Consider the following 288,358-nt stretch of genomic DNA (forward strand, 5'->3'; position numbering starts at 1 on the left):
CCGGACTAATATCCGCCCTCTGCTACCACATTCCCCTACACAGTTTACTCTCCTTCCAGCTAGTTGTACATTCCTGGGTTAGTAGCCCTGAGGCTCTGCCCTTGTTCACCCCACATGATCTGCTAGGCCGTCACCCTTGTAGGTCCACCCAAGATACTCCTTGTCCTCTCTGTGAGCTACTTTGACATAATATAGGAATAATACTAGCAAGTTATTCCAATAATTGAAAAGGTTGGGTGCAGGCAGCAGGGCCCAAGCCCAAGAGAGAGGAACGGGCCTATGTTTGGCCATATACCGAAGCAGACTTGGGGCCGAATTCAAGTGGCAGGGCCTTGGGTACAAGAATGAGGAACAAGCCGATGGTTGACCAATTTAAATGCCAGGCCAGATTGAAAAGTCAGCGTGTTGGGGCCTGAGGCAAGGGTCGGGCTGGTGTTCAGCTCGCTGGTCCCCGAAGTTTACTCGTCTCTGCGCTGATCGGAGGCTGTGGCCTGCAACTAGCGGGCTCCTGGACTAGCCGTAGTGATGAACTGGCTTCATGGCTGTGGACTCACTTTCGTGAACTTTAGTTCTGTGTGTTATTTGTTTACTTTTTAAATGTTTGCATGTTGTTTTGGGCATGTTGGGCGTTGATGGTCTTTTTTTTTAATAGGTTCTATAGCGTTTCTTTGTTTTGTGGCTGCTTGTAAGTAGATGAATCTCAAGGCTGTATATCATAGGTGTCAAAATTAAGGCCCGCGGGCCATATCCAGCCCAGTGTACAGTTATATCCAGCCCGCGAGATCATTTTAGATAGATCTATTATTTTAATTATTAATGGCCCGGCGATATGAAGCCTATGATTTTAAGTTAATACCAATCATAAAAATAATGCTTGCTCAGCAGTCTTCTTCATAAGAAACGGAATTTGTGAAGTGAAACACTTTGTAGTTATAGCAGAGACTGAGACACATGAGAACAGGCTGAAAAAACGGAGGCAATGAAAGCTGTGTTCGCCCGCGCCCGACTGATCCGGCCCGCATGAAGCTGCATTTTGCCCAATCCGGCCCGTGACCTAAAATGAGTTTGACACCCCTGCTGTATATAGTACACATACCTTGATAATGAATGTACTTTGAACTGCACACTGGAGTTGCATCTCATGCACACACCTGAACAAAGATTCATCTCCACATTGCCAGTGGCTTCAATTATCGCATTTTCAATTCTCAGACTCACCATGTTCTTTCAGTGAGAAAATTATCAACATCAGTCATACAGCAGTGCACAGATGTGTCAGATAGGCCACCGACATGTAGTTCACAATATCTGAACTGTGCATCCTCCGCTGAAGACATAGGAGCAGTATTAGGCCATTCAACCCATCAAGTCTGCCCTACCATTTGATCATGGCTGATTTATTTTCCTTGTTAACCCGTTCTCCTGCCTTCTCCACAAAACCTGTGATGCCCTTACAAATCAAGAACCTATCGACCTGTGCTTTAAATATAACCAATGACTTGGCCTCCACAGCCATGTGTGGCATCGAATTCCACAGACTGACCATGCTCTAGCTTAAGAAATTCCTCCTCATCTCTACTGTAAAGGCTTATTCTTCTATTCTGAGCTGTGCCCTCTGGTCCTTGAACTCTCCCACTATTGGAAGCATATTCTGCATGTCCATTCTCTCTAGACCTTTTTAATATTTGGCAGGTTTGATTGAGGTCCTGCTTCATTCTACAGTGAATACGTGCTAAGAGCCATCAAACACTCCTTATAAGTTAACCTTTTAATTCCTAGCATCAATCTCATTAACCTCCTGTGGACTCTCTCTAATGCATTGTTTTATAGATATGGAGATCTAAACTGCTCGCAATACTCCAAGTGTGGTCTGACCAATACCTCATAAAGCCTCAGCATGTCATCCTTGCGTTTATATTTCTATTCTAGTCCTGTTTTATATGCTAGTCCTCTGGAAATGAATGCTAATGTTGCATTTGCATTCCTTACAACCAATTCAACCAGCAAATTAAACTTCATGGAATCCCAATTTGTGTGTGATTAACTGAACAAGCATCATCCAAGTTTCTGGATATTTGTTTATTGAGATGCAGCACAGAATGGGCCCTCCTCTGCACCTCCCAGCAACCCACACGGTCACGGGGGGAACATGAAAACTTCTTACAGACTACGGCGGGAATTGAACCCAAATCACCTGTATTGTAAAGCATTGTGCTAACCGCTATGCTTGATGTTGGCAAGGTTGTTTTATGGGCTGTTGTTTTACAATAACATGAGGCGGCATGGTAGAGCAGTGGTTAGTACAGTCAACCTGGGTTCAATTCCCAGCACTGCCTGTAAGGAGTTTGTACGTTGTCCCCATGACTGCGTGGGTTTCCTCCACCTTCCAAAGACGTATGGGTTTGTAGGTTCATTGGTCATTGTAAATTGTTCTGTGATTAAGCTGGGGTTAAGTCAGGGGATTGCTGGGCGCCATGGCTCAAAGGGCTGGAGGGGTCTATTCCATGCTGGATCTCAATAAATGAATACCAATGAGATGCTTGTTCCCATTTAATATGGGATTAATAGTTTGTGTATCCCAGAATATGAAACTTAGAAAGAGCAATTTCTTATACATAGCGTAGGATTGTAAGCTGGCTGTGTTAGAGCACACTTGTCATCATGGCATGATGGTCACCACTCTTGCTGATGACTCAGAAGGCTCACAAGACTTGAGCAGGAACGTCTTCATTGCATCAACAAGGTAACACTCTGCTATTGGATCCGGAAATCCACCCAGGTGGATTTGCAAAATATCTTGTCTCTATACCAAGGGTTCCAAACATGGGTCCACAGAACACCCCCGCCCCGCTTAATGGCATTGATCCATGGCATAAGAAAGGTTGGGAACCCCTGCTCTATATCAATGAAAAATAGAATGTTCTCCCTTCAGTCCCAGATACAGTTAATGCCTTGTCTTGTTCAACAGTACTCAAAAGAAAATTGCCATCTTGCTGCTTGTGGATGTTTGCCCTTAAACATTATTCTATATTCGTACGTGTTTGTCTTCCTTTACGATGTGCTCAACAGTTTCTGACTCTACATTTCTGACATTCAAAGACATGAGAAATCTTTCCAATCTCTGTCCTGAAGATGGTGGGGAACTTGGCAATGGGAGCAGAGTTCAATTTAGGGCTATTAAGATAAAGAAGTTTTCTTTTGGGCAGGCTCCTTGGCTAAACGAGGTGTTCTGCAGGCTGAATTAGCAGTGCATAGCTTGAAAGAGAGTTTCTATGCAATAAGGTTCATCCATCATCATCGATATGCAATATAGCTGTTTTGTATAGCTGATGGCATTCAGCCTTCAGGGTTCCTCCTGCCTTTTCACTCCTAGTGATGTGTGCTGGTATTTGATAACCAGCCTCGATGGACATGACGTTGAGTAGATTATTTGCCCTGAAGAGTGTGCACTGTGCATTTGTTCATAGTCAGTTCTCTTAAAACTAAAGAATGATCCAACAGTCATACTGCTAGGTTATTAGCAAAGATGGAAAGGGCAGACAGGATGACAAGGAAATAAACTAATGAAGTCATTCAGCTCATTTTACTGCAGGCTAATGCATCACTCTCTTCATTGAATAAATATTACTCAGAAAATCAATATAAATCTGGACCACGAGGAATTCTGCAGATGCTGGAAATCCAAAGCAACCCACACAAAGTGCAGGAAGAAATCAGCAGCTCAGGCAGCATCTATAGAAAAGAGTAAACAGTCAATGTTTCAGGCCAAGATCCTTCATCAGGACTGATTAAATCTGAGCCTGTACTCATTAGAGTTTAGAAGAATGGTGAGGGGGGGAATCTTATTGAAACCTAAAGGTTCTATGGTTCATTTTATTATGAAAGTATTATATGGTGTACAACTCTGAGACTCTTCTTCTCCAGATAGCCACAAAACAAACAATGCAAATCAGTGCAAAGAGAAACAGCAAACCCCATTCGTCCTGCACAAAAAAAAACAGCAACACGACCATCAACCACCCCTCAAACCCCCTCCTCCCGCACAAAATGCAACAAGAACATTGGTCCCCAAATCTCCCTCCCCTGCACAAAAAAATAACAAAAACGCAACAAGAACATTGACCCCAAAACCCGCCCTCCCCCAACAACAACTGACCCTCTTGACCATGTCTGCATGCTTTTTATGCATTGAGTTGCTGCCAAATGATTGGCTGATTTGATATTTGCATTAACGAGCATTAGGTACAGATGTACCTAATGAAGTGGCCACTGACGATATGTCATAGAGCCAGTAGTTTCAATTACTTTCATCCCGGCTGACATTAGTTTTGTGTTCAGCTATTTAAAGCTTGCTTTGTTTCACAGTCATTTATTCACTTGGCTTCACTACCTCTGAACTTTTGGAATATAAGCCAGTTCAGCTCTTCTCAAAGACAAGTGAATGCAGCCATCTGCCTGTGTTTGAACAGTCTCTCTCTCTTTCTAGCTCAATTATGCTCAATTAGCTCAATTGGGTCTTGGGCAAGGTTTAATCAATGCTGCTTATAGGTTGGACTCTGAAGTTCATGTTATGATGTGTATCTGGTTACTTCTTTTGAAATTGCTACCTTGTGCAATTTGTATTGGGGCGGACTGGCTGTGCAGCGTGCAGTTAACAAAGGACACAGCACTAAATTAAACTGAACTGAGCTGAACTTAATATTCATAGACTATTTCAATGACTTTGTGGTTTGATGTTTTACCATTTGCATGATTTTTTTTCTGCACATTGGGTGCTGGATGTTTTTCTTTGAATGGGTTCCATGATGTTTCTTTGTTTCATGGCTCTCTGTGGGAAGATGAATCTCAAGGTTGAATACTGCATACATACTTTGATTAATTAATATACTTGGAATCTTTGGGCAGATTGTGTATTATCTACAGGGGGCTCTAGTTAATTAGGCCATATTTTGAGCCAATTAAGCAACTGCCCCAATTAGTTTCATGGAAATAGTTAAAAGGCATAACAAAGGCAAACTAGCCTTTAACTGAGTAACAAATTATGAATTTAAATGAAATACAGAACAAATTAGAACACTATCAATACTTCCACAGTACTATAAAACTATGTATTAGTTCCTAATAGTTATTAACAGAGGAATTCATCTGCTGTGTTCTTTTGATTGACTGTAAATGATCAAAATTAGCACAGACAATGTACTTCCTTCATTTCCTTTCTGCATAAAGTCAAAATTTAAAAAAACAAGATTAATCAAAAATCGCTGCTTTTTGAATCAACCTCCATTGGCCCAAGTGGATAACGTAAAACATGCACACGCTTTTAATGCTATTTAAAAACTGTTCGCTCTGTAATCTCTGACAGCTGTTCCTGACGTCTCCAAGCCTAAATGCTTGAAACCAAGCAAGACATTTCTGAATTGTCATACTGTTCATTTCTCAGCAACTATAAGTGACAAAAATCACTGCATTTTGAACACAAACACAGCCAACTAGCGCAACTTAAAACTAATCGCTCTAAACATGGTGTAGTGTCTAACAGCCACAGGATGTGCACACAGCTGATATCTGTTTGGCAACAGTCCCCTGTCCCAATTAAGAGGCATAATGTCCCAAATAAATGAAGGGAGTCCCAGCTATTTTAGTGATTTTGTTCTTTTGTTCTTTGAGAGTTGTTTCAAATAACCTGCTGCCCCAATGGCGCAATTAACTGGAACCCACAGTAGTTCTTTTTGCATTAGATTTAAGTGGTGCATGTGGCTTTATAACCTTCTGCAGAACTGAATGCAATGGCTTTCCTTGCTTTGGTAATAAACGCACCCATACATGATAGCAATAATAAATATAGTACCCATAATGACATCTCTGTCAGTGTATAAGATGTCCAATTAGCATTACAGATATTCCAATATCCTACAAGTGATTCTGCAACATTCTTTGACAACATTGCTTCCTGTTAACATTAATCCTGAGGCAGCTCATAAGCTAAAGTAGATTTTTATCCTTTCACTGTAATGTCTTTTTGGCTTTCGTCCACATAATTGTACTTCCCACAGAGACCTGACGAGTCCTCAATAATCTCAGTAAACTCCACTTTTTGAGAACTCATGCCATAACATTATAAGGCATAGGAACAGAGTTAGGACATTCAGCCCTTAGAGTCTGTTCTACTGTTCCATCGTGGCTGATTTATTACCCTTCTCAACCCCATTCTCCTGCCTTCTTGTCTTAACCTTTGATATCCTTACTAAATAAGAAGTTTTCAACCTCCGCTTTAAACATACCCAATGATTTCACAGCCATTGTGTATGCCTGTACAGCTGTTTATGGCATTGAGTTGCACAGACTTGCCACACTCTGACTAAAGAAATTTCTCCTCAACTCTGTTCTAAAGGGACCCCCAATTTATTCTGAGGCTGTGCTCTCCTGTCTTAGGAAACATCCTCTCCACACCCACACTAACTAGGCCTTTCAATGTTCAATGCCAGCCCAAAAGGAAGATCAAGCCTTGCAGACTTTGAGGATAGTCTATCACGCAAGAGTGGCTCGAGCTGATTTTGTCCCTCTTTGGTTTGCTGCAGCACTTACAGGGCCAACAGCGCCAGGGGATCGTGAGAGTTATTTATCTTTTATTTATTGAGATGCAACACGAGATAAGCCTAATGGGTCCTTCGAGACATACCGCCCAGCAATTCCCTGATTTAATCCCAGCCTAATCACCAAGACAATTGACAATGACCAACTAACCTATCAATCGGTACGCTTTGGACTGTGGAAAGAAACCAGAGAACCTGAAGGAAGACCCACGTAGTCATGGGGAGAGCATACATACTCCTTACAGGTAGCAGCGAGAATTGAACCCGGGTCGCCAGTAAAGCATCGTGCTAACCACTACACTACTGGATCGCCCGAGCTATGATAAAAGACTCAACCCAGTTAGGCCCAAGCACAATTGTACCTCATGTTGTTCAGAACAGTCTGCAATAAAGCAGATTTCAAGTCAGAACCCGAATGCACGTGCTAGTTGCAAAATAGGTAAGAGTGTTTCTGACTTGGACCACCAGAATCCACCAGACCCAAGGATGTCAGCATCAATGGATTGAGTTCAAGAGTCACACGGTAATGGTGCAGCTCTATAAAGCTCCAGTTAGACCACACTTGAAGTACTGTGTTCAGTTCCAGTCACCACATTATAGGAAGGATGAGGAGGCTTCTTAGTGTAATTCACAATTTTTATTATTATGTATTGCAATGTACTGCTGCCGCATAACAACAAATTTTACAACATATGCCAGTGATATTAAACCTGAATCTGATCGAGTCTGGCCCAACATTTACTAAGAACACGGCTGATCTGATTGTGGCCCCCAACTCTACATTCTACATTGTGATCCCCCAACTCTATCTACCTTTGATAAACTTCCACCCCTGTACATATTGTATCTATCTACCCCTCCCACTCCAGTCATTCTCTCTTCCCCTGTCCCATCAGGCAGAAGGAACAAGAGCTTGAGACACCTACTAACAGGGTCAAGAATAGTTTCTATATCAATGTTATCAGACTCTTGAACGGTCCTCTCTCATGCTAAAGTTCAAAGTACATTTATTATCAAAGTATGTATAAATTATACAACATTGAGATTTATCTCCATATAGGCAGCCACAAAACAAGAAACCCAGAAGAATCCATTAAAAAGAGACCAACAAATACCCAATGCGCAGAGAGGGGAAAAAAAACCCACAAATTGTGCAAACAATAACAGCAAGCAACAGCGTTCAGAACGAAAGTGAGTCCAGAGACATGAAGCACGGAGCAGGACCACAGCCTCTGCCTCAGTTCATCACACTTTGGAGCAAATTGTCACAGAGCTAAAGAAGGTGTCCCGATCCACCTCATCGTGATGGCACTTTATTTGCCCTCCTGCTTTGCACTCTTTCTATGGCCCCAGCATTGTAATCTACATTCTGTTTTTTATACTACCTTGATATATTTATGTACGGCATGTAACGTTCCATCTGGATGACATGCAGATAAAAGCTTTACACTGCATCCCAGTGATGTACAGACAGTGATAAGCCAATTACCAGAACCAAGTCTTCAAAAGGCTTGGCTTCCATTACCTATTGAAGAGCAAGTTCCAATGTGCACCAAGAGTAAAATTCTCACCTTCTCTCCATTTTCAATTCATTTTTAGACTCCTAGTGACTCCTAGATCTAGAACCTCCCTCAAGAGGAAGCGGCTTGGTATGGCAACTGTTCTACATTGACTGCAATAAACTGCAGAGAGTTGTGAACACAGCTCAGCACTTCACCGTCCAGCCCCCCTCCACCCCACCATGGACTCTGTACTTCTCACTGCCTCAGTAACCCAGGCAGCAAATTCAAAGACCCCCACCACCCTGGACATTCTCTCTTCTCCCCTCCTGTCTGAATGGGCAGAAGGTACAAAAGCCTGATAGCACATATGACCAGGCTCAAGGACAACTTCTTACCCCTTTGTTTCAAGAGTATTGAATAGCTCCACGATAAGATAGACTCTTGATCTCACAATCTACCTCATTATGATCTTTCTCCTCATTGTCTACCTGCATTTTAATTTCCCTATGGCTGGTACACATTATTCTGCATTGTGTTAATATTTTAGCTTGTTCTACCTCAGTGCACTATGTAATGAGTTGATCTGTATGAACAGTATGCAAGATGAGATTTTCACTGTAGCTCACTACATGTCAAAGCAATAAACCATTTCCAGTTCCCATTCTAATTCCAAATGTTCTCTCCACATTATATTGTCAAGACCACTCAGGATCTTGTATGTCTCACAGTGACTGACACAGCGAATGGTAGGGCAAGAACAAAGGGAGCTGGGAATAAATGACATCACAGGTACATTCATTTGTTCGTTCGTTATATGCCGTGTCATATGACATGGGCGATCGTGGTCTTTCCATGAGCATGATTGTTCTTGGGAGATCTTTCTACAGAAGTGGTTTGCCATTGCCTTCTCCTGGACAGTGTCTTTACAAAATGGGTGACCCCAGCCATTATCAATATTCTTCAGAGATTGTATGCCTGGTGTCAGTGGTCACATAACCACTGCTCATTCGACAATTCACCACTTGCCTCCATGGCTTTACTCAATCGGGGCTAATTTGGTGCTGCACCTTGCCGGTTAGCAGCGGGAAGGAAAACCTACACTTCCTTTGGTAGAAATGCATCTCCACCCCCACCATCCCCGCAACACATTGGCCTTCATAAATCAAGACATGTAGTACAGAAGTTGATACATTATGATGAAGTTATACAAGATGTTGGTAAAGCTGAAGTTGAAATATTGTGTGCAGTTCTGGTCACCTACCTACAGGGAAGATATCAATAAGTTTGAGAGAAGACAGAAAAAAAATTACAAGGATGTTGCTGGGAGCTGAGGATCTGAGTTATAGGGAAAGGTTGAATAGGTTAGAACATTTTCCCCTAGAGCATAGGAGAAAGAGAGGAGATTTGATAAGGGTATACAAAATTATGAGGGGTATGGACAGAATGAATGCAGGCAGGCTGTTTCCACTGTGGCTAGGTGAGATTAGACCTAGAGATTATGGGTGTAGGGGGAAAGGAGAAAGATTTAAAGGGAATCTAAGGAGGACCACAACCTTGACATAGTTAGGAGGCTTGCATGCCTCAGTGACCTGGAGAGCTATGTTGGCTGGAGTCAGGGCTTTATGCTTTGGCTCTTGGTAGGGTCACCCATGCCAAACAGGTTAAAATGTAGATAACACGCACAAAATACTAGAGGACCTCAGCAGGTCGGGCAGCATCTATGAAAAAGAGTGAACCTACAATGTTTTGGGCCGTGACCCTTCATTAGGACTGGATAAAGGAGATGAGAAGTCAGAGTAAGAAGTTGGGGGAAGAGATGGAAAAGAACAAGGAAGAAGATGAGAGGTGAAACTGCGAAAGGGGGAGGGGTGAAGTAAAGAGCTGGGAAGTCAGTTGGTGAAAGAGATAAAGGGCTGGAGAACGGGAATCTGATAGGAGAAGACAGAAGGCTGTGGAAGAAAAGGAAGAGGGAGAAACACCAGAGGGAGGTGATGAGTAGGTGAAGAGATACAGTGGGAGCAATTACCAGAAGTTTCAAGAAATGGATGTTCATGTTGGAGGCTACCTAGACGGAATGTAAGGTGTTGCTCTTCTAGCCTGGATGTGGTCTCATCGTGGCCATAGACTGACATGTTGGGATGGGGATGGGAAGTAGAATTGAAATTAGTGGCCACTGGGAGATTTTGCTTTTTCTGGTGATTGTTGAAGTGGTCTCCCAGTCTACCTCGGGTCTCATGTAAAGGCCAGGTTAAGACTCGTCCACTGATCCTCCAGGTTTGGGGATTCAGCTCAGATCGAATTACCCCAAGTGGTAAAACAAATTTGTTATGGAAACAGCAATGAGGAATCATCCTTCATCTGAATATGATGGTATTCCTGAGTCTCCACCCAGGACTTGCATGACTGACAGTTGTGAAAACCACGCTACAGGCAGGAAGAAGGAAGGAACGAAGCCCTGAACACCACCAGAGATGGAGGATCTTCTTTGCTGCCCTAAGCACAAGCAGCATAATGGGCAGAAGAGCCTGAGGGAGATCTTGTTCACTGAGAGGATGTTGTGAGTGTGGAACAAGCTGCCAGTGGAACTGCTAGGTGTGAGTTCAGTTGTAAAAATTAAAAGCAGTTTGGATAGTTACATGGATGAGAGTGTAACATGTGATCCAGCTGTAGGTAGATGGGACGAGGCAGAAGACCAGGGCAACATGGGCTGAAGGACAAACACGAGGAAATCTGCAGACGCTGGAAATTCAAACAACACACACAAAATGCTGGTGGAACACAGCAGGCCAGGCAGCATCTATAGGAGAAGCACTGTCGACATTTCAGGCCGAGACCCTCCGTCAGGACTAGCCGAAAGGAAAGATAGTAAGAGATTTGAAAGTAGTTGGTGTCGGCCCGAAACGTCAACAGTGCTTCTCCTATAGATACTGCCTGGCCTGCTGTGTTCCACCCAGCATTTTGTATGGGCTGAAGGGCCTGTTTCTGTGCTGCAGTTGTTATGTACAGTTCAACTAGGTCTTCTGATATACAGTAACAAACTGCAACAAGTTCAGAGTGGATCAAATTATATGTGCATTTATTACTTGCAAGGGAAGGTCTACCTCCATACGTTAAATCGTTGGAAAGTAGCTTAGAACAAACCATTTTTGGACTTTTACAGAGATCAATAATTCATCAACTTCATGACTTTGAGTTTGTTCCATCCCATAATGGCATTCCTTCCTTATCTGGATCTGTGCATCTGTTCTTTCAATTAGCCCATTTCTCTTTTGAGGCTCCTCTGCCCATGACAACTGTGCCCTGTTTTTCTCTGTTGACAAGACACGAACATCCATAACGATACATCCAGATATAAAACACACCCTGCTTGCAAGCTGAACACTTGGAACAAACCAACAGAGCACTCTGGGATCACACAGGTTCCATTTTGTCACATTTCATTTGACAAAGGTTATAAATTCATAAAGTCTTCAGGGTTACAAATATATTTCCACATAGTTCTAAGTGATTCCTCTAGATGAGTAAACATTCAAAACTACTTCCAATGTATTTTATGCCTTGATGTAGTTCCCTTGTGGTTTCTGGCAGCAGCAGCCTGTGAGACACTATCACTGTACAAAAAAATGAAGTCAGTGAAGGGAGATAAGATTCAATGTCATGCTTTACAAGCTAGTGATATATGATCACATGCATGTTATACAAGGTATACTTATGCTCAAACTATCTCTGACAGAAAGTTTGACATCTTGAGTAGCACATTGAATAAAACATTAAAATTACCTGTGGCGAAATGGAGGAAATTGCTCACATTTTTTTTTGAATAAGACTGTGTCGAGAGAGTTCACCATGCTTTTGAAGGCTAAGCTGACTTTATTAGTTATTGTGAAAAAGAGATGAAATAAAAGCAACCGAACTAAGGGATGTTAAATAAATGTTATTGAGTAGGTAAATCTCCTTTGAAAAGTGGAATTTAATGCTTTGTGTCCAGAAGAATGATGTGTAATTGTTGCTCACAGGTTTTATTACAAAACTTATGTTAAAATTATACCATGATAATGGCTGGGCTTCCTCAGCCGCCAGCTGCAGCTTTTTCTAATTTACACCAAGGTCTGTTCTGTCTACTGCTCTGCGGCTGGCAAGATTGAGGTTTCCTGATGAGATGTTTACCCTGGGGCTTCGAAGGACATGTCATGGTGTATCATTGCCTGTAGGGGTGGTGATGAGTCAATCAGAGTCTGCAAAAGGATGGTAGATCAGTGCCCAAGGGAGAATCATTTCAATGATGTGGGGACAGAAGGCAGTAGGATTAATACAGACACATACACTCAGGGGCCACTTTATCAGATACCTCTTGTACAAAATTAATTGGCCACTGAGAGTGTACTTATGGCCCTCTGCTGCCATAGTCCAACCGCTTCAAGGTTCGATATGTTGTGTATTCAGAGATGCTCTTCTGCACAGCACTGTTGTAATGTGTGGTTATTTAAGCTACTGTCACCTTCCTGTCAGCTTGAACCAGTCAGGCTATTCTCTTCCGACCTCTCTCATTAACAAGGTATTTTTCGCACAAAACTGCTGCTCACTGGATGTTTTGCTTGTTCTTCGCACCATTCTCTATAAACTCTAGAGACTGTTGTGCAGTTTCTAAAAACCTCAAACAACCCTGTCTGGCACCAACAATCATTCCACAGTCAAAGTCATATTTCTTCCTCATTCCGATGTTTGGTCTGAACAATAACTGAAACTCTTGACCGTGTCTCCATTCTTTTAGGCATCGAGTTGCTGGCACATGATTGGCTAATTAGATATTTGTTTTAATGAGTAGCCATATGGGTGTACCTAATAAAGTGGCCATTTAGTGCACGGAGATGATGGAGAATCATGATTTGAACTGTTTTCTAGGAACACGTATATCCTATTTTCCCCTGTAATGTGGCAGCTAAATAACTGAAAGAATTTCGGTGGGTAAGAAATTCTTCCAGGCTGAGAAAGCCTTGTTAAGGTGCAAAGGTCTGTAGTAGCTTTGTATGGGAGACCAAAGCAGTAAAGTTGTATTTTTCAGTAACATGCCAATTCTGCGATACTGCTAACGACATAAATCCCACTGAAAATTAACTGTTACATCGGAGGAGTCTCTTTATTTCCGTATGGCAGTTACTTATGGTATTATATTTCAGAAGAAAATATTTTATTAATGTGCCCTTCTGTTATGAAGGCCTGGGACATATCTTTTGCCCCATTATTGGCATATTGTTGAATGATTTGCTAGTATTATTGGATGGATTCTTGATCTCACTGTCTACCTCATTATGATCTGGCATTTTACCATTTACCTGCACTGCACTTCCTCTGAGGTTGCAGTGAAAGTGAGTCCATTTTTTTGGGAATATTTCAATGACGAGGTAAATAAAGTTGAGTGAAGTTATTCCCTTAGTTCGAGAGCCTGAAGTTGAGGGGGAGAAATTGTTCTTAAACCTGGTGGTGTGAGTCCTGAGGCTCCTGTACCTTCTTCCTGATGGCTTTCCTGCAACAGTGTTTCATGTATATATGCTCAGTGGTTGGGAGGGCTTCATCCCTAATGTACTGGGCCACATATACTATTTTTTGTAGGATTTCCCATTCAGTGATATTGGTGTTTCATACTCTCACTACTCATCTACAGAAGTTTGTCAGAGTTTTAGGTATCATGCTGAACATTGGCAAACTCATAACGAAGTAGAGGCACTGCCGTGCTTTCTTGGTAATTGCATTTATGCGCTGGGCCCAGGACAGGTCCTCTGAAATAGTAACACTGAGGAATTTAAATTTGCTCATCCTCGCCACCCCTGATCCTCTGATGAGGAGTGGCTCAGGGACCTCTGGTTTCCTTCTCCTGAAGTCTGTAATCAGCTCCTTGGTCTTGCTGATATTAAGTGAGAGGTCGCCACTCACCCTTTTAAACTCCCAACAGATACAGACTTGGCCTGTCCAGCTTTTCTTTTCAGACAAACCATCCTGTGTTGAACTTTGAAAGGCATAGAGTGGATGTGGAGATGGTGTTTCCAGTAGTCTAAGACCAGAGAGCAATTCCCTCAGATTGGAAGGGCATCCCTTTAGAACAGAGATGAGGAGGAATTTTTCTGGCTAGAGAGTGGTGAATGTGTGGAATTAATTGCCACAGCTGGCTGTGAAAACCAAGTCACTGGGTATATTTAAAGCAAAGGCTGATTAGATCTTGATTAGTAAGGGTGTCAAAGGTTATAAGAAGACGAAAGAAAAAAAGAAGTTGAAATAAATCAGCCATGATGGGATGGTGGAGCAGCCTCAATGGGCCTAATGGCCTAATACTGCTCCTATATCTTATACTCTAGCATCTCCTTGGTATCTTTTTTTAAAACCCTACCTTTCTATCTATCTCAAACAAGAGAAGATCTGCAGATGCTGGAAATCCAAGCAGCGCACACAAAATGCTGGAGGAACTCAGCAGGCCAGGCAGCATCTATGGAAAAGGGTCAATGTTTCGGGCCAAGACCCTTCAGCTTGAACCAGTCTGGCAATTCTCCTCTGACCTCTCTCATCAACAAGGCATTTTCACCCAGAGAACAGCTGCTCACTGGACGTTTTTTGTTTTTTGCATCATGTAAACTGTCGTGCTGAAGAGTCTTGGCCCAAAATGTTGACTGTTCCATAGAAGCTCCCTGGCCTGCTGAATTCCTCCAGCATTTCGTGTGTGTTGCTTTCTATACATCTCATTATTTTGTTTTCTGTACACAATTTGATGTGAATTTAATGTTCCATCTGGTTTAGACCCAGCAAGTGCTCTTCAGTCTGACTGATAGGGGGAAATACATGTCTGCCTTGCCTGTTCACACAGCCACCGTCTCCAGTACATGGTTCTGTACCAGTTGCTCTTTCTTCTAGTCACAGACAGCTCCGGTGCAAATTCCCACAGGAAATCTGTCAGCAATCAGCGTGAATGCCTGGAACTATTAGTTCACTGATGATCCAGGAAAATGTTATAATCAGCATCATTTTTGTGGTTTGAATTCCTGGATGTAGTACGTATGAGAAGTTTCGACAGCAATCATAGTTGGTGTAGACTGCACCCTATGGCCACCTCATTAGGCCCAGGAGTGTACTGGTGTGGTCTTCCGTTGTAGTCCATCCACTTCAAGGTTCAATGTGTTCTGTGTTCAGAGATACTTCCCTGTACACCACTGTAGTAGCACATGGTTGTTTCAATTACTTTGCCTTCCTGTGAGCTTAAACCAGTCTCATTATTCTCCTCTGACCGCTTCCAGTAGCGAGGCATTTGAACCCACAGAACAGCTACTCACTGGCTCTTTTTTTTAGTTTTTCACACTGTTTTCTGTAAACGCTAGAGAATGTTGTGCCTGAAATCTCAGGGGATCAGCAGATTCTGAGATACTCAGACCACCCCATCTGGCACCAACAATCATTCCATGGTCAAAGTCACTTAGGTCACATTTCTTCCCCATTCTGACCAACAACTGAACCTCTTGATTAGGTCTGCAGGCTTTTATGCATTGAGTTGCCTCCACATGATTGCTGATTAGAATTTTGCATTAATGATCAGGTGTACCTAATAAAGTTGCCACTGAGTGCATAATCCATGCCGAGGTTGCAGAACGTTCAGTGATGAAATTGTGCATTCTCAAGATTTAAAGCTTTTCTCTGTGTCCTACTTTCTAATTGAGCCTACTGGCCCCAACCCCTGCAGAAGTGAAGACTGTTAATGCATGCCCACCTTACAACGTGACTATTCCTCATTTTGTGCTATTCCTGATGCCTGGGGTACAGCCCTGCTATCTGGAGCTTAAAACATCTGCATGTATCGCCATCCACTGCTCATTTTTATGTTGAGCTCCCTCAGAAATCCAGTTAAAACTGGTGATAGTCAAACTGTCTAGTGAACTCTATGATGCAGTCAGACAGGCAACCTACAGAATCTGGTTTAATATGTATGTATGTATATTAAATAGTTAATTTAAAGTAAGTAATGCAAAAACAGAAATTTTAAGAAGTTGTAAGGTAGTGGTCATGAGTTCAATATCCATTTAAAAATGGATGGCAGAAGGGAAGTTGTTCCTGAATCGTTGAGTGTGTTCCTTCAGGCTTCTGCACCTCTTCCCTGATGGTAGCAATGAGAAGAAGGCATGTCCTGGGTGATGGAGACCCTTAATGATGGACACCACTTTTGAGAGGCACCACTCCTTGAAGATGTCTTGGATGCTAAGCAGGCTAGTGCCCATTATGGAGCTGATTAAGTTTACAACTCTGCAGCTTACTTCAATCCTGTTTTGTTCCACATCAGCTGTACTGAGTTCGAAGTAATTTTTATATCAAAGTACATAAATGTCACCCTGAGATTCATTTTTCTTGTGGGCATTCACAATAAATACAAAGGAAAACAATAGAATCAATGAAAACCTGCACATGACAAGACAGTCAAACAAGCAATGTCCAAAAGAAACCAATCAGGTGGTGGCGATTGTGGTGTGGGTTGAGATCAGATTATGGACCCATTAGAAACTTTGCCATCATGCAGCAGATATGAAAGAGAAATGAAGGGCTATGTGGGAGGGAAGGGTAAAATAGATCTCGGAGTAGACCAATAAGTCGGCACAACACTGCGCTGAATGGTCTGCATTGTGCTGTGCTGTACCATTCTGTGATCTCCTGTGTTGCAGCAACTGATTAACTGTGCTTTAAAGGGAGCCAGCGAGGTTCGAACCCGGGACCACTCGATCCAAAGTCCGGAGTTGATTCCACTACACCACCAGCCGACATCTTGGTTGGGGGTGGGGGGGGGCTTAATGATGGATGCTGCCTTCCTGAGGACCACTCCTTAAAGATACGAATTGTGGCTGAGCATATTGATCTTCATGGTACATCCCCAATGGATAGTTTACAATTAGTCAACAGCTCACTTGCATTTTGTTCTGAAAGCACGGCTCCTGTCAGTCAATATTAAATTATCATCCCTTTGCTTATTACTTATCCAGCAGAGCAAAGAGAACAAAGAATGAATGCTAATGTGCCACCTTGGCAAATATTTCAATCCCTTGACTTCATCAGCTCATTGCATAGTAAGGAGGAATAAATGGCTTGCAATTATGTGGAGCCTTTTGTGACTTTATCTGAATTCTTTGGTAAACACTGCAGTGTTATCAAAGGCAAGATCCCACAAAGTTGATGGCGTTTTCTTTCCCCTGCCGTTAATTAGGGACTTAACTAACATGTGGGTGGTGGGTGGAGATACATCTCCACCAAAGTAGATGAAAGGTGCTTCTTCCCTCTGCCAGCCTGCAGGTCACCCTTCGGCAAGGTGTAACACCTGCTTAGCCCACCCCGATCAGTGTCACATGAAGCCATTTCTTCAGCAGTTTGATTGGAGCACAACTGCGCAAACGCGTGGGCGTCAGCCAGTGGGAACAGTGAAAAGAGTTTAAAAGGAGACAGCTTTATACAGCGTGTGCTAAAGGAGCGGGCGACACAGTAAAGGGAGACAGAGTAGGAAGGCTTTGGCTCAACGGGGCTTCAGCGATAATGGGCCGAGGTGAGGTAGGTTGTCTGTGTAGAACAGGAAGAATGTGTGTGAGGCCAGTGTTCTGTACTTGGTGTCAGATGTGGAAGTCCGGGAGACTCCGAGCCTCCCGGACGGCCACATCTGCGCCAGGTGCATCCAGCTGCAGCTCCTTAGGGACCGGGTTAGGGAACTGGAGATGCAGCTCGATGACTTCTGTCTGGTCAGGGAGAGTGAGGAGGTGATAGACAAGAGCTATAGACAGGTAGTCACACTGAAGCCTCGGGAGACAGATAAGTAGGTAACAGTTAGGAGAGGGAAGAGCAGGAGTCAGAGGCTAGAGAGAACCCCTGTGTCTGTACCCCTTAACAATAAGTACTCCTGCTTAAGTACTGTTGGGAGGGACAGCCTAAATGGGGGAAGTAATAGTGGCCGTGCCCCTGGCACAGAGTCTGGCCCTGTGGCTCAGAAGGGTAGGGAAAGGAAGAGGATGGCAGCAGTGATAGGGGACCTGTAGTTAGGGGGTCAGACAGGCGATTCTGTGGACGCAGGAAAGAAGTACAGATGGTAGTCTGCCTCCCAGGTGCCAAGTGTTTCTGATCACATCCATGATATCCTGAAGTGGGAAGGAGAACAGCCAAAGGTCGTGGTACATATTGGTACCCACGACGTAGGCAGGAAAAGGGAGGAGGTCCTGAAAGCAGACTGCAGGGAGTTAGGAAGGAAGTTGAGAAGCAGGACCACAAAGGTAGTAATCTCAGGATTACTGCCTGTACTACAAGACACTGAGGATAGGAGTAGAGTGAGGTAGAGGATAAATGTGTGGCTGAGGAATTGGAGCAGGGGGCTGGGATTAAGATCTTTGGATCATTGGGACCTCTTTTGGGGCAAGAAAGGACGGGTTGCACTTGAATCCCAGGGGAACCAATATCCTGGCAGGGAGGTTTGCTAAGGCTATTGGGGAGAGTTTAAACTAGGATTGCTGGGGGGTGGGAACCAAACTGAAGAGACGGAGGAAGAGGTGGTTGGCTCACAAACAGAGAAAGCTTGGAGGCAGTGCGAGAGGGAAGATAGGCAGGTGACAGAGAAGGGACAAACTCAGACCAATGGTTTGAGATGTGTCTACTTCAATGCAAGGAATAGTATGAACAAAGCAGATGAGCTTAGAGCGTGGACCAGTACTTGGAGCTATGATATTGTGGCCATTACAGATACTTGGATGACTCAGGGGCAGGAATGGTAACTTTGAGTACCAGGCTTTAGATATTTCTGAAAGGACAGGGAGGGAGGCAAAAGAGGTGGGGGCATGGCACTGTTGGTCAGAGATAGTGTCACGGCTCCAAAAAAGGAGGAAAACATGGAGGGATTGTCTACTGAGTCTCTGTGGGTGGAAGTTAAGAATAGGAAGGGGTCAATAACTCTACTGGGTGTTTTTTATAGACCACACAATAGTAACAGGAACATCGAGGAGCAGATAGGGAGACAAATTCTGGAAAGGTGTAATAATAACAGGGTTGTTGTGGTGAGAGATTTTAATTTCCCAAATATCAATTTGCATGTCCCTAGAGTAAGGGGTTTAGATGGAATGGAGTTTGTTAGGTGTGTTCAAGGAGATTTCTTGACACAATATGTAGATAAGCCTACAAGAGGAGAGGCTGTACTTGATCTGGTATTGGGAAATGAACCTGGTTAGGTGTCAGATCTCTCAGTGGGAAAGCATTTTGGAAATAGTGATCACAATTCTATCTCCTTTACTATAGCATCGGAGAGAGATAGGAACAGACAAGTTAGGAAAGTGTTTGATTGGAGTAAGGGGAATATGAGGCTAGCAGACTGGAACTTGGAAGCATAAATCAGCAACAGATATTCTCAGGGAAATGTATGGAGAAATATGGCAAATGTCCCGGGGATATTTGTGTGAAGTTCTGCATAGGTACATTCCATTGGCATAAGGAAAGGATGGTAGGGTACAGGAACCACGGTGTACAAAGGCTGTTGTAAATCTAGTCAAGAAGAAAAGAAGAGCTTACAAAAGGTTCAAAAAACAAGGTAATGATAGAGATCTAGAAGATTATAATGCTAATAGGAAGGAGCTTAAGAAAGAAATTAGGAGAGCCAGAAGGGGCCATGAGAAGGCCTTGGCGGACAGGGTTAAGGAAAACCCCAAGGCATTCTACAAGTATGTGAAGAGCAAGAGGATAAGACGTGAGAGAATAGGACCAATCAAGTGCGACAGTGGAAAAGTGCATTGCCCAGTAGGCCACAAGTTTGATGATTTTCCCTTCAGATGCCTGAAGGCGGTGCTGGACATGGTAAACTTATTAAAGCCAACAGTGGGGTTGGACTATAAAGCATACTCTTCAATTTTGCTGATTATAGAACATTACAGCACAGTACAGACCCTCCGGCCCATGATGTTGTGCCAACCTTTTAACTTACTCCAAGATCAATTTAACCCTTCCCTCCCACAAGCCCTCCATTTTTCTTTCATCCATGAAATCCAACTCTTATAAGATTCTAATGGGTCTACAGTGGATACGATCTCAGCCTCAGGACTCACACCACAACCACAACGAACCTGTTTGGTTTCTTTTGCACACTGCTTATTTGACTGTCTTGTCGTGTGCGGGTTTTCATTGATTCTATTGCTTTTCTTTGTATTTATTGTGAATGCCTGCAGGAAAATGAATCTCAGGGTGACATTTACGTACTTTGATATTAAAATTACTTTGAACTCAGTACAGACTGATGTGGAATGATGTTGATGTTGATTGAAGTATGCTCCAGAGAGTTGTAAACTTAGTCTGCTCCATCATGGGCACTAGCCTCCCCAGTATCCAGGATATCATCAAGGAGTGATGCCTCAAAAAGGTGGCATCCATCAGTAAGGACCCCCATCACCCAGGACATACCCTATTCTCATTGCTACCATCAGGTAGGAGGTACAGAAGCCTGAAGGCACATGCTCAACAATTCAGGAACAGTTTCTTCCCCTCTGCCATCAGATTTCTGAATGGACATTGAACCCATGAACACTACCTCACTGCTATATTATTTCTATTTTTCTGCTACTTGTTTAATTTTACTATTTAATATATACATATACTTACTGTATTTCACATTTTTTCTCTCTATTATCATGTATTGCATTGTACTGCTGCCGCAAAGTTAATAAATTTCACAGCATATGCCAATGACCTGATTCTGATCCTGAACAGCAATGCACTGAATTGGTCCAATGTTGTCCTCTCTTCTATCAGGCTTAGTACAGGACAGGACTATCTACAGAACCAATGGAATTCTATTACTCAACTACTATGACTACTACTACTGCTACTACTACTACTAACTACTCAAATCTCTCTACCTAGGGCACAGTATCATAGTTTTACACCACTAGCAATCTCCGATCGGTGCTCAGCTCCCATCGCTGTCTGTAAGGAGTTTCTACGTTCTCCCCATGACCACATGGGTCTCCTCCAGGTGCTCTGGTTTCCTCCCACAGTCCAAAGATGCATGGGTTAGGTTTAGTGAGCTGTGACATGCTATGTTGTTGCCGGAAGCGTGGCAACACTTGCAGGCTGTCTCCAGCACAATCCTACCTCATATTTACACACAGTACCATTGTATCTTTGGGATGTGGGAGAAAACTGGAGCACATGGCAAGACCCACACAGTCACAGGAAGAATGTGCAAACTTCACCCAGACAGCAACCAAGTTCGGGATTGACCCTGGATCACTGGTGCTCTGAGGCTCTGGCATTTCTAGCTGTGCCACTGAGTCTTACTCTTCCCTTGTATCCTATTTCTCTTAAAGCATTTATCCAATTTCCTTTTGCAGCCAAGTCTTGAATTTATCGGTGGATATCTTATTCCAAGTCCTAACCTTACGGAAAAAGCAACACACAGATGTTGGAGGAACTCAGTAGGTCAGGTAGCGTCTATGGAAATTAATAAACAGTTAACATTTCAGGCCAAACCCCTTCCTCAGGACTGGAAAGGAAGGGGGAGATGCCAGAATAAAAAGATTGGGGGTGCGGAGGAATGGAAGGAGGATAGTTATAAGTTGATAGGCGAAGCCAGGTGGGTTGAAAAGGTAAAGCACTGGAGAGGAGAGTGAACTATAGGTGAAAGAGGGGAAGGGGGATGATGCCAGAATAAAAAGGTTGGGGGGGTGGAGAGGATAGCTGGGAGGTGATAGGTGAAGCCAGGTGGGTTGGAAAGGTAAAGTACTGGAGAGAAAGGGATCTGATAGGAGAGGGGAGTGGACCAGAAGAGAAAGGGAAGGAGGAAGGGACCCAGGGGATGTGATTGGCAGGTGAGAAGAGGTAAAATGCCGAAGTGGGGAATAGAAGAAGAGGGAAGTGGGAGGGAAAAAAATTACTGGAAGGAGAAATCAATGTCCATGCCATCAGATTGGAGGCAACCTAGATGGAATATAAGGTGTTCTTCCTCCACCCTGAGGGTGGCCTCATCTTAGCACAAGAAGAGGCCATGGACCGACATGTTGGAACAGAATTGGGAATTAAAACATTTGGCCATTGGGAAGTTCTGCTTTTGGTGGATAGAGTGGAGGAAGTTTGACTGTGACACCTCCCCTGAAACCCTATCCCTGATCAACAGTACGATAGTGTAGTAGTTAGTGTGTCACTTTACAGTACCAACAGTCACCAATTTGGGTCCCAATAAAGAGACAGAGAGGCGTCACTCATTGAGGAGGGAGACATAACAAAACAACTCACTAATTTGCGATGATAAAGTCTGTAACATCACTTTAATCCGAGTTCTCTGACTCAAGGACTGGCAACAAACTCTTCCCCAACCTATGAGAGAGAGCACGATTCACCGAGTACAAAGCCCCTGACAACCGATCCGTTGCTTCCAATGTTCCGTTTTCTCCCGCTACGCTTCAGTCCGCGGCACTGGCGTAGAGTTGGCTCGTCCACAGGGCCACAAAGCCTCGGTTCTCCGTAGGCACGCTTGTCTTCTTGGCCGTGTCCTTTGAGATTTCGAAAAGCAGCCGGTCGTGAGGCGCTGGGAGAGGGTCCCACTGCCGCAAAGAACCAAGGTCTACATGTAACTATAGGTCAGGATCCCCGACAGAACTCCATCCACCCTGAAAAGGAAAAAGTGAGACATCAAAGGTGGAACGTAAGCTGCTTCCGCAGATAAGCTTGAAGGAGTCGCTGTTAATCGCCATCGTAGCTCTGCCCATCAGATTATTTAAAAAACTTAACAAACCCATGCAGACTGTGCACTGATGACTCATCCTTACCTAAATGTCTGCTCGTTTTCAACTGCTTCTTTGTTTCTTAAATCTCTACATTAAAAAGGCCGATTTTGGCTTCCAAGTTTCTCCTTATTTTCTGAACAAAGCTTCAACATTAGAATTGCTGCAATGTAGATGAACACACATGTACCTCAGGAGAATTATAACCTCTGCAATTTCCACCTTCCTACAAAAAGCTAGGGTGCATCCCATTGGAACCAGGTGACATCCATGTGTTCTCCCTTAAGTCCATAAGATTTAGGTGCTGAATTCAGCTACTGAATTTGATTCGCCTTTCAATCATGGCTGAATTTTTTAACCCCCATTCTCCAGCTTTCTCCCTTAACCCATAATTCTCATCAATCAAGGTCCTATCAATCTCTACCTTAAATATACCCAATGACTTTTACCTTGACAGCCAATATTTTCCACTATTTCTCTTTAGCTATTCCACTTATCCCCCTGTGTACTTTTAATTCTTCTGTGAGCTACCAATTCCTGTCCGTATGCTTCATTGTTCTGTCCGGACACCACCAGAAGACCCACATTTAGTTTTCTACCTACCCACCTCTTACCCCAGTTTAGCAGGACCACACCTCTCTTCAGTCCCTTTCCTGCTAGTTTTAGTTCACCTTCTTCTTGTCCACCTTTGCAAATCATGCAAGTCTTGCCTTGTCAATGCCATAATGATCAATAAACTTCTCGGGATTCCAACCGGGCACAGGAATCGATTTTAACCAACATTTCGATGACAAACTCTGCCACCTTCATCAGGTGTGATGCCTGGGCATGTGTAGTCTAGTGGTACATCCATCCCTCCTGATTGGTTAGTTCTCATCCAATCAAGTTTCCACTGGCTTTTAAGAAGAGTTTATTCGTCATATACACCGGGAAAACACTAGAACCTTTTACACTATTATGATCACTTCCAAATTGGCTTCTATCTGATCACCATTCAGAAGCCTCCTGAGGTGAATTCAGTCGTGTTCAGTTGTGCTGGTGCCATACTCATTCTTGTCAGATATTCTGCGCGTAGTGGTTAGTGCAATACTTTAGCGTGCCAACGATCCAAGTTCATTTCTTGCTGCTGTAAATGTAGCTACAGTATTTACTACGTTAGTTATAGATCAGTCTTCGTGATCTGGGGTGCTGGTGGCTCCGTGGCACCAGCCTTTCAGTGATTGGCTGAGGAAGAGGTTTGCCCTGACCTTTGACTACCGATAAGTTGCCGATGCCAACCATGGAGGCTCCCCTCTGGAGAAGGAAGCACCCGAATGTGACGCTCTGGGGACTGAGAACAGACCAGCAACTAATCAGGATTTTGGTTGAGAATTCAGAGAAATCATTGAGCAGATTTTCACCAGGAGCTGTCTGTTGATGATCAGCATTCCCTGAAGTCAGTAATTTATAAGAAACGCAATATTAATTTGACTCTCCAGTCCGTACTCGGCAGTTAAAGAACACAGCAAATATTTAGAACCGACGAAACAAATTTGGTCTGTGGCAAAAATTGAAGCTAATTAATAAAAATGACGGCCCAAGACTAATGATAGTAGCTCTCTCTCAAATAAATTTGTGATGTGTTTTGAGGAGAACGGAATATTAAGATGAGAGAGTCTACTGAGTTATTGAGTCTCAGCGTTATACAGCACAGAAACAGGCCCTTCAGCCCATCTCACCCATGATAAGATGTCTATCTGAGTTAGATGCATTTGGCTCATAGTCCTCACCATCCTTCCTATTCATGCACCTGTCCAAGTGTGTTTTAACTTGGACACATAAGACCATAAGATATAGGAGCAGAATTAGTCTATTTGGCACATCGAGTCTGCTCTGCCATTTCATCATGGCCAATCCATTGTTCTCTCAGCCCCAATCTCCTGCCTTCTTATACCCTGACCAATCAAAAACCCATCAACTTCTGTCATTAGACATAAGAGCAGACTAAGGCCATTTGGCCCATCAAATCCTCTCTGTCATTCCATTATGCTGATTTATTATCGCTCTCAACCCCTGTTTTCCTGACCGTCTATCAGCCTCTAACACTTCCCCTGATGGCTTGTTCCATACACCCTCCATCCGGTCACTTTTAAACCTTTTCCCTTTCATCTGTGCCTTCTAGTTTTGGACTCCCTACTGTTCTGAGGAAGACTGCGGCTGTCCGCCATTTCTGTGCTTCCCGGGATTTCTGAGGAGCGGGAGTGCAACATGAGCAGCTCCGTGCCAGAGTCATTAATCCCAGGGTCTCCTCGGCAGTGCGCTGCAGAGGCAAGAGATTTCCCATGCACTCCTGAGGGCAGCACAGCAGCATAATGGTTGGGATAGTCGCTGTACATCACCCGTGTTCATTGATCAGGGTTCAACTCCCGCCACTGCTTGTAAAGAGTGCTCATTTCTCCCTGTAACCATATGGTTTTCCTCCGGATGCTCCAGTTTCCTCCCACGTAGCAGCAGGAATTACAAGCCAGCATGCAGGTAAATTGAGTCATAGAGCACTACAGCACAGAAACGGGCTAATCATCCCATCTAATCTATGCCAAATTGTGCATTCTGTCTATTCCCAGCGACCTGTACCTAGCTCATTGCCCTCCTCTGCTCCTCCCATCCATATATTTATCCAAACCTTTTAAATCCATCACTTCCTCTAGCAGCTCATTCCAAACATGCCCCACCTTTTGAGTGAAGAATTCCCCCCCCTCAGATTCATTTTAAGTACTTAATTTTTCACCTTTTACCTTTAACCTATGTCCTCTAGTTCTAGTTCCACCCAAAGTCGCTGAAGAAAGCCTGATTGCATTAACCCTATCTATTCCCTTCGTAATGCTGTACACGCTATCAAATCGTCCCTCATTCTTTTATAAAGTCAGAACCTGTTCAGCCTTTCCCTATAACTCAGGTCATCAAGTCCCACCAACATTATTTTAAATCTTCTCTATACTCTTTCAGCCTTCCTTATATCTTTTCTGTAGGTCATCAACGTCATTATTATGTGCCATGTCATATGACATCATCATTACGTGCCATGTTGTATGACGTGTGCAATCATAGTCTCATGACCATATTTGCTCTTGGTAAATTTTTCTACAGAAGTGGTTTGCCATTGCCTTCTTCTGTACAGTTTCTTTACAAGATGGGTGACCCCCACCATTATCAATATTCAGAGATTGTCTGCCTGGTCAAATAATCTGGATTTGTGATATGCACCACACGCTCCCATGGCTTCACCTGACCCTGATAGGGGGCTAAGCAGGTACTACACCTTGCCCAGGGTGACCTGCAGGCTAGTGGAGGGATGGAGTGCCTTACACCTCCTTTGGTGAGATGTATCTCCACTCGGCCAACCTTATAAGGGGTATAGATAGGGTTAATGCAAGCAAGCTTTTTCCACCAAGGTTGGGTGAAACTAGAGCTAAAGGTCATAGGTTAAGTGTGGAAGGTGAAATATTTAAGGGGAAAGTGAGGGTGAAACAAGCTGCCAGTGGAAGTGGTGGATGTGGGTTCAATTTCAACATTTCGGAGAAATTTGGATAAGTACATGGACTGAGCCTATGGTCTAGGTGTGGGTCAACGGGACTAGGGAGCATTTTTGTTCAGAACCAAGCGGATGGGCCAAAGGACTTGTTTCTCTGCTCTGTGTCTCAAGGAGAATTTAACAAATCGGCTTTACCCCATCACTCTACACTGCTTCTGTCCTCTGATTATGAATGTGCCATTGACCCTGGTTATGTTGCAGACATAATTGTTTCTGCTGAGATAGAACAATCTACAGCTGCTGACAGATGTTTCATTTCTCCATTAATATTAAATCACATATAATTACCTTCAGCCGTTCTAACAAGCTGAGTCCCTCTGCTCACCATTTTATCATCCCACTTAACCTGCGGGATTAGCCTCTGGGCCCACATCACCTTCAGAACAAAGATCACCTGCTTTCCCCTCCTGCTGAGGCCCTGCCTCTGCGGAAATCTTGTCACACTCCTGGCCAGACTCTACTCCCTGCGAACCTGAGCTTACTTGAAACTCTGTTGCTGCACTTGAGTTAGTTTCCACTCGCTTTCACTCACCTCCTCTGCACTCATCGTGCACTACTCAATGCCTCTATATTAATTTCCTCAGCCCCTTTAACCTCATCCTGATCACTCAGACCTCCATAAGATCATAATATCATAAGTCATAGGAACAGTATTAGGCTAGTTCAGGGGTCGGCAACCGTTACCACTGAAAGAGCCATTTGGACCTGTTTCCCACAGAAGAGAAAACACTGGGAGCCACAAAACCCGTTTGACATTTAAAATGAAATAACACTGCATACAGTGTTTTTTTTTTGCCTTTATGTATAAACAAACTATAATGTGTTGCGTTTATGAAATCAATGAACTCCTGCAGAGAAAATGAAATTACATTTCCGCATGCAACAAAAACATTTTGAACTCCGAAAAAAAGACGTTGGGTTGAAGGTTGCTTTTAAGTAAAATACTCAATGTCTATTTGAGTCCTTCTTGTATTTATGAAAAACGCCAAACTTAAATTGTCCGTCAGTAGCAAACCAAAAATAACGTCAGCCAGCTGTCAACCTGAAAAATAAAAGGACTATTTCACAGAACAATGAAAAAATATGAATATTTGTAAAATAATAGGCAATTAAAATATTTACCATACTTGGTTAATGGGATTTCTGCTCCTGGACCTCAACACACAGCGTCTGCACATCAGGGCTGTATGACATCACCTTCATCTTTACACAGGACCGCAAGCTGTCATCTGTGAGGCGTGTGCGATGTTTGTTTTTAATAAATTTCATGTTGGAGAACACCTGCTCACATACATATGTGGATCCAAAGATCTAACCCTAACTGCTTCCCGTGCCTGACTATTTGCTGAGCGGCAACAAAACTAGCATATGTAGCTGATTTTCCAGACTTCATCCACTTCTTGAAATGATTTTTGCTCAGATCAACCTTCCGCATCAGTTCCGAAACAGCTTTTTTTCTCTCATCTCCATCCGGATATTTTTGAGCAAAGGCTGTGTGTTTATTCTGGAAATGGCTTGCGACTTTTGACTTTTTGTTGTTTGCTAGTTTCTCATTGCATATTAAGCATACCGGTAAACCAGTCTTGTCAGCAGTGAAAGCAAATGAATCTGCCCATGTATCGTTAAATGTTCTGTTTTCTTCAGACGCTTTTCTTTTTTTAGAATTCTCCATAGTTAGCCTACCTTGGATCAAAAAATTAAAGGAATCGCGCACTGGCGGGTGTCAGGCATTGGCAGTGGTGACATATATTAATAGCGACAAAAAACACGTTTTATTTAGATTGTACAAGATCACCATAATCTTCAAATTTAGAATTACATTTCAAAAACTAACAAGCTAACATAAAATACATTTTAATTAAATGCTCATCATTTATTTTCCAAAGCCACAGGGAGCCGCAGCACAGAGATGAAGGAGCCGCAGGTTGCCGACCCCTGGGCTAGTTGACCCATGACATCTGCTCTGCCATTCAACCATAACTGATTTATTATCCTTCTCAACCTTATTCTCCTGCATTCTCCCCATAACCTTTGACACCCTTACTAATCAGGAACCTATCAGCCTCCTAATAACTTGGCCTCCACAGCTATCTGAGGCAATGAGTTCTATAAATTCACCACCCTGTGGCTAAAGAAATTCCTCCTCAACTCTGCTCTAAAGGGGCATCCTTCAATTCTGAGACTGGTTCTGGACTCCCCACTATCAGAAACATCTTCTCCACGTCCACCTTATCTTGCCCTTTCAGTAGGACCTCCATGTTTCTCTAGATATTGTCTACAATGTATCTCCCATCCTATAGAATCTTTCTGTCATCATGGACTCCTAAATTCCTCCGATCCAGTTTTAACCTTGCTGCCTTATTTAGTTTGAGACAGGATATCACCAAAAATCCCTTTTGTTCTTTTCGTGTTCTCGGATATTATTCTCCGTAGATTAACTCAAGCACAAGTTTGAAGACTAGGAAACAAGAGGCATAATATTAATCCTCTTAATGAATTCAAAACTTCTCCGGCACAGGGAGGGATAATAAAATGCTTAATTGAGATGTTCAGATGATGAGTGGCTTTGATAGGACAGATGTATAATAACCGTTCCCTCTGGTCGATAGATCAATATGCAGAATCACAGGCAGAATGTGTGAAGGGGATGTGAACAGAAATATTGTTGCTCAAAAGAGCAACTGAAATCCCAGAACTCTAAATCAGTTGGAGGTATTGATTCTATAAATCATTTTCAAGGAATTGTATAAGTATTTGGGAGGAAGAGCGAGGGGTTGAGATGAAGGGCTGACTGTATTGTAAACCGTAAAGCGATGTGGGATGTGAGAATGATAGTGCTTTCAAAGAGCCGGCGGGGAAATGAATGCCCAAGTGGTCTCCTTCATCACAGTAAGTTGCCACCATTCTGTAACTTGCCTTTTGTCATCACCTCTGCTGGGCCAGGTCAGGAGCTACTTTGTCAAAGCAGGAAGTTAGATATGGCCCTTGTGGCCAAAGGGATCAGGGGGTATGGAGAGAAAGCGGGTACAGGGTTCTGAGTTGGATGACCAGCCATGATCATACTGAATGGCGGTGCAGGCTCGAAGGGCCGAATGGCCTACTCCTGCACCTATTTTCTATGTTTCTATGAAGCATATAGTAGCCTGTGATAATGTATGAGAGGTGGACTGGTGTATCATTACTGAACGTGGACTCACTTAAAACTGTCAGTGGTGAACACAACAGAGTGACTGTCTGTCAGAGCTTTGGTAACTCTGCCCCATTTCTGGTATTGGTTCATTACTGTCACATTAACAGGTACAGTGAAAAGCTTGCCTTGCATACTGCTTGCACAGATCAAATCATTACACACTGAATTCAGGTAGAACAAGGTAAAACAATAACAATATAGAATAATGTGTAACTGCTACAGAAATTCTCCAACTTGATGGCATGAATAATGATTTCTCCCTCCAGTAAACAAGTCTACCCCCCCCCCCACCCACCCAACACGGCCTCCATTCCCAACTCTGATCTTTCACTTCTTTTCATGATCCTTCACCTCTTCTCACCTGCCTGTTATTTTCGCTTAGGTCCTCTCTTCCTTCCCTTTCTCTTCTGGTCCATTCTCCTCTCCTATCAGATTCTTTCTTCTCCAGCCCTTGACCTTTCCTAGCCACCTGGCTTCACCTTCCAGCTAGCCTTCTTCCACCACCCCCCCACCCCACCCACCTTTCCATGCTGGTATATTTCCCCTCACTTTCCATCTTAAAGAAGGGTTTCAGCCTGGAACTTCGACTGTTTCTTCTTCTCCATAGATGCTGCCTGGCCTGCTGAGTTCCTCCAGCAATTTGTGTGTGTTGCTCTGGATTTCCAGCATCTGCAGATTTTCTCATATTGATTACAGGCTTGCAGTTTATTAATTACCTGAACTGTACTCCATCTGTAACTAGAACACTATAGTCTCAAAGTTCAAAGTGAATTTATTAAATATCACCATATACAACCCTGAGATTAATTTTCTCAATAAATCTATAGAATAACCATAATAGAATCAATGAAGGGCCACACCAACTTGGGCATTCAACCAAAGTGCAAAAGACAGCGAGCTATGCAAATAGAAAAAGAGAAAGATAATAATAAATAAATAAGCAATAAATATCGAGAACATGAGCTGAAGAATCCTTGAAAGTGAGTCCATTGGTTGTGCGTACCAATTCTGTCAACTGTTTTTCCCTTGTACTACCTTGAGGCACTGATATGAGGATGTGATCCATACAGATGACATGCAAAACAGATTTCTCACTGTATCTTGGTACATGTGATGGTAATAATCCTACTTGCCAGTTGCTGAACTCTGCACTGTGTACAATGAGCAGTGAGGGTCAGAGATTACTGGCAAAAGCTCCAATGTTTCACAGTTTCAGGAAAAGTGTGTTGTGTGCCCATTGATATTGTTAGCTAGGTGACAATGGCTGCAGTGGGTGAAGCACACATTATAGTGGCTGGGCAGGTGCTTAGTGATTTACAACTAATCACCAACCAGAAAGACATACAGTACCTTCGCTCCTTTCCCAACAAGCAGGATTTCCCGGTGGCCTGCCATTTTAATTCCATTGTCCATTCCCATTCCAACATTTTGGTCCATGGTCTTCTCTCAGAGTGGAGAGCAACACCTTATATTCTGTCTGGGTACCCTCCAACCTGATGGTATGAACATCAATTTCTCTAACTTCCAGTAATTTTTCCCATTCCCCATTTTGGCTTCCCTCTTACCTCCTCTCTTCTCCTCACCTGCCTATCACCTTCCTCTGGTGCCCCTTCCCTTTCTCTATAGTTCACTCCTCTCTCCTAAGAGATTCCTCCTTCTTCACCTCTTTACCTCCCACCTATCACCTCCCAACTTCCCAAATTATCCCCCTTTCCATGCCCACACACCTTCCCACTCTCCTAGTTTCACCTTCTCGCTTGTATGCCTCCCAACCTTCTTATTCTGACATTCCCCCATCTTCTTTTCCAGTCCTGATGAAGGGTCTTGCCACAAAACTTCACCTCTGTTTCTCTCAATAGAAGCTGCTTGACCTGCTCAGTTCCTCCAGCATTTTATGTGTGTTATAAAGACATGCAGCATGGTAGTGCGGCGGTTAGCACAACAACACTTTACAGTATGGGCGACCCGGGTTCAATTCCCACCACTGCCTGTGAAGAGTCTGTACATTCCCTGTGCGACAGTGTGGGTTGCCTCTGGGTGCTCTGGTTTCCTTCCAAAGTCCTGGTTGGTAGGTTATTTGGTCATTATAAATCATTCCGTGATTAGACTTGGACTAAATCAGGGCCTTGCTGGGCGGTGTGGCTCGAAGGCCCGAATGGGCCTATTCCTCACTGTATAGATTGTGTGTCTTTATAACTTAGCAGGTCACGCAGCTTCTACGGAGAGCTGATGTTTGGACCAAGATCTTTCATCAGGACTGGAAAGGAAGAGGGGAAGAAGTCACAGTAAAATGGTGGTGGGGGGGGGAGTAGATAAATAGATAAAGTGGGGGAATTGGACTGGAAAGGCCTATTCCGCACTGGATCTCAATAAATAAATACACCCTTCAGCCTGTCAGGTCTGCAGGAATCATTAGGCACCAATTTACAGTGATCCAAATTTTATTCACCTCACAGGCCCATCACTTACCACCCGATTCTACCTTACCACTACTAACATTCACTGTGAGCGCTAAGTTATTGTGTGTTATATGTGTGTTAGGTGTACCACTGTGCTTTACACCCTGGTCCAGAAAAACATGGTCTGGTTTGATGGTACACATGTATGACAGCAAACTTGACTTGACATACAAGCTTCTACTAACTATGTGTATGGGACAGAATAACATTCTTTTTGGCAGTCAATACAACCCGAAGATTTCTGTTTTTCCAATGCTTGATTTTGAATTACAGAATCTATTATCAGTTGTTCTTTACATGCTTTCATATCCTTACAGCAATCCTTTCCGCGCCACTGTAATATATTGTGGTTATGTAAGTGAGTGGTGATTGGGACGTGGCAGGAACCTGGAGCATCCAGCACTGCTTTCCATTATCACTCGATTAATCAGGAAACCACGTGCAGGAGGATCAGATCATCGGTAATGATGCACATCTCACTGGCAATGAGGAGCTAACCCAAAAGTAAACGAAAGCTCAGATGTAATTATAGCAAAATAAATAGAGAAATCCACAGCAAGATGCTGATTTCACAAGGGATACTATCAAGGGAATGAAAATGTTTGGAAAACAGATCATGTACTATTCCTTGACTTGTTTTCCTAACGATGCAACTATCATCGGGTAGGAGGTAAACTGACATATACCCAGAGTCTAGACTGACATCTACATCATTTATTATTATATTGAAACTTGTCCTCTACTGTGCCTATTGTCTTTATTAATTATCTATTAATTAATTATTGTACTGCCCCGCATTGTTTTGTGCACTTTATGTAGTCCTGTGTAGGTCTGTAGTCTAACGTAGTTTTTATGATGTTTTACGTAGTCTAGTGTAGCCTTGTGCTGCCTCACATAGTCTAGTGTAATTTTGTGTTGTTTCATGCAGCACCAGGGTCCTGGAGGAACGTTGTTTCATTTTTACCATGTACTGTCCTAGCAATCTATGGTCAAAATGACAATAAAAAGCATCTTGAGTTGAGGCTTAGGTTCGAAACCACCGGGTTCAAGAACAGTTATCACCCTACAACCATCAGGCATGAATAACCTTCTCTGAACTGATTCTACAATGTACAGACTGACTTTCAAGGACTCTTTACAATTCATGTTCTCAGTATTATTTGTCTGTGCACATTGGTTGCTTGTCATCTTCGTCTGTTTAGGTCTACTTTTTCCAGAAGTATTTTTCTGTGAATGCCTGCAAGAAAATGGTAGCACATCCTTCATTGTCACTAAATGGGCGATCATGGTCCCATGATCATGATTGTTCTGGGCAAATTTTCCTACAGAAGTGGTTTACCATCGAGTTCTGGGCAGTGACTTTACAAGACGGGTGACCCCAGCCATTGTCAATACTCTTCAGAGATTGACTGGTGTCAGTGGTCACATAACCAGGACTTGTGATGTGCACCAGCTGCTCATACAACCATTCACCACCTGCTCCCATGGCTTCACATGACCCTGATCGGGAGGACTAAGTAGGTGCCACACCTTGCCCAAGGGTGACCTGTAGGCTAGTGGAGGGAAAGAGTGCCCTACACCTCCTTTGGTAGAGACCCATCTCCACCCTACCATCCAACATATACAAGCATTGATAATAAATTTGAGCTTTGAACCTTGATGTAGTTTGAATAAATCGAGCTTCCCATTTCTTTCTCGATTGAAAGGTTTGCGCAAGTAATATTAAGCTAATGTTAATTTTCTGCGTTTATGCTGCCTGGATGCACGTCAGGTTGGAAGACAGATTGACATTCTACTATGAATGATGGAGTTTCCAGAGCAGGAATTTCATGACACAGTCAATGATGCAGCTTGTTGGGTTAGCAAACAGCTCCAACCACATTTGTTACGAGTCAGGTTCTGCGGGGAGGTTTCTGTCCTTAATTGTTACCCTCAAGCTGTTGATCTGATGTTGAGGCTGGAACAGGGAGGGGAAGTCAAACTGTACACAGGCAACCCCATTGTGGACGTCCCACTGAATGTACGCGAGCAACAGAGACTGTGAGCAGCGAGCAAATGATATAATTTATCGCTTGGCTTGAGGAGAATAAAAAGTCATTCGTGCTGGAGCGGGACTTTGATTACATTCTGCCACGACGTGCCATTCATATTGAGAACAGTCATGAGCTCAGTCAGATTGTGAGAAACAATGAGTGTTAAGGCATTGCAAGCAAATCTCATGTGTTAACTCAGCACTAAAACAAAGCAAATAAAAGTTATTTCTCTCACCAAAATTACCTCAGATTTTATTCCACTGTCAGCAATGGCTCAATGGCTACTATCAATCAAAGGGATAATTTGCATGTGGAGTCAAGATGTTGAAAGAATACTCTACAGCCTGGGGCCATTTAATTGATATTCCTGTACACCAGCTCGTTAATGCATTATCTAATAAGCCAATCATTTAGCAGCAAAACAATGCATAAAAGCATGTGGATATGGTGAAGAGAGTCAGTGGTTGTTCAGGCCAAGCATCAGAAAGGAGGAAGAAATGTGATCTAAGTTACTTTGAACATGTTGGTGCCAGATGGGGTGGTTTGAGTATCTCAGAAACTACTGATTGCCTGGGACTTCCATGCACAAGAGTCACTAGAGTTTACAGAGAACGGTGTGACAAACAGAAAGTATCCAGTGAGGGGCAGTTCTGTGGGTGACAATGCCTTGTTAATGAGAGAGGTCGGGGAGAATGGCCAGACTGGTCCCAGCTGACAGGAAGGCCACTGTAACTCAAGTAACCATGTGTCACAACAGTGGTATGCAGAGGAACATCTCTGAATGTACAACATGTTGAATCTTGAAGTGGATGGGCTACAGCAGCTGAAGACCACGAACATAGACTCAGAGTTCACTTTATTAAGTACATGTGCTACCTAATAGGATGGCCACTGTGTGTATAAATGTAGGTTTTTTTCCAGCCTTTCAAGCCACACTGTCCAGCAACCCCAGATTTAACCTTTGCCTAATCATGGTACAATTTACATTGACCAATTAGCCACCAATCGGTACATCTTGGAAATGTGGGAGGAAACCAGAGTACCCAGAGGAAACCCACGCAGTCATAGGGAGAACGTACAAACTCTTTATATGAAATTTGCATTTGTTATGTTGATAGTCAAGAACATGGTGCAGGTGTTAACGGTTTGGGAACACGTAAGAGTTGAAAAGTTCCAGATAAGATCAATCCAGATTTTGATTCCTCTTATTTATCACGTATACATCAAAGCAATGGTGAAATGTGTCATTTGCGTTAACAAGCAACACCGTTCACTTACCAACAAAGCATAGTATGCCATGAGAGTCAAGAGAGGAGATTGCAGGGTTCTTGATGGGAACTTCTACATTTTTGTTAATGCACAGGTGACGTAGCAGAAGACTTGAGGCGTGCTAAAGTTATTCTTTCATTTAAGAAGGTCTGCAGGCATAGGTGCTCCCTCCCGGCCTTTATCCCTGCAAGCTGCAGAAGTGCTGCACCTACTCATTCACCCCCTCCCTCATCTCCATTCATTGCCCTAAACAGGCTTACAGGGGAGGCAATACTACATCTGTCAAGCTGCTGGGGTTGCCTGTTTCGTCCGGTGCTCCCGATGTGGCTCACTGTATTGTTGAGACCCATCGTAAATTAGCGAGTCGCTTCCCTGAGCACCTCCGCTCCATCCGCGAAAAGCAGAACCTCCCGGTGGCCAAACGTTTTAATTCCAATTCCCAGTCCAGTTCCAACATGTCAGCCCATGGCTTCCTTTTGTGCCATAATGAGGCCATCCTCAGGGTGGTTGAGTAACACCCTATATTCTGTCTGGATTACCTCCAACCTGATGACATGAATATCAATTTCTCCTTCCGGTAAAAAAAAATTCCCCTCCCTTTCCCCACTCTGGTCTTGCCTTGTCTCATCTGCCCATCACCTTCCCCTGGTGGCCTTCCTCCCTCCCTTTCTCCTTTGGTCCACTCTCCTCTCCTATCAGATCCCTTCCTCTCCAACCCTTTACCTTTCCCACCCACCTGGCTTCACCTTTTTCTTTCTAGCTATCTTCCTCCCCACCCCCAACCTTTTAATTCTGGCATCTTCCCCCTTCCTTTCCAGTCCTGAAGAAGGGTCTTGGCCTAAAACGCCGACTGTTTATTCACTTCCATAGATGCTGTCTGGCCTGCTGAGTTCCTCCAGCACTTTGTGTCTGTTGCTTTGAATTTCCAGGTTCTGCAGAATTTCTCATGTTTATGCATAAATGGAGTTTAGGGAGAGAATTAGGAATTTTATAGAGAATCTGAGGGGAAGTTTTGTGTGTATTTCTGTACCATGTGAATAAATAGGTAGATAAAATCACCTGTATCAAGAGAAAACCTACAGGAAAAGATGAAAAATACCCACAGGAAATTGCTCGTTCGATTAATTAAGGATACATTTGCTGCAAGATATTTAGACAGATGCGTAAACAGGCAAGGAATCGAAGGAATGCACTTGCAAATTTCTGCAGGTATACCGTGGAGAGCATTCTAACTGACAGTATCAAGTCCGACATGGGGGTGGCGGGGAGCGCTACGGCACAGGATTGAAATAAGCTGCAGGGAGCTGTAAACTTAATCAGCTCCATTATGGGCACGAGCCTCCATAATATCTACGACACCTTCAAAGAGTGATGCTTCAAAAAGGCAGCATCATCATTAAGGTCCCCATCAGCCAGGACATGCCCTCTTCTCATTGCTACCATCAGGAAGGAGGTACAGAAGCCTGAGGTGACATACACAATGATTCAGGAACAGCTTTTTCCTCTCTGCAGTCAGTTTCTGAATGGACATTGAACCCATGAACACTATGTCACTGCTTTTTAATTCTGTTTTTGCACTACTCCCTTAATTTAACAATTTACACACACATATATTTACTGTAGTTCTCATTTTTTTCTATTATTATGTATTGCATTGTAGTGCTGTCGCAAAGACAACAAATTTCACAACATATGCCAGTGATATTAAACCTGGTTCTGATTCTAAATGAGACTTTGTGAAGCAGTTGAGATTAGCTACATAGTTCAGTGCAGATATGATGGGCTGAAGGGCCTCTCCCTGTGTTGTACTGTTCTAGCTCCTATGTTTTAAGTGTGGGTTGGTGTACCTTTTGGTGAGCATGTGTCCAAATGGGTGATCATCTTCTAAAAAAATGTTGCCTTGCATGCCATTGTAATTTTGAACAGAGATTATCATTGATTAATGAAGTTGTAACAATAATTATGGATATTTTTTATGAAAACAGATGGGTTCTCTTACTTATTTACGTGTATTCATTGTTTTACTATTAATAGAAGTATAATAAGGCAGATTGAAATATATGAAGCATTTTAAAGATCTTGTTCAAAAGTCATTAGTATTAATCTTTTTAAAAGGAAATTGAAAAATAACCTCATTTCTAAACAGTATTGTTATTGTACCTCCTAACGTAAAAAAAAATGTGAATGTGAAATTATAAACTTTAGTGCATATACTTAAAAGATCAAGGAAATGTAAGTAAACACTCAGTACTCTCGGTGAGACCTTCGTTGCTGCACCAGCGATGACAAGTATTTTATACCAGCTTGTATTGGTTACGTTGTGAGCTATGCCCATAGCCCCAGTTTCATCAGTAAGCCTGCTCCTGTATCACGTGTTCCTGCAACCATCTAGCTGGTGCCAAGCTGGCATAAGACGTCTCCTGTGCAAACACCACACCATTCTTGGGTTGGAAAAATTCACCTGCTGTTTCATTTGACTGTAAAGATAATCAATGAGCATCTTTTTTTATTGTGGTGGGGTTTAAAGAATCGAGGGGTGGCGATGCATATTGCATGGCAACAAAATTTTTTACCCGGGCATTCTTGGGGCTCGCAAACAATTTTCGTTGGCACATGACAGGCATAGAACATAGAACAGTTCAGCACAATACAGGCCACTCTGCCCACCAGGGTTGTGCCAACCCTTTAACCTATTCCAAGATCAATCTAATCTTCCCCTCCCACTTAGCCCAACATTTTTCTTTCAACCATGTGCCTACCCTGAATGGAGAATAAAAGGATGTTGTTACAGGCAAGTCCGTTAAAAGCAGACACAATCGACAGGGCCAAAGGCAGAGGACAAATATCACTTTCCTGAAACCTAACATGTGCTGAAAATTCCTTTCACTAGCCTTGGACAGAATTTGATAAGTGAAGTTACTGCAGAGAACATTTACAGCACAGTGCTGGCCTTTCGGCCTACAATGCTGTGCTCACCTTTTAACCTACTCTAAGATCAATCTAACTTTTCCTTCCTATCTAGTCCTCCGTATTTCTATCATCCATGTGCTTATCTAAGAGTTCCTTAAATGTGTCTAATGTATCTGTCTCTACCAGCACCCCTGGCAGCGCTCACCACTGTCTGCGTAAAAAACATGTCCATAACCTAGTTTCTCCACATTTGTTTTAAGTAAGCTGCCCTTTTGTTTCTTGCAGATGCTTGGGATTTTGCTCAGCTGCCTGTACCTGGTAAAACTATCGCAATACCCGGATGAAGTTGATGGGTTCAGAGTGCGCATTCCGTATGAGCTGCTGGATCTCTCCGGGGCTGGCTGGTGCATGTGCCTGCCCAAGGCGGAAGGTTACCAGGCGAAGGATGACCCTGTAGACCCCTACTCCATGCATCCTCTTCAAGACACGCAAGTGATGGACACCAAAGGGGAAGAGCTGAACCGAGGTTGGATTCCAGGACCCAGCAACTGTTGAAATTAGTGACCGGCTTGTGATAATTCTGCCTGTGTGTGAGAGACAGCTCCATGCTCTCATTTGTACTAATACCCATGGTGTTCTCAAAGGAAAAAAGTTAGGAGTATGATCAGGTTTGTTACAAGACAGTGTAGATTCTGACCAAACCCCCATTGGGTTCTGAGCACAGAAAACCCGATTACATGGAAGATTAATATATTGAAAGATACAAAGTACATTTATTATCAAAATATGTATTCAGAACTCTAAGATTTGTCCTCCCACAGGCAGCCACAAAACGAAGAAACACCATGAACAACATTCAAGAAAACATTGAACACCCAACGTGTGATCAAAGAACAGATTGTACAAATGGCAAAATCCGAAAACATAGAATATCAAACATCAAACCAGGAGTGCAGTTGTATACAGTTTAGATCAGTCCAGTGTCACACCACTAGCCCACTACAAGCCGCAGGGCAAAGTATTCTTCGCTGAAGTACCCTGGACTGCATCGAACGCCCTGATCAGACCGCTCAAAAGCAGCGAAAGGAAAAGTGCGACCAGAATCCAGAAACACATGCAACATGGACCCCAAAGTCCCCAGAAACGAGTCCGCCGCCTCTGCAATCAACCTTTGCAATGTGGATCCCGTGACTCCTGTACTGCCCTCCGAGAGCAGCTGGCGCGAGGGAGAGGAAGACTGGTCAAACTCGGGCATACGTCGCCAAACACCCGTCTGTCCTCCGCTGTCATCTTCATCAACCTCATCAACCTCAGTCTTGCTCAGTGCCTCAGATGGAGAGGAGCAATGGAGTCAATCATGGGCTTGCACCCCCGACGCCTCAATTTCATATAAATCCCATATTCAAAAGGGCATCGGTAAGTTTGGCAGCTGAACCTGTTGGTGTAATAGGCTGCAGGCACAAACAGACAATGTTGCAGCTTCTCAATCAGAAAGAAGGATTTGTTTTATTTGTCTCACGTGCGTCAAAATCAAATCAGCGAGGATCGTGCAGGGCAGCGCACCAAAGGTTGCCGTGCTTCCAGTGCCAAAGTAGCATGTCCACAACTCACTAAACCCTAATCGCTACGTCTTTTGGAATGCGGGAGGAAACCAGAACACCTTTAGGAAACCCACGTGTTCCTGGGGAGAACGGACTAACCCCTGACAGGCAGTGGCAGGATTTGAACCCTAATCAGTGGGTGATTTCTGGCTCTGTGAAGGCTGCTCGGCAGGACCACCGGGGGAGCTGTTGAGCAGCAGACACCTCTGCTGTTCTGAGGCGGAGGAAACACTTTCCATTCCATTAACTCGTCCATTCCCCCCCCCCCCCCCAACAAGACCCCTGCATGCACGGAACAACCAAATCCTACGAGTGCCATATGGTTCTGTGTTCGTTACTGATTAACCAGTACATGCTCAATAATAATACAAAGTGATTTTACCTTCTTAAACATCTGAAGTATTTCCGGGATGCAGACAGGGAAATGATCTGGCAAGACAAACACCACCAGTAGTTTTGTTCTGTTCCATCATCCCAACGGAGTACAGAAACTGCAGTCTATGCACAGCACCTCCACACAACCTTGTCAAGTTTAATCTTCCATCTTTTGACAGACACTTCACTGATCTTCAGTGCTGGCAGTGATTCAGTTGGAAATCTAACAATACCAAGATCCGAATTTCCCCCAAGGCAGGAAAAAATGCAGAGTCAAAAATCATAGCGGTATCTAACAATCTAAAAAGATGAACTTTACTTGTCACATGTACATCAAAACATACAGTGAAATGCGTTGCTTTGCATCAACGACCAACTTAGTCCAAGAATTGTGCCTGCAGGTGTCAGTGTGCGTCCGACACCAACAAAGCATGCACACAACTCACTAATCCTAACCATACATCTTTGGAATATGGGAGGAAACTGGAGTACCTGGAAGAAACCCACATAGTGGAACATACAGACCACTTACAGAGTGGTGGGAATCAGATCCCTATCGGTGATTGCTGCTGCTGTAACTGTTTCAAAAGGCACGTCATTGCTGTACCACAAATCCCAGAGACTATCGTACTGTGCTTTCTATGATTCCTCTCAAGTTTACAGATGGTGTGCAAGACTAGTTTTTCCCTGGAATAATTAATTATTGCTTGCTACAAGCTTTCACCATTTATCCTGCTGCACGTCTATTCATGGAGTCATATAACATTACAGCACAGAAACAGGCCCTTTGGCCCATCTTTTGGGACTAACTATTAATTTGCCTAGATCCATCAGTCTGCACCCGAACCATAGCCCTTCATACCCCTCCCATCCATGTACTGATTCAACATTTAACCAAAATTTGGATTCGAACCCACATCCACCACTTCTGCTAGCAGCTCATTCCATACTCTCACCACACTGAGTGAAGAATTTCCCCCTCATGTTCCCCTTAAACATTTCCCCTTTCACTCTCAACTCATGACCTCTAGTTCTAGTCTCACCCAAGCTCAGTGGAAAAAGCCTATTACTATATCTTATCTGTATCTACCCTGTCTATACCCCTCATCATTTAGTATACCTAAATCAAATCTCCCCTCACTCTCCCAAACTCTCGGGAATAAGTTCTAACCTATTCAACCTTTCCAATAACTTGGGTCTTCAAGTCCAGAGTGTGCTGATTCCCACACTGACTTATTCCACTGGATCCACTTTTCACTGGATCCACTTTTCACTGGATCATACACCATCCTGACCTTTTTCTTAAACTAGCATAATTATTACAATACTTACACTGTCTCTGACCGCAGGAGTTGTCAGAGACGTAGCGACCTGTTTGCTGAGGAGCAGTGGGATAGAACAGTCAACTGGGGAGTCGCATTGTCTCAACTGTGAGGATAAACCCCAGTAAGAAGAGAAAGTGTGTGGGAAAAGTATTAAACACTTACTGATTATTTGTAATACCACGTCTCCAAAGAGAACTCAGTCTCCATTGCTGAAAAGCAAAAGCACAACACGGCAGATGCAGAGAAAAGAAAAGAAAAACAAAAAAAATAGTGGGAATACTCAACAATAGTGCACATGGGGTGAGAAACAGAGTTAACATATCAGGTGGATGACCTTCCAACAGAGTGTGAAGTTTCAGCTCTGTTTCTATCTCCACATTCACTGCCTGTCCTATTGTGCATTTGCTACCATTGCTGTTGACTTGAAAAAGGGTACGGATAGGCTTTGATCCCAATACTGTCGCTTCAAAGTTCAAAGTAAATTTATCATGAAGTTACTTATATGCTACCCTGAGATTCATTTTCTCAGGCATTTTCTCATTTGCAGGCATTCACAGTAGAACAAAGAAATACAGTAAAAGTCAAGGAAAAACTACACAGAAAGACTGACAAAGCAACCGGTGCTAAAAGACGACAAAACTATGCAAATACAGAAATAACCAAATAACAATTAAATACTGAGACCATGAGTAGTAGAGCCCTTGCCAGTGAGTCTGTAGGTTGTGGAATCAGTCCAATGTTGAGGTGAGTGAAGTTATCTACACTGGTTCAGGAGCCTGATGGTTGAAGGGTAATTACCGTTTCTGAACCTGGTGGTGTGGGACCTCAGGTTCCTGTACTTTCTTCTTGACAGCAGCAGCGAGAAGAGAGCATGGACTGGATGGTGGGGGTCCTTGATGATGGATAACGCATGCAGATGATTTGGAATCCAGCTCTTACTGAGCAGTTCTCTCAGCTTCTCTTTCCTATCTGCAAGGGTCTTGTGTTGACATTGGGTCACAGTGGACGACTGGCATGGCCATTTAGAATGTCAGACCTGTCAGAGGTGCTAGAGTGGATGCTGGTGCTGCAGAGAATTGCAATATTTGGGAAAGGTAATCAAAGGATTTCCACATAAATTGGTACTAGCTGAAGAGGAACCAAATTCACTCAAAAGATAAAACAAAAAAATTGGATAACTATTCATTACCACAGGTAGAGTCATAGAGCAATACAACACAGAAATATGCCATTTGGCTCATCTAAGCTGTACTGAACAGTTTACTCTGCCTAGTTCCATTGACACCCACCTGGACCATACCCCTCTTATCAAAATTTCTCTTAAGTGTTGAAATTGAACCTGCATCCACCACTTCTGCTGACAAAACATTCTACACTCTCACCACCCACTGAGTGAGGAAGCTTCCCTTCAGCTCCCTCTCAAATATTTTACCTTTTTACCCATAAACTATGACTCTAGCTGTAGACTCACCGACCTCAATGGAAAAAGCCTCCTTGCATTTACCCTATCTATACCTTTCATAATTTTGTATACCTCTCTCAAATCTTGTCATTCTCCTGCACTCCAGGGAAATAAATATTTTAGGAATTAGAAGCAAATAATGCACTAAGATCCCACAAAACTGCATTCACATAAAAATGTATTTTGGAATGCGGTATTCCTGACAATCCAATGATTATTCCCTATCCCTGCTTGCACTGGACATGCATTGTTTGGCCAGTCAGTTTTTTGGGTTTGGAGTAGATATGGGCAGAATGGATTTTGAATAATGTGATCTGATATTGATACGAGCTTTTCACTTCCAGAAATCTGTACTTCCTCATTCCATAGTGGGATTTTACTAATTATCAGCACTGAACCTTCAGTTACTCATTCAGTAACATAAACGATCCCACTGACATAATTTTTAAAAGTTTTTATGTTTATAATGTGTGGGCACTTGATTAATATATGTCTTTACTACTAAAAGCTTTACAGTCACTCTTAGGCAAATAAAGTAAATCCTGAATGATGTAAAGCTTTGGCTGGTTGGCTTTTTCAGCTCTATTCAGAGAAGACAAAGGCACACAGAACATTCTTAGGAGACTGTTTCAGTAGTGTATTTTATTGGCATCTCTTACTGCCTGTTACACCACTGGCGTTTAGGGCAACAGTGAAGATCATTCATCTCTGGCAGTGGTCGGGGCTTCCTGCATCATGTCCATAGCTTCCTCTTGGTTTTTGTTACTGTTGGTCATGCAAGTCCCGGGTGGAGACGCAGGAATACCGTCACACTCAGATTTAGAAGGATTCTTCATCGCGGTTTCTGTAACAATTTAGTTTCACTAGTCAGGGCTGTTAACTCTGAACCTGGAGGACCAGTGGACCACTCTTATTCTGGCCTTTACCCTTTGACCTGTTTGGCATGGAAACCCTACCAAAAGCCAAACTATAGAGCCCTGAATCAGCCTGCATAGCTCTCCGGGTCATTGAGGCATGAGGACTGCCAAACCACAATAAGGTTGTGGTCCTCCTAATTGTTTTGCAACTAAACACTTTATATTCAATAAAAGTTAATTTTGTTTCCCAAAATTCCCATGAGATACAAGTAGTCTGAAATTGTATTTGTGTTCTGCTTCAAGCAATCTATCATTAAAAAATCCTGAGGAAGCAACACTTTCAAAAAAATGTTCTGTCCAGTGTAATTGACAGGGGATTAATTATGAGATTTAGCCGTGAGTTCTTTTTAAAGTTTAATGCTCAAAAAAAGTGCAATGACCTTATCTTTTGAACTTTCCGATGTTCATTTGATAAACAAGAAACAATTATTTGATTTTTTTGTTTATTGTGATATATAATTGCCCATATACTGCTGGTATAAAGTCTATAATTATGTTTGGTTGAAGTATCACAGAGATTCATTATACTTATGAGAAGATATTGAACCAACATGAAATTCTAACCTCTTTTCTATGAGCAACAATTAACCAGATTTCAGGAAGTTATCAAAATCTGATTAGAGAAAAATGCACATTGGACAAATATTGTGAAATAATTTTGTATTGTGGACTTGAAAAATATGTTTTTAAAAACTTTGGAATCAGTTTCTTATTTAAAATAAAATAAAAATTATAATATGCTGTTGCTAATCAAGTTTTTCAATGTGTTCTCTCAGTTTGACACATCAGATTGGGTAAGTCAGTCTGGGCTTTTGAAATTATGGATTTGTTTTATAAATTGAATTTTATTGATTATTCTGGGCAAGAGGAACAATCACATCTTAATAATTTATAGAGGTGTCAATACGATCTGGAAGATTGTTAAACAAATTGAAGAAGGGAATGATGATGTCCTGACTTGAAATAACTCCTGCACATTCTGTAATTGAAACCTATTAGCATATAGATTATAACAGTGGTCTCTGCATTGTGATCATAAATCACAGTTGTAATCCTATTTATTTTCTTTAGAAATACATCATACCCTTCTGGCCCAATGAGTGCCACCGCCAAGCAATTCCCCAGTTTTAACCCTAGCCTAATCACTGGACTATTTACAATGACCACATTACAATCAGCACGGACTAGAAGGGCCGACCGAGATGGCCTGTTTCAGTGCTGTAATTGTTATATGACCAATGAACCTACCTAACTCTAATGTCTTTGGAATGTGGGAGCAAACTGGAGCATATGCGGGAAACCAATGCAGTCACAGGGAGAACTTTCAAATTCTTTACAGACAGCACTGGAATTGTCAAGTCTATTGTCATTTAACTGTACACATGAATACTGTCAAGTCAGACCATGTTTCTTTGGAAGAAGGATGTAAAGCACAGTAATACACATAACACACAATAAATTGGGAAAGTGAGACTTAAATCTACAAAATAATTACACAGATAAACAAAGTAAAAAGCATAAATTAAATATTGCGGGTTACAGTTCAAATCATCCAGTGCCACTTTGAATGCGATACGGGAGGGAATTAAGAAGCCTAAAGGCCTGAGGGAAGAAGTTGATTACCATCCTGACCATTGTTGTCTTTATGCATCGGCGTCTCCTACTTGATGGTAGAAAGTCAAATACGACGCCGGATGGACGCGTGGGATCAAACTCCGGAAAGCTCCGAGCTGTAATGGCGTTTGCGTTAACTGTTATGCTACCAAGGTGTTTCATTAGATTTGCATTTCTTAAAAAAATGTCTTTTATTACAGTATCTCTCACTTCCTCATATGTTGGAATTATTTAATGCTTAATTAATGAGATTTAGGTGCTCATTGTGTAGAGAGGCGTCACACCTGAGCACATCCTGGCGTGGCACTGCAACGTCACGCTGATCTCATTGCCAATATTAATTAAGGGTCTGATTGACCAGATTTGTCCCTGGCTGGATCATCTAATCAGTTCAAAATCTTCTAGCCTTCATAGCTCAGTTGTTAATCAGCAGCCCTTTAACTCGTTAAAGGCATTGACTCATCCCTTAATTACGCTGCCTGGACGTGTGAGCTGGAAGATATTGATTCAGCAGCTTTATCCTGGGTTGAGGTGTGAATGCCTCACACTTCCCTGAGAATGAAATAGAAAGCTACACACAGTGGCCACTTTATTAAGTACAGGGGGTACCTAATAAAGTGGCCGCTGAATGTATTTCTATATGTTCGTGATCTTCTGCCCCTGTAGCACATCCACTTCAAGGTTCAACGCGCTGTGCGTTTAAACATGCACTCCTGCACCCTACTGTTTGTAACGCATGGTTTTTTGAGTTACTGTTCCATTCCTGTTAGCTTGAACCAATCTGGCCATTTTCCTCTGACCTCTCCCATTGACGAGGCGTTTGGCCCACTGTTATGCATGAAAATCCCAGGAAATCAGCAGCTCCTAAGATACTCGTGGGGGGGGGGGGGGGAGGAGAGTTGCTGCTCAGGGTTGAAGTAAGCTGCAGACAGTGGTAGAATAAGTCAACTCCAACAGGGGCACTAGCCTGCTTATGTATCCAAGACATCTTCAAGGAGTGATGCCTCAAAAAGGCAGCCTTCATCATTAAGGACCCCCATCACCCAGGACATGCCCTCTTCTCATTATTACCATCAAGAAGGAGGTACAGAAACCTGAAGGCACACAGCAACTCAGGAACAGCCTCTTTCCCTCTACCATCAGATTTCTGAAGGGACATTGAAACTATGAACACTACCTCACTACTTTTCAGAAATGTTTTACACTATTTATTTAACAATTTAGTTATTTATTATAATTTAGTTTCTCCTCTATATCATCATGCATTGCACTGTACTGCTGCCACAAAGTTAACAAATTTCATGACATATGCCAGTGATATTAAATCCAATTCTGATATTCAAACCACCCCATCTGACACCAACAATCATTCCACAGTCAAAGTCACTTAGCTCACACTTCTTCCCCATTCTGATGTTTTGTCAGAACCTCTTGGCTAGGCTGCATGCTTTTATGCACAGACTTGCTGCCATGTGATTGGCTGATTAGATATTAATGAGCAGGTGTACCTAATAAAGTGGCCACTGAGTGTATTTGAAATCTGTCACGCAGTCCAGTAGGGAGCTAAACATGGGGCATCAGGTGCTTCCAACACTCCATAAGAGTATCTAGGAATTGGCCTTTTTTACCCTCTGTAAAACTTTGGTCGTTGCGAAGTGTATTTAGAATTAAAATTGAGATAGGAATATTTATGTGTCTGCAAGAATCGAATTTGAGCTCATTTGGACTTGGGGCAATACTGTGCCATCTCTTTCTGTGCTGAAAGCAGCAGAGTGTGTAATATCTGGTTGCATTGCTATTAAAGTCTCAGTTGCTGTCCTTTAACCCCAATTCAAACCGTAAATACATGTCGTGAGGTCTGCAATGAGCAAAGGGACATGTGCATCTGGCTATTCACTGCTATAATTTCCATCTCATTTTCAGATTCCAAACCCATTATAAGCTATGCCTGGCTGCTTACTCAGACCCTGTCACTCACACCCTGACTGAAAGTATTTCTCAATCAATAAATGAATTCGTTGCCACTTGTGAGGCAGTGCGGGTCTCACTTGCCCTAGCTTTCAGCCCATCTGAGGCCCCCCATGCCTCAGATGGGCATGTACATGGGCATGTAAATGCCGGTCAGTGTAGGAAGCATCAGCAGTGTGACTGTCAGAAAGTGAAACCTGGTTGACTTCCGACTCTCAACAACTCACACACACACACACACACACACGCAATGCTGGAAGCACTCAGTAGGTCAGGCAGCATCTATGGAAAAGAACAAATACTCGATATTTCGGGCCAAGACCTTTCATCTGGAAGGCGGAAGATGCCAGAATGAAAAGTGAGGAGAGGAGGGGAAAGAGGCTAGCAGGAAGGTGATTGGTGAAGCCAGGTGGGTGGGAAAGGTCAATGATTGGAGAAGAAGGAATCTGATAGGAGAGGATAGGGGACCCGGGGAAAGTAATTATTGAATGTTGAAAGGCCTTGACAGAGTGGATGTGGAGAAGATGTTTTCTATGGCGGGAAAGTAATAGACTGGTGAGAGAAAGTGAAAGGTGGGAGTGGGGAATAGAGGATAGTGGGGGAAGGGGGGGAATTGGTTTACCAGAAGGAGAAATTGATATTCATGCCATCAATTTGGATGTTACCCAAATGGAATATAAGGTGTTGCTACTCCACCCTGAGGGTGGCCTCATTGTGGCACGTGGAGGCCATGGACTGTCATCGGAACGAGAATGGAAAACAGAATTAAAACGTTTGTCCACCTAGAAGTCCTAGTTGTGGACTGCCTGCTCCTCGCCACACTTGACACAAGCCATCTCCTCCAAAACATTACCAGATACCTACTTGCTCCAGCTATAAACCTCTTTACTTAAAAAATGCCATTCTCTAGAATTATGCCTCCAGTTATGAGGATAGGTTGAGCAAGCTAGGGCTTTTGTCCTTGGAGTGAAGGAAGATGAGAGGTGACTTGATAGAGGTGTACATGATGATAAGTGGCATAGATCAAGTGGATAGTCAGAGGCTTTTTCCAAGGACATAATCAACATCTACAAGGGGACAAACTTTTAACATGATTGGAGGGAAGTATCGTGTGGATGTCAGATATGTTTTTTTAATGGAGAGTGGTGGGTGCGTGGAACCCATGCCAGGGGTGGTGGCAGACAAGAAGGAGAAGTGAATTGACAAGATGATAAGAGGCATAGATCAACTGGACAGCCAAGGACTTTTTTCCAAAGCAGAAATAATTTTAAAGTGATTGGAGGAAAGTCAGAGGCAGTTTTTTTACACAGAGTGGTGGGTGCTTTAAACGGACTACCAGGAGTGGTGGTAGAGGCAGATACATTAGGAACGTTGATATTAGAGTAAGTTAAAAGGTCGGCAAAACATTATGGGCCGAACAGCCTGTTCTGTACTATAGTGCTCCATGTTCTATCATCTATGTTTGAGTTGGGCAGTAGAAGATGTGTCACGTCTTAATAAGCTGGTAAGGAAGGCGGGCTCTGTCGTGGGCACAGAACTGGAGAGTATGGCATCAGTGGCAGAGCGGAGGGCGCTGAGCAGGCTACGGTCAATCATGGAAAACCCTGAACATCCTCTGCACAGCACCATCCAGAGACAGAGAAGCAGCTTCAGCGGCAGGTTGCTGTCAATGCAATGCTCCTCAGACAGGATGAAGAGATCATTACTCCCCAACGCCATTCGGCTCTACAATTCAACCACCGGGGGCAAGACATGTTAAAGTGCCGGGGTTAGGACTGAGCTTAAGTTACCACTCAATGCACTTTAGTAAACTATTTAAGAACTTTTTAAAAGCTATTTATTAATGCTTTTTGGGAGGGTGATTTTAGATGCATATCATATTTATACTGAGTTAAATATTGTATGTAATTAGTTTTGCTACAATAAGTGTATGGGACACTGGAAAAATGTTGAATTTCCCCTTGGGGATGAATAAAGTATCTATCTATCTATCTACTTGGAGATTTCACTCATAAATCAGAAGATTTTCAGTTAAGGGCCTATGGAACCATTAGTGGATAACTGAATGGAGGAGCCCATTGTGATACAGGAGGCAGGGATGGTGCCCATTAATGTAAGTGTCATTGTCATACAGCATATAAACAGGCTATCTGGCCTGTTGAATCGAGGACAAACAAAGGCCACCCACTATTGTAATCCTACACCAATCCCCATTTCATTCTCTCCATCTGCCCAACACCTCCAAGAGGACCACAGTCGTGTCATAGCGTTTGGAGACTTGCATGCCTGAATGACCCGGAGAGTTATTGGCTGGAGTCAAGGCTCTATGCTTTGGGTCTTGGTAGGGTCACCCACACCAAACAGGTCAAAGGTAGAGGCCAGACTAAGAGTGGTCCACTGGTCCTCCAGGTTCAGGAGTTCAGCTCAGGGCTAACAAACCCAACTGGTCGAAAAACAATTGTTAAGAATATCAGCAATGAAGAATCCTTCGTTGGGTATGATGGTACGGACAGAGATGAAGGACCTTTATTACTGTCCTAAACAACAGAGGCACAACAGGAAGTAGGCAAGTAAGTATCTGCTCATCAACTCCCACAGATTCCACCACCCACCTGGGGCAACTTACAGTGGGCCATTCACCTACTGTCCCGCACATAAGACCATTAGATATAGGAGCAGAATTAGGCCATTTGACCCATATCATCATGGCTGATCCATTTTCCCTCTCAGTCCCAGTCTCCTGCCTTCTCCCTGTGTCCCTTCATGCCCCAACAAATCAAAAATCTTTCAACCCCTCCCTTAAAAATACCCAATGATTTGTACTCCACAGTCACCTGCGGCAACAAATTCACCACTCACTGGCTAAATAAATTCCTCCTCATCTGTTCTAAAATGACATGCCTCGATTCTGAGGCTGTGTCTTCTGGCCATCGACTCTCCCGCCATAGGAAGCATCCTCTCCACATCCACTCTGTCGAGGCCTTTCAACAGAGCTGTCAAACGCTCCTCATATGATAAGCCTTTCAATCCTGAATCATTTTCATGACATGGGGGAGGAAACCAGAGCAGCCGTGGAAACCCACATGGCCACAGAAAGATCATGAAAACTCCACACAGACAGCATCATCGGACTAGACTGAAACTTATTTGATGAAACAATGGTCCCACTTGACACGCTCATCAGTTTTTCTCATGGCTGTTTTCTGTGGGCACACCCACATCTGTAAGCAAGATTGCTTTTAGTGTCCTTTGTGGATCCTGTGCCCACTCACAGCACGTTGCGTCTGCCAATTCTAATAGAATTCATAGCATCCGGCCCAGTTTGGCCTTTATAAAAGACAGGTTGTGATATCTTTGGAGATGGTCTAGAGAAGTTTCCAGAGAACGATAGGTTTAACGTATGAGGAGCATTTGATCATTCTGACCTGCACTCATTGAAGTTTATAAGAATGGGGGGGGGGGGAGCTGGGAAATCTCATTGAAACCTATCAAACATTGAATGGCCTAGATAGAATGGATATTTCCTATAGCGGGAGAGACTAGGTCTAAAGGGCAGATATCTGCTTAAAACAGAGGTGAGGACCCTCTGGCTGGTGAATCTGTGGAATTCATTGCCACAGATGGCTGTAGAGGCCAATTCATTGGGTATATTTAAAGCGGTGACTGAAAGGTTCTTGATTAGAAAAGGCATAAAAGGATATGGTTAGAAGGCAGGAGAATGAGGTTAAAGGGGTTAAAAAGTCAGCCATGATGGAATGGCCAAGCAAGCTTGATGAGGCGAATGGCCTAATTCTGTTCCTACGTCTTATGGTTTTATACAACAAAGCAGACCTGCTCCAGTGACGTGACCACATACCATCTGTTCATCATCATCATTAGGTGGCCTGTCGTATGACGTAGGTGATCATGATCTTTTGACCATGATTTTTCTTGGCAAATACCAACTGTTGCCAATAAATGTTAGATCTACTATGGGTTCGGGTGGCAAGGTGAAGATACGTCTCTACCAAAGGAGGTGTGAGGTGCTCCTTCCCTCCACTAGCCTGCAGGTCACCCTTGGGAAAGGTGTAGCACCTGCTTAGCCCCCTCCCCACCCCCGATCAAGATGACGTGAAGCCATGGGAGCAAGTGGTGGATGGTCATATGAGCAGCTGGTGCACATCACAAGTCCTGATATTGCAACTAATGATGCCAGACAATCTCTGCAGAGTATTGATAATGGCTGGGGTCACCCATCTTGTAAAAACACTATCCAGAAGAAGGCAACGGCAAGCCACTTCTGTAGAATTTGCCAAGAACAATCATGGTCAAGACCATGATCGCCTACGTCATTTGACAGGGTGCATAATGATGATGACTGTGGGTTCATCACTGAAAATTACTCATGTAAACAGTTAACTCCAGTTAATTTGTTCACCGGCCTCCGCTATTGTGCAACACTCAAGTTAATGAGCTGGTCCCCAGCAAAAAATTAAAGATTAATTCCGGTGGAATGTTTCGATTTGAATGTTGTGCTGCAGGTCAGTCTTAGCTTACGTTGTCTCATAATTATTGATGTTCCTTACGCATTACTTCAGCTATATTCCAGATCTAATTAAGGTAATCAGCAAAGTGCTCTTCTGAAGAAATAGCGCAGTGGCACTCTGTATTTGTGATGACTTATCTACAGAAGTTGAGGAAGGCACAAGCAATGTGCCAGATGCTGAAGGGTGTGAGGGAAGAGAAGTGAGTGCAGTTACTATTACAAGGGAGAAGGTGCTCAAAAAGCTGTAAGACCTAAGGGTACATAAATGAACCAGACCAGATGAACTGCACCCTAGGGTTCTGAAAGAGGTAGCAATAGAGATTGTGGAGGTATTAGTAATGATCTTTCAAACATCATTGGACTCTGGCACGGCGTCAGAGGACTGGAAAACTGCAAATGTCACTCCACTCTATAAGAAAGGAGAAAGGTAGCAGAACGGAAATTATAGACCAGTTAACATGAGCTCAGTGGTTGGGAAGATGTTGAAGTCAAATGTTAAGGATGAGGCGATGGAGTGCTTGGTGACACAGAACAAGATAATACAAAGTCAGCTTGGTTTCCTTAAGGGAAAATCCTGCTTGATGAACCTGTTGGAATTCTTTGAGGAGTTTACACATAGGGTGGATAAAGGGAATGCAGTGGACATTGCATATTTGGACTTTCAGAAGGCCATTGACAAGGTGCCACACATGAGGCTGCTTACCAAATTAAGAGCCCATGGTATTACAGGAAAGTTACTAACATGGTTAGAGCATTGGCTGATTGGCAGGAGGCAGCAAGTGGGAATAAAAAGATCCTTTTCTAGTTGGCTGCCAGTGACTAGTGGTGTTCCACAGAGGTTGGTGTTAGGATCACTTCTTTTTATGCTGTGTATAAATGATTTCAAGTCCTGTCCCGAGCCTTTGTGGCTCATCAGGCCAGTGCTTATGCCGGTTTCCGTGGTGTGAAGCGACTGAGAGGATGAGACTCCCCCCAGATAGGACGCCAGTCTATTGTGAGGTTGACCCCCAGCATTTTTTGCCGGTACCCATTTTTCAGCTGGGTAGACTGGAGCATTGTGTGGTTAAGTGCCTTGCTCAAGGACACACACACTGCCTCAGCTGGGCTCAAACTCATGACCTTCAGGTCGCTATTCAAACACCCTAACCACTTGGCCACGCTCCACACATATAAATGATTTAGATGATGAAATAGATGGCTTTGTTGCCAAGTTGCCAAGATGATAAGAAGATTGGTGGAGGGGCAAGTAGTGTTGAGGAAACAGGTAGGTTGCAGAAGGACTTAGGCAGATTAGGAGAATGGGCAAGAAAGTGGCAAATTAAAAATACAATGTTGGAAAATGCATGGTCGGTCATGCACTTTGGTAGTAGAAATAAATGTGTGGACTATTTTCTAAACGGGGAGAAAATCCAAAAATCTGAGATGCAAAGCAACTTGGGAGTCCTTATGCAGAACTCCACACTATAGTGTCAGAGGTTACAACAGGATATTGATAGGATGCAAAACTGGGCTGAGAAGTGGCAGATGGAGTTCAACCCAGATAAGTGTGAGGTGGTTCATTTTGGTAGGTCACATATGATGGCAGAATATAGTATTAATGGTAAGACTCTTGTCAGTGTGGAGGATCAGAGGGATCTTGGGGTCCAAGTCCATAGGACACTCAAAGCTGCTACACAGGTTGACTCTGTGGTTAAGAAGGCATACGGTGCATTAACCTTCATCAATCGTGGGATTGAGTTTAAGAGCCGAGTGGTAATGTTACAGTTATATAGGACCCTGGTCAGACCCCACTTGAAGTACTGTGCTCAGTTCTGGTCACCTCACTACAGGAAGGACGTAAGGGTGCAGAGGAGATTTACAAGGATGTTGCCTGGATTGGAGAGCATGCCTGATGAGAACAGGTTGAGTGAACTGGGCCTTTTCTCCTTGGAGCGACGGAGGATGAGAGGTGACCTGATAGAGGTGTACAAGATAATGAGAGGTATTGATCATGCGGATAGTCAGAGGCTTTTCCCCAGGGCTGAAATGGCTAGCACGAGAGGACATATTTTAAGGTGTTTGGGAGAAGATACAGAGGAGATGTCAGGGGTAAGTTTTTTTATGCAGAGAGTGGTGAGTGTGTGGAATGGGCTGCTGGTGGCAGTGGTGGAGGCGGAAACAATATGGTCTTTTAAGCGACTCCTGGTTAGGTACATGGAGCTCAGAAAAATAGAGGGCTATGGGTAACCCTAGGTAATTTCTTGGGGAAGGACATGCTTGGCACAGCTTTGTGGACCGAAGGGCCTGTATTGTGCTGTAGGTTTTCTATGTAACACCCTAAAGGTTAACTTGCAGGTTGAGTCGATGTTGAGGAAGGCAAATGCCATGTTAGCATTCACTTCAAGAGGTCTAGAATACAACAGCAAGGATGTGATGCTGAGTCTTTATAAGGCACTGGTGAGGCCTCACCTTGAGTATTGTGAACAGTTTTGGGCCCCTCAGCTAAGAAAAGATGTGCTGGCATCGGAGAGGATTCAGAGGAGGTTCACAAGGATGATTCCAAGAATGAAAGGGTTATCATATGAGGAATATTTGATGGCTCTGGGTCTGTACTCGCTGGAATTCAGAAAGATGAAGGGGGATCTCATCAAAACCTTTCAAACGTGAAAGGCCTAGTGAGAATAGATGTGGAAAGGATTTTTCACATGGTGGGGGAGTCTAGGACAAGAGGGCACAGCCTCAGGATAGAGGGGTGTCCATTTAAAACAGAGATGTGGAGAAATTTCTTTAGCCAGAGGGTGGTGAATTTATGGAATTTATTAGCTGTGGAGGCCTGGTCATTGGGTGTATTTAAGGCACAGCTTGATAGATTCTTCATTGGACATGGCATCAAAGGTTATGGGGAGAAGACTGGGGAGTGGGGCTGAGCAGGAGAAAGATCAGCTATGATTGAATGGCAGAGCAGACTCAATGGGCCAGATGGCCTAATTCTGCTCCTATGTCTTGTGGTCTTATGGTCAAACCTACCAAAATAACCATTTGTCAGACAAGTGGACAGAGGCACGCAGTGGCCACTTTATTAGATGCATCTGTACACCTGATTGTTGACGTAAATATCTAATTAGCCAATCCTGTGGCAGCAATTCAGTCCAATAAAGCACGCAGGCATGGTCAAGAGGATCAGTTGTTGTTCAGAACAAACATCGGAATGGGGAAGAAATGTGATCTAAGTAACTTTGACCATGGGATGACTGTGGATGCCAGACAGGGGTGGTTTGACTATCTCAGAAACTGTTGATCTCCTGGGGAACGTTCATGCACAACAACCTTTAGAGTTTGTATGAATGGTATGACTAACAATAAGACATCCAGTGAGTGGCAGTTCTGTGGGTGAAAACACCTTGTTAATGAGAGAGGTCGGAGGAGAGTGGCCAGACTGGTTCAAGCTGACAGGAAGGTGAGAGTCACTCCACTAACAACAAGTTACAACAGTGCTGTGCATTTGTGCATCTCTGGGTGCACAGGACATTGAACCTTGAAGTGGATGTTGTAGAGCAACAGAAGAGTACAGCAGGTTCCACTCCTGCACCTAAGGAAGTGGCCACTGCTAAGCAAGCCACTTGGCCTGCTTTCTCCAGATAATAGGTTTAATGGAAGCATGTTCCGATTGAGTCTGAATTGGTGCAATCAAGAAGAAGGCACACCAGCAATTATACTTCATTAGGTGTTTGGGGACGTTTGGTATGTCACCAAAGACTTCAGCACATTTCTAAAGGTGAATGTTGGAGAGGGTTCTGGCGGGTTTCATCACTGCCTGGTGTGGAGGCTCAAACGTGCATGATCAAAAGAAGCTCAAGAGGGCTGTAGGCTCAGCCATCTCCATCAACACCACCTCCCCACATCGAGGACACCTTCACAAATGGCACTGCCTCAAGAAGACAGCATCCATTATTAAGGATTCTCACCATCCAGGACACGTCCTCTTCTCAGTGCTAACATCAGGGTGGAGGTCCGGGAGGCTGAAGACCCATATTCAATGTTTTATGAACAGCTTCAACTCTGTATTCAGATCTCTGAATGGTCTGTGAACCCAAGAGCACGACCTCGCTATTCCTCTTTTTCAATGTTAATTTTAATTTTTTTATGCCCTGTTTTGTATCGCTAACAGAAAACAACAAATTTTCATTGCAAACATTAGCAATGAGAAACCTGATTCTGAGTCTGACTGACTCCAGGAATGGGCAACAGAAGAAAGATTTTCTCCCTTCCTTGCCATCCCGATGAAAGGTCTCGGGCCAAAATATTGACTGTTTATTCCTCTCTATAGACACTGCCTGACCTGCTGAGTTCCTCCAACATTATGTGTATGTTGGATTTTCAGCATCTGAAAATTCTCTGTGTTTGTGAACAGCTCCAGCCTGGTAGTGGAATGCAACAAAAACATAGCTTGCTGCAGGTAAAACCTTTGTCTTTAATTAATATTTACCAGTTTACCAGTTTTAGAATGGAGCCCAAAACACACAAGGAGCAGAGATCAGTGTAGATGAAAAATCATAATATTTTACAACGCAGCCACCAGGAAACTGTGTGCCTGACCTGAAAAGGTCAAACAGAATCAGAATTAGATTTCTCATCACTAACATATGTCCTGAATTTTGTTGTTTTGTGGCAGCAGTACAAAGCAAGACATAAAAAATTGCTATACTGTAAATTACAGAAATAAATCAATCATGAAAAAGAGGAATAACAAGCTGGTGTTCCATGCTAACAAGATGATTATTCTGTTGCCTTCAATCTGGTTGGTCCATGGCACTTATCCTTTCCTTAGATTCCCATTGGTCTATGCTCTTATCAATCATGCAAACTTTAAGCTGCATTATCCACCAGAGTCCTATTTTTATGTCATACAGCCCCTGATGGAAAGACTGAGTTAGGACAGGATTTAAATGCAAGACATCAAGAAGTCTTCTGAAGGGTTCTTGTGAGTCAGCGTTGCTGGTGAATGTCACTGGTGCCCAGAGACACATTTGCCCACTCACATGCATAATGGAGACATGCAGAAGCAAACTAATTCGTCAACCCTCCATCCGTGAAGAACCGGAGCTGCAGAGAATGAAGATTAACCTTTTTCAGAAAGTTCTTTCTCCAGGGTCAAAGAGAATTTTTGCCAGAACTTCCAGGGATGTTGATGTGTACACTCAGAGGCCAATTTACTTTGTGTACCCGATATCGTGGCCACTGAGTGTATGTTCATGGTCTTCTGCTTCTGTAGCCCGTCCATATAAAGATTTGATGTGCTGTGCATTCACAGATGCTTGTCTGCACACCACTGTTGTAACACATTGATATTAGAGTTACTGTCACCCTCCTGTCAGCTTGAACCAGTCTGTCACCCTCCTGTCAGCTTGAACCTCTCTCATTAACAATGCTTTCTTGCCCCGAGAACTGCTGCTCACTGGATGTTCTTTTGTTTTTCCTACAGTTCTTGTAAATTCTAATGCTTCTCTGAGGCTGTTGTGCGTGGAAATCCCAGGAGATCAGAGGTTTTTGAGATACTCAAACCACCCCATCTGGCACCTGCAATCTCCACAGTTAAAGTCACTTTATTCATATTTCTTCCCCTTTCTGGTGCTTGACCTGAGTAAGAACCAAACCTCTTCTTCTTCTTTTCACTTTTAATGGCAGTTGGAAGTCCAACTTCAAGATGCATTACCGCCACCAACAGGGCTGGAGTGTGATGTAGAGAACTGGGAAATAAAACATAACAACATAAGTCCCGAGACGTCAACTGTACTTCTTCCTGTAGATGCTGCCTGGCCTGCTGCGTTCCACAGCTTTATCTGTGTGTGTTGCTTGAATTTCCAGCATCTGCAGATTTCCTTAATTTTGCATTAGAACATAAGAAATAGGAGCAGGAGTAGGCCATCTGGCCCATCAAGCCTACTCTGTCATTCAAAGATCATGGCTGATCTGGCCATGGACTCATCTCCACTTACTTACCTTTTCCCCATGACCTCTAATTCCCCTACTGGACAAAAATCATTCCATCCTTGTCTTTGTCCTTACTACTTCTCTTTTCAAATGCAAGCTAAATTACCACCAAAGGGCCTATAGATTGTAAATAGTGAAAGATGATACTGTGAGTTAAAGTCACTCCCATAGCTTTTAAGTGAAAATCATCAACCCACAAAGATTGTGATGAAACCCACATTAGACACTGAACATTTTGACCATGTCTGCATGCCTTTCTGCATTGAGTTGCTGCCACATGATTGGCTGATTAGGCATTTGCATTAATGAGCAGGTGTGACTAATAAAATGAACACTGCTGGGATAGAGAACTAATGCTCTGTGCAAGTCTGCTACCCAAAGCCATATATCCAGAGTATTTTAAAATACTCTGCAAATTATTCATGGTCGACTATTTTGTTTTCAGTCTCTGGTTTTGAGGACTGGCCCAAAGGATTGAATGCACTGCACCTGTGGCTTTGTAACCACTTTACCAAGTACTCGAGAATTATAACTATACATGAGCCTAGCAATATTTAATGTGCAAAGTTTGTTGGGTGTCAACATATTCAAAATAAGTTAAAAAGCTTGCAACACACACAAAATGCTGGAGAAACTCAGCAAGCCAGGCAGCATCTATGGAAAAAAAGTATAGCTGACATTTTGGGCTGAGACTCTTTGGCAGGACTGGAGAAAAAAAAAAGATGAGTAGATTTAAAAGGTGGGTAGATTTAAGTACTCTACTGTCACGATGAGGCTACACTCACGTTGGAGGAACAAAAACTTATATTCCATCTGGGTAGCCTCCAACCTGATGGATGACCATCGATTTCTCTAACTTTGGCAATGGTCACCCCTACCGCCCCCACCTTCACCATTCCCTTTTCCCTCTCTCACCTATCCCCTTGCCTGCCCATTGCCTCCCCCTGGTGTTCCTCCCCCCCCACTTTTCTTACTTGGATTTCCAGCATCTGCAGATTTTCTCCTGTCTGTGATTAAAATACTTACTGTGTGATATTTTTATTTATTAATGGAAAGAGCAAAAATCAATGAATTTAATTTATTTTTAGTGCCTCTGAATTTAATATCAATGTATTTTGCATTATGGAAAGAGTTTATTCCTAACTAAATGGAGCATTTTCACTCCCAGTTATACAATTATAGTTATACAGTTACTTCAAGAGTTTTGCCTGGGGAGTTGGCAATCCCAGCACAGTTGCATTTGGTATCCATTCTTAGTTGCATTGTCGCCACGAAGAGTTGCATTCCATGCACTGCTGTGGAGAATAGAGTCATAGCACTACAACGCAGAAACAAGCCCTTCTGCCCATCTAGTCCATGTGAACTATTATTCTGTCTAGTCCCGTCAAGCCGCACCTAGACTATATCGCTGCAGACCCCTCTCTTCCAAGTATGTTATCCAAACTTCTCTTCAGTGTTGAAATCAAACCTGCATCCACCACTTCCATTGGTAGCTCGTTCCACACTCACACCACCTTCTGAGAGAAGAAGTTGCCCCTCAGGTTCCCCTTAAACATTTCACCTTTCACCCTTAACCTATCACTTCTAATTATAGTCTCTCCCAAACTCAATGGAAAAAGTCTGTTTGCATCTGCCCTATCTATGCTTGTCTTGATTTTCTATACCTCTATCAAACCTCCCTTCATTCCGTTGTGCTCCAGAGAATAAAGCCCAGGCCTGCTCAACCTTTCCTTATGAGATTCGTCTCCTTGCAGGCAGCCACTAAACAAGGAAGCCCAAATGAAAAAAAAAACATCAAGCACCTAGTGTACAGAGAAAAAAAATGATTATGCAAACAATAAAAGCAAGCAAATGGTGTCCAGAACTGAGGTCCACAAAAGTGAGTTCATTCACAGACACAAAACCGCAGTGTCATTTAAGCACAGAGCCGAGTAAGCATCGCGGAACAGCGAGCTGCCCCGACCTTTTCAATCTGGCCTGGCACTTAAATCATCGTCCGTCACTTCAATAGGCTCTGGGGCCTAGGCCCTAACATATCTTGGGCTGTTTTGATCTGACTCGAGAAAGGGATTAGATTTATTTGCCACATGTACATTAACACATTTCAATGTATGTTTCAATGTACATATAGCAAATAAATATAACCATATAACAATTACAGCACGGAAACAGACCATCTCAGCCCTTCTAGTCCATGCCAAACGCTTACTCTCACCTAGTCCCATGGCCTGCACTTAGCCCATAACCCTCCATTCCTTTCCTGTCCATATACCTATCCAATTTTACTTTAAATGACAATACCAAACCTGCCTCTACTTCTACTGGAAGCTCGTTCCACACAGCTACCACTCTCTGAATAAAGAAGTTCCCCCTCATGTTACCCTTAAACTTTTGCCCCTTAAACTCTCAACTCATGTCCTCTTGTTTGAATCTCCCCTACTCTCAATGGAAAAAGCCTATCCACATCAACTCTATCTATCCCCCGCATCATTTTAAGTACCTCTATCAAGTCCCCCCTCAACCTTCTACGCTCCAAAGATGGAACGTAAATCTAATTTCTTTCCCTTCAGTGTTTAGAATTCCTTTGGAGTGTAGGTGTTGAAGTTGGGAACATGATGCAGAGAACTACAGCGAAACAAGCCACCACAAGCAACAGCATGATATTGACCAGATAATCAATCCCAATGATGGTGGTTCGTGATCAAATGATTGGGATAAAAGAGACATCATTCCAGATTCACATTCAGATTCAGTTTATTGTCATTTATAAACCGCAAATACAATGCAGTTAAAAAATGAGACAACGAATGATATCACGAAAAAGCACAAAACAGACCACACAAGAAAAACCACATAACGTTTGGTAATCCCCAGTCCAGAGTCCGGAGAGGCTGTTGCGTATCGATATCGCGCTACCATCTTAGCACGTTCCCCAGAAAGGAACTACAAACCCATCAGATAAACCTAAAGCTACAAGACCTACACAAAACCACATTGTTATATATAGTTATAGTTAACATATAGTTTCAACAGTGCAGACAATACCACAATTGATAAAAGACTAACTGACAAAGACCACATAATTATAACACATAGTTTCAACAGTGCAATGCAATACCGTAATCTGATAAAGAGCAGTCCATAGCACGGATTAAAAGAAAGTCTCAAAAGTCCCGACAGCCCATCATCTCACGCAGACGGTAGAAGGAAGAAAAACTCTTCCTGCCATGAACCTCCCCACTTATCAATCAAGTTGTGCCCCAGGATATTCTGTGTTCATTGAGGGCCATAGTTGTACATTTCATCTGCTCAAAGGCAATTCACCTTTGATATGTGGCTTTCTAAGGTGGATGAGAATGAAATAAATACAATGTGGGTAAGATTAAGGGAAGCTTGCAGGAATAGACTGGAATAAAACAAATCACTTCTTACTAACATCCATCAAGTGGTCATAGGTGCTTTGGAGGGAGCGAGGATTTGATGTATTGCACTTCAATGGGTGACAGCTTGCACTGACATCTGGTGGAGAATGTGCTGAGGCAGCTTTTCCCATAGAAAGTGCAAACTTCTGTCGATAAACTTCCAGATGGATACTCAAACTCCTACTCTGGTTAGTTTTAATGGTTTCATTTAGTTTCTCTCTTTCTATTATCCTCATCACACTCTCTCCATCACTCTCCCCCTCACTCTCATTCTCCCTATCTCTCTCATTTTCTTTTTTGCCTTCTCCGTACTAGCTCTCTTTATTACTCTCACTTGTTTGGGCGGCAGGTGGAAATACATCTCTACCAAAGGAGGTGTAAGGTACTCCTTCCCTCCGCTAGCCTGCAGGTCACCCTTGGGCAAGGTGTAGCACCTGCTTAGCCCCCCCCCCCACCCCCCCAATCTGTGTCACCTGAATCCATGGGAGCGGACGGTGAATGGTCATATGAGCAGCCGGTGTGTATCACGAGTCTTGGTAATGTGACAACTGGTGCCAAGCAGACAATCTCTCCGAAGAGTATTGATAATGGCTGGGGTCACTCGTCTTGTAAAGACACTGCCCAGAAGAAGGCAATGGCAAATCACTTACACAGAAAAATTTGTCAAGAACAATCACGGTCATGGAAAGACTGTGATCACGCTTGTCATAAGACACGGCAGATAACGAATGCACAAGCTACCTATTACACTCTCTCTCTATCAATTTTTCTTATTCATAAAAACATTGAATAAAGAGGCAGTGTCCATGGGTTCGCAGAACATTCAGAAATCTGATGGAAGGGGGAAGAAGCTGTTCCTAAAACATTGAGTGTGGGTCTTTCGGCTCCTCTACCTCCTCCCTGATGGTAGTAATGAGAACAGGATATATCCCATATGTTGAGGTGTAGATGACAACTTCTTGATGGACCAAGGTGTAGAAGGAAATGGACCAAGTGCCAGCAAGTGGGATTAGTATAGGTAGATGTTTGACGATAATGCATAAAAGCACGCAGACATTGTCAAGAGGTTCAATTGTTGTTCAGACCAAACATCAGAATGAGGATGAAATGTGGTCTAAGTGAGTTTGACCATGGAATGATTGTTGGTGCTAGATGGGCTGGTTTGAGTATTTCAAAACTTGCTGATCTCCTGGGAGATCTCTAGAGTTTATAGAGAATGACGTGAGAAACGAAAAGAAAACGAGTAGTAGTTCTGTGGGCAAAATCACCTTGTCGATGAGAGGGGTCAGAGGAGAATGGTCAGACTGGTTCAAGCTGATGGGAAGGCAACAACCAACTAGACTATGCTTTCCTAATATCATATTCCAAACATAAAACTGAATCCAGTGATATTAAATGCCCCGAGAATTTATCACACTTTAAAGTAGTGCTGAACCAAGAGGATGTTCTGTAGTTCCTTGTCAGCCCGAGAACAGCAGCAATGGCTGGAATGCTCTCTCCTCCTCTCCAGCCTATTGAACTCCTGGACCAGACCGTGTTCCAATGCAATTACTTCCGGGATGACAGTTCATACCAGGGTGTGGCTCTCTGAAGCTACCACCTAGACTCCCAATCCTTTTCGTGATTAAGAAAACAGTAGACATTCATATTGGTTGATAAGGGCAAAATGGCTGTCACTGAAATAGGGAGGGCTGAGCTACTGGCTAAGTCATTCACTGCAATTCCTAATGAAGATAATCTAAGTGAAGAGGTTAAACAATGTCAGCCTAAGGCTCCAAGTGAATTCCCTGATACGTTAGAAGGTAGCAGTAGCCAAAAAACCATGTCATACATCCCTTCTCTGCCACTCACTTTAAACAATGCGTCACTCTCTCCTTGGTGCCCTCTTCAAACCAGCCAATGGGGTCCCTTTTACCGCATCTCTCCCTTTCTCCCCGCCTTCAATCTCCTTCTCTAGCCAGCTCTCTGTCTTCCCAAATTCGTTCATTCTTTGTCTCCGTCCAAATTCCAAACAAATGCTCTCACCTCATTGTCTCTTCTCATGAGTGTATTTATTGTTGAAGGGCACTCTACACGAACCACTGCAAACAGGTGAGATAGAATGAGCTTTAAGAAGGGATGAAAATGTGAGTGAATGTTAAAGAATGAAAATACAGGGGGTTAATTGGCAAATGGAATGATAGGTGCAAGATGGCGTTTTTTTTGGTGTAATCCAATTGAAACAATGAGATCTGAAGAAGTTTAGATTGGCTTAGAACCAGTCACCATCTTTAATGCTGTGTCTTTACAGCTGGTTTAAATCTTATCAGCATATTTAACTTAAAATGAAAAACACGGAAGATATGCATATCTGAGATATCATCTAATGTTAAATTGTTTTACTTGCCAAACATTCTTATTCTTTCATGACATTTGAAAGTTTATCGGGAACTCTCAGTTTACAAATCCATGTGGTTTCAAAAGTCCAGGTCCATATATATTGTTCAGAGTGACGTGTGAGCATAGGAGCAGAATTAGGCCAATCGGCCCATCGAGTCAGCTCCACCATTCCATCATGGCTAATCTATTATTTCACCCAACCCCATCCTCCTGCCTTCTTCCTGTAGCCTTAGACACCCTTACTAATCAAGAAACTACTAACTCAATGACCTGGCCTGCACAGATGTTTGTGGCATTGAATTCCACAGATTCACCACCCTCTGGTTAAAGCAATTTCTCCTCATCTCTATGCTAAACGGACGCTCATTTATCCTGAGGCTGTGCCCTCTGATCCTAGACTCTCCCACCACCGGAAACATAAGTTTATGGAGAAGGCAATGGTTGATAAGCAGATCAACCAAGACAAGCACTCAGTATGTCAGACTGCTGTGAGGTGCGTGATAAGGCTGAAGCATCAGTACGGGAAAGAAGCATGCATCGTGGACGCAGGCTTACGGGTTTGATGAGTGAGACAGAAGACACTGAGTATGGTTAAGCACATTAATCATTTATTTACAAACGGTAAAAGATTCAGACAAATATTCTAAATCTCCTCAATATACCCAAACTACAAAACTGAATATTCAACAAACAGACATTTAGCTAGGAATGCGAGTCTGCAGCAAACTTTCCCAGTGGTTCTTCAGCACTGGTCCATGTCAAGAGGATCCACTGGAGCCAAAAGGAAAGAGACTGAGCTTCCCGCATGTGCTATTCTCATACCACTGAAGTGCCTGTAGGTGGGCACTGGTGCTGTGGCACACGAGGCAAACCAATGGCCAAAAGCCTCTGCATCCTTCAAATGGGCCAACCGACAACTGGCATGGTAGAAGCAGCTTCTGGCCGACCAGTAAACTAACCGCCTCATGAGAAAGCATCATATGGACTTTATAGAAATGTATAAAACCATGTGGGGCATAGATAATGTGGGTGATCATAGTTTTTTCTCAGGATAGACGAGTCTAAAACTAGAGGGGATGTTTAAGGTGAGGAGAGAAGGATTAAAAAGGGGACCTGAAGGAAATGGCCTGTCGGGGAGAAGATCTATTTCTACCAAAGGAGGTGTAAGGCACTTCTTCCCTCCGCTCGCCTGCAGTTCACCCTTGGGCAAGATGTAGCACCTGCTTAGCCCCAATCAGGGGTCACGTGAAACCATGGGAAGCAGGGGGTCGTATAAGCAGTCCTGGTTATATGATCACTGACAAAGCCCTGGTTATGTGACCACTGACACCAGGCAGACAATCTTTCTGAAGAGTACTATGTTGGCTGGGCTCACCCGACTTGTGAAGATAATGCCCAAAAGAAGGCGATGGCAAATGCTTCTGTAGAAAATCTTGCCAGGATCAATCATGTTCATAGACCATGATCGCCCATGACAGACAACATGGCACATAATGATGATGATGATAATGAAAGGAACACCTTGTCATATAAAGGATGATGAGAGTATGAGCTATGAGCTGCCAAGTGGGGTGTTAGAGGAGGGGGTGAGGATTTCAAATGGAAACATACATTTGCAGCATTAGTCTTAGAGTCAACATTAAAACCCTTTCTGGATTGCTTCACCAGTCAAATTGAAAATAGAATAGAGCATTCTACCCAGCCTTGCCTACTGTGAAAGGGAGTTTATAAGGCATTGGTCAGACCACCCTTGGAGTGTTGTGAGCAGTTTTGAGCCCTTATCTAAGAAAGGACGTCTTGGAGGGTCCAGAGGAGGTTCATGAGAATAAGCCTGGGGATGAAAAGATTAATAAATGAGGAGCATTTGATGGCACTGGGCCTGTACTCACAGGAGTTTAGAACATTGAAATCTGTTGAATATTGAAAGGCCTAGACAGAGGTACCGTGGAGAGGATGTTTCCTGGAGAGGGGAAGTTTAGGACCAGAGAGCACAGACTTAGAATACAAGGACGTCCCTTTAGGAAAGAGATGAGGAGGAATTTCTTCAGCCAGTAGATGGTGAATCTGTGGAATTCATTGCCACAGACAACTGTGGAGTCCAAGTCATTGGGAGGTTGATAGGGTTCTTGATTAGTAAGGACATCAAATATCACGGGTAGAAGGCAGGAGGATGGGGTTGAGCAGGATAATAAAAGAGCCGTGATGGAATGGCGGAGCAGATTCAATAGGCGAAACGTTAATTCTGCTCCTATGTCATTGGGTCTTATGGTCTTGTGTTTGGGCAACATTCAGTAGACTGTATGTCTCTATCTCTCTGAATACAGAGCACAGTGAGCCATATGCTTGACTATTCTAAAAATTCATTGAATTTACACAGATCTAATCTTCCTCTAGCTAGGAAATGCATCTTGGTCTCTGTAAGTGATGGCTTACCTTGCACAGCAGGATCCTTTTCCAATACTTCCCTTCCCATTGAGAATTGGTTGGCTGCAGCGTAATCACTCTCCTCCTGTCTCCCTTGTGAAACAGTGTTAACCTCCGAGCCTTGAAGCTGCCTGATTGATGTGTGGTTATTTTCCAATTAGACAGATCTTTTGTTGAGATTTATCACAGTTAATTTGCCTCTACAATCTCAGCAAGGCATCTGGACTTGAATTTGTGACTTCCTTAGTAAAGAAAGACATAGCTCATTGTTGGTACAAAGAACTTTGACAAAATTCAATGGATGCACAGTAGAGAGTATCCTGACTGGTATGGCCTGGTATGGAAGCACCAAAGCCCATGAATGGAAAAGCTTACAAAAAGTAGAGGATACAGCCAGGTCCACCACAGGAAAAGCCCTCCCCACCACCGAGCACATTTACAAGGAGCGCCGCCACAAGAAAGCAGCTTCCATCATCTAGAAACCTCACCATCCAGCCCGTGCTCTCTTCTCACTACTGCCATCTGGAAGGAGATACAGGATCCTGCATCACCAAGCTCAGGAACACTTATTACCCTTCAACCGTCAGGCTGCTGGACCAGCATGGATAACTTCACTCTCCTCAGCACTGAACTTATTCCACTATGGACTCACTTTCAGGGATCATACATCTCTTGTTCTCAATATTATTTATTACTTATTTTATTATTATTTTTCTTTGTTTTTCTTTTACATAGAACATAGAACAGTACAGTACCAGAACAGGCCCATCAGCCCTTGGTGCTGTGCTGATCCAGTTAAAAAGTAAATCAAAAACCCCGAAGGTGAATCCCAATGCATTTCTATACATACACCAAGAGCAAGGGGACTCTGCCCAGAAGAAGGCAATAGCAAACTACTTCTGTAGAAAAAATTACCAAGGACAATCATGATCATACATCATACAACATGGAACATAATGAATTAATGATAATCCTGGGACAGAGACTCTGATGACCTACCCTATCAATGTCTCTTGTAATTTTTATAAACATCTATCCAATCACCCCTCGACCTCTCCGGTGCTCCAGAGAAAATAATCCAAGCTTGTCCGGCCTCTCCTTGTAACTAAAGAACATGCTAGGAAGTATGATGAGCAAGCTTGCTGACTGTACTCTGCAGAGCGGCAGATCCCATTGCATCATATCTATACCTTTCATCATTTTAAACTTCTTCATTAATCAATTCAATGTGCTGGTTGCCAAATTGGAAAGAAAATGGTCAGGCTGTTTGGTTCAGCAATAAATGAAGATGTATCAAGCTGAGTACATTGCTTCATTGCTTCATTGTCCTCTGATTGGTCTGATAAGTGAGCTAATGCATTATTAACAACTTCACTTCTAGACAGTGAGTGTATTCTTTTCCCAAAGTTTCATCGAGTCTGAGGGACATTGATTCTCTGCTGCCACCTAGTGATGGCTCTGAATGATTCAAAGATTCAAAGGAAATTTAATCACAAAGTATGCATGTGGTATACAAGCAGCACACACAAAATGCTGGTTTGAAAATTGGCCACTCACCTCCAGGAACACTATCAGAGACAGCAAATCCCCAGGTTGCTCAATCTACCCAAAGACACACCATCAAACTGCAGGTCACAAGTTCCAAAAGTAGCAGGGCCACTTATGAAAGAAAAGGAAGGCGTAAAAGAAGTGAAATTAATTTTGTGGAACATCTGGAGGGCGTTGCCCTGGCAGCATGGTTCGCTGGCACCATCTTCCTGTGACACAAAATAAACATTAGCTTTACTTGGCGCAGACATTGAAACATACATTGGAATGTGTCATTTGCATCAATGACCGACACAGTCTGCGGATGTTCTGGGGGCATACTTCCAACGCCAACGTAGCATGCCCACTTACTAACCCGTTCATCTTTGGAAAGTGGGAGGAAACCAGAACGTCCCGCACGATCACAGATAGAATATACAAACCCCTTATTGATTATCATCATTGTCATCGTTATGTGACATGTCATATGATCATGGTCCCATGACCATGATTGTTCTTGGCAAATGTTCCTGCTGAAGTTGTTTAGCATTGCCTTCTTCTGGGCAGTGTCTTTACAAGACGGGTGACCCCATCCATTATCAATACTCTTCAAAGACTGTCTGCCTGGCGTCAGTGGTCACATAACTAGAACTAGCAATATGCACCAGCTGCTCATACGACCATCCACATCCTGCTCCTGTGGCCTCACATGACCCTGATAGGGAAGCTAGACAGGTGCTACACCTTGCCCAGGGGTGACCTGCAGGCTAGCAGAGGGAAGGAGCACCTCACGCCTCCTTTGATAGGGACGTACCTCCACCCTGCCACTCAGCAGTGGGAATTGAACCCTGATCACTGGCGCTGTGAAGCGCTCGTCTACCCATGAGATTCTGCAGGTGCTGGAGATCTTGAGCAAAATGCTCAAAACATCGGCTGTGTAGTTCCCTTCAGGTTGCTGCCCAAGTTCAGTTCATCCAGCATTTTGTGCGCATTGCTCTGAGTGAAGAGACACTAATTGGGAAATTTGTCTGTGTAATACCAGTTGACATTGGTCTGATACCAATTTCTTGGATATTTTTGGAGGAGTTGATTCCAGTTGCTAATAGTGAGTGGACTTTTATACGCAGGATCTAAATGTAAATTTGAGAACTCCGCCAACCGGCTGTGTAATACCCACAGTTTGTTTTTGGTGACATTTTATATAACCATATAACAATCACAGCACGGAAACAGGCCATCTCGGCCCTCCTAGTCCGTGCCGAACTCTTAATCTCACCTAGTCCCACCTACCCGCACTCAGCCCATAACCCTCCACTCCTTTCCTGTCCATATACCTATCCAATTTTACCTTAAATGACAGAACTGAACTGGCCTCTACTACTTCTACAGGAAGCTCTTTCCACACAGCTATCACTCTCTGAGTAAAGAAATACCCCCTCGTGTTTCCCTTAAACTTCTGCCTCCTAACTCTCAAATCATGTCCTCTCGTTTGAATCTCCCCTACCCTCAATGGAAACAGCCTATTCACGTTAACTCTATCTATCCCTCTCAAAATTTTAAATACCTCGATCAAATCCCCCCTCAACCTTCTACGCTCCAATGAATAGAGACCTAATAGATCCTTTTTGAAGGTGTGCTTGATGGTAGGGAACACGGTGCCCTGATGGAGCTGGTTGAGTTTGCAACCCTCTGCCACTTTTTATGATCCTGTGCCGTGGCCTCTCCATACCAGACGGTGGTGCAACCAGTTAGAAAGCTTGCTATGGTACATTTGTAGATATCTTGATAGAGTCTTTGGTGACGTACCGAATTTCCTCAAGGTGCAAATGAAATGCAGCAGCCGGCGTGCCTTCTTTGTAAAAGTGTCAATATGAAGGGCCCAGGATAGCTTATGTTGATGCTCAGGAACTTGAAACTGCTCACCCTTTCCTCTACTGATGATTTCCTATCTCCCTGAGGCTGCCCATGATTCCACTGGATGCTTGCATCCCGAAGACGTGGGTTGGTGGGTGATAAAAAGCCCTTAGTCCTAGTGTACAGGTGAGTTATAGAACTGTTCGGTATGGTAGCATAGTGTTTAGCGTAACACTATTATAGCACCACCTACCTGTGTTCAATTCTGATCCTGTCTGTAAGGAGCTTGTACATTCTTCCTGTGAATGCATAGGTTTCCCCCGTTGCTCCAGTTTCCTCCCACATTCCAAAGACGTGCAGTATTTACTGCCCATTACGCCATAGGCAGTGTTCACGACTTCCTTCATCATGTCAGTAGTGTCCTCTCAGTTTTCAATTCTGTCATTTGTGTAAGTCCCGGTGGAGACTCAGGAATACTGTCACACTCAGATGTAGAAGGATTCTTTATTGCTGTTTCTGTAACAGTTTTGTTTTTGATTGAACTCCCGAATCTGGAGGACTGGTGGTCTGCTTTTAGTCTGTCTGCTACCCTTTGACCTGTTTGGCATGGATGACCCTACCAAGAGCCAAAGGACAAGGCCCTGAATCCAGCCAACAGAGCTTTCTGGATCATTGAGAGACTCAAATACTCCAAGCCCTATGACGAGGTTGTGATCCTCTTGGAGGAAAGACGTACAGGTTAGTAGGTTAATTGGACACATGGGTGTAATTGGGCAGACAGGACTCGTTGGGCCGAAAGGGCCTGTGATCATGCTATATCACTAAATCAAAATAAAATAAAAATCTGGAGGAGGAGGATCTGATGGGAATGTGGGGAAAATATATCGAGGAATATTATGGTCAGGTTTACTGAGGAAGAGTGAGAGGCTGTTGTTAGTGTGCTATCCAAACTGATTGTTCCATATATTTGGATGTGGAAATTATAGGGAGGGTGCAGAGGAGATTTACCAGGAGGCTGCCTGGACTAGAAGGCATGTCTAATGAAGATAGACTGAGTGAGCTACAGCTTTTCTCTTTGGAGAGCGAAGAATGATGAAATGTGAGTTGATAACAGAGTACAAGATGACAAGAGGCTTAATCGAGTGGATAGCCAGAGATCTTCTCCCATGTGGAAATGGCTATACAAGGGGGCATAATTTTCAGTTTATTGGAGGAAAGTATAGGAACATGTCAGAGGTACAACTTTTACACAGAGTGGTGGTAGAAGCGGATACTTTAGGGCAGGGATTACCAACCTTTTTTATGCCATGGACCCTTTCCATTAACTGAGTTGTCCTGAAACCCAGATTGGGATTGATTAGGAGACTTTAAGAAGCACTTAAACTCATGGATGACAGAAAAATGGAGGGTATTATAGGAGGAAAGGGTGAGATTGATTTCGGAGTAGGTTAAAGGGTCAGCAGGACATTGTGGGCCAAAGGGCCTGCACTGAGCTGTAATGTTCTGCACTCAGTGACCTGCTCATTAATACAAATATTTAATCAGCCAATCATATGGCAGGAGCTAAATGCATAAAAGCATGTAGACATGGTCAAGAGCTTCAATTGTTGTTCAGATCAGACATCAGAACGGGGAAGAAATGTGATCTAAGTGCCTTTGACCGTGGAATGATTGCTGGTGCCAGACAGGGTGGTTTGAGTATCTCAGAAACTGCTGATCACACACAGCAGTCTCTACAGAGACTGATGTGAAGAGCAAAAATCATCCAGCGAATGGCAGTTCTGTGAGTGAAAGCACCTTATTAATGAAAGAAGACAGAGGAAAAAGGGCCAGACTTGTTCAAACTGAGAGGAAGATGGCAGTAACTCAAATAACCATGTGGTACAACAGTGGCATGCAGAAGAGCATCTCCAGACACACAACACATTGAGCCTTGAAGTGGATGGCCTACAGCAGTAGAAGACCATGAACATACACTTGGTGGCCACGTTATTGGGTACAGGAGGTACAGTGCCTATAAAAAGTATTCACCCCGCTTGTAAGTTTTCATGTTTTATTGTTTTACAACAATGGATCACAGTGGATTTAATTTGGCTTCTTTGACACTGATCAACAGAAAATAACTTTTGTGTCAAAGTAAAAGAAGATCTCTACAAAGTGATCTAAATTAATTACAAATATAAAACACAAAATAATTGATTGCATTATGTTTAATGACAATGAAACATGCTTACGTGAGAATGCTGCTCTTGGACTACAGTTCAGCATTCGACACCATAGTTCCCTCCAGGCTCGACAAGAAGCTCAGAGACCTTAACCTTCACCCTGCCTTGTGTAGCTGGATCCTGGACTTGCTGTCAGATTGCCGTAAGGTGGTAAGAGTGGGCTCCTTCACCTCTGCCCCTCTAACCCTCAACACAGGTGCCCCTCAGGGCTGTGTACTAAGCCCCCTCCTTTACTCTCTGTCTACCCATGACTGTGTCGCCACCCTCAGCTCCAATCTGCTAATTAAACTTGCCGATGACACTACACTGATTGGCCTAATCTCAAACAACAACAAGGCGGCCTACAGGGAAGAAGTAACCTCTCTGACACAACAACCTCTCCCTCAACATTGTAAAAACAAAGGAGCTGGATGTGGATTACAGGAGGAATGGAGACAGGCTAATTCCTATTGACATCAATGGATCTGGGGTTGAGAGGGTGAACAGTTCCTCGGCATAAACATCACTGAGGATCTCACATGGTCTGTACATACCACCTGTGTGGTAAAAAAAATACAACAGTGCCTCTTTCACCTCAGATGGTTGAAGAAGTTGGGTATGGTGTCCCAAATTCTAAGAACTTTCTACAGGGGTACAATTGAGAGCATCCTTTCTGGCTGCATCACTGCCTGGTATGGGAACTGTACGTCCCTCAATCACAGGACTCTGCAGAGTGGTGCAGACAGCCCAGTGTATCTGTAGATATGAACTTCCCACTATTCAGAACATTTACAAAGATAAGTGTGTAAAAAGGGCCTGAAGGATCATCGGGGACCCCAGCCACCCCAACTGCAAACTGTTCCAGCTGCTATCATCCGGGAAATGGTACCACAGCATAAAAGCCAGCAGCCTCTGGGACAGCTTCTTCCACCAGGACATCAGACTGCTTAATTCATGCTGACCCGACTGTATTTCTATGTTATATTGACTATCCTGTTGTACATAATATTTATTACAAATTACTATAATTGCACATTGCACATTTAGACAGAGATGTAATGTAAAGATTTTTACATGTATATGAAGAATGTAAGTAATAAAGTTAATTCAATTCAATACATTAAGTATTCACCCCCTTCAAGTCAGTATGTAGTAGATGCATCCTTGGCAGTAATTACAGCCTTGAGTTTGTGTGGATAGGTCTCTATCAGCTTTGCACATCTGGACACTGCAATTTGTCCCCATTTTTCTTTACAAAACTGCACAGGCTCTGTCAGACTGTCTGGGGATCGTGAGTGAACAGCCCTTTTCAAGTCCAGCCACAAATTCTCAATTGGATTGAGGTCTGGACTCTGACTTGGCCACTCCAGGACATTAACTTTGCTGTTTTTAAGCCATTCCTGTGCAGCTTTGGCTTTATGCTTGGGGTCATTATCTTGCTGGAAAACAGATCTTCTCCCAAGTCACTTTTCTCTTGCAGACTGCATCAGGTTTTCCTCCAGGATGTCCCTGTACTTTGCTGCATTCATTTTACCCTCTACCTTCACAAGCCTTCCAGGGCCTGCTACAGTGAAGCATCCCCACAGCAAGATGCAGTCACCACCATGCTTCATGGTAGTGATGGTGTGCTTTTGACGATGTGCTGTGTTTGGCTTCCACCAAATGTGGCGTTTAGTCTGATGGTCATAAAGCTCAATTTTGGTTTCGTCAGACCATCAAACCTTCTTCCAGATGATTCAGTTTCCCACATGCCTTCTGGCAAACTAGTCAAGAGTTCATATGAGTTCTTTTTTCAACGGTGGCTTTCCCTTTGCCACTCCCCCATAAAGCCGTGACTGGTAAAGCACCTGGGCAACAGTTGTTCCCATCTCAGCCACTGACACTTGTAACTCCTCCAGAGTCATCATAGGCACCTCAATAGTCCCCTCCCTTTGTGATCACTCAATCTTTGAGAACAGCCTGCTCCAGGATGATCTACAGCTGTGCATATTCTTTCCATTTCTTGATGACTGACTTAAGTGTACTCCAACAGTGACTTGGAAATTTTCTTCAATCCATCTCCTGACTTGTACTTTTCAATAACCTTTTCAGACAGTTGCTTGGAGTGTTCCTTTGTATCTGGACCTTCCAGATACTGGTATATTTTTACAACAATCAATTGAAACACTTTGACAGCACACAGGTCTCCAAAAACAGATCTCTATTTAACTAATTATGTGACTTCTAAAACCAATCGGCTGCACCAGTGATGTTTGGTGTGTCATATTAAAGGGGAGTGAATGGTTATGCAATCAATTATTTGTGTTTTATATTTGAAATTAATTTAGATCACTTTGTTATCTGTTTTCACTTTGACACAAAGGAGTCTTCTTCTGTTGATCATTGTCAAAAAAACCAAATTAGATCCACTGTGATTCACTGTTGTCAAACAATAAAACGTGAAAACGTCCAAGAGGGGTGAATACTTTTTATAGTTATTGTAACTAATAAAGTGGCCATTGAGTGTAGGCTATATGTTCTGTAAGTACATCGGATTGGTGTGAACGGCTGCTTGGTGGTTCAGTATGGGCTCAATGGGCCAAAGGGTATATTTCTGCTGGCAAGGTTAAAGCATGTGCTTCCTTGATGTGTGTTTTGTCCTTCAGTCCCCCGTAGCTAAAGCTGTGGGCCCATCAGAACACAGTCCTCCTTGACGGCCTGTGACGCCTCAGTGGGTGCTGCCTACACATTGCTATCAATCAATAGTCAGCACAGAACTCACACTGCGCGTCGTCATCACTGAGAGCAATAGACCAGGACCTTCTCTGTACTTGAGCTGACTTCAGAGTGCTGGCATGAAGCAGGAACACTAAATGGTCCTTTCAGATTACCTCTCTCTGTTTCAGTATCTGCAACAATCTCCAGGTAAGAGTCAAGAATAACGGGAGGTAGTTTTTCCTTGAAATGTCACAGTCAGCTATGTGGATTACGTTGCTTATAAAATAGGAGATAATTGTAAAAATTCCCATCTGACTTTTATATTTCAGAGTCCTGCTTTTTACGTAGCATTATTACGAAGTGTTGTGTTTGATAACCGCATATTACAACAAAGCAAAACCTCAGTAAAGCTCTGCGCTTCATTTTGCATGTTTTCTCCACAAATATCTGATAGGATTGTTTCATAAAGTAGCTACGTACACTCGGTAGTCAATTCATTAGGTACACCTGTACATCTGCTCGTTAATGCAAATATCTGGTTAGCTAATCATGTAGCAGCAACTCAATACATAAGAGCATGCAGACAGTCAATAGGCTCATTTGGTGTTTGGACCAAATATCAGAATGGGGAAGAAATGTGATCTAAGTGACTTTGACCGTGGATTGATTGTTGATGCCAGGCTGGGATGGTTTGAGTATCTCAGTAACTGCTGATCTCCTGAGATTTTCACACACATTCTCCAGGGTTTACAGAGAATAGTGCAAAAAAAACCCCAAAAACCATCCAGTGAGTGACAGTCCTGTGGGTGAAAACACCTTGTTAACAAGAGAAGTCTGGAGAATGGCCAGACCGGTTCAAGTTGACAGGAAGGCAACAGTAACTCAAATAACCACACATAACAACAGCGGTGTGCAGAAGAACATCTCTATGGGTGAAAAAGCCATGTTAATGAGAGAGATCGCAGGAGAATGGTTTAAACTGATAGGAAAGCAACACGTGTTACAGCAGTGGTGTGCAGGTGACCACCTCAGAACATGCCACTTGTCAATCTTTGAAGTGGATGGGCTACAGCGGAAAACCACGAGCATACACTAATAACCACTTTATCCGTGATCTTCAAAAAGTTTTCCTTTACTTGCCAAGCAGGAAAGCACAAATAGATGATAAATCTTCAAATTAAGATACAGAATCTGTTTTGAGGAATGAAATGCACCACCCTGCACTCTCGGTGATAATTGATGTAAGAAGTTTTGGGACAGGAGCCATACCCTTAATTCTCTACGTCAAGGCAGGACTGAACCTCAATTCTGTTCACTCTCCTTGGTTCTGGAATAGTTAGGCTATAGGGTGATATTGTTCATTTGGGCAGATACACACGGTGAGTGAGTGTATGTTAGTGATCTTCTGCTGTTGTAGCCCATCCACATAAAGGTTGGACATGTTGTGCATTCGGAGATGCTCTTTTGCACACCAGACATAGTTATTTGAGTTGCTGCCACCTTCCTGTCAGCTTGAACCAGTCTGGCCATTCTCCTCTGACCTCTCTCTTTAACAAGGCATTTTCACCCACAGAGCTGGATGTTTTTTTGTTTTTCACAGTATTCTCCATAAACTCTAGAACAGGGGCTCCCAACCTGGGGTCCACAGACCTGTTGCTTAATGGCAGGGGTCCGTGTACCCCAGATTGGGACCCCCTGCTCTTGACAATGTTGTGTTGATTGTGCATGAAAATCCCATGGCCTCACCTGACCCTGATTGGGGGGCTATGCAGGTGCTACGCCTTGCCCAAGGGTGACCTGCAGGCTAACGGAGGGAAGGAACACCTTACACCTCCTTTGCTGGAGATGTATCCCTACCCATGGAATTAAGCGACATTTTCCATTTTAACTCAGAGAAGGGAAATAAACATGGATTATGAGTGGCTCTGAGCAACTTTGCTTTTTAACAGCTAATCTCTCCTTACACAGAGCAGGCCACACATTATGAAGCGCCCACTGCTCTGGAAATGCCTTGGGCAGCATTGATTTCCTCACTGTCAGTGTTGATAATGCACACGCAAGAGCAGCCAAGCATAAAGGACAGCATCCCGAGCCAACCCATCCTGGAACACCAGAACACGAGAGTAGCGTCTTTTCCCTCGTTTGCCTTTCTCTCTGCAACTGTTGTGTTAGACCTGTCCAAACACAAGGGTTTGCAAGGGTTTTCAAAGCTGTCATAATATTTTGTAATCAAAATATTTGTAAAGCTCAGTCTAGAGCAGGGGTTCACAAACTTTTCTTATGCTATAGACCCCGACCATTAACTGAGGGGTCCATAGACTGCATGTTGGGCACCCCCGCGCTACAGTTACAAGAAGCCATTTGAGCTATCATTCCTTTTACAAATCTAGCCTGTTCCCTGTCCGTTACCTTGCACATAATTCCTTCCACATATTTTTTTGAGAATCATTTGTGAATCTGCCAACAATCTCTCACTGCATGGAGTAAAAATTTCTCATCCCTTTCTTGTGCATGTTAAACCTCCATCCAAACACCCAAGTCCACAACATGGAGTCCTTTTCTAAACCTCAGCACTTCACACAATCTGAACTTTTGTGCACCTAGGACATGGAACTTTAAAGCTCGGTACGGGCCCTTTGGCCCATAATGTTGTGCCGATCCTTTAACCTGCCTCATATTCGATATCATCAGCAAACTTGGACAAATGGCATTTGGTCGCCCTCACCCGAAACAATGATACCTGGGGCCCAGCCTGGAATCCTACAGTACATCATTGGTTACAGCTGGTCATAGAGTCATAGAAGAGCACAGCAACTGAAAAAGACCCTTCAGCCCATCTAGTCCATGCTGCAACTATTTAAACTGTCTACTTCCATTGACATGCACCATCCATATAACTTAGATCCTCCAGACCTGGCAACATCCTTGTAAATATTCTTTGCACTCTTTCAACCTTATTTACATCATTCCTGATAGCAACCTTATTTTCATCTTAAAAAAACTTAGAACACAGAGCAGTACAGAAGAATAGAGACTGTTCGGCTCACGATGTTGTACTGCTTTTTAACCTTCTCCAAGATCATTATAACCCTTCTCCCCAACACAGGTAAACAAGGTTGCGAGAGTACAGAAAAGGTACAAGGGTCTTGCTGGGTCTGAAGGTGCTGAGATATAAGGAAAGATTGAATAGTTTAAGACGGTATTCCTTAGAACGTAGATCGAGAGGAGATTTGATAGAGATATACAAAATTATGAGGGGTATAGACAGGGTAAATGCAAGCAAATTATTTCCACAGAGATTGGGTGGATTACAACCAGAGGTCATGGATTAAGGGTGAAAGGTGACACGTTTAAGGGGAACATGAGGAGAATCTCCTTCACTCAGAGGATCGTGAGAGTGTGGAACGAGCTGCCAGTGCAAGTGGCCTGTGTGAGCTCAATTTCAATGTTTAAGGGAAGTTTTGATAGGTACATGGACTGTAGGGGTATGAAGGACTATGGTCCCCGTGCAGGTCAATGGGAGTAGGCAGTTTAAATGGTTTCAGCATGGTCTAGATGGGCTGAAGGGCTATTTATACTGTACTTCTTAACGACTCTTTGACTTTATGAATCCTCCATTTTGCTTTCATCTATGTGTCTCTTAAATGCCCCTAGTAAATCAGCCTCTATAAACACCTTGGCAGTACGATCCAGACAGTTACCATGCTCCGTTTAGAAAACCTACCTCAGACGTCTGCCCTAAACTGTCCTCCATTGACTTCTAAAGGATGTCCGCTGGTATTAGCAGAGGATATATGGTATCTGGTCTATGGTTTGTCTAATGGTATTTGAATGCTGGGGATACAAATTGTTGAGGGAATTGGCTGAGATCAGCTGGACTCAACTTACACAGAACCCTTTCACTTGTTTGGGAGATTGAGGGGATTTTCATTCTGGCCTTGTCTTATATCATTGAGACTCGGCGTAGATTTGGCAAACGCTTTGTCAAGCACCTTCACTTCATCTGCCACAAAGACGTGATTTCTGGGTGGCCATTGACATCAATTCAACTTCCCAATCCTGTTCCGACTTGTCAGTCCATGACCTCCTCTGCTGCCACACTCAGTCTGGACTGGAAACATCTGGGTAGCCTCCACCCTGAAGGCATGAAGATCTGTTAAGTTCTTACCCCCCTCCCCTTCTTTCATTCTTCATTCTGGTTCCCTTTTCACCCCTTTGCCTCTCCTTACCAGCCCATCTCCTCACTCTGGTGCCCATCCTCCTTCCTTCTCTCCCATAGTCCACTGTCCTTTCCTATCAGATTTCTTCTTCTTCAGCCCCTTTTCATTTCCATCCATCACCCACCACCTTCTCACTTCATCTCCCCCTCCTTGACCCACCCACCTCTCCCCTTACCTGGCTTCACCTATCACCTGCCAGCTTGTACTCTTTCCCCAACCCTTAATCCCCACCTTCTTAATCTGGTTTCTTCCCTCTTCCTTTCCAATCCAGATGAAGGGTTTTAGCACGAAACACTGACTGTGTATTCCTCTCCATAGACGCTGCCTGATCTGCTGAGTTCTTCCAGCATTTTGTGTGTGTTTTTCATTCTGGGTCTGATCTGAACCCCAGTCCAAGAGACGTGCTTCATGTGGCAAATGCAAGCTTCCCTAATGTAATCCTTTATTCATAATCAGTTGTGATGCAGCAGAGTATAAATGTGACATTAATTGATTTAATAACTAAACTAATTATTTTAAACAAGCTCACAATTGTGTCGAAAAAATTAATGCAAGAATTTTCCAGAGCAATCATCATTAGAGTTTCTAAGCCTGATAATGGAGTTATTTCTCACTGTTTGCATAATTGAAAATAGATTATGTTTAATGTTCAATGCCCAGTGAGATTCAGTTTCTTATTCATGAAAACATTCACATTGTATCTGTAACTCTTTCACAAGTGAAGTCACGTGGTCCCAGACTAAATTCCCGATGTTTCCATCTGCGTAAGAAAGTAATTGCTTCAAGCATGGGCTTTGTAAGTGCCCACTTCATCCGAAAATGTGGAAATCAGGTTTCAGCCAGTGTGTCAATTCTGAGCATTTTTTACAAAGAACAGCTTGAGCTTGGAAAGAGTCCAAAAGAGCACCAAAATGATACAATGGCTAGGAGATTGGAGAATGATACATCAAGAAGGATCAATAGAGGAGGAAGCTATGCTGTCCATCACAACTGTGCTGTCTAATTTGAAAGATTGATCCAAATGCTACTACATATTTGTGCCTTATACTGCACACTCCATTCTACTTCCAGTTGAGGAAATTCTTGTTTCTCCCTGAAGAGGGAACGTCTTCTGGAATCTAAGTGCTTCAGTCAAAACCCCCTCTCAGTCTTCTAAACTCCAGTGAATACAAGCTGTCTTCTTCAATCTCTCCTACTTTTTCTGGCCATTATTCTAGTAAATCATCTCTTAACTGCTCCCAAATCATTAGACCATAAACACAAGAGAATCGGCAGATGATGTAAATCTTCAGCAGTGCGCATAAACTGCTGGCAGAACTCAGCAAGTCAGGCCCCGTCTGTGGAGGGGAAGAAACATGCCACGATTTGGGACCTCCATAGGTACCTCCCTTTGATGGAACTCAGTCAGACTGATACAACATTTCAGTTCCTTCTGCCCTTAAGCATTCGCCTTTCACCCTTAACCTGTGACCTCTAGTTGTAGTTGCACTCAACCTCAGTGGAAAAAGCCTGCTATACCCCTCATAATTTTGATCCATGACCTTAGGTTGTGTTGGTTGTTAATGCAAATGATGCGCTTCACTGTTTGTTTTGATGCACATATGATAAATAAATGATTCTGAATCCGTCTGAATCTGACCAGAACAAAGATCACGTCTTCCTTGGATGCCAACCATCCTTCCATTCAGGCCTCAGAAATCTAAAACTCTGACAAACTGACAAAACAGGGTCTTTGTAGCTGTCAGACCTTGCCACACAAAGCAAGTTCTTTTATCTCTTGGACTGGGGATCAGATTTCCTGTACTACTGTATGTTCCTTCTTTCAATACCTCAGCACATAAATTTAATTCACTTTTTAGATCTTGCATGGTATTATCGCGAGCTTTGCAGTGAAGCTGATCTGTGAGAGTGCCGAAACTAGCACCCCAGTGAGCAGAAATGGAACAAAGGAACTGAGGCCCAGTGAATGGGAATGGAACGTGGAATCTGGGGCCCCAAAGGATGAGAAGGGAGTATATGAACTGTGGACCAGAGATGGATAAGGGAGACAGGATCCCAGAGAATGGGAAGTGAGTGAGGGAACCGAGGTCCTGAAGACTGTGAAGGGAGTCGTGGAATGGCTTGTCATATGAAGAGCGTTTGATGGTTCTGGGCCTGTATGCACTGGAATTCAGAAGAATGAGGGGTGACCTCAATGAAACCTATTGAATGGTGAAAGGCTTCAATTGAGTGGATGTGGAGAGGGTGTTTCCTATTTTTGTTAGACAGATGCCATACCCTCATGGGTGTCCTGCAACAATAGAAACCTGTGAATCAGTGGTAAAGTAACAATCTCTTTCTGGAGTGGTTGTATCACTGGCTTACCCTGTCTGTAGTGCTGGGTTGGCCATTTCCTCACCAGTACACTGCACAAGGCTGTAACATCTTGATGCCATCTTTGTGGACAACTGTGGTCCCTCAGCCCTGGCAACTGAAAGTCTGATGCCCTGACTTCTGGATTTTGATGCACTGACCTGGTTCAAACCCAGAATTTGTACATCCTCCCTCCTCCAATGATCTCCTCACTGGATTCCCTCACATGCTCCGGTTTCTTCCCACCTCCTAAACGTGGGCTGGGGGATGAATTAGCTGCCGTATAATGACTCCTTAGCAGAGTCAAATGGAAAACAAATCAAAGGGCAGTTGTTGTGATTGTGGGAGACCTGAAGCAGCAGAGGAAAGAGGGAGTAAAGCACACGGTATTGGGGGTATGGTATTGATGTGGATAGAGAATTGGTTGGCAGACAGGAAGCAAAGAGTGGGAGTAAACGGGACCTTTTCAGAATGGCAGGCAGTGACTAGTGGGGTACCGCAAGGCTCAGTGCTGGGACCCCAGTTGTTTACAATATATATTAATGATTTAGACGAGGGAATTAAATGCAGCATCTCCAAGTTTGCGGATGACACGAAGCTAGGCTGTGGTGTTAGCTGTGAGGAGGATGCTAAAAGGATGCAGGGTGACTTGGATAGGTTAGGTGAGTGGGCAAATTCATGGCAGATGCAATTTAATATGGATAAATGTGAGGTTATCCACTTTGGTTGGAAGAACAGGAAAACAGATTATTATCTGAACAGTGGCCGATTAGGAAAAGGGGAGATGCAACAAGACCTGGGTGTCATTGTACACCAGTCATTGAAGGTGGGCATGCAGGTACAGCAGGCAGTGAAAAAGGCAAATGGTATGTTGGCATTCATAGCAAAAGGATTTGAATACAGGAACAGGGAGGTTCTACTGCAGTTGTACAAAGCCTTGGTGAGACCGCACCTAGAATATTGTGTGCAGTTTTAGTCCCCTAATCTGAGGAAAGACACTCTTGCGGAGTAAGAGGGAGTACAGAGAAGGTTCACCAGATTGATTCCTGGGATGGCAGGACTTTCATATGAAGAAAGACTAGGCTTATACTCACTGGAATTTAGAAGATTGAGGGGGGATCTTATTGAAATGTATAAAATTCTAAAGGGATTGGACAGGCTAGATGCAGGAAGATTGTTTCCAATGTTGGGGAAGTCCAGAACGAGGGGTCACAGTTTCAGGATAAAGGGGAAGCCTTTTAGGACCGAGATGAGGAAAAACTTCTTCACACAGAGAGTGGTGAATCAGTGGAATTCTCTGCCACAGGAAACAGTTGAGGCCGGTTCATTGACTATATTTAAGAGGAAGTTAGATATGGCCCTTGTGGTTAAAGGGATCAGGTGAGTATGGAGAGAAGGCAGGTACAGGGTTCTGAGTTGGATGATCAGCCATGATCATACTGAATGGCGGTGCAGGCTCAAAGGGCCGAATGGCCTACTCCTGCACCTATTTTCTATGTTTCTAACTGATTGCTCTGTTGGGAGCTGGCATTGTACCAATGGGCCAAATAGCCTCCATTGCAGAATAATCAGTAAGACTTATTTCCTTCTGGTCCTGCCAGGCCAGCCCAGTATTTGTTGACCAATACGACACACCACAAAGTGCTGGAGGAACTCAGCAGGTCAGGCAGCACCCATGAAGAAGAATAAACAGTCGCCGTTTCGGGGCGAGACCCTTCACCAGGACTGTTTCATTCATTTGCATAGACGCTGCCTAACCTGCTGAGTTCATCCAGCATTTTCTGTCTGTTTCTCTGGATTTCCAGCTTCTGCAGAACCTCTTGTGCTTATTGTCCAGTCTTTTTCGCCCATTGAGGTACTTCACAGGTGCAGCTAAAAGATTAAAGGTAAAATGTTAGCTTTATTTGAAACATTGAAATATCCAGCGGAATGCGATGTTTCCCCCAGATCAAATTGGGTTAGGCAGCCCGCGAGTGTCACCAGCGTAGCATGTCCACAACTCACTAACCCTAACCATACGTCTTTGGAATGTGGGAGGAGACCGGAGCACCTGGAGGAAATCCACAGGATCAGGAGAAATATATGCAAACTCCCAAGAGGCAGTGGTGGGAAATGAATGCGGGTTGCTGAACACTGGCACTGTAAAGCGATGCACTAACTATTATACTAACATTGCCATGTCAACCACACTTACTAGTGTTTCTTTTTAACACTGAGCTCCATGCAATTAACTTAGAGCAGTTATATTCCAGTGCTTACAATAGTAATCAAGACCACTACTGACAATCACTTCCCCCAACCTGTTGGCCAGAAAGAACTACGGTCTACAAAGCAGTGAATTCAAATGAATCAAGGAGGATGAAATCAGAGAGACCAATAGCATTTGCTCCTGCCATGAGGTTGAAGGAATGGAGGCTGCCATTTTGTGAAGTTGCTCTGCACGCTCCATTTTGTGAACTGGTTTTGCTTGGCTTAATCAATTTTTTTTAAAGTAGAGGCAATGTTGCTCCAGGTAATCTGCTGGACTAGAGATAATCTCCAAATAAGAAATAATTTCTGAGGTTTTCCTTGGTTTGATATAACATGAAAGTTTGTGAATGGTGGGGTCTGTGCCTGTCCTGAGTGATTTGAAAAGGTTACTGGTTTGGTAACTGATTTAGAAAAAGGAGCCATAAAATTACCAGTTGTCACTTACAGAAGAAGGCCAATAAGTGGATGTTGTCTTGGACCAGAGCCAATAATAAGGTGTTATAGGTTAGTCAGATGACCCATAGCCAACGACACTGAAATGTGACATTTGGACTGGTAAGGAATGATTATAAAAGCAGAAGCTTTGAATGCAAAGCAGCAGCAACTCCAGAGAACAGCCATCACAGATACGAGTGTGAGTGGTCCCGTGTGGAACATGTGGAGAGTGGATCGGAACTACAAGGAATGCTTGGCGAGAATAGACTCCTTTGCCCAGGTATTGCCTTTTCTATTCTTTGACAATTCAGGAGAGTCAGGGAAACTTAGTGGATGTGCACACAGGTACTTAGTGTATGAATTCACCTGCATGTTAGTTTAGACAATAAAGGTACTTGTTGGTAATCACAGATCCCCTCTGTGCCCCTTTGATCATTATTACTAAGGAATAATCCTTGTAACAAAGACATCAGGCTGATCAACACCTCCATCCATTAACACACCCCACCACCACTACATCCACATCAGTCACTCCTCTCTGCAGCCCTTCATCCACCTCCCCATGCACTGCCACTTTACGCTTACCCTTCATACCTCATACCTACACTGACACCGTCACTGTCCTACTTTCATCTGCCCTGCTGTTATCTAGAGGAGTTCCTCTGGCCAAGAAACACTTCATCGTTTCCTGTCTGAATTATCCTACGTACAGATACGATTCAAAGCACATTTATTGTCAAAGCACGTATGCTATGCCACTGGCATTTAGGGTAGCAACGAAGGTCCTCCATCTCGGCTGGTGTTCAGGTCTTCCTTCATTGTATCAGTAGCATCTGCTCCATTTTCACTACTGTCAGTCATGCAAGTCCTGGTGGAGATTCAGGAACACCATCACACTCAGATGTAGAATTCTTCATTGCCGTTTCCATAACAGTTTTGTTTTACCAGTCAGGGTTGTTAGCCCTGAGATGAACCCCCAAATCTGGAGGACCAGTAGATAATTCTTAGTCTTTCCTCCGCCCTTTGACCTGTTTGGCATGGGTGACCCTACCAAGAGTCAACGCATAAAGCCTTGACTCCAGCCAACAGAGCTCTTTGGGTCATTGAGACACACAAGCCTCTCGACCCTACAACAAGGTTGTGGTCCTCTTGGAGGATGCATGCAGTACACAAGAACGATGCTCCTGCACCTTGAGTACAATCAATCTATAAGTATAAACTAATCTATGTACATACGGCCACATTCAGCTACTTGTTCGTTGTGTTTTATAAGATTGGTTTTATATTGTGTTTTTTAATGCTGTATCGGTCCGGAGTAACAAACATTTCGTTCTGCTTTTACACTCATGTTCTGAAGAATGACACTAAACAATCTTGAATCTTGAATACCTCTGAACTCTAATTGACATTTGTCACCAAATAATAACAAATAAATAATAATCTTAAAGAATTACCACAGAATGCAAAGTATAACCTACATAAAGTATTATCTTTCTGAAGGACGACTTTTGTTTCAAAGCCATTACTTGTCACCTGTACAAATCAAACACTTTTTGGCAATGAGTCAGGGCAATTTCCATAATTCTGTCAGTTTTATGAATTCATCGTTAATGCATTTGTGCAAATGAAGTGCACTTTAATATTCCATGCAGCGAATGCACAGATTTCAATCAATTATTTCCAGAAGCTCAGTGCAGAGGATATCATTCAGCAGTTAGATGGGTTTGACAGCCCAACCGCAGTGCAAGAGGAAAGCATTGATTTTCAGTGGCCGCTGGGATTGCAGAGTGGGCTGTCACAGTTCTGATCTCAGGCCACTTAAAGGGGCAGCATTAGCTGGGTGAAATATCACAAGCCGACACATTTCACTGCCTCAGGAAAGCAGCCCACCTAACAGGGTATATGGCATGTTGGCCTTCATTAGTTCAAGAGCCACGAGGTAATGTTGCAGCTCTACCAAACACTGGTTACACCACACTGAGGGTATGGTGTTCAGTAAACTGCAATGTATGGCACAGAATCCCCACTCCGGTTGACAGGAAGGCTCTATAACGGGTAGGTAAGACAGCCCAATGCATCACCTGCACCAGCTTACCTACCATTGAGGTCATATATACAGAAAGGTGCCACAAAAAGGCCGGCAATATCATGAAGGAGCCCACCCACCCTGCTCATGGACTGTTTGTCCCACTCCCATCAGGGAAGAGGCTGTGGCGTATCAACACCAGGACCACCAGACTCAAAAACAGTTATTCCCCCAAGCCGTCAGGCTGATCAACACCTCTACCCATTACCCCACCATGTCCATAAGATATAGGAGTAGAATTAGACCTTTCAGCCCATTGAGAATGCTCTGCCATTCCATCATGGAGGATTCATTGTCCCTCTCAACTCCATTCCCTTGCCTTCTCCCCGCAACCTTTGATGCCCTTACAAATCAAAAACCCATCAAGGTTCACTTTAAACGTACCCAATAACTTAGACCCTCACCACCACCACTGCATACACATCACTAGTAACACTTTGTCCATACAATCGAACTCTGTATCTAACTTACTTATACATTATGTTTGATACTATTGCTTTTATATTTATATTCATTGTGCATTTTTATGTTTTTATTTAATTCTGCTCCTTATGCTTATTGTGTTTTTATGCTGCTTTGAATCTGGAGTAACAGTCATTTTGTTCGAATAAATTCTTCTCGAGCTTCCAGCTGGATACAGGTATCAATCATAACCAACGTTTCAATGGCAAACTCTACCACCTTCATCTGGGATGATGCCTGAGTATATCTAGTCCAGGGGTATTTATACCCCTGTAGTCTGTCCCTTCTGATTGGTTAATCCTCATCCAATCAGCTCTCCCACCTTGTATCTTGTTTACAATCGAATTCCAGTTCTTACTTAATAGTGAGACCTTCACCTTTGTTAAAATTCTTTTCCTGTAGATTTATTTCAATGGCTTCCTTCACCAGGCGGTCCCAAAAACCATTGGCACGGCACAGAACTTTTGTGCCGTCAAAGTCAGTCCTATGCCCATTATGAATACAATATCCTGCTGTTGCCAATTTCTCCAGGTAACCCAAACAGATACACCTCCTGTGCTCTTTGATGCAGGTTTCCACCACGTGTCCTGTCTCACTGATATACACTGCTCCGCATTCACAGGGAATCCTGTGAACACCGGCCAACCTGAGTCTCAGGTCACCTTTGACCCGCATAAGCTGAGATTGGAGCTTCCTTACGGGTTTGTGGATGGTATTATTCTGGTACTTCATCAGGATCCTGGCAATCCTTCCAGCAACCGTGAAAATACAGCAAAGACAGGCGGTTGCAACGGGCTCCTCCTCACTGTTAGGTTGCCTGATTTTTCTATCGGCCCTTTTAAGGGCCCAATTGATTTCCTTCACCTTGTAGCCACTCTGAAGGAACATCATGCGTAATCATTTTATTTCCTTGGGGAGACCCGGGGACTCTCCAGGTCCAAAGTAGCTCTTCATTGGGAGGTGCGATGGGGCTGCTATTGTTGAGATATAAGTCCGTGTGAGTGGGTTTATAATAGATGCCATGTCCGAGGCTGCTGTCTGGTTCCCCTGTTCATGAGAGACCCCATTAAGGACAGTGTGGGCCTCCTGTGGTCAGGGTTTGATGAGGGTACCGTTGACCTTTTTGAACATACCCTTACGTCGATGTACTTGCACTATGAACAAATGGACAGAGTGGTCACAGGATCACTCTTGTCACCAGCTAATCTCCACATGGAGGACTTTGAGGAGAGGGCTCTGAGATCATTGCCCTTACGCCCAAAATAACTCTTCAGATGACACCTTCATAGTGTGGCCTCATAGGCTCGAGCAGTTTCACGACCAACTGAACAGTATACATGAAAACATTCAATTTATGATGGAGATGGAGAAAAACGTTTGCCTTCTGTTCATGGACATTCTAACACAACGGAAACCAATGGCAGTCTCAGGTAGCCTTACAAATTCGTGGATGGTATTAATCTGGTATTTCTTCAGGAGGGACGGACGGGGCAGGGGTATAAACATCACCCAGTTAGACATGCCCAGGCATCATCCTTGATGAAGATGGTGGAGTTTGTCATTGAAGCGTCGGTTATAATCGATACCTGTACCCGGCTGGAAGCCCAAAAAGAGTTTATTCATCAGATACAACTGGGAAAGCACAAGATACTTTTTCAAGTCAAGTCAAGTCAAGTCACTTTTTGTTGTCATTTCGACCATAACTGCTGGTACAGTACACAGTAAAAACGAGACAACGCTTTTCAGGACCATGGTGCTACATGACACAGTACAAAAACTAGACTGAACTATGTGAAAAAACAACACAGAAAAAAAAAACTACACTAAACTACAGACCTACCCAGGACTGCATAAAGTGCACAGAACAGTGCAGGCATTACAATAAATAATAAACAAGCCAATAGGGCAGTAAGGTGTCAGTCCAGACTCTGGGTATTGAGGAGTCTGATGGCATGGGGGAAGAAACTGTTACATAGTCTGGTTCTGAGAGCCCGAATGCTTCGGTGCCTTTTCCCAGATGGCAGGAGTGAGAAGAGTTTGTATGAGGGGTGTGTGGGGTCCTTCATAATGCTGTTTGCTTTACAGATGCAGCGTGTAGTGTAAATATCCGTAATGGCGGGAAGAGAGACCCCGATGATCTCCTCAGCTGACCTCACTATCCACTGCAGGGTCTTGCGATCCGAGATGGTGCAATTTCCAAACCAGGCAGTGATGCAGCTGCTCAGGATGCTCTTAATACATCCTCTGTAGAATGTAGTGAGGTGGGGTGGGAGATGGGCTTTTCTCAGCCTTCGCAGAAAGTAGAGATGCTGGGGGCTTTCTCGGCTATGGAGCTGGTGTTGAGGGACCAGTTGAGATTCTCCGCCAAGAAATTTGTACAGACATGTGAATTTAAAAGTCTAATGGCTTGTAGAAAGAAGCTGTCCTGTTGCCTGTTGGTCCTGGATTTAATGCTGTGCTACTGTTTGTCAGATGGAAGCGGCTGAAACAGTTTATGGTTGGGGTGACTGGCGTCCCTGGTGATCTTCCAGGCCTTCTTTCTGCACGTGCCGCTGTAAATGTCCTCAACTGAGGGAACTTCACATGCACAGATGCACTGAGCTGTCCGTACCCCTCTCTTTAGTGCCCAGTGATCAGGGTCGGTGCAGTTCCCATACCCGGCGGTGATACAGCCAGTCAGGGTGCTCTCAATAGTGCCCCTGTAGAAGGTCTTGAGGATTTGGGGGGGCTCATGACAAACTTCTTCAGTCGCCTGAGGTGGAAAAGATACTATTGTGCTTTTTTTTGCCACACAGCCGGTGTGTACAGTCCAGGTGAGATCTTCAGTGACGTGCGCACTGAGAAACTTGAAACTACTCACCCTCTCAACTGCAGACCCATTGATGCTGATTGGGGTGAGCCTCCTGTAATGCGGTCGAATAGACGTCAGAAAAATAGAGGGCTATGCAAGAGGGAATGGTTATATCGATCTTAGACGAAGGGTTCCCGACCTTTTTTATGCCGTGGACCAATACCATTAGGCAAGGGAGTCAGTGGACCCCAGGCTGGGAGCTCCTGTTAGACTAAGTTAAAAGGTTGGCACGATATCGTGGGCCAAAGGGCCTTTGCTGTTCTATGATCGGATTCAGATTTGGATTTATTTATCATGTGTACATTGAAACACACAGTGAAATGTGTTGTCTCTGTTAACAACCAGCACATCTCAGAATGTGCTGGGTGGAGGGGGCTGCAGCCCGCAAGCTGCCGCCACACATTCCGGCGCTAACATAACGTAACCTGCGCACAACGTTCAGCAGAACGACACCAACAACAGATCAACAACAAAACAAGCCCCTTTCCCATCTTTTCCCCACTCACCCACTCTCACTCACAGGTAGGACACCCCCAACCCTCTCACCCCTCTTTCCCGTTGGACAGAAGATACAAAAGCTCAAATAGGTATATCACCAGACTCAATGACATCTTCTATCCCACTGTTATAAGATTATTGAATGGTCATCTAGTACAGTAAGAGTCCATCTCATGGCCTCTTGACCTCTTAATCTATGTCTTGATCTCATAATCTACCTCGTCATGAACTTACACCTTATTGCCTATCCGCACTGCACTTTCTCTGTAGCTGCAACACAACTGTATATTCTGAATTCTGTTTCCTTTTTGCTACCTCGGTGTGCTAATTATTATTATTATTATTATTATTACTACTTTATTGTCACCAAACAATTGATATTAGAGCGTACAATCATGACAGCGATATTTGAATCTGTGCTTCGCACTCCCTGGAGTACAAATCAATTGTAAATATAATAAAAATTTAAATTATAATTTATAAATAAAACAGAGAGACAGGTCCGGATATTTGGAAGGTACAGCCCAGATCTGGGTCAGGATCCATTCAGCAGTCTTATCACAGTTGGAAAGAAGCTGTTCCCAAATCTGGCCGTATGAGTCTTCAAGCTCCTAAACCTTCTCCCGGAGGGAAGAGGGACAAAAAGTGTGTTGGCTGGGTGGGCCGTGTCCTTGATTATCCTGGCAGCACTGCTCGGACAGTGTGCAGTGTAAAGTGAGTCCAAGGATGGAAGATTGGTTTGTGTGATGTGCTGGGCTGTGTTCACGATCTTCTGCAGCTTCTTCCAGTCTTGGACAGGACAACTTCCGTACCAGGTTGTGATGCACCCTAGAATGCTTTCTACGGTGCACCTATAAAAATTAGTGAGGGTTTTAGGGGACAGGCCAAATTTCTTCAGCTTTCTCAGGAAGTAAAGACACTGGTGGGCCTTCTTGGCAGTGGACTCTGCTTGGTTAGACCAAGTCAGTTCATTTGTGATATTGACCCCGAGGAACTTAAAGCTCGTATGTACGTATGACATGATATGCTTGGAAAACATGCAAACAGAATCTTCTCATGATATCTTGGTAGTGTAAAGAGCTCTTCTGGCCTGTGCAGGGCACTAGGCTCCAAGGTTTTTAGAGCACCCAAACTGGTTAATTGTTGTTTAACGAGATTCTGTAATCGTTTAGAGTTCCTTGTGTTTTTATCTTGAGCGATTTGCTCTTTATAATACAGTCGCTTGATGCTTTTTTGTTTAAACTCATTAAGAATATTTTAATAGTCTTGGGGATCCCGTGCTACTTGTGTTATTTAAGCAGATGCCTCATTACCACTAATTGCTGGGTCCTAGTTTTGAGAATGTTATATCTTGTGGTATCGCTCAGCTGAGCCACCAGTGTTCTTTTGGAACAAAAAATCCTACAAGAAGTGTGGATACAGCCCAATCCATCACCAGTAAAGCCTTACCCACTACTGAGCACATCTACGAGAAATACTGTTGTGGGAAAGCAGAAGCCATCATCAAGGACCCTCACCAGCCAGAACACGCTCTCCTCTCAGGGCTGCCATCAGGAAGAAGGGTGCAGGAGCCTCAGGACTCACACCACCAGGTTTGGGAAAAGTTACCCCTCAACCATCAGGCTTTTGAACCAAAATGGACCACGTTGACTGTACTTTTTTTTCCATAGATGCTGCCTGGCCTGCTGAGTTCCTCCAGCATTTTGTGTGTGTTGCTTGGATAACTTCACTCAACTTCACTTTCACCATCATTGAAATGTTCCCACAACCAATGGACTCACTTTCAAGGGCTCTTCATCTCATGTTCTTGATATTCAATGGTTATTTATTTATTATTTTTTATTTCTTTCATTTTATATTTACACAGTTTGTTGTCTTTTGCAGACTGGTTGAACTTCATTGATTCTGTTATGTTTATTATTCTATAGATTATTAAGTATGTCCACAAGACAAATTAATCTCAAGTTTGTATATGATGAAATACAGCATATATGCTTCAATAATAAAATTACTTTGAACTTATAAATAAATTCTGGTCGCTGCCTCTACATTGGAGTTGATCTTTCCTCTGCACTTGGTTTCCAAAATTGCCAGCACACATCGTGATAGGCAGACGTGACGACAATAAGATCAATATAACACACCATGTGTCATACGTGAAGAGAAGAGCTCTTCTGATGTGCAACACGCAGAAAATCGTGGAGGAACTCAGCAGGTCAGGCAGCTTCTGTGGATGGGAATAATCAGTCAATGTTTTGGACCAAGAGTGGGAAGGAAGGGAGAAGAAGCCCGAATTAGAAGGTGGGAGCAGGGAACAGAGTACAAGCCGGCAGGTGATAGGTGAGAGCAGGGTAGGGAGAGGATGGGAGGGGGGAATGAAGTACGATGTGGGCGATGAGGGGTGGAAGAGGTAAAGGGCTGAAGAAGCAGGAATCTAATAGGAGGGGGCATTAGATCATGGAAGAAAGAGGAGAACCAAAGGGCAAGTGAGCAGAAGAGAAGGGGTGAGAGGGTAATCAGAAAGGGAAAAACAAAAGAGAGGAGGAGGAGGAGGAGAAACTTGGAGAGTTTGACTTTCATGTTACCAGATTGGAGACGGACCATGAGGTGTGCTCCTCCAACCTGAGTGCGTCCTCATCATGGCATTAGAGCCGGCCGTGTACCAGCATGTCAAAACGGGAACGGAAGGTCCTGCCTTTCGCGAACAGCAGGTGCGAGAAGGAAGATGCTCGACAAAACAGTGCTCCACTTTGCATCAGGTCTCACCAGTGTGGAGCAGGCCACACCAGGAGCACCAGATACAGTAGGTGGCCCCAACAGACTCACAGGTGAACTTTCACCTCACCTGGAGGGGCAGGTGTAGCATGTGTTACACTTGCAGGAGGGAGATCAGTGGGGAGGGGTGAACTAATGATTGGAAGCTTTTGCTGAATAATTGTAACTGATCTGGGCAATATTGTGATATTCACCTACTTCATTTGCCTATCAGCCCGCACCTTCACCCCAGAGAACGTGTCCAACAATTAGCCGAGCTCAGCAACCACTTGCGCATTCCAAACTGCTCGACATGAGACATTTTGTAAGTTCCATATCTGTCCGCTCCTCTGGGGAACATAGAAAACCATCACTTCTTAAAGAAATTGCTGGCCTTTTCCATTTATCAACAAACAACACGGCCAAGGGTGACTTCCTCCAGAGGATTCGTGAAATTACTTCTTTTTCTTTCAAAAGTGGTTCAGCTACTGTGCCTTTGAGCTACTTTTGGTGTTTTGTTTTGGACCAATTGAGCAATCCGGCATTTGGCTGTCTCCAAGGTCTTTCAGTGAAGCATGCAGCCTTGAGGCCAGGAAGCCGAGAGACGGGACGCAAGCCCATGATTGGCACCATTCCTCACCGATCTCACTGATTAAAGCATCGAGGACGATTGAAATCATGGAGCTGTGAGTAGGAGCAGAAGGTGAATTGGGTGTTCAGCACTGTCTACCAACCTCTCACTCCCTGATCCCAGAGGAAGGGAGGTAGGTCCCTGTGGTCAAATAGTCTCTCTCTCCCTTGCTGGTGCCAGAGTCCTGGGTCTTGGGCAAGGTTTAATTGATGTGGTTTGTGGATTGGTCTCTGTACTTAACACTATATTGTGCTGCTGGTTTCTGGTCATTCCTTTATTTTGTTGCTATTTTGGGCAATTTTTGATTGGGGCAGTCTATAGATAACAAACTGAATATTCAAGCTAAACTGCATATGCCTGGTCTCTTTAAATTTTAAGTTTTTATATTCTGTGTTTATCGCTCATTTTATTGCCAGTTGGATGAATTGGGTTTTTTTTTGCTGATGTGGGGTGGTTGAAGTTTTTCTCTGAAGGGGTTCCATGATGTTTCTTTCTTTTGCGAGGTAACAAATCTCAGGGTTTCATGCTCCATACATGCTTTTGTAATAAATGTACTTTGAACCTTTGAGCACATCTGGGGACTCGACGTGATGTGTCCAGTGTAGAGGAGCCCTCAGTTCAGGCCGTGGATCTTTCATCAGAACTGGGAAAAGAGATAAGATAGTTAGTGAGTAAGGGACACAGAGGACAAGTGGAATATTTAGGGGTAGGATGGAGATAAGGTGGGGCCAGGGTTGCCCTGGAGATAAGTTGTAGATGCCATCCAGTTAACATGGATCATTAGAGAGAGAGAGGAATTGAACGAAAGATTTGAAATGAGGGCAACCATCATCTCATAGCTTCAGCTCATTTTATCACCCTCCAGCTGTCCACATTAATTCATTGATTGGATGATCTTGTTCACAGCCTAGCCCCAAGGGTAATCCTGGCGTATTCTGGCAGGGACATTTCTGGCACTACCCCCTCTCCCAACCACCCCAATGCTCCCATCTTTAGCAAAACAGCTTCACTGCAATTTAAAACTAACCAGTTTTCTCCCTTTCCAAGTTCTTTCGAAGAATCTTCCACCTTTAAGATTTGCACTGTTTTACTTTCCACAGATGCTGTATGTTGCTGAAAGTTGACAGGGCTTTCCATTTTTATTTCAGGTTCCCTACATCTGCAATGTTTAAATCCCCATAGGGTAGTCTTCTCCTCATCTCACCTTCAGATGCGGTGCAGTTTCATGTGTAGGTCTGCTGCTGATGAAAGAGAAATACAAACAGATCTTTCCATTATTCCCTCTCATGTCTGTAACTCACATACCGTATGCACATCAACAGTCTCTTTCTCTCTCACACTCTCTGTCTCACTCTCTGTTTCTCTGTCTCTTCTTCTCTCTCTCTCCCTTTCTCTCAGTCTCTCTCTCTCTCTCTCTCTCTCTCTCTCACACTCTCTGTCTCACTCTCTGTTTCTCTGTCTCTTCTTCTCTCTCTCTCCCTTTCTCTCAGTCTCTCTCTCTCTCTCTCTCTCTCTCTCTCTCCCTTTCTCTCAGTCTCTCTCTCTCTCTCTCTCTCCCTTTCTCTCAGTCTCTCTCTCTCTCTCTCTCTCTGTCAAATACACTCACAAGCATACATCCAAACATACGAGGGGTGATTGATATGTTCGTGGCCTAAGGTAGAAGGACTCAATTTTAGAAAACCTAGCACATCTATTTTTTAACATAGTCCCCTCCTACATTTACACACTTAGTCCAGTGTTCGTGGAGCATACAGATCTTGGACCTCCAGAAAGTGTCAACAGCAGGGGTGATTGATAAGTTTGTGGCCTAAGGTAGAAGAAGATGAGTCATACAGCTGTTGTTACATGCACATGCAGGTCAACTCTTTGGTTATGCAGAAAACTTGAAGTTAATAATTTATCAGTTAATAACTCATCAGGGTGATTGATAAGTTCATGGTGTAAGGTAGAGGGAGATGAGTTATTAACTTCAAACTTTATGCGTAATCACTCAAAGAGTTGACCTGCATGTGCATGTAACGAGAGCTGTAAAACTCATCTCCTTCTACCTTAGGCCACGAACTTATCAATCACCCCTCGTATGTGTATACGTAAATGTATGCACAAGCACGCACAAACACACACATGTATAGGCGCACCCAAAGCCAAGCACACCCATGTGCTCACACACAATGCAAATGCAAATGCAAAAAACAAACGTGCACACACACCCACACCAATGTTCTGTCTAATATTTTTCACAGCTGTGCAGACCACCCATTGCTCAGAGCAGGAGATTTTACACGGTCTGAAAATTAAGCAGCACTTTACATTGACATTATATTTTTAAAAATTCCAGTTGTGTTGCAACAAAGGCTATGTGAGCAGGAGCATTTCAGTTTCTGCACAGCCCAGAACCCGCCCAGCTTAGAGGGAACAGTCACACACACACACACACACACACACACACACACACACACGCACGTACATGTACATATGCACACACATTCTATCGTACCAACACTCAGTTTGACTTGCACTCCCTGCTCTCTGATCGGCAGAACTGTCACTTGAAGACATGCATTCCCCGACAGATGTCCCAGAGAGTGCAATTCATTTTAACTGAGCTCATAATGACATAAAATGAAGCAAAAATGAATCATAACACAAGTGACAAAGGTCCAGGCTGATGAAACTGAATTCAGATGCAACAGCTAATGAATTACTGAACAGCTAATGAGCCCTCGAATCTGTTTGATGTCACTTTTATCTCATAAATATTCTTACTGAAAATTATTATTCCCTCGTTTGATGTGTGCATCATCCAAACAACTAATTATAGTCTGGTCACTCTAATATTAATGATGGGAAACTTTTCTGAGATAACAATCAGGCTTATAATTGGTTTTGAAAATAGGGGTCAGTAAACAAATGCCAGCTCAAACTTATAAACTTTTGCTTTACTAAAGTAAACTGGAGAACACTAGAAATATTCATCAAATCAGTCTGCATCCCTGGAGATGTGTATTGGACAGCATATTGACTGGATGCATCACAACCTGGTATGGAAACACCAATGACCTTGAATGAAAAACCCTACAAAAGTAGTGTATATCGCCCAGTACATCACGGGTAAAGACCTTCCCAGCATTGAGCACAACTAACCGGAACACTGGAGTAGGAGATTATCATCCCTCATCAGAGAACCCACCACCCTGGTCATGCTCTCTTCTCGCTGCTGCCATCAGGAAGAAGGTAGAGGAGCCTCAGGATTCACAACACCAGGCTCAGGAACAGTTATTAACCCTCAACTACCAGGCACTTGAACTAAAGGGAATAACTTCACTAAACTTCACTTGTCCTATCATTGAAATGCATCCACAACCAATGGACATAAGGATTCTTCATCTCATGGTTTGATATTTGGTGCTTATTTAATTATTATTATTACTATTTCCTTCTTTTAGTATCTGCAAAATGTGTGTCTTTTCCACACTGGTTGAGTGCCCAAGTTGGTGCAGTCTTTCATTAATTCTATTATAACTATATTTCTATTATGAGTATGCCCACAAGAAAATGACTTGCATGGTGATATGTATGTATTTTCATAGTAAAATTACTTTGAAATTTGATTTAGAGAAAATCTAAGGAAGATTTTGTATCATCCAGAGGGTGGTTACAATCTGGAATGTAATCCCTGAGGGGGTAGTGGAGGCAGAGACTCTTCCTACAGATAAGAAGCATCTATGCCAGTCTTTGAATTGCTGATGGTAAGGGGGATGAGCATAGACAGAAACTTGATGGTCAACATAGACATGGTGGGACAAAGAGCCTGTTTCTGAGTCTTATAGTTACAATTCCACTTGAGCTAAGTCATTCTTAATTCCTCTCAAATCCTCCCAGAAGAGAGATAATATACCACTTACCATCCCGGTGTAGAGATTTGACCCAAAACATCTTTCTCTAACAGATCCTGTTGATTCCTCCACTACAGCAATTTTATAGCAATTGTTGCAGGAACTTTTATGTCTTTTTAGGAGCTTTGCTGCCGCAAAGCAACTAATTTCATGACATTTTTGATGGCTCTGGGCCTCTACTCACTGGAATTCAGAAGGATAAGGGGTGACCTTATTGAAACCTATCGAATATTAAAAGGCCTCGATAGAGTGGATGTGGAGAGGGTGTTTCCTAAGCTAGGCAAGTTTAAGACCAGAGGACACAGCCTCAGAACAGAAGGATGTCCTTTTAGAACAGAGATGAGGAGGAATTTCTTTAGTCTGAGAGTGGTGAGTGGTGAATCTGTAGAATTTGTACCACAGACTGCTGTGGAGGCCAAGTTTTTAGGTATATTTAAGGCATAGGTTGATAGGTTCTTGGCCGGTTGGGGCATGAAGAGATACAGGGAGAAGGCAGGAGATTGGGACTGAGCGAGAAAATGGATCAGCCATGATGAAATGATGGAGCAGACTTGATGATCCAATTATCCTATTTCTGCTCCTATATCTTATGACATATATATTAGTGATAATAAACCTGACTCCAGTTTCCAACACCTACAATCTTCTGTGTCTCCAAAATACCAACAATTTCTACAGTTACGTGCTACCTTTTAGTGATTGTAAATAACGTGTGACAAAATCAGATCACACCAGAGACTTTTTCCCTGGGTGGAAATGGCTACAAGGGGCCATAGCTTTATGGCAATTGGAGTAAAGTACCATACAGAGGGAATGATAGGGATGAGTATTTTCACGCCATCAAAATCAAAGTAAGTTTATTATCACAGTGAGTACATGATATCTTACCATATACAGTACTATCAAGAGATTAATTTTCCTGCAGGCATTTACAATAGAATATATGACTAACTACGCATAAACAAAGACTGGCATAAATAAACAATATATAAAAGAGGACAAGTTGTGCAAATAGAAGTAAGTAAATAAATAATACTGAGAACGTGAGTTGTAGAGTCCTTGAAAGTGAGTTCATAGGTTGTGGAATCAGTTCATTGTTGAGGTGAGTAAAGTCATCCATGCTGATTTGGGTCAATGATTTCTTGCTGAACTGTGGACAGTTGGAAGTCAATCCTGTTTTAACTTGCCGCAAAGAGGGAAGGTGGAGAGAGCAAAAGGAATGTCCACACTGGTTCACGAGCTTGATGGTTGAAGGGTAATAAATGTTCCCGAATCTTGTATTGTGGGACCTTAGGCTCCTGTACCTCCTGCCCGATGGCAGCAGCAAAAAGAGCAAATGGCCTAGATGTTGGGGTCCTTGATGATGGATGCTGCTTTCCTGTGGCAACATTCCTTGTAGATGTTCTCAATGGTGGGAAGGGCTTTGCCTATGACGTCCACCACCATACGGAGACCTTTCCATTCCTGGGTATCAGTGTTTCCATACCAGGCTGTGCTGCAGCCACTCAGGATACTTTCACTGTGCATCTATAGAAGTTTGTCAAAGTTCTAGATGACACATCAAACTTCCAAGAAAGTAGGCACATCCAGAAAGCTATGCCTTCTTTGTGATGGCACTTCCATTCCAGGGTAGATCCTCTGATAGGGTAGCATCAGGGAATTTAAAGCTACTGAACCTCTCCACCTCTGATCCCCTAATGAAGTCCAGCTCATGGACCTCTGCTTCTGGAGTCGATAATCAGTACGATTATGATCCTGATCATGTCAGAGTGGAGGGTGCGCGTAACACATTGCCAGGGGTGTTGCTAGAGGCAGATACATTAGGGATATAACAAACTCTTAGATAGACACATGGATGATAGGACAAAGGAGGGCTATGTAGGAGGGACAGTTAGATTGATCTTAGAGTAGGTTAAAGGACCATAGGCTCTGTTCTTTGCTGTAATGTACTATGTTGTAATTTCACTTATCAAATTCTGTCCAAGACCAGTGAAAGGAACTTTCAGCATACATCAGGTTTCAGAAAGGTGATACTTGTCCACTTCCTTTAGCCTTGTCGATTGTGTCTGCCTGTAATAGACTTATCCGTAACAACACCTTTTTATTCCCCATTCAGGATGGAACACCAGACAGTTCTGGAGCGGGGAATGGGGAATTCCAGAAGGAGATACGATGATGATGAGGAAGAAGGTGAGCTATTACAGCTGAAGTGAAAGAAGAATCTGTGGAGGAGCTCGGCGGGTTGAGCAGCATCTGTGGGGGAAAGAAATTGTCACTGTTTCGGGTGGAAACAATTCCTTTCTTCACACGGGTGCTGCTTTTCCTCCAGCAAGATGGATGTTGCTCCTGATTCCATCTGCATTCTCTTGTGTCTCCACATTGAAAGTTCAATTAATTAAGTCCTTAATGTCTTGGGTGATGCGAGTTCTTAGCCATCATTAAGGACACCCACCACCCAGAACATGTCCCCTTTTCATTGCCGCCATCAGGAAGGAGGTACAGGAGCCTGAAGGCACGCACTCAATGATTTGGAACAGCTTCTTCCCCTCTGCCATCAAATTTCTGAATGGACACTGAACCCATGAGCACTATCTGAATAGGCTGGGACTATATATATTCCTTCGATCGAAGGAGGTTGAGGGATGACCTCAGAATCAGAATCAGGTTTAATATCAGATTCAGATTCAGTTTATTGTCATTTATAAACCACAAATACAATGCAGTTAAAAAATGAGACAACGTTCTCTTGAATGATATCACGAAAAAGCACAAAGCAGACCACACAAGAAAAACCACATAACGTTTGGTAATCCCCAATCCAGAGTCCGGAGAGGCTGCTGCGTATCGATATCGCGCTACCGTCTTAGCACGTTCCCCGGAAAGGAACTACAAACCCATCAGATAAACCTAAAGCTACAAGACCTACACAAAACCACATAGTTACATATAGTTATAGTTAACATATAGTTTCAACAGTGCAGACAATACCACAATTGATAAAAGACTGACTGACAAAGACCACATAATTATAACACATAGATTCAACAGTGCAAAGCAATACCATAATCTGATAAAGAGCAGTCCATGTCACGGTTTAAAAGAAAGTCTCAAAAGTCCCGACAGCCCATCATCTCAAGCAGACGGTAGAAGGAAGAAAAACTCTTCCTGCCAGGAACCTCCAGCGCCAGAGCTTGCCGATACAGCACTCTGGGAGCTCCAACCACAGCCAACTCCGAGTCCGTCCAAAAACTTTGAGCCTCCGACCAGCCCTCCGACACCGAGCACCGAGCACCATCTCCGCCGAGCGCTTCGACTCCGGCACCAGCCGCCAAGCAACAGGCAAAGCTGAGGATTCGGGGCCTTCCTCCTGGAGATTTTTCCGATCGCACAGTAGCAGCGGCAGCGAAACAGGCATTTCAAAAGTTTCACCAGGTGTTCCTCCGTGCTTCACACGTCCGCCTCCATCAAATCAGGACTGTATACGGCCCCTACTTACAGATAACAGATATCACCACATATGTTGTGAAATTTGCTGTTTTTGTGGCAGAAGTATAATGCAATACATTATCGTAGAAAAGAATGTGAATTACAGAAAGTATATACAGTACATTCTGTACATACTAAATAGTTAAATGAGGTAAGTAGTGCAAAAATAGTAATAAAAAACAGTGAGGTAGTGTTCATGAGTTCTAAGTCCATACAGAAATCAAATGGCAGACAGGAAGAAAAGGCAGGTCCTGGGTGATGGGTTCCTAAATGACAGATGCCACCTTTTTGAGGCATCGCTCCTTGAAGATGTCCCAGATACTATGGAGGCCAGTGTTTATTTTGATCCTGTGCAGTGGCACCACCGTCCCATACCAGCCAGTTTGAATGCTCTTCACAGTAGATCTGTAGAAATTTGCAAGCGTCTTTCACTATACCAAATCTCCTCAAACTCCTAAGTCGCTGTCGTGCCTTCTTTGTAGCTGCATTTATACATTGAGCCCAGGATAGATCCTCAGAGATATTGACAGCCAGGAACTTGAAATTGCTCACCCTTTCCAATTCTGGTGGGTGGTTATAAAGTGGTGAACCAGCATGGATGAGAAGGATGAACACAGTTTTTTTCCCAGTGTAGTAGAGTACAAAACTAGAGAGGGGAAAAGTTTAAAGGGGACTTGATAGGCAAGCTTTTCCACACAGAAAGGGATGGGTAGCAAGTGGTAAAGACAGGCATAAAAATAGCATTTAGAAGACATTTGGACAGGTTGAGGGATAGGAAATGTTTAGAGGAATGTGGATCAAATGAAGGCAAATGGGACTAGCCCGGGAAGACATCATAGTTGCCATGGATGTATTGGTCTGAAGGGTCTGCTTCGTTATGATACAACTATATGACGACAATCATCAACCATCAAGCTCCTAAACCAATGTAGGTAACTTTACTCGCCTCAGCAAAGTACTCTCTCCTCAAGCTACAGACTCACTTTCAAGGACTCTACAACTCATCTTCTCAATATTATTTATTTACTTTTTTACTATTTGCACTGTTTTTCTTCTTTTGCTCATTGCCTGTCAGTTTTTGTTTACGTAAAGTGTTTCAAAAATTCTATTGTATTTCCTTATTTTCTTGTAAGCATCTGCAAAAACATGAAACTCAAAGTGGCATATCCACCCAGTGGCCTGTCTGTTAGTTACCTCCTGTACCTAATAAAGCGGCCACTGAGTCTATGTGTGTGGCCTTCTGCTGTTGTAGCCCATCAACTTCAAGGTTTGACATGTTGTGCATTCAGAGATGCTCTTCTGCACACCACTGTTGTAACATCTGGTTATTTGAGTTACTTTCACCTTCCTGTCAGCTTGAACCAGTCTGGCCATTCTCCTCTGACCTCTCTCATTAACAATAAGTTTTTTGCCCACACACTGGATGTTTTTGTTTCTCTGTAAACTCTAGAGAATGTTGTATGTGAAAATCCCAGGAGGTCAGCGGTTTCTGAGATACTCAAACCACCCCATCTGGCACCAACAATCATTCCACAGCCAAAGTCACTTAGATCACATTCCTTCCCCATTCTGATGTTTGGTCTGAGCAGCAACTGAACCTCCTGACCATGTCTGCATGCTTTGAGTTGCTGCCATATGATTGATTAGATATTTGCATCAACGAGCAGGTGAACAGGTGGACATAATAAGATGGCCACTGAGTGTATATATTAAAAAACAAGTAAGTAGTGTAGAAAGAGAATAAAACATAAAACTGTGAGGAGGTGTTCATTGTCCATTCAGAAATCCGATGGTGCAGGGGAAGAAGCTATTTCTAAGACATGGAGTGTGTGTCTTTAGGGTCCTGTCCCTCCTCTCCGATGGCACCAATGAGAAGAGACGTGTCCTGGGTGGTGAGAGTCCTTAATGATGGATGTTACCTTTTTGAGACATGGCATCTGGAATTGTCCTTGATGATGGGGAGGTTAATGCCCAGGATGGAGTTGTTTTCCAATCCTGTGCAGTGGCCACTCCATCTCAGAAAGTGGTATGACCAGCTCTTAATGTTACATCTCTCCCACAGTAAGCGGCTGATGCCAAGGTTCAATCGGAAACGTTAAAGGTGACATAATGATTGTGTTGGGTGTGCCAGTTAGGAATAAACTAAGCCAAATACATTGAGCGGAGGTACAAGCCAGCCATGATAGAGTGGGTACTGATTACTGAGGTCCACCTGTGAGCTGGACTGATCTGTGGTGAGGTACAGAAGCAGTTAAGGGATGGCTGCATCTTCCTGACTCTGGCCAGAGAGGTCCTGCTTACCCCAAAAGCTCACTAAGTGTAGGTTTCTCACCAAATCACTGTATTTGTGTTGTACAGTTCGAAACGCAATCTACATTGGGATCCCCGCGCCCCATGGCTACAGGAGAAAGCGGCGGCGAAGAAAGTTCTCAACAAGCCACAAGAAACCCAACGAGGAGGAATGGCATCCGAAGAGGCAAGAGAGATCCGACACGGATGAAGGAGGTGCCAGGGCAGCCACTTCTTCAGACAGCATTAACGTTACCAGTAAGCCATTTGTACTGTAAAGAGAACGGTCTTCACCACACCCCATGTTACCAGCGCGGTTTCGACATAGTGCCGAAGGTTTAGTTTGACTGCTTCTCTAACAGCACCCACCAACATTTCCAATCAATTACCTTTAAAAATAAAGAGAAAAGTATATCTTGGACACCATTACAGTATTTTCCTGGCAAGAGAATTATCCTTAGTAGAATATAGAACACAGAACAGTCCTGTCAAGTCACAATGTCTACACCAATTACGGCACTAAATTAAACTAACGCCCATTTCCTGCCTGTTCTCATGTCTACCTGACTCCGTCTTAAACATCATTATTGTATGTGCTTCCCCCACCCAGAAGCCTGTTCCAGGCACCTATCTCTCTAGAGTCTTCAGATGCTGGCAATCCAGAACACCAGACACAAAATACTGGAGGAACTGCACAGGTCAGGACGGATGAAAGGCCTCATCCCAAGTCATCGATGGCTTAATCCCCTCCATTGAAAGAGCCTGACCTGCTCAGTCCGTCCAGCACTTTGTACCTATCAATCTCTGTGTCGATTTTGCCCTACACATTCCCTTCATAATTGCCTCAAATTCACATCCTTCACTCTAGGAAAAAATCTTAATCTTTACCTTATTTATGTCTCTCATAATCTTAACAAATATCAAGTTTCTCTAGATTCTCTAGAGAAAATAATCAAGTTTGTACAACTCTTCTTTTGAGCTCAAACCCTCGAATCCAGAAAGCATCTTGGTAACCCTCTTCTCAAAGCCTGCCCAAGCTCCCTGAAATGTGGCGACCATAATTTCACCCAATGACAAGTAACCTCAAGATAATCTAAGAGGGTTCATAACCCAGAGTTCACCCTGTCTCTCAGAGGAGTCAGCTGGGTGGAAAATCTGTGTGGGGATTGACAACAAACACTCTTGGGATAAATATTTGAGGGGAGTCCCAGGATTGCTGGAGGCCATCGTCCCTTCTCGTCAGTCCAGTATAGTATACTCCCTCACCTCACCAACTCAGCTCCTAACGCTGCCTTCCATCAGTTCCCACCAAAATTAGTTGTTCCTTCTGGAAAACTGTTAACTCATGTGGTAACTTTCATTCAACAAGGGCATAAACCATGTAGCTACCTGTCCTTGTGGACTTCTCCTACCCTTGTCTATTGTGGGGACCTCCTACCCTTGCCCAATGTGTATAACTCCCACCCTTGTCCATTGTGGGTCTCTCTTACTCTTGCCAACTGTAGGCACCTGACAGGGTTGGCCAGGCTAGACCTGAAGCAATGTGCTGCCACCATGTAGTTCCCATTCCATTATGTATCTGACATAACGCACTGTAAACAGCCAATTGTTTTGAAAAAAAAACATTTGGACTGTTGCTAATGTCAGATTTAGATTTATTTATCACATGTACATTGAAACGTACAGTGAAGTATGTCATTTTGCATTAACAACTAACATACCCTAGAATGTGCTGAGGACATTCCAGCACCAACATAGCACGCCCACGACGTTCAGCAGAATAATACAAGCAACAACAATGACAATATAACACAACAAGAGAACAGCACAGAAAACCCTTATTCCACCCTGCCACACACACAGACAGGCCTCCAGCCCTAGAACAGGCCACCTCCTTGGCTCTGGACATTCAGAATCACAGTTATCTTTCCTCTGGCCTCCAGTCAACTTTTTCAGTCCTTTGAAATAGATACCTGAATGCACCAACATCAAATTCTTAAACGTTTGATATCCACTCACCTCTAGCCCTATACCCCCACATTTTTTTCCTTTTCTCTCTCCTCCTGATCCATCTGACCCTCATCGCCCTACCTCTGTCCCCTTCCCCATCCTCTCCAGCTGCCCGTCACCCACACACTCCCACCAGTCGTTCCTCTTCCCACCTCCCTCCCTTTATTCCACATTCCACCAACATCTCCTATCAGATTCCACCTTCTTCAGCCCTTGTTGCCTCCATTTATCACCACCCAGTTTCTGACATAATACCCAATCCCTTCCCACCCTCACCTGCATCCACCAATCACCTGCCAGCTCCTCCTAACACCCCTTCCCTCCACCTCTTTATATTGGCTTTCTTCTCTCGATCTTTTGACCCCGCTGACTGACCATTTTCTTGTGTAGATGCTGCCTGACCTATTGACTTCCTCCAGTGCCTTTCTACATTGCTTTTAAAAATACAATGGACTTTGTATTCCCCTCCTCCTTTAAATTAATATTATCAGACTCCAGGCAAGATCCATGCTTAATTAAGTCTTGCAGGCAGTTTGCAGCACCTAAGGGATGTTTCAGAAACTGCCAGATATCAGCTGCTTCAAAGCATCATTCAGTTGTCACATGTATTAAGCTTATTGGTCTGTTTCATTGATTACAAACCTTGATTTACTGCTCTAATATAGTTACGTGCTGATTAATGCCAGCCCATGACTTACAGGCGAATATCAGTGCTAGACGTTGGGGCCAGTATCTGTAAATCCTAGAGTCCTCTGGAGGCTGGAGGCCAAAGATGGCCTTACCTGGGTTTAGAGGGCTGTGTGCGTGTGTGGATGGTGAGCACGAACGGGCCTTGGGTTTTGTTTTGTTGCTTAAATGTGTTCTGTGTTGTTCAGCCAAGGAGCCATGTTGGCCCTAGCCTGCATGGCAAGACTTGCAGGCAGCCCCCCCCCCCACCCCCAGAACATCCATGGACGTGTTGGCTGCTAACACAAACGCCACATGTCACTGTATGTTTCGATGCGCATGTGATAAATAAACCTGAATCTGAATGAGGAGTCTTTATCCTGATGCTCCAGCACAATGAAACGGTGGCTGAGCGCCTGAGATAATTCTGGGGATGAATTACTGTATATCTGTCACTGTAACAACATTAGAAGCTATTATTGAAGAATCCTGCCCTCTAAACTCGGGTCAGGCCATCTTTGGCCTCCTGCCTCCAGTGGACTTGATAATTCACAGGCACTGAGCCCAATGTCTAATGTTGATGATCACCTGTAAGTCATGGGCTGATACTGCTCAGCATGCAACTGTGTTAAAACAGGTTTGTAATCAATGAAACAGACCAGTACTGTGCAAAAGTCTTAGGCACACATATATATATATATATATATAGCTGTGGTGCCTAAGACTTGTGCATAGTCCTGTAGTAATTTTATGTATTGCACTGTACTGCTGTCGCAAAAAAAAAACACATTTCATATACATGTGAGTGATGATAATGCTGATTCTGATATGGGTCTCTATCGTGGACTGAGAGTGGGAAGGGGGCAGGGAAAGGGGAATCATAGTTGGGAAGAAGGGAAGGGAGAGGGGAGGGAGTGGGAAGCACCAGAGAGACATTCTGTAATGATCAATAAACCAATTGTATAGAGTGAAATGACCTTGCCTGGTGTCTCAGGGCTGGTTGGAACTGCACCTGTGCCATCCCCTGCCCCAGCTCTCCTCTCTGGCACTTGCCCCACAACCCTCCCACGGCATTTCACACTCACCATTCCGGACCTTCTTTGCTCCCACCAGATTTACAAACCCACTTTCTGATCCACTTTGGCAAATACAGTGCTGTGCAAAAGTCTTAGACACCCTAGCTATATACATGTGTCTAGACCTTGCACACCACTCTATTTTTTTCAGAGTATGGTTGATAGCTGGAACACAATGCTAGAGGAGGTGGTGACACTGTGCACCATTATGTGCCTAAATTTCTTGCACAGTTCTGTATACTCTCAGGTGTTGAAGTGGGAGGAAGCTAACTTTATTACTAGGGATAAGTATACTGAGCTTGACCCAATCATTTCCTTAACATAAGTACATAAGAAATAGGAGCAGGAGTAGGCCATCTGACCCAGCAATATGATCAGGGCTGATGTGTCCGTAAACTCAGCTCCATCTACCTGCCTTTCCCTCATAACCCTTAATTCCCTTACTATGTAAAAACGTATCTAACTGTTTCTTAAATATATTTAGTGAGGAAGCCTCAACTGCTTCCCTGGGCAGAGAATTCCATAGATTCACCACTCTCTGGGAAAAACAGTTTCTCCTCATCTCTGTCCTAAATCTTCTTCCGTTATCTTATGAATATGCAAATTTAAACACTAAGGAATCACATATAATACCTGAGTCGGTCACACAGCTTCAGGTAGACCCTGTGTTGAACGCAACGTGTTTCATTATCTCCTGGGTGAGGAGGAGATGGCTTTTGCTATAGGTTAGGTCCACGCCCACTTTAGCAATGATAACATTCTGCATTGGCCACACCACTCTATGCCAGTGCCATGGAATATTGGAATCACAGGAGGATTCTAGCAGTCTATTGTTTATCTATAGACAGGGCTGCCCTCACTGACCAGGAAAGACAGAGAGTATGCAGTATGGAAACAAGCCCTTCATTTCACGTACGGATGATCAACCATCTATCTACATTGGGGCTTCAGAGCTTCAATCATTCATTCTGTGGGGTTCTTGTTTCGTGGACATCTGTGAAAAGTATGAATTTCGGGTGGTACACTGTGTACATTCTCGGATATTAAATGGACCCTAAATAAAATTACTACTCTATTCCACTAGATTTTACAAGTCACCTACTCAATTGTATGAAGGCATTGGGCCAGTCATCCTAAACACTAATCATGTCTCAATTCCATTTTATCCCACCTACATCCCTATCAACTTCCTCCCCAATTCTACCCCTCACCTACACATCAGGGGTAGTTTCAAACCAACTTGCACACCTTTGAATGCGGGAGGAACCAGAACGCCTAGGAGGAATCCCACACAGTCACGGGGAGAACTCCACATAGGCAGCAGCGGAGGTCAGGACCGAACCCGGGTCTCAGGCACTGGAGGCCGAAGCTCCACCCGCTACGCCACTGCGTCGGCTTGGGTTTCTAGCCCTTAAAGGCCATCAATCAGTGGCTGAAGACTGCAGCCTCGCAGAGGACTTGGATGCTGGCTCGTCGCTGCAAACACTGCCTCTCCATGCTCAGCAAGCGTGTTCTCTGTTGCTCCCGGCTTCGAAGTGCCAGGGGTCCCTCTAGTGCGACATTTTTTTTAATCTTGCCGGCACAGCCATGAGATCCACGACTCCAGCTCTCTGCCTGATCTCAGTTACAGCCGCACGCCATTTGTGGCTTGGCTGATTCCACAGGGTCAGCCGAGGGTCAAAACCAGCTTCCAGGTCAGCTTCCGATGAGTATGTACAAAGGACGTTGGGATTGCTACGCACTCGCTGCCAGACTCTGAAAGCAGTGACAGTTGCGAGGAACTAAAGGCACATTGTTTTCAGTCGGGATTCAAGGTACAAATAACTCTCAGCCCTTGCGAATGCTAATCTGTTAACTGTTGCCACACTGTCTCCCTAGTCCTCCAGTATCTCAACACACATCTCTGCTGGAATCCTCAACAGCCAGTTACACTTGTAAAGAGAGTCAGGGTGTCCTGTGCGTGATGCTAATCAGTCTGTTTTGAAATATTTGTCAGCGCAACTTAATTATGGAGCTCAGAAGAATACAAGGAGGCCAATCTGCCCCTCAACCCTATCCCTGGCACGCAGTTCACTTATTCATTCCTTTTCTTGCCCAGGAAGGAAGGGTACGTCATCAGTAAAAGTTTTCTCTGTCTGTATCCAGCGGCAATTTACAAAAATATGAAACTACATGACACCTATCCTTGCTGTGCCCCCGTCCTTTCTCCTCCTTCCCCCCCACCTCCTCCTCCCTCTTCCACTGCTGAGAACTTCAGTGTGGTGCTTAGGGACAGTAGGTCTTCAGGAAGCTGGAAGACAGAGAGGGAGAGAGAGCTGGCAGGCCGTAGGAAGACTTAGATCACATTCTCCTTCAAAACGTTTGCACTCGAGGTGGAAGGGGTTTAGTCAGAGCAGTTCCTCTCAGGGGAGAGGAAAAGCATCTAGGAATTGCTCCTTCCTCAAGCTGCCCGAGAGTGAGGACCCCTCAGTTGGGTGGGCCCCTCTGAATCTTTCATGGGTCTGTCAGGAAAGGTTCAGTCCTGGATAAGGTCACAAGGGCATAAAAAATGGAATCAGGGTCAAATATTATGTTCCTGCAGATTGCTCTGCTGTCCAGTAAAGCCATGGCTGATTGGATCCTTGACCTTAATTCTAGTTTACAACTCGTTCCCTGTAACCCTTGGCTTCTCTGTGCCAAACATCATTCCAACTCAGTTCCAAATGCACGCCACGCAAAGTCAGAGAATTCCAAGGATTCACCTTTCTCCGAGAGGAGACTTTTCTTTTCATCATCATCTTAAACGGGTGATCCCTAATTCTGCAGTCTTGATTCTTACATTGTTCTTGATACCACCTAGAGGGGAAAGGTGCACCCTCTCACGCCCTTTCCCATGGGGAGTAAAATTCATTCCGGAGTCTGGAATGATATTCGCCTTTTCAACTTTTATTCCTGGAACTTTGAAGTCAGGAGGGTGGTCAAGAGGCCACTTCAATTAAACGACTGGTCTGTTTCCTTCCAGAGGGGTCAGTTTCACCAGCACACTGAAGAGCCTTTAGCGAAGGCTCGGGAATAGTTAAAGTGCAAGCCTTCTCAGAATTGAAATGGGTAAGCTCCACTGGGTTTGGCATAATCATCAATAGGACTCAACTCAGCAAAGAGCGTGCTATTCCGTTTAATCTCCAGGGTGAGCGGCTCTGTGTAACAGGGTTTGACACACTCTTTCAGACAGCCACAAGTTACCCTGCGCACATACAGGCCTGCTGTTAATGCGTGCCGCAAAATGAGTGGGAGTGAAGCAGGTAGGATTGAAACCCATGCTGTTTATTGTTGTTTTATCATGTGCTTTTTGCGACCAGTAATGGAGGGCTTGTCTTGTGGCCAGAACAGAACTGATGTAATTCATGTAGTTTCACTCAACTGAGCTGTTAACACTTTGCTCCACAGACTAGAGTTACATTTCTTCAGCAAAGTTACGCCTGCAACTGGGTCACCGCAATAAAAAAGTGTGTTTGGTCGTGCTTCATGCTTACTTGAACCTTACCTCACGGAACTTTAGTCCCACAAATATCAAGGGAATTCTCAGCTCTTGCGGAGAAGAGGTGTCTTTCAACACCAAAGGAATTATCTGGACCCGTCTCTGATTTTAGGGGGACAATCATTTTTAGAGTTTACAGTTCACACGGCTTTAACCAGAAGTCGTCATGTGATGCAGAGGAATGTTTCAGTGGGTCCCACAGAGCTCAATAGATGAAGACAAGGAACCGTTCTACCTGCTGCCTGCTGAAGCCAGCTGGTGGATGGGACGTGAGAGCAGGTGTCTGTGAGTAGATCACCAGTGTCTACTGAGCGGGACGGGGATGGGGACAAGACGCGGGCCTCTGGGCAAGGAGTCAAAAACAACCAAAAGTAATGCAAAGGTTGTTCAACAGTTGCATTAGTCAATAGGTACACTTGTAAACACTAGTCAGGAAATACAGACTCCAAACTCCTACCACCTGTGTGTTGTGCCTATGTACCTGTATATGGGTGTGTGTTTATTGTGTGTGTGTGTGTGTTTCTGTGTATTTGTGTAGTTGTATATATGAGTGTATCCTCATTGTATGTGCATGAGTGTATGCACACCTACCTGCGCATAGGTGTACGTTATTCTGCATATATATGTGGCCGTGTTTCTGTGTGTGTGTCTGTGTGTATGTGCATACATGTAAATCTGTGACTGTGGCTACAAATAGGTGTTTATTTCAATCTGTATATGTCTATCTTTCTGTGCCTGGATGTATATGAAGTATCTCTATTTGTGTGTCTTTCTGTTCATTGTTTTTTCTTTCAAGGTGGTTCATTTTCTTTTTTTGTTTTGTGGCTGTCTGTGGTAAGACGGATCGAAGGGTTGTATACTGCATAGATACATCAATGATGAATGTAATTCGAATCTTCAATTGTTTGAAGTGTGTGTGCATGCATCTGTGTAAATGTGTACTATGTGTGTATCTATGTGTTGGTGTGTGTGCATCTGTATAAATGTACAACTGTGTGTGTATCTGGTGTTGCTGTGTGTGTATGTGTTTAAATGTATACTGTGTGGTTGGTTTGTACATATCTGTTCAAATATACAACTGTGTGTGCATCTGTGTGTATATGTGTAAATATATACTCTGTGCATCTCTGTGTTTGTGTTGTATATCTGTGTAAGTGTATATTGTGTGAATGCATTGGTATGTCTGTATCTGTGTAAAAATATGACTGTGTCTGAGCATCTGTGTGTTGGTGTCTGTGTGTTATATGTCAATATATACTACATGTGCATCTGTGATTTGTTATGTGTTTATCTGTGTAAATGTGTGACTGTGTGCGCAACTGTGTGTTGTTGTGTGTGTGTGTGTCTTTGTGTATGTTTATACCGCTTGTGCATCCATGTGTTAGTGTCTATGGATCGGTGTAAATGTGAACTGTGTGTGTCCATCTGTGCATTGGTGTGTGTCTATCCGTGAAGATGTGTACTATGTATGTGCATCTGTGTGTTGGTGTGTGAATATCTCTGTAACTGTTTGACTGTGTATTGGTGTGTGTGCATCTGCATAAATGTACAACTGTGTGGGCACATTGGTTGTTTGTGTGCGTGTATCTGTGTAAATGTATACTGTATGTGCACCTGTGTTTTAGCATGTGTGAATCTGTGTTAAATGTGTACTGTATGTGCATCCGTACGTTGGTGTCTATGGATCGGTGTAAATGTACGACTACGTGTGCATCTGTGTTTTTGTGTGTGCATCTGTGTAAATGTGTTCTGTGTGCGTGCATCTGTGTGTTGGTGTGTGTGTATCTGTGTAAATGTTTGAAGTGTGTGCGTCAGTATGCTATTGTGTGTATATGTGTAAATGTATATTGTATGTGTGTATCTGTGTTCTGGTGTGCATGTACCTGTGTAAATGTACCACTGTGTGTGCATCAGTGTGTTGCTGTTTGTGTATATGTGTAAATGCATATTGTGTGTATGCATCTTTGCATTGGTGTGTGTGTGAATTTGTGCAAATGTACAAATGTATAAGCATCTGTGTGTTGGTATGTGTGTCTTTCTATGTAAATGTGTACTGTGCGTCCATCTGTGTTTTGGTGTGTGTGTATATCTGTGTAAATGTACAACTGGGTGTGCATCCATGTTGGACTGCGCGTTTCTGAGTAAGTGTATACTGTACGTATGCATTGTCTATTGATGTGTGTATCTGTGTAAATGTATGACTATGTGTGAGGATCTGTGTGCTTGTGTGTGTATCTGTGTAAATGTACACTGTATGTGCAGCTGTGTGTTGGTGTGTTGGTATCTGAGTAATTGAATTGTGTGTGTGAATCTGTGTGTTGGTGTGTCTGTATCTGTGTTCAACTGTGTGTGTGTGCATCTGTGTAAATGTATCCAGTGAGTGCATTGGTGCTTTGGTGTGTGCATATTTGTGTAAATGTATATACTGTGTTCATCTGTGCATCTGTGTTCATGAGTGTGTACCTGTACAAATGTATACTGTACACTGGTGTGTGTGTACCTGTGTTATTATACAACTGTTTGTATGCATAAGTATTCTGTCAGTGCTTTTGTGCTTTGGTGTGTGTGCATCAGTGAAAAGTACAAATGTGATTGTGTGCATCTGTGTGCTGGCGTGTGTGTATCTGTGTAAATGTACAGGTGTGTGTGCATCTGTGTAAATATATACAGTGTGTTTATCTGTGTGTTGGTGAGTGCATATCTGTATAAATGTATCACTGTGTGTGCCCTGTGTCTTCATGTGTGTGTGTGTGTGTGTGTGTATTTGAGTAATTGTACAACTGTGTGTATGCATTGGTGCTTGGGGTGTGTGTCTGTGTTTTGGTGTGTGTGAATCAGTGTAAGAGTGTATGGTCTGTGTGCGTCGGTGTGTAAGTGTGTGTGTATTTGCGTAAATGTATGACTGTATGTATGCATCTGTGTGTTGGTGCATGTATCTGTGCATATGTATACTGCATGGGCATCTGTTTGTTGCTGTATGTGTCTCTGTGCAAATATGCGACCATGTGTGACACTGTGTATCGGTGTAAATGTAAATGTATGCTGTGTGAGCAACTGTGTGGTGTGTTGGTGTGAATGTATCTTGTAAATGTACAACTGTGTGTGTGCTGGTGCATTGGTGTGAGTGTCTGTGTAAATGTATACTGTGTGAAACTGTGTATTAGTGTGTGTGAATCTGTAAATGTATGCTGTGTTTTGGTGTATGTGTGTATCAATGCAACAGTATGAATAGTGCATTAGTGAGTGTGTATCTGTGTAAATATATACCGTCTGTGTGCATCTGTGCATAGGTGTGTGTATCTGTGTGTTGGTGTGTGTGCATCTGTGTAAATGTATACACTGTGTCTGCAGCTGTGCTTTGGTATGTGTGTGAATCCATGTAAATGTATATGTGAGTGCACCTGTGCATTGATGTGTGTGTACAGTGCAAATGTATGACAGTGTGTGCATCTGTGGGTTGGTTTGTGTGTATCTGTGTAAATGTACAATTGTGTGTGCATCTGTGTAAATGTATCATGTGAGTGCATCAGTTCTTTGGTGTGCAAGTAACTGTGTAAGTGTATACTGTGTCTGCATTGCTTGCTGTACAGCGGTGTACAGTACATTGGTGTGTGTGTATCTGTGTAAATGCACGACTCTGTTGTGCACATTTATGTTGGTGTGTGTAGCTGTGCAAATGTACAAATGTGTGTGCCTATCTGTGTGTTGGTGTGTGTGTATCTATGTAAGTGTGTGCTGTCTATGTGCATCTGTGTGTTGGTGTGTAAGCATCCACGTAAATGTGTACTATTGGTTCATCTGTGTTTTGACTGTATGTATCTTTGGAAATGTATACTGTGTGCATCTGTGTTTTGCTATGTATGTATTCGTGTAAATACACAAATTTGTGAGTGTACCTTGTGTTGGTTTGCGTGTGTATCTCATTGTAAATGTATGAATATGTGTGTGCACCTGTGTGTTGGTGTGTGTATTTGTGTAAATTTGCGACTGTGTGTGTATCTGTCTGTTGGTGTATTTGTATCTGTGTAAGACTGTGCATAGCCGTGTGTGTCTCTGTGTAAATGTATACAGTGTGTGCATATGTGTGTTGGTGTGCATATCTGTGTAAATGTAGGGCTGTGCATGTCCATTTATGAGTTGGTGTATGTGTATCTGTCTAAATGTCCAACTGTGTGTGTGCTTCTATGTACATGTACCATTGTGTGTGTGTGTGTGTGTGTGTGTGTGTGTGTGTGTGTGTGTGTGTGTGTGTGTGTGTGTGTGTGTGCATCTGTGTGTTGGTGTGTATGTATTTTGTAAATGTATGACTGTGTGTGCATTCTCTGTGTTGGTGTGTTTCTGTATCTGTGCAAATGCATACTGTGTGTTGTTATGCTTCTCTCTTTATGTGTGTGCACATATTTGTGAGAGGATCACGCGTGTTTACATGTAAAAATTCCCTGTGTAGGAAAACCTGGAGCAACCTGTCAGTGCAGATGTGAATCCAAGGACAAGTCACCAAGAGAAGAGAAATGAGATCAGGAGGGCAGAATTCTGAAGTTCATTGATAGGGTCTCAGTAACAAAGCAAATCTGTGTGTTCCTTTGAAGGGTAAACAGTTCAGCTCCCTGCTCCCTGCAGATGCTTGAGCTGGAGTGTATTGATGGGGTGAGCATGTCTCTGATCCATTAGCCTACTTGTGAAGGCACTGTACATGTGACAGTGCTCGCCACAGTGAGGGCCATTTCCAGTGGTCTGCTGCATTCATTTCCAATCACCTCATTATAGGAAGGATGTGGAAGTTTTAGAGAGAGAGAGAGCAGAAGAGATTGAGCAGGATGCTGCCTGGATTATGAGGAGAGGTTGAGCGAGATAAGGCTTTGCTCTTTGTGGCATAGGAGGATAAGGGGAGATTTGACAGAGATATAACGGATGTTGAAGCATAGGTAGAGTGGACAACATCACCATTTACTCTGCTACCACAAGGGAACATATTTTTTAAATGATTGGAGGAAAGTATAGAGGGGGATGACATAAGCAGGATTTTTATACAGAGTGGTGGGTGCATGGGACGCGCTGTCAAGGGTGGGGGGTGATAGAGGCAGATACATTAGGGACATTAAAGAGACTCTTAGATTGGCACATAGATGAAAGTAAAATGGAGGGTTATGTGGGAGGGGAGGGTTAGATTGACCTTGGAGTAGTTTGAAAGGTCAGCACAACAAGCTACTGTTTGTTTAGGGTGGCGGGGTGGAGAAGTGTCTCTAGCAAAGGAGGTGTACGGAGCTCCTCCCCTCCGCTAGCCTGCAGGTCACCCTTAGGCAAGGTGTAGCACCTGTTTCGCCCCTCGATCAGGGTCACGTGAAGCCATGGGAGCAGGTGAAGCATATCACAAATCTTGATTATGTAACCAATGACACCAGGCAAATAATCTCTGATGAGTATCGATAATGGTTCTGATCACCTGTCTTGTAAAGACACTGCCCAGAAGGTGGCAATGGCTAACCGCTTCGGCAGAAAAATTTGCCAAGAACAATTATAATTATGGAAAGACCATGATCACCCATGTAATACAACACGGCATATTATGAATGAACTGTTTGATTTGTTATTGACTCACATTCACAGAGAGATTCATCGGGGAAACAGGCCCTTCTGGCCATTGAGTCCATAATAACCATCAACTGTCCATTTGCACTAATCCTATATGTTTCCCTTTGTGTTAATTCTCCCCACATTCCCATCAACACCACTAGATCCCACAACTCTCCTACACACTAGGGACAACCTGCAGTGGATAATCAATTAATCAACTGACACGCCTTTGAGATGCGAGACGAAACATGGGAAGTGATACAGATGGTGCAGCCAGTATCAACTGCAAGGTCCAAAACTAACATCAGGTGCTTTCTGTGTGGAGTTCTCAAGTTCAACTTGTGACTGTATGGGTTTCCTCTGGGTACCTCACATTCTTCGGCATTCCAAACACGAGCAGGTTAGGAGGTTAGTTGTGCTTTGAAGGATTTTCCCTTGATGTAAGTGAGTGGTAGAGTCTGTGTGGGGGGGTGGTTATTGAGAATGGAGAATTTTATAAAATTGATTAGTGTAGGGCTAATGTAAAAGGGTAGTTGATAGGACTCGATTCAGTGGACAGGGAGACGGCAGTTCCTATAGTGGGAGAGTCTTAAACCAAAGGACACACCCTCAGAAGAGAAGGATGTCCTTTTAGAATAGAGATGAGGAGAAATTTCTTTAGCCAGACGTTGGTCAATCTGTGGAACTCATTGCCATGGATGGCTGTGGAGGCCAGGTCATTGGATATATTTAAAGCATAAGTTGACAGGTTCTTGAAGGACACCAAAGGTTACAGAGAGAAGACAGGAGGATGGGGTTGAGAAGAATCAGCCATGATGGAATGGTGGAGCAGACACGGTGGCCAAATGGTTTAATTCTGCTCTTATGTCTTATGGAGTTATGGTTGGTGTGGACTCAATGGGCTGAAGGGCATTTTTGCCTGGAGTATGCTCTATGAGTCTTAAGAATCTGGCAGTGGAGAGTGCACATGTGAGAGTGCTCATATCCAGTCTGGAGCCAGTTCCGACAGATGACAGGATGGAGAGAAAGGAGGGGATGGCAGGATGATGGATCAAATTTGAGATGCAAAAGATTGCAGATGCCAGAATCTGGAGCAACACACAATCCGGGTCGAGGAGAAACTGTGGGAGGAAAGGAAATGGTGATATTTTGGGTCGAAGAGAGTGGAGAGGCAAGATGGCTGACACAACCAGAGGAGGGGTGTGGCAAGTAAGGACTCCATTGTGATTGGAGGATTGGGGAGGGGTGTAAAGTGATGGGCATGTAGGGGGGTGGAGTTAGGAGATTATGACAGGTGAATGATAGATGGACACAGACTGGGGGAGGGGTAGAAGAAGGGAAAACAATAAATGGACACAAGATCCTGGAAATCCAGAGAAACACACAAAAATTTGGAGGAATTCAGCAGGTCAGGCAGGATCTACAGAGAGGAATAAATAGTTAATAAATAGTTTTGGGTTGAGGCCTTTCATCAAGACAGTAGACCCACTCAACAACAGATACAACAAGGTGGGGAGAGGAGAGTCCAAAAATGGAAGACAGCTGCTGGAGGGAAATGAGCAGGAACACCAGTCTGATAAGTAAAGCAAGTGAGAATAGTAACCATTTGAGGTGAACAAGGGTGGCAGGTGGAGATACATCTCTACCCAAAAGGGGTGTAAGGCATTTCTTCCCTCTGCTAGCCTGCAGGTCACCCTTGGGCAAGGTGTAGCACCTGCTTAGCCACCCTCCGATCAGGGTCACTTAAAACCATGGGAGCAGGTGGTGGTTGGTCATGTGAGCAGCCGGTGCAAATCACAAGTCCTGGTTATGTGACCACTGATACTAGGCAGACAATTTCTGAAGAGTATTGATAATGGCTGGGGTCACCCATCTTGTAAAGACACTGCTCAGAAGAAAGCAATGGTAAACCACTTCTGTAGAAAAATTTGCCAACAGCAATCACGGCCATGAGACCATGATCACCCATGTCATATGACATGGCATGTAACGAATGGAGAGAAGAAAGGAGAGGTGAATGACAGCTGGAAGCAGATGGAAAATGGTGGGTGGGAGGTAGGAAATGGTGGGCGCTGTGAGGGTGGGTTGGAAGGGGAACAAAAATAGGAGGAAGGGCAATCAATTAGAGGGAGGAGGGAAGGAATGTGTGTCAGGGGAAAAGGGGGTGCTGTTATCTAAAAACTGGAAAATTCCATATTCATTGGGTTGTAGGTGGAATATAAGTTGTTGCTCCTGTAGTTTGTGTTAGGTTTTATCCTGGCAGCAGAGAGGAAGTTCAAAGTAAATTTATCATCAAAGTGCATTGATGTCAACATATCCATCCTTGAGATTCGTTTTCTTGCAGGCATTTGCATGAAAATAAAGAAATACAATCCAATTCATGAAGAACTATAAATAGCAAACAATAAATTGGGAATTGGGAGGGGTGGGGAAATGGTCGCCAACCCACTTGTTGCCTTGAAGTCCTCTCTCTCCACTCCCCATATCCTCTCTCTACTGGCCATCTCTCCTTTCTGATGCAGGGCTTTGGCCCAACATGCCAACCACTTCTCTCCTCCCACTGATACTGCTGGACCCACTGAGTTCCCGATAGACCGTGCATCGCTGAATGATCAAGTTGTTCATTTAGAATGTCAGTCACTCTCAAAGTTCAAAGTAAATTTATTATCAAAGTACATATTTACATTCAGAGGCTAAATGATTAGGTACGCCTTTACACCTGCTCGCATCAACTATCTAATCAGCCAATCATGTGGCAGCAACCCAATGCATTAAGGCATGCAGATGTGGTCAAGAGTTTCCGTTTTTGGTCAAACATCAGGATGAGGAGGTAATAAAATTTAAGGGACTTTGAGTGTGGAATGATTGTTGGTGCCAGACTGGGTGGTTTGAGTATCTCAAAGACGGCAGATCTGGGATTTTCATGCACAACAGTCTCTTGATTTTACACAGAATGATGCAAAATACAAAACATATTAAGTGAGTGGGAGTGAGTGGCAGCTCTGCGGGAAAAAAAAAACACCTTGTTAATGAGAGAGGTCAGAGGAGAACGACCAGACTGGGTCAAGTTGGACAGGAAGGTGACAGCAACTCAAATAAACATGTGTTACAGCAGTAGTGCGTGGAAGAGCATCTCTGAATGCACAACATGTTGAGCCTTTCCTGATGAAGGGTTTCCGCCCGAAGCGTCGTCACTACCTCCTCCCATAGATGCTGTCTGGCCTGCTGAGTTCTGCCAGCATTTTGTGTTTTTATTTATTCCCAGCATCCGCAGATTCACTCGTGTTGCCTTTGAATTCGCTACTGCGAAGCCTCTTCCGGTGATGCCTACACTGAAGGAGTTCAGATCTTCTCTCCGAGCTTCTCTCTCTGCTCACAACCTACTATTTCTTCGGCCCTGAAACTTTTGGACCACATGCTAACCCAGACCCGGTATTATAGTCACATATCCTTCCTTGTTGCGTATCTCCGCAACCAACTAACTCCAGCGGGCTTCAGGATTCGTTTCCAAGCCTCCCGATTTGGACCTTCGGAGGATCACAGGTACTCACATGTAATTGACTCTGCCTCCCGCCGGGCTGTGAGAGCGACCACCTCTGCGATGAGGCGACACCTGGCCTCCCTTTCCTCGCACCTCCCGCACCTCCGGGACACCTTCTTCGCCGTGTGTCGTGGACCCTCCCGCTATTTCATCCTTCGTCGGATTCATGCATGCAATCGTTGTTTTTCTTTTACTTTGTTTCGTCCGTCAAACACCGCAAAATCGCCCATCTGCGGATCCCAGAGTCCGTCGGCTCGGACGCCAACACGCGTGAATCTCGGATCGCGACCCCCGCCGCCACTCACGGCACTGGACAGACTCCGAACCCTGACTCCAGTACCACAAACGCGGGTTCCTACGGCCATGGACACCCCCTCAGAGACTCCGGCCTTGAACTTCCAGTCGGACCTCCTGGTGCCGCCATCTCCCCTACCACCACGCTGGATCCCAGCCTTGACCTCCGAGCTGGACCTCCACGTCTGCCGACTCCCCTTCCCCCACCACCACGCTGCCATCTGATCTTCCCGGGCCCTCGGGGGCTTCAGCTTCCTCTCACCCCCACCCTTTCCCCGCTGACTCCACCAGCCTCCCACCCCCCCTCGGACCAGAGCTCTCAACCCTGCTGGGTCCTCACCATCCTCTCTCTGAGGCTGAGCGCTCTGTCCTTAGTAAGGGCCTCACCTTTGTCCCCCTTCGCCCTCACCTCTGAGTTCCGTGTGCGCCAGGACGTGGAGCTCTTCTTCCGCCGGCTCCGTCTTCGAGCCCACTTCTTCGGTAGGGACTCTCCCACCCCCACCGATGACCCGTTCTCCCGTCTCCAACCCTCCTCCTCCTCATGGACTCCCCGCCCAGGACTTCTACCTGCCCTGGATCTGTTTATCTCTAATTGCTGTCGGGACATTAACCATCTCGACTTCACCACCCCTTGCTCCAATTCCAACCTTACCCCCTCTGAGCGCTCTGCTCTCCATTCCCTCCATAACAATCCCAACCTTACCATCAAACCCGCTGATAAGGGGGGTGCTGTTGTCATCTGGTGCACCGACCTGTACATAGCGGAGGCACAACGACAACTCGCTGACACCTCCTCTTATCTAGCCCTGGACCATGACCCCACTAGGGAGCACCAGTCCATTGTCTCCCAAACCATTTCCGATCTCATCAGCTCGGGAGATCTCCTGTCCACGGCCACCAAACCTTTAGTTCCCACACCCCGCACTTCCCGTTTCTACCTCCTACCTAAGATTCACAAACCTGCCTGGCCAGGCAGACCCATTGTCTCTGCTTGCTCCTGCCCCACTGAACTCATTTCTGCCTATCTCAACTCTGTTTTATCTCCCCTTGTTCAATCCCTTCCCACCTATGTCCGTGATACTTCCCATGCTTTACATCTCTTCAAAGATTTCAAGTTCCCTGGCCCTCACTGCCTTATTTTCACCATTCCTGATGAAGGGTTTCGGCCCGAAACGTTGTCACTACCTCTTCCCATAGATGCTGTCTGGCCTGCTGAGTTCTGCCAGCATTTTGTGTTTTTATTATGTTGAACCTTGAAGTGGATGGGCAGAAGACCATGGTCATACACTCTGTGACCACTTTATTAGGTGCACCATAGACCACCTTATGATTCATTTTCATTCTTCATGCAGCCTGACCCCACCGTGCAGTCCCAGCATATTAAATAGAGTTAAACATCTCATAATTAATTTGCAAAAGAATGAAGCAATTGGACCTTGGGCTTGCCCTCTGTCACCACTTTAAGAGAGCATTCTCCAAGACAGTGGAGTTGTAGGATTGGTTAGTAATCAAAGGAAGTGAAATTCCTGCCCAGAAGAATTAGTTACAATTGCTGCATAGTCAGAATGTTGCACTTGCTGCTTAGAAGATCCGGCAGACTTGGAAGTGATAGGTAAACAGTGGGAAAGAGGACACAGCAAGACTTCATTCCTGGGAGTACTACGGAGCTTTAATTTGATTCAGGTCTGCACTGTGGAGGGATCATTGATAGAATTAAAAGCCTGTTTAATGGGATTAACCTTTCCAGGCTGAAGTAGAGCACATGCCAGTAAGCACAAAGAAAACAGAAGTAAAGCCCCTAGCCTAGAGGTTGGTGTTGTCCATTGAAGCAGCAGGACTACAGCCTGGTTCACCTGCAGATTGCCAGGACCGTCGAGACAAATGCCAAAATCCAGCTGTGGACTCTCGAAGTCAGTGCTAGAGAAGCTAAAAAACACAGTAGACAGCTGTAGCATTGGTGGTAAAGTATTTTTTTTCAGTTTTGTTCTAAAATGCAAATCATTTCAAGGTGGACAAGATTCTCCGAGTGCAACGCACACAAAATGCTAGGGATGGGGCATAAACAGTCAACATTTCAGGCCAAGACCCTTCAACAGGATTGGAGATGATGGGGGAAGAGGCCAGAATAAGAAGGTGGGGTGGAGGGGAAGGAGCTGGAAAATGTTAGGTGAGGGAGAAGGTAAGAGGTTGAGGGAGGGAGGTTGAAGTCAGAAGCTGGAAAGTGCGAGGTGGAAAAGGTAAATCACAGAAGAAGGTGGAACCTGAAAGGAGAGGAGAGTGGACCATGGAAGAAAGAGAAGAGGAGGGGCTTCAGAGGGAAGGGATAGGCTAGTGAGAAGTGAAGGGGTAAGGTGAGAGCCACAATGGGGAACAGAAAAAGAGAAAAATACCAGAAGTTAGAGAAATCGATGTTCCTGCGCATGTGTTAGGAATCCAGTCTATTCTGAGATTGGCCTGCATGGGCAGACATAGTCCCAAAGGGTTTTTTCATAACTGGCGGGACTGTCTTATTATTGATCATTGACTGCACATGCTCCCGATTAACGTCGGTGTATTTAAACCCTGCTTCCTGTAACTTACTTTGCTGTTTTAAGGTGGTGCAAGAGTTAGGTGGCAAGAGTTAGGTGTTTTTTATGTCTGCTTCCTGCCTGCCATTTCTGGATCTTATTTGCGCCTTAAGACCTTGGATTACTGAACTTGTGTTTGGATTGCTGCACTTTTGAGTTGACTGGCTGCAAACCTTACTTTGGAATCTGCACATCAACTCCTCTCTGCGTCGTGGTTCCTGCAACTGGGCTCACTCACACTCCTCAGTGGCGGGGTGCTGCACTTCCAACCCAGCGACCCGAGTTCGATTCCCGGTCGGGCCATTTCCCTTACAGTCTGGTTGGAGGTGACGCAGGTGGGATATAAGCTGTTGCTCCTCCAACCTGAGAGATCTGTGCGACGATGCTTGGTGCAAGCTGTTGTGTGTGGGGAGTAGGCTTACTTGCCAGTTGAAAGCTGTTTCTTCTGTGTCGGTCATTGAAGCTGCTCTTTCCCATTGGTTACTTTGTGTGTCACATTACCAGTGTCCAGTTTCAAGAACCTTGGCTGTAAGAATAGCACATGCAGGAGGCTTGGTCTCTTCCCTTTGGGCCCAAGGTCCACTCATATTGACATTGCAACCAGTGCTGAAGAACTATTGGGAAAGCACGCTCCAGACTTAGGAGGCCCTCTCGCGCTCTTAGCTAAGTATCTTTTTGTTGAAAGTTTTAGTTTTGTCATTTGTGTAACTTGGTGGGCTTAGATGTTTGGTCAAACCTTTTACTGTTTGTAAATAAACGATTAATATGCTTATTTATAATCAGTGTCTCTGTCTCACTCACCGAACCCGTGAACCTGCTTCCACAGTACATAAGCTCAACTATGTGTCTGCTGGCTTTTGCAGAGGGTTTGGTACAGGAGTAAACAGCAATGGGAGCCTGGAGATTAAAGCTTGCCCAAACTGTTCAGCAATAATTTGCTCTGATCCTTGACAGAGATTCAAGGCCTGGTGACTAAAAAATTAGTCAAAGATGTTGGAATCCAAAACAACACAAACAAGATGCTGGAGGAACTCAGCAGGCCAGGCAGCATGTATGGAAAAGAGTAAACAGTCAATGTTTTGGGTCGAGGCCCTTCCTGAGCAGACTCTGACTTCATTAGAATCCTGATGAAGAGTCTTGGCCTGAAACTTTGATTGTTGTACTGTTTTCCATCGAAGCTGCCTGGCCTGCTGAGTGCCTCCAGCATTTTGTGTGTGTTATGATTAAATTTTAGGTGTGAAAATACTCACAAAAACAGTGGAAGACTGTGGGTGACAGAGATTGCAAAGATAAAGAAGGCTGAAATGATGGAGCGGTTTAAAGCAAATTTCAGAATTTTAAAACTGGGAAATATTTTAACAGCAATTTTATGTTACCAAACACAGATCAATGAACAGGACTTGTTTAAGCAGAGCCAACTGTCTGGGTCTCCTGAGGTTTATGGGGAGTGTTAGAGCAAAGGAATCAAAGACAAAGATGGGGACTTTTGTGATGGTATAGAATTGGGCTAAGTAATGACACTAAATGGTCTAAAACCCATTTCAGGATTCAGCAGGTTAAAATCAACAAAGATGGCAAGAAGTTCCATTTCAAGCAAGGGAGGGCAATTGGAGCAGGGGGTTGGAGACGGTTTGAAGATGATGGCTTCTCTTCTCCAAGTCTGGTAGGGGGAGGTTTCTGTTGTTCCAGTCCCAGAAGTCGGACAAACAACCAGGCATTTTGGAGGTGTAGTAGTGTCTGTAAAAGCTGGTCGGGAAGTAGAGGTGAGCATCGTGAGAATACTTGTAGACACTAGCTGAAGCGTTTGGAAAATCCTCCTGAGGATCAGTGGGAGGTGGAAAAATGGGGCGGGGGGAGCAGGGTAAACCAGAGTCACTGGTGAGGCTTTGGAAGTGATGGCTCTGCTGACCATTCTCCCCCTAAGTTAACATGAAACTCAGAAGTAAGTTTTTTATCCAGAACGTGGGGGGGGGGGGGAGGGGGGTTATTGTGGAACTTGCTCCCATTAATAATTTTTATTTAGTTAAAGATACAACTCAGAACAGGCTCTTCCGGCCCACCAAGCCCACACCACCCAGCAATCCACTTGTGTACTTAACACAATTAACCTACTAACCCCTACTGTGTGAGGGAACCACCAGAGCACCCGGAGGAAACCCAAGCGGTTTACAGGCAGATTGGACAAACTCCTAACAGGTGGCTCTGGAATTGAACTCTGAACTCCAGAATGCCCTGAGTTGTAATAATGTGCTCTAACGGCTACCCTACCTCGGCGCCTGGTAGTGGTGGTATTGGGGCTGTATTAAGTTGGCATTGATGGCAACATACAACTGCATTTAAATGTGGGTGGTGCTAGACAAACATGAGTGTTACACTGATTCCTGGATTGGAGGCCTTTAACAGAGGTGTGGGATCGGATAGGCTGTGTTTATTTTCCTTGGAGCGAAGGAGGTCGAGGGAATGGCCTGATGGATGGGTGTAAATTGTAAGAAGCATAACTGCAATGGATAGCCAGAATCTATTTTCCATGAAGGGCAGGACGTCATCAAGAGTACTGAAGAAGTCAGAGGATTAAAGTGACTGGGGGACCAGAAGTTAAAGATTACACTTACTGACAGGATCTTAAGCAGGTCTTAGAAAGTACCAAGGCTACGTATCAAGCCTCTAAATCAAGTGTTCCCAACCACTAAGCAAGGGATCCGTTGGCCCCAGGTTAGGAACCCCTGCTCTGAGTGAATTTCAACTGATAGAAAATATCGGTGTATATAAGATGATGAGAGGTCAGAGGGGAAAGATCTGCAGGGGAGCTGAGAGACAGGATCTCACAAGGAGGGAGTGGTGTGTATGTGGAATGAGCTGCCAGAAGAAGTGGTAGAAGCAGATACAATGGCAATGTTTGTATTTGGACAGGGATATGGATTGAAAAGGCTGAGATGGATATGGGTCAAAGGCAGGAAGGTGGGACTAGTTCAGGTAGGTGACTTATGGCAAGCAGTGTTTTGACTGTTGTCCTTCAGTAGCTGGGGCATTGAGTTCAAGAGCCACAAGGTAATGTTGCAGCTCTATTAACCAAGTTAGACCGCACTTGGAGTATTGTGTTCAGTTCTGGTTGCCTCATTATTGAAAAGATGTGGAAGCTTTAGAGAGGGTGCAGAGAAGTTTTACCAGGAAGACACCTGGTTTGGAGAGCATGTCTTATAGGATAAGTTGAGTGAGATAGGACCTTTCTCCTTGGAGCAAAGGAGGATGAGAAGTAACTTGATAGATGTGTACAAGATAAGAGGGATAGATTGAATGGACAGCTAGTGAATTTTTTGTAAGTTAGAGAAATTAACGTTCATGCCATCAGGTAGGAGGCAAACCAGAAGAAATGAGGTGTTGCTCATCCAACCTAAAAGTGGCCTCTTCATGGTTCAAGATTCCTTCCTCTCCTAGCCCTATATCTTTCCACCCATCTGGTTTCATTTTCACCTCCTTGCGATCCTCCTTCCCCCTACCCTCACTTTTTTATTCTGGCATCTTCCCCACCACCCCCCTTTCTTGTCCTGAGGAAAGATGTTGGTCCAAAATGTCGACTGCTTATTCATTTCCATAGATGCAGTCTGACCTGCTGAGTTCCTCAAGGACTTTGTGTTTGTTCCTCTGGATTTCCACACTTTCTTCTGTTTATGGTGTAAGTGACAATGTGGCCTAACTGAAATAGAACAGGGTGTCTGCGCCCTGCACAAGGAGAAATAAGAAACTGCAGGATCCCAGAGCCAGCCACTCCATTCTCTAAATTTTAGAAAAAAGGAGAAGTGACCCCAATGAAGCAAACAAAATCCTTGGAGTACTTGATAGCTGAGATGTTGGGCAATTATTTGTCTGGCTATTTCTAGTATTGATGATTATAGTCTCAAAGGAAAGAGAAGGACATTTAGGGCCGAGATGAGGTGAAATTTCTTCACTCAGAGGTTGGTGGATTTGTGGATGGCTGTGGAGGATCTGTTATTGATTGATTTCAAGAACAATGATTAGATTTGTGGACGTTAATGTAATCAATGGGTGGTGGGGTGGAGATATGTCTCTACCTAAGGAGGTGTGTGTTGGCACATGGCCTAGTGGATAAGGCATCAGTCTAGTGATCTGAAGGTCACTGGCTTAAGCCTCAGCTGAGGCAGCATGTTGTGTCCTTGAGCAAGGCACTTAACCACACATTGCTCTGGTGCCAAGCTGCTTGGGTCCTAGTGTCCTTCCCTTGGACAAAATTGGTGGCGTGGAGAGGGGAAGGCTTGCAGCTTGGGCAACTGCTGGTCTCCCATACAACCCTGCCCTGGCCTGCGCCCTACTTAGCCTCCACACTATCCCTCATGAGTTAGCCTACTGAATCGCAGTAACCATGGCAACTGAAGTCTCAATAAACCCCATAAGCTGAGCACCCAGAGCCACGGCTACAACAGTAGGCATTCCTTGTCTCGTAAACAGAGGTCATCTTCTCTGCCAGAGGCTTCTCATGTGGCGGTTGTCGGTCAGGTCCAACGATGACAGAAAACCTGTACAGGAGAGTTTTAAAAGTGGAAAAGTTGTTGCAATGGGGTATATCCATTCTCTCAGCCTCCGAAATACAGGACCAGTGGTACGAACAAGCATCAGAAGCTGGAGTGTTCCTTGGCTGTAGTGGATGACCATGATGTCTTCTGTGCCTTGTCATGCCCTTCGCTCTCCACAGAGTGTTGCAGTACCACCTTCCTGTTCGTTAAATCACACTGTAGATCTCATCCGCCCAGTCTGCCGGAGCTGACTTCACATGCTGGGGTAGGCATGTCCCCAGCTCACCGGGGATGAGGCTGCCAGCTACCCTCACCTGGTTAAGCCACCCTGTACCAGGGTGTGACCGCCGTCCCATGCAAACAGCTACCTAGAGCAACAGGTGAGAGCTGAGTGCCCGGTGGGGACCAAAGGTGAGTGAGCTGCCCTGGAATGGACATGACCAGCCTCTTCACCAGAGCTACTACCCCTCCCTGGACACCCCATACATTCACATACAGTACATGATTCCATGTGCTGATGACTTGGAGTCAATCTTCTACAATCCTCATGTAATTCCCATCAGTGTAGAGTTCGTTGAATGGGAACACTGTCAAGAGAACTGAGTTTATGAAGTAGAAAGGTTACCAAGGAATTGAATATTATTCCCAACTTGACCAGAGGTGTGGAAGGGAGTCAGAGTCCAAGGAAGGAAGCTCAGGTTCTATATCACCAGTTCCCAACTTGGCGTCCTCAGACATCTTGTTTAGTGGTATTGGTCCATGACATAAAGGGTTGGGAACCCCTGTCCTAAAGCATCTTGAGCGAGTGATGATCTCTGCACAGGCTCGCTTTGGGGGGCGTGCTACAGATAATGTGACATGGGTTTTCTGTACCCCTGTTGTGCACAGTTTCCCCAGCTGCTGAGCGCCTGCGGTACATCCTTGGAGAAGAAGACGATGGGCCAACTCCGACCTTGTTCACTGAGATGGACACCCTGCAACATGACGGAGATGAGTTGGAATGGAAGGAGTCTGCCAGGTGAGTGAGTGAACCTCTGAGGTTAACTCCTCTGTTTTCCTGTATTAATTCATGTGACATAGGCATTACTGATGAGAACAGCATTATTACCCATCACTAATTGCCCTTGAATGCAGTAGTAATTTTTTTCACTGTCTTGTATAATTATGTATATTTTATAAATACTTAACCTCAACTCTGAACTGATTCCATAACCTGTGGAGTCACTTTAAGGACTACAAGTTAATGGGTGGCAGGATAGCATAGGGGTTAGCACTTCGCTTTACAGTACAGACAACCCAGGTTCAATTCCCGCCTCCTCTCTGTAAAGAGGTTGTATGTTCTCACTGTGACTGTATGGTTTCAAGACCTACGGGTTGGTCATTGTAAACTGTCCCGTGATTAGGCTAGGGTTAAATCGAGGGGGGTTGCCGGGCAGTGTGGCTCAAAGGGCCAGACAGGCCCATTCCAATAAGTTAAGTAAATAAATAGACTTGTGTTCTCAGTATTATTTATTTGTCTGACTGTTTGTTTATTTGTTTATTTAAGTATCTTTTAATTATTGTATTGGCACAGTTTATCGTCTTTTGCACATTGGTTCCTTGTCTCTCTGTAGTTTTTCATTGATTCTATTGTATTCCTTTGTTCGACTGAGAACGCCTACAAAAATTAATCTCAGGTTAGTATATGGTGACATGTATGTACTTCGAAAATAAATTTCTTTTGACTTTTTGTGTTGTCTCCAACTTGCATGCCTTTTATGTGGCTGCTGGTTGTAGCAAAGTGACTGTTCAGGATGAGCTCAGAGGTGGGTTTGCCATTGAATGCGATAGGTAGGTACTTGGACTGTCTTCCTGGCGACAGTCATTGATTTGTGCTGCTTGTTATCAGTCAATGTTTCCTCTTCATTCTGTTTTGTTTCTTTTACTGTTTCATATGTATTTCATGCCTATCTGGAGAAGACAAATATCTGAGTTTTATTGTACATGGATACATTGACAATAAAACTTGAACCTCGAACCTTTTGCTGTACACGGGTCCATGAGCCAGTCCTCACCTGAGGATCATAGGTGGAGAGGGACAGCAACTTTAAATTCCTTTATCTTTTCAGAGGATCCGTCCAAATTGCAAAGAAGGCACAGCAGTGCCTTTATTTCTTTAGGAGTTTGTGAAAATTCAGCATTACATCTAAAACTTTGATAAGCTTCGACAGATGTGTGGTGAAGAATATATTGACTGGCTGCATCATAGACTGCTTCAAAAATACTAATGCCCTTGAGTAGAAAATCCTACACAAAGGAATGTATATGGCCCAGTCCATCACAGGTAAAGCCCACCCCACCATTAAGCATATCTATATGGAGCATTGTTGTAGGAAAGCAGCATCCATTATCAGAGGTCCCCACCACCCAAGTCATGCTCTCTTCTTACTGTCACCATCAAGTAGAAAGTACAAGAGCCTCAGGACTCTCAGGAATAATTACTACCCCTCAGCCATTTATAGGCATCCGTTAGTCTTGAGAGACCATGGATTTGTGCCTTGGAAAGTTTCCAGGGCGCAGGCCTGGGCAGGGTTGTATGGGAGACCGGCAGTTGCCCATGCTGTAAGTCTCCCCTCTCCACGCCACCAATGTTGTCCAAGGGAAGGGCAAGGGCCGATACAGCTTCTGTATCAGACCAGTGTCATCACAGAGCAATGTGTGGTTAAGTGCCTTGCTCAAGGACACAACACGCTGCCTTAGCTGAGGCTTGAACTAGCGGCCTTCAGATCACTAGACCAACGCCTTAACCACTTGGCCGCGCGCCAACTCAGCCATTGGGCTCTTGAATAAAAGGGGATGACTACATGCACTTGCCCCATCATTGAAATGTTCGTACAGCCAGTGATCTCACATTAAGGACTCTTTATCTTATTATTTCATGTTCTCGTTACTTATTGCAATTTATTTTGATTTGCATTTGTGCAGTTTGTTGTCTTCTGCACTCTGGCATACCAGTGTCCAAGAAGAGCAGGGTGAGCTGCCTCAATGACCAGAGGCTCTCACATCCAATGTGATGAAGTGTTTTAAGAGGATGGTCATGGCTAGAATCAATGGCTGCCTAAGGAAGGACCTGGACACATTGCAATTTGCCTATCGCCACAATAGGTCTACAACAGATGGCTGTCCACTCTGCCTTGGGTGATCTTGACAACAGCAATGACTACATCAGGCTGCTGTTCATTAACTACAGCTCAGCATACACCACAATTATACCTTCAGTTCTAATCAACAAGCTCCAAATCCTGGGCCTCTGTACCTTCATCTGCAGTTGGTTCCTTGACTTCATCCCCAAGAACCCATAGTCTATTGTGGATCATAAATAACATCTCCGCCTCTCTGATCAATACTGGCACACCCCAGGGATACATTCTTTATCCACTGCTCTACTCTCTTTTCACCCATGACTGTGTTGCTAGGCACAGCTCAAACACCAATTATAAATTTTCCAACAACGCAACTACTGCTAGCCAAATTTTAGATGGTGATGAATAGGCATACAGGAGCAAGGTAGATCAACTGGTTGAGTGTGGCCACAGTGATAACCTTGCACTCAATGTCAGTAAGACCAAGGAATTGACTTCAGGAAGGGGAAATCAAGTGAATACATGCCAGTCCTCATTGAGGGATCAAAAAACATGAGCAGTTTTAAGTTCCTGGGTGTCAACATCTCTGAAGACCTATCCCAGGCCCAAAATATTAACAAAGGAGGTACAACAATGGCTATATTTCATTAGGAGTCTGCAGAGAATTGGTATGCTACCAAATCTCCTGTAAGTCCCATCAGTGTAGAGTTTATTGAATGGGAATAATACAAAGCTATCAAATGCTGTCAAGAGATCTGAGTTTATGATCAGAAAAGTTACCCAAGAATTTAATATTACTCCCAATTTGACCAGAGGTGTAGAAGAGACTCAATGACTGACCATCCATGAAGGAGCCAACAGCAAGCTCAAGTTCTATATCAGGGGTACCCAATCTAGGGTCCACGGACCCCTTGCTTAATTCTTGTTCAGTGGAGAGCATTCTAACTGGTTGCATCACCAGCTGGTATGGAGGGACCACTGCACAGGATCAAAAAAAGCTGTAGAAAGTTGTAAACTCTGCCCACTCCATCATGGGCACTACCCTCCTCAGCACCCAGTACAATTTCAAAAGGAAATGCTTCAAGAAGGCAGCATCTGTCATCAAAGTCCCCCATCACCCAGGACATGCCTTCTTCTTATTGCTTCCATTAAGGAGGAGGTAAAGGAGCCTGAAGACACACATTCTATATTTCAGGAAGAGCTTCTCCTCCACCATCAGATATCTGAATGGACAATGAACCCATGAACACTACCAGTGTTTTTCCCTCTTTTTGCACTATTTATTTAATTTAATTTAACATAAATGTTAAATTAAATTAAATAAATAGTGCAAAAATTACTTGTTGCAATTTATTGTTTTTATTATTGTGAATTAGAATTGAAAATACACGTGGACTAAGATGTTAACTGCTCTGTGCTATCACCAGTGGGACCATCAGTTGATCTACCACCTGTCTTCAGGAGTTTCGGCCCGTTTATGATCAAGACTCCCTCGAGGTGGTGGGCCAGCAGTACTAAAGCACCACCTCCCACCGCTGAGCTTAACAACTTGGCATCTGCCTCTATCAGAGTTGTTGGTCACTTCCATCCAACAGATAGTCTACTCCTCAGGTGTCTATGCAACTACTGAAGGGTTTGCAAAAGATGGATACACTGTCCGACTATCTGCCCCTCTGGACGTATTGGTCCACGCCCATGATGATCCTCTCTGCTGCCTCAGCTACAGCCCTGCTGGTTGACTTGATCTCTCTTCTAGTGGAGCCAAGGTCACACAGCCACTTCTGGAAAGTGAACGCAATAAAACCATGGCACCCTACTTCGAATGGATAGCATGAGACCTTCCACCCTCTGTCTCTGCACTCTGATGCTGCATAACAGCAAGTTTCACAACTTATTCTGGTAATACTGAACCTGATACTGATTCTGTGCCCCTTCATTTTACAATGAGTTGCCAATAGATGTAAGGAATGTTCAGTCATCAGTGAACACTCCATGTTCTGAGCTGAGGATGGAGGAATGGGCAGTGATGAAGGGAATGAAGATGGAGGAACCCAGGTCACTGTCCTGAATTACTCTTGTATGAAGGAAAATGGAGTCACAACCACATTCCTTTGTGTGTGGGATCACTCAGGCCATCTACTTGGTCTCATCAGAATAGAATCTTTGATGCCACTCTCAGGAAAATAGCACTTTGATGTCAAAGTGTGAGTGCTTAAGAATGAGTGAACAGACGGTAGGTACGTAAAACTGGAAATGGAACTAAAAGTGATTTCTAATTGTCAGAAGTATGGAAGATTTAGACAATAGACAATAGGTGCAGAAGTAGACCATTTGGCCCCTCGAGTCTGCACCGCCATTCTGAGATCATGGCTGATCATTCACAATCAATACCCAGTCCCTGCCTTGAAGAGCATGGAGCATGGAGAGGAGATTTACCATGATGCTTCTTGGACTAAAGAACATGCCTTATGAGGATAGGTTGAGTGAGCTGGGGCATTTCTCTTTGGAGTGAAGGAGAATGAGAGGTGACTTGATAGAAGTGTACAAGGTGATAAGAGCTATAAATCGAGTGGATAGTGAAAGACTTTTTCCGGGAGTGGAAATGACTAATGCAAAACAACTTAACTTTAAGGTATTTGGAGGGAAGTATAGGGGGTACAGAGGTTGTTGTCTTTTTTCCAGAGAGTGGTGGATACATGGAATGCAGTGCCGGGGTGGGGGAAGTGGCAGGTACATTAAGGGCATTTAAGGGACTCTGAGATAGGCACAAGGATGAAAGTAAAATGGAGGGTTATGAAGGAGGGAAGGGTGAAATTGATCTTGGAGCAGGTTAAAATGAAAAATGATGGAGTGAAGGGCCTGTACTGTGCTGGCTGTTCTACGCTCTGTGCACCGAGATACCATGAAAAACTTGGCTTTACGTGTTCTACTTGTATACTGTTACAAGAGAAGAACAGTAACAGAGTGCACTGTAGTGTTACACTTACAGAAAAAATGCAGAGAATGTAGACAATAACTTGCAAGGGCCATATAAGGTCAAGAATTCATCTTTAATACACAAGCGGTCCTTTCAAGAGATTCCTTTATAACAAAGAGATCGAAGCTCACCTAGAGCCCAGTGGCGTGTGTTCTTTTATATTTTCTGCCTTTCTGAAGCAGAGGAGGAGAGGGTGTCAGGGGTCTTTTCCAAAGCAGCAAGAAGTGTAGACAGAGATCGTAGAGTGGAGACTATTTTTTTTTATGTTGGACTGAGCTCTGTCCACAGCTCTCTGCAGTTTATGATCTTGGGCAGAGCAGTTTGCATCCCAAGCTCTGGTGTATCCAGACAGGATTTTTTTTTTATAGTGCGTCTATAATAATCGGTGAGGGTCAATGGGGCCTGATGAATTTCCTTAGCCTTCTGAGGACGTAGAGGTGCCGATGTGCTTTTTTGGCCATTGCGGCTAGGTATTGGATTGCCAGCCTGACAAGTCCGTCCATCACATCGGGCAGGTCAGTAGAGCTGTAGTTGTCCCGCTGTTTGTAGACAGTCAATACCTAGGGGATAGGTCACACCAGACTGTGGCTGTGCTAGAACAGCCCAGTAGGAGAAACACAACATCATCAGCACTGCAGTAGAAATGCCATCAAGGAAGAACTTCATACTGTTTTTAGAATGACTTTCCTCAGCAGACAGACACAACATTGGCCAAAAAAAAGCAGACTGAGAAAGAAAACACAATGTTATTACTCTGTGAATGGTTCCTTATGCTGAGTGTATCCCAGATTCTAGACAGTCTGGCAGTGAGTGAGGTGGTATTCAGTCCATGGGCATTGGATAATATTCCCTGTCTTTGGTTAGTGTTCTGCATGTTTGTTTTCTCTGATTCGTTTTAGATCTCACTGAAAAACAATTCTTGGAGCTAGCTTTGTGTCTTCAGTAAATCTGGAGATGTTCCACTCAGTCTTCCTACCTAAACTGTTGATTTGGACAGGAATCAGCTGAAGTCCGAACATTGACTGAACCTTTGTTCCTTTAGTTACAAGCTGATCTTGTAAAATTATCTCATAGAGTAATGGATATGGCCCAGTCCGTCATAGGTGAAACACTCTCCACCACTGAGCACGTCTACAGGAAACGCTGTCACAGGAAAGCAGCATCCATCATCAGCGGCGCCCTCCGCATAGGACGTGCTCTCTTCTCACTGCTGCCATTAGGAAGAAGGTACAGAAGCCTCCAGACTCACACCACCAGGTTGAGGAACAATTATTACCCCTTGACCATCTGGCTCGTTAACCAAAGGGGATAATTTCAATCAACTTCACTTGCCCCATCATTGAAATATTCTCACAAATAAGTGGACTCACTTTCAAGAACTCTTCATCTCATGTTCTCAAGATTTATTGCTTATTTGCGTATATTATTGTTTCTTTTTGCATTTGCACTGTTTGTTGTCTTCAGCATTCTGCTTGAACATCTTAGTTGGGTGGTCCTTCGCTGATTCTGTTATAGTTATTATTTTATAGATTTGTTATGCCCATGAGAAAATGAATCTCACGGTTGTATATGGTGACATACTGTGTGTGCTTTGATAATAAATTTTACTTTGATCTTTAAAGTCAGAAAGAGAAACAAATCACTAATCACTACTTTACACTAATCATACACCAACCCATTGTACTCTCGCTATCAACTCTTCTACCTCACATCTACACATTAGGAGTAAATTTCTCTGGCAAATTAACCTATCAATGTGCATGTTTTTGCAGTGTGAGAGGAAACTGGAGCATCTATATATTCTTACACATATTTTTATTCATTATATTCCATCTGCCAGATTTTTACTTAATTTTTAGGTACCTATCTTGAAACTTCTTTACATCCCCATCCTGACTCACATCCAACTTACAGTGCCTATAAAAAGTATTCACCCACTCTCCCCGGAAGTTTTCATATTTTATTGTTTTACAATATTGAATCACATTGGATTTAATTTTGCTTTTTTGACACTGATCAACAGAAAGTCTGTTTCGTGTCAAAGTGAAAACAGATCTCTACAAAATGATCTAAATTAGTTACAAATATAAAACAAAAAAATAGTTGATTACATAAGTATTCACCCCCTTCAAGTTAGTACTTTGTGGATGCAGCTTTGGCAGCAATTACAGCAGATCTCTGTGTGGACGGGTCTCCATCAGCTTTGCACATCTGGACACTGCAATTTTTCCTCATTCTTTACAAAACTGCTCAAGCTCTGACAGATTGTATGGGGATTGTGAGTAAACAGCCCTTTTCAAGTCCAGCTACAAATTCTCAATTGGATTGTAGTCTAGACTCTGACTTGATCACTTCAGGACATTAACTTTGTTGTTTTTAAACTATTCCTGTGTAGCTTTGGCTTTATGCTTGGGGTCATTGACTGGCTGGAAACAAATCTTCTCCCAAGTCGTAGTTCTCTTGCAGACTGCATCAGGTTTTCCTCCAGGATTTCACTGTGTTTTGCTGCATTCATTTTACTCTCTACCCTCACAAACCTTCCAGGGCCTGCTGCAGTGAAGCATCCCCACAGCGTGATGTAGCCACCACCATGCTTCATGGTAGGGATGATGTGTTTTTGATGATATATGGTGTTTGACTTAGGCCAAACATAGCATTTAGTCTGATGGCCAAAAAGCTCAATTTTGGTCTACAGCAGTGGCTTTCACTTCACCACACACTCTTAAAGCTGTGATTGGCGAAGCATCTGGACAATAGTTGTATGCCCAGTCTCTCCCATCTCGGCCACTGTATTTTGTAACTCCTCCAGAGTTGTCATAGGTCTCTTGGTGGCTTCCCTCGCTAGATCCCTTCTTGCATGGTCACTCAGTTTTTGAGGATGGCCTGCTCTAGGCAAATTTACGGCTATGCCATATTCTTTCCATTTCTTGATGATTGACTTATCTGTACCCCAAGGGATATTCAATGACTTGAAAATTTTCTTGTATCTATCTCCTGACTTGTGCTTTTCAGTAACGATTTTGCAGAGTTGCTTGGAGTATTCTTTTGTCTTCATGGTGCAGTTTTTGTCAGGATACTGACTCATCAGTAGCTGGACCTTCCAGATACAGTGTATTTTTACAACTATCAATTGAAACACCTTGATTGCACACGTCTCCAAGAATAGATCTCCATTTAACTAATAATTGAGAGTGGTAGCTGTGTGGAACGAGCTTCCAGTAGAAGTGGTAGAGGCAGGTTCGGTATTGTCATTTAAAGTAAAATTGGGTAGGTATATGGACAGGAAAGGAATGGAGGGTTATGGGCTGAGTGCAGGTCGGCGGGACTAGGTGAGAGTAAGTGTTCGGCACGGACTAGAAAGCCCGAGATGGCCTGTTTCTGTGCTGTGATTGTTATATAGTTATATAATGTGACTTCTAAAACCAATTGGCTGAACCAATGATGATTTGGTGTGTCATATTAAAGTGGGGGGGGGGGAAATACTTGTGCAATCAATTATTTTGCGTCTTACTTTTGTAATTAATTTAGATAATTTTGTAGAGATCTGTTTTTCACTTTGATATGGAAGAGTCTTTTTCTATTGATCAGTGTCAAAAAGAGCCAAATTCAATCCACTGTCTTTCAATGTTGTAAAACAATAAAACATGAAAACTTCCAAAGGGGTGGGGGTGAATACTGTTTATAGGCACTGTAGTTCTGTATTGTCAGCAAACTTAGACAAATGACACTTGGTCCCCTCACCAAAAACGACTTGTGAATACCTGGAGACCAACCTTCACAATCTGCAGTAAATGTTAGTCACAGTCAACCTAAAAAAAAAATCAGCTAATTTTTTTAAAAATTGGAACATTTTAGTTCCAATTCCCTTTTCTGTTCTCATGTGCCGATCCATGGCCACTTCTTGTGATGAGGCCACCCTCAGAATGGAGGAACAACACCTTATGTTCCGTCTGGGTAGCCTCCAGCCTGGTGGCAAGAATATCGATTTCTCCTTCTGGTAAACAAATTCACCCTTCTCCCACTGCCCCCCTTCCTCATTTCCCCACTCTGACCCTTTTTGTCTTCTCACCTACTTATTTCTTCCCTCTAGGTCCCCTCCTCCATCCTTTTCTCCAATTAGTATACTTACCCCATAGTAGCATAGCAGTTAGCTCAAAATTATCATAGCTCGGGGCATTGTGGAGTTTGGAGTTCAATCCCAGCACTGTTCTGTAAGGAGTCTCTGTATGTCCTGCCACCCGTCACCCCCCATGGAATGTGTGGGTTTTCTCCAGATCCTCTGGTTTCCTCCCTCAGTCCAAAGAACTACCAGGAAAGTAGTTCTCTGATCATTGTAAATTGTCCCATGATTAGGTTTGGGTTGATCAGTGATGTCAGGGGCTGCTGAAGTGGTGAGGCACAAAAGTATGGAAAGACCTACCCTGCACTGTATTGCTAAACAAGTAAACAATTCCATGTGCCCTCAGCTTTTTCATCAGTTTCTTGTGTGGGACCTTTTCAAACTCCATATAAAAATCTAATTACATACATCCATTGGACAGCCTTATTTATTCTCAAAAAAGTCCAGAAGGTTAACTGAATATAATTTTTCTTTCATAAATGCATAATAACATATAACTTTAATTGGATAACATGGAATGATGTAGCATGGCTAAGTTATAACTTTGTTCTTTTAGAAATGGCTTTTTATACACTGAATTTACTTTATCCAAGAATGAAAACTTTAGAGTTGGCCAAAAGCTAGGAAACTTCAAGCTTAATAGATGTTTAACTTTATCAAGCAATAATCTGCTGGAAGAGCTCAGCTGGTCAGGCAGCATCTGTGGAAGTGAGATCCTGCATCAGAACTGGTGGTAATCACCCTTTGCCTCCACAGATACTGCTTGACCTGTTGAGTTCCTCCGGCAGTTTATTTTTGCTCCTGATTCCGGCATCTACAGTCTTGTGTTTGTAATTTAACTTTATGTATTTGTTCCAAGTAGTCTTGCTTAAAGGATTCCTGAGAGAATAGCAACTTGTGCTTGTAACCTGGGGTAACATTCATGACATTTCACAGAAACATTCACAAATAAAATCTGACCTGGAGACATTAGAAAGAGTGATCAACAAATTGGTTGAAACAGTATGTTTGAAGGAGCATCTTCAAGGTGAAGACAGAGGTAGAAGTGGTAAAGTTTATGGAGGGTCTTCCAGAGTTAAATCCCTGCCAGCTAAAGGCCTGGTCACCAAGAATGTAACGTCTAACACTGAGAATGATCAAAGGGCCAGAACAGGAGATCTCAAAGAGTTATTGAACTGTGAATGGTTGAGGAGACAGGGAAGGGATCTGTAAACAAAATGAGGAAGAGGTTCAATTAGACTGCAAGTAACAACAAAACTATGGACTCTCCAATTTATGAGGTACAGGCACAGATAAATATGCAATTCCTCTGAAAATTCTAAATCTCTCATTGGGCCCCAACCAATACTATAATGGGCAGTTACACTCAGGGGCCACTTTATTACGTAGAAGAGTAGAATCTGGTCTTCTGCTGCTTTAGCCATCCACTTCAAGGTTCAACATGTTGTGTATTGAGCAATGCTCTTCTGCACGCCACTGGTGTGACGTGTGATTATTTGAGTTACTATTGCCTTCCTGACAGCTTGAACCAGTCTGGCCGTTCTCCTCTGACCTTTCTCATTAAAAAGGCATTTTCACCTCAGAACTGCCATTCGCTGGGTTTTTTTTGATGTTTTTCACACCATTTTCTGTAAAGTCTAGAGACTGCTGTGTGTGAAAATCACAGGAGATCAGCAGTTTCTAAGATATTCAAATCACCCCATCTGGCACCAACAATCATTCCACGCCAACACTCACCTGGATCACATTTCTTCTTCATTCTGACCTTTGATCTGAACAACAACTTGTGACCATCTCTGTTATGCATTGATGCCACATGACCAGCTGATTTGATATTTGCATAAGTGAGCAGGAGTACTTAATAAAGTACCTGAATGTAGGGACTTTGATAATAAATTTACTTTGACTCTATGGGGGGGGGGGATCGGTGGCACAGGGGTGATTGGTGAATGCAATTGTTCAGGTGATACTGAGTACGGATGTTCCCTGAAGGAAGCCACAAGACTATATGGGATCCAATCACAAACAAAAGGAAATCTGCAGTTGCTGGAAATCCAAACAACACACACAAAATGCTGGAGGAATTCAGCAGGTCAAGCAGTATCTACAGAAATGATAAACAGTGGTATTTTGGGCTGAGACCCTTCATCAGGACGCAAGGAGGGTCTCGGCCCAAAACTTCGACTGTCTACTCTTTTCAATAGATGCTGCCTGGCCTGCTGAGTTCCTCCAGCATTTTGTGTGTGTTGCCAAGACTATAATGGGGTCTTGAACCCCTTTTAAATCTCCTCCTGAAATTTCTAACTCATAGAATCTTGTTCCTTAAGCCCAGTTTGGACACTAATCTAAGAAGTCATGAGAATGGGGACTAGTTCAAACCCCGTGCTTTAAATATTCAAAATACATTTTCCAAATGCAAGAATTTGAAGTCAATAATAGCTTTAAGTCTGAGTCATGACTTAAAACATATTTTAGACTTTAGGATTAACATTTTTTGTTTTTATTAAAGAACTCTTTGTGCCTGGTTTAATTATATTTTACTCTGTTACTTATGTATGTTAATAGATTACAAAGAAACCATTCTGTACTGAAGAAACAAATGTGTTGTAATTAAAATGTTGTTTATTTAATCTTTTATCTCACTCTTGTAGCCACAAGTCTTGACCTACTATTGGCAAACTTGCACTCAACCTCATTATTGGCCTGACCTAATGTTCTACATACAGTAGAGAGACAGGGGATTAACTACACAATTGCCTGAAGATTCTCCTCTACTTTGGTGTGTGTGAGCTGGAAGGTTAGAGCAGGGGGTCAAAATCAACTTGAGACCACTGCAAACTCCAGTGAAAACCTCAGCTTCCTCTATGGCTTTGATGCACCACGTGGTCTTCTTGACAAGAATGTCCCGAGCTGAACAAGAGTAGGGTTAGGTTGAGATGGGGAGGAGGGTGGTAGAATTAGCACTCACAAGCCAGACAAGACCAGAAAGGGGGAGCTGACATTACTGATGGGAGCTGTGGAACTGGGGAGGAAGAGTGTTTAACACTCAACTTAAAAGCTGCCACTTTGACCAAGACCCCGTCACTTTGTCACTTGCCTAATGACCTACAGAAGGCTATTTTAAGATCAAGAAAACAATTCCAATTGAAGTTAGATAGAATCAGATGCATTTCAGCTTTGGCAAGATTTAAACATTGAATTTTGTCCTATAACTCTCCCATGAAAACCCTCTGGGAAGTTCAATAACTTCAAAGACACCACCCAAAAGCAAGGATGCTTCAGCAGAACTTAAATGGCATACTATTATTGAACGCTTTTTACCTCCTACACTGCTCAAAGCGCAAAGACTTACTCCTCCACCTTTTTTTTCAGATGGGTGAAGTTTGAAGAGAAGGTTGAAGAAGGAGGGGAGCGATGGAGTAAGCCTCATGTCTCCACGTTATCGCTGCACAGTTTGTTTGAGCTGCGGACATGCCTGCAGACCGAAACTGTGCTGCTAGACTTGGATGGATATTCCTTACCACAGATCATAGGTAAGAGACCAACTTCATGTCTGTTGTTGTGACCTGATTCAAAGTCTCTAAAACCAAGTAAGTGAAAGCACATGACTTAGACAGTAATCTGCGTGAGAATGCTCCGAGTGGAATGGAAAAACTGACATTATTCTACATTCTCCGACCAAAACCTCATGAGAATTTATTGGGGATTATATTAATTATGACTCCTCACCAGAGCTAGTTTTGGCATTGGTTTATTATTGTCACATGCACCAAGATGAAGTGAAAATTTTGTCTTGTATACTGTTCATACAGATTAAATCATTACTCATGGTATTGAGGTAGAACAAGGTAAAACAATAACTATGTAGTATAAAGTGTAACAGCTACAGAGGAAGTGCAGTGCAGGTAAACAATAAAGTGTAAGATCATAATGAGGTAGATTGTGAGGTCAAAAATACATCATATTGTACGAGGGAATGATTTAATAGTCTTATTACAGCAGGGTAGAAGCCGCCCTTGAGATTGGTTGTACATGCAATCAGGCCTTTGTTACAAACACACAGTGCTTTGAGGAAGAATAGATTTGGCCAATCCGCTTCTGCCATTGACACTAAACCATTAGGGAATCCTAAGTTTAAAGCTTGCAAATGAAGTCCATTTGGCTCATTGAAGCCTACTGGCTGATAAAAGGCCATTCAGCCTGATGTTGATGGCCCACAGTTTTGCAGGAAGGGAAAGAGTAGGAAATGAAATTTGACCACTTTTGGAGGGGTGCTTTGAGTGCTCATCATTGTACACACACAGACACATGTCCTTATCATTCATGTGTTTCATGATCATTGGGAGGGGCATCAGGTATCCCTGCTGCTCGCCAGCTGATGTTATTCTGTTCTCGTGGTAGATATTTTTGAACATGATGGGGATTCCATCTTCACCACTGCTGACTGCAGTTAAGATCCAGACATCATCCTGCCATCTTCAACCCCACTCTCCACCATTTACAGTCACACTCCACACACGTCTCCCTCTGCATCACTAACTCTCTACTGTCCTCCAATCCTCCAATTCCCTGACCCCTACACTACTCCCCATCCCACCCACCAACCTCATTTATTCCATCACACTTACTGCTCCATGCCCCTCCCAACTCCCTCCCCTTCACTTCGTCTGTCCCCCTACCTGCAGAAGCCTACCCATTCTCCTCTCTTTTCCCTTGCCCCTTACACCGCTGACGATTAGGTCAACAATGAAAGTCTGTGGTAATGCTCTCAGCTTCCTCTCAGTTTTCACTACTATCAGTCGTACAAGTCCTGGGTGGAGACTCAGGAATACCGTCACACTCAGATGTATGATTCCTCTTCGCAGTTTCAATGACAATTTTGTTTGACCGGTCAGAGTTGGTAGCCCTAAACTGAATCCTTGAACCTGAAGGACCGGTGGACCACTCTTGGTCTGGCCCCTATCCCTTGACCTGTTTGGAATGGGTGACCCTATCAAGAGCCAAAGCATAATCCGAATCAGAATCAGGTTTATTATCACCGGAATGCGTCATGAAATTTGTTAACTTACCAGCAGCAGTTCAATGTAATACATAATATAGAAGAAGAAAAAAAAATAGTAAAATATTAAAAATAAATTACAATATACGTATATTGAATAGATTAAAAACTCTGCAAAAAACAAATAACATATATGAAAAAAGTGAGATGGTGTCAATGGGTTCAATGTCCATTTAGGAATCAGATGACAGAGGGGAAGAAGCTGTTCCTGAATTGCTGAGCATTCTTGCTTTTGTACCTCCTACCTGATGGTAACAGTGAGAAAAGGGCGTGCCCTGGGTGCTGAAGGTCCTTAATAATGGACATCCTGATTACAGCCTGTATAACTCTCAGAGTCAATCAAAGCACACAAGCCTCCAAACCCTATGACAAGGTTGAGACCCTCTTGGAGGTACTCATCCTCCGGCCCCATAAAAACCCTCCTCCCCAACACCCTCCCCATTCCCCCTTCTCCCTCTTCACCACCTCCACCCAACCCTTACCTCATCTTCCACAAACACCCACCATCTCCCTGTTCCACCCCATTCCTTCACTTTCCTGCCTTCTGAATCCCATTGTCCACGCCTTTCACCATTCCACCACCCTGCCTCTCCTCACCTCACCATTTCTCCACTGTTCTCTGACTGACTCCATTTTCATTGCCCTTCCCTTCCCCTCATCCACATCTCTTTTCAAAAGGTCTGAAACACGAAAGGGTGGATGTAATGCTGCGATTATATGAGGTGTTGGTCAGGCCACATTTGGAGTCTGGTGTGCTGTTCTGTGCTCCATATCTAGGAAAGGATGTGCAGGGATTGGAGAGGGTTCAGAGGAAGTTCATTAGAATGATTCTGGGGATGAACTGGTTAACAAATGAGTGTTTGATGACTCTGGGCCTCTACTCGCTGGAGTTTAAAAGGATGTAGCGGGGATCTTATTGAAACCTACCAAATATTGAAAGGCCAAGAGAGAGAAGATGTGTAGAGGATGTTCCCATGAGTGGAAAATCTAGAACTAGAGGACACAGCCTCAGAACTGAAGGACATTCCTTTGGAACAGAGATGAGGAGGAGTTCTGAGGGTGGTGAATTTGCAGAATTCACTGCCAGAGATGGCTGTGTAAGCCAAATCACAAGCAGAATATACCAAGCGGAGGCCGATAGGTCCTTGATTAGCAGACACATCAAAGGGTCCGGGGAGTAGGCAGGAGGATGGGGTTGAGAGGGATAATGATTCAGTCATGATTGAATGGTGGAGCAGACTCATTGGGCCAAGATGCTTAATTCTGCTTAATGTCTTATGATCTAAAATCGAATTTCTACTTGAAGTCTATTACACCCACGCAGCTCAGAAAGTGACTGATGTGTCTATCATTACAGATGATATAATTGACAAACAGATTGAAGATGGACTTATTAAACCAGATGTCCGGGAACAGATTTCATTCATCCTCCTGAGAAAGCATCGCCACCAAACCAAGAAACCCATCCATCGTTCCCTGGTTGACATCGGAAAGTCATCCACAGCTTCATCAGGTGGGCACAGCAACCCAACCACAGTTAAAGAAGGTCCTTGGTCCATGCCCAACCAAGGTTCCCATCTAAGCTAGATCCATTTGCCCATGTTTGGCCTGTTTCTTTCTTAAACTTTCCAATCCAGTGCTACCATGCAGTCTCCTCTAGATCAGTGAGAACTGGTGCATGTTGGGGGAAAACTTTGAGCACCAATGCTCCGTCTGTCACAAAAGAAAGGATCTCTGGGTGACCACTTACTTGAATTCCACTTTTCGTTCCCATTCTGGCAGGTCAGTACATGTCCTCCTCTACTGTCATGATGAGGCCAAGCTCAGGCTGGAGGTGTAACACCTTATATTCTGCCTGGGTAGCTTCCAACCTGATGGCATGAACTTCGCTTTCTCCAAATTCCAGTAATCTCTCCACAATATCTCCTTCTCCCTTTTCTTATTCCCAGTTCTGGTTACTCTATTACCCCCTTTCTCCACATCTGCCCATCGCCTCATTCTGGTTTCCCTCCTCCTCCCTTTTTTTGCATGGCCACTCTCCTCTCCTATCAGATTCCTTCTTCTTCATCCCTGTATCTATTCCACTTATCCCCTCCTCCCTCCCTCACCCACCTTTCCTCTTACCTATCCTTTACCTGCTTCAACTCCTTCCACGCCCCACTTTTCTCTTCTGGCTTCTGCCCCTTCCCTTTCCAATCCTGATGAAGAGTCTCAGCTCAAAATATTGACTGTTTACTCCCCTCAACAGATGCTTCCTAACCTAACCTGCTGAGTTCCGATAACACTTTATGTATGTTGAAAAAGCCACCAGTCAGATTCCTATCAAACCTAACCATTCACACCTTAAACCTATGCCCTCTAGTTTGTGATTCCCCAAACCTGGGAAAAAGACTGCTTATAAATGACTTTCATAATTTTATACACCTTTGTATGTTCATCCCCCTCTTCCTACAATCCAAAGAAAAAAGTACTTGTCTGCTTTACCACTCTCCATAACTCAGTCCCTCGAGTCCCGGCAGCCTCCTCATAAATCTCCTCTGGAGTCTTTCTATCTTAATGGCATCCTCCCTATAGCAGTTTGACTGAATGCAGTATTTCAAATACAGCCTCACCAATGTCTTGCAATATAACATCCCAGCTTTTATACTCAATGCCATGACAAATGAAGGCCAGTGATCCTAAAGCTTTATTCACCATCCCATGAAGCCACTAATGGCCAACAATGTAGTTTACAAGATTGAGTTCCCACATATCTCTTCTCTCATCTCTGAGATTAAGACTCCATTCTAAAGAACACCTCAGTTCTGACTGTCACTTAGACCAAGGGTTCCCAACTGGTTAACAGTAAAGGTCCAAAAAAGGGCATGAAAAAGTTTGGGAACTCTTGATTTAGACAATTAATACCACAGAATCATAAACTTTCTGGTGCAGAATGAAGCCATTCAGCCCATCATGATCATTCCAGCCAAAATTAGATGATGCCACAGAAAAGATCTGCACCTTCCGAAAATATCAGCTTTAATTAGGCTTTTCCTTCTGTTAGAAACGTGTTACCTTCAAACTCTTATTTGCCAATTCAAATGTCATCAAATAGTTCTCTTCAAGAATCATTTCAAAGCCACAAGGTCTCCAGAATTCTGCCAGCACACAGTTCTGTGTCAACTTCTCTCTGAAGTTTCAGTCCATTTCTTTCAGTGACAAACTTATGCTTTCTGTAACTTTTCAAATGTGGCAGTGCAAAAGATATTTCAATGTCTGACTAGAGCCAGGTCAAAGCTGAGTTTGTTGTTACGTTAACAAGTACACAAGTGCACTGAGAAACTTGTTTCAGCATAACTGGCACAGAGAGTCATCAACCCATAGGACACTTCGGCCCATCTTGACCATGCTGAACAATTAATCTGCCTCGTCCCATTGACCTACACCCAGACCATGGCCCCCCATACCCCTTCCAAATGTTGCTTTACTGTTGAAATTGAACCTGCATCCACCACTTACACCGGCAGCTTGTTCCACACTCTCACCACTCTGACTGAAGAGGTTCCCTTAAACATTTCCTTTCACCCTTAACCCATGACCTCGAGTTAAAGTCTCACCCAATCTCAGTGAAAAAAGCCTTCTTGCATTTATCCTATCTGTATCCCCAATAATTTTGTATACTTCTACCAAATCTCCCCTCACTCTTCTATGTTCTAGGGAATGAAGTTCTAACCTATTCAATCTTTCCCTATAACTCAGGTCCCTAAGTCCTGGCAACAACTTTGTAAATTTTCCTTGCACTCGTTCAATCTTATTTACATCGTAACCGTAGGTAGGTGACCAAAGCTACACACAGTACTCCAAATTAGCCTTCACCAATGTCTCATAAAACTTCAACATAACATCCCAACTCCTGCACTTGATACATTGATTTATGTAAGCCAATGTGCCAAAAGCTTTTGTTACAACTCTATCTACCTGTGATGATACTTTCAAGGAATTATGGACCTGTATTCCCAGATCCCTTTGGTCTACCACACTCCTCAGTGTCCTACCACTCACTATGTGAGGCCTACTCTAGCTGGTTCTCTCAAACTTCAACACATCACACTTGACTGCATTAAATTCCATCTTCCATTTTTCAGCCCATTTTTCCAGGTGGTTCAGATCTCACTGCAAGCTTTGATAGCCTCCCTCACTCTCCACTATACCGCCAATCTTGGCGTCATCTGCAAATTTGCTGATCCAGTTTACCACGTTATTATCCTGAGCATTGATATAAATCACGAACAACAATGGACCCAGACCTATCCCGGTGGCACACACTAGTCACAGACCTTCAGTCAGAGAAGCAACCATCTGCTATCACTCTCTGGCTTCTCCCACAAAGCCAATGTCTAATCAAATTTACTACCTCATCTTGAATACCAAGCGACTCAACCTTCTTTGTTCAAGTCCATTAAGACAATATCCACGGCTTTGCCTTCATCTACTTTCCTGGTAACTTCCTTGAAAAGCTCTTAAGGTTGGTTAGACATGACAGACCATTCAAAAAGCCATGCTGATTGATCCTAATCAGTCCCTGTTTATCCAGATACTTATATATCCAGATCCTTAGAATAACTTCCAATAACTTTCCTACTACTAATGTCAAGCTCACCGGCCTATAAATTCCTGGCTTACTCTTAGAGCTTTCCTTAGACAATGGGACAACATTAGCCAATCCTCCAATCCTCCGGCACCTCACCCATGGGTAAGGATGTTTCAACTATCCCTGCTATGGCCCCTGCAATTTGTGCACTAGCCTCCCATGGGTTCCAAGGGAACTCCTCGTCAGGCCTTAATTTGCCTCTAGACAGCAAACATCTCCTCCTCTGTAATCTGTATAGGGTCTATAACGTCACTGCTGCATTGCCTCACATCTAAAGACTCTGTGTCCGTCTCCTGAGTAAGTAGAGATGCAAAAAGATCCATTTAAGGTCTCACCATCTCTTTCAACTCCACACATAGATTACCATTCTGATCTTCCAGAGGAACAATTTGGTCCCTTGCTATCCTTTTCCAAATCTGTAGACGCCCTTATGATTCTTATTTACCTTACCTGCTAGAGGAACCTCACGCTTGATTTCCTTCTTCAATGCTCTCTTGTATTTCTTGTTCCTCTCAAGTACCTCACTTGTTGCTTCCTGCCTTGTTGCTGTTCACCTGTACCTTTTTCTTCACCAGGTACTCAATATCTCTTGAAAGTCAAGGTTCCCTAAACATGTTATCCATGTCTTTTATTCTGACAGGAACGTACAAACTCTGCAGTCCCACTTACCAAGTACACCTTTACACCAAACGGCTTGCCCCAATCCAGACTTGCCAGCTACTTTCTCATACCATCCAAATTGGCCTTTCTCCAATTTAGAATCTTAACCTGCGGATCAGACTTATCCTCTTCCATAATTATCTTGAAACTAATGACATTATAATCACAAGATGCAAAGTGTACCTCAAGACAAACTTCTTTCACTTGCCCTGACTCATTCCCTGATAGGAAGTCAAGTATCACACTCTCTCTACTCTCTTTCCTTGGGACTTCTGATTAAGGAGACTTTTCTGGACACATTTGACAAACTCTATCCCATCTAATCCTTTTATAGAATGGGAGTCCCAGTCAATATGTGGGAAGTTAAAATCACCTACTATCACAACCTTATACTTCTTACAACAGTCGGCAATCTCTCTACAATTTTTTTCCTCTAAATGCCACGGATTGTTGGGTGGTCTATAATATAAACCCAACAACATGGTCGTACCTTTCTTATTCTTCAGTTCTACCTGTAAAGTCTCACTAGATGAGCTCTACACTTTATCCTGACTGAGCACTGCCATGACAATTTCCCTGACTAGAACTGTCCCCATTTAATTCCTCCTGATCTATCACATCTAAAGCATCGGATCCCCAGAACATGGAGCTGCCATTCCTATCCCTCCTGCAAGCAAGTCTCACTAATATCTACAATGTCATAATTCCACGTGCTGATCCATGCCCTTAAATCATCTGCCTTTCATACAACACTCCTTGCATCAAAATATATGCAGCTTAGAGCAATAGTTCCACAATGCTCGACCTTTTTTTATTTCTGACTGTGTCTGTAGGCTTAACAATATCTTTCTCCACACCATTCCACTATCTGTTCTGGCTCTTTGGTTCTCATCCCCCTGCAACTCTAATTTAACCCCCCCCCCATGCTGCACTAGCAACCCTTCCCTTTAGGATATTAGTCCCCCTCCACCTCAGATGCAAACTGCCTCTTCTGTACAGGTCTCACCTTTTCTGAAAGAGAGCCCAGTGATCCAAAAATCTGAAGACCTCCCTCATACACCAACTCCTTAACTATGTATTAAGCTGTATGATCTTCTTATTTCTGGCCTCACAAGCACGTGGCGCAGTTAGCAATCCTGAGATCACAACCATGAAGGTCCTTTCCTTTAACTTAGCACCTAACTCTCTGAACTCACTTTCCAGGACCTCGTCACCTCTCCTACCTATGTTATAGGTACCGATGTGAACCACAGCCTCTGGCTGCTCACCCTCCCACAAAAGAATGCTCCACCTCACACCAAATCCATGACATTCATAAGAAAATCTTCAATTAGATACAAGTTAATCAAAATTATGCATGAAGGAACACAGACCAAAATAAATAAATTGCAGTGCTAAGTAGTTAACATGGTGTGTGATGTTCTCACTATAACAAGAGATGTTCCTGTATCCAATTATGCCCATTTCTTCAGTCACTTAACCTTTTGTTACCATTCCTTGCAACTTCAGTGAATGCATCCACATCAAGGGCTGAGACCTTGAGAAGCTCTGAGTCTCTGTGTCAATGTGCAACTCGTGGGGCAGAAAACTGATCCTGACCTCCAAAGTTAGGAAGCAGAAGGGAGCGCGACATTTTGCGTTTGGCTCAGTCAAGCAGAGATGCACAAGGAGCAAAAGCTCGGGTGGTTTGTTGGTCCTGGGCTCAGCCCAGATAAGTGATGGAGCAAAAGATTCATGCATTTGGTCTGAAGATGAAGTATGCCAATATGACATAGGAGCTGTGTGAGTGCATTTGGGCCTTCAAGTCTGACTCCGAGCAAGACTGCAATAATTTGGCACCTTTGGGATTTTAGTGCTGCGGAACCGTTAGATTTTCCAGACACTTTATTTCACTTCTTTTAAATGTTACAGTGGCATAATAAATTCGCCAGTGAACCCAGGACTGGCAGTGGGTTGTGGGATAGGCTGCTTCCAAGGTTTGGAAGCAGTAGGATGACGGACAGATGGAACAGCGAAAGGGAGGAGGTGAAGGGCAACAGAGTTCAATTCAGTCCTCTGTCTGAAAGGAGTTTTTGCACATTCGCCAAGCAAACACAACGACAACACAACAGCCATTCACTCACCGATCTGTCTGCACTTCGCTGCTCCGCTGCTACAGAACCTCAAAGCACCAAATGGAAAGACGATATCACATTTTTCACTTGGGTAGCTCACAGTCCCATGGCAGGAGCATTACATTTTCCAAATTCAAACGACCTTGGTGTTCTCCGAGATACACTCAGCTGTCACTTGTGCTCTCATTCCACAAACTCTCACCTATACTGTTCTGCCCATTCATCGTCCCCCTCCCTGCTCCATCAGTACGTAAAGATTCTGGACCATGTTGTGTAGACTCGCTAGAAGACTAAGGCGTACAAGTGAAAGGTAATTGAATACATGGTTGACAAGCAAGAGTGGCAGCCTTGATAAAAAAGGAAAAGAAAGTGTGAGTTATCTAAAGTTGGAGAATTCACGATTCAAGTTTATTTTTCACTTGTACAAACACTGAAACATAGAGTGAAATCTGTTTGCATTAACAACCAACACACACAAGGGTGTGCTGGGAGCAGCCTGCAAGTAATGCCACAAATTTTGGCAACAACATAGCGCACTCACAGTGCCCAGCAGAACAACACAGAACACAACCAGCAGCAAAGCAACATGAGCAAAACAAGTCCTGTCCCACCCTCACTGCCACATAAATACAGAGTACCATTACCCCAGGCAGGCCTCCATTCCTCTAGCAGACCTGGGCTCGAGCTTACAGACACTGGGCTTCCGCTTCCCCAGTGGGCTCATAGTCATTCGCGGATTTGGCTCTCAGGAACAGGCCTCTCCTTCCAGACTACCAATTTGACCCTGGGGACACGATCCTCAAACCCCACTTTCTTTACTAGCTGGTCGATACTTTTATTGCCCCGTTTCTCAGGTCATAAGACCATAAGATATAGGAGCAGAATTAGGCCATTTGGCCCATCAACTCTGCTCTGCTATTTCATTCTGATCCATTTCCCTCTCAGCCCCAATCTCCTGCCTTCTCCCATATCCTGACCAATCAAGAATCTATCAGCCTCTGCTTTAACTTGCCCAGTGACTCGGCCTCCACTGCTGACTGTGGCAACAAATTACTCAGATGCACCACTCTCTGGCTAAAGAAATTCCTCCTCACCTCCATCCTAACTGGACGTCCCTCAATTCTGAGGCTGTGTCCTCTGGTCTTGTACTCCCCCCCCATAAGAAACATCCTCTCCACATTCACTCTATCGAGGCTGCTGAGCTTTTTTGGCATTTCCTGCAGTTATTTGAGTTAAGAGACAGGTGTACGTAAGTTTTCTGTGCGTACTGTGTGATTTGTCAGCCATCCACTGGTAGCTGGGCAAAGGATGGCTTCATGCAACTAATGGCTGGAGGAACTCAGCAGGTCAAGCAGCTTCAGTGGGAGGCAAGGAATTGATGAGCTTTTGGAATTAAACTCTGCCTCAGAGCCAAGAGTGGAGACACGAGATGGCCAATATAAAGAGGGAAGGGGGAGGGCTGAGATTAGGGTCCAGTATGATTTGTGGGCTGAAGAGGGGTGAAAGGTAACAGGCAAGTTGCCCCAGGCAGGAGAGGGGAGATGGGTGAATCTCAAAAAGTTCAATGTTCAGTTGTTCAATAGTTCAATAGTCCCATTTAATGTCAAAGAATGTATACTATATACAACCTGAAATTTTTATTCTCTGCAGACATCCTTGAAACAGGAAAAAAAGAATAGATGACAGAAAAAAGATGTAAGAACCCCAAAGACCCATGCCCCCTCCCGCGCACAAGCAGCAGTAAGCAGCCTCAGCCCTCTCCCAACGCCTCCCCAAATTATTCTAGCATAAAGCATCCGCATTCCCACCACTCACCATGCAAGCAACAGCAAAGCCCCCAAGGAGAGACCATGGTCTACAGTCCATCAAAAACTAACTGTTCATTCCATTTCAACGTTCCACAGGCTCTCTCTCTCTCACTAACAAGGGAGAGACAGATATCGCTCCTTCCACAGCGACAGGGGAGACAACAGTCACTATTTTGATGTTACAGTGAGTCTGAAACGTTGCTTTTTTATTTTGAGTTCCCTGACTCGAGAATGGTGTGGTGATCTACATATACCTGTCTGGACACGCCCCTCTGCTGACTGCTCCTGTGGCTCCTCCCACAGACCCCTGTATAAAGGCGATTGGAGGCACTGCTTCTCCCTCAGTCTCCAGGATGTTGTGTGGTGGTCTCTTGCAGCTAATAAAAGCCTATCGTTCGCCACCCGTCCCCGAGAGTTATTGATGGTGCATCAAATGGGCAAATCGATGACCGAGAGCAGAATTGTCCGAAAGCCACTCTCGCTGTCTTAGATGTTGCATCTCCCGCTTCGCTTCAGTACGCGACACCGGCGAGAAATTGTGTCCACAGGGCCGCGCAGGTCACCAGACTTCAGGTCAAACAAGGACATACCGAAATGCGGCCGATCGGCAAGCTCCAGGAGCAGGAACACGCCGTCATGCAGAACCACAGTTTTTGTATGCCACTGTAGATCAGAAATCCCGACAGGACCCCAGACTCCCTGAAAGGGAAAATAGAGACATTAGAATAGGAAGTATTTAACAGTTTTGATGACAAGCTGGGAGAAGTCGCCCTCTGCCACCATCTTTAGCGGAGTAAATTTATTACCAAAGTACATATACTATATATACTGACCTGAGATTAGTTTTCTTGTAGGCATTCAAAATAGAACAAAGATGTAAAATAGAATCAATGAAAAGCTACCCACAAAGGCTGTCAAACAACCAAAGTGTAAAAGAAGACAAACTGAGCAAATACAAAAATTAAATAAAAAATAGCGATAACATGAGTTGTAGAGTCCTTGAGAGTGGGTCCATGAGTTGTGGAGTCAATTTTGTGGTGGTTCAGGAGTCCGATGGTTGAAGGGTAAGAAGTGTTCCTGAAACTGGTGGTGTGGGACCTAAGGCTCCTGTACCTCCTTCCTGATGGCAGCTGTGAGAAGAGAGCATGGCCTGGATGGTGGGGGTCCTTGATGATGGATGCTGCTTTCTTGTGGCAGCAATCCTTGTAGATGTGCTCAATGGTGAAAAAGGATCCCTTGCTTTCCTGGTGTACATAAACTGTTTTTGGGCTTCCAAATGCCATGGCAGAGTTTGTCATCGAAAAATTGGTTATTATCGGTATCTGCACCCAGCTAAAAGCCCAAGAAGAGCTTATGCCCATTGGTGTTTCCACACCAGACAGTGATGCAACCAATCACGATACTCTGCACAGTGTTTCTGTAGAAGTTAGTCAAAGTTTTTGATGACATTTTGAGTATGCTCAAACTTCTAAGAAAGCAGAGTCTCTGTCATGCCGTCTTTGTAATGACATTTGTGTGCCACTCCCAGGACAGATCCTCTGATATGATAACACTAAGAAATTTAAAGTGACTGACCCTGTCCACCTCCAATCCCCTAATGAGGCCTGGTTCATGGACCTCCTCAATAATCAGCTCTTTGATTCAGGTTTCAAGAGGATTCAAGATGGTTTCAAGTCTACTGTAATGATATCTACATCTGTAAGATCAGAGGGGACAGAAATCTTATTCTCTTACCGCGATTGTTGCATAAGCACGCAGTGCAGTAAGTCATTTTGCTAATTAAATATATATCTTTATTTCTTTTCTTACTAACTGCTTGAATTAATGAGCGACCTGCAGCTCGCAGCCCCAACCGATCTGCTGGCATTGGGGCGAGCTTTTATCGTTCCACTGAAGACCTGGGAATGAGACAGTTTTCCGGTTATGGACGGCTACGTAAGTCACCTGCCTGCGTTACCCGGTGACTGGGTAACTAAGACGAAAGCGTTGCATGCAGCCTGCATGCGTGCACCCACTCCTTGGTTAACGTCCAAACCAAGCTACTCACCAGTAACTAGAAGCCTCTCTCCCCAATTCTGAACCCCCCCCAGCTTGTTTGTTACGATGGTTCCTTGACTCCACTGTTCTGCGAATATCAAATTAAGTGTGTTATTTCTGTTTTTTTTTTAAATTACAGGACATGCTCAAAGTCGAAGCATGAATGATATTGCAGACACACCCAGCACCGACCAGGTAAACCTCCAGCTTAGAACATGAACTTCCATCAGTACCACACACCAAATACTAACGGAACTCTGCAAACCAGGCAATATCTTGAGAAAAGAGTAAACAGTCAGCATTTCAGGCTGATACCTTCTTCAGGACTGGAAGGAACAAGAAGTCGGAGTAAGAAGGGCAGGGGAGGGGAGGAAGTACAAGGTGGTAGGTGATAGCTGAGAGTTAAATGTGTCACCTACTTCCACCTATCACATTCACATGTAACCTTGCATATCTTCCTCCCCTACCCCCCCCCCCCAACTTCTTACTCTGACTTTCCCTCTTTCTTTCCAGTCCTGATGAGGAGTCCTGGCCCGAAATGTTTATTCACTTCCATAGGTGCTGCCTGGCCTGCTGAGTTCCTCCAGCACTTTTTGCGTGTTGCTTTGGATTTCCAGTGTCCGCAGATTTTCTTGTGTTTGTGAACCTTTCTCATGTAATTTTTGTCTGAATTCTTACTTCCCTTCAGCTTTTGGCAACACGCACTTGGGCTGGAGCTGGATAGGTTTCTTAATAGGTGTCAAAGGTTGAGTGGAAGATGGCATGAGAATGGGTTGAAATGGATAATAAATCAATCGTGGTTGAATGGTAGGGCAGGCTCAATGGGCTGAATGGCATAAATCTGCTCCTATATCTTATGGTCTTGTGGAGTACTGGGTTCAGTTTAAGAACCAGAGCCGCCAGGTAACGTTATAGCTCTACAAAGCTCTAGTTGGACCAGTTCTGGTTGCTTCATTTTCGGAAGGTTGTGGAAACCTCAGTTAGGGTGCAGAGGAGATTTACCAGGAGGCTGCCTGGAATAGACGGCATGTCTTATGCAGAGGTGTTGAGCAAGCTAGGGCTTTTCTTTTTGCGGTGAAGGAGGATCAGAGGTGAATTGATAGAGATGTACAAGATGATAAGTGGCACAGGTAGAGTAGATAGCCAGAGACTTATTTCCAGGGCAGAAATGGCTCATACAAAGGACATAATTTTAAGGTGATTCCAGGAAAGTATAGGAGGGATGTCAGAGGTGAGTTGGAGGTGTTGTGGATAGTGTGGAGGGCTGTCAGAGGTTACAGCGGGACATCAATAGGATGCAAAACTGGGCTGAGAAATGGCAGATGGCGTTCAACCTGGATAAGTGTGAGGTGGTTCATTTTGGTAGGTCAAATATGATGGCAGAATATAGTATTAATACTAAGACTTGGCGGTGTGGAGGATCAGAGGGATTTTGGGGTCCAAGTCCATAGGACGCTCAAAGCAGCTGCACAGGTTGACTCTGTGGTTAAGAAAGCATATGATGTATTGGCCTTCATCAATCGTGGAATTGAATTTAGGAGCAGAGAGGTAACGTTGCAGCTATATAGGACCCTGTTCAGACCCCACTTGGAGTACTGTGCTCAGTTCTGGTCGCCTCACTAAAGGAAGGATGTGGAAGCCATAGAAAGGGTGCAGAGGAGATTTACAAGGATGTTGCCTGGATTGGGGAGCATGCCTTATGAGAATAGGTGGAGTGAACGTGGCCTTTTCTCCTTGGAGCGACAGAGGATGAGAGGTGACCTGACAGAGGTGTACAAGATAATGAGAGGCATTGATCGTGTGGACAGTCTGAGGCTTTTTCCCAGGGCTGAAACGGTAGCCACAGGAGGGCACAGGTTTAAGGTGCTGGGGAGTAGGTACAGAGGAGACGTCAGGAGTAAGTTTTTTTACACAGAGAGTGGTGAGCGTGTGGAATGGGCTGCTGGCAACAGTGGTGGAGGCGGATACAATAGTGTCTTTTAAGAGGCTTTTAGATAGGTACATGGAGCTTAGAGAAATAGAGGACTATAGGTAAGCCTAGTAATTTCTAAGGTAGGGACATGTTCGGCACAACTTTGTGGGCCGAAGGGCCTGGATTGTGCTGTAGGTTTTCTATGTTTCTATTTTGCACAGAGTATAGGAGGGACATCGGGGTGAATATTTTACACAGGGTGGTGGGTACATGGAACGCACTGCCAGGGGTGATGGTAGATGCAAATACATTAGGAACATTTAAGGGACTCTTAGATGGGCACATGGATGATAGAAAAATGGAAGGTTATGTAGGAGGGGGGGTCAATTGATCTTAAAGTAGGTTAAAAAGTCAGCAGAACATTGTAAGCCAAAGTGCTATGTTCTACGTAAATTCAGAGGCCACTTTATTGGGTACCTCGTGTACCTCTTAAAGTAGCCAATGAGTGTATGTTGATGGCTTTCTGCTGCTGTAGTCTATCCACTTCAAGATTCGACATGTTGTCTGTTCAGAGATGCTCTTCTGCACACCACTGTTGTAACACGTGGTTATTTGAGTTACTGTTACCTTCTCGTCACCTTGAACCAGTCTGGCCGTTCTCCTCTGACCTTTCTCATTAACAAGGTGTTCTTGCCCACAGAACTGGCGCTCACAGGATGTTATATAAAGCCACGAGGGGCACAGACAGGGTGAATGCTCACTGTCTTTTTCCCAGATTTGAGGAATCAGGAACTAGAGGGCACAGGTTTCAGGTGAGAGGCTACAGATTTAACAGGACCTTGAGGGGCATGAGTGTGGAATGAGCTGCCAGAGGGAGTGGTTGAGGCAGGTGCAATAGCAACTTTTAAAGGACAGTTGGACAGTACACAAATAAGAGAGGTTCAAAAGGTTACGGGCCAAATACTGACAAATGGGATTAGTTTGGTTGAGGCAAACCAAATGAAGTTTGGTTCGGCGTAGACCAAATGAAGAAAACGGCCTGTTTCTATATTGCATAATTCTATGATTTAAGAATTTTAAAATTGTTTCTATTTTGACTTTAAAATAATCTACTTTAATTTCTATTTGGGTGAATATGTCTAATACATCAAAGCCACAATGAGATGGGTTGAGGGGATGGCACGTTCTGTAGCGGTTAGTGGCAAGAAGTTATTTCTGGCCCAATTCCTTGTTTCTGCTGTTTTCAGAGCTGGAGCACTACAGCACAGATACAGGCCTTCAGCCAATCCAGTCCATGCTGAATTGTTGTCATATCCAGTCCCATTGACCTGTACCCAGACCGGAGCCCTCCATACCCCTCCCACCCATGCACTTATCCAAATTTCTCTTCATTGCTGAAATCAAACCTGCAACCACCACTTCCACTCATTCACCCTCTGAATGGAGAATTTCCTCCTCAGGTTCTCCTTAAATATTTCACCTTTCACCCTTAACTCAGGACCTCATGTTCTAGTCTAGTGGTCGCCAACCCGTTGACCGCGATCGACTGGTCGATCTTTGAGACTTTCCCAGTAGATCCTGATAAAAAGGAAAAATAAATAAACAAATACTGTTGAGAGATTGTTTCCGGGTTGTGGGGTTTCAGTTCCGTTCTCTCTGCCCAGTGCGCATGTGTCATGCGCTACACAGTGTACTTCAGTGGTCCCCAAGTACCGGGCCGCGAGGAAACGATATGATTTGGCGATGTGAAACGATATGAGTCAGCTGCACCTTTCCTTATTCCACCACACCCACTGTTAAACTTGAACGCACATGAGGTCATTACCCACGCGAGGTCATCAGTCGCCTAAACACAGTGATACCCTCGCGCCAGGGATTACTGGTTGATCTTGGGTAACCAGCCGTCTCGCGTGGCCGGCGGGAAGTGCCGTTGCTACTGGCCTGGAGCACGGACAGATGGGCGCCGCCTCTAAACCTGTTGAGCCCACCGAATGTTCGTGGGGAACCCGGTGCTAAAGTATTCGCAGACGACCTAATTCAGGCTCCGGGTTTCATAAGTAGCAGAGTTGCTATCTCGCTGCGATCTACTGAAAGTCATCCCTCCAGCCAAACTTTTGTCGGCCGATAGATCCTACGGGGGGTGGGCGGGAACGCACCCTGTCGCACTTTCCAGCAACATCTTTGTAAGTTTTCTCTGTACTCATTCAATCTTAGTGATATCTCTCCTGTAAGCAGCAGACCAGAACTGCAAACAATACTCCAAATAAGATTTCAGCAACTTCAACATCCTATACAACTTCAGCATAACATCCCAACTCTTTTACTCAATACTTTAACAAAAATGAAGGAAATGCTGTTGATTAAAATGAGTTACAAATGTTGGAAAAAGGAAATGGGCCGGCAATTCTTTCTTGGCACTATCGTCACTAGACTGGTTCCAATGACCATGGAAAGCTGAAAAAAGTGCAAAGAAGATTTACAGAGATTTACCGGGACTTGAGGAACTGAGTTGGGACTTGATTCACTGGCGTGTAAGAGATTGAGGGGTAATCAAGAGGTATATAAAATCATGAGGGGCATAGCTAGGTTGGATACACAGTCTCTTTTTCCAGGCAGAGATTTTATAGGAAAATTTTCAACCCAGAAAGGTGGTCAGTGTATGGAATGAGCTGCCAAAGGAAGTGGTTGAGGCATTAATGGCATTTAAAAGTGACTTGGACAGGTACATGGATTTGAAATATTTAGAGCAGAGGTTTTTAACTTAGGGTTCATGGGCACGTAAGGGGTCCATGGATAGATTCCAGCAGGTCCGTGAACTTGGATGGGAAAAACTTACATCATTGTTTTCACTATCCTCTAGCTGAAATTTAGCATTTCCTTCAATTATGAATGTAGGCAATGAACCACAGTAGTGTTAGCAGTTCCTGTGACTTTATCACCAATAGAAATCACAGATATTTTCATATCACGTTACAATTGTTACAAATATCTCGAAATATCATTTACAGTACGTTCATCATTCCTTGTGTTTTAATGTAAATAAAAGGACACATATATTCCCATATCACAAATTTGCATTTTTAAATATTTTTGCTAACTATATTTCAATATAATTGGTTTATTTTATAATCCTATGTACTGTATTTATTTTATATATTTAAATATATTATTCTGAGAAGTGGTCCATAGGCTTCAACAGACTGCCAAAAGGGTCCATGGCATAAAAAGGGTTAAGCGCCCCTGATTTAGAGGGAGATGGGTCAAATACAGACAAATGGGACTGGTATGGATGGGGAGTCTTGGTCAGCATGGAGGAGTTGGGCTGAAGGGCTGTCTGATTCTCTGACTCTAATAGCAAACAAGCCCTAGTAAGAGACAGGGCAGTAGCATATTTTTTCTCACTGGACCAAAAGTATTGCTATTGAACAGAGGTTACCATCCACAGCAGGTTACACTGGCCCAGTGCCTGAAGTAATGCATTTCTTCTGACTTTGTGAGTGGATGTCGGGCAGGAGTCATGAATGAAGCTTTCATCGTTAGTTGTCTTTTCCTGCTGACTCACTGTGACTGGCGAAGGACACAGTGAGGCTCAGTAGCATGCCTTTGGGGAGCGGTTATAAGAAATGACGAACTGGCAAGTCAATTCCATTCATCTGTGTTACACAAGAGATCCTGCAAATGATGGAAATCCAAAGTAACACATAGAAAATGTTGGAGGAACTCAGCAGGTCAGGTAGCCTCTATGGAAAGGAATAAGCAGTCAATGTTATGGGTCAAGACTGTTCATCAGAATCCCCTTATTCTGGCTTCTCCCCCATCATTTCCAGTCCTGATGAAGGGCATCGGCCTGAAGCATTGGCTGTATGTCCCCAGCCACTACAACTTGCCTATTCTGGCTTCTCACCCCTTCCTTTCCAGTCTTGATGAAGGATCTCAGCCCAAAACATCAACTGTGTATTCCTTTCCATAGACGCTGTCTGACCTGCCAAGTTCCTCCAGTTAACCCACACAAAATGCTGGAGGAACTCAGCAGGCCACGCAGCATCTATGGGAAAAAGTACAGTTGACATTTCAGGCTAAAACCCTTTGGCAGGTCTGGAGAAATAGAGCTGAGGAATAGATTTGAAAGTGGGGGGGAGGGGAGAGAGAAATTCCAGGTGATAGGTGAAACTTGGAGGGGAAGAGATGAAGCAAAGAGCTAGAAAGTTGATTGGTGAAAAAGACAGGAGGCCATGGAAGAAAGAAGAAAGGGGAGGGAGGCAATGGGCAGGCATGGAGATACCATGAGGGAGGGACAAGGCGATGGGAAAAGGTGAAGGTGGGGTGAAGGCATTACTGGAAGTTTGAGAAATCAAGATTGGAGGCTACCCAAAAGAATATAAGGCATTGTTCCTTCAACCTAAGTGTGGTCTTATCACTCCAGTGGAGAAAGCCATGGATGACCTTATCCCCTTCACAATTTCCCAACCCCTTGTCCCTCTCTCATGTTATCACCTATCGCCTGGCATTTTTCTCTCTCCTCACCCCCCCCCCCCACCTTTCAAATCTACTCCTCAGCTCTATTTCTCCAGTCCTGCCGAAGGGTTTCAGCCTGAAATGTCGACTGTACTTTTCCAGAGATGCTGCCTGGCCGGCTGAGTTCCTCCAGTATTTTGTGTGTGTTGTTCAGATTTCCAGCATCTACAGACTTGCTCTTGTTCGTAAAGTTTCTCCAGTTTTGTGTATGTTTTACTCCAAGTTTATCATCCATGTTTTCAGAAGATTACTTCAGTTATCACCTTCTGCTAGGCAGCCACCCACCATTCCCAACTCGGACTCTAAAACCCCTTTCACTCTTCACAGCTCAAGAACAAATTTAAGAAGAAGATACCTCGCGATTCCGAAGCCTCGAACATCCTCGTGGGAGAAGTGGACTTCCTGGAAAAGCCTTTCGTCGCTTTTGTCCGTCTCCTGCAGCCAACAATGCTGGGTGGACTGACCGAGGTGGCTGTGCCAACAAGGTATCGATCGGTACAGCCAGAGAGAGCACTAAAATAAAAGTAAATCTATTATCAAAGTATGTATATGTGATCAGATACTACCCTGAGATTCATTTTCTTGCAGGCATTTGGAGGAAAATAAAGAAATACAATAGAATTTATGCAGAGCTATACATAAGACTTACAATCAATGTGCAAAAGAAGACAAAGTGTGAAAATAAATAATATTGAGAGCATGAGTTGTAGAGTTCTTGAAAGTGAGTCGATAGGTTGTGGAATCGGTTCAGAGTTGTGGTGAGTGATGTTATCCACACTGGTTCAGGAGCCCGATGGTCTTAGGGTAACAGCTACTCCTGAACCTGTTGGTGTGGGACCTAAGGCTCCTGTACCTCTCACTTGATAGTAGTAGCGAGAAGAGAGCATTGGTGAATCCTGTGGTGTAAACACAGATGGCAATCGAGATGAAGTCACTACAGATGCTTTAGAAGGGCTCCCCACAGATATTTTTGAAGATACTTTAACCTACATTCTATTGCATTGATTTGAATCATTGGATAGTTACACTTAATGCCACAAGAAAAGGGGTCTGTAATATAAAGCTGAGATGTGTCGAGAAGTCTTCTCACAGAGTAGTGAATCTCTGGAATTCTCTACCCTGGGGGATAGTGGAGGCTAGAGAGGTGGTGGATACATTTTTGAAAGACAAAGGATTTGTGGGCATGGGGAACTGGCAGAGAGATGAGATAAGCCCTGGTGAACAGCAAGTTTTGGAGGTCAACACAAGGAAATCTGCAGATGCTGGGAACTCAAGCAACACACACAAAATGCTGGTGGAACGCAGCAGGCCAGGCAGCATCTATAGGAAGAAGTACAGTCGACGTTTCGGGCCAAGGCCATCCTGACATTATTCCTGACAAAGGATCTCAGCCAGAAACATCGACTGAGTTTTGGCGGTCAAGTACCTGTGCCTATTAAGCCATTGAAAGCAATACATTAGGATGGGCCTTCAATTGATCTGATCAAGACCCTGCCTCTAAAAATATTGATATCTTGTGTGTTTGAGTAGACAGTGAAGAGTTTTGTCCAAATTTCCAGCATCATTGCAACCAGTGATTCAGACACTAAAAATGCTGTCTTCCAAGTAATCATATATCCAATTGTGGTTAATTGTTTGTTCAGTCTTTGGTATACTGGTCAATTAAAACTTAGTGCTTGGTTTTACACAAGCCTACTTAGTGGTTCCCTGCACGTAAACAGTGTTGTGAATGTAATCAGCTCTTGCTGAGGAGTTGTAAATGGCTTTGGGCCAAGTGTAAACTCAATGCAATAGTTATGCAGCCTTTTCTAAATATGCTCTGATTTAACTTTTCTGTTTAAAGCCTAGGTAGAGTGGGCATGCGTAGGATGTTTCCGATGGTGCGGAAGTCCACCACCAGAGGACACAGGCTCAGATTAATAGGGGGTCCCTTCAAAACAGAGAGGAGGAGGAATTTCTTTAGCCAGGGATGGTGAATCTGTGGAATTCATTGCCACAGCCAGTTGTGGAGGCTGTTATATTTTGTACCAGAATCTAATTGAAAGTAAAACATGGTATATTTGCCTACTTAGTTTTTCTTTAATGAGGTGCTCAGATATGACATGGTGGTACAATGATGTACTTCTTACATATAACCCATAATGAATTATGTAAAGAAACACAGAATGCTTTATTGCAATATATTTACAATATTACTCAAATATTCCTGAAATATTGAGTACACTGCAATCCACCCTGTTTAGTTATAAACTACAACTCAATATATAAGCTATTACTCTCTAGTCATTGTGTGTGTGTGTGTGTGTGTGTGTGTGTGTGTGTGTGTGTGTGTATATATATATATATACATACACTACATTATGTTACAGTATACTGTATAGATAGCCACAGCATAGTAAATTTTAAATTGCCCCATTCAGGCCTGAAGATTTAAACACTGGAGGCTTTCTTACTCTTGTGGAATAACGTTTTTCCTGATGAGAGGGATCACTCTGCTTAGCAGGTGAGACTTGTGGCTGTGAAACAATCTCAGGTTCTGGGGCCTCCTCCATGGTAGCTAAAGAAGTTGACTCTGGGACTGCAGGAGGAGCTTCTGACAGCTCAAGACACCTTCCTTCTCGAACAATTCCTCAGCCGATTGATGTGTCATCTCCAGATGATATCTTTCACAATGTCCACTATGTGGGAGTGTGCTCCAGTTCTGTCCTTAATCTTTCAATACCCACTTTTGATCATCTCAGTCGTCCCTCACCAGGACTGCTTGACCATGAGTAAAATAATGAACCTCCTTGTTTGAGGAGTCCTAAATTTGTCTCAGTTGTTGGTCCTGCGTACTCCTTCTGATATTGGGTTTTGAGGAGATCCAAGCATGAGCGCGAGGACAACCTAGGAACAGCATTGTTTGTGGAGTGTGTTACATTACAATATGCAAGGAGGAGGTTGAGCTTCTTGTTCAGTGTTAATGCAGTGACATTGCTTACAGTGCATTCTTTAGATTCTGGACAAACCTTTCCGCCAAGCCATTGGTAGCTGGCTGGTAATGGAGTAGATGTAACATGTCTTATTCCATTCATTTTCAGGAATGACTGAAACTGTTCCACAACAAACTGGGGCCTGTTATGTTCTGGAGCACCAGTTCTTGAGAGGAGAGTTCTCAACGCATCAGCTGTGTGCGAGGCTGTAGTGGAGGCTATCGGCAACACTTCTGGCCACTTTGAAGCAGCATCCATTACTACCAAAATATTTTTTGCCGTGAATGGTCTGGCAAAATCCACATGAATCCTCTGCCAGGGCAATGCAGGCCATACACGGGGATCGGGAGGTGCCGCTCTTGGCATTTTCTGGACACATTGGGATCCTGAACAGTGCATGGCAAGCTGCTTGATCTGCTGATCTATCCCAGGCCACCAGACAAATCATTGAGACAACGCTTTCGTTTTGACTACACCTAGATGACTGGCATGTAGTTCCTCCAACATGTTGCCTGCATGGCACAACATCTCCCAATCCCCACATAAGCAATCCCCATCAAGAGCATCCCAGTGCTGGTAATGGGAGCTGGAAATTCTGTTGCACAATACAGTCATTTTGTGAAGCCATGTAGACCTGAGACAATGTGGACAATGTGACTCTTTTCTGGTTTCCCTTTGGATCATCTCTGTCATAACAGGAAGACTTTTGATTTGCATTGGGAAGAAAACGTCAAGAGCAATGTTGCCTTTTGTAAATTTTTTGGCTATTTCCTTTCCCAAAGGTAGACTAGATAATCCATCAGCATTTCCATGATTAATCATCTTCTTGAATTCGATCTTCTAATTGTGTCCTCCAAGAAACAGAGCCGATGTCTGCATTCATGCTCTGCTGTTAGTGGAACACAGTTCTGTGGATTGAAAATGGACACCAGTGACTGAGGATCATTAATGAGGGTAAACTCTCTCCCATACTAGAACTGGTTGAAAAGGCTATGGGGTGATCACTTCCATCACTCAGAATGTGACATGACTGCACTTATACCATAAGGCAAGATATCACAGGCAAGCTTCACTGGATGATGTGGATCATAATGTGAGAATACAATGTTGGATGTCACCATTTCCTTTATCTTTTGGAAACTCACCTCACACTGCTTTGTTCATTGTCATTTCATCATGATCTGTATTAATGAGTTCAAGGGGTGGAACACAGTAGCCAAGTTTGGCAGGAGCCGGTTGTAGTAATTGACAAATTCTAAAATGCACTGCAACCGTGGCATGTCCTTAGGCCTTGGGGCATCCACCACTACTTGAATTTTCTTGTGTGTCAATGGTGTGACCACAGTAAGTGATGCTTGGTTTAAAGGATTCATATTTTTTGCATCATGCTCTGGGCCCATAAACTTCTAATCTTTTAAACACTGTCTTAAGATTTTGGAGATATTCCTTGTTATCCCCACCAGTACCAAACATGTCATCCAGGTGACTCTGAGTGCCAGGGCAGCCTTACAGCACCCGGTCCAGAGCTTTCTGTCAGTGTGCAGGTACACTGCTCCTCTAAAAATAAACCTATTTTAGTGATAAAGTCCTTTGTGAGTTTTTATGGTGAGAAACACTTTGGACTCTTCTTCCATCTCATTCTGTTGATAGGTCTCAGCCAAGTCCACTTCGCTGAAGTGTTTTCCTCCAGAAAGGTTTGCAATGATATCCTCTATCCTGGGCAAAGGGTAATGATCTACTCCCAGTCTTGGGTTGATGGTGGCCTTAATATCATCACAGATCCTGACAGACCCATCTTTCTTGGCTACTGGGGCCACTGGCATTGCCCATGGGCTCCACTCAACCTTGGAAAGAAATCCTTCAGCCTCCATGCCATCTGGCTCATTGGCTACTTTATCACTGATGATATAAGGAACTAAGAGCCCTTAGTAAAGCTTGGGTGTTGCATTTTAATTTAACACTATCTTACCCTTCATGTCTTTCTGTTTTCCAATGCCATTCCTGAACACTGCTGTAGCATCATCCAGTAACTTTCTTAGTTCACTTTCAGTTGAATCAATTGCAGGGGATGTGGCATACAAATGGCAGATGGATCACCAGTCAAATTGTAGTTGTCTCAGCCAGTCACAACCCTACAATGCTGGCCATCTTTTTTTTTACTACATGCAAGCCCAATTTATCTTGTTGGTTATCTTGTTGGAAGTGAATATTTCACTGTTGCAAATGTCATTCCCATGGGAGTTATCTTTTCTCCCATTTAAGTTCTTAGTTAGTTATCTGCAAGCTTCAGTTTAGTATCTTTGAAATGATGTCCAAATATGTTTTGTGGAATGACTAACACCACAGAGCCAGTGTCCATTTTAATTAATTTGCCATTCACTTCTGGTGTAAGTTACATTGCTTGTCTCTTGTTAGATTTCTCTTTGTAAATCTCAAGGTTTACACATCCTGAATCACTCTCATCATTATCAAACTTTTCATCAACAAATTAGTGCTCTTTTTGAATCTGCAACTTATATTTTTTATTTTCCCTGTGCAGTCCATATGCCTGATGTGCCATTTATGTGTCCTACTTTATTGCATTTTCTGGAAGTTTCACCTTTAAGTTGGCATTGGTCTGGTGTACGAGACCCCCTGCCACAAGAATAACACAATTTATTCAGCCAGACAGGTTTCTGTTTAGATGTTCTTCACACTCACTCTCTATCCTGCTTGTGACTCATTTGCGTCTCTGGCTGATGTTTTCATTAATACAGCAAGTTCAACTGCTCTTTTAAATGTGAGTTGTGTTTCAGATAGGAACCATTTTTGAATGCTTTCTTGTGAGATTCCACTAAATTCATGATATTCATAATATCAGCAAAACTCATTTCAGCTGGTTTATTTGGAGCAGTTAAACCTCTAAGCGAACTGTATGCTTTTCCACCCATTGCTCTCAGTAAGACTGGCACTTGCTTTGCATCAGCTAGTTCATTTGCTTCAAAATACTGCTCAATTTGTTCAGTATACATCATCCAGTTATCATATTGTGCAATCAAACACACCTATCTTTCTGATGTAGCCAGCTTTCTCTGCTTTTTAAAAAAAATTAATTATTACCACCTGGTACTCATTGTTTAAGAACCTGTGGCCATACACATTGCTTGTTAATTTAATCTATCTTCTACCTTTTTTAACTAAAACTTCTCTCTCCCCTTCCGAAGAAAAATGTGCTGCACTTTTTTTAACTTGAATGTCTCTGTCTCTCTCTCCCCTACCAAAGAAAAATGTGCTGTGCTTTAACAGGTAGGTAGAAGTCTCAGGTTGTTTTTAAAAACTTCCTCGTCACCACTGCTATGTTTTATAACTCTAGAAACAAACTGAAAGAAAATCAGGGGAGCCAGGATACTTGACTACTTAGTTTTCCTTTAGTGAGGTGTTCACATGTGATGTGGTGGAGTCATAATGTATGCAACTCACATACATACATACTTGTAATTCATAATGAATTATGCAAAGGATGCTTAATCAAACAATCGATTTACAATATTGCTCAAATATTTCTGAATTATCGAATACACTAGGCCAAGTCATCACGTATATTTAAAGCCAAAGTCATCAGGTAAATTTAAAGCCAAAATAAAGAGGTACCTAATTAGTAAGTGCATCAAAGGTGATGGGGAGAAGTCGGGAGAAGGAAAATAAATCAGCCATAATCAAATGGTAGAGCATAAATGAATGGCCTAACTCTGCTCCTATGTCTACAACAGGGGTTCCCAACGTGGAGTCCATGGACCCCTTGCTGAATGGTAGGGGTCCATGGCTTAACAAAGATCGCGAACCCCTGGTCTACAAGGAATAAAATTGGGGATTTCACATTCAAAGGTTTAACTTATTAATCTCCATCCCACACAGGTTTATTTTTATCCTTTTGGGACCTCAAGGAAAAGGCAAATCTTACAGTGAGATTGGAAGAGCCATGGCCACACTGATGGTGGATGATGTGAGTTGCTAACTTAAACAGAAAAGGCACGACTATGTGTTGAGGTTGGAAACATTATCTTGAGGGTGGTTATCAGTGCTACACTGAGTAACCTTAAATAGCTTCAACCTCGTGTTTGGTCGATGATTTCAGATCATCTCTGCTGCATTTTTCTTTGTGCTCTTTTGCATCGTGATGATTGGGGGGGGTGACATTTCTTTATGCCCAACACCAGTGGGAATTGCTTGGTGGCGCCATGCAAGAGCAATGGTTATCCAAGAAGCCAGAAAGCAAAGAATTTGCAGCTACAGCTCAGAAATTTGTCCCATGGATGGGCAGCGCTGGTGGAGCTTCTGTTTCCCATCTCGAGTGATGTGGGTTCGATCCTGAATCCTGTTGCTTTCTGTGAGGAGTTTGCATGTTCTCCCTAAGATGGGGTGGGTTTTTCTGGATGCTCTAACTTACTCCCACATCCCAAAGTTGTGCAGGTATAGAGGTTAATTGGTCAAAGTTGAAAATGTGTTTATTGTCACATGAACCAGGGGGCAAAGAAAAAATTAATTGCAGCTACATCACAGGCACACAGCGTCTGTATCAGAAGTCCCACTGCTGCTTGTACGGAGTTTGTACGTTCTTCCAGTGACAGCATGCATTTCCCCCGGGTGCACCGGTTTCCTCGCACAGTCCAAAGACGTACTGGTTGGTAGGTTAATTGGTCATTGTAAATCGTCCCATGACTGGGCTAGGGTTCAACTGGGAGATTGCTGGGCAGCGTGGCTCGAAGGGCCAAAAGGGCCTATTCCACTCTGTATCTCAATAAAAAAGAATAATAATAAGTAGCATTCAGAAGATAAATATAAACTAAACATAAAGTAAACACAATTTTTATAAGAAAGAACATGTGGTGTTGCATACTGATTAGGGTTGTGCCAGTTGATTCAAGAACCAAGTGGCTGACGAGAAGGAGCTGCTCTTGAACCTGGCAGTGTGAGACTTCAGCCTTTCTGATGACAAGCGTTTGGAATGCATGGTGAGCGGGTAACCCCGCTGTGTGGTAGCTGATTGCACTCTCCCGCAGTTCTGTCTGACTGACGCTCACTCTGCTCTGGGTTTCCTGGGTTACAGCTGTTCAGTGACGTGGCCTACAAAGCGAGGGACAGGGATGACTTGATTGCCGGCATCGACGAATTCCTCGACGAGGTAATTGTTCTTCCTCCTGGTGAGTGGGACCCCAAGATCAGGATCGAGCCTCCCAAGAAAGTGACGCCAGCCGAGAAAAGGTAGGAATTTTAATTTAATTATTTGCAGGGTTCTTGTTGCATGTCCATCAAAACATCAAACCATGCAGTGAAATGTGTCTTTTACATCAAGCCATATCAGTAAGGATTGTGCTGGGCAGTTTGTAAGTGTTGCTGTACTTCCAGTGCCAAAGTATCATATCCACAACTTACTAACCCTAACCATGTCATTTGGAATGTGGAAGGAAACTGGAGCACCTGCAGAAAACCCTTGCGGATGCAGAGAAAATGTGCAAACTCCTTACAGCCAACAATGGGAATTGAACGGTGATCTTTGATTTCTTAACACGGTAAAGCAATGTGCTAACTGCTAACAAGCTACCCCCTGTTGTGTAGAGTCAGAAGAATGTGTCCCTGTGACTACCCCACATAGACTGACCAGCTGTCTGTCTGTCTTTCCTGCAGGAAGTCCATCTACTCTCTCAGTGAGGCAGGGCAGATGAATGGATCAGCGGGATGTGGTGGAGTGAGTGATGACGAGGAGATGCCGGCGCCACATGAGCTTGGGGAAGAGCTGACCTGGACAGGGAGGTATGTACTCCAGACTTCCTGGTTAGGTTGTCCTTGCTTTGCCCTCCATTGACATCGGTTGGCAGCAGAAACCTATTAATGGGAGATGGGTACGTCCAAAAACTAAACTACACCAACACACTACTCCCAATCCAAAACCAGACCTTCCCCCCGCCATTCCTGATCCAATTCCACTCTTGACCACTACTTCCAATCCAGTCACACTCTTCCTCACCATTCCTGCCCTCCATTCCCAATCCAATCCCACTCCTGACCACCATTCCTGATGCAATCCTACTCCTCCCCACCATTTCCAATCCAGTCGCACTCCTGCCCACCATTCCTAATCCAATGCCATTCCGGCACAATGGCTGCAAGCCAGTCCCACTTCCAGCCACCACTCCCGATCCAATCACATTCCCAACCTAAAGCATTTCCGTTCCCCAATCCCATTCCCTGATCCTAGACTCACCTACTCATCACAATCCAGTCACGCTCCCAGCCATCACTCCTGATCCAATTCAGTCCCAACCACTACTCCCAAAGCAATCCCATTCCCCAATCCCACCCCCATCCACCATTCCTACCCAACCTGCTCCAAGCTCAAGCCATCTTTTTCACCTTTCACGGTAATTAAACGCAAATTAGGAAACAATTAATAATCCTAGGACCCATTTTCATGGCATATAGTGTGTTCATTTTTTAAGTTCAAAGTTCAAAGTAAATTTTATTATCGAAGTACATTCATGTCACCATATACAACCCTGGGTTTCATTGGCAATGGTGTGCCCATACAAATCTGTGATACAGCCAGTCAATACACTCCCCACTGCATATCTATAGAAGTTATTCAAAGTTTTAGATGTCATATCAAATCTCCACAGAGCCTTAAGAAAATAGAGGCACTGTCATGCTTTCTTCACAATTGCACTTATATGCTGGGTCCTGGAAATAGACAAGAATTTGAAGTTGCTAACCCTCCCCACCTCTGATCCTCTGATGAGAACTGGCGCATGGACCTCTGGTCTACATTCAGTTCCTTGGTCTTGCTGACATTGAGTGAGAGGTTGCTGTTTGTGCTGCTGGATATAGTGGAGTAGATGTTGTTGCTAAACAAAATATCCAACTACATCAAAACACTGAAGCATAACAGCTCCTCCCCTTCAATACTGCTGGGCAATGTAAAGCTTGTTTGATGGTAGCAAAGTTTGTAACTACTCTGCTCAAAGGTAAAGAGAAAGAACCTACATCTAAAATGAGAGGAGATCAAAAGAATTTGGACTTACATGAGGCAAAGGCACAAAATCCAAGACTGACTTGAATTCTGTCCTTATGAACTGCTGTATACAATCTATGTTAATGATCTAGATGGAAGGACCAAGGGTATTGCAAACACATTCACTGATACATGGGTTAGAGCCTTTTAAGGGGACATTGAAGCCTGCAAATGTATATCGGTTGATTGTGGGTGATAATCTATTTTCCCTCATTACACTTGTTAGATCCAAAAGTCTTTGATCCGAGGTTCTTCGGAAGTCAAGAACAAGGCAGAAAACTTGATGCTTATGATTATTTTTATTAAGCATGCCAAGAACAAAGAAGATGAAGGGAGAAGAGGCATGGGGAGAGAGAGAGGTGGGGAGGGGAAGAGAAAGAACCAATGTGGTCTGGTCTTCTTATACCAGATTACTGATAACAGCAAATTCCATTCAAATGCCTTTGCTGAAATTAACCAATGAGATGTCCTTTTTCATATAATGCGATACCTGCCACTGAAACTAGCAAAGTTTCCAGAAAGATAAAAAGGCTAAGTAGTAAAACACACTGAAAAGTTACACGTATATAGTGTACTTTGCAACAGTGTTAGGCACATGTATATAGTAAGGGAGCCTAATACTTCTCCACTGTACTGTCGTAATTTTATGTATTGCACTGTACAGTTGCCACAAAAAAAACAAATTTCATGATGTATGTGAGTGATGAGAAACCTGATTCTTGAAATGGGTCTCAGTTGGGGACTGAAAGTGGGAAGGGGGCAATGTACGTCAACTCAGGCCTAGGGGGCCTGCGACAGGCATGATGACGGACTCTCCTCCCTCTCCCTCATCAGCGTGTTCAATTCATCTACATTAGCCATGCCGCTATCGTCTAGGAGCATGTTGACCATAGTCTTGGGAGGGCGCCCAGGGTTCATCCTCCCATGCTTGGGCTCCCATGTGATGACTAGGCTGGCGGGTAGCTCAGGGTGGCGTAGACGGTGCCCCGCTAGTTGCAGTCTTCTCGCCTCGATTTTAGTGGTGAGCATCGGTAGGTCGTCATAGAGCTCGACGTTCATCATGTGCTGTTGCCAACTCACATCAGCCATCTGGAGCATTCATGTGTAGCAACCATCTAGTGACTTTCTCAGGGCCTTGGTGAGTGTCCACGTCTCGCATCCGTGCGTGAGAATGGACGCTATGACTGCTATGAATATCCTCTTTTTGAGCCCTCTGGTCAGGTTCGACCTCCAGATTTCCTTCACGGAGGGGGGCAGGGAGAGGGGAATCATGGTTGGGAAAAGGGGAAGGGAGAGGGGAGGGAGCGGGAAGCACCAGAGAGACATTCTGTAATGATCAATAAACCAATTGCTTGGAATCAAATTACCTTGCCTGGTGTCCCAGGGCTGGGTGTGTTGGTACCCAGACCCCTCCCCCATCCCTGCTACTCCTCTGCCACCCGTCCCACACATGACCCGTGCCATTGCCAACATCCTTTGCTCTTGCCTGATTTATAAACTCACTCTCCACTCCACATTGACAAACACAGTGCAAAAGCCTTGGGCATCCTAGCTGTACCTAAAACCTCTGCACAGTACAGTAGGTAATTATAAATAAACACAACAAGCTTAAGAACATTGTCTGGTCTCTCATGCTCTGCTGTTCACACTGGGTGCAGGTTCTGTGGAGGCCTACGGCTCGACATCAAGAGGAAGCTTCCTTGGCTGCCCAGTGACTTCTATGAGGGTTTCCACATCCAGTCCATCTCCACCATTCTCTTCATCTACCTGGGCTGCATTACCAATGCCATCACCTTCGGTGGTTTACTGGGCGACGCGACCGACAATTACCAGGTGAGAAGGTGCCCTTACCATGGCAACCATCACTCCATCAACTAACCAATGAGCACCAGCGTTCCAAACAGCCAGTTCACCGGAGAGCAAGTAGTTCACTCGCTTTGAATTGCTTGTCTTCAGTTCAAAGGGAGTGAATTAGCCAATGGACCAAATGGCCTAATTCTGCTCCAATGTATTATGGTCTTACTAGTCAGGGCAACAAAAGTTTTGGGGAGGAGGCAGGAGAATGGGACTGAGAGGGATAATAAATCAGCCAAGCTCGAATGGTAGAACAGACTCGACAGGCTGACAGGCCTAATTTTGCTCCTATGTTTTATGTTCTTATGGTTATTTTAAAAAGTAATTGGCAGTTTTATGAACACAGCTGATCTCTGCTAAGCAAGAAGAAAACCATGTTTTATTGCTGAGCAAGGCCCATCTTCACCCAAAGCAGAGACTGCCACAATGAATCACAGCAAGCTCCCTGATAGGGGAGAGACCATCTGCTGCCTGCTATATTACCTGGCTTGGGCATGAGGTGGGTGTGAATGTGAGAAGGACATGAGGTGATGAGGGTGTGAGGCGAATGTGGACATGGCGAGGATATGACCTTGGTGTGAGATGGGTGTGAAGTGAGAGTTAGGTGGGAGTCAAGTGGACGTGGACATGTGGTCGGTGTCAGATGGATGTGCAGTGGTCTGGGCGGGTGGGGATGTTAAATTCCAGTGTTTGATCCTGTCCGCATTACTAAGGCTCACATGACTAGCGGCCCTCCCCTTTAAGTTTGACAAGCAAGTTAATGCAGTTGTAAAAGCCAGTTTTTTCCAGCTTCGTACTATTGCCAAAATCAAGCCGTTTCTCTCCTTCAAAGATCTCGAGAAAGTCATCCACACCCTTATATCCTCCCGCTTGGACTACTCCAACTCCCTGTATACTAGGATTAGTCAGTCGTCCCCGTCTCATCTGCAACTGGTCCAGAACGCCGTAGCCAGGCTCCTGAGAGGGACCATATCACTCCTATCCTGGCCTCCCTCCACTAGCTGATTTTAAGATATTTTAAGATTCTCCTGTTTGTTTATAAAGCCCTACAAGGGCTGCCCTCCCCTTATATCACAGACCTTCTAACCCCTTATTCTACTTGCAGGTCCCTCAGGTTGGCTGATTGGGGCACCTGCCTGTCCCGCGATCTAAATTTAAGTTCAGGGGTGACCGCGCCTTTGCTGTTGTAGCCCTTAGACTGTGAAACAGCATTCCCCTCCCTAACAGATCTGCCCCCTCCATCGACTCTTTTAAATCCAGGCTCCAAACTTACATTTATTCACTGGCGTTTGAATCCTCCTGATGTGGCTGATTTTTGAGCCCTCAGAGGGGCAAAGCGTACACACGCCCAGCTAATCCACAGCCACTTCCAGGACGGCGGTGACACACAGCACATGTGGAAGGGCATCCAGGACATCACCAATTACAAGACAACATCACCTGACTGTGCAGGTGATGCCTCCCTCCCAGATGCGCTGAATAACTTCTACGCCTGGTTTGAGGTGGAAAGTGACGTGGCAGCGAGGAAGACTACCCCTCCTACAAATGACCAGGTGCTGTGTCTCTCCGTGGCCGATGTGAGAACCCTGTGCAGAGTCGACCCATGGAAGGCTGCTAGACCAGACAACATTCCTGGTAGAGTGCTCAGAGGATGTGCAGACCAGCTAGCAGATGTTCTCACTGACATCTTCAACATCTCTCTGAGCAGCGCCACCATTCCAACGTGCTTCAAGGCCGCCACCATCGTCCCCGTGCCGAGGAAGTCTTCAGTGTCCTGCCTAAATGACTACTGTCCTGTTGCACTTACATCCATCATCATGAAGTGTTTCGAGAGGCTCATCATGAGGCATATGAAGACCCTGCTGCCCCCCTCACTGGACCCCCTGCAGTTTGCGTACCGTCCCAACCGCTCAACAGATGACACCATTGCCACCACCCTCCACCTGGCCCTAACCCACCTGGACAAAAAAGACACATATGTTCAGATGCTGTTCATAGACGTCAGTTCAGCATTCAACACAATCATCCCTCAGAAACTGATTGGAAAGCTGAGCCTACTGGGTCTGAACACCTCCCTCTGCAACTGGATACTAGACTTCCTGACTGGGAGACCTCAGTCAGTCTGGATTGGGAGCAGCATCTCCAAAACCATCACACTGAGCACGGGGACTCCCCAGGGTTGTGTGCTCAGTCCACTGCTGTTCACTCTGCTGACCCACGACTGTGCTACAACACACAGCTCGAACCATATCATCAAGTTCGCTGATGACACGATCGTGGTGGGTCTCATCAGCAAGAATGACGAGTCAGCTTACAGAGAGGAGGTGCAGCAGCTAACGGACTGGTGCAGAGCCAACAACCTGTCTCTGAATGTGAACAAAACAAAAGAGATGGTTGTTGACTTCAGGAGGGCACGGAGCGATCACTCCCCGCTGAACATCGATGGCTCCTTGGTAGAGATCGTAAAGAGCACCAGATTTCTTGGTGTTCACCTGGCAGAGAATCTCACCTGGTCCCTCAACACCAGCTGCATAGCAAAGAAAGCCCAGCAGTGTCTCTACTTTCTGCAAAGGCTGAGGAAAGTCCATCTCCTACCCCCCCACATCCTCATCACATTCTACAGAGGTTCTATTGAGAGCATCCTGAGCAGCTGCATCACTGCAGTTCGGAAATTGCACCATCTTGGATCACAAGACCCTGCAGCGGATAGTGAGGTCAGCTGAGAAGATCATTGAGGTCTCTCTTCCTGCCATCATGGACATTTACACTACACGCTGCATCCACAAAGGAAACAGCATTATGAAGGACCCCATGCACCCCTCATACAATCTCTTCTCCCTGCTGCTGTCTGGGAAAAGGTTCCAAAGCATTCGGGCTCTCATGACCAGACTATGTAACAGTTTCTTCCCCCAAGCCATCAGACTCCTCAATACCAGAAGCCTGGACTGACACCATGCCCTACTGTCCTGTTAATGCCTACACTGTTTTGTGCACTTTATGCAGTCCAGTGTAGGTCTGTAGTCTAGTGCAGCTTTCTCTGTGTTGTTTTTTTTTTATAATGTAGTTCAGTCTAGTTTTTGTACTGTGTCATGTAACACCATGGTCCTGAAAAACGTTGTCTCATTTTTACTATGCACTGTACCAGCAGTTATGGTCAAATGACAATAAAAGTTGACTTGACTTGACTTTTGGCTTGTGCCTTGGCCCTTGGGTTGTTTCTTTTGTGCCTATAAGCTGTTTGCCTTGTTGATTATGTTTGTGTTTCTTGTCTTTGTGATTTTAGCTATCTGCTCTGATCTGTACAGCACTTTGGTCAATGTGGGTTGTTTCTAAATGTGCTATATAAATAGATTTGACTTAACTTGACTTTGGTGCCTTCTTGGACAACTGAGACCTTTACTGGTTGACAAGGCCACCACCTCCTCCTGCACAAGGTAACTCACTGAGTCGGGACCTGAATGAACTTTGGGGAACTGTGTCCCTAACCACCAAGTCACCCGCAGCAAATGCAGCTTTGGTATCTCAGGGTGAAAGCAGCCATTTCTAATTGGTGCCATAACTGGGTCCAATGGGGTATTGACGCTGTCAGTCCCCATCCTTAATTACCTCAGATCACCTGAGAATCCACCATATTGTTGGAAGTTTGGAGATAGCAAGAATTCGGATAAGTTATGGAGATGGCATCCCTCGCCTGAAGAGTGTTAGTCAGCAGGATTTAAAGCCAATACTTCAGTGGTTACCATTACTAGTACTAACTATTACTAATACTATTACTGCTAAATTTATTTAATGAATTCCCCGCTGCTTTTTCAGGAGGGACAAGGATAAAGCCTCTAGGGCATTACACCAGCTAGTTCAGGGGTTCTAAACCTGGTGTCCATGAATCCCTTGCTTAATGGTATTGGTCCAGGGCATAAAGAAAGTTGGGAACCCCTGGGCTAGAATAAGGTGTCTCCTAAATCAACCCTGAAGGATATAGACATTGTATAGGCAGAAGGGGTTCATTTAGTTAGCCTTTTGATTTATAATTTAGTTGGTTCCGCACAACATTGTGGGCCAAAGAGTTTGTTGTTTGGTTTAAGATCCTGCCTCTGCTTTGGATATGCCCCTGGTCCTTGTCTGACTGATAAAGGTTCTCTTTATCCTTCCATAAACAGAAGAGATTCTGCAGATGCTGGAAATTCAGAGCAAAACACACACACAAACTCAGTCTTGATGAAGGATTTGGCCTGAAACATTGTCTGTTTATTCCCCTCCTAGATGATGCCTGGTTTGAATTCCTCCAGCATTTCATGTGTGGCTGTTTATTCTCCCTCCTTGTTTCTCTACGTAACCTGGAAAATAATCAATTTACAAACACAAGTAAATCTGCAGATGCTGGAAATCCAAAGCAACACACATAATATGCTGGAAGAACTCAGCAGGCCAGGCAGCATCTGTGGAAAAGAGGAAACAATCAACTTTTCGGGCCAAGAGTGTTCATCAGGACTGGGGCGACAAAGATGAGAAGTCAGAGTGAGAAGGTGGGGGGAAGAGGAGAAAGATGTCCAAGGTGGCAGGCAATAGGTGAAACTGGGAGCATTCCTTAACTTCCTCATTTTTGGGGAATGTAGCACCAGTGTGCATGTAATGTCCCCTCTTGATTTAGTTTGGGAAGCTGAGTACTGTTCTGGTTCACTTTGTGCTTCTACGCAAGTGCTGGAGGTTTTTTTCTGAGAGGATATCTTGTGCAGGAACAAGTGGCCCTTCTTATCTGTGAGGAAATGGCCTTGGGAATGAATGCCATGTTGCTTTTTATTTCATCCAAACTATCTGAAATACAAGCAGGCATCAGTGTAAGTGGAGGATACATAACGGATGAAGTGTTTAGGACAAGGTTTCCCAACTTCTTTTATGCCAATGACCCCTACCATTAACCATGGACCCCAGGTTGGGAACGCCTGGTTCAGAGTCACTTTAGTTCAAAATGTTGGCAGCTGGAATATTCAATCATTGGGTCCATGCATCAGGAAGACCAGGGTGAAGACAAGCACATATAGCATCTCCAGCCTCCTTCCTACATTGCTCCTACCAAAGTAAATTAGGCGACACAAGAGACTGCAGACGCAGGAATCTGGAGCACAGTGGAGGGCTATGTAGGAGGGAAGGGTTAGATTGATCTTAAAGTAGGTTAAAAGACTGGCAGAACATTGTGGGCTGAACGGCCTGTACTATGCCGTTTTGCAATATCCACAAAGTCACTAGAGAGACACTGGAGCTAATGGATACAGAGGTATTTTATTCAACAAGATGAGGCACCCATGGAGGAAGAGGCCTGTTCAACCCAATATTACATGACATTTCATATGCTGAAGATCAAAGATAGTGGCTGGACAACTCTGTAGTTACAATTATCTACGATGCTTCCTTTGGATTACCTATAATTTTCACACTTTCTTCTTTACACCCACACTCCAGACACACAAAATGAATGTTAATCGGTATTGTGTGGTTTTCATTTAACTGGTATCCACAGTTCCAGCATACTATTGTCTGGGGCTGCATTTTAAATTTAATCTACAATCCAAATTCAGGTCTAAAGATTGTTTGCTGAAATTAATATTTTGCTACATACCCTAACTCCAGAATACTCCCTAACATGCTGTGATGTTCTATACTCTATATTCTAACTTTATGTGTTTTTAAATGGATTGAAGTATGTATTTCATAAAATTAGCTCAAGCCCTGTCAAAGTGTTTGTGATGTTACTCAGGGCAAAGATATGATCCACTCCATCCGAAACAGGTTGGAATGAGTGACAAGAGCTTCGGAGTGACAGACTTTGCTTTCTGCCACCAGGGGGTGATCGAGAGTTTCCTGGGCACTGCTTTTACCGGCGCCGTCTTCTGTCTCTTCGCTGGGCAGCCCCTCACTATCCTGAGCAGCACGGGCCCCATCCTCATCTTTGAAAAGCTCCTGTTTGACTTCAGCAAGTAAGTGTGGGGCACTTGATGGCTGGCATGAACATAATGGGCCAAAGGGCCTGCTTCTGTGCTGTATCATTCTGCAACTCTTTCAGAACAGCCCTTAAAATCTAGCTGTTAAGGGTGTTGAAGTTGTATCAGACATTTGTGAGGCCTAACTTGGAGTATTGTTTGCAGTTTTAGTCAGGAAAGATGCAAATAAGGTTGAAAGAGTTCAGAGAACATTTACAAGGATGTTGCCCAGTCTGGAGGACCTGAGTTATAAGGAAAGATTAAACAGGTTAGGACTTTATTCCTTAAAAATTAGAAGATTAAGAGAAGATGTGATAGAGGTATACAAAATTATGAGGGGTATTGATGGGGTAAATGCAAGCAGGCTTTTCCCCCTGAGGTTGGGTGGGACTACAACCAGAGGTCATGGTTTAAGGGTGAAAGGTGAAAAGTTTAAGGGGAACATGAGGGGAAACTTCTTCACTCAACAGGTCGTGAGAGTGTGGAATGAGCTGCCAGTGCAAGTAGTGAATGCAAGTTCAGTTTCAATGATTAGGAGAAGTTTAGATAGTTATGTGGATGGTTAGGGTATGGAAGTCTATGGTCCCAGTGCAGGTCGATTTAGAATAGGCAGCTGAAATGGTTTGGCATGGACTAGATGGGCCAAATGGCCGGTTTCTGTATTGTGCTTTTCTATGACTATATTAGCTTTGGATTTCTGGGATGACTCCACTATCTATGAAGTTTTAGAAAGAAGGGCCTGTAAAGTGCTGTACTATCTATGTTCTATGTTCTAAATACCCTGCTTGTTTTGGGTATGTAATTAAGTTGAGGTTGTGTATGTGGTGTGTATGCCCCTCTAGTCAAATGGTGCTTAAATCCCATTTAAAATTCCAAAGAACTAAGGATGCTTAGTCATTGAGCATATTCAAAGGTAGACCAAAAGTTCAGTTGCAAAGGGAATTGGGGAATATTGGGAATGTACAGGAAGATGGAGGATGAGTGCTGCTCAGTAATGTGTCTCTGATCTGATTGGTGAAGAAGGCACCCATTCCCATTCATAAGGTCCCAGGTGACCAATGAACTGCTGCGTTGTTCAGAGGTTGCACAAAACAATCTGTGACCCACATAAGCAGGTCACAGCCAGGGAGGCAAAGGTGAATCCGAAAGTTTGTTTCTGGGGATCTGAGGGGGAAATTGTTTACACAGTAAGTTTCTGGAATCTGCTACCAGAGAGGTTGGTGGAATCAGATTCAATTGCTATGTTTAAGAGGCATTTAGGCAGGCACTTGAATAGGCAAGTGGTAGTGTCTCAAGAAGGCGACATCCATCATTAAAGACCCTTGCCATCCATGGTAAGTCTGTCTCGCGGAAGACACGCACTTAATGTTTTTAGAACATCATCCCTTCCGTGATCAGAATTTGGAGTGGTCCACAAACATATAAAGATCATAAAATACAGGAGTAGAATTAGGCCATTTGGCCCATCAAGTCTGCTCTGCCATTTCATCATGGCTGATCCTTTTTTCCTCTCACCCCCAATCACCTGCCTTCTCCCTTTAACCCTTCATGCCCTGACCAATCAAGAACCTATCAACCTCTGCCTTAACTATTCATAAAGACCTGTCCTCCACAGCTGCCTGTGACAAAGAATTCCACAGACTCACCACTCTCTGGCTAAAGAAATTCCTCCTCATCTCTGTTCTAAAAGGACACCCCCCCCCCCCATTCTGAGGATACATCCTCTGGTCTTAAGGCTCTCGCACCATAAGGTATATACTCTCAACATCTTCTCTATCAAGGACTTTCACCATTCAATAGGATTTAATTAGGTCATCCCTTATTGTTCTGAGTTCTAGTGAATTCTAGCCAGTAAGTTAACAGGAGTAACTCATAATTTTTACTGTCTTTCAATGTACGACTGCCACAAAACAACAAACTCAATGACAATTATAGTGTTAGTGATAATAAACCTAATTTCAATTCCAATCTTGATCAAAGAATATGGACCTAATGCCACAACTGGAATTCATATGAATAAGCAAAAGTGTTGGCTTTGGTGATGGGCTGAAGGGCCTGTTTCTGGGCTGTGTAACTCCATGACTCTGTTTTGGGAAACCATTTAAATCTATTTGCACCTCTATAATTTATCTTTTTTTGTCTTTGTTACATTATTCACTCCCTGTTGCCCAGAGCATCAGTATGACTTGGGAAAGCAGTAATAGCCACCCAAACTGTGCCAGGGCGTGGCAGATTCAGGCAGCCAAGTCCCTTCTTTAGATGAACCATCTAAGACCATTCAACAATCCAACAAGTTCAGGTGCCAACTAGTGGAACAATGACACTCACCAACATATAGGCAAGTGCTTTAGTTTCTATCCCTTCACTCTGACAAAAGCAACACAATTCCCTTCAACACTTAAGAGGGGAATAGTTAGGGTAAACTCAATTAGGCTTTTACAGATGAATAATGCACACAAAATGCTGGAGGAACGCAGCAGGTCAGGCAACATCTATTGGAAATAAATAAACAGTTGACATTTTGGGCCAAGACCCTTCTTCAGTTCAACTGAATTTTGGTTCTACGAGAACTAGTGGTCATAGGTTAAGGGGGAAAGGTAAAATACTTAAGGGGAACCTGAGGGGAGAACATCTTCACTTGGGGAGTGGTGAAAGTGTGGAGGTAGTGGATGCAGACTTGATCGCAAGATCTAAGAGAAGTTTGGATAATTACATGTCTGGGAGGGGTGTGGAGGGCTATGGTCCAGGTGCGGGTTGATGGGCAGAATAACAGTTCATCATGGACAACACACACACAATGCTGGAGGAACTCAGCAGGCCAGGCAGCATCAATGGAAAAGAGTACAGCATCCAGCCAAAGGGTTTCGGCCCGAAATGTCGACTCTGGTTCCCTAAACAGAGTCATGGAGTTACACAGCCCAGAAACTTTTCCATAGATGCTACCTGGCCTGATTGATTTCCAGCATCTGCTGATTTTCTCTTGTTCATCATGGACTAGGTGGATTGAAGGGCCTGTTCCTGTGATGTAGAGCTCTATGACTCCACAGCTCAATGACTGCCAGGCTACTGCAGACAGGTGATGCTTTAAATTACTGAAGCAGTATCAAGAGTCCAGCACCGCTGATCTGCAGAAGTGTTCGTGTTCCTGCCACAGTGAATAAATCTGGAACGAAATGTTCATGTTAATCGTGGAGATACACGTTGGCTGTTAAAGATTCACTTGGTTCTCTGAAGGCTTTCAGAAAAGTTTCTGACTGCTTTGGCTCAAGTGCCGTCAGCAATGCTCAGCGTGGGCGACTCCGATCTGCCCAAAGTGGCCCACAATCCAATCAGTGCAGAAATAGAACACAGGCCGGCAAAGTCCCCATTGTGGGAATTAATTCGGCTTGCAATGTTCAGTCTAGAGGTTGGGTGGCCCAGTTACACAGCCAGTGGAGCAGTGGCCTGCCGGTACCAGAGGCATGGGTTCAATTCTGAACTTGGTGCTACTGGAATTGGTTTACTTACTTTCTGTTCATTATGCCACTGTTGTTCAGGGCAGAGAGGAAGGTTCTCCATCTCTGCCTGTCCATACCATTGCACACATACACAGAAGGATTCTTCATTGCTATTTCTGTTCCAAATTTTTATGACCAGTCAGGGTCATTAGGCCTAAATGAACTCCCCAGACCTGGAGGACCAATGGACCTCTCTTAGTCTGGCTTCGACCCTTTGACCTGTTTGGCATGGGTGACCCTACCAAGAGCCAAAGCACAAGGCCCTGACTCCAGGCAACATAGCTCTCTGGGTCGCTGAAACACGCAAACCTCCAGGTTGTGGTCCTCTTGGAGTTGGTTCGGTAATGCTTTATTACCGTTATGTCCTCTGAGATACAGGGAAAAGCTTTTGTTTGTCTGCCATCCAGTCACCTCATGCCACACACAAGTGCATCAAGATTGGAAAAAGGTAAAAGAATGTGGAATATGATGTTTCAAGTATGAGAAAAGTGCAGTACATGTAAACTCATGACTCTCCACAGAGTGGTGTGTGTGTGGTACACACTGCCGGGGTGCTGGCAGAGGCAGATACGTTAGGCGCATTTAAGATAGTCTTCGATCAGCACATGAATGAAAGAAAAATGGAGTGCTATGTGGGAGAGAAGGGTTAATCTTGGATTTGGTTAAAAAGTCAGCATAACATTGTATCTGAAGGTCCTGTACTGTGCTGCATCATTCTATCTTCTATGTAGAAGTCCAAGTGTGCGGAGGGTTTTGCTCATTCGACCTGTGACCACATGGGTTTCCACCATCTCAAAGGTGTGTGGACAGGTAGGTTAGGTGGCCACCAATCTGTGGATGAGGAGCAATCTTTGGAGGGAGTTGACGACAATGAGGAGAGAGTAAGTAAATGGGATTGATGTGGAAGATGTAAAGTAGATGGTTGCTGATCAACTTGGGCTCACTGGCAGACCCATTGAAACCTACTGAATGTTGAAAGGACTAGATAGGGTAGATGTGGAGAGGATGTTTCCTCTGGTGGGGGCATCCAGAACTGGAGGGCACAGCCGCAAGATTGAGGGGTGACCCTTTAGAACAGAGGTAAAGAGGAATTTTTTTAGCTGGAGTTTAGTGTATCTGTGGAATGCTCTGCCACAGACTGTGGTGGAGGCCAAGTCCGTGCGTATATTTAAGGTGGAAGTTGATATTTTCCTGATCGGTCAGGGCATCGGTGAGAAGGCAGGTGTCTGGGGTTGGGTGTGATCTGGGAGCAGCCATGGCAGAATGGCAGAGCAGACTCGATGGGCTGAATGGTCTAATTCTGCTCCTATGTCTTATGATCTTATGGATCCTACTCCAGGGGTTTCCAACCTTTCATATGCCATGGACCCCTACCGTTAACCGAGGGGTCCGTGGACACCAGGTTGGGGATCCCAGCCATGTTGTCTCTCTCTGTGACTCTATGCTTATCTCTCTTGCAGAAGTAACGATATAGACTACCTAGAATTTCGGCTCTGGATTGGCCTCCATTCTGCTTTTCAGTGCCTCCTTCTAGTTGCCACGGACGCCAGTTTCATCATTAAGTACATCACGCGTTTTACGGAGGAGGGCTTCTCCATGCTCATCAGCTTCATTTTTATCTATGATGCCATTAAGAAGATGATCGGAGCCTTCAAGTACTACCCCATCAACTCCTTGTACAAGCCTGACTACGTGACCATGTACAAGTGTGAGTGTGTGGCACCAGACGCAGGTGAGTCAGCCACCACCACGGTGGAGAGAAGGAGAAACATTGACCAGAAAGCTCAAAATATCAAAATTCATTGACCTCCTGTGGAATTTCATACCAGAATTTTCCTTTCAGATGTTTTCCAACTAGTTTATACCAATGTCTTGTGCAGTCCGAAGTATAAGACGTTATGTTAAACATCCACCTACCCAGTTCCTGCCTAATTATGAAGGTTATAATTGGGTGTCCAGTGCTTTCACATCTTCAGAATGCACCCTGCACTCACAGTACTGTGCAAAATCTCAGACGCCCTAGATTTTTAATATGTTTTCAGATGGTACGGCTTTCACAGAGCCCTGATCTCAACGTCATTGAGGCTGTCTGGGTTTATCTGGAGAAACTGAAGCAAGCAGGAAAGCCAAAGTCTGCAGAAGAACTGTGGCAAGTTCTCTAAGATGCTTGGAACAACCTACCAGCTAATTTTCCTATAAAACTGCACGACAATGTACCCAAGAGAATTGATGCAGTTTTAAAGGAAAAGGGTGGTCACATGAAATATTGATTTGGTTTAATTTTTTACTGTTTACTTCTCCCCATAGTACTTTTTTTTTACTTAGAAACTTCTCATTTCATCATTTTTGAAAGCATCTTCGCTTTACGGAATCATTTTACATGTACCTAAGACTTTTGCACAGTGCTGTAGCTCCAACCCGATTTCTGCTGAGTTCTGTGTAACTGCACAGGCCTCCACTGAATCCAGAGTTTTCCAACACCCTCAGTTTCAGTTCCATTAGGTCCAAACTTCAGCAGAATTTCTGACATTTTCACCCCCACCCCAACTCAATTGCTCATACATGATTACTTTTCCCTAACTTCTGAAATCTAAAATCTCTGAAAGTCAAAGGGTTCCAATCAGCAGCTAGAGTAATTCAAAGTAAATTTATTTTCTAAGTATGGATTCATCACCATATACTACCCTGAGATTCATTTTCTTGCAGGCATTTGCAGATGAACATAGAATTTATGTAATTGGGCTGCAGTTATGGCTTTTACTGATTAGGTTAACCAAAAGCAAATCTATTTACTGACAAGGAAGGTCACCCCAGTCAAAAGGTTCAGCTCATCATTTGTTAATAAATTCATTAGTAAATCCAAAGAGGAAGTAGAAGTAGGTAATTCTATTTGTCAGCATATTTCTTGCTGTTTTAGTAATAATTCCATTTAAAAACAAAAGGTCTCCTTGCTGTTAAAGGGGGAAAGGGAATTCTCAGTCGAACAAAGGAAAGTTCGCAAACATTTTACAGTCCCAGCAACCTGGGTTCAATACCCGCCGCTGTCTGTAAGGAATTTGTAAATTCTTCCCATCAGTTTCCTCCAGGTGCTCCTGCTTTCCTTAGATAGTCCAAAGACATACCGGTAAGTAGGTTAATTGGTCACTGTAAATTGTCCTGTGATTAGGCTAGGGTTAAATCGGGGGTTTGCGGGTGGCGTGATGCAAAGGGGCAGAAGGGCCGACTCCACACTGTATCTTTGTAATAAATTTTAAATCTACTCAGAATAACTGGCAAACAACCATTGTGCAAAGGAAGACTAGTGAGCAAGTACAGAAAAAGAAACAAATACTAAAGATTTAATAATACTAAGAACATGAATTATTGATCTAAACCAGCTTATAAAGGGAATAAATAAGAAGGTGAAGCCACAGATATGGTCTACCTGGACTATAGCGAGGAGTTTGTCTAGGTTTCACAGAGTAGACTGGTACAGAAGATTAAGGCACAGGGTATCTGAGGTGTATTGACAAACTGGATCTACAGTTGCCTTGGTGATAGGAGGCTGAGGGTGGTGATGGATGGATTTTTTGTCTGACTGTAAGTCTGTAACAAATGGTGTACCACAGTGATTGGTGCTGGGACCTTTGTTTGTTTGTGAGATCTCCAACTAACTTGGGTAAGAATGAAGGTGACCTGATTAGTAATTTTGCAGCTGAAATAAAAATTGTTGGAGTCAAACAAATTGTCTAAGGATATAGAGCAGAGGTTCCTAACCTGGAGGTCCATGGACCCCTTGATTAATAGTAGGAGTCCATGGCATAAAAAGGTTAGGAATCCCTGATATAGAGGGACATAGATCAGTTGGAAAGTTGGGCAGATGCTAACTGATGGAATTCCATTCAGACAAGCATAAAGTAATGCACCTTGATGGGCCAATTTCTGGTAGAATCCGGAGTAACTGGCAAGGACTCGCTTTCAAAGACTCTTCATCTCATGTTCTCAATATTTATTTATTATTATTATTTCCTCTTTGCGTACTTGCACAGTTTGTTGTCTTCTTGCCTCTGGTTGAACAACCTAGTTGGGTGGTCTTTCATTGATTCTTTTATGACCATTATTCTATAGATTTATTGAGTATGCCCGGAAGAAAATAAATCTCGGGGTTGTATATGGTGACATATATGTACAATGATAATAAAGTTTACTTTGAACTTTGAGTGACGCTGTACAAAGATACCTTGGATTGCAAAGTGCATAGCTCCCTAAAAGTGTCAAGGATAGTGTAAAAGACATTGGCATGCTTGCCTTCATAAGACGAGACATTGAATCTAAGAGTTGTACAAATCATTATTTGGACTGTAATTAGAGTGCTGTGAACATTTCTATTCTCTGCACTAAAGGAAGGATGTGGTAACGTTAGAGAGAGAGTGCAGAAGAGATTCTCCAGGATGTTGCCTGGAATGCAGAGCTGTAATTCTAAGGAGAGATTACATAGGCTGAATTTAGTTTCATTAACATATAACAGAGCGACTTATGATACATGAGGGACACTGTTCCCTCTAGGATGCATGGCCGCACAGTAACCGCAATGCTCCTGCACTCATAGCCTTTGTTGCCATGTAGCTGGATTTATGACAGACAAGAAACCGTTTATGAAATGTGAAAGGTTTTCTTTGTTGTACAGTATTTCATTATACCCCTCAATTAATAAAATCGATAGTATGTGACTTTCAATTCTCATTCTAAATATTTATAGTACACATATTGCAAAAACAAACATTTAAAGTGTCGCGCATTTTCCAGGCCGCGTAAGAATCGCCTGCTCTGCGCAGCTGTAAACTAAAATTGGAGGGTATGTAGATGAGGAGTACAGATAGGCTCTTTCTCCCAGGGTAGCAGCGTCTAGAATCAGAGGGCACAAGGTGAGAGGGGGTAATTTAAATGAGATCTGAGGGGCAAGTTCTTCCATACAGAGGTTGGTAAGTATCTGGTTTGAGCTGCCAGAGGAGGTGGCAAAAGCAGGCGCAATTACAAAACTTAAAGGGCATTTGGACAAATTCTTGGATAGGAGAGGCATGGACCTAATATGGACAAATAAGTTTAGCATGATGTGGCCGTCAAAATTCAGGCAGGCTATTTCTGTGCCACACATTTCTACGATTCAATGAAATGGAACAATTGTCCATGGTGGCCACAGGGAATATTAATCTCAATGTGTGCTTTCTTTGAATGGACGTGATTTTGACAAGTTCTGATAATTTGACTATTATAATGAATTATTTACCTCTTTCATATTTGCTGCAAACACTGTTTGGCTGCTTTCAAACCTGAGTAAGTATCTAATAAAGAACCTCTGCTCTCTCCCTACATCAAACTCTGTTTGTCTGGACACAGCTGAGAAATGCCAGTCCGGTTAGACGTTTGTGTATTTAGAGCCCTACTACCTCAGATGACTGTGGGAAATGGAGTTTCTTGTGAGACCCATTCCAGTGGGCAGAGGGAGCCTCTTCAACTTGTGACCCACCACATGACTTGTTGGAAGCCTTATTGTTCCAGGTGGCACTGTAGTCTAGCTACTGGAGCTGCTGTTTCGCGGCTCCAGCAACCCATTCAATCTTGAGTTATTTGTTTGGAGTTTACATGTTCTCCCTGTGACCGTGTGGGTTCCTCTGGATGCTTGGCTTTTCTACCACTTCCCAAAGACATACATCTTTGGTAGATTAATTGCTATGACCCTGGATTGTACGTCTGGCAGAATCAGGAAGGAATTGTTCTTCCATAAGACCATAAAATATAGGAGCAGAATGAGGCTATTTGGCCCATTGAGTCCTCTCTGCCATTTCATCATGGCTGATCCATTTTCCCTCTCAGCCCCAGTCTCCTGCCATCTCCCCGTATCCCTTCATGCCCAGACTAGTCAAGAATCTATCAATCTCTGCTTTAAACTTTTCCTGCACAGCCACCTGTGATAACGAATTCCACAGATTCACCATTCTCTGGCGAATGAAATTCTTCCTCATCACTGTTCTAAATGAATGCCCCTCTATTTTGAGGCTTTGTCCTCAGGTCTTAGACTCTCCCATCAAAGGAAGCATCCTCTCCACATCCACTCTACTGATGTCTTTCAATATTCGATATGTTTTAATGAGGTCCCCCTCATTCTTCTGAATTCCAGTGAGTACAGGCCCAGAGCCATCAAATGCTCCTCGTATGACAAGCCTTTCGATCCCAGAATCATTTTCATGAATCTCCTTTGAACCCTCTCAATGTCAGCACATCCTTTCTTAGATAAGGGTCCCAAAACTGCTCTGAGAAATGCAAGTGTGGACTCACTAGTGCTTTATAAAGTCTCAACATTACATCCTGGCTTTGATATTTTAGTCCTCTCAAAATGAATGCTAACATTGCATTTACCTTCCTCACCACTGACTCAACCTGCAAGTTAACCTTTAAGGAATACTCAGCAGGTCGGGCAGCATCCGTTGAAAGAAGCAGTCAACGTTTCGGGTCCAATCTGGCAAAGGGTCTCGACCTGAAACGTTGACTGCTTCTTTCAACGGATGCTGCCTAACCTGCTGAGTTCATCCAGCTTTTTTGTGCGTCTTGATTTGACCACAGCATCTGCAGTGTACTTTGTGTTAACCTTTACGGAATCCTGCACCTCAGATTTTTGATTTTTTTTTCTCCATTTAGAAAATAGTCTACGCTTTTATTTCTTCTATCAAAGTGCATGACTGCACACTCCCTACATGATATTCCATCTGAACCTCAGTTTTCATTTCATTGTGCACTAATACAGCACAACAAATTCCTAAACGTGTAAATGTATATAGCAAATAAACTTGATCCTTGATTCTTGATTACAGGATAAAATGAATGTGTTGGAGAACACCTCTTTTGATTAGATGTCTTTTAACTGAAATCACTCGGATATTTTAAATATTCGAGATTTATAAATTGTTTAAACCTCTACGAATGCTCATCTTTATTTTCTGGCAGTCGAATCTAGCTCTGTGTCATTAAGATGTGGTACTAACATTAACAGAATCAGATTGGATTCCTGGGCTGCACAATTGATTGATTTTTAATCCAAAGTTTTTATCAATCCAAAGAGAATATAGAGTCATTATTAAGATTTACACTGCAATATACTTGGAAGCTAACTCTTACAGACCTCCAATGCTCTTGTAACATTTATTACCACCTCGTAAAAGGTTCATTTTTTAAAGGTTCAAAGGTTCATTTTATTGTGAAAGTATTCATATACAATACAACCCTGATGTTCGTCTTCTTCAGATAGCCAAGAAATATCAAAAAACCATGGGAGTTGCTGAAATAAAAGACATCAACCCCCCTATCAGCATGAAAAAGAAATAAAGCTCTCAATTCCCAAAACCCCCACCCTTTCCTTGCACAAAAAAACTAACAGATTGCCCACTTGAAAAATGACAGCTGGAACATCAAAAGCCCCAAATCCCCAACCCCCTCCCTCGCAAAAAAACAGAGGCTGTAACATCAAATCCCCAACCCCCTCCGTCGCAAAAAGAACAGGGTCAATAACATCACATTCTCAAACCTCTCCCTTGCAAAAAAACAGTGACAATAACATTAAATTCTCAAACCGCCCCGCAAAAGAAACTGCGATGATAACATCAAATCCCCAACGCCCTCTCTCCCACAAAACAGCGACAATAAAATCACATTCCCAAATCCCTCCCTTGCAAAACAGAACAGGAAACCCCCAACCCCCTCTCACACACAAAAACACTGAAAACTGAAGGAGAAAAACATAGAGTCTAATAATCACAAGAAGCAGAATACTAAAAACATCCTCCCGTCAGCATTTCAGAAGAGCCAATCTCAGTTTCTAGCCTTATTTTTCTCTGATGGCACCCTCTCTGCAGCAGACATGTCTTCATGTCTACAATGGGCAGTAGTTAACGTAGTGAAGTTCAAACCAGGCAGGTTGCACAACAGACAAATTAGGCCAAAACTTGGGTTGCACAGACCGCCTATCTTCAGGGTGTGGGCAGAATAACGGACAGACACGAGAGATTCTACTGATGGTGGAAATCCAGCGCAATGCATAAAAAATGCTGGAGGAACTCAACAAGCCAGACGGCATCTATGGAGGGGAATAAACAGTTTGCATTTCAGACTGAGATCCTTCATCAGCGTGAAAGGTCTCGGCCTGAAAAAGTAACACAGCATACATTCCTCCTGTGCAAGACCACCAGAGACAAACAAAACTAAAAGCTTTCATTATTGAGACTAAAATCCAACAATTGAACTGGTGGGGTAATTAAATATTTTTCTAATAAGAGGTTAAAATATTTTACACATACTTACTACCTATTATGCCTCAGGTGTTTAGGGCAGCAATGAAGATCCTCTGACTCTGTCTGACTTTGTTAAAAGTAGGTACAAAACTTTAATATATATGTTTAGTTGAATCAGCGCTGTGGTAGGAAGCACAGCATCCAATGGACACAGCAAGCTGCCACAAACCACAGCATAATGATGGATAATTTTTTTGGAGTGACATTGAAAGTTGTTAAAGTTCCCTGATTTCATTGCATCCCTGAGGCCTGATGTGGTCATTTTGTCAGAAGCCTCAAGCCAGGTGGTCATGGTACAACTAACAGTTCCTAGGGGAGTGGATTGAGGAGATGTTTGAGCGTAAGAAAACAAAAGACCAGGAGCTGGCAGGGCAGTGCCAGAGAGAAGGGTGGAGGGGACAATGCAAGCCTATGTAGGTGTGGTGTGGACGTTTCCCTGGCTGCTCCGTGTAGACGAACCTACTTTCTCTTCGGCATTATTGGGGTTGTAAAGCAAAGCCATCATGGCCATCACCGAGGTTGCTGAGCAAGGCTCCAGATGGCTATGGATTGAGAAGTGCAACCTGTGGACCAAAGCTGCCAGGACACAAGCCGGGATCTGATCAACCCTGGTTGGGTTGCCTAGGCAAGAGTGTCTGATGTTGAAAGACCCGAAACACCCAACGACCCCAGGTAACATCACTGATGATGTGTTCAGGCACGTCCTCAGATGTATCACAGCATCAGAGAGATAGGCAGTGACTTGGAAGATAAACTACTTACAGGTCTTCTAGATATTGCTGTGCTTGAGAGGGTAGGCAGATGTTCAGTTTAATGTCCCTCATTGTCGACTCCTCGAGGGGGCGTCAGTCTCGAGTCTTGGTGCAGAAGTGGATCTTGAACCCACAATATTCTGAGTCAAGAGGCAGAGATGAAGACTACTGAGCTGAAGTGGACAATTCAGTGGACCTCAGGCATAGAGAGGAAGGGCATGGAAAGTAAGACACATCTGTGCTTCTTAGTGATTTAAAACAAAACTTCTTTCAAAACTAAGTATGAGTATAAAAAAATTATTGTTGGAGCGTTGACTCCTAATTCCAACCCAGTCTTCATTGCTATTTGTGACAACACGGTCAAACCTTTCAACTGGGAAGGAAGGGAAGAAAATGCTGCTATCACACTGGGAATCAGGTTGAGAGTTTTGCTGAAGAATAATTAATTTATTATACTTACTGAGATGTGGAATAGGCTCTTCCAACCTTCCAAACCGTGCTGCCCAACAATCCCCGATTTAACCCAAGCCTAATCCTGGAACAATTTACAATAACCAATTAACCTAGCAACCGGTATGTCTTTGGACTGTGGGAGGAAACCCACAGGAAGCCCACGCGGTCACAGGGAGAACGTACAAGCTCCTTATAGACAGCGGCGGGATTAAATATTTTTATTACGGAGCACTTAATCTCTGTGGAATGGAATGAGGTAGAGAGAAAAAGTAAATCAGCCGTGGTTGAGTCGTGGAGCAGTCTCGATAGGCCAAGCAGCCTGATTCTTCTAATCATTTTTATGGTTTTTATTGATAAAACTATATCAGCCAAAACATTTGAGGCTGGGTTGGAATTTTGATTCACAGTAAACAGTCAAGTGTAGAGTAAACAAAAGAGGGCAGCAACGGCCAGTCCCAGAGGACGTACTTTTAAGGTGAGTGGAGGAGAGTTTAGGGGAAATGTCAGAGACTGGAGGGGGAAAGCAAATAGTATTGATTAAGTCAGGGACAGAGCAGGGGGAATGGAAACTACAGCAACCTCCCCCAATAAAGACAAGGTAATTTTTTTTCAGGGATGTACAATGAGCGGAGGAGAGTTCTGTACCAATTCTGTGCATGAAATAAATTTGTTTGACAATGGGGGCAACTGAGGTAATTTCACAAAAAGCACTGGGGGATGGGAAGTTTTAAATCAGCTAAGCTGTGACTTTTTTCATCAAACTAATCACACTTTTTTGTTGCCTCACAGTGAATACAACCTTCTTCAATGCTTCAGATTCACTGGCTTTGAACAGCACTAATATTTCTTTGGTAAGTGGGAGATTTATGCCTATAAATTGTCTAGCCCAGCCAAGAGCTGTTCTCTTCAATCCCATTTGAAGTAGTTGAGGTCACAACTTTCCACAGCACAAGAATATGCTGAACTTATATTTAAAAAAATGCATTTCATCCTCACTCTGTCCTTGCATCCGGATAAGAATTGCAGAAGATATACATTCAATGGTCACTTTATTAGGTACTCCTGAACCTTGTTAAAGCAAATTATCTCATCAGCCAATCAGATGGCAGCAACTCAATGTATATAAGCTTGCAGACATGGTCAAGAGGTTCAATTGTTGTTCAGACCAAATGTCAGAATGGGGAAGAAATGTGATCTGAGTAACTTTGAGCACATTGGTGCTAGATGGGGTGGTTCAAGTATCTTAGAAATTGCTGATCTCCGGGGATTTTCAAGCACAACAGTCACTAGAACTTACAGAAAAACAAAAAAAAATCCAGTGAGCGTCATTTCTGTGGGTGAAAGTGCCTCGTTAATGAGAGACATCAAAGGAGAGTGGCCAGACTGGTTCGAGCTGACAGGGGGCAACGGTAGCTGAAATAACCACCCGTTACAACAGTGGTGTGCAGAAGAGCATCTCTGAAGGCACAACGTGTCGAACCTTGAAGTGGATGGGCTACAGCGGAAGAAAAATCATGAGCATGCACTCACTGACCACTTTATTAGGTACAGGAGGTATCTAATAAAGTGGCCACTAGGTGTAAACACAACAGTACCAACAAAATTTCGGCGTGAAGCAGACCGAAATAGACCTGGGTTCAATTCCCACTGCTGCCTGTGAGGGGTTGGTACTTTCTGCCATGAATGCATGCGTTTCCTCCGGATGCTCCAGTTTCCACCCACAGTCCAAAACCCTACTGGTCAGTAGGTTAATTGGTCATTGTAAATTGTCCCGTGGCTAGAATCAGGCTAGGATTAAAATTGGGGGATTAATGGGTGGTGAGGCTAGAAGGGCCTATTCCACATTCTATCTCAATTTTAATTTTTTTTAAATCTGGACAAACTCCATGGGCCACAAGGACCTGAGCAAAGGTAAATAGTTAATCTATCAGGTCTGAGATGCTTCATCAGAGCTGTGCTAGTTCAGGTAGCTCCTGTTGCATAGCCTTTACTTGGGTAGGGAGACTAAGCTGTCCACTGTTCTCTAGGTGTGGCCTCAGAAGCTCTTGAAGCTTTATGGAAACAGGCCTGAGGACAAAGCCTGCACAATTACACAGTGGCGTCGCAACTTCACCAGTCCAGGTTTGATCCTGACCTGTGGTAGTGTCTGTGGTGAATCTGCACCTTTTCTCTGTGACCGTGTGAGGATACCAAGTGTGTTTTCTTTACGCATCCCAAAGGGGGAGTTTGTGCATTAACTGGCTGTGGCAATCGTTCTGGTATAGCTAAGAAAGGGAGATGTTGTTCTTATTAAAATACAGCACAGAGTAGGCCTTTCTGACCTTTTTTGAGCAACGCAGCCCAACAATCCCTGATTTAACCCTAAACACAGGACAGCCTAAACCCAACCGGTACATCTTTGGACTGTGGGAGGAAACCAGAGCACCTAGAGGAGAGTCCTGCAACCACAGGGAGAACGTACAAACTTCTTACAGGCAACGGCAGGAATTGAACCCCAGTCACCTGTACTATAAAGCGTTGTACTAATCACTCCACGTCTGCGCCATTAGAGTCTGCAGATGCTGGAATCTGGAACAATGCACAAAATTCTGGAGGAACTTGGTGGGTCAGCTGGCATCTCAGGAGGGAATGGGGTCGACTTTTCAGGTCAGGTCCCTTCATCTGGACTGGGAGAAAGAGTAGAGATAGCCGGTATAAAGAGGTGTAGAGGATGCATGGAGCAAGATCCAGAGATCTAAGGGACTGTTGCAATGTTATGATTGGGTCAATGCTTTAAGGACAGGAATGTGACAGCATCTTCATAAAAGTCCTTCTTCTTGTTCCTCCCCACTGATCTCCCTCCTGGCATTTATCCTAGCAAATGGAACAAGTGCTGCACCTGCCCCTACACCACCTCCCTCGCCACCATACAGGGCCCTAAACAGTCCATCCAGGTGAGGTGACCCTTCACCTTTGAGACTGTCAGGGTCACTTACTTAACCGGTGCTCCCGGTATGACCCCTGTATATCAATGAGGCCCGAAGTAGATCGAGGGACTGCCTCGTTGGAACACCTTTGCTCCATCCATCACAGGTTAATTTCCTTGCACACATTTACAGAAAAGTGAAGAAATACAACAGAATTTATGAAAAACTATAAATAAGAAGGTCTGACAAACAACCAATATGCAAAAGAAAACAAATCATGCAAATATTTATTTTTAAAAACAGATAAATAGAGTTGCATTCTAGATCCTAGAAGGTGAGTCTATAGATTGTGGGATAGTCTATAGATTAGAGTCTATATAGAGTCTATAGATTATAGTTAGTCTATAGGTCAGTGTTGAGGTGAGTGAGGTTATCCACACCACTTCAAGAGCCCGATAGTTGTAGGGGAATAATTGTTCCTGAACCTGGTGGGGTGCGACCCAAGGCTTCTGTACCTCCTTCTCAAAGGCAGTAGTGAGAAGAGAGCATGATGGATGTTGCGTTCTTGTGACAGCATTCCTTGTAAGTGTGCTCAGTGATAGGGAGAACTTTGCCTGTGATGGACTGGGCTGTATCCACCATCTTCTGTGGACTTTGCCATTCCTGGGCATTGGAGTTTCCATGCCAGGCTGGGGGTACTCTGCACATGTTGTTTGATCATCCAAGGGTTTACACTGATTCTCTTCTTTCTGCCCCCAGTACAATGTTGTCAATACCACAGCCCTGGACTGGAGTCAGCTCAGCAAGAAGGAGTGCCTCAAGTATGGTGGGAGTTTGGTTGGAAAGTCCTGCAAGTATGTCCCAGACCTGGCCCTAATGTCTTTCATCCTCTTCTTCGGCACCTACTCTCTGACTGTGACCCTCAAAAAGTTCAAGTTTAGCCGCTATTTTCCAACCAAGGTAAGTGCTCCCATTGAATCTATGGCTTCAAGCCTCTGTGGCTTCAAGCCTCTTCTTGGCGCTGGGCTTCCTCTGGCTTGTTGGATGCCTCATGGGCAACCGCCCACTAGAAATGTGGGAACTGTTGTTACCAAGCTTTAAACAGAGCAAACTGTTGCTTACAAGATATGACTAAACCTGTCCCCAACTGCCCTTGAGAAGGCAGCGGTGAGCCACCATCTTGAAACGCAGGAGAGAGAGTGAGGCCTCCGTAGGTCAGGGTCGACCGTGGTGGTGTCTTAGCTGTCTAGATACGCAAGCCCAGGCAGTACAATATCGGGAGCAAGCTGGAGCCCATGTAGCTCCACACATCATCGCATCTCCACTCATCTGAAGAACCGAAAGGAACAGCAGAGTTGCCAGTCAGCATTGTACTCAACGTAGGCCTGCCTTAGGGACTCTAGCTCCAGAGTTTTCCCATGCGGTTTACCCCTGAAGCCTTCCCCATGAGAGGGTATAGCTGACAAGCCCCATCTGCCTGAAATGACTGGTTTTAAGGGGCCAGCAACCCACCTTTGCACCTTCTCATGTCAGTAGAAACAGTTCTGCCGGGCTTGGCAGCTGAGCCACACGTGAAGGCCAGGATTTGGACTTGGTTGTCAGAGCTTATTTGGGGTGCATGCATAGGTAGTGGGAGCTTATCCCCATTACCATCCCCAGTTATAACAGCCTTAAAGGACAAACAACAATACAACACAGGACCAGGCCTTTCAGCCCAGAAAGCTGTGCCAAACTAACTAAACCAGTAATTAAACACCTAACGAAACTAATCCCTTCTGCCTGCACAATGTCCATATCCATTTCATTCTCTGTACACTCACATGCCTAAATAGGAGCCTCTTAAACACCTCTGTCACTTTTGCATCTATCAGCAGCCTTGGCAGTGCATTCCAGGCCCCCGCCACTCCCTATACATATGAAAGAGACTTGCCCCACACATCTCATTTGAACTTGCCCCCTCTCACCTTAGATGCATGTCCTTTTGAGTACAGCATTTTGAGCATGGGAAAGAGATACTGGCTGTTTATGTTCCTTTCATAAACTTCTATCAGATCTCTCCTTGCTCTCTGTTACTCTAGAGAAAACAACCCCAGTTTGTAAGCTCTCTCCTTACACCACACACGCCCTCTAATCCAGGAAAAATTCGATAATTCTCTTCTGCATCCTCTCCAAAGCCTCAACTTTCCTCCTACAGTAGGGTGACAAAAATTGAATGCAATATGAGGCTTAACCAAAGTTTTATAAAGCTCCAACATAAATCTTGAACCCAGTGCCTTGACTCATAAAGGCAAGCACGCATTACGTGTGCTTTGTCATCTAATCAATCTGTGCAGCCACTTTCATGGAGCTATGAACTTGAACCCAGGAATCCTCTGTACATCAACACCTTCAAGGGTCCTGGCATGTAGTGTACACTGTCCCTGTGTATTTGACCTCTCAAAGTGCAGCACCTAACACTTGACCAGATTAAATTTCATCTGCCATTTCTCTGCCCATGTGTGCGACTATTCTATGTCCTGCTGAATCCCTCAGCAATCTTCTGTATTGTCCAAAACATAGCTAATCTTTCTATTGTCCGTGAACTTACTAACCCAACCATCCAGTTTTTCATCCAAATAACTCAACACACACACGCACACACACACATCAACCACTTTGTTATGGATCTGAAGTTTCATATTGACCAGAGCTGATAAGAATAGAAGTTCTTCTCCGAGGGAGATTTGTTATCCAGAAAGAATCTTATTATAATTCAATAGCTTCATGGTCATCTTTGATAACAGAATATTTTTTTTAGTCTGGATTTAATAAAAACTAATTCAATTTAATTTCTCCCATTTTCTGGTTTGATTTGAACTCATACCTCTTGAGTTGAAGGTGTTGATACAACAAAATAACCTGTCACAGAAACCTTTCTATAGAGCAGGGGTTCCCAACCCGGGGTCTACGGACCCCTCAGGGTCCATGGCATAAAAAGTTTGGAACCCCTGCTGTAGATAGACAGATATAGCACAGAGGCAGAGATTACTCTGCTGAGTTTAAAACTTGAATCCAATTATTATTTCCTATTTGATAACAAGGCTGCTTTGATCACTGAAGCTTACCATTGTCAGCCCAACCAATGATAAAGCCTTGAAATGGGACATTGTATTTTGATCTGCACTGAAGTATTGAGCAAAAAAAATCTCAAATGCACTAAGTGTGGCTTTAAAATTAAGCATGCAGGGCCCAAATTCCAAATTCGGTAATCTCCTCTTCCCCCCGCCAGCCCCCAGCCCCAGTATGATCTGAACAGAAATGGGAACACAATGGACTGAAGCAGGAGAGGCACAATAAAACTCTAATAATCAGGCACATGAGATTGTGGTGGCACACACAAGTGCTGGAGGAACTCGGCAAGTTCGGCAGCAACTATGGAGAGGAATTTTTTGTTTGTTTTTTTATTTTTCCTTTTTACTTTTCTTTTCTCTGCACACTGGGTGTCTTACAGTCTTTTTTAATGGGTTCTATCGAACATAAAACATAGGAATCTACAACACATTACAGGCCCTTCGCCCCACAATGTTGTGCCAACCATGTAACCTACCCTAGAAACGGTCCAGAATTACCCAATCATATAGTCCTCTATTTTTCTAAGCTCCACGTACCTATCTAAAAGTCTCTTAAAAGACCCTATTGTATCCACCTCCACCACTGTCAATGGCAGTGCACTCTGCACACACAACATACTCTATGTGAAAAACCTACCCCTGACATCTCCTCTGTACCTACTTCCAAGCACCTTAAAACCTATGCCCCCCTCAGGTTAGCCATTTCAGCTCTGGGAGAAAGCCTCTAGCTATCCACACGATCAATGCCTCTCATCATCTTACACACCTCTATCAGGTCATCTTCTGCCGCTCCAAGGAGAAAAGGCCAAGTTCACTCAACCTATTCTTATAAGGCACACTCTTCAATCCTGTAAATCTTCTCTGCACTCTTTCTATAGTATCCACATCCTTCTTGTAGTGAGGTGACCAGAACTGAACACAGTACTCCAGGTGGGTTTCTTTTTTTTTTTTGGCTGGCTGTAAAGAAACAAATTTCAAGGCTGTATATAGAATACATACTTTGATAATAAATGTACTTTGCTGCCTGATCTACTGAGTTCCTTCAGTACTTTGTGAGTTCCTCAAGATTTCCAGCTGAGATTTTAATGGTGTTGGATTAGCAAGTTTTCCAGACAGTTGGATGTCATTCCTACTAATACTCAAAAACATTCCACACTTCTGTGTTATACAACAGCATAATACATTTTCCAATGAATCTGATGAGGTCAAACATAGCAGGAGATATACAAGCATGTCAGGCCATGGCTCTGACTGCAAACCTACCCATGCTCTTGACCCCTGGATTTCCGGACACCATCCCCTTGCTCCAACCCACACCCTGGATGCTGTACTTCTCACTTGCTCTTTGGATTGCCAGCTGATATTCCAGACTAATGAGTGAACCAGATGTCGAAGATCAGGATCTCTGAACAGTTGGATGCCAAATTATTGGAGTTTTACTGCAGATGTTAAAGCAGGAGTTCCCAACCTGGGGTCCAACGATGCCTTGATTAATGGTTGGGGTCCATGACATAAAAAAGGTTGGGAACCCTTGTGTTAATGCATTCTTTGACTAATGGGTCTAGCCTATAAAGACATCTTGACAGGCATCAATAAGATGGGCTGAAGGGCCTGTTTCTGTGCTGTGTTACTCTGTGACTCATTGGCCAGGTAAGGACAGCTCAGTGCAAAACGAAAAAGTAATTTTTTTTCAAATGGGAGCAAACATTTCTAAAGTTCTTGATATCCTTGTTGAGTTTGTTTGTGTAGACTCTCTACATCTGGCTGAAGTAACTTTGCAAGGTCTGCTGCCTATTTCCCTACACACCTTCCCTACACCTGGCCCCAGTCCCTGCTTGTGCTTGTACCCATCCTTGCTGCTTTCCTTCCCCATTTCTACTCACCCCTTTGTTTTCCACTAGATCCGAAGCCTGATCACTGATTTTTCCACGGTCATCTCCATTCTTGTTTTCTGTGGCATCGATGCTGTGGTCGGACTGGAAACCCCCAAACTGCATGTGCCCAACAGAATCAAGGTTTGAATAGAATGTGTCTATTTCCCATTTGTGCCTTTTGTCCCTCTGGTATGCATCCTTTAGAAGTTATCTTCCCAAACAGGCATGAACTGCATGGTGTGATACTGAACAGAACCTCTCTTGTTTCTCCAAGCTTGACTCAGAATAACTGGCTATTCTCAACACTCAATGTGACACCTTCAATTCTTTAGGTCTTTCTGGACCATCTTTATCTTCTACCATGCCTACTCTGTGCAAATCCTGGCTTGCACTGGAGTGGAGGTGGTGTGGTTATCTCTAGCCTGGCACCAAATGACTTAACTCTTCCAAACATGAAGACTTTAAACCAGTGAGTCTAGAACTTGTTAGGTTTCAGAGTTCAGTCTGGGAGATCTGTGCAGATAGAATGCAAGAGGGCATCACAATCCAAATCAAGACAGCTTAATATTAAACTGAGAGAGACTACATTTTATGATTGGGTTGAGTTGTCCTCTGATCTTAGCGATTCATTTGTAAACATTTCATCACCGTATGAGGAGACACATCAGTGCGCTGTTAATAGTGCTGTGTCCTCCAAATAATTGACCTTTATCTACAGTACTTATCGATCAGCTGATTGCCGTCATTACGGAAGTTGAATCATGAAAGTCATAGCATGCAAGACAATTCCTAGGAGCATGGTCTTCTGTGAACAATTCTATAAGCAGACTTGTAGACCTGTTATAAGCCATTGCGGGCTAAATTACAGGCCTCAACACATAGAGTTCGCCACACAACTATTCAGCAATGAGACCCCCTACCTACATCACAATTGAGTTTCCAAAATGATGACCAATCAGCTGACTGATAAGTATATAAACGCCACGGATTTGCATGACACACCACAAATTAACAGAGCACTGATAATGTCTCCTTGTATGGCGATGAAACATTTGCAAGTAAATTGCCGAGATTGGAGACAACTCAACCCAACCATCAACCTCCTGAGCTACACATTTTCTTTCCAACTGCATTTTAATGTTAATTGTGATGTTAATGTTAATTGTGATCCATGTCTTCCAATGAAATCCATGTTTGCAACCACAGCCAGCAGCTCTGTCCCTTAACTTCCTTCAGAGAGATGAGATTGAGAAATGCGTCTTATGAGACCAACAATCAGTTAACAAACCACCACAGTCCAATTTTCTCGTTCACTGACATGTGTTTACGCAACCAGAAACAGACTCCGGACTTAATAAATCACCCCAGTTTTAATGAAGTCTCCCCAAAGTTTAGCAAAAGGGTCATTTTACTGTTCTGGGCTTCACATATCTCAGATAAATCTCCAGTTGGGAAAAATTGATATAAAAGGTTACATGAGGTCAAACATATCATCTTCCCATGAACCAACACTGAAAATGTTTATTCTAATACTTTCCTTCTCTCTTTCTCTCATTCACCCTTCCTCCCTTCTTTGTCTGGATGTCTTTTTTCCATCTCTTGGATCTATCTAAGCTGCGGAAACTTATCAGTGACTTTTCTATCTTCGCATCTATTCTGATTTTTGTTGGGATTGATATGCTTTTTGGACTGAACACTCCAAAACTCCAAGTGCCCACAGAGCTGAAGGTAAACGCCAAAGGATTTTTATTTTGCCATTTACGTGTGATATAGTAAGGAATGGGCTGAGTGTTGTACTGACTTAGGGATCTTACAAAAGTTGAAGCCTTAATGTTATGTATTCGCAGAACAAGAACAACAACAGAGTAAAGTGATTCATAACTTTTTACTAACATAAACTTTTTACTGAGTTATGTTAGGAATGGTGCATGCTGGGCAACTGGGCACATACACACTTGCCACATTCTAGCTATCGATCTGATACAGTTCAATTCCTGCTGCTGCCTGTAAGGAGTTTGTACCTTCTCCCCATGACTGCATCATTTTCTTCCCACAGTCCAAAGAACTGTTGACTGCTAGGTTAACTGGTCATTGAAAATTATCCTGTGTTTAGGCTCAGGTTAAATCGAGGGATTGCTGAGCAGCACGGCTTGAAGGGCTGTATATCAAATAATTTTTTAAAGAAATTTTGTCTGGAGACTCTTTCAGCACAGTACATTTTTAGGAGAATAGACCATTTTATTTTTTATGTGACTTTTTTTGCATTGAGAAATTAGGATTTTATTTTTGCACTAAGAAGACATAAAGAGGATTCATTGCTGATGTGAATGCTGGCAAGGTTAGACAAAATAAGGAATGATATAACTCAAGTTTGTCATCATGTGACCTGAGACATTCAAGAAAATAAAATAGTAAGGCGAAGGATTTCAACAAATTAAAGAAAAGGGCCTACAGTCAGTGTTCAATTGGTAACCACAGAAGCAAAGAGCATAGGTGAATCTGTACTCCTACAAAATTTTTCCAGGCACTATCCAATTCCATTTCAGACTCTCCATTATCCCAGGCAAGTTTTTGGAAATTTAGTTGTTAGTGGTGGGGTAAGTGACAATTGCTGAGTCTTTAAAACAAGTACCACCAGGCTCAAGCACAGTTTCTACCCTGCTAGTATACTGAATGATGCCCTACTGTAGCATGATAAGATAGATTTTTGACCCCACTCTCTACCTCATTATGATATTAAACCTTCTTGTCTACATGCACTGTGCTTTCACTGTAGCCGCAATACTTTACACTTCATTCTACATAAACACAGGAGATTCTGTAGATTATGGAAATCCAGAGCAATACTGAGACCGACACAACAGGTCAGGCAGCATCTATGGTGGTGTGTGCCTTGCGTTAGGTCTTATAATAAAGAACCAAAAAAAGCACAGGGTGGACCTGCTCAAAGACATGTTTACTAGGAGAAATAGCTCCACTCCCCAAGGATGGCATGCTGCTTCTGATTTACAGGCGGTTATATTTGGTGACGTGTACCTACATTCTTTGACATTAAATTTATTTTAAACTCTGAATTTTGAGAAATACCTAGCCCAGAGGATTGTGCAGATGGGACCTACGGAAGTATTTAAAGTTGAGATAGATATTTTTGGAAGATCAGGGAATTAAGGGCTATGAGCAACCGGTACACAGGATGAGTCGAGGCCTGGGTCTTTGGAAGATGGAGTAGGTTTGAGGGGCCGAGTGGCCTGCATATGCTCTTATTTCCTCGCATCCTTGTGGAGAGACAATGGCACTTAAAGATATTCCAGCACCCTCAGTCGTTCAGTAGGCTTATCCTACCAGGTGCATGAAATAGAACACGACACAATAGCATGGCAGCTAGAGCAACTCGACTACAGGTCGGGGCATTCTGAAGTTCAGAGTTCACTTCCGGCGCCATCTGTAAGGAGTTTGTACATTCTCTCCATGACCTTGTGCATTTCCTCTGAGTGCTCCAGTTTCCTCCAAAAGTCCAAAGATGTACCAGTTATCAGCATAATTGGGCATTGCAAATTGTACTGTGATTAGGCTAGAATAGGTGGGTTATTGAGTGATGCGTCTCGTTGAACTGGAAGGGACTGTTCCTCAATGTATCTTTAAATAAATTAATAAACTGTACCAGTGGCAGTGACGTTCAAGAAGCGTGCAAACTAACAGAGTAATTCCCCTCATTCACCCCTCCCCTTCAGCCAACACGAGCAGACCGGGGGTGGTTTGTTATCCCCTTCGGGAAAAATCCGTGGTGGGTCTACCTGGCCAGTGCTCTTCCGGCCCTCCTTGTCACCATCCTGATCTTCATGGACCAGCAGATCACAGGAGTGATTGTGAACAGGAAGGAGCATAAGCTGAGGGTAGGTAACAGGCCGCAGCGTTCTTCTGCACCTTGTTTCCATAGCAACAATTGGTCAGGAGGATGACTATTCCCTCAATAACATTCCTAAAAGAATTAAAGGTTTCCCAGTGAAAACTCATGGAGGAACATTCTGATTAATACTTTTCCTAATTGCTTTCCATTCTGATGAAGAATCCGAGACCAGAAGCTACACCTGTTTCTTATTCCTTGGCTTGCTGATCCACTAACTGTTGTCAGTTTGACTTTGGTGCTCCTAACTAATATTTAGTAAATTTTGTGCTTTTGCTCTTTAGTAATTTACCTTTGATTATTTTGGAAATTTTGATAATCCATTTTTCCTGATGATTAAATCTGATTGGCTGATGGCGTATACGTCATGGGATCCAATGAATCTCAAGATAGTATCTGGTGACATATATTCAGTGGCCTCTTCATTAGGTACACCTGCCCGTTAATTCAAATATCAAATCAGCCAATCACATGACAGCAACTCAATGCATAAAAGCATGCTGACATGGTCAAGAGGTTCAGTTGTTGTTCAGATCAGACATCAGAATGAGGAAGAAATGTGATCTAAATGACTTTGACCATGGAATGATTGTTGGTGCCAGACGGGGTGGTTTGAGTATCTCAGAAGCTCAGAAACTCCTGGGACTTTCATACACAACAGTTTTTAGAGTTTACAGAGAATAGTGTGAGAAACAAAACAACATCGAGTCAGCACTAGTTCAGTGAGTGAAAATGCCTTGTTAATGAGAAAGGTCAAAGGAGAATGGTCAGACTGGTTCAAGCTGACATAAAGGTGACAATAACTCAAACAGTGATGTGCCGAAGAGTGTCTCTAAATGTACAACACCTCGAACTTTTAAGTGGATGGGCTACAGCAGCAGAAGACCACAAACATCCACTCATTCGCCACATTATTTGGTACAGGAGGTACCTAATAAAGAGGCCACTGAGTGTGTACCTACTTTGATCATAAATTTAGCTTGAACTTTGAACCGTGATGATGTCAATGCCACAGAGCTGTTTATCATTTCTGCCATTTCCCTGCCTTCTGCCCAACGCTTCACTCCTCCCTTGCACCCCAAAGCCACTGGTAAAGCCATGTCCACAACCTTGGGTTCTGAGCTAACCAACATTCCCCAGTCTGGTCTCTTTTCAACTTCTTCAAATCCTTTGCTGCCACTTTAAGGTAGTGTTCAGGAGTTTGTGGACTGTTCAGAGATGTCATGGTAGGAGGAAGGAAGCTGATCCAGAATCACTGAGCGTGGGCCTTCAGGCTCCTGAACCTCCTCTCCAATGGTAGTGGTCACATCCCAGATGGTGAGAGTCCTCAGTAACTGTGTCATTTTCTTGAGGCACCGTCACTTGAAGATGTCCTTGATGGCAGAGAGACTTGTAGGGGAAAGTTATGAGAGAGATTTCAGGGATTTTCTTGCACAAAGTGGTGAATTGGCTATTTCTTTAGCTCAAGGAAAGTCATAAGACATAGGAGCAGAATTAGACCATTCTGCCCATCAAGTCTGCTCTGCCTTTCTATCATGGCTGATCTATTTCCCTTTCGTCCTCATTTTCTTGCCCTCTGCCTGTAACCTTTTATGCCCTCACTAATCAGGAACTTGTCAGCCCCCGCTTTAAACATACCCAGTGACTTGGCCTCCACTGCTGTTTGTGACAATGAAGTTCACACAAGCATTGGGCTGGAGGCCCATCTGGTGTGAGCAGGCCATGCTCTGTTGACTTTGTCTAGAGAGCCAAGTATGACACAGAATGATCGGGCCAAACCATAAAGGTACAAGAGCAGAAATAGGCCATTTGGCCCATTGAGTCTACTCTACCATTCCATCATGGCTGATTTATAATCCCTCTCGATTCCATTTTCCCGTAACCTTTGACATCCTTACTAATCAAAACCCTATCAACTTCGGCTTTGGCCCTTAGTTTTACTGCTTGAAAGAAGTACTGAACACTATGTGGCGTTTGGATTAACAATGATCCTCCACTTCTACTGCAGAAAGGAGCCGGTTACCATCTGGATCTGTTCTGGGTTGGTCTCCTGGTAGCAGTTTGCTCCTTCATGGGCCTCCCATGGTACGTAGCAGCCACTGTCATTTCCATCGCACACATTGACGGCTTAAAGATGGAAACTGAAACGAGCGCACCCGGAGAACAGCCACAGTTTCTTGGGGTCAGGTAGGTGCATGCAAAAGTCCAAGACTACGTTTATCATCATGTGTGCACAGACATGATGAAAAACCTAACCACAGCAGCTTCACACACATAGCATTAGATAAGTAGCATTCACAAGTTAAATTATACACAATTTTTGAATAAAAATAAAAAATAAAAAAATTTTATAAAGTCAAAATCTATTTCTATTGCCATGTGCACATGCCATTAGACTCCTCAATTCCCAGAGTCTAGTCTAATACCAGCACACACACACACACACACACACACACACACTCCCTTTGCAATTTTTGCTCATTTCTTTCTCGATTTCTGCAAAAACATTGTTTATTATTATAAATCATTTATTATATAAAAATATAAAATCATTTATAAGATATAAAAATTATTTATGATTATATTGTAATTTGCCCTTTACTGTGCCTATTGTCTTGTTTATTAATTATTGCACTGTCTTGCACGGTTTTGTGCACTTTATGTAATCCCATGTAGGTCTGAGGTCTAATGTAGCTTTATGTTGTTTCACGTAGTCTAGTGTAGTTTTGTGTTGTTTCATGTAGCACCAGGGTCCTGGAGGAACATTGTTTCAGTTTTACTGTGTACAGTTACCAGCAGTAACAGTTGAAATGACAATAAGAGCGACGTATACGTACAAACAGGTTTAATGGAAAACTTACTCCAGCATCAAAGGCGCATAGCAATTGATAAGCATCTTTCACATGAAAAACATATATGTAAATTATATACAATTTTTTACAAGAAAGAACACAATTAGAACAAACAAAGTACACTTTAGTGCAAAGTAATCTAAGTGGTCATGGTGTTGCCAAAATTTAGTGATTGGGGTTGTGTAAGTTGGTTCAAGAACCCTATGGTTGAAGGGAAATACCTGCTTTTGAATCTATTGTGTAGACCTTCAGGCCTACCTGCTGTGCATGAGTTGTGAGAAGATGGCATGGCCTTGGTAAGGCATGATCTTTGATGATTGATATTGCCTTCCTGAGGCAGCTCTTACCAATGGTGGGGAAGAACGTGCCTGTGATGTATTGGGCTGAGTACACAACTCTCTGTAATTTCTTACGTTCCCATGCATTATAATTACTGTACCAAACCAACATGCAACTGGTCAGGATACTCTCAACAGTGCCTCTATAGAAGTTTGTTTGCGTGCTTGGTGTCACACTGCCCTATGAAAGTAAAGATGTTGGCATGTCTTCTTTATGATTGCTTCTATATGTTGGGCCCAGAACAAGTCATCTGATATATTATCACCCAGGAATTGAAAGCAGTCGACTCTTTCCATCACCGATCCCCCAATGTCGATTGGTGCATTCTCACCCACCTTGCCCTTCCTGAAGTCAACAATCAGCCGATCTGAGATAGAATGCTGCAGATTTTATCTTGATTTGCATGAGAAGATAAAGCTGGTCCTGAGTGGGCAGGTCTAACCATGATCAATCATAAGAGTGCCGGTCGATCTGACCGTTAGATTCTAGAAAGTCTCAATGTCTGCTGGTAAATGGGATTAGTGTAGAATGGTGCCAATACGTTTTGTAACTTCAAAACATGAAACTAATTCAAAGGAAGAAAGGGGAGTCTGAAATGTGAGTCTAACTTCGTGGTTTCTTTGAGTGCTGCATGCATGCATCATCTGGTGGTTTGATAATGTATGCAATTGTCATATGTTTACATATAACCCACAATGAATTACTTAAACAAACTAGAATGCTTAATCAAACTATATATATTTCTGATTCTGTACTGTTGGATCCCGGTATTTTCGTTAGGAGAATGAAGAACAAAGAAAGAAAGCTGAGAGAATAAAGAAACAGCAGTCATGGTCGAGTCAGGCTCAGACTAGAGATTAAAGAGGCATGTGAGGAAAGTTTTTTTTTACCCAGAGTGTGATGGGTGCCTGGGATGTGCTGCCAGGGTTGGTGGTGGAATCAGGTATGATAGTGGCCTTTAGATTGACAGGAAATGTTGGGATATGGATGATGAATGTGCAGGAAATTTCATATCTCAGTATGAGACTTACTTATCACATGTACATCGAAACATAGGTGGCAGGGTGGAGGTAGGTCTCTACTCGAGTGTGGCTCTGTGACCGGTGCAACTCCATTGCCACACTAGCGCCGTGTTGAGATCCGCAGTGTGTTCGTCTGAATCCTGACTTGCTCCTGTATCCATTCCATTTACTAGGCAGGTCCAGTTTATGGTTAAAGATGATCCCTATAGCTTAATATTGATTGTAACGCCAGAAAATATCAAATGGTGACAGGAAGGAGTAGGGCTAGACTCTCTGTGCATTTTAACTGGTTACATGGGGTTCCACAGGGATCTGTTCTGGGACCCCTCCTCTTTGTGATTTTTATAAATGACCTGGATGAGGAAGTAGAAGGGTGGGTTAGTAAGTTTGCTGATGACACAAAGGTTGGGGGTGGTGTAGATAGTCTGGAGGTTTGTCAAAGGTTACAGCGGGACATCGATAAGATGCAGAACAGGGCTGAGAAGTGGCAGATAGACTTCAACCCAGATAAGTGTGAAGTGGTTCATTTTGGTAGGGCCAATTTGAAGACAGAATATAATATAAATAGTAAGAATCTTGGCAGTGTGGAATATCTGGGATATCTTGGGGTCCGTGTAGATAGGACACTCAAAGCTGATGCGCAGGTTGACAGTGTTGTTAAGAAGGCATATGGTGTGTTGGCATTCATCAGCCGTGGGACTGAGTTCAAGAGCCATGAGGTAATGTTACAGCCATTCAAGACCTTGGTCAGACCCCACTTGGAGTACTGTGTTCAGTTCTGGTCACCTCACCTCAGGAAGGATGTGGGTACTATAGAGAGAGTGCAGAGGAGATTTACAAGGATGTTGGAGAGCATGCCTTGTAAAAATAGGTTGAATGTGCTTGACCTTTTCTCCTTGGAGCGACGGAGGATGAGAGGTGACCTGACAGAGGTGTGTCAGATGATGAGAGGCATCGATCGTGTGAACAGCCAGAGGCTTTTCCCAGGGCTGAAATGGCTAACACAAGGGGGCATAATTTTAAGGTGCTTGGAAATAGGTACCGAGGGGACATTAGGGGTAAGTTTTCAACAGAGAATGGTGAGTGCGTGAAATGCACTGCCCGCAGCGGTGGTGGAAGCGGATACAATAGGCTCTCTTAAGGGCCTCTTAGATGGTACGTGGAGCTTAGAAAAATAGGGGGCTACGCACTAGAGAAGTTCTAGGCAGTCTGTAGAGTAGGTGACATGGTCGACACAACATTGTGGGCCGAAGGGCCTGTAATGTGCTGTAGATTTATATGTTCTATGCGTCACTGTCTGGTATGGGGAGGAGGGTTCCCTCCCACAAAGGATAAAAATAAGCTGCAGAACGTTGTGAACAACACACACAAAATGCTGGTGGAACACAGCAGGCCAGGCAGCATCTATAGGGAGAAGCACTGTCGACATTTCAGGCCGAGACCCTTCGTCAGGACTAACTGAAAGGGAAGATAGTAAGAGATTTGGAAGTAGGAGGGGGAGGGGAAAATGCAAAATGATAGAAGACCAGAGTGGGTGGGGTGAAGCCGAGAGCCAGACGGGTGATTGGTAAAAGGGATACAGAGCTAAAGGATAATGGGATGAGAGGCCTAGGGAGAAAGAAAGGGGGAGGGGAGCACGAAAGGAAGATGGAGATGGAGAAGCTCTGTCGACGTCTCGGGTCGAGACCCTTCGTCCTCTTTGTCCTGATGAAGGGTCTCAGCCTGAAACGTCGACAATGCTTCTTCCTTATAGATGCTGCCTGGGCTGCTGTGTTCCACCAGCATTTTGTGTGTGTTGCTTGATCTCACTTTAAGGAGTCATTATTTCATGTGTTTGCTATTTACTTATATTTGCATTTGCACATTTTGTTGTTTATTGATCCTACTTACAGTTCCTGTTCTATAGATTTGGTAAGTACCCCTGCAGGAAAAAGAATCTCAGGTTTGTATGTGGTGACATGTATGTACTCTGATAATAAATTTTACCTTAAACTTTGCATGGTGGTTGCCTGGTAAATATGTTCCTTGTCGTCTATCAGCCCTTGCCTGAAAATAGTCTAGGCTGCATGCAGGCACAAAGAGCTTCTTTATCTGAGAAGTTGCAAACAGAATGAAACATTATACAACCATCAGCAAACATACACTCCCTGAGCTCATGATGAAAGAGCTGAAGATGCTGCAACCATGGCCCAGGATAGCTGAAAGTGTCTTTCAAGAACCACAGCCATGTTACTTTGTGAGAACTCTAACCACAAGCAGTGGGGGGTTTCCGCTTCAGTTTATTGGTGATGTAGATGCCATACTTACTCAAGCATTGCCTTGACATTATGGGAAATCACCATAAGATATAGGAGCAGAATTGGGCCAGTTGGCCCATCAAGCCAGCTCTGCTATTTCATCATGGCTGACCCATTTTCCCACTCAGCCCCATTCTCTAGTCTTCTCCTCAAATCCATTTATGCCTTAATGAATCTAGAATCTATCAGCCTCTGCCTTAAATATACCCAATGGCTTGGCCTCCACAGCCGCCAGTGGCAACAAATTCCACAGTTAAACACTCTAGCTAAATAAATTCCTCCCCATCTCCGTTCTAAAAGGTCTCCCCACTGTTCTTGCCTCATACCTGAAATTTGGTGTTTTGCTTTGTGTTTGGACCAAAGCAGTGAATATTACAGATTAGTGTAAGTAGGTGGTCACGGACTGACTGGGCTGTAAGGCTTATTCCATGCAGAAGATTCCATGCAGAATCTCTCTGTGACTCTCAGATAGCTTTATTGGAGATCTTTCATGTATTTTCCAGATCCTCACCTGTTCATTTTCCTTTTCCAGGGAGCAAAGGCTGACTGGTCTTGTTGTGTTCATTCTCACAGGAGTCTCTGTCTTCCTGGCTCCAATTCTGAAGGTGAGAATTCGGGCTGATTCAGTTCTTTCGGGGAAGCTCATATTCTTTCTCCTTTTAACAGCATAGGAGTTGGTCCTTTATTTTTTTTTAAGTGGAGCTATGACTAAACCAGCAAGCAATGTGCAGCCAAATATACGCTGCGGTCATTTCATTAGGTACACCTAATCATTAATGCAAGTATCTAATCAGTCAATCATGAGGGAGCTACTCTTTGCATAAAAGCATGCAGACATGGTCAAGAGGTTCAGTTGTTGTTCAGACCAAACATCAGAATGGGGAAGGAATGTGATCTAAGTGACTTTGACTGTGAATGATTGTTGGTGCCAGATGGGGCGGTTTGAGTATCTCAGAAACCGCTCATCTCCTGAGAATATCACACATAACAGTCTCTAGAGTTTACCGAGAATGGTGTGAGAAACAAATTTCCAGTGAGTGGCAGTTCTTAATCAGAGAGGTCAGAAGAAAATGGCTAAAATGGTTCAAGCTGACAGAAAGGAGAGAGTAACTTAAATAACCTCATGTTACAACAGTGATGTGCAGAAGAGCATCTCTGAAAGCACATCACCTTGAAGTGGATGGGCTACAGCAGCAGAAGACCACACTGGGTTCCACTCCTGTTGTTACAGCACGACCTCGTAGGACTGGAAATGGCAGACACTCCATGAAGAGACCGGAAAAGAGGTTAGACATAGGAAAACTAACAGAGCATTGGCAGCACAAACAAGCAACAATATGAGACAAATCCTTCTCCACAAGGACTCTGACCCAGTGCTAAACAGGAGTCCCTTTTAAATAATCACAGCCTATGGGAAATCCATGCCAGTCACAATTAACAAGACAATTACCTGGGCTTAAAGGCTCTAACAATTAGTAAATACAGGTGACAGGAGTGAATCTGCAGATGCTAGAGATAAATAAAAACACAAGTTGCTGTCTGGCCTGCTGAGTTCTGGCAGCATTTTGTGTTTTTAGTAAATTCAGGTGGTTTAGAAACCCAGAAGTCCAATGCTGTACGGCAAGTACAGAGGCCCACAGGGCTCATGACAGCTGTACCTAACTAAGTGACCAATGAGTGTAGAGCCATCTGCTTCTGTTTCCTTACTTGATTTACTTGTGAATTTATTAACCAATTCTGGGGTTGAACCTTTTGACTGGGATAATCTTCCTTGTATGAAATAGAGTCAGCAATAAATTTGCTGTTAGCTAACCTAATTAATAAGACAATAGCTACATCCCAATAACATGGATTCTATTGTATTTCTTAATTTTCATTTTCCTGAGAATGTGAATGGTAACATATACTGCACATACTTTGATAATAAACTTAGCTGTAACATTGATTCCATCTTTGCACACTGACATTCAACACCAATTAAATGGATCAGGTAGGCATGATGTTCAGGATGGACCTTTTGTTAGAATAACCTTCCTTGAGTGAAATGGAGTCAGCAATTCATTTGCTTTTGGTTAACTTTTGTCTCTCTAGAAAGACCAAAACTGCAATCCAATAACTTGATCCCATCTTTGCACACTGACACTCAAATCTAATTAATTAGGTCAGGTAGGCATGTCAAGATCAATGGTTCATATTAATATGAGAATGTATACGGTATACAACCTCAAATTCTTAGTCTTTGCAAACATCTGTGAAACAAGAAATCACGAAGAATGAATGATAGAAACATCAGAACCCCAAAGCCTGCCTCCCCCATCCCACGCGCAAGCACCAGCAGAGGCATCAACTCTTCCCCCGCTTGCCACAGCAGAGGCAACGGCCCCCACCATGCAAGCAAGAGCAAAAGACCCCAAAGAGACAGTGATCTGGAGTCCATTGAAAGCTAGTCCATAACCCAGCACTTCAGTATCTCATACAGGCTCTCTCCATTGAGGGAAAGAGAAGATGCTTTCCTGCCACACCAAGCGTGGAGACCAGCAACTCACTGTTCCAATGATACAATCTTCCGCATCGCTTCTACAAGCCCCCCCAGCTCAAGGACCGATAGGCTTTCACTCTCTATTGAGTTAGAAGGAGAGGGATCGCTCAATGACAGAGACCTTCTTCCGATTGCAGCACATACCACCTGCTCACTCGGTTTTTCAGTCTCCCATAGAGCTTCAATCAGTGAAATCGGTGAGGAATCAGGTCATCTACGGGGTTGCTCTCCAGCCACTCCTGGAGATAGCAAAGCACCAGGCCACACATTGCGGAGAACCGTACTTTGAACTGTACGTCACAGGCTCCGACAGAAACCCACATCTCAAATCGATAAGGAACCAACAAAAGTGATGATGAAGATGATGAGCCTACAGCCAGGGACAGCACAAGTTTCAATAAAATAACAATGTCTTCCTCATGACTCCTATGGTCCATTCTCCTTTCTTATCAGATTCCTTCCTCTCCAGCCCTTGACCTTTCACCTATCACCTTCCACCTATCCTCCTTCCCCTCCCCCACCGTTTTACTCTGGCGATTTCTCCCTTCCTTCTCAGTCCTGAAGAGTCTCGACCTGAAATGTAAACTGTTTATTCATTTCCATAGATGCTGCCTGCACTGAGTTCCTCCAGCATTTTGTGTTTACCTTTTTCTATTAGTCAAATGTTAATTGTTTCTTTTGTTTATCCTCAGTACATTCCAATGGCAGTTCTATATGGAGTCTTCCTTTATATGGGTGTGGCCTCTTTAAATGGTATTCAGGTATGTTTATCCTTAGATTGTGAAGACTCTAATAGCTCTCTCTTTCTCACTCTACCATGCTTTGTGTACTCCACCAATTCTCCTCTATTTTCCCTCCTACCTCATCTCTCTTTCCATAAGATTTCCGTGAAACTCTCTGCTGTACATTGCCAGTTCTCTGCGGCATTGTGAGAGCGTTTGGCAATAGCGAGCTCTCTTCTTCCAGGATAATAATACATAAGCTGTTTGCTTGTAATTGTTCTCTATGTCCACTGCACCTAACAGGAATAAAGTTGCAAAGAGTAAACTGCTAAAAAGGGATGTTAGAGTTAGACTTTTTAGCACAGACAGTGGTGGGTGGGTGATGGTAGAGGTAGCTACATTAGGGGCATTTCAGAGACTTTTAGATAGGCACATACTGTAGATGAAAGAAAAGGAGAGAGGGAAGAGTTAGATTGATCTTTGAGTGGGGTAAAAGGTTGGTTCAATAGTGTGTGCCAAAAAGCCTATACTGTGCAGTAGAGATTTCCCTCTCTGTCCCTCTCTGACTCTGTGTCTGTCTGTCTCTCTCTCTCTGTCTGTCTCTCTTTCTCTCGCTCTCTTTCTCTCTCTCTTTCTGTCTCACCCCCTTCTGTCTCTGTCTCTTCTACTCTCTCTTCCTTGTTCAATACCTGAGGTCATTTCACCTCCCACACCTTCAGTCAGTCTTACCCCCCCGATGTCCAGCTTGCAACAAAGATCAGTCACAGCAGAGAGGAACTTCACCAGCTGGCTCTGCTCCAACGGTATGTACGGAGACACAGAAGACTGCAGGTGTTGGAATCTGCAGCCCGTGACAGACTGCCGGAGGAACTCAGTAGGTCCAGCAGCATCTGAAGAGGCAGAGGGCCAGTTGACATCGCAGGTCGAGGTCCTGCATTGGGACTGAGGGTGCAATGGGAAGATGGCTGGTATATGGAAGTGAGAGGGAGGGGTGAAGCAGAGGTAGGTGATAGGTGGAAGGAGGTGAAGTAGGGATTGGTGGGCAGATGGAGCCAGGAGGGGGGATGTGGTAGTTTTAGAACATGGAACAGCACAGTAGGGTAGTACGTGCTAAACCTCTTATCCTCCTCCAAGATCACTCTAACACTTCCCTCGTACAGAACTCATAAGCTTCCATATTGCTTTCATCCATGTGCCTTCTAGGAATTTCTTAAATGCCCCTAATGTATCCATCTCTAACCCCCTCCATCCAAAAGTGTGTTCCAGGAACTCACCACTCAATATCTGCGTAACGAGCATCCCCTACCCTCCCCCAATACTTTCCTCCAATCTCCTTAAAATTATACCCTCTCACATTAGTCACAGCTGACCTGGGAAAAAGACACTTAGCATTCACTCTGCTTAAGCCTCATATAATTTTATACACTTCTTTCAAATCACCTCTCATCATCCTTCACTCCAAAGAGAAAAGCACAAGTTCATTCAACCTCTCCCCATAAGACATGCTCTCTCATCCAGGCAGCCTCCAAGTAAATCTCCTCTGCACCCCCTCCTTCCTATAATGAGGTAACCAGAATTGAACACAATATTCCAACCGTGGTCTAACCAGGGTTTTCTAGCGCTGCAACATTACTTCATGGCTCTTGAACTCAATCCCTTGACTAATGAAGGCCAACACACCATATGGTTTCTTCACCACCCTATCAACTTGTATGGCAGCTTTGGGGAATCTATAGATGTAGACCCCAAGGTCCCTCTGTCCTTCCACGTGGCTAAGAATCCTTCCATTAATCTTATACTCTGCTTTTAAGCTTGATCTACCAAAGTGAATCACACTTCATACATTTCCAGATAGTTTTCCATCTGCCAATTCTCAACTCAGCTCTACATCCTGTCTATATCCCATTGTAACCTACAGCAACCTACAGAAGCTGGTGAATGATTGGAGAAAACATTTTAAAAAATGTTAAACAGATGAACCCAGGGTGGGGGTATGGTAAACTATGTATACCTGTCTGGACACGCCCCTCTGCTGACTGCTCCTGTGGCTCCTCCCACAGACCCCTGTATAAAGGCAATTAGAGGCACTGCTCCCCGCCCCCCCACCCCCAGACTCCGGGATGCCGTGTTCCGTTTTGCTGCTAATAAAAGCCTATCGTTCACCTCTCGTCTCTGAGTGTTATTGATGGGGCTTCAGGGGACAAGGAGGGGGTGGGTAGAAACAGAGCCCACTGGGTGATAAGTTGAAGCAGGTAAGGGGTGGGGGAACAATGAGCAGATAGAACCTGATGAAGAAGAGGGATGCGAATGGTGAACCGAGGGAGAAGATGTCCAGGCAATGCACACAAAATGCTTGGGGAACTCAGCAGGTCAGGCAGCATCAATGGAAAGGAATAAACAGTCAACATTTCTGGCTGAGACCCTTCATTCCTGCCCGAAGCATCCAGTCTTTATTCCTCTCCGTAGATGCTGCATGCCCTACTGAGTTCCTCCAGCATATCGTGTGTGTTAGTCTGGGTTTCCAGCTCAGAATCTCCTGTGTTTATGAGATGCCCAGGCAATGGGCAGATGGTTGAAGGTGATACATATATCCAGGCAATGGGGAGGAAAGGGATGGATGAGGTGAACAAAGGGAGAGGGACCCTAGATTGAAGTGTAAACAAGATGCCTGAAATTGGAAAACTAACTGGATATGGAGCGGCAAATTGAGTGGAGACCGCGGCACTGAAACAAAATATTTCCTGCATGGCTAGCTTGAAGCAAGTTCTCCCTAGTGGGCTCCTTAATGCTGCTCTTTTTGTCCCACCCACAGTTCTGGGATCGATGCAAACTGTTCCTCATGCCGTCCAAGCACCAGCCTGATTACATCTACCTTCGCCACGTGCCCCTTCGACGGGTCCACTTATTCACCACGGTGCAGATCATCTGCTTGGCCATCCTCTGGGTCCTAAAGTCGACTGTGGCTGCCATCATTTTCCCCATTATGGTAAGACATGTCGGCATTTTGCAACCGTACATGAGGGTAATGGGCTATAAACCACAACAGCAACCTACATTCATCAAGCACCGATGCTTGGGAAAAAAAAAACAAATCACAAACCTGCTCAGACTAATCAAGGGGGAGATGCTGAGTGACAGGAGTAGGTTGTAAGCATCTCCAACAGGAAGGGAGCACGGAGAGGTTTAGGGACTGAACTTTAGACCTCAGGGATTGGACATCTGGAAGACTATCCGCCAGTGGATGAGTGAGGAATCTCTGGGATGCATGTGAGGCCAGTTTTTCAGGAGTGTAGGATTTGGAGAAACTACAGAGCCTGAGACAAGGGGGTGTGGGCTATTGAATTATACAAAAATTCGTCCACGATGAACTTCTTGTCCATCCACACTGATCTGTATTTTCCTCTGCCGTACCGACTTTAACTGCCTGTCCAAATGTTTCTTAAATGTAGTGATTGTCTTTGATTCTACAACCTCTTCTGCTGGAGATCCAGAGTGACACTGTAATGTAGTGGTTAGTGCAGCGCTTTACAGCACTAGCGACCTGGGTTCAATTCCCACCACTGTCTGTAAAGAATTTGTATGTTCTCATTGTCTGGTTTTCTTCTGGGGTCCCTGGATTCCTTCCATATTCCAAAGATGTACAGGTTAGTAAGTTAATTGATCACACGGGTGCAATTGGGTAGTATGGGCCTTCATTAGGCTGAAATTGTTCAATGGTTCAATATCAGAGAATGTATACAGTCTACAACGTGAAATTCTTACTCTTCACAGTCATCCACAAGACAGAAATGGGCTGTTCCAATGTTGTATCTCTAAATAAAATCTTGCGGGGAAAAAAAAACTTTTCCCTCAAGTCTCTTTTACAAGTATTTCTCCTCACTTTAAGCCTAAGCCGTCTTATTTGCGATGCCCCTCCCATGGAGGAAAAATTCTGATTTTCTGCTCTGTCTAAGCCTTCTTAAAATTTTGTATGCCTTTATCACGTCACCCCCTCAGCCTCCTTCACTCCAAGGAAATAAAGACTAATCTATTAATTTCTCCAGATAAGTGAGACCCTTCAATCCAGGCAACATCCTGGAGAATCTCCTCTGCACTTTCTCCAACACAACCATATCTTTCCCATAGAGCAGTGTCGAGTGCACACAACACAAAATGCTGGAGGAACTCAGCAGGTCATCAGCATTTATGGAGCAGAATAAACAGTCAATGTTTCAGGCCAAGACCCTTCATCGGGACATTTCTGTGTGTTGCTCTGGGTTTCCAGCTCCTGTAGAATCTGTTATGTTAATGAGAACTGCACACAATACTCAAGTGTAATCTAACCAGTGTTTTGCAGAGTGCTGTTTGCGTGACTTGTTTTTTTTTGCATGGGATGAAAGGTATTGATGTTTTTCTTTGAACGGGTTCCATGGTTTTTCTTTGTTTTGTGGCTGTCTAAGGAGAAGATAAATCTCAGGCTTGTATACTATATGCATACTTAGATAATAAATGTACTTTGAATCCTATATTCTGTGCCTCATCCTAGGAAGGCAGGCATGCCACATGCCTTCTTCACCATCATAACTACCTGTGCAGCCACTTGTATAGAATGTCTGTAGTGGAATTGGAAGTCCCCAAGATCTCCTTGCTCAGCAATGTTCCTTAGCGCCCGACCATTTAATGTATGTGCCCTATTGGTATTTAACTTCCCAAGATGCATCACTTCACACGTGTGTTACTTCAGGCACAAGTGTTATACCAATCCAGAGGTTTGAACAAAAAAAAAATAGACATTTTAACTGAAGCCATACACTACTGTGCAAAAGTCTTGGGCACAAATGCCTAAGAATTTTGCACTGTACTGTATTTGTCAACATGGGGCAGAGAGCAAGTTTGTAAATCTGACAGGAGCAAAGGATGTTGGGAATGGCAAGGAAGGAGTGCAGTGGGAGGGGCGTGGGACAGGTGGCACAGAAGGAATGCCGGGCAAGGGGGCATGGGGGCAGACACACCCAGCCCTCAGACTCTGAGCAAGATCATTTGATTTCCAACAATTGGTTTATTGATCACTACAGAATGTCTCTGCTTTTCTTTCCCCTTCCCCTTTTCCCAACCATGATTCCCCTCTCCGTGCCCCTTCCCACTCACAGTCCACGATGGAGACCCAGATCAGAATCAGGTTTATCATCACTCACACATGTCATAATTTTTTTTATGGCAGCAGAACAGTGCAATGCATAAAATTACTACAGTACTGTGCAAAAGTCTTAGACACCCTAGCTATATATATGTGAAGTGTCTTTTGTACAGTACTGTAAATCAAAAGTCAGAATCAAAATTACAAAATCAGCCTACTTACCTTGGACAAGTGTGTACCTGGAGATTCCTTCATAGAACCTATCTGCTCCCAACACACCAGCAATTATCAGTTACATCAAAGCAAAATCAAAGGGAGCTAACATTGGCATGTGGCAAAGGTAATGTCGCAGTAGTTATGGGGGATTTCAACATGCAGGTGAACTGGGAGAATCAGATTGGTGCTGGACCCCAGGATAGGGAGTTTGTAGAGTGCCTACAGGATGCATTCTTGGAACAGCTTCTACGAGAGCCAACCAGGGACAAGGCTATTCTGTATTTAGTGTTGTGTAATGAACAGGATTTGATAAGCAATCTTGAAGTAAAGGAGCCATTAGGAGGTAGTGACCATAATATGATAAGTTTTTATCTGCAATTTGAGAAGGATAAGGGCAGATCGGAGGTGTCAGTGTTGCATTTGAACAAAGGAGACTATGGAGCCATGAGGGAGGAACTGGCCAAAGTTAACTGGACTGATATCCTAGCAGAAAAGGCAATAGAACAGCAATGGCAGGTATTCTTGGGAATAATGCATAGGGTGCAAAATCAGTTCATTCCCCGGAGAAGGAAGGATTCAAAAGGGGGAAAGGGGCCACAGTGGTTGACAAAGGAAGTCAGAGATTGCATAGCATTAAAAAAAAAGGAAGTATGACAGAGCTAAGATGAGTGGGAGGACAGATGATTGAAAAATTTTTAAGGAACAGAACTTAACTAAAAAGGCAATACGGGGGAGAAAAAATGAGGTACGAACGCAAACTAGCCAGGAATATAAAGGATAGCAAAAGCTTTTTTAGGTATGTGAAGAGAAAGAAGATAGTTAAGAACAATGTTGGGCCCTTGAATAATGAATTGGGTGAAATTGTTATGGGAAACAGGGAAATGGCAGAAGAATTTAATAAGTACTTTAGATCTGTCTTCACTAGGGAAGACACAAGCAATCTCCCAGATGTATGGATGGGCCAAGGACATACGGTAATAGAGGAAATGAAACAGATTGACATTAGGAAGGAAACGGTGATGAGTAGACTGATGGGACTGAAGGCTGACAAATCCCCAGGTCCAGATGGTCTGCATCCTAGGGTACTAAAGGAGGTGGTCCTGGAAGTTGTGGATGCATTGGTAATCATTTTCCAATGTTCCTTAGATTCAGGATCAGTTCCTGAGGATTGGAGAATGGCTAATGTTATCCCACTTTTTAAGAAAGGAGGGAGGGAGAAAACAGAGAACTATCGTCCTGTCAGCCTAACATCAGTAGTGGGGAAGATGCTAGAGTCCATTATTAAAGATGAAATAGTGGCATATCTAGATAGCAGTGATAGGATTGGGCTGAGCCAGCATGGATTTACCAAGGGCAAATCATGCTTGACTAATCTATTGAAGTTTTTCGAGGATGTAACCAGGAAGTTAGACAAGGGAGATCCAGTGGATGTAGTGTACCTCGATTTTCAGAAGGCATTTGATAAGGTCCCACATAGGAGAATGGTGAGTAAAATCAGAGCTCATGGCATTGGGGGGGGAAGATATCGACATGGATAGAAAACTGGTTGGCAGATAGAAAGCAAAGGGTAACAGTGAATGGGTGTTTCTCGGAATGGCAGGTGGTGACTAGTGGGGTGCCACAGGGCTCGGTATTGGGACCACAGCTGTTTACGATTTACATCAACAATTTAGATGAAGGCATTGAGAATAACATCAGCAAGTTTGCTGATGATACTAAGCTGGGTGGCAGTGTGACATGTGATGAAGATGTTAGGAGAATTCAGGGTGACTTGGATAGGCTGGGTGAGTGGGCAGATACTTGGCAGATGACGTTTAATATGAATAAGTGTGAGGTTATCCACTTTGGGAGTAAGAACAGGAAGGCAGATTATTATCTGAATGGTGTAGAGTTAGGTAAGGGAGAAATACAAAGAGATCTAGGAGTCCTTGTTCATCAGTCACTGAAGGTGAATGAGCAAGTGCAGCAGGCAGTGAAGAAGGCTAATGGAATGTTGGACTTTATTACAAAGGGAGTTGAGTACAAGAGCAAGGAAATCCTCTTGCATTTGTACAGGGCCCTGGTGAGACCACACCTGGAGTATTGTGTACGGTTTTAGTCTCCAGGGTTAAGGAAGGACATCCTTGCTGTAGAGGAAGTGCAACGTAGATTCACAAGGTTAATTCCTGGGATGTCCGGACTGTCTTACGCAGAGAGGTTAGAGAGGCTGGGCTTGTACACGCTGGAATTAAGGAGATTGAGAGGGGATCAGATTGCAACATATAAGATTATTAAGGGATTGGACAAGATAGAGGCAGGAAATATGTTCCAGATGCTGGGAGAGTCCAGTACCAGAGAGCATGGTTTGAGAATAAGGGGTAGGTAATTTAGGACAGAGTTAAGGAAAAACTTCTTCTCCCAGAGAGTTGTGGGGGTCTGGAATGCACTGCCTCGGAAGGCAGTGGAGGCCAATTCTCTGGATGCTTTCAAGAAGGAGCTAGATAGGTATCTTAAGGATAGGGGAATCAAGGGATATGGGGACAAGGCAGGAACCGGGTATTGATAGTAGATGATCAGCCATGATCTCAGAATGGCAGTGCAGACTCAAAGGGTCGAATGGTCTACTTCTGCACCTATTGTCTATTGTAAAATGTCACTGGTCATGAGAGAGATTTCACTGAACAGAAATCCAGTTCTATTTCCAACTGCAGTTGTAGGGTGTCAGGACCAGAATTTATGGTCCATCAGCACCTGGTCCTTGAGAAAGAGGTTGTGGCCTGCCTTCTTGAGCGGCTACAGTCTCTGTGGTGAAAGCGCTCCAAAAGTACTGTTGGGAAGAGCTCCCGAAGTTAGAGACAGTGACCGGAAAGGCACAGTGATGTTGTTCCTGGTATTTTTAAGGTGATTGGAGGAAGGTAAAGGGGAATGACAGAGCAGCGCACACAAAATATTCTGGAGGAACTCAGCAGGCCAGGGAGCATCTACGGAGGCCTGAAACGTCAACTGTCCTTTTTTTCATCGATGCTGCCTGGCCTGCTGGGTTCCTCCAGCATTTTATGTGTGTGGCTTGGATTTCCAGCATCTGCAGATTTTCTCTTGCGGGGGATTGCTGATTTCCTTACACACAGAGTGGTGGGTGTTTTGAACGTACTACCAGGATGGTGGTAGAGGCAGGTACATTGGAAAGATTAACCTCTGGGAGTTGTTGGAATCTGGGATGCATTGACTGTTCGGATCAGTCTCAGTGTCAACTTCCAAAAGAGGTTTAGATATTCACTTGAAAAGGAAATATTAGGACTCCATCTCTCCATGCCTCGTCCATTTGTTTGCCTAAATGCCTCTTAAATGTAGTAATTGTATCTGATTCCACCATCTCCTTTCTTCCAGATGTCAACCACTCTCTTTCTAAGAAATTACCCCTCAGATCCCCTTTAAAGGTCTGTCCTCTCACCTGAAACTTGTGTCCTCTTGCTTTTGATACCCCTACCTTGGGAAACATGGACAAGACTCGGTGGTGGGGAAAGAGGTCACCTACACTCACTCACCTGCTCGTCAAGCTAGTAATTAATCAGCCAAACAACTTAATGCATCAAAGCATGCTGACATGGTCAAGAGGTTCAACTGTTGTTCAGACCAAGCATCAGAATGGGGAAGAGACTTTGACCGTGGAATGATTTTGACAGTTGGTACCAGGCAGGGAGGTTTTGACTACTGATCTCCTGGGATTTTCACAGACAGTAGTCTTGAGAGTTTATAGAGACTAGTGCAAAAAATAAAATAAAGTCCAGTGAGTGGCAGTTCTTTGGGTGAAAACGCCTTGTTAATGAGAGAGGTCAGAGGAGAATGGCCAAACCGGTTCAAGCTGACAGGAAGGCGACAGTAACTCAAATAATCATACGTTACAACAGTGGTGGGCAGAAGAGCATTTCTGAACGCACAACACGTCAAACGTTGAAGTGGATGGGCTACAGCAGAAGACTAAAACATACACTCAGTGGCCATTTTATTAGGTAAGTGAGATGTCTAATAACGTGGCCACTGAATGCATAAGAGTTAACTGCAGGGACAAGTGAAATCCACAACACCATCCAATAGCACGTGGCTCATTCGTAAGGCCTGTGATGTTGTGGGGGTGGAACTGGACTCTCTGACGGTGGTATCTGAAAAGAGGATGCTGTCCAAGTTGCATGCCATCTTGGACAATGACTCCCATCCACTCCATAATGTACTGGTGAGGGACAGGAGTACGTTCAGCCAGAGACTCATTCCACCGAGATGCAACACTGAGCGTCATAGGAAGTCATTCCTGCCTGTGGCCATCAAACTTTACAACTCCTCCCTCGGAGTGTCAGACACCCTGAGCCAATAGGCTGGTCCTGGACTTATTTCCACTTGGCATGATTAACTTACTATTATTTAATTATTTATGGTTTTATATTGCTATATTTCTTCACTATTCTTGGTTGGTGCGGCTGTAACAAAACCCAATTTCCCTCAGGATCAATAGCGTATGTCCGTTTGTCTATCTGTCTTTGACCAGTCTCTTTTTGTTGTTAGTTACAGCCCAATCCAGCCTTCAATGATGGTTTTAGAAATTTGGAAGTTACTCTCACAGCGTGATTCAATTCTCTAAGATGAAGGAATTTGCATTCTGTGTTAATTAGTTTAGCAATTGTGTTGCTGTTGCACAAATGTTCCTTTGCACAGTCTTATCCTGACTTCCACTGATGTGCTAGATCCTTGCTCTCATCCTCGTGAGAAAGATGCTGGATCTTGTCTTCTCCCAGCACGACCTCGCTTGGTTAGATGACATCTTACCGGAGAAAGACAAGAAGAAAGAAGAAGACAAGAAGAAAAAAAAGTTGAAGAGCAAAGACCAGGTCGGAGACGGCGTTGATGAGGTGAGCAGCTAATGGGGAGAAATTCTCTCCAGTTTAGTTGTACTTTGTGATTTCAACTCTTCCACTGAATCATGGAGTCATGGAATACAACAGCACTGACACAGAACCTTCGGCCCATCTATTAATGGCAAGCTATTAATCAGAATCAGAATCAGAATCAGACTTTAATCGCCAAGTACCTGTGCACATACAAGGAATTTACTTCCGGCAGATGTTGTCTCTCTGCTCATAACAATAATAATGATAAATATAAATGAAAATATAGATTATACATACAGGTAGTGCAATCCAAGTAATAGTTAGTCGACAGTTAACCGGCAGTTAATCCACCTAATCCAATCAATCTGCACTGCGACCATAGTCCTCCATACCCCTCCCATCCACGTTCCTCTTAAATGTTGAAATCAAACCCGCATCCACAACCTTGTCCCACACTCTCACCACCCTCTGAGTGAAAAAGTCCCCCCTCAGGTTCCTCTTAAACATTCACCCACCATCTATGACCTCCTGTTCTCATCTCATCCAGTCTTATTGGGAAAAGCCTGCTTGCATTAATACCTCTCATGGTTGTGTATGCCTCTATCAAATTTCCCCTCATTCTCCTATGCTCAAGGGAATAATGTCCTAACCTATGCAACCTTCCCCTGTAACTCAGTTCCTCAAATCCTGGCATCATTTTTGTAAATTGTCTCTGTATCTTTCAATCTTATCAATACGGTATCTTTCCTGGAGGGAGGGAACCAAGGCTGCGCACAATACTCCAATTTGGCCTCACCACTTTCCTGTGGAGCGGAAGCAAGCTCTAAATCTCGCTCAACATTTTAGGAACAGCATCGTCCCCTCTGCCATCAGATTTCTGAATTGTCCATGAACCTATGAACTTACTGCCCATTACGGCACTGGCACTTAGGGTAGCACTGAATGTCCTCCATCTCTGGCAAAGTTCAGAGCTTCCTCCATCATGCCAGTAGCTCGGTTTTCACTATTGTCAGTCATGCCAGTCCTGGGTGGAGGCTCAGGAGTACCGTCGCAATCAGATATAGAAGGATTTTTTCATTGCTGTTTCCATAGCAGCTTTGTTTTACCAGTCAGGATTGTTGGCCCTGAGTTTAATCCCTGAACCTGGAGGACCGGTGGACCACTCTTAGTCTGGCCTCTACCCTTTGACCTGTTTGGCATGGATGACCCTACCAAGAGCCAAAGCATAAAGCCCTGAGTCCAGCCAACATAGCTCTCCGGGGCATTGAGGCACGCAAGCCTCCAAACCCTACAGCAAGGTTGTGGTCCTCTTGGAGGAGGAAACATGTAGGAGTACTGAACACCTATTTCCATCCTTTGCCCTTTGGTCTTCACCGTTGGCCAAAGTCCTTAATCAATATTGCAGTTCTTAGTGGTGATATTGGAAAGCAAAACATGCTTCCATTTTCAGCTCAGTGTTGGCTGCCAACCAAAATGTACAGCAAAAGTGACCAGGTACCAGTAATTGAAGCCAGGTCAGGAAGAAAAGAAACCTGGTTGGTTCTGGCATTTATCTTTCCACAGATTAGAAACCATTTTGCGATCTGTATGTCCAGAGTATGTGTGCATTGAATTTATCCAGTCAATCACAAGAAATTTTACAATATTGTCAATGATGAGTTCTAGGGAAAGGTTGAATAGGCTAGGAGTCTTTCCGCCAGGTGCGGGAGACTGAGGGGAGATTTGATGGTAGTATGGAAAATTATGAGGGACGTAGACAGGGCAAATGAAAACTGGCTTTTTTTCCACTGAGGTTGGGTGGGACTACAGCTAGAAGTCGTGGTTTAAGAGTCAAAGGTGAAATATTTAAGATCATGAGGGGATCTTCACTTAGAGAGTGGTGAGTGTGTGGAACAAGCTGCTAGTGGAAGTGGTGGATGCAGGTTTGATTTCAATTTGGATAGGTATGTTGGAATGGGATATGTATGTCTATGGTCCTGGTGTGGCTAGATGGGACCAGGCAAAGTAATATATTAGCATGATCTGGATGGGCCGAAGGGCCTGTTTCTGTGCTGTAGTGCTCTATGACTCTATTCACTTTAATGGGGTCACAGCAAGAGATGCAGGATTGAATTTCTAGTACATCCACCTTAATTCAGGCAACTTGCTGACTGGAAGAATTCTTCAGTTAGGTCAGATGTCTAAGCTGGTTCACCAAGATTAGTAGCCGGTGTTACTAATGACTGGTCACCAAGTCTGCCAGTTAGGTAACCAGGTCATCGTCAAAGAGTAATGTTGGTTTTCTGGGTGCAGTCTTGGTGAAGGAGTTGCTATAGAAATATGGTTTGCTGAATGTCTACAATTGCCGGATGGTGCCAAGGGCTTGCAGCCCATGCCAACTGATATAGTCAACGTCAAGACCCTGGCTTGAGCACATCAAAGGGTAGATTCCTGCTTAGCCAGGGATTGGAGACAGTTGTAGGAGTTACACTGATGGCTCCTGTATCCCTGCCTCAGACCTCACTCCGAGATGCCATGTTCTGGAAGTACAGAGAACAGAAATAGCTTTTCTAACTATTTGGAAATCAGTTTGGCACTTGCTTCATTGAGTGCTATTTCTGTATACTCTTCCCGCTCTCTGGAGTCCTCTCCGGAATTCCCACATTCATTTCCCACTCTCTGGCCCCAGTTTCCACATTCATTTCCCACTCTCCGGTTCCAGTTCCCACATTAGTTTCCTGTTCTCCAGGGTCCTACTTCACACTCACTGGGGCACTGGTTCCCAATGTCCCTTTAAACTCAACTGGTTCTGTTTCCCACTCTCTTTAAACATAGTGTTTATCAGTCTACTGTGGAACATCTAAACAAAGAGAATTGAAAGTGGATTTGTTTATTATTAGAAATAAAATCCAATAGTCTGGTAGATCTGCCATAGACCAGATCAATGGAGTTTTACAGAATTAATTCCTCAGTGCATATTACAGAATGTACAAGCAATCAATATTAGTGAAGATAAATTTTATCTTGTCTTGAACCTAACAGTGTTACTGTTTTAATAATATTAAATAATCTTCAAGGCTTCCTTGAAAGCAGGGACTGGAATCCAACAACTAAACTAAGGCCTGAAACAATCCATGTCAGAATGGAGTTGGTGGTGGGGAATGGGGAAGAAGGGTAAATAGTCCATCTTCTTATGTCAGTTCCAAGTCCCGAGAACTTGTATGTGAACCATCCCAACTGTAGGATTGAAGTGGAGCCGTGAAAATTACAAAGGAGGAAACTCCCACTCTTGGTAAGGTTCAGACAGAAGAGAATCTGCTGATGATGGAAATATTGAGCAACACACACAACATGCTGGAGGAACTCAGCAGGTCAGGCAGCATCTATGGAAGGGAATAAACTGTTGATGTTACATGATGAAAGGTCTTGATCCGAAACGTCAACTGTTCATTTCTCTCTACAACAGGAGTTCCCAACCCAAGTCCAGGGACCCCTTGCTTAATGGGATTGGTCATAGCATATAAAAAAAGATTGGGAACCCCTTATCCACTTGACCTATTGACTTGCTCCTGTATTTTGCCTGCATTGCTGATAAAGGCAGCATCACTTGTAGGACATTGCACCCTGCTGGCCAGTCTGTGATACTGCAGCAAGGACCAAGACCCAGGAGGTGAGTAAACCCCATTCCATTCCCCCGCTTTGTTAAAGCTGTGGAACCATCTTCCACTGCCTACATGGTGGCAGCAACAACTTCCATCCACATGGCACTTTTAACAGGGCAAAAAGACACCAAGCCAATGGCAGGAGAGTGATTGGCTGTCCATGGACTGAGATAATTGGGCCAGTGACTGAACATAGGCGGTGAGCCTTCAGAGTGCTGTGGGCAAAGGGACAAGGCGTCAAGGCTGCCCATCTTCACTCAAAGGCAGCACTATTGATGACAGGTGCCAAGAATATGAAATTGATTGCAATACCTTTCATGTTAAACATGTATGTTGTACACTCTGATGCAGCTTCTTGCTGTGCCCTTGCGTTTATTGGGCGCCCTGGGAATCTCCTTGTGCACATGGTACTCATTGAGGTTAAAACCCTTGAACTGACAGATCACCTGTGAAAATCACAGAGCCTTCACTGAACAATTGCTTGCTCTACTGATCTCCCATCAGGACAGAGTTCAGTTCTAGTACCTGTCCCCAGAAAGACAAATTTTCCCGATCAGTGTGAGGAAAACACCAGTAACCACATCAAAAATTGACCAACTTGGTCCGAACATGTGGGGAAAAGTCATTGGAAATGACGCAGGCCCATTGCCTTTGTCTGGAGCACACTGCAACTGCAACTAGAGACCTAGTTGAGATGGCTAGAATCGAGACACAACACAAGACCGATATGAGGACAGGATTCTAAACTGGACACTAGGTGAAAATCCAAAGTCGAGCTGATGATTGAGCACCGAACTTCAGCTCAGGTGCTCTTTAAATATTAAAATCCTGGAGCCATAGCGTGGCCACCAATTAGTGGGAGTGGCGTGAGCCAGCTACCCATACTCTGAGGAGTTGGAGCGTCTAAGCCCCGGAAGCTGCCGCGGTCAGGTGCGTATAACATTAGCAACATCGCCTCTTGTTCCTGGAATGCCTTCGGTCACGAGCTCAGGAGGTCTGAGCTCCTGTCAAGGGAACAAAAAGAAACTCACGTTCCTTCAGGCCCCTCTCAGTGTTTCAAAGCATACAGGAACCAGCAAAGTCAAATCACCAGTCCAATGTAAAAAATATTACTACTCATATCTGCAGATTCCACAAACATCAAGATAATATTGAGTAGAAATGGACTGAGGAGAAAATATTGGCTGGGATATCTCCCCGGCACTTCATATAATATCAGGGATAATCCTACATTCAAAGGAAAGCACAGATGGGCTTCTGATTAACATCTCATCTGAAAGTTCAAAGTCAAAGTACGTACATGTCTCCATTTACAACCCTGCGATTCATTTTCTTGCCAGCACTCACAGTAAATACAAAGAAATACAAGAGAATCACTGGAAAACTACACACAAAGACGGACAAACAAATCAACATGCAAAAGAAGACAAAATAAATAGAGAGAGAGATAAGTAAAACTGAGAGAGAGAGAATACTGAGGTCAGCTAAGAAGATCATCAGGGTCTCTCTTCCTGCCATTACAGACACTTACACCACATGCTGCATCCCCAAAGCAAACAGCATTATGAAGGACCCCATGCACCCCTCATACAAACTCTTCTCCCTCCTGCCATCTGGGAAAAGGCACCGAAGCATTCGGGCTCTCACAACCAGACTATGTAACAGTTCCTTCCCCCCAAGCCATCAGACTTCTCAATACCCAGAGTCTGGACTAACACCAACTTACTGCCCTCTACTATGCCAATTGTTTTGCCTATTATTTATTGTAATGCCTACACTGTTTTGTGGACTTTATGCAGTCCTGGGCAGGCCTGTAGTCTAGTGTAGTTTTTTTGTGTTGTTTTACGTAGTTCAGTGTAGTTTTTGTACTGTTTCATGTAGCACCATGGTCCTGAAAAATATTATCTCATTTTTACTGTGTACTGTACCAGCAGTTATGGTAGAAATGACAAAAAAAATTGACTTGAACTTCAACTTGACTTGAACTTAAATAAATAGATAGATAGATAGATAGATAGATAGATAGATAGATAGATAGATAGATAGATAGATAGATAGATAGATAGATAGATAGATAGATAGATAGATAGATAGATAGATAGATGAATGAATGAATACTGAGAATTAATACTCATCACATTTGCTGGTGGAAAATGTCTTTGTACCACACTGGTCAGTGAGGTGTAGAGCTGAAGTCTTTGTAAAGTGCATGAAGTAGAAGCCAGCAACAACAGCCAGGATCTTCAGGAAAGAAAACCAGGGATAGCTTCTTCCACTGGTCAGTGATTGGCCTGTGTCTAACCCAGATCCCTTTAAACCTTTCCTATCCATGGACCTATCCAAATTCCTACAGCTTTCTGCAAATTCCCTCTATATAGTTCCTCCTCTAATTCTTGCTTACTGGAGTTATAGAAAAGTACAGCACAGAAGCAGGCCCTTTGGCCCATCTAGTCTGTGCAGAGCCATTTAAATTGCATACTCCCATCGACCTGCACCGGGACCAGAGTCCTCCATCCAGGTACCTATCTTAAACATTGAATTGAGGTCACATGCACCACTTGTGCTGGCAGCTCTTTCTACACTCTCACCTCCCTCTGAGTATTGGGGGTCTGGGGAAGGGGGGGCCTCAAGTACAACCCTGCCAAAGTGATCAGATCTTTCTTATTAACTAAGCTGGTGAGTATTTGCCTAAATAAGCCCGTGACACATAGTAGCAGAATTAGGACATTTGGCCCATCAAGTCTGTTCTGCCATTCTGTCATGTCTGATTTATTACCCCTTTCAACATTCTTCTGCCTTCTCCCCATAAATATTGACACCCTTACTAAACAAGATTCTATTAACCTCCACTTTAAATATACCCAATGACTCGACCTCCTCAGCAGCCTGAGGAAATGAATTCCACAAATACATCACCCTCTGGCTAAAGCAATTCCTTATCATCTTCTGCAGCCATGCCCTCTCATTCTAGACCCACCCCCACTATAGGAAACATCCTCTTCACTGGTGCACAGCACTGACATCTGACAAACTTTGTGTGCAAGGAAATGGGCTTCAGAGCCTCGACTGTTCTAGTTACTCCATCTGGCCATTGTGTATGGGAACAATTTGTCCTTTCTTAAAAGGGTTGTTTTGTTGTTGAAATGAAATGCAAGCCTACCAGAATTGGCACTGGAATTTGTCTTAGCCATTTAGCCTCAAATCGTCTTGTATACCTCTCTCATCCTCCTTTACTCCAAAGACAGAAGCCCTAGCTCACTCTACCTCACAGGCATCATCCTGGTAAATCTCCTCTGCGCCCCTTCTAAATCTTCCACAACCTTCCTATAATGAGGCAACCAGAAGTGAACACAATACTCCAAGTGTGGTCTAACCAGAGTTTTATAACACTGTAACATTATCTCATCGTTCTTGAACTCAATCCTCCTGTCTGATGAAGGCCAACACACCATATGCCTTCTTAACAAATCCTGTCGACTTGAGTGGTAATTCTGATATGTGACCAATCTGCTTTAGCAACTAAAAAGCTGCACACCAGAGCATTCAGCACCTTTCCGTTCCTGGGGGAGCATTCAGTGCACCCTTCCATTCCTGGGGGAGGACAAGGGGCTGATACTATAGAAGGGGCACCTCAGCTGGTGGGGCATACAGTGAGGAATGACCACTTCCGCCTGGTAATTGACCGTCCGACTGAAAGTTCATACGAGTACAGGCCGAGAACCCGATCATAATTTCAACCTTGAGAATCTATTCTCGGTGCTAGGACACTTACTTCACACAGTTTGGGAATCATATTCTGCTATCTGTTCCACCCTGCCTTAGTACGCCTCCCCAAGGTTCAGGGACATGAGGCTCCTGAGCCAGGGCGGATAACTTCACTCAGACCAAATCTGAACGGATTCATCAACCTGTGGACCTGCTTTCAAAGATTCTACAATCTGTGTTCTCAATTATTTATTACTATTTGTTTTTTTTTCTTTTTGTAATTGCAGAGTTTGACCTCTTTTTCATATTGGTTATTTGACCATCTTTGTGTGTAGCTTTTCATTAATTCTATTGTCTTTCTTTGTATCTACTATAAAACTATAAATGAGCTTCCAGTAGAAGTGGTAGAGGCAGGTTCGATTTTGTCATTTAAAAAAAAAATTGGATAGGTATATGGACAGGAAAGGAATGGAGGGTTATGGGCTGAGTGCAGGTCGGTGGGACTAGGTGAGAGTAAGCATTCGGCATGGACTAGAAGGGCCGAGATGGCCTGTTTCCTGTGCTGTAATTGTTATATGGTTACTACAAACCATCATCATTATGCACTGTGTCATATCAGGTAGGCGATTGTGGTTTTATCCATGACTGTGACTGTTCTACAGAAGTGGCTTGCCATTGCCTTCTTCTGGGCGGTGTCTTTACAAGATGGGTGAACCCAGCCATTATCAATGCTCTTCCGAGATTGTCCGCCTGGCATAGCCAGGACTTGTGATGTGCACCAGCTGCTCGTACGACCACCCATCTCCTGATCCCGCGGCTTCACGTGACCCTGATCGGGGAATGAAGCAGGTGTTACACCTCGTCCAAGGGTGACCTGCAGGCTAGCAGATGGAAGAAAAGCCTTATACCTCCTTTGGTGGAGACGTATCTCCACCCCGTCACCCACTACTGTGAATGCACACAAGAAAATGAATCACAGGGTTGTATATGATGACATAAATATACTTTGATAATAAATTTGCTTTGAACTTTAAGAACAGTACTTCAGATTATTGGGCTTTCTACACTTTTTGGTACATTGCTGCCAGTTTCAAGAGAACGATGTCTTGTCAACTAAATCCCTGAACACTCTGCCTGAAATTCCAGGTTTCCTCCCAAGACAAGACTTGCACTCACTCTGCTCCAGTAAAGATTCCTCTGGAACCAATTGAAACGCAGAAAAACGGCTCCCAGGGCCCAGCTAGTGAGTAAAACAGCCAGCAGTGGCATGCTAGTTAACTCTTGAACTAGACGGGGGTTCCCAACCTTTTTTTATACCATGGAGCCATTAACCAAGGGATCTGTGGACCCCAGGATGGGAACCCCTGAACTAGACTCTCAACTAATCCACTGACCTCTTCCATATGTTTAATGCCAATAACCAATTCACTCACTAAATCCTTTAACAAGTTAATCAGTTCTCTTTTAATCATCTCTAATGATCAACTATTGAAGCCTTTAGCATGCTCTCTATATAGTGGCCATTTCTTTGCCTAGTGCATTTTCTCTTCCTATTAATCGCCATTGGTATATCTCCACAGGAATGGTGCCGAATTGATCATTAAATGTCAACTTTAATTGTCACATATGTGTTGAAACATACAGTCGTTTGTCTCAAGTCAAATCAGTAAGCGTTGTGATCGGCAGCTCTTAAGTGTGGCCAAGCTTCCAAAGCCAACCTAGCATTCCCACGACACATTAACCCAAACTCGTACATCTTTGGAGTGTGGGAGGAAACCCACACGGTCACGGGGAGAACGTACAAACTCCTTACAGACGGTGGCAGGAATTGAACCGTGATCAGTGATCGCTGGCACTGTAGCAGCGTTATGCTACCATATGACGCCCTCGAGGATGATTAGTAGTCACTGTGAGATATATCCATCCAGAGCAGTGTGGGGCTGCTTCTGCACAGCTCTGGAATGTGGGTTCAATCCTGACATCGGGTGCCGTCTACGTGAAACTTGCACGGTCTCCCTGTGAGTGATGAACAGAGGTTCTACAGATGCCGGAAGTCTTGAGAAACGCACGCAAAATTCTGGAGGGACTCGGCAGGTCAGGCAGCATCTCTGGAGGAGAATAAACTGTCAACATTTCAGGCCGAAACCCTTCATCAGAACTGGAAAGGAAGGGGGGCAGAAGGCAGGTAAAGAAGGAACAGGAAAGGAAAAGTACAACTTGCCAGGTGAAAGGTGAAACCAGGGAGGGGTCGGTGGGTGGATAGGGAGAGGGAGTGAGATCAGGTGAGGGAATGATGGGTGGAAGAGATAAAGAGCTGAAGAAGAGGAATCCACCCAAACACCCACCTTCCCTATTTTCCCCCCTCCCCCACCTACCCACCATTCAACCCCTCACCTAATCTCATCTATCACCTCACACAAAATGCTGGTGGAAGACAGCACGCCAGGCAGCATCAATAGGAAGAAGTACAGTTGACATTTCCAGCCGAGACCCTTCGTCCTGATGAAGGGTCTCGGCCCAAACCGTTGACTGTACTTCTCCCTATAGATGCTGCCTGGCCTGCTGCGTTCCACCAGCGTTTTGTGTGTGTTGCTTGAATTTCCAGCATCTGCAGATTTCTTCGTGTTCACCTATCACCTGCCAGCTTGTACTCCTTCCCCTCCACCCCACCTCCTTATTCTCCCTCTGATCCCTTCCTTTCCAGTCCTGATGAAGAGTTTCAGCCAAAACAGCAACTGTTTATTCCCCTCCATAGAAGCTGCCTGACCTGCAGAGTTGCTCCGGCACACGCGTGAGTGTGTGTGTGTGTGTGTGTGTGTGTGTGTGTGTGTGTGTGTGTGTGTGTGTGTGTGTGTGTGTGTGTGTGTGTGTGTGTGTGTGTTTGTGTGTGTTGCTCCCGGCTTCCTCCCACACCCGACCAATGTGTTGGTAGGTTAATCGGTTAATGTAAATTGCCCCAAGTGGAGGTATGTGCCAAAACGAACCTAAGGGAAAGTTGGTGGACATGAGAGACGGCCACAGGGAAATACAGAGTGTGGAAAGGGACTTGGAGATTGCTCTGTTGAGAGCCAACATGGACCTGGTAGGCCAAAGTATCTCCTGTGTAGCAATAAGTAAGTTTCAACACAACTTTTGACATTCAGCTGCCACCAATGTGAAACCCAAGGGCGCAGCCCCAGAATAAAGGGGTGCCCCTTTAGAACAGAGATGAAAAATGCTTGTTCTTCAACCATGGTGAATCGGTGGAATTCGTTGCCACAGATGGCAATGGTGACCAGGTCACTGGGTATACTTGAAGCAGATGTTGATGGGTTTTTGATGTTAAGTGGTTTAAGGGATTTTGGAAGAAGGCAGGGGAATGGGGTTTAACAAAATCAGCCATGATCGAGTGACAGAGCTGACTCAATGGGCTGAGTGGCTTAATTCTGCTCCTATACCTTGTGGAAATAGATTTAACACAAGAACGTAGGGTGTGAGTCAGCATAGACCAGTTGGGCTGAATGGCCTGTTTCCATACTGTATGACGCTAAGAGCACATGAAAGTAGGAGAAGGAGAAGGAAATCATGACCATGGCTGATCTAGGCCAGCCTCAACTCCTCTTCTGTGCCAGTCCCTTACGACTATCATGCACTGGATCTTTTAAATATTTGTCCACTTCCTCCTAAATTACCTGCCTTCAAGGACAGAGATTCAACACCCTCTGGGCACCCTGGTACTGTAGCGGTTAGCACAACATGATCACAGCTCAGAGAGTCGGTGCTCGGAGTTCATCTCCAACATCCTCTGTAAGAAAGTTTGTACATTCCTCCTGTGTGCATGTGGGTTTTCTCTGGGTGTTCCGGTTTCCTCCCACAGTCTGAAGACGATTAGTTGGTTAATTAGTCATTTAAACTGTCAGAGAGTCCTAAAATTATAGAAAAGGACAGCACATAAACAGGCCTTGAGCCCATTGAGTCCATGCCTAACTATTAAAACTGCCTATTGCCATTGGCCTGCATGGGACAATAGTCCTCTGTACCCCCTACCATCTATGTACCAATCCAAGTTTCTCTTAAACGTTGAAATCAAGCTCACATGCACCACTTACGTTGGCAGCTCATTCCACGTGCCCACAACTCTGAGTGAAGAAGTTTCCCCTCATGTTCCCCTTAAACTTTTCACCTTTCACCCTTAACCCATGACCTCTAATTGTAGTCCCTCCTGTCAGTGGAACAAGCCTGCTTGCATTTACCCTATCTATACCCCTCATAATTTTGTATACCTCTAACAAATCTCCCCTCAATCTTCTATGTTTCACAGAATAAAGTCCAAACTTATTCCATTTTTCCTGATAATTCGGGCCACTCACACCTGGTAACATCCTTGTAAATCTTCTCTGTACTCTTTCAACCTTACTTACATCCTTTCTGGACAAAACTGCATACAATACTCCAAATTAGGCTTTACCGGCATCTTACATGACTTCAACATAACATCCCATCTCCTGCACTCAGCACTGTGTGGTTAGGCTAGGATTAAATCCGTGGGTAACTAGGCAGTGTGGTTTGATGGGCAGGAAAATCCTGTTCTGTGCTGTATCTCTAAAGTTTTAAAAAAGACATTTCTATACAACTTAGTTTTTAAATGTCTAGCCCTATTTGTTGCTCTATCCCCTTGTTCATGACTCTCACTTCCAGTAAATATCTGAAGCTGCTGGCTGCAGTTGGTAACTTCAGTAGATGGGAACTTGATGTCTTCATAAAGTATCAATATTTTTAGAAAGAACAGTTTATCTCTGATAAATTTGGATAATTTTCAATATTTAAGTCAGAGCATGAAGATTGCATTTATAATTGACAATTGCAACAATTATCATGACTGGGACAATGAACTATATTTAGAAGCTCTAGAGTAAGCTCCCATGCCTTTGATGAACAACGAATTGAGGCCCCCCTGTTGGTCGGGATTGACCATAGATGTTGCGTCTAGGATATTGTCCTGCCAAACTGGATCGCACGATATGGAGAGCAAGCTGTTGCACCGAATTATTTCACTAAGAAATCAAACAGAGGAAAGGTTTGTGGAAACCAAGTCAGAACTTGTCCTAAAAGGAGTACTGAGAGCAGTTTTAAATGCCTTATCTAAGAAAAGATATACTGGCATTGGAGAGGGTCCAGAGGAGGCTCACAAGAATGATCCCAGAAATGAATGGGTTAACATATAGCAGTGTTTGATGGCTCTGGGCCTATACTTGCTGAAGTTTAGAAGAATGAGAGAAGTTCTCAGTGTAACCTATGGAGTATCAAAAGGCCTAGATAGACTGGATGTGGAGAGGATCTTTCCCAAGAGCAGGGGGGCACAGCCTTGGAATACAATAACATCTATTTAAACCAGGTGAGGGTGAGTTTCTTAAACCAGAGGGTGATGAATCTATGGAATTCATTGCCACAAATGGCTGTAGAGTCCAAGTCACTGGGTATTTTAAAGTGAAGGTTGATTAGTGAGAACATTAGCAGTTACAGGGAGAAGGAAGGAGAATGGGGAGGGATAATATTGAATAGTGGAGCATACTCAATAGGCTGAATGGTCAAAGTCTGCTCCAATATCTTATGTCTTATAAAAGGTTAAATTCCATACACTATTGGGACCGATTCCAACTCTTGTCGTGAACTTCACTGTGTTGAATCTTAATAATTCTCTGCTTTTGAGGGCAGTAGAAGGCAGATCATTAGAATAGAATTTATTTAAATCTTACATCCATCCCACAACATGAGGTAATGAAAATCTTTGCGTTATGACTCCGTCACAATGTACAGACACGTGAATTTATAAGTCTAATGACTTGTAGGAAAAGGCTGTCCCATAGCCTGTTGGTTAATGCTGCAGTAGCGTTAGTGTTTGCCAGATGAAGGAACTGAAACAGTTTGTGGTTGGGGTGACTGGTGCCCCCGATTACCTTCCAGGCCTTCTTTCTGCACCTGTTGCTATAAATGTCATCCATGCAGGGTAATTCACATCCACAGATGCACTAGGCTATCCGTACCACTCTCTGCAGTGCCCAGCGATCAAGGTTGGACCAGTTCCTGTACCAGGCGGTGATGAAGCCAGTCAGGATGCCCTCAATGGCGCCCCTGCAGAAGGTCTTGAGGATTTGGGGGCTCATGCCGAATTTCTTCAGTTTCCTGATGTGAAAGAGTCCCTGTTGTGTTTTTTTTGTCATAAAGCCAATGTGAATAGTTGCTTATTTTTGCTAGTGTGTACAGCAAGTGTGTGCATTGCATGGAGACGGATAAATATTTAAAAGATTGAGCAATTGAGGGGTGTGGGAGACTAACACAGAGGAGGAATTGAAGCTGGTGTAGAGCTTAATTCTCTGTTATAAAGCTCAGGTTGAAAGGGCATAGTGTTGTTAAAAGAGAAAGTTGCTGGAAATATTCAACAGGTCAGGTTGCTTCAGCTGGAAGAGAAACGGAGTCAGTGACTCAGGTTGAATATCCTTCGCCAGAAGTGGAAGGAGAGAAGGTGACCCTGGCAGGGTGATAGAAGATGAGGATGAAGCAAAGGTTAAAGCATGAGGAACTATTTCTGAGGGAGCTTGGTTCTCGAAGAGGTCACAGAAATGGTGGTGGGGGGGACGATGAGTGGGACTGGATTACAGACGTACTGGGAACAAGAATTGTGAACCTTTAAATGAATTTATTGCCATCATGAGCGGCTGGACAAACTTGGGTTGTTTTCTCTGGAGCGATGGAGACTGAGGGTAGACCTGACAGAGGTTTATACGATTATGCGAGACATGGAGTAGACAGAGAATATCTGTTTCCCAAGTTTGAAATGTCTAATACCAGAGAGCTTGCATTGAAGGTGAGAGGGGGCAGGTTCAAGGGGGATGTGAGTGGTACATTTTTCACTCAGAGTTGTGGATGCCTGGAATGCACTGCCTGGTATGGTGGTGGAGGCAAATATGTCAGAGGCATTTCTGTGCAGTTCTGTTTGATGGTCTAAGTTTAAAGCGGGAGCCAGTATGAATCGGCGAGCACGGAGATGGTGGGTGAAAGGGAATCCTTTCATAGAACTATGGAGAGAGGGGATTGATGGTAACCAGCTGAGATCTACAACATGGAATGTACAGACGGGGAATGTTGAAAACATAAACACAAGGGATTCTACAGATGCTGGAAATTCACATCAACACACATGCACACAGTGCGAAAGCAACTTGGGAGGTTAGGCAGTATTTGTGGAGAGGAATAAACAGTCAACGTTTCAGGCTGAGACCCTTCATGATGAGTGCAACACTCAGCATGTCAGGCAGCATCTGCAAAGAAAGAAACAGGTTTAACGTTTGATGGCCATTCTGCTTCTCGCTCCACAACTGTTGCCTGAGCCACTGGATATTTCCAGCACTCACTGCTTTTACTCCAGATTTGGCTTCTTTTTTGAGGCTCACCATGGAGCTTGTTTAATATAGTGAGCTCACCTGAACTGTGAATGTGATTTGTTCCCAGGAGAAAGGTCCCCCAATTGGAGCTGTACATGCTGAAGCATCACCAAGCAACTCTGATTCACTCGACCGCAGGTTGGTGTTTATACCCCACTAATTTTCTGATGACTGATGACATGAATTATTGTTTTTCTCTCTCCACAGATGCTGCCTGACCTGCTGAGTATTTCCTGCATTTCGGTATCTATTTCAGATTTTCATCATCTGCAGTATTAAACTTCTCCAATTGTAGGCATTGTTGCAGCATTGCTTCTCTCTCTCTTTCTCCTTTTATTTCTCTTTCTCTTTCACTCTCTCTCCCCCTCCTGCTCTCCCCTCTCTCCCTCCCCCTCCCACTCTCTCTCCCCTCTCCCCCCTCCCCATCCATGGTGTGGATGTAATATATCTTATTCCATTCATTTTCAGGAATGACTAAGACTGTTCCATAACAAACTCTGGTCCATTGTCACTGACTAAATGTTCTGGAGCACCAATCCTTGAGAAGGGGCTTCTCAACACGTCTACAGTGTACGAAGCTCCAGTGGGGGGTATCGGGAACAATTCTGGCCAATTTGTAGCTGTATCCACTATCACAAGAAATGTGTGCCCATGAACGGTCTGACAAAGTCCATGTGAGTCCTCTGCCAGGGCATTGCAGGGATGAGAAGGCATTACTCTTGGCATCTTCTGGACATTGGCATCCCTAACAGTGCAAGGCAAAGTGCTGGTTTTGCCGGTCTATCCCAGGCCACCAGACAAATTTTGAGTCGATGCTTCCATTTTGACCATACCTAGATGACCTAGGAGTCCTTAAGGCAGTCCAACATTACCTTCAACCTCGTTCTGGCAACCTCTTCTGTGACGACACCGTATTGGCCCTTGCCCTTCGCTTGGTAAATCCATCAACATTCTCATGATTAGTTGTCCTCTTGAATCCGATCTTGTATTTGTGTCCTCCAAGAAACAGAAACCATCTCTGTATTCGAGCTGCTGCTGTTAGTGGAACACTCTTCTGTGGATTGAAATGGACACTAGTGGCGATGATCAGTAATGAGGAAAACTCTCTCCCAAACAAGTACTCAGCAAAATGTTTTACACCCAAAGTCAGACTCAAGGCCTCTGTCAATCTGTGCATAATTTTTCTCTGCAGTGGTAAAGGAATGTGATGCAAAGGAAGTGTGTGTTCACTTCCATCATTCATAATATGTGACATGACTGCACCTATACATTAAGGAGAGGTGTTACAGGCTAGCTTCACTGGACAATGTGGATTATATTGTGTGAATACAGTGTTTTTCATCAACAGCAAGCAGATTAATGCTGTTTTGGAACTGCAACTTAATGTCTTCTTTCTCTCTTCCCTGTGCGGTCCATTTATTGTTGTCTGCCTGACATGCTCTTTGTATGTGTCCTACTTTGTTGCATTTTCTGTAGGCTTCACCTTTAAACCAGCATTCGTCTGGTGAACTTGAGCACTTGCCACAATGGTAATACAAATTGTTTGGCCAGGCAGGTTTCTATTTTATTACTTTATTACCTTATCTTATTGTCACCAAACAATTGATACGAGAGCACACAATCATCACAGTGATATTTGATTCTGTGCTTCATGCTCCCTGGAGTACAAATCGATAATAAATAAAACAAAAATTTAAATGATAAATCATGATTAAAAAATAGAAAAGGGAAAGTAAGGTAGTGCAAAAGAAAATTTAGATGTTGCAATTTTGTTCAAACTCACTTTCAGTCTGGACTGCAAATAGATTGCGTCTTAGGCTGTTGTTTACATTGATACAGCAATTTCTACTGCTCTTTTAAATGTGAGTTTTGATTCAGTTAGGAGCCATTTTTGAATGCTTTCTTGTAAAATTCCACAAACTAAACAATCTCTCAGTGCATGATTAAGCCCATCTCTGAACTGACAATACCTGGACAATCTTCAGTTCAGCCACTTGGGCTGAAATGGACTTCCCTTCCTTTTTATTCCACCTATGAAACCTAAAGCATGCTGCAATAAGCAATGGTTTTGGTTTTGAATGTTCCGGCATTACATTTACAATATTTGCAAAAGCTCATTTTGATGGTTTGGTTGGAGCAGCTTCTAAGCAAACTGTGTGGTTTTCCACCAAACATGCACAGAAAAGTGGGCACTCGTTTCTGATCAACTATTCCATTGGCTTTAAAATACTGCTCAGTTTGTTCAATCTACATCACCCTGTTGCACAACATCTGTTGTGTTATTGAACACATCTATCTTTCCGATGTAGCTAGCTAGTTCTGCTTTTGTTATTTATTGTTATTATACTCAGTACTCACTGTTTCTGACCCCAAGAAGTTGGTCAGTTTTCTGCCTTTTTTTTTGAAGTTGTCCACTTTTCTCCTCTTCCGGAGAAACATGTGCTGTGCTTTTTATTAAACTCAAACAACTCTCTCTCCCCCACTTGCAAAGAAGAAAAAAATGTGCTGTGGTTCAACAGGTAGGTCGTCATCTCGATTCGATTTACAACTGACTCTTCACCACTGTTATGATTTGTATCTCCAAAAACAATTCGAAAGGGTAACATGGGAGCTGGAGGAAATGTGTCTGATTAGTTTTACTTTCTTTAGTGAGGAGCTTCTCATATGATAAGTCTTTCAATCCCAGAATCATTTTCATGAACTTCCTTCGAATCCTCTCCAGTGTTAGCACATCCTTTCTTAGATAAGGGGCCCCTTATTTTATAAGATCACCTTTCAGTTTCCTACACTCCAAAGAACAAAGTCCCAGCCTGCCCAACCTCTCCCTATAACCCAGTCTCTCGAGTCTGGGCAATACCCTCGTAAGCCTTTTCTGCACTCTTTTCATCTAAGGAACATCTTTTCTATAGCAAGGAATCCAGAACTTGAATGCAATATTTCCATTGTATCCTCAGCAACATCTTGAACAACTGTTACATACCGTCAGCCCTAATGTGCAATATCTCAACCCCTATAGTCCTGCCTTCTTGTTTGATAATTAACTCTTCCCAGTTCTGCTGAAATTTGATTGATGATGCAGTCTTAATGTTGCTTCTTTCTACAGATGCTATCCGTCCTCCTAGAGTTATGGAGTCATAGAAAATTACTGCACTGAAACAGGCCCTTCAGCCCATCTACTCCATGCCAAACCATTTAAATTGCCTACTCGCATCAACCTGCACCAGGACCGTACCACTACCATCCATGTACCTATCCAAACTTCTCTTAAGCATTGAAATCAAGCCTGTGTGCACCACTTGTACCAGCAGCTCATTCCACACTCTCTAGACCTCCTGAGTGAAGAGGTTTCCCCCCATGTTCCTCTTAAACTTTTCACCTTTCACCCTTAACCCATGACCTGTGCTGTAATCCCACCTAACCTCAGTGGAAAAAGCCTACTTGCATTTACGCTATTTATACCCCTCATAGTTGGCATGTGGCCAAGTGGTTAAGGCATTCGTCTAGTTATCTGAAGGTCGCTAGTTCGAGCCTTGGCTGAGGCTGCATGTTAACCACACATTGCTCTGCGATGACACTGGTGCCAAGCTGTATGGGTCCTAAAGCCCTTCCCTTGGACAACATCGGTGGCGTGGAGAGGGGAGACTTGCAGCTTGGGCAACTGCCGGTCTTCCATTAAAAACATCCCTTGCCCAGGCTTGCATCCTGGAAACTTTCCAAGGCGCAAATCCATGGTCTATCAAGACTATCGGGGGCCTACACTACACTCTACACAATTTCCTGTTTCCTGCACTTTCTGTATTTATTATTTCAGAGTCTCAGTAAATGTAGCTTGTCATATTTCAAAGACTTTCTTAGTACTGTTCCAAAACAAAGAGAATAATATTTCTATTCTGAATCTCTTGGCAGCATAACTTTACACCTCAAGATTTCCTGCCCATCCTCTCCTGCTTTCAGCTACTCGCGGAATGCCACTTGCTCAGTTCCACAGTTTAAGATAGAAATGGAGTCTGATTATGAAGATGTAAACGCAGAAAAGGCTTGGAGAGACCAGGGCGGCGAAACCACTTTGTAGCTTGTCCAGCTGCGGCTTCAGCCTTGCAACAGGTCCTACTGGGGAGACTTTGCTAGCACTCGGACCTCGCGTTCTGCTGACGAGCTGACAGCATTTGTGTGTGTTAACCCTCCCGAGAACCGCACTTTGTCCAGATCCGAGTGTTTACTGCAAGCGAAGACTTCAATACGTCTATGCCGTGCTTTAAATGTGCTGTGTAAAATATGCTTTAAAGGACAAAGACATTATTATTAAAAGTTTAGTAAACAACAGGTAGTGCCGATCAGATGAGATTGCAACATATTACAAGACATTCCAGGAATTAGGAAGTTGCTTTGAAGCAATTGTAAGTTCACTTTCGACGTTTAACGATGTTATAAAGTGGTTGATCCAAGACTTATGTATATGAATCCTTTGCCATCGTTTTGCCTATCTTTCCTTCGTGAGTTCCATACTGTTGAAAGCGGGTTTTGCTCCGTTCCTGTCTGCAGGGTTTATTTTGATGGTGAGAGCAACTTTCTGCTTTTACGAAAATGTGTTTTTTGAATTATTTTGCACTTTGCGCAGTGTAGGCATAAGTTAGACGGTGTAAGATGGGTAGCTGTTAACTATCTGATTGATTTTAATGTAAAAACCTTAAAAGTTCCTAGACTGTAGTTGTTTCATTTGATGTTGATTCACATTTATTCCTATTTAAGTGCTACAGAAGTGGAAATACTTGATCAAGATTATTGACAGATTAAGATTGCTCTACAAAAAAATCAAACATGTTTTTCTTTACTCTTTTTTAATTTATTTTGTAATTGTTGTATTTAAAATAATGTTGATCTGCAAGAAGTACAAACTAGTGCAGCGAGCTTTCCTAATTTTACCTTCATGCTGATACAAGCATCTTAAACACAAAGGAATCTGTTCAAATATTCTTACCAATAGATCTGATTGCTTAGTTTTTAATTTGATTCAAAGTCTTATCTCCAAGTATATGGATACTTTCAACTGAGACTGAAAATATATTTGATACTCAATAACTTTTAAGTTCAATAAGTGAACAACTTTCAGAGAGGAAACCGGCTTACCTAGATATTCAGCAACACACAGGAAGTGCTGGAGGAACTCAGCAGGCCAGGCAGCATCTATGGAAAAGAGTAAACAGTCAACATTTCAGGTCAAGACCCTTCTCCAGAACCAGAAAGGAAGGGGAGAAGTTAGAGTGAGAAGGGGGGGGCAAGTGATAGGTGAAACCAGGAGAGGTAGAGGGGCTGAAGTAAAGAGCTGGGAAGTTGATTGGTGAAAGAGAAAAGATAAAGAACTGGACAAGGTGGAATCTGATAGGAGATGATAGAAGACCATGGAAGAAGGTAAGAGGGAGGAGGACCTGAGGGAGGTGATGAGCAGGTAAGGAGATAAGGTGAGCAAAAGAAACAGGAATGGGGAATAGTGAAGGGGGCAATTACCAGAAGTTGAGAAATCAATGTTCATGTTATCAGGTTAGAGGCCTGATCTTCTCTCCTCTCACCTTATCTCCTTACCTGCCCAACACTTCCCTCAGGTCCTCCTTCCTCTTCCCTTTCTTCCACGGTCTTCTCCCCTCTCCATTCAGGTTCTTCCTCCTTTATCTCTTTCACCAATCAACTTCCCAGCTCTTTACTTCACTCGCTCCTTCTCTCTCTGTTTCACCTATAACCTACCACCTTGTACTTCTTCCTCCCTCCCCCACCTTCTTACTCCAATTTCTCCCCTTCCTTTCCAATCCCGAAGAAGGATCTCGGCCCAAAACGTCAACTGTTTACTCTTTTCCATGGATGCTGCCTGACCAGCTGAGTTCGTCCAGCATTTTGTGTGCATTGATTTGGATTTCCAGCATCTGCGGTTTTCCTCATGTTTGTTACGCATACACTCAGTGGTCACTTCATTAGGTACCTCCTGTACCTGAGCTTTTAAGTCTGCTAACGAGTGTAGATGAAAAATGACTGGAGAGCGTAAAACCAGTATTTTATGGGAAGAAATTACACTTAGTGAACTGTACCAAATAAAATAGCCACTGAGAGTATGTGTGTGGTCTTCTGCTGCTGTAGCCAATCAACTTCAAGGTTCAATGCATTGTATATTCAGAGAGCTCTTCTGCACACCACTGTTGTAACACATGCTTACTTGAGTTACTGTCGCCTTCCTGACAGCTTGAACCAGTTTGACCTTTCCCCTCTGATTTCTCTCATAAATAAGGCACTTTCTCCCACAGAACTGCCGCTCATGGGGTGTTATATTTTTGGGTTTTTTGTTTTTGCATCATTCTCTAGAGACTGTTGTGCGTGAAAATCCCAGGAGATCAGCAGTTTCTGGGATACTCAAACCGCCCCGTCTGGCACCACCAATCATTCCATGGTCAAAGTCGCTTAGATCACATTTCAGAATCAGAATTAGAATCCAGTTTAATATCACTGATATATGTTGAGACTGTTGACTTTCTTCCCATTCTGATGTTTGGGTCTGAAGAACAACTGAACCTCTTGATCATGTCTGCATGCGTTTATGCATTGAGTTGATTGGCTGATTAGATATTTGCATTAACAAGCAGGTGTACAGGTGTACCTAATAAATCGACCACTGAGTAAACATACTGCATATAACAAAGCTCTCACCATGGTCTACCCAATTGCAAAAGGGTGAATAGTTTCAGTCCCTGCATCTTGAGTGCTTGGTATGGTTTTCACACAACTGGTGCCATTGGACATAGAAGATCAAATGTTTCTAGAGTTTTGTTAACACTGGTGGTAGGTTTTGAGAGTAATTCTTCAGTAGGTGCTGAACAAGTTTAATTGTAAGGAATGTGGTTTTGCAAATTAGCTGAAACTGGCAATATAAGAAGTCAATAATGATTTCTGTTACACAGGCCTAAAGTGACTTTTATTTTGTTTCAGGCTGACTTTTCCAAAAGAAACACTTTTTTTAAAATTTAGAGACAGCACAGTAACAAGCCTTTCCGACCCATAAGCCCATGTGACCAATTAGCCTACTAACCTGTACATTTTTGGACTGTGGGAGGAAAGCAGAGCACATGGAGGAAACCCTCGCGGGCACAAAGAGAACATTCAAACTCCTTACAGGCAGCGGTGGCTAGCGCTGTAATATTGCAACGCTAACCGCTACTCTACCATGTTGCACCGTCTCCCAAGACTGTGGAACTGTTTCCTTTGGAACCCACAACTTATTATGCTTTCGTCGGCTGTGTTTTCTTAAATTTTAGTGGAATAGTGGCACTGCTGGGTAATCCACGACCTCACAGTGTCAGAGACCCAGGTTCAACCCCGACCTTGGCTGCTTTCTGAATGTGGGGAGAATAGGAAAATGGGATTAACGTACTGTAGATTTAGTGTAAATCTATGACTGATGGTCAGCATGAACTCAATGGGCTGAAGAGCCTGCTTCTGTGCTGCATTTGATGTTTCAGCTGCCGTCTTTGGGTGAGCAATTGGTTAGTTTTTGTGCGAAGTAGAGGTCTGTGAGTGTTGTTTCTTTTTTCATGCAGGAGGGGAACTTCAATGACTTCCATCCTTTCTCTGCATTTTATGCCTATCTGGAGAAGACGAATCTCAGAGTCGTATTCTGGATACATACTTCGATAATAAAATAAACCATTGAACTTTTGAATAGGGATTCCAGCCTGGGGTTCTTGCTTAATGCCACTGGGCCAAGTTCATGGCATAATAAAGGTTGGGAACCCCTGCTCCAAAACCTCTATAAATGAGGTAAGAATTGGAAATAATTCAGAAAATATGTAGCTTGAGTGGTTAATAGTTGGGTTAAGTTGTTCTTCAAAAACTGGCAAGGTAAGGATTGGTTATAAACAACAGCATGAGACACTTTGATAACTCCATTCTTAGAGTATTGGGAGGAGTTTTGGATCCTTTACCTAAGAAAGAATGTGCTGGCATTAGAGATGGTCCGGAAGAGGTTCGTGAGAATGATCCCAGGAATGAAAGTGTTAACACACGATGGCTCTGGGCCTGTACTCATTGGAGTTTAGAAGTAAGAGGGGAATCTCATTGAAATCTATTGAATATTGAAAGCAACACTCACAATATGCTGGATGAACTCTGCAGACCAGGCAGCATCTATGGAAGAGAGTGAACAGTCGATGTTTCAGGCTGAGTCCCTTCATCAGAACTCTACTGAAAGGCTTGGATAGGGTGAAAGTGGAGAGAATGTTTCCTATAGTAGGGGAGTCTAGGAGCAGAGGATACAGTCTCAAAATTGTAGGAAGTCCCTTTAGAACAGAGATAACCAGGAAGTGGTGAATCTGAGAAATTCATTGCTACAGACAGCTGTGGAGGCCAAGTCATTGGGTATATTGAAAGCATGGGTTCCTAATCAGTCAGGGCATCAAATGTTACAGGGAAATGGCAGGAGAATGAGGTCAAAGGGGAAAATAAATCAGCCATGATGTAATGGTAGAGCCGAAAGGCCTAATTCTGCTCCAATGTCTTAGGGTCTTCATACAGAACTGTATGATATTGTAGCTACTTATTGTTCAAAAATTACAAAATATTTGAAGGATAAACAAGTAAGGGTATTATATCAATATTTGGAGGAATGGATGAATGATTGAAGATTTAAATCTAGATTCCATTGTGAGATTAAATTCAGATGCAAATCTGGTACAAATGCACGCTTGGCTCAATAATGTCCTTCAAGGAAGCCTTGCTTAACCTATTGGCCTGTATGTGACTTCAAACCCACCAGTTGTGGGAGAATCATAACCAGTCTAAGAAAGTCCTGGGTCATTCATTCACAACACAAGATTCATACCAGTTCAATTTTGCCTGGTATTATCAATCTCAATTCCACACTTGGAGTACTGTGTTCAGTTCTGGTTGTCTCATTATATTAAGGATGTGGAAGCTTTAGAGAAGGAGCAGGCTTACCCAGATGCTGCCTGGATTAAAGAGCATGTTTTATGCAGGTGTTGAGTGAACTCGGGATTTTTTCTTTGGAGCAAAGGAGGAGGAGAGGTAACTTGATAGAGGTATAGAAGATGATAAGAAACAGATCGAGTGGATGGTCACAGAGTATTTTTCCCCAGGGCAGAAATGGCTAATATGAGAAGGCACAATTTTAAGATGATTGGAAAAAAGTGTGGGGTCGCATGAGAAGCAAGTTTTTTACACAGACAGTGGTAGGTGTGCGGAACACCCTCCCAAAGGTGGTGGTAGAAGCAGAGAGGTTAGGGACATTTAACAGCCTCTTAGGTATGTGGATGGTAGAAAGATGGAGGGTTATGGAAGAGAAAAGGGTTTCAATTGATCTTAGAGTAGGTGTGTACCGTGTTCCAGTGTTCCGCATCCTATATTTAATTCCTTGCAGTAGATGGAAATTTATTCATTATTTGTTGAGATACTATGCAGAATAGGCTCTTCTGGCCCTTTGAGCCACGCTGCCCAGCAATCCTCCAATTTAATCCTAGCCTAATCATGGGACAATTTACAATGACCGTTTAACCTACTGAGCGGTATTTCTTTGGACCGTGGTAGGAAACCGGAGCACTCGGAGGAGTCCCACGCTGATCGCAGAAAACGTACAAAGTCCTCCGAGGCAGCTATGGATGTGAACAGTTTCCCCTCCAGTAAACTTGCCCTGTGCTGATCTCTGATATTTTCTGTTAAATATACGTTTCTTAAATCCAGTGAGCTGTGTCGGGTAGGTGAGCAAGTGGAGTCAGCTGCTGTACACTTCCCAGAGCAAATTTAACCAGTAGGATGCAAAATATCCTACAAGCTGTTGATTTGTATCATTACACTGAGGTGAGCACACCTGGTTCCTCAATACAGATGACTCCACTGACGGAATGAAAATCAAGTAAAAAACGTGCAGACTCTTGGAAATCTGAAATCAAATCAGGAAATCATGGCAAAGCTCAGCAGGTCAGACAGCTTCTGTGGAGAGAGAAACAGACAGCACTTCAGGTCGGAGTCCTTGTGTTTATTTCTGATTTCCAGCATCTGATTTTCATCTAGTGTTTTATTCGATCTTAGTTTGTTGTGTTACAGATTTTTTCTTGTGCCTGGGTTAGTACACATCGATGGGCTGGAATCCATAACAAAGTTCAACATAAATTTATTATCAAAATACATATGCATCACCATGTACAAACTTGAGATTCATTTTCTTGTGGGCACACTGGGCATTCAACGAGTGTGCAAAAGTCAACAAAATGTGCAAATAAAGAAAGATGAAAAAATAATAAAAAAATAAATAAGCAATAAATATCGAGAACATGAGCTGAAGAGTCCTTGAAAATTAGTCGATAAACTGTGAGAATGTTTTGGTGAGGGGGCGAGTGATGTTATCCCTTCTGGTTCAAGAGCCTGATTGCTAAGGGTAATAACTGTACAAATTTGTAACCGGAGTGTTAATGCTATGCAAGTGTTGGGTTATTAGAGTCACAGAGCACTACAGCACAGAAACAGATCATTTGGCCCGTCTAGTCCATTCTGAACTATTATATTGTCATTGTCCTGCATCCGGACCATAGCACTCCATTCCCCTCCCATGAATGTACCTGTCTAAACTGCTCTTAAATGTGGAAATCAAACCCACATCCACCACTTCAGCTGGCAGCTTGTTCCACGCTCTCACCATCCTATGAGTGAAGAAGTCCCCCCTCAGGTTCCCCTCAAACATTTCAACTTTCACCCTTCACCTCTGATCTCTAGTTCTAGTCTCACTCAACCTCAGTGGAAAAAGCCTGTTTGCATTTATACCCCTCATAATTTTGCATACCTCTATCAAATCTCCCCTTTTTCTCTATGCTCTAGGGAATAAAGTCCTAATAAATTCAACCTTCCCCTGTAACCCAGTTCCTCAAGTCCTGGCAATATTCTTGTAAATTTTCTCTGTAATCTTTCAATCTTATTGATATCTTTCCTGCAGCACACAATACTCCACGTTGGCCTCTGGAACATTCCTCAAAAGCTGAAACAAACTCTGAACCTCAACATCTTTCCTTCTGTCATCAGACTTCTGAACTGACCATGAGCCTTTGAACGTTACCTCATCAGTTGTCTCAACCAAACCTCGGTTGCTCACTTGTAAACCTCCTTTGAAGGTTAATTTTAGAGGAGCTCACTAGGTCACCCAGAGAGCAGGAAGACGACTACAGTGTGTTCTGTCACAAGACACAGGAGCTGGCCAGTCATCTCATTAATACAGTGTGTGTACAAGATGTGTACATGGAAACAGATTGAGTGAACTCGACCTTTTCTCCTTGGAGTGTCGAAGGATGAGAGGTGGCCTGATAGAGGTGTATAAGATGAGAGGCATTGATTGTGTGGATAGTCAAAGGCTTTTTCCCCAGGGCTGAAATGGTTGCCACAAGAGGACACAAGTTTAAGGTGCTGGGGAGTAGGTACAGAGGAAATATCAGGGGTAAGTTTTTTACTCAGAGAGTGGTGAGTGCGTGGAATGGGCTGCCAGCAACGATGATGGAGGCGGTTATGATAGGGTCTTTTAAGAGTCTTTTGGATAGGTACATGGAGCTTAGAAAAATAGAGGGCTATGGGTAAGCCTAGTAATTTCTAAGGGAGGGTATTGTTTGGCACAACTTTGTGGGCCAAAGGGCCTGTATTGTGCTGTAGGTTTTCTATGTTTCTATGTTTAAGATTGACAATATCATGCTTTTGGACTTAGGCAAGAGTTAAAATTAGTACATTGTATACAAAACCTCTACAATGAGGCAATAGATAAATGCAAAGATTATTATTTGCAGTAGATTTGTTGTCTTCTTCTGAACGTTAAGATGATTTTGCCTGTGTTTAAGTGTAACCAGTGGTTCCCAAACTTTTTTAAGTCATGGACCCTTCTTTGGACCCCATGTTGGGCACTCCTGGTATAGACTAATGGTTGTACTACTGGCCCTAGAAATCTAGAGGTCTGGATGAATGATCCAAATAAAATGGTTTCACGTCTGACCATGGCAAAAATTACACTCGGTTATTTAAATTGTTCTGCAATATTTTTGTATCCTGAAGCGTTTGCGATCCCAAGCTTCTTCAGAAGTCAAGAATGAAGCATAACTTGTTAGTTATGATCATATTTTAAGTGTTACATGAGTGGGGAAGAAGGGGAGAGACTGAAAAGTAGTCATGGTCTTCTCATACTAAGACTAGAGGTAACAGAAATTCCATTGACCACAGTTCAAAGTAAATTTATTATCAAAGTACACGTATGTCACCATCTACAACACTAAGATTAGTTTTTTTGTGTGCATAGTCAATAGATCTGTAGAATAATAACCATAACAGAATCAATGACAGACTGCCCAACCTGGGCGTTCAACCAGAGTGCAGAAAAGAACAAAGTGTGTAAATACAAAAAGAAAGGAATGATAATAATGATAATAAATAAATAAATAAACAATAAATATCAAGAACATGAGATGAAGAGTCCTTGAAAGTGAGTCTATTGATTATGGAAACATTTCAGTGATAAACTATAAGATAGCCAGATTCATATAGTATGACATGCAATACTGAAAATAAAAAGTTTCTGGAAAAATACAGATGCAACAGTACCATAATTACTGGAAATTTCACTGAACAATTACATGTACACAGATGATTACTGACAAATCCAAACAAGCATAGGAAAGTTAAAAGAAAAATAACAATTCTACAGTCCAATCCAGCTGAAATTGGGACTGAATGTCTTGCCATTAATGTAAATACAATACTGCCTGTGTGACTCCATTCCCATTGCTTTATGGTTAAAATATAAAGTGTGGTACAGCACTGCGGAAGTCCCTTCAGTCCACAGTGACTGGGCCAAGCATGATGCCAATTGGCATTACCCCATCTGTCTGGCAGCCCATATCTGCCCTTGCTTGTTCATGCGTGCGATAAATGTGTGACCGCATGTGTTTCCTCCAGGTGCTCCGGTTTCCTCTCACAGACCAAAGACGTACCGGTTGGTAGGTTAATTAATTAATCATTGTGAATTGTCCAGTGATTAGGTGAGGTTAAATTGGGGGTTGCTTGGTAGTTTGGTCATCTCTGAGGCCGGAGTACGCAAGTGTTTCCAACGTGTGGATAATTGCAAGGCGGCAGGACTGGACGGCATCCCAGGGCTAGAACGCAGAATGAGCGCGGCGCAGCTGGCAGGTGTGTTTACAGACATTTTTAATCTCTCCCTCGCCCGGTGTAGAGTGCCCTCCTGCCTCATTGTCCCTGTACCTAAAAAGACCAAGGTAATCTGTCTGAACGACTGGCTCCTGTCACACTCACCTCAATAATAAGCAAACGCTTCAAGAGACTGGTCAAGGATTACATCTGCAGCTTGCTACCACCCATACTGGACCCCCTACAATTTGCCTACCAACACAACCGATCGAAGAAGATGCAATAGCCACAGCTCTACACACTGTCCATACACAGCTGGAGAAGAAGGATGCCTATGTGAGAATGCTGTTCTTGGACTACAGTTCAGCATTCAACATCATAATTCCATCCAGGCTCAACAGGAAGCTCAGAGACCTCGGCCTTGACCCTGCCTTGTGTAGCTGGATCCTGGACTTCCTGTCAGATCACCGGCAGGTGGTAAGAGTGGGCTTACTCACCCCAACCCTCTGACCCTCAACACAGGTTTTACTCTCTATATACCCATGGCTGGGTCACCACCCACAGCTCTAATCTGCTAATTAAATTTGCTGACGACACTACACTGACTGGCCTAAGCTCAAATAACAGTGAGATGGCCTGTAGAGAAGAAGTCATCACCCTAACACAGTGGTGTCAAGAAAACAACCTCTCCTTCAATGTCGCAAAAACAAAGGAGCTGGTTGTGAACTACAGGAGAACGGAGACTGGCTAACCCCTATAGACATCAAATGATCTGGGGTTCAGAGGGTGAACCGCTTTAAATTCTTTGGCATAAACATTACCGAGGATCTCAAATGGTCTGTACTTACTGGCTGTGTGGTGAAAAAGGCACAACAGCACTTCTTTCACCTCAGATGGTTGATGAAGTTTGGTATGGCCCCCCAAATTCTAAGAACTTTCTGCAGGGGCACAATTCAGAACATCCTGTCTAGCTGCATCACCGTAGTAAGGGAACTGTACTTCCCTCAATCGCAGGACTCTGAAGAGAGTGGTGCGGACAGCCCAGCACATCTGTAGATGTGAACTTCCCACTATTCAGCATATTTACAAAGACAGATGTGTAAAAAGGGCCCAAAGCATCATTGGGGACCCGAGTCACCCCAACCACAAGCTCTTCCAGCTGGGAAATGGTACCACAGCATAAAAGCCAGGATCAGCAGGCTCCAGGACAGCTTCTTCCACCAGGCCATCTGACTGCTTAACTCATGCTGACCCAACTGTATTTCTCTGTTATATTGACTGTCCTGTTGTATATAATATTTATTACAAATTACTATAATTGCACATTTAGATGGAGATGTAACATAAAGATTTTTACTCCTCATGTATTTGAAGGATGTAAGTAATAAAATCAATTCAATTCAAATAGGTGTATGAAACATCACCAAAGCAGTCGTCAACATAGCAGAGGAAGAGTTGCGGAGCATTACTGGGGATGGCTTGGAACACGGACTGTTCTACATGGCAGGCCAAGCTGCAGCCCATGTGGGTGCCTTTGGCTACCCCTTGAGTCCGAAGGAAGTGTGAGGAACCGAAGGAAAAATTGTCAGTGAGGACCAGTTCTGCCAGACAGACGAGGGTGGTGGTGGAGGGGAATTGACTTGTTCTTTTATTGAGAAAGGAATCAAGAGCTTTAAGCCCTTCTTAATGGGGGCTGGGGACAGAGGTGGATAGGGCCTGAACATCCATGTTGAAAATAAGGCAGTCAGGGCCAGGGAATTGTAAGGTGCTGAGGTGATAAAAAGCACGGGAAGCGTCTCAGATGTAGATGGAAAGCGACTGAAGCAAGGGTCGAAGTATGAGGAGACAAAGTCAGTGGGGCAGGGACAGGGAGAGACTAAGGCTCCACCCTGACAGTCAGGTCTGCGGATATTGGGGAGGAGGTAGAAGTGAGCAGTGAGGGGGTAAGGGGACTTTGAGTTTGGGGGCAGTTGATGGGAGTTCTCCAGAGTTGGTGAGGTCAGTGAAGGTGTCGGAGATAGTTTTTTGATGGTCTGGAGTGGAGTCCTGTTCGAGGGGCAGGTATGAAGAGGTGTCTGAGAGCAAGGTAGAAGTCAGTCCACCACACTACAACAGCAGCCTCTTTGTTTTGGACTCCAGGGCCAATCTAACTCTCCTTCCCACATAATACTCCATTTTCCTTTCATCCACGTTCCAATCTAAGTCTCTTAAATATCCCTAATGTATCTGCCTCTACCACCACCCCAGTGGATTCCATGCAACCATCACACTCTGTAATAAAAACCTGCCACTGGCGTGACACACCTTGAGACATCCTGATACTGAGGGGCACGATACAGTTCATTGGTTGCCAGGCAAACATTACCATCCTGCTTTTAATGGAATCCCTGTGTTCCATTCCATTAATCTACTCCTGAGATCACAGTTGAAGAAACTCTACATGTTGAATACTTAAATTTCTATTATGTTGCAAGTCAGCTATTAATTGCAGATGCTCATTTAAACTTTCTGAAAAGCAGCACCACCAGGATAGTAATCTCTGGATTGCTGCCTGTGCCACGCACCAGTAAGAGTAACAATAGGATGATTTGGCAGATAAATGTGTGGCTGAGAAAATGTTGTGGGGGCAGGGTTTCTGCAGTTCGAAACCATTGGGATTGCTTCAGGGGGAGGTATGGCCTGGAGCAATATTCTTGCAGGCAGGTTTGCTAGAGCTGCTGGGGAGGGTTTAAACTAATTTGGCAGGGGGATGGGAAACTGAGTGATAGGGCTGAGGATGGGGAAACTGGTTTACAAACAGATGCAGTGTATAGTGAGACTGTCAGGAAGAACAGGCAGATGATAGGGGGCATTGCAGTCAGTGCAACAAGGGGATAAAATTGAAAAGAGAGATGAATACAGGACTGCAAGTGTTAGACTCCACAGTATACAGAATAAGGCAGATGATCTTTTAATGCAATTAGAGATTGACAGGGATGACATCACTGAGTCGAGGCTGAAAGAAGATTATAGTTGGGAGCTTCATAAGTATTGTAAGGACAGGCAGAGGGAGCGGGCTGGCCCTACTGGTAAAAAAAAATGAATCATATCTTTAGAAAGAAGTGACATAGTATCAGCAGATATAGAATCATTTTGGACAGAGTTAAGGAAATGCAAGATTAAAAAGTCCCTGATAGAGTTATGTACAGGCCTCCCAACAGTAGCCAGGATGTGGGCTACAAATTTCAACAGGAGACAGAAAAGGCATGTAAAATGGGCAACGTTACAATGTGGGCTACAAAATTTTGATGAGCAGGTGGACTGGGAAAATCAGGGTGTTAATGATTCTGGATCCCAAGAGAGTGAATTTGGAGAATGCCTGAGATGGTTTTTTAGAGCAACTTGTGATTGAGGCCACCAGGGTATCAGCAATTCTGGATTGGCTGTTGTGTAATGAACTGGATTTGATTGCAGGGTTTAAGGTAAAGAAACCCTTGGGGACAGTGATCATCATATGATTGAATTCACCCTGCAATTTGAGAAAGAGAAGCTAAAGTGAAAAATATCAATATTACAGTGGAGTAAAGGACAAAGGCTTTGGTCAAAGTAGATTGAAAGGGGACACTAGCCAGGATGATAGCACAGCAGCAAGGACTGGAGTTTCTGGGAGCAATTCATAAGGCACAGGATAGATGCATCTCAAAGAAGAGTGAGTATTCTAAATTAAAAAAAAACACGAAAAGCTGGCAGAACTCAGCAGGCCAGAGAGCATCTATGGGAGGAGGTAATAACAACGCTTCGGGCCGAAACCCCTGATGAAGGGTTTCGGCCCAAAACGTCGCTATTACGTCCTCCCATAGATGCTCTCTGGCCTGCTGAGTTCTGCCAGCATTTCGTGTTTTTTAAAAAATTTATTTCCAGCATCTGCAGATTCACTCATGTTGCCTAAGTATTCTAAAGGCAGGATGATGCAACCATGGCTGACAAGGGAATTCAAGGTCATCATAAAAGCAGAAGACAGGGCAGACAAACTGATTAAGCATTTTGCATCAGCCTTCACTGTGTAAGACACTAGAAGTATGCTGTAAGTTCTAGAGTGTCAGGGAGCAAAGGAGAGCGAAGCTGCCGTTACTAGGCGAGAAGGTGCTTGGGAAGCTGAAAGGTCTTAAGGTGGACAAGCCACCTGGACCGGATGGACTATACCCCAGGGTTCTGAAAGAGGTGGCTGAAGATATTGAGGAGTCATTAGTAATGTTCTTTCAAGAAACACTAGATTCTGGAATAGTTCTGAGGGAATGTAAAATTCCTAATGTCACACCACTCTTCAAGAAGGGAGGGAGGCAGAAGAAGGGAGGTTAGAGGTCAATTAGCCTGGCTGACTTCAATGGTTGGGAGTCAATTGCTAAGAATGAATTTTCAGGGTATTTGGAGGCACATGATGAAATAGCCCAAAGTCAGCATGGTTTCCGTAAAGGGAAATCTTGCCTGACAAATCCGTTGAAATTTTTTGAGGAAATATTGAGCACAATAGTCAAAGGAGAAGTGATGGCTATTATGTATTTAGATTTTCAAAAGGCCTTTGACAAGGCACCACATATGAGGCTATTTAGCAACATAAGAGCTCATGGTATTACAGGAAAGATAGTAGCATGGATAGAACATTAGCTGATGGTCAAGAGACAGAGTGGGAATAAAGGGAACCCTTTCTGGTTGTCTGCCAGTGACTGGTGGTGTTCCACCAGGGTCAGTGTTGGGACCGCTTCTTTTTTATGTTATATATCAATGATTTGCTTGACTGAATTGATGGTTTTGTGGCCAAGTTTGTGGACGACTTGGATGTGCTAGTGCAGAATTTCATAAAGGTCAACTTGCAGGTTGAGTCAGTGATGAAGAAGGCATATACAATACTCGTGTTAATTTTGAAGACACTATAAAAAAGGGTTGGGCTGCTGAGGATGTATAAGGCACTGATGAAGCCACACAGTATTGTGAGTAGTTCTGGGCCTCTTATCTAAGAAAGGATGTGTTGACATTGGGGAGGGTCCAGAAGATTAATAAAATGCGCAATAAGGGATTAACTCCCTCTTTGGTCGTACTGAAAAGGATGCTCATCTTCATGCCAGACTATTGGTTTAGGCCACAAAATACTCCCACTTGTAAAGAAAACATCTGGAAAGTGTTTGGTGGTGACTCAAGTCACATTCAGTGCTAGCTGTAGATGTAAACACAAGGGGCATAGTTTTAAGGTGCTTGGAAGCAGGTACAGAGGGGATGCCAGAGGTAAGTTTTCAAAACAGAGTGGTGGGTGCATGGAATGCACTGCCAGCGACAGTGGTAGAGGCAGGTACAACCTTTTAAGAGACTCTTAGGTACATGGAGCTTAGAAAAATAAAGGACTATGTGGTAGGGTAATTCTAGGCAGTTTGTAGAGTAGGTTACATGGTTTGCCCAAGATTGTGGGCCTGTAATGTGCTATAAATTTCTATATTCTAATCCATTTAGGGAAAGGGTCCAGACAAGCACACTGGGAGGATTTTAGTGAAACACACAAAATGCTGGAGGAGCTCAAGTCAGTCAGCATCTATAGAGGGGAATAATCAGTTGATGCTTCATGCCAAGACCTTTCATCAGGATGGGTCAGTGGCCCAGGGAATGGTTTTAGTAAGGCCTTGCAACAAGCAAGGCTTTAAAGAGGAACACTCTTTGGGCCAATGGGATAGCTGTTAGAGCCACAAACTTGAGGTGCCAGTCCAATCCTGAGAGATTATGTCTTCTGCATAGTTTGCTCATTCTCTCTCAGCAGTATGTAGATGCTGAGTCAGGGTGCTTGGAGAAGCGAGGCAGAAGATTGTAACATCCGAACAGCGAGCTGCTGGTCTCCCACTCCTGTTGCTGAAGGAGTGATCTCTCTCTTGCTGCTGAGAGTGAGCCTGTCTGATGTGCCAAAGGAGTTGGTTTATGGACTGTAGTTTTTGATAGATTCTAGATCAGTGTCTCTGGAGGCTTTTGCTATTACTCGCATGGTGGGGTGTGGAGTTCAGTGCTACTGTTGGTGCAAGGGGGGGGTTGGGATGATTGATGCTTCTGTGTGGGGGGGAGGTGGGGCTTTGGAGTTCTGGTGTTTCTGTCATTCATTTCTTGTGGTTTCTTGTTTTGTGGAAGTCTGTAATGAACTAGAATTTCAGGTTGTATATTGTATACATTCTGATACTAAATTTAACCAATTGGTAGATGATAATCCAGACAGTTGGCCAAAGGTACACGCAAAATGCTTAAGAAATTCTGTACATCAGACAGCATCAATGGAGGGAAATAGAGACTCAATATTTGAGATCAAGACCCTTCACCAGTCCAGATGAACTGACAATTTGCTACCTACCCAGCATCAGCACCATCTCAGTGCCATCTCTTTCCATTCCTCATTATTCAATGCAAATTTCATGCAACACCCTCAGCCCTATAGAATTTTTAGGTCAAACACTTCATAGTAAATGTCTCTGTGGAATTCAATTTGTCAAGACTGTTTATTGCAATTTATCTTAAAATTGTTTACTTTCCCCCAAGAAAAGAGAAACCATGGTTGCATCTCTAGAAGCACACAGTTAGATGATAATATTGATTATACTGGACCACAAAGATATTGCTTCCAGAATACTTTTGGGTGTATCTTATGTATTTTGGGCAGCCGATCATGAAAATCACCGTGAAATTTCCCTATCACACTCCAATTTTTAAAAAATCACCTAGAACTGTTATTTACTTCATAATTCAGGTTAGAAATAATTGATACCAAGATTTAAGGCAGGCATTTTTTTGGCCCACAAATCAAACAGGTCAATGACAGGCAATTAGAACAACTTCCAATGGGACCGGAGAAAATTGCATGCAAGACATTCAAGAATGATGTTGAAAATTTTGTTGGCAACTACAGAGCACCAAATTACATGCAGCTGGTTGACATGTTTCAAGCAGACAAAATCATTAAGTGCAATATGCTACTAAAGATTCATTTTCTGCATTCCCATTTAGACTTCTTCCCTGCAAATCTGGCAGATTTTCGTTGGACACTTCAGCGAGAAGCGTCAGACACCGAGTACAAACAAAAATTATGAACAAACCAGTTTAGCTTAGTTGAACTATTGCAAAGCGGCTGCCCTTATTCATTTAAATGCATCATATTCAAAAAAAGTTAATTTGTTTCTCCAAATTCCTACGTGATACAAGTAGTCTGTATCTTGTATTATACAGTATGTGTTCAGCATCAAACAGTTTATCATGAACAAAAAAAGTTCTGAGGAAGCAACACTTTCGAAAAACTTTGTTGCCCAGTGTTACCATAAGCCCACTGTAAGTGACAGCCCCTTCCCAGCACAGAGTGGTGAACGGGCAGCAATAACCTGTATAGAACAGCAACATCTCTACATCTTGCCAGTCTCTGATCCCAGGGCAGTTTCACAACAAGGACAGATTCACTTTTGAATGTGTAACAGCTTTATTGCACAGTTCACTTTGTTTCTGCAAGTGACAGGGCATGTCGTACATTTTGCTTTTGCCAACAGTTGAATACAAGGGTAAGCAATTCAATTCAGGCTTTTTTCTGGAGTGTACAGCGTCTCATGGACAAATTGCCGATCAGTACAATAATATGGAGAATTTATACAAATTGACCATCAAACTAGTTAAGCTGGCCTTGAAGATTTAGCTTCCTTGCACATATTGATCAATAGTTACTATTATGACATCATTCAGCCAAGTGAATCTTGTTCAGATAGATCTTGTCTACTCAGGGTGTGATGTCGAACACGCTGCAACCTCTTGTACCGCATGAAAAAAGACTTTCTCAACGACGTTCATCATGAAGTACTTCTGGAATAGAGTTCATCATTGTAATCCTCATTCCAAGACACTTCCCTCACCTCACACGAGAAAACAGCTTTGAGTCGCCACCAGCAGATACTCGGGACAGGGAGGAAATGCCAGGGCGTCTGCTGGCACGCAAAGTCGACGTCAGAAGCTCCCAACAGGTTCACACACTTGATCACTGACCTCACTTTCAGGACAGCACAGGCTGCTCTGAGCTCAAGATCAAAACTGTCCAAACAAATTCAGCTCCTGCACCAGCTGGCAAAGATAATTCTACTCCCCATGTTAACTGTTTTGGGCTATTCAGTACTTTAAAATACTCTCCTGTGAGGTTATACAGCAAAACTTTTGTGAGGTTTCCTTCACTGAAGCCTTCGAAGTGCAAACTTTTCACACTGGAACCCTCCTCCACTTTGGTCTCCTCACTGCAACTTCAAAGAACTTAGCAATAAAACAAGCTTTTTGTTGTATTATTTACACGTGCTAAATAACTTGACAGAATAGTACGGGTGTAGGAAGCCTCTTTGGAACAAATTTATGAAATTGCACATGCCTTAGTCTTTTAACTAAGGTCCTCCCAAATAAATTATATTCAAAGCAAACAGGAGAACCCAATTACTTCCAGGACAGAGCAATAAATAACGACTCAGCTCTCAATTAGCCTTTGGTATTGGGAAGTGTAAACAGTACACTGGAATGTTTGGCAGGGCTCTCCAGCTCATTTCTCCCGCTCCAGCACAGGATGGCAAATTATTCAGTTCTCCAGCTGCTTCAGAAGCTTCTTGGCTGCAATGATGGTGTTCTTCATCAGCATGGCGACAGTCATTGGGCCAACGCCGCCTGGAACTGGCGTTATAAAACTGGCCTTCTTCTTTACCCCTGAAGAAACAAAAACACTACAGGTTAGAGAACGGTACACGACTAGATCTGAATCGTATGCTCTTTGAAAGACAGCCATCTCCTTGCAGTAAGCTTTGTTTTTCTAACATGCGGACAAAGCCCTCCATACCTTTGAGCACATTATATGGAATTCTGCCAGCTCCGCTACGGGCACAACCCTCCTAACCAACCAGGACAGCTTTGAAAGGTGACGACTCAAAAAGGCATCCATCATTAACGACCACCACCCAAGATCACTAACATCAGGGAGGAGGTACAAGAGCCTGAAGGCACATACCTAATGTTTTAGGAACAGCTTCTTCCACCACTGGATTTCTGAACAGTGCATGAACAGTACCTCACTATTTATATTTAATAGCTCTTGATGCAACTTGCAGTATTTTTAATGTATTGAACTGTACTGCTGCCGCAAAACAACAAATTTTGTGACATGCATCAGTGCCAATAAACCAGATTCTGAAGTAATGAATATGCTCAAAATTAGCAAGCACTCCAAACACAGTGTGAAAGCTGTGACTTCTCCAGCCCAAAGCAGGCACGAGGCAGGATATTGTAGCTGCGTGGTGATTGAGCAGAGCTTATTGAAATTTAATCTGAAATTCTCCTACGATCTAGCTGGACTTTATGACACCTGCAGGATTCTTCAAGCAACAGTACAGGGAAGTTGATAAATCAGATGATCAGGCAGTAAGCGCAATAGCACCTAGGTGCTGTTAATGAAAGGGCACTAAGTTCAACTTTCTACTATTTCAGCTTAAAGACGACAGCAGTTACAAGGAAATCTAATGCAATTGAACAAAACCTCGATGAGACTGTAGCTTGTTGTGTGAGAACGGCTACATCGAGCAACCTTCTCCAGCTTACTGTCCAACTGATACACTGAAGCCCTATCAACTGGCAAGCTCTAACAGACAGCCTTGCACTTCATTCAAAGTAATTCAAAATTAAAGAAATCCAAATGCCCATTTCAGGCTGGTGGGCTACTTCTTTTGCAAAAATAACAAGGATGGAACTTTATTCAGATGGTTAACTGTAAACATTACCTTCAAAGTCAACATCACCCACAAGCCTGGGCTTCCCGGTGACCGGGTCCTGGACACGGTTGATGCCAACATCAATGACAGCAGCTCCTTCTTTAATCATGTCAGCTGTGATGAGATTGGGAATACCTGCAAAGAACAAGAAAGTCGTAAACCTTGGCACTGCAGCAATTCTACTAGTAGAGGACAGTCCAGGCAAGAGATCAAGCAACATACACCAAATGCTGAAGAAACTCAGCAGATCAAGCAGCAACTATGGAGGCAAATAATCAGTCAATGTTTCTTGCCAAGACCCTTAATCAAGACAGGAAAGGAAGGTCACCTAAAACATTTTTAGCTTAGTTGGTTTGTCACCCAAGACACTCAAACATTTCTACAGATGTCCGAGAGAGCATTCTGACAGTCTGAATCATTGTTTGGTATGGGAGAACTACTTCACAGGATTGAAAGAAGCTATGGAATGTGGTAAAATTAGTCAGCTCCATCATGGGCACTAGCCTCCGTAGTTTCCAAGACACATTAGGAGTGGTACCTCAGAAAGCTGGTGTCCATCATTAAGAACCCCAACACCTAGGACATGCACTCCTCATTATTACCATCAGGTAGGAGGTACAGAAGCCTGAAGGCACACATTCAGCCATTGAGGAATAGCTTCTTCCCCTCCACTGTCAGATTTCTAAATTGACATTGAAGCTCACTACCCTTTATTATCATTTCTGCTTTGGCACTATTCTTAATTGGAACATGGGGAGGGGGGGGGGGTGTGTGTGTGTGTGTGTGTGTGTGTGTATACACACATACTTACTACCATTCATATTTTTTCTAAATTTATCACGTATTGCAATGTTTTGCTGCCCCTAAATTAACTAATTTCATGACTTATGCCAATGATATTAAACTGATTGTATTCTGATCTTGGTGAAAAGCAAAGAAGGTCCAAGTGACTAGTAACCCCTGATGGGGTGAGTAATTAACTGGTGTGGGGAAAAGGATAATATTGCTGAAGTCAAGGTGAAGAAAGTAATATGTGGAATCTCAAATTCATTTGGTTACATATAATATTCAAAGTTTAAAGTAAATTTATTATCGGAGTACATATATGTCATCATATACAACCCTGAGATTCATTTTCCTGTGGGCATACTCAACAAATCTATAGAATGGTAACTATTTCCTGAGGAGACTGAGGTCATTTAACATCTGCTGGATGATGCTGTGGATGTTCTACGAGTCTGTGGTGGCCAGTGCTATCATGATTGCTGTTGTGTGCTGGGGCAACAGGCTGAGGGTAGCAGACACCAACAGAATCAACAAACTCATTCGTAAGGCCAGTGATTTGTGGGGGTGGAACTGGACTCTCTGACGGTGGTGTCTGAAAAGAGGATGCTGTCCAAGTTGCATGCCATCTTGGACAATGACTCCCATCCACTCCATAATGTACTGGTTAGGCTGACACTGAGCATCATAGGAAGTCATTCCTACCTGTGACCAACGAACTTTCCAACTCCTCCCTCGGAGTGTCCGACACCCCGAGCCAATAGGCTGGTCCTGGACTTATTTTCACTTGGCATGATTAACTTATTATTATTTAATTATTTATGGTTTTATATTGCTATATTTCTACCTATTCTTGGTTGGTGCGACTGTAATGAAATCCAATTTCCCTCAGGATCAATAATGTCTGTCTGTCTGTATTATTAGATCAATGAAAGATCAACTAGAATGCAGAAAACAATAAACCTTGAAGATGCAAATATAGATAAATAGCAATAACTAGCAAGAACATGAGATAAAGAGTCCTCAAAATGAGATCATTAGTTGTGGGAACATTTCAATGGATGGGCAAGTGAGTGTAGTTGTCCCCTTTTGTTCAAGAGCCTGATGGCTGTGGGATAGTAACTGCTCCTGAACCTGGTGGTGTGAGTCCTGAGGCTCTTGTACCTTCTTCCTGATGGTAGCAGCGAGAAGAGAGTATGGCCTGGGTGATGGGGCTCTCTGATTTTGGATACTGCTTTCCTATGACAGTGTATCATGTAAATGTCTTCAATGGTTGGGAGGGCTTTACCAATGATGTACTGGGTGGAATCCACTAACTTTTGTAGGATTTTCCATTCAAAGGCATTGATGTTCCCATACCAGGCCAGTCAATACACTTTCTACTACACATCTATAGAACACTGCTAAAACAATTACTGTAGACTTCTAATAATTGTAATTATATAATAGTATATTTTTATGCAAGAAATTCCCATAAAAATGGACCAGTGCTTCCACTGTCCTCCCCTATCAGGTTCCTTTTTCATCTCTTTGCTTCTTCCTCCTATCACTTCCCAGCTTCGTACTGCCTTCCCCATCTCTTCACCCATCTTCCTCTTCACCTGGTCTCACCCGTCAGCTTGGCCTCTTTAAACATCATTGAACATCAACCGAAAATCCAACAAATACTGCAAATCCAAAGAGAGAGAGAGAGACACACACACACTTCAATTGGCCATTGTAAACTGTCCCATGATTAAGCTAGGATTAAATCAGGGGTCGCTGGGTGGCGTGGCTGGAGGAAATCAGCAGATCAGGCAACATCCATGGAAATAATCAACAGTCGTTACAGCAGCAAATCAGAAACACAATAAATTCTGCAGATGCTGGAAATCCAAAGCAAATTGAAGTCCTGAAGAAGGGTCTCCACCTGAAACATCTACTGTACTTTCATTTCCCTGGACGTTGCCCGACCCGCTGAGTTCCTCCAACATTTTGTGTGTGTTGCCAAGGGGAAATAAATGTTCAGGGACCAGTTCCTCTGGCTGATAGGCTGCGGTCTTAAGTGTAAAAGACCAATTACTAGGCACCAAGGTGAAGAGTGGTCTCTCAAGATCTGCAGAGCATAAGACATAGGAAGAGAATCAAGTCATTTGGAAATAGTCTGCTGTGAAATTCCATCCTGGGTGATTTATTATTCCTCTCAATCCCATTCTCCTGCCTTCTCCCTGTAACCTTTGGCACCCTTACTAATCGAGAACCTATCAGCCTATGTTTTAAATATATCCAATGACCTTGCCTCCACAGCTATTTGTGATGGGTTCTGCAGATTCCAGGTGCTCTGGCTAAAGAAATTTGTCCTCGCCTCTATTCTAAAGGGATGTTTGAACCTTAACTCCCAAACGTGGATGCTGTCTTGTATGTACTCGATAAACAAGTAATAGATCAGGCCCCATGGAGTTCAAATCCCATGGAAATTAAAGTCAGATGATTAAATCAATCTGGAATCATAACTGTGACCACAAAACTACTGGAATGTTTGCACACACTATCTGATGTTCTTCAGGGAAGGAATTTTGACATCCTTAATTGACCGGGACAGGGAGTGACTCCAGACTACTAAAGCTTAGTTGGCAACACAGATTCTCCAGCAAGACACTCAGACCAAAAGTAATTGGAGTTGGACAATAATTAACAATCTGTACATCCCGTGAAGACATAAAAGCCAATGTTGAATTAGAAGCTCAGTGAAGGGACTGTAGAGTGAGAGGAGGAGATTGCTGGGCAGTGCAGTTTGAAGGGCCGGAAGGGCCTACTCTGTGCTGTATCTCAACAAATAAGTAAAAATATATATTTGGCCTAGTCCCATTGACCTGCACCAGACCATAGTCCATCGTTGAAACTGACACTGAACCTACAGCCAACACTTCCACTCTTATTCCACTCTCACCACCCTAAGTGAAGTTGCCCTAATGAAGTTTCACCCTTAACCCATGACTTCTCATTCTAGTCTCACCCCAACCCCAGTGGGGAAAGCCTGCTCGCCTTTACCCTAACTATACCCCTCAATTTTGTATACCTCTATCAAATCTCCCCTCATTCTCCTACACTCTAGGGATTAAAGTCCCAACCTATTCAACTGTTCCTATAATTCAAGCCCTCAAGTCCCAGCAATATTCTTGTAAATTTTCTCTGCACTCCTTCAATCTTATTGCTATCTTTCCTGTAGGTAGGGCACCAGAACTGCACACAATACTCCAAAATGGGACTCAACGGAGTCTTGTACAACTTGAACATAGCATCCCAACTCCTGTACTCAATACTCGGAATAATGATGACCAATGTGCCAAAAGATCTCTTCACAACCCTAAGTATCTGTGATGAAATTTCAAGGAATTACAGAACTGTATTTCCACATCACTCTGTTCTACTTCAAGGAAAAGTAGAGGCACAGTGCCTATACAGATTTAAACTACGTAAGTTACAGCTTGAACATGTGCCTAGTTACTGGAAAAGCTTAAGAGTTACAGAATTACATTTCATCATCTCAACTCTTTGTGGTTACTGGAAAAGACAACTCATTCTTCCCCCTCAGTATTTCAGTGAACATGATTTAATCCATCCTCCACTTCATCAAACCCCCAAAGCAGGGAAGGATATTGAGAAACAGGTTTGATGCATAGATAATGATGCAATCCAGTAATGATGTTAATTACTCTGGGTTGGGCAACTCCAGAAATGATGAGGTACAGTACTTGACTCTGTTTATAGTTTTAATTATATTTGTATACTGTTATGAAATAAGTAACTACATCAACAAATTGTGCCTGGTCCCTGCAGAGCAAAGTTATTTTGTGTAACTAACATCACAAGCCCCATTGCTGAACTGTTCCCACAACCTATGGATCCACATTCAAGGACTTTTCAGCTCATGTTCCTGATATTTATTTCTTCTTATTATTACTGCTTTTTATATTTGCTTACTTTGTTGTCTTTTGCACATTGGTCCTGTTACGGGGGGGTTGGAGGGGGGTGTCTTTCACTGGTTCTATTGTTTATTTTATGCCCACAAGAAAATGTTTCTCAGGGTTGTATATGATGATATACATCTACTTTAATAAGTTTACTTTGAAATGTGGTACTAAAAATATTGAAAAAGAAATGTGGTAAACTTGTTAACTTGTTCTAAATCTGGTTGGGCACACTTGGAGTACTGTGTCCAGTTCTGGTCACCTCACTATAGGAAGGATGTGGAAGCATTGGAAAGGGTACAGGAGGAGATTTACCAGGATGCTGCCTGGTTTAGGGAGTATGGATTATGATCAAGAGATTAAGGGAGCTAGGGCTTTACTCTTTGGAGAGAAGGAGGATGAGAGGAGACATGATAGAGGTGTTCAAGATATTAAGAGGAATAGACAGAGTGGACAGCCAGCGCTTCTTCCCCAGGGCACCACTGCTCAGTCAAGAGGACATGGCTTTAAGGTAAGGGGAGGGAAGTTCAAGGGGGATATCAGAGGAAGGTTTTTCACTCAGAGAGTGGTTGGTGCGTGGAATGCACTACCTGAGTCAGTGGTGGAGGCAGATACACTAGTGAAGTTTAAGAGACTACTAGGCAGGTATATGGAGGAATTTAAGGTGGGGGGTTATATGGGAGGCAGGGTTTGGGGGTTGGCACAACATAGTGGGCCGAAGGGCCTGTAATATGCTGTACTATTCTATGTTCTTAGTTTGATCAACAAAGGAACCAGCATTACTAGAATACAAATGATACAGTGAGTGGGCAATGAGCTTGGCAGGCACATCAGGAACAAGCCAATGATCACAATGCAGTGCATAGTGTAGAGTCACCTACATATGGTGGAGTCCTCCCAGTCCACTGGTGCCTTTCTGCTCAGAATTACTGACGTTCACCCACATAACAGTTAGAAAGTTGGAGGTCCTGGGGCCTCCATCTGTTAATTCACAATAAAATTTTATTAACAATGTCACCATATACAACCCAGAGGTTCATCTGCTTGTGGGCATTCTCAATAAATCCATAACAGAATAACCATAATAGGATCAATGAAAGACTGAACCATTTTGGGTGTTCAAACAATTTGGAAAAGACAACAAACTGCAAATACAAAAATAAATAATAACAACAAATAAATAAGCAATAAATATCAAGAACATGAGAATAAGAGTCCTTGAAAGCTAGTCCATAGGTCTGGGTTTGGGAACATTTCAGTGACAGGGCAAGTGAAATTGAGTGAAGTTATCCCCTTGGGTTGAAGAGACTGATGGTTGAGGGGTAGCGTAATAACTGCTCCTGAACCTAGTAGTACGAGTCCAGAGGCTCCTGTACCTTCAAGAGAAGAAAACATGACCTGGGTGGTGGAGGTCCCTGATGACAAGTGTTGGTTTCCTGCTACAATGCTTCATGTAGCCGTGCTCAGTGGTGGGGAGGTCTTTACCGTGACAGACTAGGTTCCCACTTAAGATTCCAACAACAATTTTAATATCAAATGAGCTCAAGAGCAGGAACTCAGTTAGTTGTCAAAGTGATGACCCAGCACAAAATGACCCAAGTTAGGCAATTCATGACACAACTCAGACAGACATACTTTATTGATCCCGAGGGAACCTGGGTTTCCTTACAGTCGCACCAACCAAGAATCGTGTAGAAATATAGCAATATAAAACCATAAATAATAAGTAAATTATGCCAAGTGGAAATAAGTCCAGGACCAGCCTATTGGCTCAGGGTGTCTGACACTCCGAGAGAGAAGTTGTAAAGTTTGATGGCCACAGGCAGGAATGACTTCCTATGATGCTCAGTGTTACCTCTTGGAGGAATGAGCCTCTGGCTGAATGTACTCCTGTGCCTAACCAGTACATTATGGAGTGGATGGAAGACATTGTCCAAGATGGCATGCAACTTGAACTGCATCCTCTTTTCAGACACCACTGTCAGAGAGTCCAGTTCCACCCTCACAACATCACTGGCCTTACGAATGAGTTTGTTGATTCTGTTGGTGTCTGCTACCCTCAGCCTGTTGCCCCAGCACACAAAAGCAAACTTGATAGCACTGGCCACCACAGACTCGTAGAACATCCACAGCATCATCCGGCAGATGTTAAAGGACCTGTCTCCTCAGAAAATAGAGACGGCTCTGACCCTTCTTGTAGGCAGCCTCGGTGTTCTTTGACCAGTCCAGTTGATTGTCAATTATTATTATTATTATTGTTTATTAAACTGTTAATTTAAGTCATGAATAATATTGTTCCCTCTGTACCAATACTCACTCAGACCAACTCTCCAACATCTATCACTGAACTAGGGAACCTCCCATTGACTAAACAATCCATCTTTCTTCTCCCAGACGCTGGATTTCTGGCTGCTTTACCTTTATGTCTGACACCCCTATTCTTAATTTCTTTCCTTATCAATTCAAAACACTGTTTCAAAATTATTGGCTCTAGCCTATCTGGCTAATGATGTTTTAATGCTAACTTTCCATTGGCTCTGGTCCAAGGCAGTATCATTTTATTGCTCGCCTCACAAGTACAGCCTGTATTTAAAACTGTTTTTCTTGTTCCCCCTGAATCACATCTGTTCAAACAAATCAGCCACTTGCTAGGCTCAGGTTACCCTCAGGTCACAAAGGCAGACTGCCCTCTTCATAAATCTGCCAAATCTACCGAAGGACATCTCACAACTTATTTGGAAATTATCTCTTGTTCATCAGATTATCAATAGGGGTTTCATTGTGCTCAATTCAAATGTCTTTTTTAAAAGCCATTCTGAAGCAAAGCCTGTTCACAAAATGGAGGTTCAGAACAACCTTACAAAATGGCAGCCTCCATTCCTTCCACCACATAGTAAGAACAAAGACATGTCTACTTCCACTGTCCCTGACTCATTCAATTTAAATGTCTTATTCCAATTTCAATTCCTTCATGGCCAACAAAAGCAATCATTTTTGGGTGGAAGGGTTACACTGGACCTCAACCAGCTGGCAGCAGCTCACTAGTAGAAATCTTCCTGCAAGGCGACTGGAAGGCTTGTGGGCCCATTTGCAGAGGAGAGCAAGAGATCCTCCTCACTCACTACTGGCCACTTGTTTTACACAATTTATGTTGATAAAATAGGATAAGCTTTATTTTGCCCAAAATCCAACCAGCAGCATTTGGTTCAATCTATGGATAGCCCAAAACCATCACCATTCCACTCACCGGCAGCAGCCACAATAATGTCAGCGAGCTTGGTGTGCTCCCTCAGCTGGTCTTTGGGGGTGTATCGATGAGTCATGGTCACCGTGGCATCTCCTGCAATACAATGCGTACATTAGCTTTCATCCTCTGTTCATCTCCAACATTTATTGCAGACTTCATGCAACTGCGATGATCTGTATGACCACCAAACAACAAGATATAGGAGCAAAATTAAGCCATTTGGCCCATCGAGTCTGCCCCACCGATTCATCATGGCTGATCCACTTCCCCCTCAGTTCCAATTTCCTGCTTTCTCCGTGTATCCCTTCATACTCTGACTCATCAAGAATCTATCGACTTCTCCCTTAAATATACCCAGTGATTTCGCAATGAATTCCACACATTCACTACTCTCTGGCTAAAGAAAGTCCTCCCGAAGAAAGTGCTGCCAGTACATTATCTGACTAATCAGTGGAATACAAATAAATTAAGAGAGCCTTGTAATACTGATATTAAATAACTTCCTGGAAAATCTAGTAGTCCAGCATGAAAACCTGAACATATAGATTAATAGACTTTATAAAATATAGGACAGTACAGAACAGAGACAGGCCTTCAGAATCAGGTTTAATATTACTGCAAATGTGCAGCAGTACATTGTAATACATAAAAGAATAAATTACAATATACACACCCATATACATAAATTTATGAATATAAAGTTAAAGGAGTAGAGCAAACAGAGAGGAAAAAAGGCAGTGAGGTAGTGTTCATGGGTTCAATAGCTATTCAGAAATCTGATGGTGGAGGTGAAGAAGCTGCTCCTGGAATGTTGAGTGAGTGTCCTCAGGCTCCTGTACTTTCCCCTCAATGGTAGTAATGAGAACAGATCACATCCTGGGTGATGGAGGGGGACCCTTAATGATAGGTGCCACCTTTTTGAGGCATTGCCTTTTGAACGTGTCCTCGATGCTTGGGCGGCTAGTGCCCATGATGCATACGGCAGAGATTACAACTTTCTGCAGCTTTTTTCCGATCCTATGCAGTGGCCCCTCTGTACCAGGTAGTGATGCAGCTGGTTAGAATGCTCTCCGTGGTACATCTTAGAAATAAAGCCTTCTTTGTATTTGCATCAATATGTTAGATTTTTAGATATGTTGAAACTCAGGAACTGGTGAGGATGGTGTGTCGACTTCCCCTTCCTGAAGTCCACAATCAATACTTTGGTTTTACTGATGTTGAGTACAGGGTGGTTGTTGTGACACCACTCAACCAGTTGATCCATCTCGCTCCTGGACGTCGCCTCATCACCATCTGAAATTCTGCTAACAATAGTTGTATCATTGGCAAATTTATAGATGGCTTTTGAGTTGTCGAGACAGCAGAGCAGTGGACTAATCACTCATCCTTGAGGGTGTAGTGTTGATTGTCAGCGAGGAGATGTTATTTCTTATCTGCACAGTGAGGAAGTCAAGGATCCAACTGCAGAGGAAGGCACAGAGGCCCTGGACTGCTGATGAGAACTGAAGGCATGATTGTGGTGAACGCTAATCAAAATACAGCAGTCTGACATAGGTATTGTTTAGGTGATCCAAGGCTGGGTAGACAGCCAGTGAGATTGCATCTGTTATTGTGATGATGGGCAAATTGTAGTGTTGCTTACTGAAGTACCCATGGCTGCAACCATGGATGTCAGCTGTGGCAATCCTAAACGGAATACGATTCCCGATAGAACTGCACGCAAAAAAACATCCCCTGACTGGTGCCACCTTAACTAAACTGTCGATTTAACTTTTGCCTCAAGAAGTTGTGCTGAACTAACAGAACAAGTAATTAAGCACCCAATTAAACTAATTCCTGCACAATGTCCATACTCCTCCATTCTCTGAATATTCACGTGCTGGTCCAAGAGACTGTTAAACTATCATATTCAGATTCAGTTTATTGTCATTTAGAAACCACAAATGCAATGCAGTTAAAAAATGAGACAATGTTCCTCCAGAATGATATCACTAAAACACATGACAAAACAGACTACACCAGAAAATCCACATAACGTTTGGCAATCCCCCATCTGGAGTCTGGAGAGGCTGTTGCATATTAATATCGTGCTACCATCTTAGCGCGTTCCACAGAAAGGAGCTCCAATTCCACCAAACAAGACCAAAAACTAAAGCTACAAGACCTGTACAAAACCACATAGTTACAACAGTGCAAACAATAGCATAATTGATAAAAAAGACCATGGGCACAGTAAAAATAGTCCAAAGATGTTAAAAGACTATAAGTTTGAAAGAAACCACCACACAGTTGCCACAAGTCCTCAGCACTACCTTGGCAGCACATTCTGGGCACTCAACACTAAAAAAAAAACACCTGCCCCTTACTTCTCCTTTGAACTCACCTCCCTCTCACCTTAGGTTCATGCTGTCTAGCATTAGACAGTTCTCTCCTGGGATAAAGATACTTGCTCTCAATTCTATCCATTTCTCTTAATCTTATAACCTACCATTAGCCTCAGCCTCGGCTCGCTGTACAGAAAATAAGCTTTTTACTATGCAATGTCACTTAAATCATAATCTAATGATGTAGAAAAAATAACACAGTAAACAAGATTTTAAAAATCACACCTGTTTTAAAAAAATTAAGATCTCTCACTTGTGCCAAATCAAGGATTGAGCTGAGCAGCCTGCAACTATGCCATGCTGCTGGCATCAATGTAGCATGTCCAAAATTTATTAATCATAACTGGACATCTTTGGACTGTGGGAGGAAACCCATGTGGTCACGGGGGAGAATGTACAAACTCCTTACAGACAGAAAGGGTAATTGAACCCCAAACTTATAGCTAGTGATGTAATAGCATTACACTAATAGCCACACTTCTGTGGCACCCAAACTGTAGGTATCAAGGGACTCTTCACACTCCACTTAGAACAAACTTCCATAGATAAGTTAACACAAGCCGCATGATTCACAACACTGATTAAGTATCTACTTCAAATTCTGATGGTGTTTAACTTATACAAAGATGATTTTCCTCTTAAAGTAACATACATAAATGCTGGAGGAACCCAGCAATACCATGGAGAGGAATAAATGGTCGAAGTTTTGAGTGGAGAACCCTTCCTCAGGACTCCTTTTTTCCTTTTGACGGATAGTTGAATAAACACAGATTGAACTTCAAGGCCAAGCTTTGTGAGCTGCTGTGTTTGCATCTGGGCATTGGCACTCACCACCAGGCCTCTCGTGTCTGCCGTCTGTGTGCAGGAGCATAGCGATGGGCATTCCAACGTTCTTTGACCGCCCAGCAACAACCACATTCTTCCCCAGAGTGGGAATTCCTGAAAGATACAAAGGTTCAGTGTTAACTTATCCCCAGCTACAACCAAACTTTGTGATGGAAGCAATAACAGCAACTACTCACCTTTACAGAACATTCCACCCTCAATTACCCCTTTAAATGCATGCATTGGTCTAAGATAAACTGCCTTTTGAGGACAGTAAAAGCCTTCACTGTCCTGAGCATTATTTCCACAACAGTCAAAAAATAACCTGTCCAGTTTTACATAGAATTCATCTGAATATACAAACATACTGGCTAAGAGCAAGAACATGCCATTCGGCCCTTTGAGCTTCCCATTCCATGATCCTAACCTCAACCGCAACCCATCATTCTCATCAAGAATCAAACAGGTAAAATGGGACAGGCACGGGAAGGCAACTTGGTCAGCAGAGACAAGATGGGCTGAAGGGTCTTTTCCATGCTGTATAAAACTGAATATTTAAGGCAGAATTGATTGCAGAATGATTGAGCACTACAATATAGAAAGAGGCCCTTCAACCCAAGAAATACTGAAGTATTGTGATCACTCCAGTAGAATAGGATGTTCCCCTAAGGGGTTATGCCCATAACAGGAAATGCCCGTGTGTGACTTCGTTTAACTTAGGGAGGCTGATGCACAGGTAGCCAGCACATATTGCTTGACAGGTCAAGGTCAGGGTCAATGGTATGGAATACGAGAAGGCTGGGGACCCTTCCCTGCTGCAGCCTTCCTCCACTGTCGTTGCGATGTCATCAGCTTCTACCGACTTCACTGAAGAAGTCTTAGTTGGATCGCTCTTTGTCGAGAATCTCCTCCTTGACCTTGCCACCATGGGGGTAAGGTCAAGAACTGTGTGGTGGCCGCCCATGCGTCAGCATTAAACAAAGCCACACACGGGTGTTCGCTATTAAGGGAATCTATCCTAACATTCCAGTAATGTGGATCTCAGATTGGATTGTAAGGCCAGAGGAGAACCAACAACCTTTGGAGAACATCATACTCGAATTGAGTGATCGAACTACTAAACCAATGCCTCTCTACTCCTCATGCACCAAAACACACTGACGCTCCACCATCACATGGGCATGCCGTGGGGGTGAAGGATTATGACAGCAAAGAGTGAAACGCCATTAGACATCAGCTGCATGAGTAAGGGAGTACGATGCTAGCTGGGCTGGAAGCTGCTGGTGGAGGCTCAAAATTCCTGCTCAGATCCCTGGGAGAACAGGGGGAAAGCCACAAGGAAGGAGGCAAGGCATTACAGGACACAATCCTAGTGGAGGCAAAAGGGATTAGTGGGGAAGGTCCAAGAAGCTGGCATGGACTTGTTGGGTAAAGGACACATTGCTGTGTTGTATGACTATAAGACCAGGATACAAATTTGGTGGATGTTCACTTGCTTTGGGAAAGAGGTTCTTCAGTCCTAGTACTAACTCTAGGGTGCATTCACAGCAAGGCAAGGTCCAATATTCTCAGCTGAAACATCCTCACAGCCATCCAACTATTTCCCGCCTCGAGCTGTCCTCACCTCCCTGGTGGCAATTAAGATGGCCCATATCAGCCTTGTTAAGCTGCTTCTCAGGACCAGATTGGCCAAACTCTAACCACCAAAGAGAGCAGACGTTTTAGAAACATTACACCCTGCACCAATTCCCAAGAAGACACAAAAGACTGCAGATATTGGAAAGACAACAAAGTTAAATATACTCTACAAAAAAGGCTTTGACAACCCATATCACTCACCTACTCCATACCACACCATCTTCTAAGAGTGACAAACTATCAACTCCACAATGAGCCCAGGACCAAGATGCACCAGGGTTCAGGCAGCCCAATCCTTGCATTCTATTATAATCACGAGTGAGATTTAGGCCAAGGTTTGTAGCCAACTTGCCTGTTCGTTGGATGATTTCCCACACGCCCCAGGGTGTTGCCGGTAACATAGAGCTCTGGTCAAGGCACATGCGGCCGACGTTGAGTACGTGAAACCCATCCACGTCTTTTGTGGGAGACACCGCATTACAGATCTTGCGCTCATTGAGGTGTTCTGAGGAAACAATTCAGGATTGAACCAAACCATTAGACTGAGCAATTTTGAAGTTGATGCATATTATCTAAACCTGATTCAAACCAGGGTCTGCTACCAAGAACATTATAAATAATGTGCAGAATTGGAGGCACACTGTCCCTGTGCTAAGTCTGTCAAAGCAGAACAGAGTGCAGATTGATGAGATTAAGTGAGAGACTCCTGTCTGTAACTCAGACTAATTTTGGTAAATTGGTTTATTACTGTCACATGTACAGTGAAAAACTTTTGCATTTCATCAATTCAAGTGCACTGACGTCTTAAAAGGGAAAAGTAGTAACCGAGCAGAATGAAGTGTGACACTTAAAGAGGAAGTACAGTGCAGGTAGTTGCAAGGTAGACAACAAGATGCAACTGAGACAAGAAGCAATATCACAAGTTCGCAACAAGATCACTTGTGAGACCAAGGGTCCTTTGAACAGATCTCTTGTTCAATATGAATTCTATCTCACAGTCTCAGCATGGCCTTGCATCTTACTATTTTTCCATATTGGAATAGTTTTTAATATAATTTTTAAAAGATGTTAGTTGAATTAAGGCAAGATTAAAATTGTAGTTGTAATGGTTTTTACTGACATAATTTGTATTTTTAACAATTTGTATCTGCAACAAAATCATGTATTTCTCACAGTATGTGGTGGTTCGTCCCCACCTTTACTGGCAGAAGATGGTATAGATTTTCATTTTTGATTGGGTAAATATTAGCCTATTTACTGCATTATTTCTATCTGAAGAATTTCTGTTATCGAGTATAAAGGTGGTAGATTTTTCAAAGGCACCGTCTTTGTCTTCTTTTCATTGAATCGCTTTAATCCCTGATTTGTTTCTCAGCTCCTCACAGTTTCAAATGCTCTAAATCCTCGTTTAAACTTTAAAATAAATTATCGTGAAAAAATCAAGGAATCAAATTTTCTCACTCATTCCTGAACACCTAAATTCTTTCATGCATGTGATTTAACTTATGCTGCATACTCATTTGGATCAAAACTCTGGGAATAATCAAACACAATGCAGTACTCCAGTGACAGTGGTCTCACCAGAACACACTCGTGGAATCACTGCATGCCATTCACAGTGGTGAAAGCCTTTTGCTTGCTCTGATACCAAGTGTGGAGAGAGAAAGATTTCACAATGCCAGTAATCAGTGACAGCCTGGCAGGAGTGGGGCATGTATGCTGGCAGGTTTCAGAACCATAACCCAACCAGCCACGTCTATCATTAGGGAGGAGTTTCCAAGAATATCCACCCACCTTGGGACCAGCAAGTGCTGAAGACAGTGCCATTCGCAACCACATTCAAAATTCAAAGTAAAAGCTAGAGGAGTGCCAAGATGAACCATGACAGCTACCCCCCAAGATCCCCATCGTCACAGCAGGCCAGGCAGCATCTATGGAAAGGAGCCGAGACCCTCCATCAAGCCTTATGAAGTCCTGTGCATGTACTCTTAATGAAGGGTCTCAATCAAAACTATAGACGCTGCCTGACACGCAGAGTTCCTCCAGCATTTTCTGTCTGTTGCATTGGAGCTGTGAGATAACAGCTCCACTAAACGAACCACACCAGCATCTTTCAAGGACGGCACAAATTATTGGCACAAGTTACTCATCCAGGCAAGTGGGTGGTGGGAAAGTTGTTCAGTCACACTGCTGACTTGTACCTTGCACATTGACACTGTTCACGACTTGGCTGGAACCTCATCATTCCCTGTGGTCACAGTGAGCACCAGCCACAAAAGTGCTCTGCGGTAACCTGTCCACACTCTGACATCACCTCCCCAATTCACCATCATGGGGGATCCCACCACCCATCAATTCCCAACCAAGTTGCACACCATTCCAGATGTGTGAATATAATCACCAGTCCTTCTAACATCACAGGATATAAACCCTGGAACTGCGGATCTTTTATCCCCAACCCTCTACTCACCCTAAACACATTAGGGGAACACCTTCACCAAAAAGACTGCAACAGATTAAGGCAGGAGTCAGAGCCAGAGAGAAGCCACAGAAAACAATTTGGTTCACACTTATTGTAAAGCGTGCACTCTGATACTAATCCTACTCTATATTAGAGTATTTACCCAATATCCCTTTCAAATACCTTGGATTGTTCCCACATGCCAGGGCCAATTTACAGTGGCCAAATACCCTACCAACCCATTTCTGGGATGTGGAAGCAAACCAGAGCACTTGGTGGGGGGACCCACACAACTGAAGGGAAAACATTCGACATCCACACAGACAGCAGTGGGCTTCAGGACTGAATCCTGCACTGGGTGGGTGGCCAGAAACACTTGAAGGAAGAACGTTCAAGATCCACACAGACAGCAGTGGACATCAGGACTGAATCCAGGTCACTGGAGCTGTGATAAACACAAGAGATCCTGCAGATGCTGGAAATCCAGAATAACACACACAATCTGCTGGAGGAACTCAGAAGGGTAGGCAGCACCTATGATAAGGAATAAAGAGTCGATGTTTCAGGCAGACAGCAACTTGCGCATGACTGATGATGTCCTGATGAAGAGTCTCAGCCTGAAATGTGTTACTCTGGAGTTGTGAGATAGAAGCTCCATTAAATGTATCACACCAGCACCTTTCAAGGACAATTAAGGCTACATAACAGACATTGGCCTTGCTGATAAAAACCCACATCTCAAAACAATTAGGCATTAAAAAAACCTACCCTAGAAGCTGCAGCCTCCGGTGCACTGCAAATCTCTTGACCAAGGTAAAAGAACTATCTCCCTCTGGAACGAGAAACTTGATCTCCCAAGTAGGAACACCAGCAGTATTCCCTTCCCTCTTCCTAAGAAATGATAAATCACCTGTTTGCAATCAGTTACAGTGGTTGAAAGTTAATTTAGACCTCTCTCCACAAACACACACACTCTCTGAAATGTCCTGCTGCCCCTAAATGTCCTCCCAATAGGTGGTGTCAAGTTGACCATTTCATCCTGAAGTTACCACTGAGAATGTCTGTACTGCACCATTTCTGCTTTGCCTTCCGTGCTCTGGGACTGAATGCACATCTCCCGGTCAAGGCCGATCAGAAGGACGTCGTTCATAAGACATGGGTGCAGAATTAGACCATTCAGTCCATCAAGTCTGCTTTACCATTCCATCATGGCTGATTTATTATCCCTCTCAACACCATTCTGCCTTCTATAACCTTTGACATCCTAATTAATCAACCTCCACTTTAAGTATACCCAATGACTTGGCCTCTGCAGTAGTCCAGCTAAAGAAATTCCTCCTCATCTCTGTTCTAAAGAGACACCCTTCTATTCTGAGGCTGTGCCCTCTGGTCCTAGACTCCACTCTACCTAGGCCTTCCACTATTCGATAGGCTTCAATGAGATTCTCCCTCTCATTCTTCTCAACTCCAGCAAGTACAGGTCCAGAGCCAAACACTCCTCATACGTTAAACATTTCATTCCAAGGATCACTAAGGACCCTCTCCAATGCCAACACATCTTTTCTTAGATTGGGGGCCCAAACCTGCTCACAACACTCTTAACCATCTGACCAATGCCTTATAAAGCCTTAGCATCATGTCTTTGCTTTTATATTCTAGTCCTCTTGAAATAAATGCGAACATTTCATTTGCCTCCCTTACTGCTGTCTCAACCTGCAAGTTAATCTTTAGGGAATCCCAAGTCTTTTGCATCTCGTATTTCTGAATTTTAAGTTCAGAAAATAGTCCTCCAAGGGGATCACAACTCTGTTGTAAGGTTTGGAGGCTTGTGTGCTTCAATGACCCGGAGAGCTATGTGGCCTTGTGGTTTGGCTATTGGTCGGATCACCCAGGTTAAAGGGCAGAGACCTGACTAAGAGTGGTCCACCGGTCCTCTGGTAGATAGTGCGGGCAGTCGATGGAGGAGAGGCTGGTTTTGTGATGGTGCAAATGGATGCTCTTTGACTAGTATGGATTTTGGGCCAAAGGGCCTTGTAAACAGACTCAGGGCTAACAAACCTGACTGGTCAAAGAGAAACAACTGTTACAGAAGCAGCAATGAGATTTCCTTGCAGGCCTAAACGCCAGCAGCATAATGGGCAGTAAGAAAATACCCTATGCATTTATTCCTTCTACCAAAGCATCCATTTCTACACATTGGCTTACTCCACCACTATGCCCACCACAGAATATTCCAAGCTGTAGTTCTCCAAGAGTTCTTGGTCCTAATTTGGTTTCATGAATCTCAGTTTACTTGGCTCTGTAAACTGAGCATGGGTCGTGTGACAAGTCACACTGTGGCCAGGCTTCTCACATGCCATCTTATCCTCGAAAGTGTTTCACAGGTTTTCCACCACGGATAGGCAGCTCACTGCTGTCTGAGTGGGCAAGCTTTGCCCTGCATGCTATATGATGCCGTGTTGGCATCAAACTTGCTGATGCCACAAAGGGGCATCAGAACATGGAAACAGGCTCTCATGACATTTGTGTCTACCTGCACTGCACTCTCTCTGTAACTAGAGTGTTGTAGCGGTATGCTACACACAGCGCTAAAATAACGACACGGAGTCGGTAAACTGCAGTTAAAGAAAGATTTTATTCGAATTTCACAGCCTTGCTTTAAAGCCTCCCTGATCCTGCCCTCCCCGGGCGCGGATGCTGTAGGGGCATGTACTCACAATCCCCAGCAGGCTTTTCCCTTTGTTGGTGAAGCAGACCTGGCGCCCTTTTGGGACTGGCCTTTGTGCCGGCGTGCTGGCTATTTGTGAGCCGGTTCGAGCACGCTAGGAAGTGGGTCGCCACATAACCCGCCCCCAGAACCGGCGATACACCCCCCCCAATGTCCACAGTCTGGGCCGGACCCCGTTTGGGAGGTCGGCCTCTGCGCTGCGGTGCCGGAAAATCGACCGGTTGTGCCAAATCTACATGGGCCGATTTGAGTCGGTCCACCGTGAAAACCTCCTCTCTCCCCCAACGTCCAGCACAAACGTGAACCTGTTGTTCCTGAGCACTGTAAACGGCCCCTCGTAGGGCCATTGCAGCGGTGGCCGATGCCCGCCCCTTCGTACAAACACAAACTTACAGTTCTGCAGGTCTTGGGGTATGCAGGTTGGGTTCTGCCCATGCTGCGAAGTGGGTATGGGGGCCAGGTCACCGAGCCTCTCGCATAGTCTGCCCAGGACTGCTGCAGGTTCTTCCTCTTGGCCCCTTGGGGCTGGTATGAACTCCCCAGGGACGACCAGGGGTGCGCCGTACACCAACTCGGCTGACGAGGCGTGCAGATCGTCTCTGGGCACCGTGCGGATGCCGAGTAGGACCCAGGGAAGCTCGTCCACCCAGTTAGCTCCTCTCAGGCGGGAGATGAGAGCCGACTTTAGGTGACGGTGGAAACGCTCCACGAGGCCGTTCGACTGTGGGTGGTAGGCAGTGGTGTGGTGCAGCTGTGTCCCCAAAAGGCTGGCCATAGCTGACCACAGGCTGGAGGTGAACTGGGCGCCTCTGTCGGAGGTAATGTGGGCCAGTACACTAAAGCAGGACACCCAGGTGGCGATCAGTGCCCGGGCGCAAGATTCGGAGGTGGTGTTGGTGAGCGGGATCGCCTCTGGCCATCTTGTGAACCGGTCCATGATAGTCAAGAGGTGCCGTGCTCCTCGTGACACTGGCAGGGAGCCCACGATATCCACATGAATGTGGTCAAGACGCCCGTGGTTGCTTTGGTATGCCGCTGCACCTTGGCCGTCTGGCAGTGCATGCACGTTCTGGCCCATTCACTGACTTGCTTGCGGAGACCATGCCAAATGAACCTGCTGGAGACCATCCAGACGGTTGTCCTGATGGAGAGGTGCGCTAAGTTATGAATGGAGTCGAAAACGCGTCGCTGCCAAGGTGCCGGGACGACGGGACGGGGCTGGCCGGTGGCGACATCAGAGAGTTGATTCCTCTCACCTGGGCCTACAGGGAGGTCCTGGAGCTGCAAACTGGAGACTGCGGTTCTGTAACTCGGGATCTCCTCGTCTGCCTGCTGCAACTCTGCCAGCGCCTCAAAGTCTACCCCTTGGGAAAAGGCATGAATGTTAGGGCGAGAGAGAGCGTCCTGTCCTTACCTGAGACGTGCCGGACATCCATCATGTATTCAGAGATGTAGGACAGATGGCGTTGCTGGCGGGACGACCAAGGATTGGGCACCTTCATGAACATAAAGGTAAGCAGCTTGTGGTCCGTGAATGCGGTGAAGGGCCTACCTTCTAAGAAGTACCTGAAATGCCGGATTGCCAGGTATAGCGCCAACAGTTCCCGGTCGAAAGCACTGTATTTGAGCTCGGGTGGCCGCAGGTGTTTGCTGAGAAACGCCAGGGGTTGCCAGTGACCCGCAGTGAGTTGCTCCAGCACCCCACCGACTGCCGTGTTAGAGGCGTCCACTGTGAGGGCGGTAGGAACGTCTGTTCTGGGGTGCACTAGCATCGCGGCGTTTGCCAAGGCTTCTTTCATTTTAATGAAAGCGGCGGCGGACTCCTCGTCCCAGGTAATGTCCTTGCCCGGACACAACATCAGGGCGAACACAGGGGGCGCATGATTCGGGCAGCTGAAGGGAGGAAGTGGTGGTAGAAATTGACCATACCTACGAATTCCTGAGGGCCTTTGATCGTGTTGGGTCGGGGGAAATGGCGGACCGCATCTACCTTAGCGGGCAGAGGGGTCGCCCCGTCTTTAGTAATCTTGTGGCCCAGGAAGTCAATGGTGTCGAGCCCGAACTGGCATTTGGCCGGGTTGTTAGACGTACTCACTCAGTCAGGCGTAGAGTTGGCGGAGGTGGGACAGATGTTCCTGACGACTGCTGCTGGCTATGAGGATGTCGTCCAAATAGATGAATGCGAAGTCCAGGTCGCGTCCCACCGCGTCCATTAACCGCTGGAACATCTGTGCGGGATTCTTCAGGCCGAACGGCATGCGGAGGAATTCGAAAAGGCCGAACGGGGTGATGAGAGCCGTTTTGGGGATGTCGTCCGGATGCATCGGGATTTGATGGTACCCTCGGACGAGACCTCGGAGAAGATCCGTGCGCCATGCAGGTTTGCTGCAAAGTCCTGAATGTGCGGCACAGGGTAGCGGTCCAGTGTGGTAGCCTCGTTCAGCCTGCGTTAAGTCGCCGCATGGTCTCCAGCCCCCTGTCGCTTTGGGCACCATGTGCAGGGGGGAGGCCTATGGGCTGTTGAACCGCCGGATGATCCCCAATTCCTCCATCCTCTTGAACTCCTCCTTTGCCAGTCGGAGCTTGTCTGGGGGAAGCCGCCGAGCACGGGCGTGGAGGGGTGGTCCCTGGGTTGAGATGTGGTGCTGTACGCCGTGTCGGGGCATGGCTGCCGTGAACTGCAGAGCCAGAACCGATGGGAAATCCGCCAGGACTCTGGTGAAGTCGTTGTCGGACAGCGTGATGGGAGTCGAGTTGTGGGGCTGGCAACTGGGCTTCTCCCAGGGAGAACGTCTGAAAGGACTCGGCGTGGACCATTCTCTGTCTCGGCAGGTCAACCAGCAGGCTGTGAGCCCGCAAAAAATCCGCACCCAGAAGCGGTTGGGCTACGGCGGCCTGTGTGAAGTCCCACGTGAACCTGCTGGAGCCGAACTGTAGCTGCACCGTACGGGTGCCGTAGGTCCTTACCGTGCTGCCGTTCACGGCCCTCGGGGGGGACCCGGTGCCCTGTTGCGGGTGTCGTAACTCGTCGGAAGTAAGACGCTGATTTCAGCACCGGTGTCGACCAAAAAACGGCGTCCTGACCTCTTGTCCCACACATACAGGAGGCTATCCCGATGGCCAGCCGCCGTAGCCATCAGCGACGGCTGGCCCTGGCGTTTCCCGGGAACTTGCAGGGCGGGCTTCTGCGCCCCACCGCTGGTGGTAGAAGCACCATTGTTCGTTGGTCTCCTCACCCCTGCCTCTGGGGTTAGCGGGCTCTGTGGCCGGGCCTGGTCTGGTTTGCTGCTGGGAGCGTGGCCTGGTGATCTGTGCGATGGACTCCCCACTCTCCTTCTTGGCATTCCACAGCAAGTCCACCTGGGCTGCCACCTTCCGGGGGTCGCTGAAATCCACATCGGACAGCAGCAGGCGTATGTCCTCGGGCAGCTGCTCCAGGAATGCCTGCTCAAACATGAGGCAGGGTTTGTGTCCGCCAGCCACAGACAACATCTCATTCATTAAAGCCGATGAAGGTCTGTCTCCCAAGCCATCCAGGTGCAGTAAACGGGCAGCCCGCTCACGCCGTGAGAGTCCGAAAGTCCTTATGAGCAGGGCTTTGAATTCCGTCTCCTTGCCGTCCACTGGGGGAGACTGTACGAACTCCTCAACCTGGGCCGCTGTGTCCTGGTCGAGGGAGCTCACCACGTAGTAGTAACATGTGTCCTCTGAGGTTATCTGCCGAACATGGAATTGGGCTTCTGCTTGCTGGAACCATAGGTGAGGTCGCAGCGTCCAGAAGCTTGGCAGTTTCAACGAAACCACATGAACAGATGCGGCGTCGTTCCTCCGGTCCAAAAATCGTTTGGACCGTCGGGGTCACCAATTGTAGCGGTGTACTACACGCAGCGCTAAGATAACGACACGGAGTTGGTAAACTGCAGTTAAAGAAAGATTTTATTCAAACTTCACAGCCTTGCTTTAAAGCCTCCCTGATCCCGCCCTCCCCGGGCGCGGATGCTGTAGGGGCACGTACTCACAATCCCCCGCAGGCTTTTCCCTTGGTTGGTGAAGCAGACCTGGCGCCCTTTTGGGACTGGCCTTTGTTCCGGCGCGCTGGCTATTTGTGAGCCGGTTCGAGTGCGCTAGGAAGTGGGTCGCCACAGTGTTATATTTTGCATTTCTTATTGCTTTTCCTTCTGAGATCCTTCTGTGTACTTATGTATGGAATAATCTGTCTGGATGGCTTTCAAACGAGGCTTTTCAGTGTATCGCAAACAACATGATCATAGTAAATCAATTACCCATTTTATTCGCCCTACTTTCCCCAAATTCTATCTCTTAGGACAAAAAGGACAACTGAGTGTCCACTGGGCAGCCCACACATCCTTGGGATGTGGGAGGGTACAGAGCACCCAGGGAAAGCTGCATAGTCACGGGTTGAATGTTCAAACTTCGCACAGCACCCAACGTCAGGACTGAACCCAAGTCACTGGTGCAACGAGGCAGTGGTTCTGCATGACTGCAGAAGACTGGCAAGGTGACTATTAAGATGTAGGAGGACAGACAAGAATATACACTTAGCAGCCATTTTATTAGGTACTTCCCGAGCGTACGTCCGTGGTATGACCCAATGCGGTCTTATGCTACTGTAATCCATACACTTCAACGTTCAAAGTGTTGTGCATTCAGAGAAGCTCTTCTGCACACCACTGTAATGCATGGTTATTTGAGCTTCTGTCACCTTATTGTCAGCTTGAACCAGTTTGGGCATAAGCTATAGAAACAGGGATGAGTAGGACAGAAGATTGTCCAGACTGCCCACAAATTGCAGCACAAACCAGACTATAGTTTTCCCTAGTTAGACACCCCCACATCAGCAGTTTCCAGCAGTGAATGGTCCTGTTTTGTAATAGGATTCACTCTTCTTCTTGGTGTGTAGTAACGTTTACAGGCCTCCTACATGCAGCAGTAGCGCATATTCAAAAGTTCAATCCAAAGGGGATTGAAAGGTTGTAAGTGATGCCTCATGTCTAATTTTGCTTCATTCTGCATTCCGTCTAGACCAGGCAAAGTGCTGACTTTCAGCTATGCTAACCATTCTGGTATCTGATGCGTACTCCTGCCCCTCCCAGTCAGATTTTACCAGCCTCAAAGGTCTCTACAGAGGTTCAAAATATCCTTTAACGTTAAAAAATATTACAAACCAAAAAGACTTTTATATTCCCCACTAATCTGAAACAGCATTCAATTTTCATTATGTATTTTCATCAGTTAAAGGTTAGCTTTGTCACGTGTGCATCAAAATATGGTGAAATGCATCATTTGCATCAATGACCACAACCCCAGGACGTGCTGGGGGAAGTCAACAAGTGTCGCCATGCTTCTGGCACTAATATAGCATGCCCAGAACTAATTAACCCTAATTAGTCTTTGGAAATTAGTCTGGTCTTTGGAAACCAGAGCACCCATAGGAAACCCACTTGGTCACAGGGACAACGTACAACTGTGGCTGATTTTATTTCATTGGGATTACTGACTAGGGTGGAAAAGTTTAACCAGTGCATGTGATTTGATTATTTGATTTATTTTAAATATTTTAAAATTATCTTGTTATTTACCATATTGTATGATATGGGCAATTGTGGTCACGGTCTTTCCATGACCATGATTGTTCTTGGCAAATCTTTCTAGTGATGGCTTGCCATTGTCTTCTTCTGGACATTGCCTTTACAAGACGGGTGACCCCAGCCATTATCAATACTCTGCCTGGCGGTAGTGGTCACATAACCAGGAGTTGAGACGTGCACTGCCTGCTCCCATGGCTTCTTGTGATTCTGATCAGGGGGCTAAGCAGGTGCTACACCTTGCCCAAGGGGGACCTGCAGACTAGCTGAGGGACAGAGCACCTTGCATCTCCTTTGACAATGAAGTATTTCCACTTGCCACCCAAATTAATGAACAGGTTAAAGTACCCCAAAACATTGGATTTTATTCTTCCAGCTACTTCTAGATATCTCAATTATTAGAGCCATATTGAAACAATTTAAGAAAAATTAATTTTGACAGCATTAACTGTCAGGGGTGACATGGGACAGCCAAGGATTAGGGTCTACCTCGAGGGACCTAGTGTTTGCCGGGCTCAGAGCCATTATTGCTCCAGGTCATTTGGGATAAAAGGGCTATAAAACTGGTGAAATGCCCAGGATCCTATAGAGAACAAGGTATTGGCTGATTGGGCACCATCTGGCCCTGGAACTTCAGCTCAAACCATGGTACAATCCGACTCATGTAAAATGTCACTTCTGATTGTGATAATGATCTTGAAACTCTGGGTGAATGGTATCTGTGGAGATCCGTCAGGTCATCAAAAACTTTGACAAACTTTAACAAGTGTTGTGGAGGGTGTATATTGACTGGCTGCATCACAGCCTGGTATGGAAACAATGCCGTTGCATGGAAAAGCCTACAAAAGCTAGCGGATTTGGCCCAGTACATCACGGGTAAAGCCCTCCCAACCACTGAGCTCATCTACATGAAATGCTGCTGTAGAAAAGCATCATCCGTCATCAGAGATCCCCTCCACCCAGCTCTGTTCTCGCTGTTGCTATCAGGTAGAATATAGTAGAGCCGCGGGACTCGCATCAGCAGGTTCAGGAACAATTACTATCCCTCAACCATCGGGCTCGTGATAACGACATTCACTTGCCCTTCCATTGAGATGTTCCTACAACCAGTGATCTCAGTTTAAGGACTCTTTGCCTCATTATTTCATGTTCTTGTTATTTATTACTATTTATTTATATTTACTTTTGCAGCTTGTTGTCTCCTGCACTCTGGTTGATCAATTCATTGACCCTGTTATAGTCACCTTTTGCAGATTTGCTGATTATGCCTACAAGAAAATGAATCTCAGGATGACATAGGTGACATATATGAACTTTGATAATAAAAAAATTTACTTCGATTATCGAATTCTTTCACAGACCCCACCTCCAGAATAGGTGCAATGAAGCAAGGAGCTTAGTGCCATTTTGCATGGACTGTCCCAGCAATCAACAGATAAAATAACAAGTGTTAGAGAAACAAATCATTTTTCATTTAATTGTCTCAACATCTGCTAAAGAAGCATCAAGCTCAAAACACAATAGTCCACAAATCAAACATCCAGAGGGAACTCGAGACCCCAGTTACCGAATGAGATTCTTACCGGGTAAAGGAAGCTGGACAAGCAACCCATCAACTTTATTATCATTGTTGAGCTTGTTAATTAACTCCAGCAGCTCTTCCTCAGTGATGCTGGATGGCTTCAGAATGGTTTCACTCGTGATACCTAGATCAACAAGTCCAAATTAGAACCATTATAAAGTAATCTTACCAGGTGCAAATACTTCACTGTTGAGAGCAACAGCATCATTCTCATTTTAAGCCATTTTAACATTGGTTACTGTTTGCTGGTGGCCAGCTTATAACTTCTGTGAGTGCTGGTTCACTCATTCTTGCTGCATGAAATCAGATTTTTTTTTAAATTTAACAAACACAGCCCAGCGACAAATCCTACAGACCCGCCATGCCGCCCCATATGGCCAATTAACCTACTAATCCATATATCTTTGGAATGTGGGAGGAAACCAGAGCAGCCAAAGGAAAGTCACTTGAGGAGAGAGTACAAACTTCTAACAGACCAAATCCCTAACTGGGATTATTTCTGTTCCTGTAGCCTGGTGAAAAAATTCTGACTCTCAGTATTCATCCTCCTCAGCAGCCGAGGTACCAATCCTCCTCCCCAACTCTCCCGGGGCCTGGCCCTCACAGATTAGCTTGACTGTTGTTCTTATTATGTCATTTCAAAGTAAAGCTTAGTTTTATGCCAAAGAGTTATTGCACAAAGGCTGGGGGAAAAACAATCCAGAAGCAAAATCCTATTTTATCAGAGCCAGAACTGGAATGCAGAAAGACAAATCGCCAGGAGAATAATTTAAAAGAACAAAGATGAGGATTTATTAACAAAAAAGTCCTTGCATAACAGAAGTGACCAAAAGGGAGATACTGTAGTGTAGTGGTCAGCACATCACTTTAGTGACTGTGATTACAGACCCGGGTACAGTTCTCTTCCCGTGACCACGTAGGTGCTCCAGTTTCATCCAACACTCCAAAGACCTGCAGTTAGGGCTCAGATCAGTAAGTTGTGGGAATGTTATGTTGGCGCCCGACACTTGCAGGCTGCCCAGCACAGCCTTTGCTGGTTGGGTTTGATGCAAACAGTACAATTCACTGTATGCTTCGATGTACGCATGACAAATAAAGTTCATCTTTTAAAAGTCAGCATAATTCAGGCAATGGTTCAATTGAGTCTCACTCAGCTGTTCCATTAACAAGCAGGAAGCCCACAGAGCCGCTTCATACAGAATTAGCTCACTTCAATTTTTAAAACAATTCAGACAACTTGGGAGTTAGTAATTATGGCACCAAATGCCCTTTAGCACTGCTCATTGAGGACAGATAGTTGCACAGTACCACAACGGTTCCTACCGCTGAAGCCTTTCTACTAATGGGAAGCTTGCTTGCTCCCAGCGAGCTGTTACTGATAAGGCCATTTATCTGCCAAGTCACGAGGGTGTATCTAGCAACAGCAGCAGTACACCATCAAACAAAGCAGCTTTTCTGAGAATTCAGTGCTGCGCTCACAAAAGGACACATAGAAACTCCTTTTTGCCCTCTTGCACTTTTGCTTCTATTTATACACTTCTTTTTGTGCACAGATTCAATAAACTCCAATCCATCTTTATTTGAGTTATTCATTCAAGGAAGTTCCTGCTCTGCTGAAAGAAGCAGCCAGAGTTACTGGAACACAATTACAACAGTTCGCATTTACTCAGTTTCATTCAAGAAAATATTCCACAGGATTTCCATGAAATGCACTTTGACAAAATCTGACACTTGGCCAATGGAGCCACATTCAGAAAGAAGGCACAGACCCTTCCTGTGCCCAGCCGCCCCAGAACATTGCTTCCCCCCCTCCCGACAACTCTTCACTATGCTGGAGGAACTCAGCAAGCCAGGCTGCATCAATGGAAAAGAATAAATAATGGAAAAGAATAAATAGTCGGTGTTTCAGGCCGTGGTGCAAAAAAATAGAAATAAAATAGTGCTGAGGTAGTGTTCATGGGTTCAGTGTCCATTTAGAAATCGGATGACAGAGGGGAAGAAGCTGATCCTGAATCGCTGAGTATGTGCCTTCTGTACTTCCTTCATGACAGTAACAATGAGAAGAGGGCATGTCCTGGGTGGTGGGGGTCTTTAATGATGGACAGTCTTACTGAGGCACCACTCCTTGTGGTATCCAAGGCTAGTATCCAAGGTTTCACCCATGGTGAAGCTGACTAATTTTACAACTTTCTGAAACTTACTTCAATCTTGTGCAGTTGCCACCCCCCACAACTATACCAGATGGTGACACAGGCAGTCAGAATGCTCTCCATGGTACATCTGGAGAAGTTTGAGTTTTGCTGGAAAAACGAAATATTTACTGTGCATTCCTCCCCCCAAAACCATTCTTAGTAGAGGATTGCTGACCAGAAAGGAAATGTAAAACTCCAAGCTTCCCATAAAGCAATATCTATTTCAAGTAAAGTTCTGACAGGGAACAAGGTCTGGGAAAGACCTGTGAAAGCCACATCCATCAGAAAATAAATGACAAAATCCATACCCACATCAGCAGCAGCTTTGGTTTTGTTCTTCACGTAGGAGTGACTGGCTGGGTTGTCCCCAACCAGGACAACGCTGAGATGTGGCCTCCTGTTGCCGTCAGCAACCCAGCGCTCTACATCGAGCTTTGCCTCTCCTCGGATTTGCCTCGCAAGCCTCCTTCCTGAGATGACAACAGCCTCATTTCTGAAATTAAAAGATGCAAAGGGAGGGACATGAAACTTTTCTTGAAACCTTGAAATAAATATCACAACCTCAAATGTTAGTGAAAAGCCAAGATTTGAATTGCTACTTAATATCTAAATCTAATTAATATCCTTGGACAACAAAATTCATGGATAATCACATCAATGATAACAGTACTGATGAAAGGACTTGGCAACTGTTTATTCCTCTCCATAGGTGCTCCCTGACCTGCCTGAGTTACACCAGCATTTTGTGTTACTCTGGATTTCTAGCACTTGTAAAATATCTTGTACTTAACACTCATGGATGTTATTTATAAAGTTTCAGAAGGCCTTTGGCTAATTCCTTCAGCAATGATTTTGCCAAATGTAATCTTCTGAAAATGAAGGAAGTTATTGACTTTGTCAGATGGGCAGGTGACAGGATGGGGGAAGGTTGAGAGCTTATGTTCCCAGGTAAGAAGTGACATAAAGTACTGCAAATATTGGTGCTGGAACCTCAGTCGCTGTTTATTAACAACCAAGGTGAGCTGAAAAACCGTGCCAAAAGAACTTGGGCAGTACGAGAACTGTCATTAGGCTGCTGGGCAAAATAAACCTCAGGCAAACAGGAGATTATCCACTTTACTCCTAACCCTAAACAAGGCAAACTAGTA

The 288,358-nt window shown here is 43.8% G+C and overlaps 3 protein-coding genes across 4 annotated transcripts in view; 2 read left to right on the forward strand and 1 right to left on the reverse strand.

The window, feature by feature from the left end:
* Positions 1-44,707, forward strand: part of zgc:110329 (uncharacterized protein LOC550500 homolog) — a 263,067-nt gene extending 218,360 nt beyond the window's left edge. For both annotated transcript variants that reach the window (XM_059964677.1, XM_059964666.1), the window contains one exon: positions 38,569-44,707. In XM_059964677.1, the coding sequence (XP_059820660.1) occupies positions 38,569-38,838 (270 nt within the window). In that variant the 3' untranslated portion in view covers positions 38,839-44,707. The remainder of the gene's footprint in view (positions 1-38,568) is intronic.
* A 29,941-nt stretch (positions 44,708-74,648) lies between these two features.
* Positions 74,649-241,574, forward strand: slc4a5a (solute carrier family 4 member 5a). Its single transcript, XM_059964691.1, has 26 exons — positions 74,649-74,754; positions 99,099-99,172; positions 102,827-103,015; positions 127,420-127,549; positions 140,123-140,283; positions 143,167-143,322; positions 152,861-152,956; positions 153,198-153,253; positions 159,813-159,970; positions 166,352-166,439; positions 167,544-167,698; positions 168,122-168,247; positions 171,161-171,335; positions 177,195-177,328; positions 182,289-182,560; positions 191,144-191,205; positions 194,020-194,220; positions 198,272-198,385; positions 201,976-202,137; positions 204,157-204,335; positions 209,191-209,263; positions 211,890-211,958; positions 214,732-214,905; positions 221,967-222,131; positions 236,945-237,015; positions 240,784-241,574. The coding sequence occupies exons 2-26, from the start codon at positions 99,100-99,102 to the stop codon at positions 240,947-240,949; spliced, it is 3,405 nt and encodes a 1,134-aa protein (XP_059820674.1). The 5' UTR covers positions 74,649-74,754; position 99,099; the 3' UTR covers positions 240,950-241,574.
* Positions 241,575-257,480: 15,906 nt separating this feature from the next.
* The window catches only part of mthfd2 (methylenetetrahydrofolate dehydrogenase (NADP+ dependent) 2, methenyltetrahydrofolate cyclohydrolase), a 38,064-nt gene continuing 7,186 nt past the window's right edge, over positions 257,481-288,358 (reverse strand). Inside the window, exons 2-8 of the mRNA XM_059964702.1 lie at positions 287,519-287,703; positions 285,020-285,142; positions 272,994-273,146; positions 271,010-271,117; positions 267,795-267,887; positions 259,824-259,949; positions 257,481-258,759 (exon numbers count right to left, since the gene is read on the reverse strand). Coding sequence (XP_059820685.1) covers positions 258,635-258,759; positions 259,824-259,949; positions 267,795-267,887; positions 271,010-271,117; positions 272,994-273,146; positions 285,020-285,142; positions 287,519-287,703 — 913 coding nt within the window. The 3' untranslated portion in view covers positions 257,481-258,634. The remainder of the gene's footprint in view (positions 258,760-259,823; positions 259,950-267,794; positions 267,888-271,009; positions 271,118-272,993; positions 273,147-285,019; positions 285,143-287,518; positions 287,704-288,358) is intronic.

The sequence above is a fragment of the Hypanus sabinus genome, chromosome 1, assembly GCF_030144855.1.
Source record: "Hypanus sabinus isolate sHypSab1 chromosome 1, sHypSab1.hap1, whole genome shotgun sequence".
In the NCBI taxonomy this organism is placed as follows: Eukaryota; Metazoa; Chordata; class Chondrichthyes; order Myliobatiformes; family Dasyatidae; genus Hypanus; species Hypanus sabinus.

Coding starts and splice junctions, on each gene's coding strand:
- slc4a5a (XM_059964691.1), top strand. CDS start 99,100: ATGGAACACCAGACAGTTCTGGAGCGGGGAATGGGGAATTCCAGAAGG. Junction 159,971..166,351: donor GAGGTGGCTGTGCCAACAAG/GTATCGATCGGT, acceptor CATCCCACACAG/GTTTATTTTTATCCTTTTGG. Junction 167,699..168,121: donor GTGACGCCAGCCGAGAAAAG/GTAGGAATTTTA, acceptor TCTTTCCTGCAG/GAAGTCCATCTACTCTCTCA.